The sequence below is a fragment of the Phyllostomus discolor genome, chromosome 12 (genome assembly GCF_004126475.2).
Source record: "Phyllostomus discolor isolate MPI-MPIP mPhyDis1 chromosome 12, mPhyDis1.pri.v3, whole genome shotgun sequence".
In the NCBI taxonomy this organism is placed as follows: domain Eukaryota; kingdom Metazoa; phylum Chordata; class Mammalia; order Chiroptera; family Phyllostomidae; genus Phyllostomus; species Phyllostomus discolor.
The window spans coordinates 43,294,670-43,554,254 of NC_040914.2; the positions used below are offsets into that span (position 1 = coordinate 43,294,670).

The 259,585-nt window shown below is 57.7% G+C and overlaps 10 protein-coding genes, 1 long non-coding RNA gene and 2 other non-coding genes across 21 annotated transcripts; 5 read left to right on the forward strand and 8 right to left on the reverse strand.

Moving 5' to 3' along the window:
• Positions 1 to 25,298: 25,298 nt before the first annotated feature.
• Positions 25,299 to 32,614, reverse strand: RPS17 (ribosomal protein S17). 2 transcript variants are annotated; one of them, XM_036012357.1, is made up of 5 exons: positions 32,606 to 32,614; positions 27,705 to 27,856; positions 27,079 to 27,184; positions 26,473 to 26,538; positions 25,299 to 25,422 (listed from the first exon to the last, which is right to left on the reverse strand). In XM_036012357.1, exons 1-5 carry the CDS (start codon positions 32,606 to 32,608, stop codon positions 25,342 to 25,344), a joined length of 408 nt encoding a protein of 135 aa, XP_035868250.1. In that variant the 5' UTR covers positions 32,609 to 32,614; the 3' UTR covers positions 25,299 to 25,341. The 2 variants fall into 2 exon arrangements, with proteins under 2 accessions (XP_035868250.1, XP_028358037.1); XM_028502236.2 differs by lacking the exon at positions 32,606 to 32,614 and adding an exon at positions 28,149 to 28,293.
• CPEB1 (cytoplasmic polyadenylation element binding protein 1) lies at positions 30,680 to 78,114 on the reverse strand. 5 transcript variants are annotated; one of them, XM_036012342.1, is made up of 12 exons: positions 77,795 to 78,114; positions 67,471 to 67,645; positions 52,059 to 52,247; positions 42,416 to 42,642; positions 40,397 to 40,649; positions 38,414 to 38,527; positions 38,191 to 38,295; positions 37,188 to 37,324; positions 35,358 to 35,556; positions 34,061 to 34,155; positions 33,457 to 33,537; positions 30,680 to 32,153 (listed from the first exon to the last, which is right to left on the reverse strand). In XM_036012342.1, the coding sequence occupies exons 1-12, from the start codon at positions 77,807 to 77,809 to the stop codon at positions 32,043 to 32,045; spliced, it is 1,701 nt and encodes a 566-aa protein (XP_035868235.1). In that variant the 5' UTR covers positions 77,810 to 78,114; the 3' UTR covers positions 30,680 to 32,042. The 5 variants fall into 5 exon arrangements, with proteins under 5 accessions (XP_035868235.1, XP_035868237.1, XP_028358019.1 ...); XM_036012344.1 differs by having other exon boundaries at positions 38,206 to 38,295; positions 77,795 to 78,113; XM_028502218.2 differs by lacking the exon at positions 77,795 to 78,114 and adding an exon at positions 77,157 to 77,369.
• An 8,069-nt stretch (positions 78,115 to 86,183) lies between these two features.
• On the reverse strand, positions 86,184 to 108,638 carry AP3B2 (adaptor related protein complex 3 subunit beta 2). Of its 2 annotated transcripts, none has more exons than XM_028502195.2 (26): positions 108,349 to 108,638; positions 102,427 to 102,502; positions 102,206 to 102,280; positions 101,842 to 101,937; positions 98,458 to 98,618; positions 98,109 to 98,175; positions 97,849 to 98,031; positions 97,469 to 97,752; positions 97,124 to 97,178; positions 96,723 to 96,794; positions 96,352 to 96,414; positions 95,889 to 96,021; positions 95,492 to 95,601; positions 94,713 to 94,889; positions 93,407 to 93,593; positions 92,263 to 92,381; positions 91,722 to 91,830; positions 91,248 to 91,371; positions 90,793 to 90,979; positions 90,609 to 90,669; positions 90,200 to 90,306; positions 89,774 to 90,002; positions 89,304 to 89,388; positions 88,948 to 89,045; positions 86,733 to 86,871; positions 86,184 to 86,626 (listed from the first exon to the last, which is right to left on the reverse strand). In XM_028502195.2, the coding sequence occupies exons 1-26, from the start codon at positions 108,459 to 108,461 to the stop codon at positions 86,476 to 86,478; spliced, it is 3,261 nt and encodes a 1,086-aa protein (XP_028357996.1). In that variant the 5' UTR covers positions 108,462 to 108,638; the 3' UTR covers positions 86,184 to 86,475. The 2 variants fall into 2 exon arrangements, with proteins under 2 accessions (XP_028357996.1, XP_035869057.1); XM_036013164.1 differs by lacking the exon at positions 108,349 to 108,638 and adding an exon at positions 105,225 to 105,494.
• Positions 108,639 to 114,635: 5,997 nt separating this feature from the next.
• LOC118497735 lies at positions 114,636 to 117,591 on the forward strand. Its single transcript, XR_004900270.1, has 2 exons — positions 114,636 to 115,053; positions 117,292 to 117,591. It is a non-coding gene; the product is annotated as an uncharacterized LOC118497735 (long non-coding RNA).
• LOC114488713 lies at positions 115,034 to 115,223 on the forward strand. Its single transcript, XR_003683824.1, has one exon. It is a non-coding gene; the product is annotated as a U2 spliceosomal RNA (small nuclear RNA).
• Positions 116,339 to 116,465, forward strand: LOC114488709. The gene has a single exon (XR_003683820.1).
• A 1,596-nt stretch (positions 117,592 to 119,187) lies between the features above and the next one.
• FSD2 (fibronectin type III and SPRY domain containing 2) lies at positions 119,188 to 131,198 on the reverse strand. Its single transcript, XM_028502206.2, has 12 exons — positions 130,446 to 131,198; positions 130,209 to 130,304; positions 129,405 to 129,635; positions 128,162 to 128,184; positions 127,184 to 127,305; positions 126,165 to 126,320; positions 125,542 to 125,676; positions 124,699 to 124,849; positions 123,829 to 123,962; positions 122,755 to 122,887; positions 121,118 to 121,294; positions 119,188 to 119,692 (listed from the first exon to the last, which is right to left on the reverse strand). Exons 1-12 carry the CDS (start codon positions 131,034 to 131,036, stop codon positions 119,440 to 119,442), a joined length of 2,202 nt encoding a protein of 733 aa, XP_028358007.1. The 5' UTR covers positions 131,037 to 131,198; the 3' UTR covers positions 119,188 to 119,439.
• A 4,983-nt stretch (positions 131,199 to 136,181) lies between these two features.
• On the reverse strand, positions 136,182 to 221,818 carry HOMER2 (homer scaffold protein 2). 2 transcript variants are annotated; one of them, XM_036013166.1, is made up of 12 exons: positions 221,625 to 221,818; positions 191,295 to 191,451; positions 181,686 to 181,817; positions 173,476 to 173,568; positions 169,740 to 169,846; positions 168,091 to 168,247; positions 166,085 to 166,195; positions 165,190 to 165,270; positions 164,133 to 164,323; positions 149,493 to 149,503; positions 145,381 to 145,385; positions 136,182 to 136,194 (listed from the first exon to the last, which is right to left on the reverse strand). In XM_036013166.1, exons 1-9 carry the CDS (start codon positions 221,627 to 221,629, stop codon positions 164,135 to 164,137), a joined length of 1,032 nt encoding a protein of 343 aa, XP_035869059.1. In that variant the 5' UTR covers positions 221,630 to 221,818; the 3' UTR covers positions 136,182 to 136,194; positions 145,381 to 145,385; positions 149,493 to 149,503; positions 164,133 to 164,134. The 2 variants fall into 2 exon arrangements, with proteins under 2 accessions (XP_035869059.1, XP_028358039.2); XM_028502238.2 differs by lacking the exons at positions 136,182 to 136,194; positions 145,381 to 145,385; positions 149,493 to 149,503 and adding an exon at positions 163,420 to 164,099 and having other exon boundaries at positions 164,134 to 164,323.
• Positions 136,321 to 149,952, forward strand: WHAMM (WASP homolog associated with actin, golgi membranes and microtubules). Its single transcript, XM_036013165.1, has 10 exons — positions 136,321 to 137,010; positions 137,651 to 137,824; positions 138,473 to 138,623; positions 139,825 to 139,994; positions 140,609 to 140,774; positions 143,440 to 143,627; positions 144,451 to 144,537; positions 144,737 to 144,832; positions 147,168 to 147,660; positions 149,430 to 149,952. The coding sequence occupies exons 1-10, from the start codon at positions 136,450 to 136,452 to the stop codon at positions 149,735 to 149,737; spliced, it is 2,394 nt and encodes a 797-aa protein (XP_035869058.1). The 5' UTR covers positions 136,321 to 136,449; the 3' UTR covers positions 149,738 to 149,952.
• A 14,688-nt stretch (positions 221,819 to 236,506) lies between the features above and the next one.
• On the reverse strand, positions 236,507 to 241,011 carry LOC118497827 (translation initiation factor IF-2-like). The gene is made up of 3 exons (XM_036013553.1): positions 240,987 to 241,011; positions 238,579 to 239,856; positions 236,507 to 236,760 (listed from the first exon to the last, which is right to left on the reverse strand). Exons 1-2 carry the CDS (start codon positions 241,009 to 241,011, stop codon positions 238,889 to 238,891), a joined length of 993 nt encoding a protein of 330 aa, XP_035869446.1. The 3' UTR covers positions 236,507 to 236,760; positions 238,579 to 238,888.
• RAMAC (RNA guanine-7 methyltransferase activating subunit) lies at positions 239,445 to 243,958 on the forward strand. 2 transcript variants are annotated; one of them, XM_028502237.2, is made up of 4 exons: positions 239,445 to 239,528; positions 240,435 to 240,483; positions 241,671 to 241,882; positions 242,782 to 243,958. In XM_028502237.2, the coding sequence occupies exons 3-4, from the start codon at positions 241,713 to 241,715 to the stop codon at positions 242,966 to 242,968; spliced, it is 357 nt and encodes a 118-aa protein (XP_028358038.1). In that variant the 5' UTR covers positions 239,445 to 239,528; positions 240,435 to 240,483; positions 241,671 to 241,712; the 3' UTR covers positions 242,969 to 243,958. The 2 variants fall into 2 exon arrangements, with proteins under 2 accessions (XP_028358038.1, XP_035869061.1); XM_036013168.1 differs by lacking the exon at positions 239,445 to 239,528 and having other exon boundaries at positions 241,682 to 241,882; positions 242,782 to 243,864.
• A 4,859-nt stretch (positions 243,959 to 248,817) lies between these two features.
• Positions 248,818 to 251,540, reverse strand: LOC114488685 (tigger transposable element-derived protein 1-like). The gene is given in 7 exon segments (XM_028502445.2): positions 248,818 to 249,256; positions 249,258 to 249,357; positions 249,360 to 249,493; positions 249,495 to 249,732; positions 249,735 to 250,514; positions 250,517 to 250,549; positions 250,552 to 251,540. Coding segments are annotated over 7 exon segments (1,770 nt in total). The 5' UTR covers positions 250,598 to 251,540.
• A 34-nt stretch (positions 251,541 to 251,574) lies between these two features.
• Positions 251,575 to 257,111, reverse strand: C12H15orf40 (chromosome 12 C15orf40 homolog). The gene is made up of 4 exons (XM_028502235.2): positions 256,690 to 257,111; positions 255,614 to 255,740; positions 253,052 to 253,179; positions 251,575 to 251,690 (listed from the first exon to the last, which is right to left on the reverse strand). The coding sequence occupies exons 1-4, from the start codon at positions 256,801 to 256,803 to the stop codon at positions 251,595 to 251,597; spliced, it is 465 nt and encodes a 154-aa protein (XP_028358036.1). The 5' UTR covers positions 256,804 to 257,111; the 3' UTR covers positions 251,575 to 251,594.
• Between the last annotated feature and the right edge of the window lie 2,474 nt (positions 257,112 to 259,585).

A 259,585-nucleotide genomic window follows, 5' to 3' on the forward strand; every position in this document is an offset into this window, starting at 1 on the left:
GAGGGCCCAGCTCTCCAACTTACTATTACTTACTGCTTTCCAAGTAAAGCTTTCTTCTGCTCACCTGCACACTGCACCACTGATGCTGTCTTCAGCTGGATTGAGCCATAACTTCTATTCTACTTCCAAGTGCAGAGGGGACCCCAAGGGCTCTGTTGGTGAGCTGTGCTCACATGCAGAGCAAATTGCATCCACATAACACACCTGTGTTGGGCAGAGATCAATCCCCTCTGCTGTGCTGCTGTCTCTCTACTTCCTCTCAGGCTACAGCCCTTTGTCTGGGAGAGGAGGTGGAGCCTGCTCCTGGAGACCTGCACAGAGAGGCCCCACATCTGGCAGACAAGGCTAACAGACCTTGCTGATGTCCACTTTGGCACTAAGCAAGGTGAACCCTTCAACCCCCCCCCCCCAAGTTGCCTTAACATACACTTTTTCCCCCAGTGACTGGCCCTGATCTCACTTGGCAGGTGTTGTTCCCCAAAGGGAAGGCCTGCAGGTGGAAAGAGCCACCAATCTGATGTGACAAGCAGCCAAGCTGAGTGACAGCCACCACCAAGAACAGAGACAGAGCCTGTCCACAGTTTCCATTCTTATAAACCACTTTGGGGGTACACATGTCACAGGGGAGCAGGCCCCCCCTGCATCCAAAGACATAGCAGCAGGATAGAAAGCAGTGCTTTCCCCATAGAGGGGAGGAAGTGGGACTTGGGTTCCCAAAGAAGGTGGGGGGCGTCTCAGCAAGCCCCAGCCCTAGAGCTGAACACAGGACCCCAGGGCACCAAGACACCTAACTTGTTTGGTTACAACAGCCACCCACCACCCTTGGGTTCCAGCCCAGATCACCACATACACACCAACATCCTGTGCTGATCAGCCCACTGGCTTGTCTCCTGGGCCACCCTGTTGGGTCTCAGGCACTTCACCCCAGGACCACCACACATTGAGGCCAATGTCAATCCATGAGGTTGGGATGAAGGCAAGGCATCCAAAGGTGAGACTGTCAGGAGGGCTCCAGGAAGGGTCTTCCACAGCTCCAGAAGACAGGATGGGATCCACTGTCACCAGCGTGCAGGCCACTCCATCATGACACCTGTCTGGAACACAAGGGCCTAAGTACCTCCCACACCAGCCCCAGGCCTTAACTCCACCCCCCCCCATCAAGTCCCAAATGTTCCCACATACCGACCTGTGCACTGAGGATGGTGCAGGAAAGAGCTGCCTGCACAGCAGGGCTTTGGAGGTTGAGCCCCTGGACACAATGAAGAGCAACCAAGTGGCCTGAGGCAAAAAGCACAGGCTTGGCTTGGCCCCACCCATGACCCAAACCCAGCTAAGCACAAAAACCATCATAGACCCCACTCACATTTCCACACCAGTGACTGGAAGCCACTGGGTGTGTTTGATGTCCTGTCACCAGGGACATCACTTCCCAGGCTGGCCCACACGGAAGCCAGAGCTTCAGTTGCGGGGATCAGAGGCAGCCTCATAGCATCTGTGGGAGCATCAGGAACCTAACCTGACCTGCATACATCCCCCCACCCCAGCACTCCTTTTTCCTAAACTTACGTTCTCACTAGGAAAAGCCCAAGGGAGATGTGAGTTGCATGTAACATGCAAAAAACACTTGTGGGCCAGGACCTGGTGGACCCCCTAGGGCTACCTTAGCCAACCACTGGCAGTTGGTACAACACAGAAAACCCATCATCTGTGAGGTGGGACATGGGCCTACCCCCTTTACCAGAAACTGCAGCAGTGGCCTGAGGCAGTCAAGCAGAAAAGGGAAAGACACCCCTCACACACACTCAGCCTTAGGGACCTGGGTGACAACCCAGTGTCCACTATAGCATCCCAGAGGGCCTGGCAGTGGAGCTATTTCCCAAGAGGCTCCCACCAGACAGGCAATGGAAGAGCAAGCATCACAGGCTTGACACCCAGCTCCACCACCCTGGTCAGGAAGAGCAGCACTGGGCAGAGGTGGCAGCCAGAGTCAGCAGGCAGTTGTGACTCAGAGGACCAGCACACTCCCCCCTGAGCACACAACTGGGACACAGGACACTGCTCTTCACACACCACCAAAGGAGGCCACAAACCCCGGTCCCAAACAGACCAGGGAGGCAGAGCCAGGCAGTCAACCTCTTACAAGGAAGAGAGGAATAGGATGCCAAGTGCACCTTTCTCCCCCAAGGTGGAACACCATCGGACCATCTCTCTAGCGGACACTCTCCAGGTTCCCCATCCTTAAGTCTGACGCACTCTGCTCTTACACTGTGACACCCATCATTGTCACAGAAGAACTAGGTCAGTGGGGTGCCTCCCACTGCTTTCCACACAGCAGCCCTGCACAGGGCACAGCAAGGAGGCATCAAGGGCAGAATCTACAGCACAGGAGGGCCCAGTCAGCGGCATCCACACTGCTGCTTCCCATGCAGCAGGCCCTGGGCAGGGCACACCACAGTGAGGTGGTACTGAGGATAGAGTCTATAGCACAGGAGGGCCCAGTCAGCAGGGGTCAGAGTCCTCCTGCTTCCCACACAGCAGTCCTGGGCAGGGCATAGCAAGGAAGTGCCAAGGGCAGACTCTACAGCACCAAAGAGCTAGGCCAATAGGGTGCCTTCCTCCTGCTTCCCACACAGCAGCCCCAGGCAGGGGACAACAAGGAGGTGCCAAGGGCAGACTCTAGCACAGGAGGGCCCAGTCAACAGGGTCAGAGTCCCACTGCTTCCCACACAGCAGCCCTGGGCAAAACTGCATTCACCCCACTTCAGGCACAGGAGCCTGAAAAAGCAGCACACCAAGACAAAGACACAAGAACTGGTCTCCAGCAGAGCCACTCTGGCATGTTTGTAGCCAGGGCAGAGCCATGCACCTGGTCATGGTCAAACCCAGAGGCCTGTTCACAGAGCAGACTTCCTCAGCCACCCACCATGGGGTAACCACTAATCTGGTGATACAAACCACTGGCTTCTGATGAGAAAAAGTACCTTGCCTGTTGGCGGGGCTGAATCACAGTTCATGCGGCCACCCTGGAACCATGGCCTGGTCACTGATCATCTCTACCATCCCCTTCCCTTAGCCTCAGAGCCCGCAGGGCCATCTGGTCGACCCAACAGATGTAGTCACAGTAGGGAGGAACGGTCCCTTCAAGTCTCCAGATGGAAACAAATTCCCACGGAGGTGCCCCCGGTGAAGGAACACTCATAAGTTTCCGACCCACCTCAGAGCTCCCCCAGCATGGCCTGTGCCGCCCCCCCCCACCTCCGTAGTGAGCTAGGGCCCGACGACGGGTACTTCTGGTGGGGGCCACCTTCTGATGTCACGAAGCCACATAAACCAGACGATCCTGCGAGGGCCAAGGGCCTCCTGGAGCTCTGCCTGGCTCACTGCAGCCGAATCCTGTGCTCCCGGAGGAGGGAACCATGGAAAAGCATCCACCACATGGTGCCTGAGACAACCAACACAAATGTCCTGTGGATGGGTCTGCCTCTCGGGATGGCAGGGGCGCACCCACGGCCACTGAATCGATGCATTCAACCTCGGAGCACGTCTCTGACCTGACCGATGGGGAGCACAGGCCCCGCAAGCAGAGCACCAGCCAGGGGCAGAGCGGGCGCAGTGTCTGGTCCTCCTCTGTACGGTTAGGGTGCGTCCGAGGAGTGCGTGAGGGCCACGTGTGGAGAGCAGGCAGGAAGGGCTGCATCCATCTCTCGGCTCTTTTTTAGGTGAAGTATAGCTTAACCTCGGAGGAGGACCCCCGACACAAAACAGGAAGACCTGCGAGGTGGGGTCACCACAGCCCAAAGCTCAAGCTGGTGAGTGGCTCCCGCTGTGTGTCTGCAGCCAAGCCCCTCTCGCCTGCCGCGGGCCGGTTCTCACCTCCGGAGCGGACACCTCCAGAATCTGGGTGGGAAGCATGCTCTCTCCCCGTTTCCACAGAGCCCCGGTGGGCCCCCGTGGTGGAAGGGCACACGCTGCTTGTTAGTCGACCTGCCCCAACACGTTAGCCGGAAGTTACAGCACACCGCACCCCCTCTGAGCCTACAAATTCCTCCCGAGAACAAATGAAGTGCAGGCCCTTGGGCACTACCGGGGTGAGCCTGAGAGTGCTGCCGGCCTCCTGGAACTCTCCCCTGGGCACTGCAGCCAAATTCCACCCCTTACCTACTACTGTGGTTCTATTGGACTGAGGAAGTGAAATCCGAAGAACGCACCTTAACAGGGACCTAGACCTCTCTACCACCCATTGCTCCCACTCACAAAACAGACAGTCCGGGGAGAGGCCCGAAAATTCTGAGAAAAATTTAGGGAGTGGGGCCCAGCCCATCTCACCAGCCCAGGGCGGTCTCCCACCTTCGGATCCAGATCCGGGCATCTCGGTGGGAAGCACTGCCTTCTCCCGTTTCCCAGGGACCCTCAGTGGGGCCCCTCGAGCAGAGAGGCACCATCTGTTTGCTGGTCAACCGGTCCTGGAGCACCCCACACCTCAGCCAGAAGTGCTAGCAATGGCCCCACTGCCTCCACCACCCCCGTCCCTACAAGCCTGCAGCTACAATCCCCAGAGAACACATGAAGCTCGGACCCCTGGGCTCTACCGGGGTGAGCCTGAAAGTTCCACGGCCTCCTGGAACTCTCCCCTGGGCACTGCGGCCAAGTTCCATCCCTTACCTACTACTGTGCTCCACGGGCCGAGGTAGTGAAATCTGAAGGCACCTTAGCAGGGACCTAGACCTCTCTACCACCCGTTGCTCCCACTCACAAACCAGGCCATCCGGGGAGAGCCCTGAAAATTCTGAGAGAAATCTAAGCAGTTCCCACCTTTCCCAGGCCCGGCCCGGCCCAGCACCGTCTCCCACCTCCAGATCCAGATTCCAGGCACCTCAGGCGTCTCGGTGGGAAGCACTGTCTTCTCCCGTCTCCCGTGGGGCCTCAGTGGGGTCCCCGCGAGCAGAGAAGCACCATCCGTTTGCTGGTGAACTGGCCCTGGTGCACCCCCACACCTCAGCCAGAAGTGCTAGCAATGGCCCCACTACCTCCACCACCCCATCCCTACAAGCCTGCAGCTACGATTGCTCCGAAGAACTGATGAAGAAGCTCAGACCACTGGGTGCTACCAGGGTGAGCCTGAGCACGCTGTTGGCCTCCTGGAACTCTCCCCTGGGCACTGTGGCCAAATTCCACCCCTTACCTACTACCGTGTTCCACAGGCCGAGGTAGTGAAATCCAAAGGCAGCACCTTAGCAGGGACCTAGACCTTTCTACCACCCGTTGCTCCCACTCACAAACTGGACAGTCCGGGGAGAGCCCCGAGAATTTTGAGAGAAATCCAAGGAGCGGGTCCGCACCTTTCCCGGGCCGGGCCCGGCCCGGCCCGGCCCGGCCCATCTCACCAGCCCAGGGCGGTCTACCACCTCCGGATCAAGATCCAGGCACCTCGGGCATCTCAGTGGGAAGCACTGCCTTCTCCCATTTCCCGTGGGGTCTCAGTGGGGTCCCGCGAGCAGAGAGGCACCATCCGTTTGCTGGTCAACCGGCCCTGGAGCACCCCCACACCTCAGCCAGAAGTGCTAGCTATGGCCTCACCACCTCCACTGTCTCCATCCCTACAAACCTGCAGCTACGATCTCCGGAGTACAGATGAAGCGCGGTTCCCTGGGCTCTACCGGGGTGAGCCTGAAAGTGCTGCCCACCTCCTGGAACTCTGCCTGGGGCACTGTGGCCAAATTCCATCCCTTACCTACTACCATGTTTCCACAGGCCAAAGAAGTGAAATCCAAAGAACGCACCTTAGTAGGGACCTAGCTCTCTCTCTACCACCCATTGCTCCCACTCACAAACCAGGCTGTCTGGGGAAGAGCCCCAAAAATTCTGAGAAAAATCTAGGGAGTGGGGCCCGGCCCGTCTCACCAGCCCAGGGCGGTCTCCCACCTCGGGATCCAGATCCAGATCCAGATCCAGGCACCTCGGGCATCTCGGTGGGAAGCACTGTCTTCTCCTGTTTCCCGTGGGGCCTCAGTGGGGTCCCGCGAACAGAGAGGCACCATCCGTTTGCTGGTCAACCGGTCCTGGCGCACCCCCGCAACCCAGCCAGAAGTGCTAGCAATGGCCTCACCACCTCCACCACCCCGGTCCCTAACAAGCCTGCAGCTACAATCCCCAGAGAACACATGAAGCGCAGACCCCTGGGCTCTACCGGGGTGAGCCTGAAAGTGCTGCCGGCCTCCTGGAACTCTCCCCTGGGCACTGCGGCCAAGTTCCATCCCTTACCTACTACTGTGCTCCACTTCGAAGACATCTTAGCAGGGACCTAGACCTCTCTACCATCGTTGCTCCCACTCACAAGCCAGGCCGTCCACGGAGATCCCCGAGAATTTTGAGAGAAATCTAGGGAGCAGGTCCGCACCTTTCCCAGGCCCAGCCCGTCTCACCAGCCCAGGGCGGTCTCCCACCTCCGGGTCCAGATCCAGGCACCTCGGGCTTCTGGTTGGGAAGCACTGTCTTCTCCCGTTTCCCGTGGGGCCTCAGTGGGGTCCCGCGAGCAGAGAGGCACCATCCGTTTGCTGGTCAACCGGCCCTGGAGCACCCCCCACACACCTCAGCCAGAAGTGCTAGCAATGGCCTCACCACCCCAGTCCCTAACAAGCCTGCAGCTACAATCCCCAGAGAACACATGAAGCTCGGACCCCTGGGCTCTACCGGGGTGAGCCTGAAAGTGCTGCCGGCCTCCTGGAACTCTCCCCTGGGCACTGCAACCAAATTCCATCCCTTACCTACTACTGTGTTCCACTTCTGAGGAAGTGAAATCCGAAGAACGCACCTTAGCAGGGACCTAGACCTCTCTACCACCCGTTGCTCCCACTCACAAGCCGGGCCGTCCACGGAGATCCCCGAGAATTTTGAGAGAAATCTAGGGGAGCGGGTTCGCACCTTTCCCGGGCCCAGCCCGTCTCACCAGCCCAGGGCGGTCTCCCACCTCCGGATCCAGATCCAGGCACCTCGGGCTTCTGGTTGGGAAGCACTGCCTTCTCCCGTTTCCCGGGGACCCTCAGTGGGGTCCCGCGAGCAGAGAGGCACCATCAGTTTGCTGGTCAACCGGCCCTGGAGCACCCCCCACACACCTCAGCCAGAAGTGCTAGCAATGGCCTCACCACCTCCACCACCCCGGTCCCTAACAAGCCTGCAGCTACAATCCCCAGAGAACACATGAAGCTCGGACCCCTGGGCTCTACCGGGGTGAGCCTGAAAGTGCTGCCGGCCTCCTGGAACTCTCCCCTGGGCACTGCAACCAAATTCCATCCCTTACCTACTACTGTGTTCCACTTCTGAGGAAGTGAAATCCGAAGAACGCACCTTAGCAGGGACCTAGACCTCTCTACCACCCGTTGCTCCCACTCACAAGCCGGGCCGTCCACGGAGATCCCCGAGAATTTTGAGAGAAATCTAGGGAGCAGGTCCGCACCTTTCCCAGGCCCAGCCCGTCTCACCAGCCCAGGGCGGTCTCCCACCTCCGGATCCAGATCCGGGCACCTCGGGCTTCTGGTTGGGAAGCACTGTCTTCTCCCGTTTCCCGTGGACCCTCAGTGGGGTCCCACGAGCAGAGAGGCACCATCCGTTTGCTGGTCAACCGGTCCTGGAGCACCCACACACCTCAGCCAGAAGTGCTAGCAAGGGCCCCATTACACCTCCACCACTCCCGTCCCTACAAACCTGCAGCTACGATCTCCGGAGTACAGAGGAAGCGCGGTTCCCTGGGCTCTACCGGGGTCAGCCTGAAAGCGCTGCCGACCTCCTGGAACTCTGCCTGGGGCACTGTGGTCAATTCTCTTCCCTCACCGATTGCCCTGGAGCTCCAGAGGAAGGAAACAATCTAAAAGCGGCCACCAGGTGGCGCCCGAAAACCGGCGCAGAGGTCAAAGGGACCGATGGGGGCTGGCTGGGGCGCACCGCCGGCCTTCCCGCTCCACTCCTGCCCTGCCTCATCTCGCTCGCCCCGGAGCTCGTCTCTTGCGAGGTTCCGAGCCCGCGGAGGGCGTGCAGCCTGGACCCGGGCGTCCACCTCAGAGTTCACCACCGGCATGGAGCGACCCTGGCCGCAGAAAGGGGAATTTGTAAATGTTTTTATTTTCAGGAGACTGCAGGGATGGGGGCCGACTTCCCACGCAATTTCCTGGCGGCCGACACGGTCGAGTAAACTCCCCGGGACACGGGCACCGGCTTCCCAGGGGCACCCGAACGGTTCCTGGGCTCCCGGGAGGACTAACCTGCAGCCAGGTGTGGACTGTCAAACGGAAACCATGCAATTCTCCGAAGGACAGCAACAGACCGAGGAGTCGTTCTTATTCCATAATTGATACCCTGATCGTGTTTTTTGTTTTGTTTTGTTTTGTTTTTTCTCCCCGGGTTTTCGGTTTCTGCCTTTCAGGAGATAAGAGCAGGCCTTCTCTCCACACCTCTGAGCTCACCGGACCAGCCGAGTCAGATCTGCCCCCAAAGACTTATGCAGGCGCAGAAAACCAGCCAATGAACCACCAGCCTGGACAGGCGGCCAGACGTGCGCAGACCATGTCCTTGTGGGCAGTTTTCAGAAGCCAGGGGTGCCCGGTGAGTTGCACTTGGCCGGGCACCTAGATGTCACCCCATCCGACCTTGCCAACCTGGAATTCCTGTATGCTTTCCTTCACCTTTCCTCGCTCCACCTTAGCTGGCTCAGTTCCAAGGTCGTCCGATTATGACCCCCAAATTGAAAGTAATGAATGTACCTAGTTTCTCCTTTTCAAAGTAGCATTGGTATTTTTACTGGGTTCACACTTACCTCTCAAAAGTAATTTTGTATCAGCACTTTTATACTGGCAATGTTTATGTGTAGGGGCGAAAACTGATACACGGAACCACATGAGAATGAAACATTTCTCCTGGGCCAAAAACCAACCACCAGCTAAACAGCAAACTGGCGAAGGATATTTGCAAACCAATACAAAGAAGACTTACCAGTCAATAGAAAAATGTACTAAGAACACAAATAGTAAATGTTACACAAAAGAAAGTTTAAGTGGCTTCTAAACCTATGACAATATGTTCAACCTCACCTATATAAAAGGGGTGCCATGCCATATCATCCTTCCCCCCACCCCCTGCTTTGGCCTATAAAGGTGGCAAATGTTAAAAAAAAAAAAAAGCTTAATAACATGGACAAGAACACAGGGAACCATGCACTCTCAGATCTCACACATTGCTGATGGGAGTGTAAGTACAGCCACTACAGAGAGCAATCTGGACCCAGCAGAGTTTTAAAGGCACACGCTCTGTACCTCACCAGCTGCCCTTCCAGAAACACAAAAGGTGTGTAAAAGGATATTTGTGGATGCATAACACAAAAGGTTGCTAGATCTTGTACTATCACACACATTATGGACTATTCCTACAACAGAATACTAGAAATAGACCCACACAAATGTGGAAAACTGATTTTGATAAAGTTGCAAATGAATTCCATGGAGAGCCTTTGTCCATAAATGGTGCTGGAAAAAATGTGATGTCCATATGATAAAACATAAACTTCGGTCCAAATCTCTCAGAAAAATTAACTCAAAATAGTTCATGGACCTTAGTTATGAAACCTAAAACTGTAAAACTTCCAAAAGAAAACATAAAACAACAATCTTTGTAAATCTTGATTTAGGCAGAGATTTCTCAACCAAAACGGGACGAGCACAGTCTCCAAACCTCTGCTCGTTGAGAGATACACACCGTGAAGGGAAAACGTATGTTTCTTTCTCCTGCATCCGGCACAGGACATCCCCGGGACAGGTCGTTCTGAATCCACTCTCCTCGAACCTGTGGTGTCTGAGCTGGTTCAGTTTTTGTCCCTAAAGTGCTACCAGCTGTGCAGCTGCTAAACAGAAGGAAGCGAGACCCCACGGCTCTGGAGGCTGGAAGTCCGAGGCAGGTGGCCAGTGCGGTGCGGTCCTGGGGAAGAAGCCCTTTCTGGTTGCAGAGGGCCACCTTCTGCCTGTGCCCACCCTCCCGTGGCAGGGAGAGAGCAAGCCTGCTCTCTGGGGTCTCCTTGAAAACAGCATTAATCCCATTCATTAGGGCTCTACCCTTATGACCTAATCACCCCCCAGCCCCTCGCAAAAGCCCTGCCTCCTAATCCCATCCCCTTTGTGGGCTAGGATTTTAGCGTATGAATGTGGGGGCACACGGACATTCTGAGCACAGCAGAGGTGGTGGCGTGTAAATACGTCACCCTATCAAATTATACATTTGAGATGTGCAGTCAGGGCATGCACATTCGCCCTCAGTAAAACTGTTCTTAAAAATGCTCTCTGTTCAGCCCTGGCTGGATAGTTCAGTTGGTTACAGCATCGTCTCTACACACCAAGGTTGTGGGTTTGATCCCCGGTCAGGGCACAGACAAGAATCAACCAACGAATGCATCAATAAGCGGAACAACAAATCTCTCTCTCTTCTTCTTCTTCTTCTTCTTTCTCTAAAATCAACAAATTAAGACAAAAAATTCTTTCTCTCAGTATATCTGGTGAGGTTTCTGTCCCCTGGCCAGGACCCCTGTGGCACAGGTGGGTCTGGTGCAGGATCCGCGCTGTCAGTTCTGCCGGTTCTGCGGGTTCTGCTCTCTGGACATCAGGGCATCGGACACGGGAACCACGCAGAGGCGGTTTGGGCCCGAAACAGTCTCCGGGCCAGTGCCGTGCAGCTCCCTTGTCTGAGCCGAAGTCACACGGCTTCTCGCCCCTGCTTCTGAGGCTCACCCTGTCGGAACAGAAGCAGTTGGCTTTCATGTCACTAAATATTTAGAAATGAAATGTGTTTCACAATGGCATACATGTTCCTTTCTCATTTAACTGAGTGGAACACTTATTGGAAACTGTGCCTAACCCCAGGAAACGTAGAGAAGAAACCACATTGTACTAGTTCAGCATCGTTTCCTCCCGCTGACCCGCTGTGTCCGGCAGCAGCTGAGTACCAGGGCCAGCTGGATCTTAAGGCCACTTCACATTAGTGAAAGCGTGTTATGGTTGAGACTTCCATTCCATGTGCCAGGTGGGAGGGCACACTTTCAGAATGACCTCTGAGTTCAGGTGTGGGAGGGGACTGGGCTTTTTCTGTTTTTAAACAACTTAAAAATTTTCTTATTTATTGATTTTTAGAACGAGAGAGGATGAGAAAGAGAGAAAGAAACATCGGTCTATTGCTCCGCCCATCCATGCATTCATTGGTGGCTTCCTGCATGTGCCCGGACCAGGGAATCGAACCCGCAACCCTGGCACATCAGGATGATGCTCCAACCAACTGAGCTACCCATCCAGGGCAGGGCTGGGGCCTTTGGGGGGGGGCAGGGCACAAGCAAGGCAAACACTGTACACAGCCTTGATGCCAACACTTCACATGAGTGCAAACAGATTAAAGTAACGTTTTGAAGAGAATTGTAAAGAAAACATTTGAACCCCAAAATTCCCCCCCAAGGGCCTTAGCCTCCCCAGTGTGAACTCTGCAGCTGTGATCCTGGGCAGATGCAAGCAGACAAAACATTCTCAGCCAGCATCCATGATGGTACACGGTCAGTTTACACCGACTGATATTTTTCACCTGTTGGAAAAATGGACCCATTTCCCACCTGAGAGCAGGGATCCATGGCTCGTAGACCTACCTGGGTGTCAGATTCACCTGGAGTGCCTGTTAAACCTACAAACTCCAGCCCCACCTCCCCCAGTTTCTCATTCAGCTTCAAGACGCTAGCAGACCATTTTTAGTTCAAGTCCTCTCATCTAAGAGTGTCACCAGCTAGTTAATAAAAAATCCCAGATCATGATGTCATCTTGGAAAATGCTGGTAAAGGCAGTTATTAGAAATAGGTTATTATGAACCAGAAAATAAAATGTCTGATCATTACTCTCCTTGGGTCCAAGAAGAGACCTCGATGTAACAGGAATAGCTAAGAACCACAAGAGGGCGCCATTGTCACAAAGTTCTAGCACTGAGCCCTCTGTTGGATTTAATACTACAATAGTCTAAGAAAATGTTTAAAAAAGGATCTTTTGCTTCTATGTTTAAGGGTTTAACAAAATTGCACGAGGCCCTAAGATTATGGAAGCTCCAAGAATGAGCTGCAGGGAGGAGCAAGTATAAAACAAATGGAGAAACTGAGAATCAATTTTTCAGTTACCAATACTCTGCTTGTCATTTGAGGACTTCAACTTGTGGGAAATTGCTACTTTTTTTGGAGGGTTAGTCACAGTCACATAATAAAAAATCAGGTGGGTATTTTAAATTACTCACTGGAAAATTTCGCTCACATCTTTCCTTTCAACCAACCTCCCAAAGGTCTCACTTTTATTTCATGTGCATCCTTGGAGAGTTTTGTTATAAAAACACTAAGAAAATTCTTACTCTCTCCACTCCTGTTCTGCACCTTGCAGTACCCTTTCTATCCAGTAGAGGGAGGGCTTCCTGCTCACTGTTTCACCTCTCAGGGTATTTCTTCCTTTGATGGACGCCCGGTCATTTTTGTCTCTATTCCCCAACAAACCGACACTCGGCTCTAATCTGTTACTGTCACAAACAACACGGCAAAGAATAACCTTGTCCAGGTGTCATTTTGAACTGGAGGGGAAATTCTCAGAAGCAGGGTTGCTGGATCCAAAGTAAAATGCACCCCCAATTTGCAATTTTGACAAAGCTGCCTTTCAAGCGGGTTGCAGGACTTTGCAGCCGGCTGAGGGGGGTGGCAAATGGCAACAGTAGCATCGCGGGTGGGGGGGCGGCGCAGGGTATGCTGGAGTTACGGCTGCCTGTTTTCCTTCTTGTGAAGTTCACGGCATAAACAACACTATAGCAACCACAACAGACTTGTTTGAGTCACTTTTTGTCTTGGTGACATTGTGATACTGTTTATGCAATTTTCCAAAATGGCTGTGTTGCTTTTAGGGCAAGTCAGGAGTCGAGGCACTAGTTGCCAGAGTCCAAGAAAATAGTATGGGGGGGGGGGCTGGTAAGTAGAGGTCTGGCTGCTTCATAAAATAGCTGAGGAGCATGTTGTGAATCACAGGCTTCGGCAACCACCGAGGCTCGGAGAGCATTTCCAACTAATTTTTCTTTCTTCCTTTCCTTCTTTCCTCCCTTCCTACCCAGAACTTTTCAAAATCCCTCTCAGAAAAAAAAATCCACATCAGTAAACATCAGAAAAGCCGAGCCCTGGCATTCCAGGGCCTTCTCTCTGCCAACTGGCACCTAGGGGCTCTTCACTCTGAACCGCCCCGCGCACAATTCATGAAGCAGCCTCTCAGCACAGCCCAGGGGCCCCGGAGAGCCGGCTCCTTCTCAGCCGGGTGCAGCCTGGGAACAAAGGCCAGAGACCTGGCCAGCCCGCGTGGCCCAGGCTGACCAGGTGCTCTAGCCCCAGGGACACGTATTCTGTGGCCGGCTGTCTTTGGTCCTGGCTGAGATGTCTGAGCAATGGCCCGGGCCGGCAGGGACAGCTTGGGAGTATCCGGAGGTGGGAGGGGAGGCTCCCGGCTCTGCAGCTGCTGCTCGGACTCGCGGTGCTCCCCTGGGTGCTGCTGCGTAGAGCCCCGGACCCAGCTCACCCAGTGGATGCTGAAGGCGACAGCTGTTTATAAAACCCGGTGGCCAGAGGCCATTTCTGACCTTGGGGCTGCACCTGGCCACTTGCTGGGGCCTGACTGCACAGGATAGTGTCACCTGTAATTATTTATCTGGAGCCTACAATTCCAGCTCCCTAGTGCCGCGTTCAAGGCTCCCCTGGTGTCCTGCCTCCCCCAGAGATTCTCCCTGGACATGTCCTGCCTCTGACGTCTGCACTTTCAGTAGTGTCCCTTCGTGCCTACCTAGGATGCAGCCGGCTCCCTTCCAGAACCTTCCAGCCCAGCTCAATCCCCATCGCCCATCAGGACCTGCCCAAGCCCACCTCAGCCATCCTGTGGGGTCCCTCCCCCCTCCTCATCACAACATTTACATTAGTCAGGGGGTCACCAGACACCCTAACTTTGCTGAGATAGCCCTGATTCCACGAACTGCATCCTGCTGTCCCCATGCGTCATCAGAATGTTCTAGAAATCGCACAGCTTTGCGACACCCGCTGAGTCACGCCCACGATGATCAGGATGAAAATGTGCCAACGGGCATCTCTGTCACCAGGGACACAGCTGCTCCCCGTAAGGCCACCAAGGCTGGGTGCGCCTGCCCGGGGCTGAGGTAGCTGGTGGGACGCGGCGCTGGGCACTGAGACAGGGGGCCTGGGCAGCTCGGAGAACCCCCGACATCCAGGCCAAACCCCAACATCAGAGTCCCTGGGGCCAGAACCCAGACGTGGGCTCCTCAGGGGACACTTACGCACAGCCGAGGGCTTTGGGGGAGGCCACACAGGAAGAGACTCCCGCAGGGGTAGAGTGGATGAGACCCCCCCACCCCGGCCCCGCGAAACTCAGTTTCCCTGGCTGTAAAATGGGGACAATCGCAGCACCTCCCACGATGGGCCTGCGAGCCCCGCGCCTCTGCCCCTGGGTTGGGTCTGGGGTGGCAGGGACCCACAGTCGCCACCCCGACGGCGACCTTTCCGTTGCTGTGGGAGCGTCACTGCAGAAATAGCTGCTTTCCTGTACAACGAGGGTCACGTGGGGAGGTCGCCCCCGCGCTGCGGGTTTAGCGGGGTGCCCCTCGTCTGGCGCCAGTGCCCGCTAACTCGACTCTCGGGGCCAGCGGTTATCGGCCAGCTCGCGGCCCTCCCGCCCCTCCCGGACCCCGGGCTCACCCGCACTCCACGGGAAGCGCCGCTTCTGAAAATCCCCAGTCCCCGCTGGGGCTTCCGCAGCGGCTCCCACGCGGGCCGGGCCTCTGCCCCGCAGGGCCCGGAGAACAGCGACGCTCTGGAAGGATCTGGAATCCGGGAGCCCGGAGAAGAGTCCTTCAGAGCCCCGTCCCTCCCCTCCCCTCCCCTCTCCTTCCCACCTCTCTCCTACTTAGGGGGCCGGAGGGAGGGGGTAGGCGTTGTCCTCCGAGCCCCTCCCACTGGGCCCTCCGTTTCCCGCCCGGCCCCAGCGATGCCCTCCGGGCGCAAAGGCATCTCCGGCCTCCCCAGGAGGCTCTGGCTCCTGCAAGGGGGAGGGCGGGTGCCCCCTCTGACTCCAACAGCCCCCTTTCCCGCGTGGATTGAGATGAGCCCCTGCCCCAACCCCAATTCCTAGGCCAGACGGGAGGTGGGCGGCTGGGGGCCCTGGGGTCCCGTGCTGAGGCCGGCAGGGGCTCCGTGGGGGAGGGAGGAGAGGCCAGGCAGGCGCCGGGGAGCTGCCTAGGCCAAGGCCACCGCCTCGGGGTCCGGGGGCAGCTGAGGAAGCCAGCCACCCTCCCCCAGGGCCCTCGTGGGGGGGGGGGGCTGTTGTGACCCGGGCTTCGATGAGGCTGGCCACCAAGGTCCCCATGGTTCCCCCACCTTGGGGCCACCACGGTGAGGACCACCCCGCTTCGCTGGGTTTCCGGGGTGCTGACTGCTCCGTGTGTCCTGCAGGGTGCTGGCAGCACGCCCCGCCCCACCCCACTGTAGGGGGCTCCGAGCTGGGGCGTCCCCCGGGGTTGGGGCCGGAGTCAGAGCCTGAAGCTCAGGGCGCCGGGGCCCAGCCGCTCCTGCTCTTAGTGACGGGGCCACCTTGGGGGTGGGCCTGTGCTCGGCCACGGGTCCCAGGCACTGCGGGCCGGCGCCCCACCTGTGCGGGGCTGGCTTCTCCGAGCAGCGGGTGTCCCCCCGCCCGGCGCTGAGCTCCCACGGGGCGGCGGCTCCGGGTTCCCGAGGGACGGACGAGGCTCAGCAAGGCCAGCCGTCCCGCCTCCCGAGTCTCCCGGACCCTCCAGGGCGTCCGGGTCAGCCCTTCGCAGACTTCCACTGAAAACCCTTTTCCCTCAAACCGCATCAGACCCGGGCCCGCGTTCGATCAGCGGGACCTCGAGAAGGGCAAGCAAGAGTGGGCGGGGGTGCCCCAGGGCCTGCGCGCCCCGCTCCGAGACCCCCAGTGCAGCCCCCGGGTCCGCGGAGCCGAGCGGAGCCCTCTGGCTCGGTGCCGCGTGCGGACGGCCTGCTCTCCGACGCCACCCAGCGGAGAGGCGACGGCACTGCAGGCCCCGCGCAGCCTGGTCTCGCCCGGGAGAGCCTTTCCCACCGGCCTCCCCCTCCTCCGCGGCCTGCAAACTGAGCTCCGGCCGCTCCGGCCCGAGCCCTGATGCGCCCGCTGTTCCCGGTCCCACAGCCGGGGAGACTCGGCCTCCTCCGCCTCGCGGCCCGTCCGTCTCCGCGGGAGGTGCTGACTCGGACTGAACTTGCGGAGAACGAAGACCCTTTGCGAACTGCTTTGGGGAAGGAGATGGGGGGGAATTGCCTGAATAATACGAGAAGCTGCAGCCGCAGTTTTGTGTTTTGTAACTTGTCTGGTGAACATGGAATAAAAACCACTTTATTTTGAAAGCCTGCCGTGGAGCCGAGTTGCTCTGGGCTGGACGGGGAGGCCAGGGACCCGGGGCCGGGCCAGGGGATGTCACTGTGCTCTCAAGGGCAGCCGGGCCATCGGGGAGCACCCCGGGCTGCTCCGGCCCTGCTCAGCCCAGACGAGGCACCGAAAAGCACGGTGGTGGTGTATTTTCTTTTCCAGCCGCAGGAAGCACAGCCTGTGCTGGGAAGAAGAAGGGGCGAGATCCTCTCCTTCCCCTGCTGTTCCTACCACATACGTCTTTCCAAGCCTTTTCCTGCCACCACTCCAGGCAGGGACAGAGTCACGAGGGCCGGCCTGGGGCCCGTGCAAGAGCTGGGGGGGGGGGGGCTGCAGCTGTGGCCCCGCTCCTACCCGCCTGCCGCAGAGGGAGTGCCGGGCTGCCAGCTCCTCGCTTGTGGTTTCTTCACAACTCCATGTCCTGTCAGCTGCTTGGCCTGTGCCCGCGCCCTTTTCTCTCTCAAGGCACGCGTCACCACCCCTGGGAAGCCCTCCCTGATTCAGTTTGCTCCCCGCACACACCCAACACTCAGCCCAGGGCATCGTGACTTTGTCTTATGTCTGCACACTCAGTCGACTGAGACCCGACTGAGGACTTAACACATCCTTGTGCCCCCAGAACCTGTGCTAGGGCCTCAACAGGCCAGGGCCTGAGGGAGGGTGAATGAGCAGGTCCACGTGCCTTCCTCCACAACGGTACTTGTAGTGGCCCAGACTCTCGTAGCTGAGAACTACCCTCTGTAAGAAGGTGAGTGGGGTGAGGAAGGACCTTAGCTTACAGATTCATGTAATGAGATGCCCGAGTAGAGCTTCAGGTAAGGTTCGATCCAGGGTCTTGGTCTTCATCACTCCATTTTGGCCTTATCACTGGCGGGACTCCCCCTCATAAGGGGAGCTGGAAATGTCCATCCTGCCAGCTTACAAGCCTGTGGAAGGACAGCCCCTCCATTCCCATGACGTGGCAAGGTGTCTACCCAGACTGGGGGTCCAAAGACAGGATCTTCCCTGGGAAAGGAAATGGTCTGGCCATTCTTGTGAAGCAGGGAGCGGAAGGGGAGGCTGAGGAGGAGAGGAGCTCGCTGTGATGCTGCAGATGATTCTGGGCATAAAAAGTCTAATACAATACTTCACACTTCCCTTATTAATCATTTGCACGTCATCTACTTCCAAAAGAGACCTCAGGCCCCACAATGACTCTGGCCTCGCACCGTACCTCCCCCTGGGTGCCCACAGGGAAGGGCTGGGGCTGAGAGAAGGGCAGTGCCCGGCCGGCTGAGGCCACCAGCCAGCGAGACGCACTGACCGAGGTGCGCCATCGCCCGCACCGAGATCGCCCTCCTAAACGGGAGGAGCTGCTTGGCTTCCCCGTCTCCCAGGAAAACCAAGAACACGCAAGGTGGAAGTGTCGCCGTGTCGCTGCTGGGGCCGCCTTCTGCTCATGACCTTCATTTCCCTCCCGCTCACCTCCCTGTGGGGTCGCATGGCGGCGGCCTCCAGGCGAGGCAGACCCTGGTGCCCCGGGCCCCCGGGGAGAAGCACGTGGTTATTGTTGTTGCTCTTGTCTCTAATCAGATTATATCTGCACCTACTCGTATCTGTATGTGTGCGTGTGGACATAAACACTGTAGATACGGGACAGCCAGCTGGGCTCCGGTGCAGGAGAGCCACACCTGGGTCCTGTTACCTGGTGGAAGCCACATCTGAATCCTCTTCACAGACTGGGAAACGCTCCCCAGAGAGGCCAGTGCACAAGCCCAGGGACGATCAGCGAGCGAGCGAAGAGGCTCTGAATGGAAAGCCCAAGGGACAAAAGGCCTTGCACTTCTTGGTGGCCCCGTTCTGTCTGAGAGGAGGCTGGGCGGGGCAGCTGGGGACAGAGGCAGGACCAGCTCTTTCCCCACCGCGTGGGCTTCCCAACTGTCAGTCAGCCTCGGGGGTGGGGTCAGCGCTCCTGACCTGTCAATCACTCTCAGGTCTCTGGTCTGGTCTGGTAGACATTTCTTTATTTTTTTCTCCCCTGAAAAACTAGACATTTACACCAGTGATAATTTTCTTTTTTTGTATTATTATTTTCATTCAACTATATTTTATTGATTATGCTATTACAGCTGTCCCATTTTCCCCCTTCACTCCCCTCTACCCTGCACACCCCCTCCCACCCACGTTTCCCCCTTTCTCGCGCCGCCCTGCCCGGTCCTGGGCCGTCCCTTTGTCCAGCGTCTCTGTGCTGCCCACACCCCTCGCCCGTTAGGCTGGTAGCCGTCCCGGCGTCACGGCGCTGGCGTCCAGGCGGCCCTTGCTGTACTTACTCCTGGCGGCAGAGCGCGAGGCCCGTGGCGCTGACACTGCAGAGGCCACAGCGAGGCCGAAGTGCTCCCTCCCGTGGACAGGTGTGGGAAGTGCAGGAAGGTGTACTGGGTGCGACAAACCACCTTCACATGACTTCTGTTACAGTGTGCTGTTACAGCTGTGCTGCTTCGCTGTGCTTGTTGTCAGTCTCTCACTGTGTCTAACTGACGCAGCAAACTGTATCATAGGCCTGTGCACACGGGAAGAAACGTCGTGCGTGTATAGCGTGTGGTGCTGTGCGGCTCCAGGCGCCCCTGGGGGGCTCGGAACGCATCTCCCACGGACAAGGGGGGACTTGATATCTATCTATCACTTTTATGTAAAAAACACATTTCATTTTTGAAAGCCCTCCACTGTAATATTAGGTATAATAGTGTCCAATAGTTACACAAACTTAGAAGTGGCTTCTAAAAAGGAATACCTACCCAGGCTTGATTTAAAGGCGATGGTTATTTTTATTTAATCTTTATTGTGTTTTTTCCCGTTACCGTTTAGTCCCCTTACACCCTCCACCCCCAGCAATCACCACACTCTTGTCCATGTCCCCGGGGCTTTTTTCCTTTTGCTTAAAGGTGATGGCTGTTTTTAAACAGCCAACAAACTCCCCACCTTAGTTCGTCTTCTGCCTTCGTAACCCCAGAAGGCTTCCCTCTCCCGGACCGCCGCGTGAGACATCCTAGAGACGAGCGGGTGGTCCCCGAGCAGAGGTCCTGAGGGCTCTCTGCCCTGACGGACGAAGAGCAGCGGGAGGGGCGTGGGGCGGTGGGATGGGGGTCCGGTCTCGCCTCTCTGCCCGCCGTGTGAGCTGGTGAACCCCCAGCGGCCGTGCCACCTCCTGGTTCAGCACGGGGTTGGGGTTCATACACACGTGGCTTCTGCCCCTCGCTAACTGGGTGACCTCGAACAGGTTACTCACTCCTCGGCCTCAGCCCTCCTGGATGCAATGGGGCGGGAACCATGGTTGCCTCAGAGAGGCTGGGGGAGTCTGTGAGTTATAACGAGCACAGAGCACATGCCCAGTCCACACTCCCGGCGACCCCGGGCTTCCCCTGTTTGTGCGTTGAGGAGTTAGGAGTGCCTGATCTGTAAGCTCAGTTCCAGCACTAACCCCCTCAGGCCCATCTCTACTCCAGTTTTTTATATGGATAATCACGGGGAGAGGCTCCTAGTTCTGTTACTGAGCGACGTTCTTCACGCATACACCAGCACCATTCTCAGCTGACTAGAGCTTCTTGTGCAGGTTGACTCCTAATAAAGACTGTACCTGCAACTTTGGGATTCTGTCTGCCTTCCAGTGCGTGGCATCGTTATTTATGCTGGGTAGGTAAAAATAAAATTAATGTGATATTCTGTCTACTGAACAGATTTAGGGAGTGCCCGCTACGTGTCAGGCACAGTTCTGGGTTTGGGGAGTTCATCAGTGAACAGAATAGACAAAGGTCTCTGCTGCCGTGGGGTTTACCAGGGAGATGAGAGAATAGACTGCGTGAGGGAGTTACACAGTGTACTTGAAAGCATTAAGTGCCATATAATAAACAGGAAAAAGGGAATGGAGCATGTTAAAGGGGAGCTGGAGGGGTGCAATTTCATTTTATGAAGATGTTTATTTTTAGATTGCCGACCAAGATGGAGGCATACGTGGACACACTGTGCCTCCTCCCACAGCCAAAACTAAGGACAACAAAAATTTAGAAACAAAAACCCAGATCTGACAGAAAATTGAACTGTACGGAAGTCCAACAACCATTCATCCAAACTGGTAAGAGGGGCGGAGTCAGTGGCCGGCGGAGAGAGGTCGCAGCAGGAAAAAGCGGTGGTTGGTGGTCCCAGGGGCACAGGCCGTGGCTGGCAGACCCTGGGCAGGGGAGGCAGTGGGCAGACCCAGTGAGGCGGCAAGGCCGCTGGCTGACCACGGACACACATTCCTGCGAAAACGGGCGCGAGACACACCTTGCCACCCAGGGCCCCAGCCCAGGAAATAAAGCCTAAAAGCAAAAGCACCGATTGAAAACACCTGTGGGGATTGAGGTGCCAGGAGAGACTCTGAGCCTCATGGGAGAGGTCGTTGGAGAGACGCACAGGGTCCTAGAACGTGCACAAGCCCACCTACCTGGGAATCAGCTTCAGAAGGGTCCAGTTTGCTTGGGGGAAGCGGTGGAAGGGAGTGAAGTCTGATGGAGAGTAGAGCAAGTGCCATTGTTCCCTCTCGGACCCCGCCCTCACATACAGCGTCACAACCCAGTGACTGGGTTGCCCCGCCCTGGTGAACACCTAAGGCTCCGCCCCTCAACATAACAGGCGTGACACAACCCCCCCAAAAATGGCCCAAATGGAAGAACAGACCCAAGCTCCAAAGCAAATACAACTAAGCGACCAAGAGATAGCCAGCCTATCAGATGCACAGTTCAAAGCACTGGTGATCAGGATGCTCACAGAATTGGTTGATTTTGGTCGCAAATTAGATGAAAAAATGAAGGCTATGCTAAGTAAAATGAAGGAAAATGCACAGGGAACCAATAGTGATGGGAAGGAAACTGGGACTCAAATCAATGGTATAGACCAAAAGGAATGTTCCAATATCTGAATTATAGGGGTACCAAAAGGGGAAGAGGAAGAGCAACAAGTGGAAAACTTATTTGAACAAATAATAAAGGAGAACTTCCCCAATCTGGCAAAGGAAACAGACTTTCAGGAAGTTCAGGAAGCTCAGAGAATCCCAAAGAAGTTGGACCCAAGAAGAAACATACCAAGGCACATCATAATTACATTAGCCAAGGTAAAAATGAAGGAGAGACTTCTAGAAGCAGCAAGAGTTAAGGGGACAGTAACCTACAAAGGAGTTCCCATCAGACTGTTAGCTGATTTCTCAAAAGAAACCTTACAGGCAAGAAGGGGCTGGAAAGAAGTATTCCAAGTCATGAAAGGCAAGGACCTACACCCCAGATGGCTCTATCCAGCAAAGCTTTCATTTAGAATGGAAGGGCAGATAACGTGCTTCTCAGATAAGGTCAAGTTAAAGGAGTTCATCATCACCAAGCCCTTATTTTATGAAATGTTAAAGGGACTTATCTAAGAAAAAGAAGATAAAAAATATGAACAGTAAAAAGACAGAAAACTCACAGTTATTAACAGCCACACCTAAAACAAAAACAAAAACAAACTAAGCAAACAACTAGAACAGGAACAGAACCACAGAAATGGAGATCACATGGAGGGTTAGCAACAGGGGAGTGGGAGGGGGAGAGAGGGGGAAAAGGTACAGAGAACAAGTAACATAGACGGTAGGTAAAGAATAGACAGGGGGAGGGCAAGAATAGTATGGGAAATGTAGAAGCTAAAGAACTTATGACACATGGACATGACTAAAGGGGGTAATGTGGGTGGGAGAGGGCGTGCAGGGTGGAGGGGAGTAAAGGGGGGAAATGGGACAACTGTAATAGCATAATCAATAAAATATATTTTTAAAATTTAAAAAAAAAAGAGAAAGATTTCTGTTTCTAGATGGGAAGGGAGGGTGGAGGAGGGACAGAAACATGAATATGTGGCCTGGTGCACACCCCCTACTGCTGGCCCAGCCTGCAGCCCAGACATGGGCCCTGACTGGGAGTTGAACCAGCTACCCTTTGGCTTGCAGGCCAGCACTCAGTCCACTGAGCCCCACCAGCAGGAACTAGAAGGGGGTGGTTTTCGGCAGGCCTTGTTGAAAGGCAGTGTTTGCACCCAGGCCTCACGGAAGCGGCGGGGAGCGCGCGCTCCCGATAGAGGCCGTGGGCCGGGTGTGCGTCCGCCGAGCCTGAGCAGCCGCAGCAAGCCCGCGTCTGCGCGTCTCCGCAGTAGCGGTTGTCGGAGACACGCGGGCCCGTGGAGTTGGTGCCGCCGAAGGAATGTAGTTGGTGCCCCTCCGCACGTCCTTGGGCAGGAGGCGGTGGGTCCCCGGCAGCAGCCCGTGCGGGGATGGCCACTGTGGTTCTCACGCCTCCTTCCCCCATCTCTGCCCCGCTCCCTGCAGCGCCTCCCGGTCCGGAGTGGGTCCAGCAGGAGCTCGGCTGCACCGCGCCCTGGACCCCGGCGGTCACCGAGAGCTGGTTTCCCTGCTCCAGCCTCAGCGGCACCAGCTCCAGCCTGATGGAGTCGTTCTGGTAAGCCCTGTTCTGCTTCTCTGGGTGTCGACGACTCAGACCAGAGGGGTGTGTGTGTGTGTGTGTGTGTACTCGCGTGTGCGTATACCTTAACAGACCACAGTTCATGAGTACAGTTCAATAACACGACAAACGAATTGCGTGACTGTGTGTGGTGCCAGGCGGGACCAGACTCACGGCTCCGGAAACTATGTGAATGTCCAACCACCTCGGCGCACCCCTGAGACGGACATGAAATAACACTGAATGTCAACTGTAATTAAAAAAAAAAATCCGAAAAAGCAAATTTAAAACCAGTAGGATCATGTTAGAAACCACTTCTACTGAAATTAAATGATTTTCAAAGTTAAACAAGTAAATAATAAAAAACCAAACAAACTACACAAGCAGAGTGCTGTTTAGCGGGTGTTGTTGCTTCCAGCGCGGAAAGCGGCCCTGCGGGGGAGAGCGCGGCCCTCGCGTGGACCGCCTGCAGCCCCAGCCCGTTGTCCTTGGCTGCGTCCTCAGTCCCTGCCTGTGCGTCTGCCTTTTTCTAGACGAGGACACGGACGTGTTTCCCCGGACGGCCGAGGACTCGCCTTTCAGCCGAACCGTTTCCAGGCGACGCCCCGTCAGCAGAACCTACTCGCGGAGGAAGCTGATCAGCTAGTGAGGAGGGATGGGCCGGGGACCGACAGCCACAGACACTGTGGAGCTGGTCAGGCACTCCTGCTCCCCCGCAGCGGCGCTCCGGGAGCGCGGTCCTCTGGGCGGGCCCGGCGCTGCGGGCGCATCCCGCGAAGGGCTCCTCAGCAGGGCACCCACAGGCTCGCTTCGCCTGCTCGCTGCTGAGAGGGGGAAGAGCGGGCTCCCGGGAACTGGACGAGTCCGAAAGATGAAGGTAGGGTCACCCCACAGGCATGGAGTCTCGGGGGCTGGCCCCAGCCTGCATCCCCCCAGCCCCTGCCGCGGTTGGCGGGTGCTGCACCTCAGGGGCAGCCTGGAGCCAGGCGCGGCCCTGCAGGACCAGGGTCCCATTCCAGCCCCCACCCCCGCCCCCACCGACCGTGACCATGGCAGGTCGGGACCACGCTCCCTCTCTGGTGAACCCGGCCCCCTGTGAAGCCGCTAGGAGGCTGGGACCCTGGGACAGAGGCGGGCGGCAGGTAACCGTTTCGCCCTCCCCGTAACAATAAAGGCGCCTCTGGCCACTCAGCTCCCGGCGCATCGCCGTACAACGCCCCGCCCGAGGTTCGCTGTGGCCGTGGCCCAGCTCGGTGCCCCGAGAGCCAGCCCCCGGCCCAGTCCTCGCCGTCTGCGGGGGACTCGCCGAGTGGGGGTGAGCCGGCCTGCCGTGGAGTCCCGGTGCGGGGCCCGGTGCCCCCCACCCCCCGGTCTCGGAGTGACTTCCAGGCCGGCCGCGCTCCCCAGCCGCTTCCTGCTGCTGCCGGTCAGGCTCAGTGAACCCCGGTGTCTCCAGAGGCCGTTCCAATTTATTACAAAACGGCTGCGCACAACTCCAAACGCCTGCTGCTTCCCAACCCCGCACACCGCGCCCGCGTACACCCCAGGCCGCTCCGGGACCGCCCCGCTGCACCGCAGAGCCAGCGGCACGGCCCGCAGACCGCGCGTGTCCTGCTGGAACCGGTCCGAGCCGAAGGCGGCCGTCGTACCGCGGCTCGCCGGAAGGGGGCGGTGGGGAGCCGCTTTTAAAGTCACAGTAACTGGGCTCAGTCCGTCTGGGCTGACTCCGATCTAGAGCGAGGCGAGGGCTCCTTGGCAGACGCGGGCAGCGCCGTACCTTTCGGCGGACTCGGACCCCCGTCCAAGGCCGGCTCTGCCCCAGACCTACAGGGGGCTCCTCCTGACGTCGATCATCCCCGGGCTGGCCCTGCGCAGCTCCCGCCGGGGTCTGGCCAAGGGCCCCGCCTGCCAGGGCAGGCCCCCCACCCCCACAGGCAGCGCCTGCCCGACAAGGGGCTCCGCGGCCTCCCGCTGCCGCGGCTCCTCCGGGGAGCCCTGCTCCTCGCCGCCCAGGCTGGAGCGCTTCCACGTCAGGGGGAGCGGGGGTGGACCAAGTCCGGCGCCTCCTCCCGGGCACGGGGGGGGGGGGGGGGGGGGGGGGGGGCGGCGCCCTTCACAGGGGGCGGCTGCCCAAGAGGCTCGGGTGCTGCTGCGCGCAGGTCATCCTCCTGTCCAGGGCACCGGGGCCTCTTCTCCCCACCTGTCCGAGCCATCCACCCAGGACCCAGCTGGTGAGCTCTCCCCTCTCTAAGAACCCCTTCCCTTGTTCCACTGCATCCAAACCCGCAGGGGACAGCACAGGCAAAGTTGTAGATGGTTTATTGATAATATTACAGTAGAAAGATTCAAACAGCTCCGCGTGGCGTTTTGAAATTCATCCCGACTGTAGGCTGAGTGACCTGCAGGTTGGACAGACTGCCGAAGTCCTGGAAAGACAAGTGTGAAGAAGGTTCAGAGTGGCCGCACCAGTGAGACCTGTGGTCAGAGCCCCGGGACCGACCATCCCCAGGCTGTGCTGGGCGTCCACCAGCCCGGGGTCAGGTTGCTGGGACCCGAAGACACCCAACAAAGGGCCTTCTCCTCCCACCTCAAAGTAAAAATACTCACACGGCATCTACTGGAGATCTCAAGCACCCTGCCTTTCAACAGTAAGCTGCTGGGGGCTGGCTGTCCTGTGGCTGCAGGATGCTTAGCAGCGTCCCTGGACTCTGTCTACCAGTGTCCCCTAGGGTCCCAGAGCCGTGACAGCCAAAAAATGCCCCAGGGTGGGGCATCTGTGCCTCTGGGAATCACTGCACCAGGGCTGCGTGGAGCCAGTTCCTTTCCGGGACCAGCCCGGGGAGGCTGGCTCGCAGACGGGCAGGCCCTGGGCAACCAGCATGTGGGGGACCCGCCCGAGCGTGAGGTCGGACGACAGGCCGGGCCCTCCCTTTAAGCGCACTCAGTCCGAGTGGGGCAAAGAACTCAAGGGCACACCGAATACCTGAACCAACTTCCCATTTTACCCCCCAAACCCAATTTTTACAGCTGCAGCTAGAAGGCCGCCTTCATAGGAGGCTTTAGCTGTCCTGGAAATGCTTTTCTGCAGCTGGGTGGTGGGTATGTGGGAGCTCATGCTGTTGAACGTCTTAAGCATTTCACGATTGTAAAAAACGGACTGTGAAGCTGGTCTAAACCACCAAGTGCCTAACTGGACGCTGAAGCCCGCGCGACAGACACCAAGTGGTGCCTGGTAGGAAGCACCCGGAGACGACACAACAGCTCACAAGAGCGGTCAGCACACAAACAAAGCAGCGAAGGCCCAGAGGGAAAGCCCGCGGGATGAGAGAGAGGACCAGGCCACAGCCATGGGGGCAGATGTGAGGACCCAGCCACGGAGCCCAGGGTGAGAAGACGAGGCATGGAGAACACAAGGAGGAAGGCTTGGCGCTGCTGCATGCAGCAGAGAGCCACGGGGAGTCACACTCAACACTCACCAGGAGCTTCAGCATCTCCTTAGTGTCTGGGTCAACCTCGATGATCTCCTGGTCCAGGGCTGAGACCTAGAAGGAACCAGGAACGCCCCAGACATCAGCCCCCCAGTTCTCTCTCGCCTTCCCGCCCCTTTCCCAACTTTCTCAAACACGTAGAGAGGGGGCGCTTGCAAAGAAGCAGGGATGGATCCCACAGGGGAAGCAGTAGGCTAGGGATCACAGGCCCCAAGGGTCAGTTCTTCCCGCTTTACCCCTGCATGCCCTCACTACCATCCTACTGGCACTCAGAAAACCAAGGGCCACGGTCTAATCCAGGAACACCCGGGGTGAGGCAAAATAATCACCCAGAAGACAAGACCAGGCAAACACCACGAAGGGGCAGCCTGCCGTGAAAACCCGAATGGACTGAAACAGTCCCAATGGGGCACAACAGAGACCAGCACTGGGCAGGCAGGCAGGCTGGGGGCACCTGCATCTGGGTAGGGCAACTGGGAGAAGGGACCTCCCTCTCCGACTCAGCTGAGGTGCCTTTAGAAACCAGGCACCTGGCAGGGCCCTGGGAGCCTGCCCCATCTTCCCCCGGAGAGGCCAGAGGCCCGGACAGTTTACCTCGGGAACGTAATTGTCCCTCCTCTCTCTCTCCTCCTCCTGCAGCTTGATGGAGATGCCTCTCACGGGGCCTCTCTGGATCCGCTTCATCAGATGCGTGACATAGCTGCAGGGTTCAAAGGCCCAAGAAACACGCTGAGACCCGGCGCGGGGGCACGAGATGTCCACAGGGAGGAGGGAGAGGGCTCGCCACCCCAGGAGCCGCGACTCCGGACCACACGGCGCCCCGCTGCCTAAACATGCCCCTCACGCCCTCTGGTCCAACTCTGTCCAAGCCATCAGACCCTTCCCAGTCGTTTTTGGGGCTCTGCTCCCAGTCCCAACTTATCGCACTTCATACTAAGTCTTCTGGGAGGATATGAGAGGGGACGATGGCAGTGGACGAGCCCAAGAAGAATGCACATACATACACATACATGCATGTAGGCAGAGCCTCCCGGAGGGCTGACCGTGGCCGGCTGTCACGGCCGGATGTGACAGTCCCAACAAGAAACCCTGCACTTCCCCGGGGCATCGGGGAGACTGGCGCTCGCGAACCCCCAGGGCACAGTCCCCCGCCCCGGCTCCAGCCCCACTTCGCGGGAACCGCAGACCCAGGGCGGTCCTCGGCGCCCCACCCCACTCACCCCGCTATCTTGTTCCGGAGCTTCTTGCTGGGGATAATGGCGATCTCCTCGCACACGCGCTTGTTGGTGTGGAAGTCATTGCCCAGGCGCGTGTAGTACTTCTCGATGATGACCCGGGCCGCCTTCTTCACGGTCTTGGTACGAACGCGGCCCTGCGGGTGGAGAAGACAGGGTCATTGCCCGCCAGGACCCCCCTCCTCGCGAGAGCGCGCCGTCGCGTCCCGACCACATCAGGGTCTGCGGGCTGTGGCCGAGCCCGGAGAGGAGAGGAAGGGAATGAGCCGGCCGGGCGGCGCCGGAGCGCGGGGTCAACGCGGAAGCCAGTGGCCCGCAGAGTCTCTGGCCTGACAGGGCCCGGCGCCGCTCCTTGCGGGCTGCAGGCAGCGGAAAGAGGCAGATGGAAGTCGATTGCGAGAAACAACAGCTTCAAGCCAAGGAACCTACCATCTTGGGTCCCTGGTGAAAGAGGAAACAGGAAGCACAAGAGAGGCCTATAAAGCGCAGGCTAGAAAGCCGCTTCCGCCTTGGCCGGGACGTGCGGCGCCTACGCGGGCGCGCGGCAGCGACCCCTGGTGGGGCGGAGCGGAAGTGCAGGCAGCCAGCCAGCCACCACTGGCGGGCGGAGCTCCCGCTTATAGGCCCCGCCCCCTATCTCAGCCCTGGGCCTTCTTTGAGCGCGTAGGTTCCGTGAGCCTGTTGGGTGTGTCCAGGCCAAAAGGGGTGCATCTCCTCCTCATATGCCAGGACGAGGGAGGCAGACCGACTCAGGCCTTGGGAAGGCCATTTGGTGGCGTGGAAAGGTGAGGAAGTAGATGTCCCCTGCCCAGGAACCCCCACCCAGTCCGCGGTCAGAGATTTGTCCTGTTAGCTTGGTGGAAACTCAGGTACAACCAGGAGAGGCTTCTCATTTCTCCCCAGCCTTTCCTCAAAGGTCACCTTGCAGGAGGGCCTTTCCGTCCAACTTACACAGCATCACTATCCCTTTAAGTCTGCATCTCTCTCTACTGTGTTCTGCGGTGTATAATGCACTCCCGTGTGTAATGCATGTTTTGGCCCAAACTTTCAGGGAAAAAAAATGTCATTTTTATCTAATTCAATTTTTATTTATATTTAAATACTTGGGTTTTTTAAAAGATTTTATTTTTAGAGAGGGAAGGGAGGGAGAAAGAGAGAAACACCAATATGCGTTTGCTGGGGGCCATGGCCTGCAACCCAGGCATGTGCCCTGACTGGGAATTGAACTTGTGATGCTTTCGCTCACAACCCATGCTCAATCCACTGAGCTACACTAGCCAGGGCTCAAATACTTGTGTTTTTATTATAAAGGAATTTTAGCAATTTTGAACATTATGGTACAAGAAATTTTAACAAGTGTTAGTTCTTTATTTTTATTTTTAGAGAGGGAAGGGAGAAGAGAGAGAGAAACATCAATGTGTGGTTGCTGGGGGTCATGGCCTGCAACCCAAGCACGTACCCTGACTGGGAATTGAACTTGCAACACTTTGGTTGGCAGCCCGCGTTCCATTCACTGAGCTACGCCAGCCAGGATGGAACAAGAAATTTTATGTAACAAATAACTACAAAATACAAGAGCAGATACAAGGTATTTCATGTACTACCCATGGGTAACTGCACACCCTTTTTTACCCTAAAAAACTTGGGCAAAAACGTGCACATTATGCACGGGTGAGTAGGGCACTTGCCACGGTGACTTCATTTTCTCATCCCACTGAGCTCCATGACAGCAAGGGCTACGTGGTTCAGCTACTCACCTGAACAGTGCCCAGCACAAGGCATGCTCTCAAATTAAACCAAGGGCCCAGTTCACCGGCAATGCCCCAACCATTGGGGCACCTTCTGCCTTCAGGCTGTCCCCATCATGCACCCATCCTGAATCAGGCCCTCTACAGCCACCAGCACTGGCCACCTCTGATGGCCTCATTAGCCTACAGACTGCCCTGCCCCCTCCCCCCAACTCTTAGTCCCAGGCCCTCCTCCAACTCAAGGGAAGGCTGGGCTGGCCAGGCTGGGTGAGCTAAGGGACACAGGGCTGTCTCTCATTCCTCAATGTCCCTACTCGTCACCTCCGTCAGTCCCCTCACTCTGAACTGACTGGAAGTGGAAGGCTGAGGGACAGGAAGCCCCCCTACAGTGTAGGGCAGCAAGAAGAGACCAGGAGGGAGGGCAGGCTGCAGGGACTTCAGTTACCAGCAAAGGTCAAGCCAAGCTGCCACCAGCCAGGCCTCAAGTGAAAGGGGAGGTCTCTCCTTGGCCGAGGGACTCCCGGTGCCCCGCCCTCCCCCACCCAAGTGCACCTGCCACAGAAAGGCCCTTCAGCACGGAGGGTCCCGGGCACCTCAGGCCAAAATGCAGTCTTCCACAGGGTCCGTCCAGCAGAGGGGCAGGGCACACCCCACCCGACCAAATCAGCGGGCCCTCCCTCAAACCCAGGGAGCCTGAGAGGGAGGACGGGGCTGGTGACAGGGCCCTCTGGAAAGCAGTGGGAAGTACCACGAATGCCTCCCTCCCTCCCTCCCTCCCTCCCTCCCGGACAAGAACCGGGTCGGCCCGGTGGGTCCAGAGGACAGGAAGCCCCCGACACGGAGACAGAGGCCCAAGGCGCACGGGAGAGACAGACCAGCGGCTTGTGCTGACGTCTGAGCAGCGGGGCCCCAGTTCCTCCAAGCTGGACCTGGGACGTACAGAGGAAGGGCCCCCAGGAAGCCTAAGTGAGGGCCTTTTGCACTTGGACTAGTGGTACCCACCTGCCCGAGAGGCATCTCCGAGGTGCACCTGGCCATGGAAGTGGCCAAGACGTACCTACAGGACAAGCCTCCCACGTGGCCCTGCCACCTACCTGGGCTGGAATCCCATCGCAGGAGATCGGAGAAAATGTGAGTTTCTACTCTGGAGCCTGACTTATGACCCTGCTGCTCCCAAGTCCCCACCCTCAGACACGGAGACGAGAAGAGAACTCTGCTGCAACGTGTTTATTATGTGCCAAAAAAAAAACTACACCACAGCTTACTCCACACATCCGCAGGAGAGTGCAGTCTTGCCTGCATATACTACAATGAGGTAGAGACTTCACACACGGCTTCACGAAACCCACAGAGTAGCTGGGATATGCAACAATGCAACGTCAGCTCAGCGGGGAGGGGGGGTTATGACACTGGTTCTTTGGCACACAGCTTCCCAAAGAGGGGCAAGTAGGTTAAAAAAAAAGAAAAAAAAAAGAAAAAGTCAAGTTTTCAAATTCCAGTAGCATTTCCGTCCACTGCAACTGTCGCTCTGCACATTTCTCAAATCGAAGATACAAGGGAACAGTTCCCGTCCCCTCTGAGAGAAAGGGCTCCCGTGAGCCTCCCTCTGCCCCACTGAAAAGCAGCCCTTTTTTAGCTCAGTTACAAAAGAAAGAAGTCCTGTGACTTTGTGATTAAAAACTCCTATCAACCCTCCCCCCGAATAAGTGCAACTTAAGGTGCAATAAACCATTTAAACTTATGTATAGCAGCTGCTCTAACACCGTTTACCTGGTCCAGTATGCAACTCAAAAACTTTTTTTTTTCTTGGTTGCAATTTTTTTCCCGTCATTCGCAACTGTGAGAAACAGTGACCAGCAGTCCCCCAGACACAAATTTGCTATAATGTTAAAAGCTGCCAGGAAAGGAAAAAAAAAAATCTGTTGTTCCAAATGACTTAAAAACTATCTTAAGGAGTGTAAAAAGGAACCGGTAAAAACCCTCGAGCATAAAATATGAAATATGATTTTGGTTCAAATGAAGAGCAAAGTCTCCTTGTTGTTTACAGTAAAAAACACCAGCTGAACACTCAGTTTATGCCGTTCAGGTGGGGGCTAAATCAATGGAAAGGCACTGTATGGCAACTGCGAGAATGAAACCAGCGAGACCTGCGCATCACCACCGTCGGTATTGCAAGGAATGTAAAAAAAGCGCTTTTAATAAATAAACCTAGATGTAGGCATCGTGTCGGTACCTTCTGGACACGTAGTTTTTTTTTTCTTTCTTTTTTTTTTTTTTGCTTTTCATCGGCAAAATGAGGAACTAAAAATCTGGGAAAACTACAGAGTCGCTTGGAGGGCGAGCCAGAGGGTCCTTGCCCTGCCTCAGCCCCTGAAACAAACCTGACAAAACTCATTGTGCATTAATTAGTGCAGAAACAAAGACAGACTCAGCAAGTGCAAAGGTGACTACGGTCTTCCCTTGTCCCCGGGAAGCCAGCTCCCTGGTCGCCGGTGGCCGGGTGGTGCAGGCTGCCGCCTGACCTGCCAGCCGCGGGCACTTGGGCACCACAGGCCACCAGGCGAGGCCGGCTCCTCTAGCTGGAATCTCGGCTCTTCTGGTTCCGCATCAGGGGGCTGTGGTGGCGCAGGCCCTCCGTGCTGTGCCGCCAGTGCCAGCAGCTCCGGCAGAAGTACTTGAAGCACACCTGGCGTGGGGAGGAAGAGGGAGACAGGGCTCTCCTGGGTCGGCGTGGCCAGCATGAGACGTGGGGATTCCCGGTGGCCTCCGAGGGGCTAGAAGAGAGGGTCTCCCGGAGCCCTCTCACCCCAGCACAGGCCCGACTGACCCACGAACCTGCGGCCTGTGTTCCCGCGGGTGCCTACTTCGTCGCACACGCTGGGCTCCCTTGGACCGTGTGCAGAGCCGTGCTGCTCCTCTTGCCCCCTACCCCTGCCCTTCCCTCGCCTACAGCAGCTGCGTCGCAGGCTGCTCCTGTGTGAGGACGTCGGAGCCTAATGCAGGTGACGTGCCTTCCGCTTCACCTTAAGTGAGGACAGGTGACAGTATGCACCTCGGCCTCTGTCCCACTTCGTGCTCTGAGCTGGGTAACCTCTGGCAAGACACTGACCTCTGAGCAATCACCTGGAAGCGGGGCACCATCTGTGACAGATCTGACACCTGAAGCCTGTCATGGAGGCTGATCAGAGACGCTCGTCCCCAGGCCCCACCCAGCAACCCAACGCACTGCACACCCTTGCTCTGCAGAGTCTGTCTACCCACTGTCCACCCAGAGTCTCCAAACTGAGCGGCAGACACACCACTGCGAAAACCAGCAACACTGGCACGGCCTGGAAACTCGCCAGAATGGGGTCTCAGGCCCCACTGCAAACCCCCGGAAGCGCAGGCTGCACCTACACAGGGTTGCTGGTGGTGTGTGTACACACGGCAGCACGGGGGGCGTTTCCCTGCACCGCCCTCCCGACCGGTGCACCTCGCCCAGAGACGTCCCACCAAATGCCGCCCACGCTGCCTCCTGCTGCTTCCGACCACTGAGGGTACAACCCCCACCCACCCCCCGGCTGGGGGATCAAAACAGGCCAGAGGTTCGGAAGTAGAGAAGGGGTCCCCGAGTGGGGGAACCAGCCTGGAAGGTCCCGGGATCTGAACAACACTGCTTGGCCCACAGGTACTGTAGACCACACCCACCCAGGCCCCTGCCGTCCTCTGAAGCCACCGGCGAGTCAGCAGGGGCACCGCACCGCCTGCCAACACCTCGCACCAGGAGAGGCCCAAGCGTCAGGACAACCCAGCGAGCGCTCCCGGGAGTTGCGGGTCAGGCTACTGCAGCATGCCCCTGGCCTGACCACCACCATTCCCTCTTCCTCTGCGCTGAGCTGACCACAAGGGACCTGAGAAGGCCAACACTCTACGTGATGAACGGGGCGTGACCACTTCTACTTAAGGGTGGGGCTGAGTTCCTGGACACCTCCAAGGTCCAGGGGGCTCACCTGATCTCGACAGAAGAAAGGGCCAGGCTGAGAGCTGCAGATATGACACAGAGAGTCTTCCAGGTAGGGGTCGATCTGAACCTGCACAGAGCAGAACGGAGAAGGAAGTGGCTCCTCCCCCGGGAGGCCAGTGGGCTAGGGAGGGAAGGTGCACCGCTGGGCCCTCTGTGTGACGCGGGCGCTCCCTGAGTTAAAGGGGCCCGGAGAGAATTACGGGTGGTGAGGACAGACGGACACACCACAGAGGGCCCAGTTGGTGGCCTCTGCAGCTGGGCGACCACGTGCATTCATTCCTGCCCGGACTTCCCAGCACTCGGGACCCCACACGCTCCCACCCAGCGAGACGTGAGTGTCCAGAGGACACAGGCCAGGAGGAGGACGCCAGGTTACCTAGCAACGCCGGCCACCACCACAGCCAGGGGAGGCGGAGGAGGCTCAAGGGAGCCAGCCCCGCTCTCCGGAGTCACCCGGACCAGGTTCGCCCCGCACCCTGACCTGACCCCCGGGGGTCCACTGGGGCTCAGCTCCCTGCCGTGGGCACGCCCCGCCTCAGGGCTGCCCAGGGTAGTAAGGGGCCCAGGAGAAGCAGGGACCCGCCCCTCACCTTCTTGGTGAACTTGGTGGTTTTGATCTCCACGAAAGCGGCGCTCACGGCTTTCAAGTAACTGCGCTGGTTATTGAAAGTCACACGACCCGACCCTGGTGGAGGAACAACAGAGCACGTGTGCCTTCCAGCCGGACTCCCCCAAACGGCCCCTTGTCGGCACGCGGGAAACCCCGTCTCCACACCGCTGAAGTCCCTCAGAAACATAATGGGGGCAACTGACGGAATTTCAAGTTTTCTAGGAGCCACATTTAAGGAGGCAAACAAGTGGTGGGATTAATTTTAGTCCTTTATTTTATTTTACCCACATATCCCAAACCTTACCATTCCAACATGTGGCACTGGCTACATTTCAAGCGCTCAGCAGCCACATGTGGCTGGTGGCTGCCATGTTAGATGACACGGTTACAGACCACGATGGCATGAACCCAGCAGGACAGGGGGAGGGTTTGCTGACGGAAATGGGGAGGGAAGAGTCCTCTGGAGTGGGCAGGTGCACAGGTAAGATGAGAAGACTCAGAATGGAAACCAAGATGCAGAGAGAGCCTCTCTCTGAAGGTGGCCCAGCAGCCACACCCTCCTCTGCAGCCCTCCGAGACCTGGCCGGGAGCCGGGAGGGCCCTGTGCACCAGGGGCTGCCTCCGCCCCCTTCCCAGTCTGCAGTGCAGCTCCCGAAGGACACGGCTCCTTCCTGACCGGGCTCGGAGGGCGGGCAGACCCAGTGTTTGGGGAGGCGGGTGCACCACTGTCAGAAGGTTCAGGCTCTGCTCCACCTCCAGAGCCTGCCCCTGAGACCCTTCTGCGACGTCCAGGGAGCCCACCCAGGGGCTGGCCCTTAGACCGCTGCCCCCTGCCCCACGCTGGGGTGGCAGCGGATGGCCGTACCGCTGCCTGAGCCACCCGGGGCTCTCCTTCAGCCTGGCCCCACACAAGGGACACGTCTCAAGAACTCTCTTAGAAGCAGCAGGCAGGTTCAGAAAGTCCCAGCCTTGTAACGAAATATGACCTGCTGCCTGACCCAGACGGTCTGGCTCGGAGCTGCCCACCCACGTTCCTGTCTCGCTTTCACCTGCTAGGCCTCCTGCCTCTGTGGGTCCTCCCCTCCCGGGGGAGGTGGGGGAGGGTGGGTGCCCAGGGGTCGAGGCCGCTGGCTTACCTGGGGAGAGACGCTGAGCGCCGGTGCACGTCCGTCCGCAGACCTGGGTCAGCCTCCCTCCCACCCCCGTGGGGAGTACCGCCATCCTGGGCTGCCTCCCAGGGGCCACCGAGCCTCCCCGCACAGAAGTGGGGCACTCACCAATGGGATACTTGTGCTTATCTGTGTCAATCCCGGCGTACACCACTCCGCCAAATAGGTCGTTCAGGATGGCTGCCAGGGCCTCGGCGTTGAGCATCCCGTGCAGAGCGCCCACAAACACCGTCCTGCTGGGGTCGAGTCTCTGAGACGGGCTCCGGACAAAGTTGCTGTCAGCCAAGACCCAGGGGATCACTTGTACCTGCAAACCACCCAAAGGTGTGTCACCCTGGCGGGCACCCAGACCCAGGCTCCTGCAGGTCCGCGGAGGGGGCTGTGGAGGCCCAGGCGGCGGGCGAGGCGGTCCTGTCCCGAGGAAGTATTGTAGGAACCAGCAAGAAGGCAGAAACAGTCGTCCACGGACAGGAGAGGAAGACGGCGGAGGCCAGGGTGCCGGGCTCGGAACAGCCAGGACGAAGGCTCAGCCTGGGCCGCGGGGGTGGGGGAGGGGCAGCCTGGAGGACTCAGGACGGACAAGTTCTGGGCCCAGAAGACCCCGGGGCGAGAGAGCCCGGCAGATGCTACCACAGAAGCCAATTTCACCTTCACCAGGAGATGAAGAGGCCCGCTTTGCTCTTCCCACTCCCGCGGGAAGTACCACCCCCGGGGTCCACGCCCCAAGGGCCACCAGGCTTGCAGGCTTTTCCTCACACTGAACAGAAGAGGGTGAACCCGGCCTGTTACTGGGATGAAATGGGCACACACACAGGGAAACACCCACGCAGGAAAGAACCAGCTCCGCCACACGGACGACTTTGCTCGGATGTGACCCTCAATAAAGCACACACTCTGCCCTGCCCCTTACTCCGCAGGTTCTAACAGACTTGACTTTCTAGTGTGGCTTCAGGTGCACAGCAAAACAGAGTCCAAGTGCCGTGAGCCCCTCCCACCCCTTCCCCGTACATACACGCAGCCTCCCCACCACCGGCCTCCGGCAGCACAGGTGCCGCTGTTACGACCAGGACCAGCCAGCCTCCACGGACTCCTGTACTCACTGCTGTGGTGTCACACGGAGTAGGTGCCATACCCACTCACCCGTCCCTTCCCCGTGACCCCTGGGAGCAGTTTTCGTCTTTTTACGAAAACGTGCCTGTTGACGCCCTGTTTCATAGACAAGGAAATGGGGTTTCAGCAACGTTAAACGTCTGGTCCGACGTCCCAGAGGGGTCACAGTGCTCTGGAACCAGGACTGGGAAGCAGCAGCACCGGTTCCCCACTGAACCGAACAGCCTCCACTACGGACGTGGGCCCTAGCGACCGGAAGGAGCCTGGAGCTCCGGGCCCAGGGATGTCCTCGAACACCTGTGCCTCCAGCCCTGTCCCCTGGAGCCCGCGGGCAGCACGGTGGACGAGGAGGTCCCTTAGCTCCTCCCAGACAGGTATAGCACGCCTGAGAAGGAGCCCAAGAACACAGCGTGAGGTTCCAGGTGGGGAAGGCAGCAGCAGGAGGGGCCCGAGGAGCGAGCAACATTGCGCGCGTGCGGAGGGAACCCCAGAGCCAGGGACGCCTGCCTGGAAGGGAGGGGGAGGCGGCGACCACAGGTGGAAGTGGCTCAGAGCTGCCCCCACGGACGGGGAGGGGGCTGAGAGACAGCGACTTCCCTGGGCAGGAGCGCGCACACCACTGAGGCCCAAAGACTGCTTGTTTTTGGCTGTTGACGTGATCAAGAATATTGGTTACGTCTGCCGTGAGGGGGGCGGAGGGGCCCTCTTGCCTCAGCAGCAACCCTCGCCTGCGGCCCGAGAGCCCCCCACACCCGCCCCGCCGCCTGAGGAAGCCTGTGGCCTCGCGGTCAGCTGCCGCAGCCCAGAGAGGCCGTGGCGCCGGCTCACCTCCTTGCAGCGCATCCTGCGGCTGGCCATCTTGAAGTAGTACTCGCTCAGGCCGTCCGGGCTCAGCGGGTCGTGGGAGCAAGCCTGCAGCAAAGCCCGGACGGACTTCTCCTGCTCGAAGACCAGGTACACGTACCCTGTTCCCAACGAAGGAGAAACGGCATCACAACCCCTAGGTGGCCCCTCCTCGGCCTTCGTTCTGCAGCCGGGAGGGTCTCCCGGGAGAAACGCCCTCGTGTGTAAGACGCAGTCCTGTCCTACCCCTGAGGGGTCTTGTGAACGGAGCCCCTGCTCTGCCCACTGCCCAGGCCAGGGAGGGAGACGTGTCCCTCTCCCAGCTAAGCGGGGAGGGGACTGGCAGGACACGGGCCCGTCAGAGCACACGGCTCTCTACGCGGGACGCCGTGGGGGTCCGGCAAGCCACACTTCCCGGCCTGAGGGAGGGCAGGTCTGCGGGCTGCCTGGGGGCAGGGGTGTGGGGGGCTCTGCTCTAAAAGCCTAGTTAGACCACTGGTCCAGTTCCTCGGCACATTTCCAGCGAAGGCGGTGCAGGGTGAAAATAGCACCTGCTCCTTCCTACAGGGAGGGGATCTCATTTCAGACGGCTGAGGAATCAGAGGCTGGGGCCTCGTTCCTGCCAACCCCAGAGGGATCTCGGAACTGGGTCGGGCGACAACACGACTGGGCAGGGGAGGCGGGCGAAGGAAAGTCTTCCAAACACCCCGTTTCCAGAGGAAAAAGGCCACTGGGCCCGGCCTGGGGGGAGTGCACAAGGAAGTCCCCCTCAGGGGTGTCGGGGCAGCTCCCACTGTGGGTGAGTTGGGACGGACAGACGGACGGACGGTTAGCTGGGAGGAGACAGAGGGTCGTGCGGTGGGAGGGAGGGCGGGGACTGAGATCGCGTGCTCTGAGTGCTCAACCACGGTCCGGCATGCAGCGGCGACACCTCAGTGCGGTTAGGTGCTAGGGGGGAAGAAAAGAGCTCCTACCATGTCTGTATTACCTTTAGGCATATTACCTTTGGGAGGACACCGGGGGTGCTTGCCGTCCTTACCAGGCCACTCCACACTCAGAGCGCCGAAAACACGGAAGGTGTTAATCAATCCAGCTGCGGAGAGATGGGCCAGAACGGCGGGAGCTGCGGCACACCCGCCCCCGGACGCTCCCTGATCCCGAAAGACGCCCCTCCCTGCAAAGCCTGGAGCGGGAGGGCTCAGGCAGCTCACCCTCCGTGATATCCCAAGGAACACCTCCTAGGAACACTTTGCAAGAATAGATGGGGTTCTTGTAGTTCCGTGGAGGAAGCTGACCACTCCAGGTACAGGTGGCTTCGTTCACGGCTGCGGTGGGAGAGAGGGAGAGAGAAACGGGGTCAGAAACCCAGCAAAGGCACCGCCCTGCTCCGCATGAAGTTGTCTGGGAAGGACTGGACAGGCCCGGTCGCAGCTGGCTGCTGGGAGAACGCCCATGACCATTCCACAAGGCAGGGAAACCTACGCCCCGCCAGCCTGATGATGCTCATTCACTAGTTCTTCCTCCACGAACCCCGAGAATCGTGCAGAGCACAGATGGTCCCCGAGCGAGCTATCTTCAAATGTGTAACTGGTTCTTTAACCACAAAGCAGTTACATCTAGTCTCTGCTTAGAAGACCAACAGACTTAAATTAAAATGACGTGAACACAAACAGAACGATTTTGTACACAGCATCGTCCCAAAGGCTGACTGGCCCAGAAGGGCATCACCCCCAATGCCCCAGCAAGGAACACTGGGCTCTCCTTCCCCAGTCTCTGCTCCGGACTCGTCGGTCCCAGGAGTTAGCACACTGCCAACAGAACCCACCAGGGGCAACCCCACAAGAGCGCCACCAATGTCCCCGAGTCAGGGCCGTGCCCCACTGTCCCAGAGCCACCTGTGTGGTGCCAGGCCGGCACTGGCCCTTCCGTGTGACAAGGGCTTCCCCCTCGACCCCTTGGCATCCTTCCACCCCCGAAGACAGGCTGGGGGGACCCACCGCGAGGCTCTTCTGACTCTGACTCAAACTCCCTGTCGAGAAGCCCTGGCCGCTGCAGGGAGTGGGACTGCCCCTCTGTTTGGCCCTGACCATTTCCAGAGGCCTCTCTCTTCTTGGGGACCACCTCAGCCTCTGTCAGTCCTTCGTCCTGCCCCCACTTGGTCTGTGCTGTTCCAGACCAGAGACTGACTGCGTGGGGAGGGCCAGGCCTCGCCCGCTGTGCTCCCGCCTTCAGCACCGGGGCAGGGGGTGTGGAAATGGCCGTCCCGGTCGCTCAGGGCGATGGCACGGAAGCCACGCCCTGAGCAGCCCGGCCCGGTGTGCAGCTAGAGCGGGAACCCAGGCACCGTCAGCAGTATTTTCCGAACAGAAACAGAAGTCGAGGTAATGGCCTTGTCCAAAGGTGTGGCCATGTCACCACCCAGGAAAACAACGGCACTGGAGAAAGTGCGGAGACGGCCACCAAGGCCGTTAGGTAAACAGGGCCACTGCGCTCAGGGCAGGGGAGGTCAGGCCCAGCCCTGGAGGCACGGAGGACGGAGGCGCACAGCGCCGACCCGGCGCCAACTCCAGCACCCAGAACCGCAGTCGGGGACGCCCCCAGAGTCTTAGTAAATGACGACCCCACAGCCCACTGACTTCCGAGCACTGGTGTGAGATGGACAGCAAATCTGGAGATCACGTGAATGATCGAACCCAGGGGTCTGGGAGACCAGGACACCGGGGGGCCGCCCACCCGGGGCACCCTGGGTCTACCAGACAGGAAGCGTCGGGGAGGAAAGCTCCATCCAGCGGGGGGTGTCCGACGGGGCTCAGAGCCGGAAGGGGGAAGGGGGAAGGGGGAAGGCAGAGGAACTCTGAGCCTCACGTCTGGGTTCCTCCTGAAGACGCCATCGATCCGTCCGTGAGGGGATAAAAGGGGCAGCTCCACGTGGAGGAGCCCGACTGAGATGGATCCAGGCCTCACGGGCACAGCCCTGCGCCCCAGGGTCTCTGCCGCCTCCCCCTCTGCTCGCCTGGCAGAAGCCCCGACTTTGTCCCTGTCAGCACTCACGCCGCAGGGCAGAGCAGACCCAGAGGCCTCACCACGAAGCCCAGACCTCCTCTTCACAGACAGCTCCCCGCCTGTGACCCACGGCTGCTCCCCCTGCTCCCAGGAGGAGGCCTCGCGCCCTAGCCTGCCCACCGCCCACTCACCTGCGGCCTGCCGGTGCAGCCTGGCCTCTCTCTCAATGCTGAAGGGGTCTTTGGGGGCTTCCAGGAGGTCCCAGGACGGCCACACGGAAGCCCCTGGCCATCTCTTGGACGCGCTGGTCGGGGAAGGAGTGACTGCGGCGAGAGCGGCTTGCTCTTGGTCCATCCGGGACCCAACCCCCATCTTTAAAGACTCCCTGGGGCCACCCCCTGTCAGAGACAGGAAGGGCAGCGGCGGGGAGATGCGGAGGCTTGACTGGGGAGGAAGGAGGGAGACATGGGTTTTAAAGGACGGTCTTGTAGTAACTGTGACGATCACGCTATGAAAAATACTATCACGCATCTGGTATATTTTCTTTCAGGCTTCCCTCCTAAGCATTTTTAAAATTACTTGTCCTACTATAATTTAAACAGAGGCTTTTCTCCCCAAGTCAACACTTTTTTTTTTCGCTCTGCCCGACAGTCTTCATAACGTTGTTAATTAATTTATGATCCTCTATTTCGGGAACAAGCTACATCTCCCTGAACTATTCTTGTATTGCTGAACATTGAGATACTCGCTGACTTTTCAGGATTATAAACACTCTAAAATGAAGCCTCTTCACATTTTGTGTTTTCTTTGGTCAGATTCCTAGGTCTGGAATGTCAAAATGCCATGTGTGTGTGTGTGTGTGTGTGTGTGTGTGCAGGGGGGTGGATGGGAGGGGTTCTATCAGAATTGTGTCAGAGCATTTCACTACAGGCTGCGCCCAGGCTTTAAACTGCACCAATTTAGGTGGGTAAACGATATCACATCACCAAAAAAGAAAAAAAAAACCAATGTAAAATAATTGTTCAACAGAACCCAAGTCCAAACACTGCCTCTGGTTCTGCGTCTGTGAGCCGCCTGTCCAAACCCCTTCACCCGCGCCCCCCCCCGGGGCGAGGCTCTCTGAGAAAGCTCTTCAGACAAACCCCCGAAACGGGAGAGCTTCCAGAGGCCCACTCCCAGGGCTGAGCCCCACCGCCTGGGACACAGGCAGGAGCACCTCATCTCACTCCACCACGGGGGGAGGAAGCCATGGGGAGCAAAGCGCCTGGTCCCCACTCACACCCTGGGTCAGCTGACAGGGACGAGGTGGGTGCGACGGGTCGTGCTAGGAAAGGGACACTGTCACCACCACCACGGTTGCCAGTCCTGGGCACAGGGGAGAAGCAGCCCTCCCTGTCACAGAACAGTGCGCCCAGGGGGCTGGGGAGAAGCAAGGCCGGGAGGAGGAGGCACCTGACGCTGCACTTCACTGCGGGATGGTTCCTCGCAGCCGCCTATGCCTTCTCCTGGTAGCCCCGTTTGCATCTGCTCTGACCCCCTGTCCAGCTCCGCCCGGCAGCGGCAGTGCGCCGGCTCCCCGGGCTGTGTGTGAGGAGTGAGGAGTGTGCGTGCAGATTAACCCGGAGGCAACAGCTCCCAGAGCTACAGTGGCCCCCAGCTGAGAGCCGGCGTGGGCCAGAGGAGGGACTCGGGAGCCGGAGCCAGTCAGATCTGGCCTCAGACCCGGGCCCTGCGGACGACAGGCAGGCGTGCCGATCCCAGGGTCTGGCTGCAGACCGCCAGGACAGAGCAAGTCTCCCAGGAAAGCGAGCAAACGTCCCTTTGCTGGGGCAGGGCCCAGTCTCAGTCTGTAAAACAACCTGACACCCGGGGCGCGCCAACTGGTGTGCTCACATGGGGTTGTTTAAATCATCGCTTAAAAATGTCGAGATCCCACACGCAAGAGCACACAAACAATGACACTGCTTAAAGGCGAAAGAAAACCCGTGTCGGTCAGGAAGGAGAGTGCTGCGAGGACTCCCATGTCCGCTCTGGGACGATGGTCAGCCAGCAACAGCTCCTGGAGGAGCTCGGAAACCGTCCTCACTGCTCACGGCGCACCCCTACTCTGCTGAGGCGAGCGGCTCTGCCTGTGCCCACGGCGGCCCCTACCCTCCGGGTCTGTGCTCGAGGGACGCGTGCCCACGGCTCACCCCCGACGAGCTACATACGATCAAGTCAGAGAGGTGGTCCGATCCCGAGCTGAAGCCACTGGTGTCTGAGTCGGAGGGGCTACTGGAACGGGAGTCCAGGATGGGCCGCGTGTCCAGGCGGGAGCTTCTGACTGAGGGCGCCGGGAACTTGTCCACCACGTCAGCTCCCAGGGGGTCCAGCGGCAGGAAGCCCAAGGGGGACTTCCCCAGGACATTGCCCAGCGGGTTGTGGAGCATGCTCAGTACTAGGAAGGAAAGAAAAAGTCTCACGACCCCTCTCATTTCTTCCTGGCCCACAGCCCTTCCCTCTCCTCCCACAGCCACCCAACAGGACGGGCCGAGGCACGGCCCCTGAACCGCCCCAGGACCCCGGTTTGAGTACAATGTGCAGAGGCACACCCGGTACCCACACCGGCCACCTGGGGCCACGAGGGCAGTTACCGGGCAACTTTCTGAAGACAGACCAGAGGCCCTGCTGCAACGGAAGGAACAAGCCTCCTGCTCTCTGACACCGGGCTTCAGGGTCAGTGCCAGCATGTGGGAACCTGTGCCATCAGGGACCGGTCACAGGTGCCATTAACACCTGGAGACACACGCCCAGGGTGCCATCGGAGACACACCCTCCTCCCTGCCGGCCAATGGGTTCATCAGAACCCCCCACTGTTCTCCCCCTGTACCCCCGAGGTCTGGCACAGCACGCACACGCCTCTCATCTGAGAGTCCCTTTAAGCAGGGCACCCCAAACCTCGATCCTTCGGGATGGAAGCAGAGGGACAGTCTGGATGAGCCGCTCTGGCTTCAGACAAACCTGGGATGAAGCCTCGGCCTGACCCTCCGCAGTGGACCGTGTGCTCAGGGGAGCTCGGCACATCCCTGCTCTGTCGCGGTCTCTTGGGTGGAATACAACTATTTTGCCACACCGCCAGGGGGTGGGGGGGCCACTCAGCAGGCAGGCAATGTGTGTGTGTGTATGTGTGTGTGTGTGTGTGTGAGAGAGAGAGAGAGAGAGAGAGAGAGAGAGAGAGAGAGAGAGAAACGTCAAGGAAGACTGAAGCGGAGCCCAGGACAGGTGAAGGACGGGCTGTGTGTTGTCAGGGAAAGACAGGCAGTGTCAGCAGACAGGAAGCAAACGGAAAACCGGCCGTTCCCGGGGGCTGCTGACTGCAAGAGGAACGCAGGGGCAGGCAGGACGGACAGGAGGAAGACCCAGGGTGCGTGACCTCAGGTGGCTGAAGGGGGCTGTGTGGACTGTGAAATACTGGACAGGTTGCCCACACGGGCATAAAGGAGTGCACGGTGGTCACCGAGCTTGAGGCTGAAACAGATACACAAGAACAGACACTGAGACCTTCGGAGGAGGAGGACTGGGGGAGAATGCGTGGCCCCCGCTCGACAAAGTGGCGTCCTGCGAGGCCGGAGGAGCACTCGCCAGAGACGGACATGGTAAAGGACAGTGCGCTAACCTTCCAGCGTCGTCAGGGGAAACCCAGCACAGAGCAGCAGGCACACCCACCCACCCTCGGCAGCGGCCCAAAGGGCTTGCGGACGATCAGCGTGGGCTGGAGCTACACCTTCACCCAAGGTTTAAAAAAAAAAGTACGCCTGGAAAAGTCAAAAAGCAATATGGGTGCCGCGGCGGACCACTTTCCTCAGTCCCCGATCTGTGTTCCCTCTGCTGGGACACCTGCCCTACCAGCCACGAAGCCATCGAACCACCTGCAGTTTTGATGTATTTCTGTCACGCCCACACAGAAATCTCGAGGCTCTGTCAGAGCCCCGTGCCAAAGCCAGGAATGACCTCCACCACGTCTCCCAGTCTGATGACAGGCCCACCCAAGAAGAGAAAGGCAGGACGGTCCACGCGGGCCACCGACCTCCGCGTCCTTGCGTGCTCTCGGTGCACAGGGGGTCGTGGGCTCTCCTGTGCCCCACGTCCCATCATGCTCCTGCCCTCGCCGACAGCAGCTCCCGGTTAAGTACCCTTCACGGAACCCTAACAAGGGGTGTTGTCACCCCATCTCAACAAAGGGAACCCAAGGCTCGAAGAGCAAGTGTTTGTGTGAGTAACAGCTAGTGAGTGACAGAGTGGGACCCAATTCTTTCCGATTCCAAGCCTTGCACCTTTCATGAGCATCTCATTTTTTTAAATACCCAAATTCTACCTCGCCTCGTCTTCACGTCCTTGACCATCATCTACAGACAAGCTCTCTCAGCTCCCCGGGGTCCGTGCCTTGGGAACTCCATCATCCGGGTCTGAACACTTCTCTGGGGCCCGGCTGCTGTGGGAACTCATTAAAGATGCACCGTGGGCCCCGCTCCAGACCTACTCAATCAGAACCTGCATTTTAACAGATCCCCAGGAGACCGTGTGCACATTAAAGTTTGAGAAGCACTGAACCAGAAAATCCTGAGCCTTGCTACTTCAAGCTCCTTACCGGTCCCCTTTACCACCCCCCAAAATCCTTTCATGTCCAATTATTTCCCTCGACTTAGAAACCGTGGGTTATTTAAGCACAGCCCAGACGGCACGAATGCAACTGCTCCCCACGATGAGGAGAGGAACCCACGTGGGAACTCTGAAAGCACTGGGCGGGGCTGGGGGACAGACGAGAGGGGGGAGAGGCAGACAGCCACTTTGCTGTGTATCCATGTGAGACTATCCTTATTCTTAATGGTTCAGAAGTTACATATATAGACCCAGGGTGGAGCAAAGGTGGTTTACAGTGGTTCGTATGGAAAACACTACAATAATCAATAAATAACAACACAAGAATAAACTGTTTTGCGTGCTCACAACGGCAAACCTGCCCCAGCCCCACCCTGCAGAGGGAATGTGAGTGATGACGGGGGGCAAGTCCGCAACGGGGGAATCGGATAAAGGGCAATACCAGAATCCTCTGCGTGAGTTGTTTCGTATCTGTAAATTCCGAAAGTTTGAAATTATTTCCCAGAAAACGTTTTTTTTGTTTTTTTTTTTAAATGACAGGAAAGAAAACTAGTCAATTCCCATTTGATTCTCTGCCTTTTTTGAGGCAATTGATCTCAGCAGAGCATAAGTGAGAGGGGCTAGACTCCCCAGAGGAAAAAACGGTACCCGGTAGCTCTGGAGTCTCTGTCTGGAGGAAGAAAGCACCTCCTCCTAAACAAGCTGTTCAGGCAGACCCGTACAGGCATCTGCAGGCACATGCACACGTGGCTCTGCCTGCTCGGCGGAGTGCACGCTCAGCGTCCGTGCCCACGCCCCACCTGACAGCACCTGGCTCCACACCTACCGCAGAGCAGGGACCGTGTTTGCTGGACGTACCGAAAGCGGCTGTCCCCTGGGCCTTAGAGCCAGAACGCTCACTGAGGCCACACCCTTCCCATCACTGCTCCCCCATCGGAGGACGCGATGCCGACTTCCAAGCGACTCAGAGCTGGGGAAAATCCCTCGGCTTACCCCTGCCCAGCCTACCGCCAACACAGAGACTGAGAGCCGCCCGGCCCCGTGCCCGGCCCCTGGTCTCACACACCTCCTTCGAGGAGGACTGAACGTGTGCAGGTGCAGGCTGCAGAGTCACCCTCCCTGCCCAGCCCTCCCCAGAACCATCCGGGGCCCTCCCAGCCCCGACACCACCTGTGCATTCAGGCTCAGGGAGCGGGCGCAGGGCCTCAGGGAGCTCTGCCGACCACACAGGGCAATGGGGGCACGGGCTGGCGGTGACGGCCTGGAAGGGGCAATGTCACCTGGCTAGCGTGTAGAGCAGGGTGCCCAGAATCTCCACACCTGGGCCACGTCAGCACCGCCGTGCATGTGTGTCCTGCAAAGATGAAACTGGAAGGGGCCAAGGCTATGGCAGGAGCGTGACTAGGAAACACAGGGAAGACAAGAAACCCCAGTCTCCAGATGCCTGGGGTTTCCCAGGGGGTTTGACAGCCCCTTCAACCTCGGAAGAAGCTGAGTTTCTGGAGACTGTCACCCGTGGTCGAGTGCCCTACAGTGACGTATTTCTGTCCCTCCGCAGGCTGCCAGCACACAGGGCCTGGCCAGGCGGTGCTCTGGGTATCCACCGGCCAAAGGGAGGGAAAGCCGCGGAGACAGCGGGGTCCCAGGGAGGGGCCCCCTTTCAAGAGACGGAGCCCCCTTGCCCCCAGCCCAGCCCACAGAGGAGCCCCACCCCTGTTGCACGTGTGCTGAGCGAGCAGCCCTGACCCCCACGAGCTGTAGGTCAGGAGGGAAGACACAAAGCAGCCGGTCCTCGGCAGGTCCCTTCTCCCTAACTGGAAGGGGGGCCGACCGGACGGCAAAGGCACTCTCCATAAGCCACGGAACCTAAAACCCTCTGGAAACGACAGGTCCCTGTGCTGCAGGCCAGTGACTCTCTCAAACTCCGCTCCCCGGCACGGGGCACAGAGCTCACTCCGTCAAGGCCAAGGTCCCACAGTCACCCCTGCTCGGCTCCTGTCCTGACCTGCACAGTTCAGGGTCACAGACAGAAAGTCAGAGGTTCACCAAGTGCCCCCCGCCCTGCTGGCTGAGTGCATAGTGACCCCTGCCCACTCCTGGGCTGGCCGGGACGGCACTTCCACGGTCAGCTCTCGGCGGTCACGGGAGAGAGGGCCTGGCAGAGGGCTCACTCGTTAGCGCTCCCTCAGCGGGCGCAAGAGACCCAATCCGCAGTCATATTTTTAGACCGACTGTTAGCTTTCTCCACTGTCACCCTTCTATGCCAGCTCCTGTGGGCTTCACAGCTGAGTCACCGTGGAATTTTCTGAAGCCTGGCCCAAGAGGACAAAGGCACCCCGGGTCTGACGGTGGCGGCAGCAGCGATGGCAGTGGGAGCTTTGTGCTGGACAGAGGACTGCGTGGAACACAGTCAGAGCCTGAGCTCAGCCCAGCAGGCGAGGCCCCAAACACACAGTCAGACTCTTGCTACGTAACAGAAGTCGCGGGAGAAACGCAGACACGAGCTGGGAGTCCCACCCTGAGACAGAAGGCTGCGTCCCCTGAGCCCTTCCCCCCTCCCCGACCCTTGGTGCTAGGCTGTGGGTCCAAGATGGACCTGAAGGCACAGAGGTTGGGGGGTGGGGGGGGGCACTCGTTCCAGACCCAGCCTGCAGCTCGGTGCGCTCCTCGGTCTCATGTCCCTGCCCTGACCATGGGTCCCGCAGGTCCAGGATGGGCCCTGACTCCGCCTTTCTCCTCACCCCGACCCCTGGAAGTTTCCCTGACAGAAGAAGCGACATGTCCCGCAGCCACCCACCCCACCTGGGAGGGACCCCACTGTCACAGGGTTCCCAGGAGCCCCTCCCTTCTCTGCGCGGACAGTGACTCCTCCACAGACTGACTACCTGACACCACCACAAGGACTCTGGCTTCAGTGCACGCTGCAACTTCCTGCAAGCTGGCCGCCAGGCCCTGGGAGCCATGGGGACGCGGAGTCACTGACCCTGCAGAACCTGCCCACCCACAGAAGAACACACGGAGCGACCCTGTCTGAAGCCTGCGGTTCAGACCCACCGGGACTGGCAGGGGGTCAGCACCCGTCACTCACGCCCTGACTGCGTACCCGGCAGCCACGACTGGGCTCCATGCTGTGTGCTGGAGTGTGGTGGCGGAGAGCTGCACAGCCCGGCTCGACTTGCAGGAACCCTTGGGCCCGGACGCCCATGCCACACAGGGGAAGAGCCCTATTTTGGATGCTGCTTTGGAAAGGTTTTTTGGAAGCACAGCATCTACAGAAGCAAAATGCAGAGGATGCCTGCCCCTCTCGTCCGGGACCATCCAGCCTGCACTGCAGCCAGGGGGCACCACACAGGGGACCCAGCACCCCCTGCCCAGCAGTCAGGGTGGAGCCCAGACACAGTGAGCAGGCTACGCCCCGGGATCTGCTCTGGGGAGTGGGGGAAACAGGACAGACACGTCCTCCAGCACCCCGAGCCTGGCGTCTGGTCTGCCCCCGGGGCTTCTGTTCCAGGTGTCCCTAGGAGTCCTGGTTCCACTTCCTGCCGAGTTCTGCCACACGCCAGAGTCCCCTGGGGGAGGCCGGAAGACCAACCCCCGGGTGGCAGTGGATGAGCTGAGACCTGCCCGGCGCAGGCCCTGGCCCCGAGGCAACCGTCACCTCTGGCTCGGGAGCCCCAGAGTCATCCACAGAGGTCCCCTCCCCTGAGTCCTTGCCCCGCCATTGGGGCTGTGCTCGAGGGAACACAGGTGTAACGGAAAGCTGAACAAGTTCGGAACCAGCGAGACCTGGTCAGAATCTGGGCCACAATCTGGCAGTGGGGCTGCTTTGGGAGCCTGCTTCCTCGTCCTCAGGACGGAACCAGCATCAGCACCCGTCTCCCAGGACCGAGAAGCATCCCAGTCACACGATGTACTCAGCACAGGAAGCACTCGATACTGCTGGCGTTCGGCCATGGTACCCCGTTCCAGGACAGTGAGGACAGCACTCGTGAGGCACGCACCGTCTAGAAGGCAGGGACCCCCACACGAAGTGCCACATCCGAACCAGCACTGGCCCTGCAACCACAGCCTCCAGCTCGGAGTCCACCGCAGGGTCTGCCTGCACTGCAGCCTGCGAGGCCCACGAAACCCACGCAGCAGGAGGCCCCACCCCGGGGGAGGCCCCACCCCGGGGGAGGCCCCACCCTGGGAGAGCGAACCCGTCTCCTGCAGAGCGCCGAGCGAAAGGTCACCCCAATGCAAAGAGCCCCACTGCACAAACCCCCACACTGCATTTGGTACGCTTCCTCACTGCCTCCCTCAGTGGGGGGGGGGGGGGGGGCTGTTAAGGGCGATGGTTTTCTCTGCTGTGGCTATCTCCAGTGCCCAGAGCACCGTGCCCGGCACACACCAAGTGCTGGGTGTTTGCTGACTGAATTTAGCCAAGATTTCTCAGTCAAGAGCCCTCTCCCGACCTGCTGCCCTGCACAGTGCCGGACACTTGGAGTGCCAGCAGATGGTCAGAGGGGAAGCCACAGCTGCCTGGGCACCACGTCACGGGGCAGAGCCCAAGGACTCAGTCCACACAGAGGCCACACACAGGGCGCCAGCTGCCTGCAAAGACGACCCCAGACTGGCAGAGCCACCCTGGAGAGACGGAGCTAGCTGGGCCTCACGCAGGAAGGCAGGGTGGGCCCTGGAGTGTGGGCTGCATGTTCCCGCACAGCTGGCAAGGGCGCCTGCTGCAGCCGGGGGTGGGAGGGCTGCACCCCGCTGCAGGAGGTGGCGCCTGCGTGGGCTTTCAGAAGGCCAGGACGCAGGAAACGAGGACACGGCCCTCGCCACAGCTCCGAAATCCAAGGACAACATGGGGACTGAGAACGGTGTGTCTCCACCCCTCAAAGAGAAGGACGTGCCCACACTGGCCCTGCCCGCAGCGAGGCCACGCCGCCAGGGCCACCCCCTGGCCCCTTCGAACGCAAGGGTCACGCCACAATCCCTCCCTGGTGCACAGAGCCCACCAACATGTATCACTCAAGAGCCTGAGATGGAAGGTGGCGAAGGAAGCCCACCCCCATTTCAGAGACAGCTCCAAGCACAGGCTTTTGGGGGTGGCAAAGCTGGGGAAATTAAGGCTGGACCTAAGCTATTTTTTTAATTAAAGTGTAGCTGCCATGCAACACTTTAGTTTCAAGTGTACAACACAGTGGTTCGACATTTACATACCTTACAACATGACCACCTTGGTGAGCCTGGGACCCATGTGTCTGTACACCCAGCTGTGACAGCAACACGGACCGCACTGCGGGGGCCGTGCACAACGCCCCTGCGACTGACTCCACAACGGGGGGTCTGGGCCTCTCAGGCCTCTTACCTTTCCCACCCACTCCCCACCCCCGACCCGGAACCGTCCGTCTGCCCTTCGTGTCCGAGTCTCCGTTCTGTTTGTGTGGTGTTTTAGCGTGCACCTACAAGAGGGATCATATGGTATTCGTCCTTCTCTGCCTGCCTTATTTCACTGAGCATAACACGCTCCAAGTCCGTCCGTGTGGTTGCAAATGGCAGGGTTTCACTCTTTTTTTATTGCTGAGTAATATCCCAAGCTATTTTTACAGCCTAATTTCACAGCAACTTTCAGGCCAAGCTCTCCCAGCCCCCAGACAGGCCCTCCTGCACATCTGCACGCTGTGATTACCTCTTGGGAAGGTCCTTGCAGCAGAGGCAAACCAGAGCCAGGGGAGGGCCACACCCCAATCTGACACCCGTCGAAGACGGGGCCCCGGTCCGACACTGGCCACCACAGACAGGCCCGTTTCCCAGGGGAGCTCCTCTTTCTGTGGCTCAGACACGGTGGGACGGAGCCCAGGTCAGCTTTGCAGGCCACACAGGCTGGCTTCAGAGCACCCCCAAATGAAGCCACCACGGCCTCCAGCCGAGATCTGCAGGCCCAGATACCACTGACACCATGCTGCCCTGGGGCCTGTACCCCCGACTCGGGGGGAGCCCAAGGTGGCAGGAGGCCAGGGCTCCCACCCAGAGGTGGTTACAGCAAAGCTCGTCCCCACCTGCAACCAAGTTCAAAAACCCCAAACCCCGACCCCCAATCCAATGGGATTTTACTGAAATAAATGGGCATTAAAATGCCAGCAGACACAACAGTCCCAAGCTCTGCAAAGTATTCTAAAAAAAGACCTGCACCAATGAGGGTGGAGGCCAGAGAAACCAGCACGGCAGCACCTGGCTGCGCCAGGGCCGGAGCCCGGAGCGGGGCGGCAGGAAAGGTGGCGGCAGCTCCGTGACTCCTTCGGCAGCAACAGCAAATGGCTGCCCCCCCACCCCCACCCACCGGTCCTCCTGAAGTAGCTGCTGCCGACAGACATCTGTTATTAAGGCACAACTCACATACAGCCAAACACGCAGATTCTAAGTACACCTATACAGTACTCCTTAAGTTCCCATTTCCTCCCGAATACCCAAGACCTGCATGTGACCCCCTCCCCCCCTGAACCACCAGAGGGAAGGTCTGGGCAGAAGCGGATCAAGGGGGTCAGGGCCCCTTCGATTTGCCCCCATCAGATCCCTCCGGGTGACGATCACTCCTGAAGGGGAGTGGCCCTCCCTTCACCCACCGGGTCACCCTTAACACAAAGGAAGGAAAAGGGCCTCTGTAGCCGAGAGCCACTCCACCCTGCTCGCCCTGCCCACCCCCTTCCAGGATCGATGCTCTCAGCCGGGGTTAAGCCAATTCCGATCGCCCAGGATTTCCCAGCTCACTTGCCACCACTCAGGGACCACCCGTCCTGCCCGAGAGCTCCCTAGCCTTAAGGCCACTGAGAAACAGAATCCGGGCGTCCAGTAGGCAGCCCCTGAAGTCCCCTCCCCCACCCAAAAGTGTTTTGCTTCATCATCTCTAAGACAGGCCTGGGCACCAGGGGGTTTATCCGGATCTTTTCTGCCTCGGGCTGTCACCTTGGGGACCTTTCTCAGGGCCACCCCAGGGGCAGGCTAACAACTCTGGGGATTTGTCAGGGGAAGCGGAGAAGCCGTGCTTGCCCTTCCGAGCCACCGTCTGTCCTGCACGCTCACGGCCAGCATTTCCATCTCTTGCAAAACAGCTCCATGTTGTACGTGGGGAGGGGTGGGGGAGGCAGAGGGGAGCGGAACAACTGTTGCTGTGGATATCGGCGCTGGCCGCCGGGCGCCCCCTCCCCCGCCGCCTCGTTCTCTGGCACTCACCCGACTGCGCGCTGCTCTGGGCTGAGGAATCGGAGTCCTGGGTGCTCCAGGGTCGGTCCCAGCCCGCGAGACTGAGCGACTGCAGGCCAAGGCACAGGTCATTTGCATCTGGGAGGCCCCGGGGAGAATCTTGCGCAGAGGTGGGGAAAAGCATCCTGCTTGCGACTGTTTCTTCTGAGTCCGGGAAGTCTGTTTCGGACAGGAGGACAGCAAAACCCCAGAGTTAAGGGCTGTTCGCCCCGGTGTTATCAACAACAAATATTATTAATAACAGTTTCCCCAGGCTTAGGAACCAGACACCCAAGCGGGCAGGATGCTGCGGCGGCTGCCTCTGCACTTTTGGGGGCGTTAGAGCAAGAGCAGCGGCCATGCAGCCCCCTCCCCAGGCACACACCCCATCCCGTCCGCATTACAGACTGGCCAGCATGTGATCAGGCTGCTGATGCTTCCCGCTGCCAGTGACATCAGCCGGCTGAGCCGTGCAGCAGAGCGAGCGGCATCATCCCTCACAGCACGGGGAGGAGCAGGAGGGGACGGCGGGGAGGAGACTCGCCTCCCAGGGAAAAGGCAGCACGGCAGCTACTCGGAACAGCCGGTGCGGCGCCGGTAAGTCAGGGTTGCGAGGCAGCGCCCTCCGTCTCCAGCAATGGTGGCCCGGTGGCCCTGAGGCAGGACTGAGGTCCTCGCCGCCTGCCGACAGCAGAGCCAAAGCTGCGCCTGCTGGCTCGTGGCGCTGCCCTCCTGCCCCTCCCGCTCCCTCCCTCCGCTCTCCACCCCCAAACCCAAAAACACTCTAGTCCTGGACTCTCTCCAGCTGCTTGCTCGAGTCCTGGTTTTGCAGCCCAACGCAAAGCTCCGCGGTCCTGCGAGCAAAGACCCATGGGCTCCCCGAGGCCCCTGGGCAGCACCCTGACACAGCAGTGTTTTCCACAGAGGGTGGGATAACCTTCAGAAAACACTGAACACGTGCACCCCAGCAGCAACACCTGGTGCTCCTGTCTGGAGCCGCCCATCAGAGAGGAAAGGGGTCAGCGCTGGCAGTGGGAGGGGAGTCTCGGGGCTGCTGGAGGTACAGCCCACAGCCCACATGCCACGCCCAGGGAGACCTGCCGTGACTAGGACAATCCAGCAGGAGCGCACACACGCATCAGGCCCCGCGACTCCCTCCCCCCGGCAACGGGAGGCCTAGAGAGACGAAACACTCCCCAGGTCTGAAAGACCAGAACGCGAGCAGCCGTCTCAGACGTGGCCTTACGCCCCACAGAAGCCCCACTCAGACCCTCGGGTCACCAGCTCTGCCCTTCCGGGGGCCTGAGGGCTGTCCTGCCGGCTGTGAGCATCCCCGAATGCCTTAGCTGCCTGGTCCCCTTGAATTAGGGGTGCTGCCAGGGCCAAGGCCCTGTGTCTGTGACCACCCACAGCTCCAGCAACCAAAGTCAGCTCTTCCAACTGCCCCTCACCGATGTCCTCTCTGCACCAGTCTTTCTCCCACACGCCCCTCAGAAAGGAGGGGCAGCCCAGATCCCAGCCCCAGCAGGCAGGCTGCACCCCTGGCCCGGGCTGCAGCACCCGCCCTGCTGTTCCCCGTGGGGCAGAAGTGACCCTGTGCTGGGAGCAGGCTCACCGGGGACTGCCGCCTGCCGTGACAGGGCCCCAGTGGGGCAGAGCGGGGCACAATGCTGTCACACAGGGACGCTGGCCAGCGCCTCCTGCAGCTCGGCCCGTGTCCACAGGCACCGGCCTCAGCCCAGCGGGCACAGCCCGCCTGTGGGAGGGACGCCTCCCGGGAGGGTTTTTTTTAGAGCTGTGCTGCTGTGTCATCCATCCCGGTCCTCGTCTGGCTGCCTGTCTGTGTCAGGGCCTCGGTTCCCCAGCGCACGGGCCGCACTGCCCCCACCCAGCCTGCCCTCCACGCCCACCCTTCCCCAAGCTAAGAGGAGACTTTTCAAAATGATCCGTATGGATCAGCTACAACACGATGCTTCTTCCTCTTCAAGCACCCAGACTTAAGAAGCCATTTCCCCTAAACCAGCCCTCTGTGTGGCCCCTCCCTTCCACTTCAGTGTCCACAGGCCACCATTCCTCCCATCCCCTCACACCAGGGCGTGGCATACGTGGTGACGTGGGCACGCAGAGGGAACCTAATCAGTGACTATCGTCTTGCTGCCCGAGGTCGAACGTGACAGACCAGCAGTACTGCCATCCCCGGAGCTTGTTACAAAGACAGGCCCCCAGGCCCCACCTGAGGCCTGCGGGCTCTGCCCCCTCTCCAGCAGGAGCCCCACCTGAGCACGCAGCACTCGAAGTCTGTGCTTGGGGTCTAAACACAGCTCCCCTCTGCATTCACGGCGCGCGCCGCGGCAGACGGCACCGTTACCCGGGTCCGTCCCCCCTCGCGCTGTCCCTTCCACGTGAAGGACGCCTTCACCGCGCCCGCTGGACCCTCCGCGTGGCGGGCTGGGAGGAATGAGCTCGCCGTGGGAGTCCCACAGACCTTGCTCCGCTCAGCAGGCCTGTGCTGTGTGACCTCCGTCTAGTCACTCAGCCTCTCTGGGCATCTCTTTTCGCCTGCCGAGGGGCAGCCGCAGCCACCTGTCAGATATGTTGTCAGGACGGCACAAAGCATTTGGTACAGTGTCTGGCCCCTAAAATTTTATCAGTATTTTACTTTCCATAGGGTGCCCATGTAATTTGTCACCCAAACAAGACATGTTTGAGAGAGAGAAAGGGGGCAAATATTAATAATCACGGCAGGGCAGCAGCTTAAACAGAGACTGTCCTGGGCGGAAGGCAGGCAGGGTCATTCTACCTGCAGCCACTCGTGGTCTGAAGCATTTTTACTCTAGAAGCTTCCTTTCTAAGGGCTTCCTTCTGCTTCCTTCTCCCAACTCACCCCTTCCGCTCCGTGCGGGGAAGGAAGAGTGAGGAGCAAGCTGTGGACGCAGGCCCACAGGCGGTGAGTTCAAAGGTCTGAAGAGGAAAGGCCAACTTTCCTGAGCGGACACCCACCTTTGCCTCTCAAACTCACACCTGGTGCCAGACAGGAATTTGCTCCTTTTCGCTGGAGAATATTCTTCATAATCTTCTGTCAAGCACCAACTGGATCCTCAGAGCGATCTTCGGGAACCAGCACAAGGTGGAGAGTCGGCTCTTACTCTGGGGCCATCTATCTGAACAACGTCTCTGCTTCCACGCTTTCTCCTCAGAGACTCTTTTATCAACATCTGCACAGAGTGTCTGCTTTAGGTCCCTTCGCTTGGTTCGCAATTTAAAAATTATTTCCCTTTGAAAATATCAGTTATTTAGGCAACGGAACTCAGGGAAATGAGTTAACTGACCCGAGGTTGAAAGTTCGCCGCAGCCTGAGCTAAAGCATCCCCCGGTGGACTCAAAGACAGGTGAGCAGGGACTCGGCCCCAGGGCTGCTGAGTTCTGCATCCTCAGCTAAGGCCTGCCTGTCCTCCGATGACCCTTTCCTAGCACCGTCTGCACGCATTTGCTCCGGGGCCTCAGCAACCACGGAGTTTACGGCAAACAGGGGAGCAAGACAAGGAAAGGGCAGACTCCACTGTCAAAGGCTGGAGGTGACGGCTCTGGGCATCCTGGGCAGATGTGCCACAGGCTGATCACAGGAAACCAGAGACGTAGCTTTGAGGAGGTGACAGGGGAGAAGGGCAGTCAAGCCAGGAAGGGCGGAGGTTGGAACACCAAACTGATGCTCGGGCACACGGTGAGGAATCTGTACACTCTTCGATGAAAGATGGTGAGGAAGAGGCCCAAGGTGCACTGGAGATCAGAGTGAGGGAGCCCAGGGGCAAGAGGAAGACGAGGGGGGAGAGAAACAGTCGGGGGAGTTGGGAAGCTGAATCTGATGCCATGATTATAACTATGTGAAAACTCTGTGTTGGTGGACAATGTTGGTTAAAAAAACACACACAGAAAAATGCAGCTACTGTGTGAGGGCAGTAGGCTCTAATAGATTTATTTTCCTTCAGCTACTGCATAAACATTATAACAGTGCAAAACAAAACCCGTCCTCTGCTTTTCCTTTTTAGATTTTAAACGAGCAGGCTGTGCAGCACGCACGGCAAACACATCATCCCCAGCCTCAGTCCCCACGAAGGGCAGAGACAGGACGTGGGTCGTCTGTCTCCACTAGGTTCACGGAAATGACTGACCGACTGGACGGCCCGCTGAAGACAAGTTCCATCTACCATGTCCGTGAAGTAGCACGTGTAGGACTGCATCTCTAAAAAGACTGTTTGAAAGACTATTTTCTCCCCCCGAATCAAGAAAACCAAAATGATGCCTTTGAAAATCCATTTTGGCAACTTAACGAGCGAACTTGCAGGAAGTCGGGCCCCGTCAGGGTGAGTTCCACCACTCCAAGTGCTCTGCGGCCCGGGCACCGGCAGGCTGCAGGCTTCTCCATGCAGCGCTGCTCAGACCCCGACGGGCAAGCGGATGACTCAGGGATCTTTTCAGAGCAGGTTCTGAGGCAGTGGATCTGGGTCAGGCCCCAGAACCGGCATTTCTAACAAACTCCCAAGTGCTGCTGGTGCCGTTGGTCTGCTGACCACGCTTCAAGAAGCCGAAGTTTAACAGGGTTTTTCTACCCCAGATGCTCTCTTCCAGGTAATTCACCCTGTTCTCGCTCATCCTCATTCTTCATGGTGCGCATCCTCCTAAACAAGGACCCCCAAGGGCTCCCTGTGGCCGCTCAGACCAAAGAGCCCAGCTCACTTGTTTATTGTGTCTGACACTAAAGGCTGAGCTCTCTGGAAACTCAGACTACAGAACAACTTCTCGTTAACGTAGGTGCTAACGATGGCAACAGCGACGCAGAGGGGAGAGGGCGCGTGATGGCTCGGGTACACAAGGAGAGCTGCCCTGCGATTTTAGCTATACGTTAAAAGTCACATTACAACAGGACAAGGTGTAACAGAGAGCATTAGGTTTACCTCGTAAATCCCGGCATAAAAACACGATCACTGGGTTATGTACATCTTGGCTGCTCTTTAGCATCTCCAAAGGAGTTCTGCAAATTCTTTCAAAGTGATTTCTACGATGTCTTACGATAAATCTTACCCATGTTTAGATTTTACAACGTTGTATGCAGTGCTCACAAATCGGAAGATTCAATATTGTTTAAGAGCTAATTCCCACCACATCGATCTATGCGACCCCAACAAGGAGCCCTGCCTGAAGGCAGGTCCGGGTGGGGGAAGACTTCCGAACAGATGGTGCAGGGACAGCCAAACAGCCATATGGAGGAAAGGATGAAGCTTGACCCCCGACCTCACACCCTCTACACACACTCATTTCATACAGATCAGAGAGGCCTGTAAGGAAAAGTCACAACTCTAAAGCTTCTCGAGGACAACCAAGTACATCTGTGACTTGCAGCAGGGAGCACAGAGGTTTCCGACAGAGGACACAGAAAGCAATGATTGCTGGGAAAGATTTGGATGACCCCGGCTCACCAAGATGCAACGCTTCTGCTCATCAAGATGCTGTTAGGAGGATAATCAGGCAAGCTGCCACAAAGGAGGAAATATCTGGGACCACATTTGACAAATGGCTAGTATCTACAGTATATAGGAAAAGTAAAAAAAAAAAATTTTAAGGGCAGGAAATCTTGAAAAGGTCTATCACAAAGATATATAAAGGGCCCATAAGCTCTTGAAAATGCACTCAATGTCATCAGTTATCAAAGAGATACGAACTGGACCACAGTGAGATGCCACTCCCCACACCACGCGCTACAACGAGAAGCCCTGTTCCATACCCGGCGTGCTGTGAATGAGAACTGCATGCCACGTTAGGGGAAAATGAAGTCACCTTTTTTCCGACAAAAAGCAAGTCTGTCTGAACCAATTGGTTTGACAAGAAGAACGGGACTTCATTAAATTAGATTTTATGGTTGACATTACCACAAGCAGATTAAGTTAAAATCTATAGACCCAGAGTTTTGACAAAACGTACTTTAAGCAAGTTACAGGATAAAGAGCATTTTAGAATATTGTATTGGCAAAGGTGTATTTTTATTTGTTCTTTTTTAATTTATTGATTTCTAGAGAAAGGAAAGAAGGGAGGGAGGGGAGGGAGGGGAAGAGGGGGACGGGGGAGAGAGAGAATCATTGATTTGTTGTTCCACTTATCTCTGCATTCATTTGTGGCTACTTTTATGAGCCCTGACCAGGGATCAAACCCACACCCTTGGTAGATCGGAACGACGCTCTAACCCATTGAGCTACCTGGCCAGGGTTGCAGAAGTGTTTTTTTTAAATTAACAATACTTCAACTTTCTCAATTCTTCAGGTAAACTGAAGACCCTAAATAAGGCCTCTAAGTGAAAGAATAACATAGTAGTCATCTGAAATCTACATAAAGCATTCTTGATACACTTCCAAAGAACTGAGAAATTCAATGACAGCTGACTTAGGTAACAAATCTTTTCACAAATTGGATGATTTTCCAGTTCCTTCTTCTTGACAAATTTGTGAGAGTCAGCACATAAATGACTAAAAATAATGATAGATGACTGATTTTTTTTTTTTTGCACAAAACTCAAGTTGAAACAATTGGATGACCCAGTCTTACAATGCCTTCACATCCCGCATGCTTGTTTGTGTGAACAGGTTACTCAGAGCCCAGATCCATAAACACAGACAATCGGAATGTACTTGGTGTTGAAAATTCTGAGTCACTCTAGGAATAAGTGAGTCATCTAATATTACGTGAGATTTTTAAATGCCTCATTTATCTCGTTAAGAAGCATTTCCAATAAACAATGATTAGCTAAAGAATAAAATTGTATCAAAATCTGTCACGTTTAGGTTGTCTTAATCAGTTGCCCTAGCAATCAATGCCACAACAATTGAGACTTCAGTCACGGGAAATCATTTAAAATTTCAATTTATGTGCTATTTCCGTTGCAGAGAGGGTTAGCATGATCAACAGAAGACGCAAGTGTAAAGCATTACATTAGGACAAAATTCTGTGGGAGAAGCAGACTAGAAATACGAGTTAAAAAAAAAGAAGGAATAATGAGAATTTGCCCACTGTTAAAGAACTGGCTCACATATTTTTGAAAAGATAATAGATACCAATCCCTCTACTATTTTGATTCTACTTGATACATTTTTACTTACAATGAAAATTAGGCATGAGGTTAAATGTGCCAGGAGTACTTTATATTTTTAAATTTTTTTGTGATAAAACAAGATTTTAGCATTCTTCAGTGTACAGTTCGGAGGCGTTAAGTACACGCACACCTTTGTGCGCCCATCCCCATGATCTGCTTGCCACGACTTTTTCATCTCAAACTGAAACTCTGTATCCATGAAACACTAGTGCCCCACTAAGCCTCCAATAATTGCTCTATAAACTCCATTACTCTAGGTGCCTCACAGAAGTAGAGTCATCTAATATTTGTCCTTTGTGACTGGCTTATTTCACTTAATATAATGTCTTCAGAGTTCGGCCATATTGTAGCAGGTGACATAATTTCCTCCCCTTTTAAGGCTGAGTACTATTCCTTTGTGTGAATGGGCTTCCTTTTGTTTTTCCATTCATCTGTCCGTGGATACGTGGGATATTTCCACCTTTTGGCTATTACGAATAGCACTGCTATGAACATCGAGGTACAAGCATGTCTTTTCAATTCTTTTCTATTTATTTTTTAATATATTTTATTGATTATGCTACTACAATTGTCCCATTTCCCCCCTTCACTCCCCTCCATCCTGTACACCCTCTCCCACCCACATTCCCCCCCTTTAGTTCATGTCCACGTGTCATACTTATGAGTTCTTTAGCTTCTACATTTCCCGTACTATTCTTGCCTTCCCTTATCTATTTTCAACCTACCATCTATGCTACTTATTCTCTGTACCTTTTCCCCCTCTCTCCTCTTCCCACCCCCCTGTTGCTAACCCTCCATGTGACCTCCATTTCTGTGGTTCTGTTCCTGTTCTAGTTGTTTGCTTAGTTTCTTTTGGTTTTGCTTTAGGTGTGGTTGTTAATAATTGTGAGTTTGCTGTCATTTTACTATACATGTTTTTTCTTTGTCTTCTTTCCTTAGATAAGTCCCTTTAGCATTTCATAAAATAAGGGCTTGGTGATGATGAACTCCTTTAACTTGACCTTATCTGAGAAGCACTTGATCTGCCCTTCCATTCTAAATGAGAGCTTTGCTGGATAGAGCAATCTGGGATGTAGGTCCTTATCTTTCATGACTTGGAATATTTCTTTCCAGCCCCTCCTTGCCTGTAAGGTCTCTTTGGAGAAATCAGCTGACAGTCTGATGGGAACTCCTTTGTAGGTGACTGTCCCCTTATCTCTTGCTGCTTCTAGGATTCTTTCCTTCGTTTTTATGTTGGCTAATGTAATTATGATTTGCCTTGGTGTGTTTCTCCTTGGGTCCAACTTCTTTGGGGCTCTCTGAGCTTCCTGGACTTCTTGGAAGACTATTTCCTTTGCCAGATTGGGAAAGTTCTCCTTTATTATTTGTTCAAATACGTGCTCAATCTGTTGCTTTTCCCCTTCCCCTTCTGGTACCCCTATAATTCGGATATTGGAATGTTTAAAGATGTCCTGGATGCTCCTAAGCTTCTCCTCATTTTTTTGAATTCTTATTTCCTCATGCTTTCCTGCTTGGTTGATTCTATCTTCCTTCTGGTCCAGTCTATTGTTTTGAGACCCAGTTTCCTTCCCTTTACTGTTGGCTCTCCGTGCATCTTCCTTCATCTCTTTTTATAGTAACCTGCATTTTTTCATCTAATTTGCACCCAAAATCAACCAATTCCATGAGCTTTCGGATCACCAGTGTTTTGAACTGTGCATCTGATAGATTGGCTATTTCTTGGTCGCTCAAAAGGATGAGTCCTGGGGGACTGATCTGTTCTTCTGTTGGAAACGTATCTCTCCCTGTCTCTCCTTTTTTCTTTTTTTTTTCCAGTCTGCTCGCTCTTGTTACGGTGGGGGGCAGAGCCTTAGGTGTTCACCGGGGCTGGGCACCCCAGTCGCTAGATTGTGACATTATATGTGGGGGCGGGGGCTGGGATGGGAGGGAACAATGGTGGTAGTTCCACTCTCCTGGGATCTCAGTCCATTCTCTGGGATCCTGGGTTGCGAGCTCTGCCCTGGTCCACAATCGCCGCCTCACTGGGTCTGCCAGCCGCAGCTTGCATACTCAGGGACCACCGTTGAGTTCTTGTGCGCCACGGATGGCTTACACGCCGAGTTCGTGCCAAGTTCTCCCTGACCTCCGTGCGCCGCCGACCCGAGCCCGCCCGGCTTGTCCTCTCCGCCCCTCCTACCAGTCTGGATGTACGGGTCTATTTCAACTTCTTGGCTGTCCGACTTCTACTCAGATAAATCCTCTGTCAGTTCTGGGTGTTATTCTAGCTCTAAATTGTTGTTGTTCTAATCTTGGTTGTGCGTGGGGGTACAGTGTGTCCACCTATTCCTCCATCTTGCCGGAAGTCTCCCAGTTCTTTTCATACACACCAAGAGGCGGAACTGCTGGATCATACACCAACTGTTTAATTTCCTTAGAAACCACATTCACCACCACGGCTGCCCCACTTCCATCTCACAAGGCACAGATGTTCCAGTTTCTCCTCATCGAGACCTCATATATGTATGTATGTATTGCTCAACGCCCATCCGAATGGGTATGAACTGGTATCTCCTTGTGGGGTACACTTTTTTTTTTTAAAACAAGATGTATACAAACAAATGTTTGAAGATGCTGCTGTCTACTTCACAAATCCCCAAGTTTTAAAAATGTCCCCCACACTAGGTTTTTGTTGAACTGTTTCCTCCTATGCCATCCCAGGGGTCCTGAGGGCAAATGCCATCTTCTTACAGGCTCTGTTCATGAGCACTGTAATGGCCCGCGGGTCTGACCCAACCTGGGCCAAAGCAGCCCACCCCTGCGACCACAGAGACCAGTCCAGCTACGGACACGATGCACACCGAACTACCTGGCAGCCCTTCCGTGAGACTGCTCCGGTTGGCTCTCATGGAGGAAGGACCATTACCTGACTTCATGGCGCCAGAGGATGTGAGCACAGCCCCTGCCTCAGATAATAGGAGACGGTGCAAAAGACAACCTCGAAACCCAGGGAGAGAAGCAGCCCAGAGACGGTCCTGACAACATTGGGGGTCCTCCAATTCAGCGTCCTTAGTTTGTCGGAGATTTCTTTCTATCCTGTGACCTATATACAAACCAAGAGCCTTCCAACACATCCCACATTCTGCTAAAGTTAGTTCTAATGAGGTGTTTGATCATTTGCAAGTACGAGTGTTCTGTGTGATTCAGGCCCTCTGGCAGGGACTGACCGAATGAGTGATCATTCAGCAGGATGGGACGCTCTGGGACAGAGCCCCCAGTGCCCCAGCACCAGGTGACAGAGACAGCTACAGTGGAAAGCAGGAAAGGAGCTACAACACCAGCTGGTCAGACCACTTCTTTACGAAAGAGCAGACAAGGCCGAGACAGGGCCAGACTGACAAAGCTACAAAGTGGCAGACGTGGGACCCAAATCCAGGGGCTGACCTGGTCTCCTGCCTCTCTCCTGCTCTGTGGCACTTTCTCAGCCCACGTCTACACTTATATCACCCCAACAGAGACTTGCTTTAATGATTTTATAAAATTAGCCCTGGTTGGTGTGGCTCAGTGGATTGAGCGCAGGCCTGTGAACCAAAGGGCCACCGGTTCGATTCCCAGTCTAGCGCACAGACTTGGGTTCCTGGCCAGGTCCCCAGTGCGGGGCACACGAGAGACAACCACACATTGTTTCTCTCCCTCTCTTCTCCCTCCTCCCTCTAGAAATAAATAAAATCTTTTTAAAAAGTAAATAAATCTTGTTTTTTTAAAATAGTTTTATAAAATTATTAATGAATCCTCTCTCTTTTCTCTACTTAGGACCCCTTGGAGCTAAATCCACCCCATCCTACCAGGAGTCCAGTTCCTAATACCGACTCCACCAGACTCCTAGTTCCCCCAACCCCCGCCCCCTGCTTCCTCAACAGAACGTCCATTTCACATTCTAAAGTTCTCAAGATTCCACTGCCACAGGCACATACCATTCTGAACTTGACACTTTTTTAACTTCTTCCCCATGGAGAGCAGTAAAGGCGGCAGCTGACCCGAGGCCAGCTCCACCTAACCTACGGCGTCCAGCATGGGTGTTTCTGGAGCAGAATGCCTCGAAAACTCAGGTCCTGGAAAGCAGCATGCTGTCCAGGTGGTATCCCCAAGTGGTGTGGAAGACTAGTACAACTGACCACAATGAAATGTTACTTCCCTGAGGCTACAGTGGTCAAGTGTCAGGTCTGCAGAAGGTCCTTGAGCCTGACAGGGTCCAATCACAACGGATCTACAGAACATCACAGCTAGTGATTTTAAAAGTACCAGTTGCTTCCATGTTGTACAGAAACAGAGAGTAAATTAATACATCATTCCTGGAGGGTAATCTAACATGTGCCCAGAAAGCTTTGAAAGATACTTACTTAACGAAACAATTTATTGTAGAGATTTGTACTATGTCCACACAACCGCAGATGCAGGCGACAGTTGTACCTTCAGGTACTTCTACTGTGAAATAGACACCTACTGGGGCAAACTGTTTCCCACAGTGTGGAATTCTTGACGTTTTGTACCGGGAGCCATTTGGCAGTCTGCTAAAGCCTATGGGTACCTTCTAAGAATAATGTTGCTAAATATGTAAAATCGTGATCATCATTTTAAAGTAGTGATGAGCAAAACAACATTTCAAGATATATGTGCATGACTATAAAGCAGTAAGATTCAAAATGTCCAACCATCCTACCGATGATGGTTACTATTGCCAAAGTTTTAGGTCAGGCTAATGTCATTGTGATATGTTGCTTGCCTTTGTGATAGCAAGAAATGCTACATTTCAGTTACACATTGGTGAGGGGGAGAAGGTCTAAGCTTTTAGTCCTGCCCAAGTTACCCAACTCTCTGATTTCTACCCAGGGACCCTGGCTAAGAATCCCAAAATGCATCTATCTACACAATAAAATGTTAAGTAGCCTTGAAAATGACAGAAAATGAATGACAGAAAGAAAAAAAAAGAAAGAGACAAATTATTGCCCAGTGTGTTAAAAGATTCTCACCTTAATACATATATATATTAGAAAAACACTGAAGAGATACACAAAAATGTTCTTTCCTCTGGGTAGTGAGTTTACATATTTTTCCCCCTTCTAGTTTGTCTGTTTTGTTCAGAATTTTTAAAAAAGATTTTATTTATTCATTTTTAGAGAGAAGGGAAGAGAAGGAGAGAAATTTCAATGTGTAGTTGCCCCTCTCGCACCCAGTACTGGGGACACCTGGCCTGCAACCCAGGCATGTGCTCTGACTGGGAATTGAACTGGAGACCTTTTGGTTTGCAGCCGGAGCTCAATCCACTGAGCTACACCAGCCAGGGCTCTTCAGAAATTTTTTACAATGAACATATTGTAACAAGAAAAAAAAAACAAGATATAATATCCCCTAAATAAATTTGAAAAAATTTTTTTTAATTTTTAAAGATTTTATTTATTTATTTTCAGAGAGAGGGGAGGGAGGCAGAGAGAGAGGGAGAGAAAGGTCAATGTGTATGCCCCAACTGGGAACCTGGCCCACAACCCAGGCGTGTGCCCCGACAGGGAATCAAACCCACAACCTTTCAGTTCACAGGCCTGTGTTCAATCCACTGAGCCACACCAGCCAGGGCAAAATTTTAAATTTTTACAAAAAAAAAAAAAAAAAAGTCCATACTAAAAAACTTTAAGTTTGACATTAGGAGTCCAAAAACAATATAAAATTAAGTTAGTTAATACAGTGAACCACAGAACATTATTACAAACAGAAGGGTACCTTGGACTCTACGAAGTCCACGCCTCTCCTGTTCACAGCAAAAACGCTCTCCTTGGTACCGATTCCAGAAGCCCTAACCCTTGACCTCTGCACAGTGCTCTCCCCGCAACAAGGGCACTCATTTCTCCTTCGGTCGAACAGACATAGAACACCTGCATTCAGAAACCGAACACGCACACTGAAGTGAGAGTGGTCCTGCCTGTGATTGAGACAATCCAGCCTGAGCGTTGAATGGCAAAGCCCCGACATTCCAGCAGATGGGGACAGGACCACGCAGACCAAGGCTCTGGAAATCCCACTTCAGGTCCCCACCTCCTAACGTGAGGAGAAGGGCGGAGTCTGCAGAAGGAGTGGAGACCAATCTCACAGTGCTATTGCTCCTCCGGGGTTGGCTCCCCTCCCACCCTGCACTGCAGCCCTTCCGGTCCAAGTGGACGGAAGAGCACCAGCTACTTGACCACAGCCTGTCCTACAATCCCTTGGGTCCCTTCAAACACAGCACTGTTTCCTCAACCGAGCCCCAAGAGAACCTGTGTAGGACAGGTACCACTCTGTCCTACAGTTAGGAAAACTGTCTCACTGCCCAAGGTCAACCTTAGAACCCAGGTTTCCCCACTTTTTCAAGGTACTCTTTCCATTGCGCCTCTCCATGTGCCCTGAAGAGAGTCAAAACAGGCCATAAGTATCTATCTTTCAGTCTGACCACCCACTGGCCTGGGCGGGGGTGCACAGGCAACCCCCTCACCAGGGCCTGGCACCTTCCTGGCGACGCCATCCAGCTGCCTGGCCAAGTGCAAAGGTGCACTCCTCCCAGCCCCTCTCTCACGAGGCACAGGCCCCACCCCTCACATGGTTCCGCAACCTGGCCTCAGTGAAAAATACTCTGCTATGAGCAATGGAAGTTTCTGGCAGGTGTGAGGTAACCCAGTGAGAATTAAGCCATTGTTGATTTAATTCTCTTACTGGAATATAATTCATGCAGTTTTTCCTCAAAGGAGCAAAACAGCACATGTATGTAGAACTAAGCGGATTCTCTGAATTTTTAACTCCACATAAGCTTCTTACTGGAATATAATTGATACAATTTTTCTTACTGGAATACAATTCATAGTTTTCCTCAAAGGAGAAAAACAGAACATGTATGTAGAACGAAGCTAATTCCCTAAATTTTTAACTCAGCATAAGGTAAAGGAGAATAAGGTTTAGCTTATGGTTTATTCCAATTAACAAAAAATATTATACATGTGTATATTTTTTGGGAAGTTAGAAAAGAGGGCTCCAGTCCCCTGTGACCTTCTCTCAATTGCCCTCCAGTATAATTTAATAGAAACAAATTCTAAAGTTACCGTAAGTCTGTCTCCTTCTCAATGAACCTCTCCCTCAGACATTTAGCTACTGTATGCTCACATGACCCTACATCTTTGTGGGAATTATTTCCCAAGGCCAAGTTTTTGAAAATAAAATTTTCCTAACTAAAATTGAGCAATCGCTCCCCCTTGAGAATCCCTGTTGTTGCCACATCTTTTTCAAGGTCCACTAAAAAAATTTAAAGCATGTTCACTTTCATATAAAATAACTCAAAAACCAGTCAATCTGCATTCCTATAACATGTTGCAACTCGCACAGGAAAAGATCAGGGAACAATGAGGTCACCTGGCTGCCCTGTGACCTCAGGCTCAGGAGACGCGGCACTGCTCTGCGGAGTGGTCCGAAATATCGCACAGACAACAGGGACGTGAACTTGCACTCATGTTTGTAAGTAGCTAAAATATTCGAGAGCCACACTGCCCAATACAGTAGCCGCTGGTCGCAGGTGCCTACTGACCACTTCGACCACAGGGAGTTCAAACTGAGCCGTGCTGTCAGCGCACAAACATACAACGGGTTTTGAAGTCTTAGTACTAACAGGAGAAACAGCATCTCACTGATAGTTTCACACGGACTATATGTTGTCATAATACTTCCTATGTGTTGGGTTACGTAAAATACTAATTTCACCATTTTAACTTTTTTAAAAAAGATTTTACTTTTTTATTTTTAGAGAGAAGGGAAAGGAAGGAGAGAGAGGGAAGGAATCATCTATCGGTTGCCTCTTCTACACGTCCCATTCAGGGACCGAACTCTGGCATGTGCCCTGACCCGGAATCAAACCAGTGACCTTTCACTTTGCAGGACAATGCCCAACCAACCAAGCCACCTTGGTCAGAATCACCTTTTTAACGTCAAAGTCACTACCAGAAACTCCATGATTACATGTGACTCACATTATAATTCTCTATACAAATAATCCTGACACCTCTGACTTGTCCTTTTTTACCCAATCTTCTTGAGTACGGTGAGCTAGATTTTGACATTACAATTAAAGGCAGTCTTCACCTGGGGGCACCCACCAGGACACTACAGGACGGCAAGCGTTACTGGGGGTTCCAGACCGTCCTGCACAGGCTCACCAGGAGGCTGCCAGAATCCTCTCTGCACACAGCCCAGAGCACCACGTCTTCACATCTAACTCACCTGGCAGATGATCATGAACTTCTCGACTGATGGGCGTAGTGCAGACTCCACTGAAATCCAGAGAATTATCCAGTATGGCATTTATCCTCTGGAAGATACTGGCATTGCTACACGTGGAGAGTGCGTGTGCCTCCTGGCTGTCCCAGCAATCTTTGATCCTTCCCGCTTCCTCCTCCTAGACACAGAGCAGAGACATTCAGGGTGTCTGCACTCCTCACGACAGCCCCGATCCCCCAACCCGACACCAAGAGTCAGAGAACACCGTAGCGAGGGTTGGAGTGTCCTGCCTGTGTGCTGAAACACTCCGAGAGTGCTCACTGTGAGCCCTGAGCAGGCTGCCGCGAGGGCCTTCTCCTCGGACGGGATGTGTGCCGGAGCTACCTCGGCAAGGCGGCAGCGGCCTAAGCCCTAGATCCAGACACGCCTGGTTCAGAGCCTGGGGGATGTCTATACAACAGCGTACTATTTACCAGTGAGCAGCAATGAAGTATTGATGCAAGCTACTACATGGAGAAACCTCAAAAATATTATTCTACATCAAAGAAGCCAGCCACAAAAGACATTTTATACAAGTTCACTGACATAAAACGTCTAAAGTAAACACATCTAAAGCAGATCAGCTGCCTTCCACTAAGGAGCAGGGGCGATTAGGCGGTGGTGGCTAATGGGTACGAAGTTTCTTTGTGAGGCAGTGAAAATATTCTAAAATTAGATTACTGACTGCAACTCTGTAAACATACTAAAAATCACTGACTTGTATATTGAAAGATGAACTTTATGTAAACTACTTCTCAACACATGTGTTTAAAAAGTGTAGTTCAGCCATGTATTAGCCATCACTCCGCCTCTGTGCCTCAGTTTCCCCATCTGTGAAGTGGGAAGAGTATCGCCCTCCTGATGAAGTACTCTGAGTGCACGGTAGCTGCCCGTCGCACCTGAGGTTCGGCCACAGCCAGCGACATGGGAAGAGTGGTACGAACACCACACAGATGAACGGTCTGAATAAGCTGTGCGATTCCGTGTGGTCAGTAAAGGTACATACACGTCATACACGACATTACCAAGTGAAGAAAGCACTCCTCACACACAATTGGGAACTGAACCCCCTAAATAAGTGACACCACCACCCAGCAGGCGCCCCGGACTGAGTCCAGATGCACACGCTCCATTCTCTAGTCTGCCTTGTTTGCCCCGTCCAGGGCCCGACAGCGGGAGTCACAGAACACTGGCTGACAGACGCCTTCCAAAGGGAGTCAGACTCATCAGCTCCTTCATTCCCAGTGACCCTGGGGGAAATCCCCTAAAAGCAGACTGAGTGAGGAAACAAGCATCTAAGACCCCATAGCCTGGTCAAGTCCAGGTGAGCCTGAGAAGGACCACAGCGTTCAGTTCTGTGAACCCTGCTGATGGCTTGAAGGGACCAACCTGAGTCCCTCATTCTCAAGCTCTTGAAAAGACCGGTGTCCCCTGTGGGCGGTGTGGACCGGAAGAGCCCCCAGTCCATGACTCAGGCCTTTCACAGCCCTTGGTTTCTCCGAGTCTCCACGCCACCGGGGCAGCTGCAGGGGCCGGGACACGGGCACCCACAGTCTCCCTGCAGGTCCTTCTGCAGCACGTCTCCCGGATGCGCTGTCTCATGATCAACGTGCACCAACTGCCTGCCACTGACACGGAACCCCCGAGAGTAAGCAGATTAGAGATTCGACCCGAAGGAAAACTTTCAAGTCTAGAAAGGGAACTCAGAGCTCGCTGTGTTGTGAGCAACTGCAGCCCACGCTGCAACGTGCTGTGATGGTCCTGTAAGGCCAGGGGCTGGAAGAGGCTGTGCCTGGAGTGAGGGTAGGAGGAAGGGCTGAAGAGCACGGGGACAGCGGGACAGCATCCCAAGTGGTCCAGAGTGCGGGGCATCCAGGGCGGAAGAGAAAAGAAGGGAGAGGCAGCTTCGCCTGCCAGGCTGAGGAGTGAGGGTTATCTTCTACAACAGAGGTTCCCAAACTTTAAAATCCCCCCGTTAATATATAAAAGTGAACCTGATTTCAACTGACTGTAATAAGAGGTGTGATCTATATGGATTCCCAGGTCCTGGCCATGCGGCCATGCTTACGGGGAGGTTAATGACAACTGCACGGGAGTGTCAGGCAGAGGCTGTGAGCAACCCCATGAAAGGCGGAGGCGGGAGAGCCAGGGAAGAAAATCCCCGCCCCCTCCCCAGGCCCTAGTGGGTCATCTGGGTAAAGATGCAGACCTGGAGGCCTCGGGGGCGGGTGGGAGGGGAACCTGCGTCCCCAGGGGGAAAGAAGGTCTGAGAGTATACCAATCTGAAGCAGTCTTAACCACCCTCACTGGGGGGACGCCTGGCTAACCCTGCCCACTGCCCACCCTTCTCTCCAGGGCACCAAGTCAAGAGACCTCGAGGACTCGCTGGCGTTCAGATAGAAGCAAACGAAGTGTTGCATTCTATCTGAATTCTATCTGAGTTTGTGTTGCACCCAAACTGTGTGACCACACTGCTAAGTACCCCACTGTGTGCCTTGAGTAACTAACTGATTTAGAACGGAAGGAGACAGACAAAAACTCAAGGCAGTGACATCGGATGGGAACAATACGTGTACAAGAGGAATAAAAACAGTAGTGCCTCAGGCCCTGGCTGGCATAGCTCAGTGGACTGAGCGCGGGCTGCGAACCAAAGTGTCACAGGTTCGATTCCCAGTCAGAGTATATGCCTGGGTTGCAGGCCATGACCCCTAGCAACCACACATTGATGTTTCTCTCTCTCTTTCTCTCTCCCTTCCCTCTCTAAAAATAAATAAAGAAAATCTTAAAAAAAAAAAAACACAGTAGTGCCTCTCACAGGACTTGTGACTACACCACACATGCCGGGCACGGTACCTGGGACATAATTATGTGCTGAACAGCTGGACGTGGTGATCGTAGTGTCCTTGTAATGACACCAAGGGGTCAGAGGCCACCACAGGGATCCTTGAAGAAAAGAACTTATTTGCTCATAAAGGAGAAAAAAAGGACTAAAGACCCAGGCCAACTATTCCTTTGAAGACCCCAAGTTCTTTCATGTCAGATCTTGCTAGTCAATTGATTTTAAAAGCTTAGCCGAAAGATTAGAAACATACCATAAGTCAGACTGCCTAAACCCTGAACCTGCTAGAAGGCAGTATGATCCTTTTAAACTCCAGTAAATGAATTCAGTTTTTGCTTGCAAAACTCGCACCTTCTACCCACCCCCCTACTCTGTATATTTTTATCTTAACTTTGATCGATTTATAGGTCTGACTTCATGCCCAAATTTTACCCCAAGGAAAAAGAGGTTTCCTTTCCCTTGCTAACGCTACTATCGCCTGCTTGCTTTCACTGTAATTTTCGGCATATTTTCCCATAAAGTGAGATCATTTGCAGCTTCTTCTGGCCTTTATTTGGTCTTTTGCTGTGGATGGGAAAGTAGGCTTTAAGACAAACCAAAGACTTTTCAAGAGAAAGCAAACCTTAGGGCTACTGTGATCGTGGATCAACAGGAAAAAAATAACTGGCAATGCTAGAGAAGAAAAACAACAATTCTTACTGTTACCCGCTAAAAATGGCCTCAAGATAAAACTACTCGTAACTACTTATTATCAGAAAGAATGGTTCATGAGGAATCTCTGCTAACACAAGCAATTTTCTTTAGTAGGTCTCAATTTCCCCCTTTTCAACAGGTAACAATCGGCACTCCCATCACAGAAGAGTGGTTTCCTTCCGCAATAATCCTCCACGGAGAAGGGAAGGGAGGGGAGGGGAAGGGACGGGGGACTACCATCCTGAGAATGCACCCCCTTTCCCACAGGGGAAGAATCCTCCCCAAAACTGTGATTCGCTGCTCCGGAAAGCAAAAAGAAGACAGGCTCTGGAGCAGAAACACTAACTTCACCACCTGAAGTAGCTTCTCGGAGCCTCGACTGCCTCAGGTATGACATGTGGTGCCACCTGCTCTGCAGACCTCGTGGTAAAGAGAAATGTACAAAGAACCCGGGCAAGCTCAATAAATAACTTATTAGTGACGGATGTCCCCCAATGCCACGCAGTTGACTAAGTCACCATTACTCAGAAGTACACTTTCAACTACTCACCCCAGTCAGGCTCGCCAAGGAGCATACGTACTTATTCAGCATGTAACTGGACAGTTTGCTGGTTCTGGGGGTGGGTTTTGTCATGTTTCAATTTTTTTGGATTTCTAAAACATTCAGAAGCTTTAGTGTTAAGACACTTCCCCAAACCCAGGCTGGACGATGTGAGCAGGAAAAGCAGCAGGATGGTGGAGCTGCTGCAGCCGCCTTCAAATCCCAAACCTAAGGGGAAGTCTGCGTTTCATCCCAAACTCCTGAATTTAATCAAGCGACACCTCCCTCGTCACTCCTGCGGTACGGGTAGGAAAGGGCCCCCTCATCCACAGCTCAGCACTCAGCTCAGGGTACAACCCTCCGGAACGACCCAAGGCCCCGGAGGGGCATGTCCCGGAGCAGCAGGACCACCAGGGTGGCAAAGCTCCGCACAAACTTGCGGGTGTGAACAGACAAGCCCAGCATCTCTGTACTAGGGCCTCTCGTTGAAACAAACAAACGAAAACAACTCAAACACAGTTCTTTCCCTCGAGAGCACACTAGCGTAGAGGTGGGAAAACCAGTGGACCGACTGGGTGGAGGGGAGAGAATCAGATTAGCCCCAGGGGAAGAGGAAACAGGACGTGGGTTCTGCTTTCAGACCTGTCTAGGTTTCGTGCGCCTCAGACAGACAGGCCCATTCAGGAGGCCACTTGGAGCCAGGGGTCCCGAGAACAACCAGAGCTAAAGAGCGCGACCTAGAACTGGACTGCAGAGAGAGCGGGCGCTGCAGGAACACACAGGCCCTCTGTGTGAGAGAGCGAGAACGAGCCAGCAGAATGAACCACGGGGAATGCGGCATTCAGGGGGAGGCGGAAGCCTGAAGTGCCAACACAAGAAGGGATCAGACAGAAGCGGGGTGGAGGGTGTGTGGGGGGAGCAAGTCACCGAGTCTCAGGAACCAAGTGGGAATTTCAAGTAAAATGAAATAATCAGAGAGCAGCGTAACAGAGATCAGGGTGCATGATGAATTCTAGAACAACACTAATCTGGGAATGAAGAGACCTGGCTTCCAAGTCTGAGTCTGTTATCCACTTACTGTACAAACTTACAACAATTCACGTTTCCTTCTAAGCCTAATTCTCCTTGTCCATGAAAATAAGAGTCAGACATGACAACCTGGGTTTGCTGTCACCTCCAAGTTGTACCCGGGAGACAGCGCGCTAACACCTTTTGAACTTCCAAAATTACAACCTAAAAAAAGAAAACAATTCCAAAATGACAGCTTGCAGAAAAAAAGTCTCAGGAGAAAGGGCAAACTCAGGAGACAGATGGTGTCAGAGCCAGAAGCCAGGAGTACAAAACCAGAATGCAGAGAGCACAGGTGTTTAGTAAGAGATTAAGTGTTCTGTCAAAAGACCGGGGGGCGGGGGGACCCCACTTTGCCCTTCCAGGTAACTGCTTTCTTCCAACAGACAGCTACTCCCCCACCTTGATCAAGGGAGACCTCAGGCCAAGGTGCTACACCTGTCGGGATGGTAGCTCTATCAGTGCATTATGCTGCCCAAGAATAAAGAAACCTTAATACTAATGTAGTCAAGTTACTCTCAGAAGCAACAGCGACACGCAACTGTGACCCATTTTAGCACACAAATCCACCTGTAGACCTGTGCTCTGGGGAGTCTCCAGTTACCTCGAGGCAACTCATCACAAACACGGGCCTTAAAAATCAAAACAGCGTTAGCTCACTGAAACCTCAAAGGGCGCCCCTACCATGCCGGAGAGCAAAACGCAACATAGATTCAGAGGTTGTGTGTGCCTGAGTGTCTGTGCGATTGAAAGCAAGGCCCATGTAGTCAGGAATGCCGCCCCCCCCCCCCCCCAGGGCCTGTGTTATTTAAAACACAGTGGATATTAAGGAAGCAAAATAACCCCTAACAGAAGCCTTTCAAAATCCAAATAGCGAAACTCACTGAAAGTTATGTTTACAATGAAAATTTGACAGGGAAATTTGGATACAGACTCATTTCACGGGAAGTCAGATAATCTTTTGAACTCTATCACATACATTATATAGTTTTCAGTTCGACCTTCTCAGCCAGTTTGTGATTGAGAAATGCTGTATTTGGGGGTTCCTATCGAACACAAAAGACTCTGGGCATTTGGAATCTGTCTTAAAGAAAATGAAAAGCTCTAAGGAGCAGTTCCAACTGAAAACAGGCAGCAACGGCAGCAAAGAAAACCAAGAGCATGTCCCAAAGCTGTAAGGTGGGGGACAAAAGCGGGGGACAGGCGAAAGGCTGACTAAACCCTGAGTGGGGCCATCAGGGCTTCTCAGTTTTCCCTCAAACAGAAAGAAGCAAAAATTCCTTCTGTAACCTCCTCCAATCCATCCTCAAGGTCCAACCACTTTGCCACCCTTCACTCCCTTCCTTTCCGCCCCCCTACCCGCCCCCCTTCGGGCAAGTTCTCCCCAGAGTCAGTACAGCTTGAGTATCGGCTAGGAAAAGCAAATATGCAGAACAGGATGGGATTAGCACAGCTCTTCCATAGGGGAGAAAATCATTTGTTATTTGATCCCACGTTTCACTGTCTCCGCCACTACCTGCTGCAGACAATAGCCTAAACATTCATCTCCAGGTTCGGTATGCGTTCCTGCCCCAAACTTTCAACCAGAGCTACAAAATCACTAATTAATTTTCCTTTTAAACAAGCACATGGCGATTTTAGAAACAGTGATTCCGCTAAGGGACCTGAAGGCAATGAATGAGAAGTCTGCAGACCCAGCCTGGCATACGAACTCTGGAACACCAGCAGAGGGCTGGTTTGGCCACCTTTCCCCTTCACCCCCAAATACCCAGACACTCAACTGTGAGAATTTGGGGACTGACCTGCAAAGGCTGCTAGAGAAGCAGCTGGAGATGAGGAACATTTCAAAGCTTCCATCTTTCCCAAACCTTCCCAGACCACAGGCTTAAAAAAAAAAAAAAAAAGCTACCTAGTTTGTATTTGAGTCTGCATTCTCCCGGATAAATCGTTTCGACAAAGGCTCCAGATATACTCTTTACTGCCTCACGCTTTAACTTCTCTGGGAATAACATACAGAAGTAAAGGTAAACACCCCTTTATGCTGCTAGTGTGGCTGAGTACACTGCTGGGATGCTCAATTTCGCCCAGAATCGAAGTCCAGAGCCTCTTTCTTGGCGCAAGGCTACGTGATGCCCTGAGCACGCACCCCAGAAGAGTCTCCCGGGTGCTACTAAAACCCTCAGTAACTCTTCCTGGAAATCTGAGAGACAGGATTGTGAGGATTTTAGCTAAAGAGACGAGGTGAGATTTAATGAACCCCACTGTGCTTTGGTAAATCTTAAAACAATGATATAATTTCAAACGTGCCTTGTCTCAGAAGGAAAAACTTACTGAAACTGCCCTGAAAAAGCCAGGAGTTTGGTGCAGAGCCTGGGAGGGGCCTGCCTGCCACAGACCTCACCGGGTCCTCCCAGGACCGGCTACCAGCGCTCGCCCGTCCAGGAATGACAGACGCAGCACATTCCTCCCGCTGTCAGCACCGCCACACCACCGGCCCCTCCAACTCGGGGAAGGGTCACCGCGCGCAGCCCCCAGACCCTGGGTTTTCTGTGCGAGGCACACCACCGACCTCGACCACCCCAACCTCTCTCACAGACCAGAACACAGTGCCCTAGGTTGCGGGCACCGGAGAGACCTAGGTTTACACCCTGGCTTATCGCTTGGCAGCCTCGGGACAAATGTGCTCTCCACGCCTGTGTCCCCACCTGCACAACCCCAGGCAGTGGAGGGGGAATGAAAAAGGGACCTTTCAAAGACAGGATGAAAACTGGCCCTCAGGTGGAGCCCAGTCCTCAGAGATGTTATCTTTGGCCACTCTGTGCTTACAATGTTTTAATTGTCTCCTTTAAAGGAAAGGCCCACCAACTCTGGGCTCCCCCTTCTGCACCAGCCCCAGGCTGCTTGCCTCACAGACACCCCCCCTTCCTCTCCCTCTGTTCTTTTACCTTATCTCCAGCCCCTGAAGCGATTTCGGCTGGCATCCCACTTTAAGGACTAACAACAAAATAAACAGCATGGTGGCCCATGAAAACACCAAGACGGCTATGAAGTCCGCTGTTGGCAAGTCTGGTGTCTTACTGCCGTCACCATCTTCCTGCACCTTCTGTGCTCCGCGGTGAGGAGGGCACAGCACCGACCCCCAGGAGCCACCGAGGACCCGCCATCCCCACTTCCTGCATTGGCCCCCAGCGTCCTGCCCACCGCACAGACCCACACAGGGGCCCTTCCACTCCACCCGGGGAGATGGGCCCACGACGATGCTTCAGAGGGACGAGAATGCACACACACACACACACACACACACGGAGCCGGCAGCGTGCAAACCCTAGTTCTCGCAAGCACGGGGGCAGGCACGGCCGGGCCACCCGCCCTGACAAACACAGACTGGACCAGCTCTGGAAGCTGAGTGGGGAATGGCGGCGAGCCCGCACACTCCTATCCCCTGCCCCGAGGGGCTCCTCCCAGCACGGGGCTCCCCTGAGCTCCAGGCCTCAAGCTCCTTCCCCCCCGCGGATGAAACCAGCCCGACCAGGCCCACCCGCACCCCCACCACGCACGCCAGGACTTCCAAGCTCGTGTTCCGCGCGCTCGGAGCACTTCATTTTCAAGCCTGTCTGCGTCTCTAGGCGCCAAGAGGCCCGGAGCCCACGGCCACGAGCGATCCTCGGCAGACACGCCCGCAGCTGGCACCTGTCCCCAGCGGCACCCGAGGAGCAGCAGACGGGGGCCACCCGCGGCCGGCAGCCCACCTGGGCCTTCCGCAGGGCCGGCTCCGCCCACGCGCCCGGGCCCGGCCGGGGTCACGGGGCAGTTTATTCCTGTGGCGCCGGGGCGGGGCGACAGGGAGGCGCCGCCAGGAGCCCAGCCCGCGGGTGGGGCGGGCCTGCTGTGGTTCCGGGGGGCCGCCGGCCCTCGCAAGCCCCCCCACCTCACGGCCCCGGAGGGCCGGGGCAGGACCCGCAAGGCCCACGCTACGTGCTCCGGGGCGTTCCGGGCCCCACGGGCAGCGCCAGGCCGCTCACCAGGGCCCTGGCCTGGCCCGGGCCCCCTGGGAACCACGCGGGCCAGTCAGGGTCGGGCTGACCCGGGCTGACCCGGGCTGACCGGGCAAAGCCCCCACGCGCGGAAAAGCCCCGGGAGGGCCGCCACGCCCGACAACCCAAGGTGCGTGGCCTCCCCGCGGCCTGACTCGCACGCTTGGACCCCGCGGCTCACCGGCGTGCTGGCCAAGCGGGCGGCCTCGTCCGCCCCGCGCCACGGTCCCGCCGCACCTGCGGCCACAGCTGAGTCGGCGCCGACCCGCATCCGAACCCGGGCCCCCGGTCGGGCTCCCGGCTGAGGAGAATGTGACAGAGCCGCGGCCATGGGCACCGGTCTCCTGCGGCCCGGCGCCATGCCCGGGGCCACCGCCCCACCCCACGCGTCCCCAAGCCCCCGGGTCCCCGGGAGCCACCTCAGAACGCGAAGCCGACTCGCACGTGCTCGTCCACCCAGCTGCGCGACACCCACCTGGACAGCCCGGGCTCCTGCGTCGATAGAACGTGTGAAGGCACGTGACCTCCCGGGCTAAGGCAGCGAGCACAGCACGAGGGGCCGATCCCTCCGCCTTAAAGGGGCCGCACCGCTGCCGTCGTGGCGTTCGCGGGGATGCCCGCCGCCAGGAGTCCCGCCCCACCCGGGCCGCCCGCCCAGTCGCCTTCTGGGTAAGAGCAAGAGTCGCGGGGGCGGGGGGAGGGCGGCCGCGGCGAGGCGCGGGAGGCCGCAGGGCTCATGTGCGACGGCTGTAGGAGAAAGAAGGGTTCCCCAGCAGGGGCTTCCTTCCGTGCGCTCAACTCCCGTCTGGACAGACGCTCGAGGCCACTGGGAGTCTGCGCCGCAGCTCAGAGGCCCTACTGGCCGCCCCCAGCGGGCCGCGGCGCCTTTAAACCCAAAGGCCCTGAGTCACGAGGAGACGCCCTGCCCCCCCCCCGCCAGTCACCCCCTCAGCGAGGCCCCACGCCCGCGGGCACGTGACCTGCACCCCGCCCGGGCCCTGCTCGCACCGGGGCGGGGGAGGGGGGTCCCGCGGACCGGCTGAGACTGCGCGCACCGTTAGCCGCCACGGCCGGGACTGCGGCCCCGCCCTGGCGGACGGCGGCGGCTCTTACCAGCGGGGACGCCATGGGGCCGGTGCGGGCCTGCGGGACGGACGGGCCGGCTGACGGGCGGCGGGCGGGCCGGCGCGGCGAGGGACGCGCAGACACGTGCGCACTACTATTGCAGCAAGCCGCGAAGAGCGCCACACCCGGGGCCCGCTTATAAAGCCCGGCGGAGCGGCTCCCCGGGCTGGATGCGAAACACCTGTGTCGGCCCCGCCCGGGCCCCCGCCTCCGCCCCGCCCCTTCCAGCGCGCGAGGCCGAGGCTCAGCTGCCCCCGGGAGCCGGGCGCCGGGACGCGAGCGGCCGCAGCTGCTCCCCGTTGGAGGCCAAAGGCCCACAGCTGAGCGCGCCACTCACCTAGTGACCCTGGGCAAGTCACTCATCGGGCTGGGCCTCGCCTTCCCCCTTGTGACACACAGCGAGGGTTACGAGCCCTGCGACGCGGCGGCGGCGATGCTTTGGGTCAGGAAAGCCCTTTTTCCGGCGTCCACGCTCCGCTCCTTCCAAGGATCCCTCCAGGGCGAGAGCCAACCCCGTGCGTCCCGGTCCGAGCGAGCCTGCGCCCGGGCTCCAGCAGGCGCGCCCACACTAAGCCGGCTGCTCCCGGCGCTGGCAGCGGCGCGGTGCGGGCGTCCGGGGATTCCGGAAACTTCCAAAGACGGCGGGGGTCCTCGCTGGACCGCAGCTCCCTGGGGAAACCGCTTCCGACACCCTTGCCAGACTACGATCGGTAGGTTCACGGAAAAGGGACCGGGAGGGGGTCGCGGTTGAGAGAGACGATCGTGGGCCGGGATGTTATCAGGAAAGGCGTCCCGGGGTGGGGTGGCTGGGGTAGGGGCGGACCCGAAGCTCCAGGCCAGCGCCGTGGTGGAGGTCGCACGCCAGGCGGGGACACAGGGCAAAGGCGGAAAGGGGGGCTGAACAGGGGGCACCATCTGACCACCGCAGAGGATAAGGCGTGCTGGCACCGCAGGAAGGAGGCCGGGGCCCAGTTTGAGAAGGAAGGGCCTTTATTTTGTGGTAGCAGGGAACTACTAACCGTTGTAAACAGGAGAATGGCAGTATCAAGTTCCTTAAGATGATACTGGAGACTAATTATGCGGGCTGCACAGAAAAGGGGGAGAAACAAAGAACTGGAACAAGGAGGAAAGGGACCAGCATTTGTTGATCATTTCTGAGTGGTTTGCATGTGTTGCCTCATCATCGTAACACATTTGCAAAGGACTTACTGAGCTCCAGACTCCTCCTGGCTATTGGGGAGCAGGGGCTGCTGCCTTCTTGGCAGGCGGGCGAGGCTGGCCCTGAACTCGTGCCTAAGGGGTGGTGGCTGGTAACTGTAGGTTTCTGCCGGGGGCAGTGGAAGGAGAGGAAGTCAGTGGGTGCCTAGTGTTTCAGGAGGGTTCATGGGGGAAGGTGGCCAGGGTAAGAACCACGCTGGAGCAGTCCCCGGGAGGAGTCAGAGTGATGGAGCTGGCCCTTCTCTGCCCATATCACTGTGCAGGACTTTCTTGTGTGCTGAGGTCCTAGGCAGAGAGGGGGATGGCTGCAGGGGCCGGCCAAGAGGGTCCCTGGCAACCCTAGTGGTTGGGGCTTCACCCTGCCTCCTCCTCCTCCAGAGCTGCTGAGCCATCCGTCCTTCCTCAAGGCGGCTCATTCCAACTGCCCCGCAAGGCACTCCTCTGGCTGCGCTTCGCTGGGCCCTCGCTTCTCTAGGAGCCGCAGCCCATTCCCCAAGTCCCACCCCGGCCCATGAGCAGTTCAGGGCGGCCGCTCTGAGACGGTGTATCTGGCCTGTCCTCCCAGGGGTGCCCCACCCAGACACCTGCAGCAGAGGAGCCCAGCGAGGGCGGGCAGGAGCGCCCAGAAGGTGCGTCGGGAAGAGCAGGGAGCTGACGGGCGCCGTGGAGGAGTGAAGTCCCAGTGAAATCTTCCTAACTTTAAAGGCGATCACTAAGTCAGATTAAGAGCCAAGCCCAGCCGGGCTAGGGCTCCATGCAGCCCCTTGGCTGTCAGCCTGGGACCCTTGCCACCCCTTCCTGGGGATCTGAAACCCGGAACAGGTCTCTGGGAGCTCTTTCATGTTTTAAACCCGCAGCCATAAGGAAAGGATGGTACTTTTCAGGTGATTTAGAACAGAAACTTCTGTTGCCCGAACCCCTCCCCTCTCCCTAAACTTAATTATTCCTATAACGCAGTAATAGCTGGCCTTCGCTGAGCTCCTACCCTGTGCTCGGCACGGTTCTGAGTGGTTTACCTGTGTGAACCCATTTTCCAGATGAGGAAACTGAAGCTCAGCGAAGTTACGTAACCAGCCCAAAGACTCCACACTAGAAGAGCAAGGACTCAAACCCAGGCAGGCTTCTGGCTTCAGAGACGGAAGTCCTAACCAGATGACACCCACAGCACCCCTGTGTGTCCCCCGTGCACTTCCTGAGCCCAGAGCTCATGGCAGACGGTGCAGGGATGGGTGGCCGAGTTCAATCACAGTCAAGGCCTCGTGTGTGGGTGGGCCCTTGCTCCCCACCGGTAGTGGCCAGGCCTGCAGAGGATACGGGGACCACAGTGCCTCTGACGAGGCGTCCACAGCCCACGGGGCGGGCTGTGGGAAGCGGCAGAGGTGGAGACATTCAATGACTTGGTCAGGTCCCCACAGCTGGTCACTGGCAGAAGCGGCCGGAACAAGCGGGCGGCATTATCCATTCTCCCTGTCAACAAACGGCCTTTGAGCCCAGCTATGCCCGGCACCGCCCCTGCGGTCAGGCCCCAGATCCCCGGTCCAGGTTTGAACATAACTAACTGGCTGCACTAAGTTTTCAGTGCACGCGGTAGGGGGACAGGAGGGACCCTGCAGTCTTTTATGCACGCGGGGGCTCCGCGGCAGGCGGGCAGCTGAGGGGCTGGAGGCTGCCGGGAGAAATCACTTTCCTGGTGGGAAGCGATCAGAAAGCATATTCACGGAGGAGCTCACGACCACAGGGCGAGGTGAGCTCACAGTCTCGCCTCGACTTCTGCCCAGCTCTGTGCAGAGGGAGCCACACTTTTTGTTTTTCTCGTGTCCCTGTAGTGGGAGAAGAGCCCCACCTTTCACCACGCATGAATGTCATTTTAAAGTGAGTCAAAACTACAGATGTGAAAAGCATTACTTGGACTTTTTTTTTAGAAGAAAATACTAGGGAACTATTTTTATTACCTCAAAGTGTGAATGAGTTTCATCAACATGGGACAATAAGTACAGGCTATAAATGGAAACTGATAAATTTGACCCCGTGGGAGTTAAACATTTTGGCTTATCAAAAGATATTTAAAACTGCAAGACAAGCCATAGACAGGAAAACCGGTATTTGCAATATGTGATCCACGAAGGTCTAGTTGCCAGAATGTATAAGAACTTCTATGGTGAGGGGGAAAAAAAAATATCCCCGTAGAAAAATGGGCAAAAGATGGGCACGGGAGGTTGATAGCAGTGGAAGCCCAAGTAGCCAACAAACACATCGTGAGGCGCCTACCCGCACCCCTCAGTGGGAGGCACCCATGAGACCACAGTAGGGCCCATGTCACCCGTCTCAGAAAAAATGAAGTCTCACTATGCACCAGCAGGGCCAATGGTGGTGAGGGTGTACACTGGTTTTTGGTTTTTGCTTCTGTTTTCTACTTTTGTTTTTCAATGAGGAATAACACACAGTCAGTGGAGTGCACAAATCTTAAGTGTACAGCTTTTTTTTTTACTTACCTGTATAGTAACCACCACCCACAGCGTCCCAGCATGCCTTTCCTGCTTTGTGCCCTCTGCTTCAGGCAACTGCTGTTCTTCCTGCTTCCCTCACGGATTCATTCTACCGGCCTAGGGTTTTATAGATGCACTTGGCTTCTCGCAGCCAACATGGTATCTGTGAGGTTCATCCGCGTTGTCACGGGTTCTGTCCTTTTTCACTGGTAAATAGTATTCCATTGTATGGACATACTGAATTTTCTCCCCTCATCTCCTGCTGACTGTCCTTTGAATTGTTCCCCGTTGGGAAATGATTATGAATACGGGTGCTGTGGACGTTTCTGTGTTCAGCTCACCGCTTACCCTGGTGAGCAGCTGGGAGGTGCCATCTAGGTACAGGGGTGTATGTGCCAGGATCCAGCAGTGGATCCTGCCCCAGGAGTAACGTGTTACTCCTGGGGTAACACGTTACGGTGGCTTGCATGCATGTTAAAAGGGGCGTGGGTAAAGATGCTATGGTATTCGTAGCTGCAGAAATAAAATAAACTAGATAGCCTGAAATGCCCACCCACAGGAGAGGGGCTCAGTAAATTGTGGTATAGTCGTACAATGGAATACTATAGACAAATACAAGTAAAGGACATAAAGCCAGTTGTGTCAACGTGGATGGCTCAGGAACAATGTGGCGTGGAAAAAAGCAGGACCTAGGAGCATACATACTCTACAGTGCCATTTACAGACGATTTTAAAACGCAGTACATGACTGTCATTCAGCCCAGTACTATGTGTCGGCTAGGAACACGTCTGTATGAATAAAAGTACAAAAATTGCATGGCGTCGATAAAGACAAAACTGAGAATGATGACTTCCTTCAGGTGGGGAGGGAAGAGCCTGTGAAATGAGCAGGACAAGGAAGGGACTGAATTCCTAAGTGCTGTACGTGTCCACCCCAGGGAGCTGGACACAGGCAGTTGGCGTTTTACTCTTGAGCCTGACGTGCGTCGTTATAATTTCTTAAAAAGGTGACAGGATGGCGAAAACCGAGGGACATGGCGTTCCGGAATGTGCTTGACCGCCGGCTGGCCAGCTCGACACTCTGGCGGCCTCCTGAAAGCGGAACACTCGGCGCTCAGGAGCCGGCATATACCCGCCACTCGCCCTGAAGACTTTTCCAACTCCCTCCGAGGTGGGTTGAGGGCCGGACTGTGTTTGTGTTGCTGTCCACAAGGGATAGTTGCCATCTCACACAAAGTCCCAGAGCGCTTTGCTGGGTGGCTCTGGCCCTCGGTCTCCTGAGGTTGGCCAGAGCCGCAGGCACCGGGAGCGCCGCCGGCAGCCGGAGGGCTTGCTTCCCAGCTCCCTCCCTGCCTCCTGCCCTGGACGCCCCACAGAGCGGCTGGCTTTCTCCCCAGCAAGTGAGAGGGATGCCCAGATGGAGGGGCAGTGACTTCTACGACCTAACCTCAGAAACGACCCTTCCGCAGGGTCCTCTTGTTCACCCCCGCCGCCGCCCGCAGACAGGAGGGGGCGGCAGAACGCCGGGGTGCTGCCACAGCGCGGCCTAGACCAAGGTCGCCTCGCCCAAGCCGGGAAGAGTTCCTCCCTCCCTCACATTCTCCCTCAGTCAAAAACCAAGAAGGCAGCCTGCTTATTCCCACACCGTGCCCCTGGGTTGTCGGGAAGGTGTCCCCAGAAGCCCGAGAGAGCGGCACATGCCATCGGGTCCCCAAGTCCCTCGTCCATGCTGGCCTCTGGGGTCCCACCGCCTTTGGGAGTCCGGTGCTGCACCGTTTCAAGGCCCCGTGACCTCTGAGCAACATAAAACACTGCCCCGAACTGGCAGGCGGCCAGGGACGGGCGTGAGTCCCACTGCGTTTCCATGGGTTACGCATCCTGTGAAAACACGTCAGCTCGCACACTTGTGATCCGTACACTTTTCTACATGAATGTTATGCTTAAAAGTTTTTCTTAGCCCTGGCTGGTATAGCTCAGTGGGCTGAGCACCGGCCTGCGAACCAAAGGGTCACCGGTTGGATTCCCAGTCAGGGTACACGCATGCCTGGGTTGTGGGCCAGGTCCCCACTAGGGGGCGCACAGGCACAGGAGAAGCAACCCACATGGATGTTTTTCTTTGTCCTTTCCCCGCTCTCTAAAAATAAATAGTATCTTTTTTAAAAAGCTTTGATCAAGCAGTCCCAAAGACGGGACGTGGGTGTGGGAGGATCCCAGACAGGTGCGCAGCGTTCTCTGAGCCGTTGCCCGCCCTGTCCGCCAGGTACCCCGGGGGCGCTGCGGGGCGGCTTCACTCGGGCGGAGTCCTGAGGGGCAAGAGGTGAAATGTGTGAAAATTGGAGGGTCCTTGGCACCCGGTGACAGTGAGATATTCAAGGGGTGTGGGTGCTCCCAGCACTGCCCCCTTTGCTCAGCTGCGAGGCCTCAGAGACTAAAGTGTCCTCTGCATGATAGGGGTTCCCAAAATTCAGGATTACAGTGCGGTCCTAAGCACTTAACCTTGGAAGACAGGCCAGCAGGGCGGGAACAGGGCGGCCAAGGGGGTCAGACCAGCACCACCAAGTGGACGAGCCGGGGAGGTGCACCGGCTTCTCTGGGGACTGTCCCCCTTGACCCGGTTCTCCAATGCCTCTGCCTGGGCGTTGCCTTCCAGCCACTGTTCGCCATCCTCCTCTTGACCCTGGAACACAAAACTGACCGGGCCTTGTCACCACAGTTGCTGCTCAGGAAATGACGGAGATGAGGAAGGAGTGACCCCAGGCAGGCCTCCCCCAGCCCCCGTCATGGGGAGCTGTGGCAGAGGTGGGGTGACCGGGAGGCCGGGGATGTGGCTGGGAGTCAAGGGAGAAAGGACCCTGCAGTGAGGACCCTGGCCGTCCCGGGGCCGGGCCCCTGGGTGGGTCCAAGTTTCCCTAGTTTCCCTCTCTTGTCCAGTCGGGCCAGGCCAAGCCCCGCTGCACACCCAACACCCACCCCTCTGGTCTGCAGCTGCGCTGCAAGGTGACCCTCCCGCTGCCCAGTGCAGGGTGCTGAGCAGGGACAGTGGCTGGGTGGGGTTTCAGGCGTGGGCACAGCTGACCCGCCCCGGGGTCCCCACAGCTTCCTGGGCGTCCCTAGATGGGCCTGCTCCCCACCCACCGCGTCTTGAGGGTTGCTTTGGCCTGGCCGGACACCGAGGCCATCTCTCTCACCCACTTGCTGTCCCGTCCTGGGCTCCCATTCCCAGCCCCCACCGGGCTCATTGTCCTCTGACCTGTCGAGGCCTGTGGTCAAGTCAGCTCAGACCGCCCTGTGGCCCTGGGTCCAGTTAGTGCCCCACCCCACCCTTGCTGGGGGTACTCTCTGCCTCATCCACTCCCACCCCCCTCTCCAAAACCCTCCCCATGCAACTGATTTCTTAGGAAGTCGCCCCCACCGCCTTTCTCACCCAGAGGCAGTGCTGCTCCAGAGACAGGAGTGGAGTACCCCCCGCCCTGCGTTCAGGTGCCCTCGGCGGTGGATCACTTCTACCTCAGAACCTGGGTGACAACAGGGACCCCAGGGAGACTCGGGGGGCCCCTGGGCCCTCAGGGAAGCAGTGGCTGCAGCTGCTGTGCGGTGCCGTGGAGCCCGGCATGTCCCCGGAGCCGGTGGCAGGGTGTCCCCTGGCACTCGCTTTCACACCTGCTCCACCGTGAGCTCAGTGCCAGGGCTGGGGCCCCGGAGCTGCACACCTGGCCATGGCGGGTCAGAGGTGGGGGTGCACACCTCCAGCGCTCCCTGGGGTGTGCTCCTCAGAGCCCAGGCCCTCCAGAGACCCGGGGCAGAGGGTGCGGAGGTCCACACCAAGCTGGGTAGCACTGAGCTCCAGCCCCTGGTCGGGGGGGGGGGTCACAATGCATGTTAGCATAGTAAAGGCTCTGAGAAGGCCTGCAGGAAATAAACTTACCTAAATCCACCATTCCTAAACTTACGCAGTCACAGACTTCTTTTTTAAAGAATGGACGCCAACAGGCACCTTTTACACCTTTTGGGAACACTGCTCACTCAGCCTCCGCACTCACCAGGGAAGGTGGCAGGGGGCCCCGACTCGCACTGCCACCCCGAGAAAGCTGTCCCAAGCGAGGAAGGCTGGGTCTCCGACCTCCCCGGGGTCCATGGGGCAGCAGTGTGCAGCGGGGGCTGGGACTGTGTTAGCAGTGCAGGACCCCGGGCCCCACCCCAGGCCGCCTGCTCTCAGAGCAGGTCAGCACACCCGGTGGGGGGCCCTGTCCCACACCTGCCAGCCTCCCCCCTCCACAACAGCCACTTGGGTCACCTCCCTAGCCGGGTGGGGGCTCTGGGCCCCGCATCCAGATGGAGTCGGCACGTTCCGAACCTCACACCTGTTTGGGGAATTCCCCACGTCATGACTCCTCCTTCAAGGCCCACACGGGGATCCGTGGGGACTGCAGCCGTGGGAGAGGCTCATGGGAAGGACCAGGGTCCTTCGTCTCTGCCCACATGTCCCTTCCCCAGAGACGCCTGCTGACGTGGGGACGGTCATCTGGGGCAGGGGTCCAGCTGGAGTCATCTCCGGGAGGTGTGCATGGCCCCCCCTGGAAGTCAGCAGCGGTCATTCCCAGGGGTCAACCACGGACCCCTCACAGCTCCCCCCAGTCCCTTAGAGCCGGGGAGAAAGGAGGGGAGAGCTGGCATCTAGGGAGAAGACATTTATTGAGAAGGTGCTACAGAAACAGCTACAGAAAGCGGGGGGGGGGGACTGGGGAGCAGCTGCCACACCCCTCTGCACACTGGGTCACTGAGGGGCCCATGGGGAGGGCTGGGGCGGGGGGAAATCTGTTAATGACCAGAGGGGGCAGGGGCCCTGAACACCCTCTGGCCCAGGAACCTCACACCAGAGCGGGGGGAGAGTTGGGGGCAGATGCTGACAGCCCAGGTGTCCCGCGGGACAGCCAGGGGGCGTGGAGGAAGCCAGAGCCCCCGGCATCACTGGGTGAGAGCCTGCACCACGTCCTTCACCAGCATGGTGCCGATCACCATCTTCTCGCTGTTGACGGTCAGCTGGGCCGGTCCCGGGGGCCTCGCGACCAGGGTCAGCAGGACCAGGCTCCCGCTGGTCAGCGTCCTCCCTGCGAACCTGGGGTGGGGGCGGGGAGGGGAGAGGGAGGGGCTCAGCCCGGGAGATGACCCCCCCTCCACACCAGGCCCAGCTGCCTCTCTCTGCCTGGGCGGCAGCCCCGTACCTGTACTCGTCAGACGTCCCGCAAGGGACGCGGCCCAGGTTGGCAGTGGCGGTCACTTTCTGCACCACAGCGTGGTCACTGCGGCAGGCGTCCGGCAGCGTGAGCTTCTCTGTGATCTCGTTCATGCCCGTCAGCTTTCCTGGGGGCAGAGGTCGCGATGAGGGCGGAGGCTGTGGGGGCTCGCCCTGGGGGGCTGCCCACCCACCGAGCTCCCTTGCCTGTCCTCAGGCTGGGCCGGCCTGAGTCCCGCTCAGTGGTCCTGGGAAGGGGGGCGTCCCTCTCCGGACGGACCTCCCAGCCCACGTGGGGCTCCGTCCGTGCTGCGGACCACAGACGGACTTGGCATTGCCCCACGGCCGGACATCTGGGCCCCGGCCCCTCAGGAGTGCCCAGTCCCGTCTTAGAGGTTCCCTCCGGCCTGGACCCCACGCCCTCTGGCCTTCCCTGGCCGGCTCCCCAGCCAAGAGTTCCCGTCCCCTCGGGCTCCTGAGGCTGCGTCCTCACGGAGGCTGCTCTCCGGGCCCAGGGGGCCCGTGCGGCCCTCCCTGGGGGACCCTGCCTTCACCTGCGGTAGCAGCGGTGCTGGACCCACAGGAAGGACCCCCGGGCAGGCCGGCCTCTCCCCCGTCCACTCCCACGCCCTCTCGGCCAGCGTGGGCTCCTTGCCCACCGCCGCCTCTTCAGCCCCTCCTCATCCCCTCCTTTCCTCACTAGTGGGGTTTTCTCGCCCCTGTGCCTTCCGCCTCTCCACGTCCACTCTCCACGTCCACGGCCCTTTGCTCCTAAGAAGTCCTCCCCAGAAGCCAGATTCCTGTCGTGCCAAGGCCGTGCCTCCCTCCCCTTCCTCAGCCAAAGCCCCCCCTCCTGGAGGACCCCACTCCCTCAGTGGGCCCCTTCAGCCCCCCCCCCCAGGCCTGCCCAGCCGGCCTCTGCCCCCTTCTGCACTGACCTACCGGCCTGCAGACCCCTCCCCCGGGGCCTGGTTCTCCCTGCACCCACTCCTTTGCTCCTTCTCCTACCCCACCCCGCCCTGAAGAATGTGAGTTTTCCTCTTGGGGAAGGCCCTTGGCTCTCTCACCTTCCCCCCCTCCCTCCCAGGTGAGCTCACCGACATTCACAGCTTCAGTGGTCACCTCTGGGCTCAGCCTGGAAGTGCTTCCTGGGCACACACCTGTCTTTCCCCGAACTTCCCCAAAACCAGCGGGGACCCTCCCTCCCCCCTCGCCCACACCCACTCTCGCCTCCCAGATCAGCGGTTTGGCCAAGTGCAGCCTGCAGGCCAAATCCAGGCAGCCCCGGGTGGGGGTGGGGTGGGGCCCGAAATGGTGCCTGCAGCGCAGGCCGAGCGGCCCCACAGAGCCTGCGTGCTGGCTCTCCCGCACGTCACAGGAAACGCGCGCCGACCCCTGTCTGGGCGAGGGGCGCTGCCAGTCTCCTTACCATCCAAGCCCGGATTCTAGAACGGCTGGCTTCCACGCCTCCCTCCCTGCCCTTCCCGGGAAATGCCTGCGACTCCCCTCCTCCCAGCCCCGCCCCCTCCCCAGCCCCTCCCTCCCTTCCTCACCATCTCCCATCAGCTCTGCCCCAACGGCCTTACAGCTGGGCACAGGATCTGGTCCAGGGTCGCACACCCAGTGCGTGCAGGGTCAGGACCTGAGCCAGCGCTCTGGGGCCCATCCCCCGTTTCTCCTGCTGAGGGCGGCCTCCGGCCTCCGCCCGGCCCCTCCCCTACCCAGTCACCTCCAGGACTCCGGGATCCGCCGGGCTTAGTTCTCCAACCAGGGAGTGGGATCCACCAACCTCTGCGACCCCCTCCAGCTCCGAACAACTCTGGGGCCGAAACCCTTCGGCACGGCATTCAAGGCACCCAGAAATCAGACCAACTCTGTCCCCAGCTTTGTGCTTACCGCTCCCTTGTCCCGGGGACTCCACGCCCCAAACCACACTGCACACCCCCTTTTCTTCCTGAAAACTCTTCTCCAGCCCTCACTGGCGATGTTTCCCCGGCTGGGATGCGGGCCCAGAGCTCTCCGCCGGCCGGGCTGACACTCCCCCGAGCCTCCCTGACTTGTCCGGGCCTCCGAGAAGGCGCGGGCTGCGAGGCCTCGGGGTCTGCAGGAGCTGAGGGTCCTCCGGCAAAGCTGGGCGCTGCAGCTCGCCAGGCCCCCGTGGCGCGGTGCTGAGACGCACCCGTCCACCCTCGGGGAGCACTCACCCTGCTCCTTCTTGAACTCATTCTCACTCATGAACACGGGGGCCATCAGCTCCCCGACAGGCGGCTGGATGGAGACGTAGAACTGTCGGGTTTGGGTGCTGGGGTGGAGGGCAGAACAGGGAGGCAGGCGGTGAGGCCGGCATCCTCCCCGCGCCTCCCACTTTGGGGGCGGGGCTTGCAGGCGGCTGGAGACTGAGGCAAGACCTGAGCACTGCGTGGGGGCGGTTTCCAGACCCTCCACAGCACCACGCTCCTCCCTCCTCCCCCCACTGCCCCCACCCTCCGCGGTTCCAGGTCACTGTGACCCCACCTCCCCCAGCCCACCCTCCCCCACCCACCACGAGGCAGACACACACCACAGCTGGAAGTTGGCCGCCTGGGTTGAGTCGCAGAAATTAATGCCCATGACGGCAGTGGCAGACTCCCCGGGGGCCAGGGACTCTGCAGAGGGGCGAGGCGGGAGAGGGAGAGACACGGTCACCTGGCAGGCTAGGCCTGAACCCCAGGCCCAGCTCCCCTCCGCCGCCAGACCTGACCCCACCACTCCGAGCTTCCTGGGCCCTGGAGACTGTTCCTGGTTTCCCACTCAGATCTGAACACCCTTCCGCCCACCCTCCAATGACCATTGAAGTCACTGACGAAACAGCCACGCCTCCAGCGCTCCCTGCCCTGATTGGCACTCACTCCTTGGCGGGTCTGGCCTGCCCCCCCAGGGCAGGGCTCGTGCTAGAGGCCCTCTCTGGGCCCCCAGCGCCTGGCCCCTGGCCTGGCACGGAGGGACCTCGGCAGCCACAGAAGGACTGACTGGCCCTGCCCGGAGCCGCACCAATTTCAGGAAATTCCTGGATGCTGATGCCAGCCGGCAGTTTGGGGGTGCCCACGTGCAGGCCCTTGACGGGCGTCTCAGAGCTGTTGGAGAAGTGGATGAGCAGAGACACCATGTGGGGGTCCCCGGGGAAGGGCTGGCGGCTGAAGGCGTAGTCCACGGCCAGCCCCTCGCCCGCCACGCGGTGCAGGAGCTCCTGCCTCCCCACGCTGGACGCCGGGCTCAGCAGCTGGGGGAGAAGACGGGGGGGGGGGGGGGGGGGGGGGGGGGGGGGGTTGCAGGAATGAGCAACAGGCAGCCCGCCCCGGCCCTGTCCCCACCTGGGGGGGGTCATCCGGCAACGGGGACCCCAGGCGTCCCCCGCCACCACACCTGAGGCCCAGCCCCGCACCACAGGACGCAGCCCCGCCTGCCCCGTCCCCTCACCGAGGGCACCAGCGGCGAGTCTGTGAGGGTCAGGCCCTCCAGGTCCGCAGCCAGGCTGGTGGACACGGCCGCGGGCGGAGACACGGGCTGGACGCTCGGCGGGGCGACTGTGGGGCAGACGAGGAAGACGGCGGGTGGGGAGGGGCCGCGTGGGGCGTGGGACCGGCCTGAACTGGGCGGGGCTCCAGGGGCAGACCGTTCAGCACCACGGACAGCGGGCCCCGGGCAACCTGGAGGCTCTCAGGGGCGACCCACCCTTGACCCCAGCCCCACACCCAGTGCCCTCTCCAGGGTTCCCTGTGCTCCCCGCACCCCCCAGCCCCGAGGCACCCAATGCAGAGCGCTCACAGGACCATCCTAAGTCACTGCCCGGGCTCCCCCCACCATGACCCCTGGGGCCCATTCTCACAGTCCTCCAGGTCCAGCAGGGAGACCTCCTGGGCTGCAGGGGCGCTTCTGCTGCTGGGGGGCTGGGGAGAGAACGGAAGTGGGTGTGGCAGGAAGCGCCGGTGCAGCCACCTCGGTGAGCTCTGGCCGGCAGGAGGGCCCTGGCCCTGCGCCGGAGCCGCCCCCTCCGGGCCCAGGACTCTCACCGTCTTCTTCCGCCAGGACGCAGGTTCCGCCTGCTCCTCCTCCGTCTCCGACGACCCCTCAGACTCCGAGGAGCCGCTGCTGGAGCCGCTGCCCTCCTCCGAGGACGAGCCCTCCCCCTGTCCCTTCGTCTGCGCCTTCTTCCTCTTCTTCGTCTTGCTCTTCTCCCCTTCCTCCTCGCTCTGCTCACTGGAGGGCAGGGGGCAAATGGCACTCAGGCTCCGACTGGGCTCCCCCTCCTTGCCTCACAGGAGAGCGGGGACACCTTGAAAAGTGCGGGGGTGAGGGTGGGGAGCCCGGGCCCGCAGAGTCCTGCGCCAGCACCGGCCCCCAATGCTTCTCCATGCTGCAAACTTCAGAGCCCCAGCGCGGCAGGCCCGGGGGCTCTGCGGAGACCGGCCCTCAGACCCCGCCCCCCACCCCGTTCCCCAGGGAGACCTCCAGCCCCGCCCCTTACCTCTCACTGCTCCTCCCCTTCTCCTCGTCCTCTTCCTGGTCTTCCTCCTCAGACTCGCTGCTGGACTCCCCGGAGCCGCTCTCGCTGCTGCTCTTGCTGTCCGATTCGCTCTCGGACTCGGGGTCTGCGGAGGGCAGTGTGAGGCTCCCCTGCCTGTGTGCGGGCCCCTGGGTCCGGAGCAGGCGCCCTGGGCTCCCAGCGTCAGACTGGGCACTGAAGCTGCAACCCCTCCCCGCAGCCTGCCCCTGGTCCCAGGGGCCACCAGACCACCTGCGGTGCAGATGGGGCCACCTGGATAGAGACCCACGTGTGCACGCACACACCTGGGGCCAGAGTCTCTCCGGTGAGCAAATGCACATGCAGGTACACAGCAGGTGCACGCCCCTTGGGTACACGACCACGTCACTCACACTCACACGCACACACGGCACACGCGTGGGGAGCAGCACGGGACCCGGCCCTCCATCTCCTCACCACTGTCTGCGGACTCCGTGGGGCCCGACTCCCCCTCAGAGTCCGAGTAGAAGGGCTTCTCCTTCTCCTTCCTCTTCTCCCGGTTGGAGCACTTGGTCCACTCAGGCACCTGGAGACGGGAGTGGGGGGGGCAGGGCTGCTAAAGCATGGCTGGGGAGGGGGCATCTCATCCTTCACCCCCACTCTTCTGGGGCCCAACCCGGCCCTGCCCCAGAGGGGAACAGCTCGGGGAGGGAGGGAGCCCTGCCGAACCAAGGGAGACGCAGAGGGGAGGGAAGGCTCGGGAGGGAACACACAGAGGGGGGACGGGAGAGAAAGCACTGCCCGCGAGCGGAGGGCACACGGCACACGGAGACCATGTGGGGGACCTCGGTGTATTCGCCCAACAGGCCCACGTGGGTCTCGATAAGGGAGAGATCTTCTTCCTGCATGTGGGGAGCGTGTCAGGGGGGCGGGGCCGGCACTGGAGACATGGGGTGGGGGGCTCCCTGCTGTCTGTCTCTCCCCCCACCGCACAGCTCAACCCTCCACCCCTGCTGACCTCCACGTTGCGCACGGATGGGTCCGGGGCTTCCTCCGGCCAGTCCGGGAGCTCCTGGTAGCCCGTGGCCTTGGCATTGAGCAGGTGGGACAGCGAGCCCAGCTGGAAGTGGTCCCGGTCTGGGGGCAAGGTGAGAGGTCAAGCAGGGTGGCAGTGAGGTGCTGCCCGGGGAGCTGTTTCCTGGGGGCTGTGGCGATTCGGGCGGGGACGGCAGGGTGGGGGGTGTGCCCCTCAGGGGCTCTTCCATCCCAGCCGCACCCTCGGGCCGTACGCCAGAAGGAAAGCATGTCCTGAGGGCCTGACCCTCACAGGGCCAGGGGGTGGGGGCAGGTGGGATGGCAGAGGAGGGCCGGAGGGGACTCTGGCCCCACGGGTGCTGCTGGCCACTCTGCCCAGCCTGCCTGCGGGGGCAGCAGAAGCTCGGGGTGGCGTCTCTTCCAGGCGGTGGGGGCGTGTGATCCTGCTCACCGGGCTGGGTCAGGGACCGAAGGGTGAGCCGCCCCCGTGGCCGTGGGAGACATCAGACCCAGAGGGGGTGGCACAGAGACTTTTGAGTGGGGTTGGTGTTGGCAGGAGAAAGGGCTGGTTCCCCTCCTTCCCAGATTTCCAAATCCCGCCCCATCCCCTGACCCCAGACAGGGGTGCAGAGGAGAGAAAAAGCAAAAGATACCAGGACGACCAGCTAGCTCTATGAAGAGAGCTCCGTCCTAGGTGGGTTCCTGGGTCCCAGGAGTCGTGTGAGGACCCTCCTCACCCACCCTTGTCCCAGAGGCGAGCTCAGACAGAGGCCAGGCCGAGGGCCTGGGCCCCGGGGGTGACCTCCAAGGGCAGCTCAGAGTGCCGGTGACTGCCTCGTCAGGCCCCTCGCCCACATGCACCTCTCCCTGGGTGGTGGTTACTTCCCGCCTTCCCGGCCCTTGTCCTTAGAGTCCCGATACCGAGACCCGGCGGGGGACGGCCCACCCACTAGAGGGTAGGGACCGGGCCTCGAGGAAGCTGGTGGTGGCGGTGGGTGGGCAGAGTCACCGTGGGTGCTGCGGGGACAGGCACAGGGGACTGGCCTTTCTCTAGAAGTCCTGACCACAGAGCCTGTGCCCCGGCTGAGACAGAGGCCTCGGGGGAAGCTCCTGGGCCAGGCCCCCACCTTTGAAGGACGACTCCAGGACGGGGGCTGGCTTGGGCGCCAGGAAGAGCTTCTTGGCGTGGCGGCTGAGGGCCCCGCCCTGCTCCGAGGGGACGATGAGCTGCCGGGTGAAGCGTGCGCGGTCGCGGATGTCGTAGTTCTGGTCGTACTTGGCCAGGCTCAGCACGTACTGGGTCAGCAGCTTGGTCTGGGGGACGAGGGGTCGGCAGCAGTGGTCAGGGAGTGGGGACACGGGGGTCTCAGACCCGGGCTCTGAGCCAACGCAGACGCCCCCACACAGAGCTGCCCTCCCGTCTTAGACCGGCTGCACCCACCCCTGTCCCTCCCCATCCCTGACTCTGGACCCCAACTTTTTTAAAAGTATTTTTTTAAAGAGTTTGTGTTTATTTTTAGAGAGATGGGAAGGGAGAGACAGAGAGAGGGAGAGAAACATCAATGTGTGGTTAACTCATGCACTCCTCACTGGGGACCTGGCCTGCAACTCAGGCATTGTGCCCTGACTGGGAATCGAACCCGTGACCCTTTGGTTCACAGGCCGGCACCAGTCCACTGAGCCATACCAGCCAGGGCCTGGGCCCCAACTTTTAGCAGCTGCCTTGGGTCCGAAAGAGAGACTGTCCTTTCGGGCTCTCCCCCTCTTGGCCTTGGACTCCAATACCATCTGGGGCCCAGCACTCGGCTCAGCCCCGAGCCTATCGGACCCCCGGCCTGCACGGCTCCCCACCCACACTGCCTCCTCTTTCCATCTGTGTTCACAGGGGCTGCCTCTCGCCCGCTCCCGGCTCCCCCCTGAGCACAGGAGGCACGCACACATTTGTCCAAAGACAGAATGCTCCCCAGGGCGCTCGCTCGCCTTCCCCTCTTCGATCTCCTCCTCGTACGGTCCCGACACCCACAGACCCAGGGCCCCGTTGTGTCCACAGGAACTGCTGTCCTTTCCTGTTCCTGACTGTCGTCCCAGCACAGCAGGGCTCCGCCTGCCCAGCCTGTCCCTGGGGCCCACTCCAGCCCCCGGATCAGAGGGGCTGCCGGAGAAGTGCAGTGCCCCCACCGGAAGGCCCCCATGGGAAGCCGAGAGCCCAGAGTCCAGCTCCTCAGGTCCTGGGGCCCCCAGAGGAACCGCAGGTGCTGGGGGAACACTGGCTACCAGGACAGACCAACCACCTGCCTCCAACTGTCTCTTCAGAAAGCAGTGCCACAGGTCACGACTGACCCCCGCCCCCCGCCCGCCCCGGGGAGGCCCGAGGGGCATTGCCTGCGCTGCGGCTGGGGACCAGGCGTCGGACAGGCACCGCTCAGTCTCTACCTGCTTGGAGTTGGTCAGGTAGAGCTTGGCCGCCAGGTTGATGACCTGCAGCTTGACGATGTCCTCCTCAGCGGTGAAGGACTTGGCCATCTTCCTCAGGACGTCGGGCGCGATCTTGGGCACGTGCTCGCAGTACTCCCCGATGAGCCACAGGATGCTGGCGCGGGCCATGGGCACCTGTGGGCGCGGCAGAGGCGTGAGCACGGGGACGCCCGGGCGATAGCACCCCTGCCGTCCACGCCGGCCTCCGGGACCGTGGGAGCCTCCAGGACCATGGGGGCCTCCAGACCCCGTGGGAGGGAGGGTGGTGGGAGACGGGGTAACAGGTGGGCACTTCCTGGGCAGCAGCTCCCCTCTTCCCCGGGGTGCCACTGGCTTGTCCAAGCCCCAAAGTCGGTCGTGACTGAAAACACTGACGTTCCGGACCCACTGCACCCTCAGTGCTTCCCTGCCACGTTCCTCTTCCCGGACGCTCAGGGACGCCTCGTCTTGAAGTTTGGACGGGGCAGAGAAACACGGGGTTTGTCGACTGTCTGCTCTTGGCCAGAGCGCCAGAGGACACACCACGAGTGGGGAGCTCAGGGAGCGGTCCCCAAAGGGAGGGCGAATCTTGGGCCGCGAGGTCAGGGTGACAGTGTCCCATCTCTCTCCACCTTCCACCGGAAGACCTTTCCGAGCCAGGGTGGAAGGTGTGGAGGTCGGTATCGTTCCTGGCAGGGCCTTACAGTCATGGGGAGGACACCGGGGCGGGGGGGAGGGGACACGGGGTGGCCCCTCACCTGGATGTTGTCCGTGAGCTTCGCCAGGTGCTTGATGATCTCCCCGTGCTGCGCCGGCTGCATCTGCAGCAGCTTCTTGATGACCACCACCGACTCTGCCACCACCAGCTCTGCAGGGGGACCCGGGACCATCAGGTGGCCACGCCCCCCCGCCCCCCCCCCCCCAGCTGCCCTGCAACGCCCCCAGGCCCCTGGCCTTCCTCCTCATCCCCCCCCACCCCGCACTTCTCCGCGGGCCCTCAGAGACACAGAGGCACTCGGACGCTACTTGAGGCGGACAGACTGATGGACACACATTGCGCCTGCACAGACAGGGGGTGCCCGCCGGCTGTGTGAGGCGGACGTGCAGGCAGACCCCCAGCGGATGTCGGAGCCGGACGCCCTGCCACGCACTGACCGTCGCGGTTGGACAGCAGCTGCACCAGGCCGTTGAGGCAGGTGTCTCGGACTCGGCCTATGCTGGTGGCGCAGCGTCCGATGGCCTGGATCGTGGCGGCCACGAAGTCCTTGTCCATGCTGCGGATGTAGGTCTGTGGGACACAGCACAGTGACCCCCCCGCACAGGCGGTGACCCCGCTGCGGTGACTCGGCGGGCTCTCGGGTGACCTTCCGGGAAGCGGTCCCCCTCACTCAATGACTCATCATCACGCCAGAGACGACAGTCTGGGAGGGCAGTGACACCCTCGCCCGCCGTGCAGAGATCCCAGCAAGAGGTACTGGGAGAGGACCTGAGGCAACCGCCTCCCCACGTTGGACCCTTCAGCGAAGGTCCGGTCCGCAGGACGCCACTCCCTGCGCACAGGGCGCTGCGGGCAGCACCCCTGCGCCCCATCCAGGTGGGAGCTGCCCCTGGCCCATACCTGGAATTCCCGCAGGACCGTGGGGATGTTGGTCTCATTGGCCAGGTTGGTCAACACCTCCAGCTGCAGGGGAGCAGAGAGTGGGCTTTGCGGGCTTGCTCACCCGCCGTTGCAAACCCACGCCGCATCCCCGCAAACAATCCTCAGGGCAGCCCTGCAGCGCCCTCTCCCGGGCGCGTGCGGAAACCGACAGGTCTCGAAACCCGTTCAAAATGCAGAGAACCATCTCGCCTCCTCCGTGGTGGGATCGCCGACAGCCCCGGAAACAGGCAGGCCCCCCAGTGGCCACTCTGGGTATCTGAGTGGGTCTGAGTGGGGTGGGGGGCGCGGTTATGGGGCAGAGAGACCCGGCCACTCTGTCCACGTCTCACCTTCAGGACCTTGATCTGGGTGGGGTCCGTGGACCTGATGTAGAAGCTCTTCAGGTAGGGCTCGAACATGCCCTGGCGGAGAGAGGGAGCCCAGGGAGTCCCACCAGGCCTCTCTCCCAGAGCGCCCCCTGCCCGGGACCTGCGCCCAGCACCTCCGCGCCACTGCACTGCGCTCCAGTCTCAAATCTCTCCCCTCCTCCCTCCTAGGTCTGACCGGGTCTTTCTTCACCGGACTTTCCTCCGAGTGGCCCTCAGGACCCTGCACTTGGGGTCTCCCCTCTGCCACTTCACACCAACAAGGCACTCCCCCCACCCCCACCGGCCCTTCCTCGGTGTCCCTAGCACCGAGCCACAGAAGCCACCCCTGGGACCGGGAGCGCAGGCTTTGTGCGCTTGCTCACCCGGCGCTTGATGGACATGGTGGCCACGTTCTGGAGCACCACGTACTGCACCTCACTGCAGAGAGGACGGTCAGAGGTTGTGCGGCCCCGCGGCAGGGGCAAGGGGCAGCAGGTGGGCGTAAGAAAAGCGGACCAGGTACAGACAGGAGAGGACAGGGTGGTGGGCAGGCCACCGGCAGGAGGAAGGCAGAGCTGGGGTCAGCGCGGTGGGCTAGTGGGCTAGGATGCGGAGGCGGGGCCTGATGGGAGCAGGGTTCGGAGACGCGGGGCGGGGCCAGGGCCGGGTGTGGGCGGGGCCAAGGCCGGATGTGGGAGGGACCGGGCGTGGGCGGGGCAGGCACGCACCTGTGGCTGCGCAGCAGGCGCACCAGCGCCTTGGCGATGACGCCCACCTCGGCCTTGGGCGCCAGGTGGAAGTACAGCTGCGCCACCGCCATGACCACCGCGGCGCTGCGGCTCTGCAGCAGCGGCTTCGTGTTGCGCAGCAGCAGCCGGTGGTCGGGGTCCATGACGTAGGGCTTCCTGGCCGGCAGCGCCGAGGCGGCCGCCTCCTCCGACCCCGGGCCCTTGGCCTCGTCCTCCTCGGAGCCGTAGAAGGCTTTCTCCGGGTTCTCCTCCAGCAGGGACTCCTGTTGGGGAGACGGGTGGGGCAGCGGGCGCCTCCTCCCGGCGCGACCCTCCTGCGGGCTCTGCGGGCGAGGGCGGGGCCGGGCGGGCGCACTCACATTCTGGGTGGGGCTCAGGAACTGGGTGCGGGCGTAGCGGGTGAGCATGCTGATGATGACCACCTGGCCCCACTCCTCCACGTCGATGAGCAGGTTGCAGAGCTTCCGGTAGTTCTTGTGGATCAGGTCGATGCGCTCCGGGCACACCTCCTCGAAGGCCATCACCACGCTGCCCGCCACCAGCTGGGCGCCGGACAGAGGCGAGAGAGGGTCAACGGAAGGGCCTCCCCACTGCCCACCCTGTGCGCCGCTGTACCTACCGTGGTCTTGTCGGCCAGAAGCTTCTCAATGACCTCTATGAGCTGGTCCTTCTGGTCAGGATCCAAACTGCGGGGAGAAAGCGTTGAGAGGAACCTGTCACTCCACGTCTCCAGGCTCCCCAGTGTCCACCCAAGATGCGCCCACCTCCTTGCCCGCAGCCCCATCCATAAAGAGGCGCAGGCCGCCACTTCCAGGGCCCTCCATCTCTGTCCATTCCCAACACTGTCCTAAAACACCTGAAGAGCGGAAAAACCAGGCCAGACCGCAGGACCTAAGACGGGCCGGGCCGGGCGGGGCCGGGCATGGGCACCGCCCCCCACCCAGGAGGGAAGGGCGGGGCTGGGGCACCTGTAGAGTTTGGGGATGGCGTGCGCGGCCGTCTTCCGCACGTAGGGCGACATGTCCGAGGCGGCTTCCTTGATGGCCAGCATCATGATGGGCACGATGATGGGCACGCGGATGCTGGAGAGGACGCGGAGGGCGCTGGCGCGAATCAGCTGGTTGGGGTCCTGAGGGCAGAGGTGGCGGCGGTGGGGCCGTGAGAGGCCGCCACGCCTGTGGGACGCGCTGTCCCGGGGCCACCGCCAGCTCTTGCTCCCCTGCCTCCTGTCCTGCCCCTGGGTGCGCTGCCACCCACTGTTCAGGACCTGATGGGGCGGGCCCTGCTTGAGGTCACTGACTCTTGACCCCGGCTGCAGAAACCTGACACCTGAACGGGCAGGTGTGGCGACCGGCTGCTTCACTTTCAGGAAGAGTGGGAAACTTTCAGAACAACTGACCTTCCTGAAAACCCTGTTTCCTGCGTTCCTCTGTGTTTATCTCGGAGGTGACTGCCAGCAAAGGCAAGCGGGTCTCCCTTCCCAGGAGTCCCTCCTTACGTTCCCCTCCCCCAAAGCCCTCTCCCTAGCTGCTCTTCTCCCACTTCTCCCACAGCGTTGAAACGAGGATGGTGCGTGGGCCCCTCCTCTTTGCGCCTGTAGCTTCCTGTACACCTGAGAAGGACCTGAGTGCCTTGCGGCCACGGGATTGCGACCCAGGCAGCGGCAGATCCCGGAGGATGGTGGGCAGTGCCAGGGGCGCTGGACGCTCAAGACAGACGCGACCCTGACTTTCTAAAACAGAGAAAGACCCACAGAATGGCGGACGGCGGTGCCGGCGACCCCTGTCACCATTCTGGAATCGGTTTTCAAGCAGACGGCTCAAAAGCAATGATTGAAAAAGCGGGAGTCTGTCTTTTCTTACAGTCAAAGCATATCTCATGCTCCACGAAAACCTACGTAGCTTCCTTTTTTAAGAAAAATAGAACATTTTGCCCTGGCTGGTGTGGCTCAGTGGATTGAGCACTGGCCTGTGAACTAAAGGGTCACTGGTTCGATTCCCAGTCAGGGCACATGCCTGGGTTGCAGGCCAGGTCCCCAGTAGGGGGCGTGTGAGAGGCAACTGCACATTGATGTTTCCCTCTGCTTCTTCCCTTTCCCTCTGTCTAAAAAATAAATTAATTAAAAAATTTTTAAAAACCCGAACATTTTATCTGAAAATTATTATGGATTCACAGGAAGTTACCCCCCCCCAAATCTGTTTTCCTTTCCGACAGGTGGCTAGGCTGGTAGGCACGAACACTATGTACCTTGATTTCCGCAAGGCTTTGTGGGAATCATTTGTGGTGCAGGCCTTTTGTTTCAAGAGCAGGATTCACGTTTATTTCATTGCTGTGTCACCACCGCCCTTTGCACACGAAAGGTGTTAAGAAATGTTTCTGCTCTAGAATAAGATCCTTTCTAACGAGACGGGGAAATGCCGGCTGCCCGGGCGGTTAGGTAGACACATGACTGTTTAAGCCTGGGGAGGTTCGTGAACGGATCAGTGTCGGCCTGGAAACATAATATCCACAGGGCCGTCTGCTGCGCTGGGGTGAACGGCTTATCACCCTCTTGGAGGAAGACTCGCAATCAGGAGGCCAAAAACTAAGATTTAGAAGCACCCTGTGCTCAACCACTGAAAGGAAATGCAGGAGGTTCCCAGGGGGTTCCAGGGACCAGCTGCAAGGAGACAGGGCGCAGGGAGCCGAGGAGAGCCTGCTTGTTCACTGCAGGTTTGTCTGAGCGGCGGGCTGCCGAGACAGCACACCCAGCCCCGGGCCCCGCCCGGGCCCAATAAAGAGAAGGGGAACCCTGGGTGGAAATGACTGGTATCCAAGTACAGGTGGGGGAAAGAAACTGGAACACCAACCAAAGGAACATGAGTTCCAGAGGAACCCGTGTATCACAGGCTGCCGCTTACAAGCCAGCATCGCACATCGTTAGGGGCGGGTAAACACACAGTAGAGGAACAAATACTCCCACAGCGGCGACACACAGGGGAAGACACGGGGCGGGGGGGGGGGGGGGGCGGGGTGCGCGCTTTGGCTGCTGGAGGAACATCGTGTTTCCCGTGTTGGGCATATAGATCTTCATTATAGCGGTCTTCTCGTCTTTTGCGGGTCTGAACATTTTGCAAACATTATCGCTATGGGGGCTGCAATGCAATACGCTAATTTTAAAAAAAACTATAGTTGTCTTAAAACGGAGCGAGTGGCCCAGGAAGGAGGGAGGTCTCCGTCACCGTGAGCGGCGCTCTGGACCGGAGGCTGACCTGGGTGGGAGCCCTTGAGCCACACCTGTCCTCTCCTTTTTTATAAGTAAACATCTCCCGGAACCGGGCCACGCCCCCTGGCTGACGGCTGCCTCCGCACTGCACGGGAGGGTGGGTGGAGCAGCTGCAGGGCGGACACCCAGCGGCCAGCAAAGCCTCCGCGACTCTCTGGCAGGATCCGCCGGAGCGGCGCCAGCCCCGGGTCTGGAGAAACCACTGGGCTGAGCGGGACTGAACCAGCTCCGGTTTCTAAAAGGCTGTGACGGGCCAGGCTGGAGACACGGCGGGTAAATACAAAACCTCTGTGTGCAAAAACTCCAGCGTGGTTCCTACAAGATGACTTGCCAATCTGAGATAAGTCCTTCGGTTTCGACTTTAAAAAAATACCCTAGTGCACGCAAGGTGCACAGGCCAGCGCCCCCGCCCCCCCAGAGAGCCAGGCTGTGTCTCAGGACTCGACTCCTCCTCCCAAGGCCTTCCCCTCGGTGCGTCCAGGTCCCCCACCTCCTCACAGAGCAGCCCCCCAGGCGGGGGGACCCCGATCCGCGCATCTGAGACAAGGCTGAGCAGAGCGAGAATCTGTCCCAGCTCCAGCGGAATCGCCCACTGTGCTGAACTTACAGGAAATGGCAGGCCCTATGCTCACCTTTGAACCCAACCTCTAGGGGGTCTTGTTTGTTTTCAGTAAACCTTTGTCCTCTTTACCCAGTTCCAGGCGAAAAGTTTCAAAGTCAGCGCTCCCTACAGACGCCCGACTAGGGGAGCCCACCGGGGCTGAGGCTCTGACTGCCGGGCTGAGGGACCAGGCCAGCAGCGCCGGTCACGGAACCATCTTACGGAGCTTGACCTGTGTCCGCCAGGCTGTGGGCCTTGGCTCCTTGACCCCAGTGGGGGTGAGGGCCGGTGGGGCCCTATCTGGGGTGGCCATTAACCAGCTTCTTGCTCAGAGGAGGAGGGACACAGTTTCCAGACGCCCACCTCATCCCTCCTCGCACTCACCGGTGGGGAGGGGTCTCAGAGCCCAGGCCTGTCGCAGTGCCCGCGCCTCCCACACAGCACCCACGAGGCCCCGGCCCCAGGGGGCACGCCGGGACCACTGACCTTCAGGCCGCGCTGGAAGGTGGAGATGGACAGCAGGGCCAGGTCCTGCTGCTCCTCGGCGTAACGCACCAGGTACACGTAGACCAGCTTCTTCACCTGGGGGACGGGAGCAGGCTGCCAGCAGGGACCGGCACCCCCACCCCCGAGGCTGTGGCCCCCAGGGACAAGTCCCTCCCAGAAGCAAGAGCATCCCCAGTGGACCCGCCGTCTCTCTGCTCTGCGTCTGGTCCGGAGACACGTGGACGGGCCCAGCGCAGGCCCCCAGGGGCTGGGCGGTTTGCTCTCACCTCCGCCCACCAGCTTGGGTTTCCTCCAGAGGGGGGGGGGAGGCGGGCGTGCGAGGCCGTCGCCGGGCAGTGCTCACCTCTATGTTCTTACAGGCCACGTTCTTCACCACGGCGGGGAACAGGTCCGAGGCGTTCTTTCCTCGGGCAATCATCTGGGTCATGGGGTCAAGGCCGGGGGAGGAGGGGAAGGGAGAGGGCCAGCACTTAATAGGGGCTGGTCCACTGGGGACCAGGACAGTTTGACCCCGGCCCCACCCCCCCACCCTGGGAAGGTGCGTCCCCTCCCGCCCCCGCTCACCGCCACGATCCTCTTCATGGCCTCCAGCTTGAGGGAATCTTTGTTGGTGTCCAGCATCTCCTTCAGGTCGTCGTGCCTGGCGGGAGGCACTGGAGGTCAGCTGAGGGCACGGGGCGGGGGTGGGGCTGTCACGCAGGACCCCCCAGAGGGGAAGGGAGTCAAGCCCCAATCAGGGGACTTGGGCCCTCCCTCTGTGTGCGTCTGGGTCCTAATCACCTCTTCTTACAAGGACCTTCGTGGTACAGGATTAGGGCCCACCCTAATGCCCGCACTGTAACTTAATCACCCCCTTAAAGTCCCTGTCTGCTAATACAGCCACATTTTGAGTTACCAGGGGTTGGGGCTTCAACACATGAATTTGAGGAGGGCACAAACGCATGGCAGCTGCCAAAAGAGAAATATCTGACATATGGCGAATAAAAGTGTGAGGTAAGTGTACAGGGCCCATATTCAGCATTCCCCGTCTGGGCTGCTGTGGGCCCCTCCCCACCTGCTCGCCCCTGAACTGGGGGCTCCCTGTTCAGTGGTGGCGGGACCATGGGCTGGCGTTCCTGGGCCACGACCCTTGCGCAGCGACCGAGCTGCCCACCCATACTCAGAGGTCCTGGGGCGGGCGGCCAAACAGGAGAATCTGCCCCGGGAGACTGTGTCCACACACCGCTGGCCAAGCTGTGGGACAACCGGCCCACTCCACTGTGGCCAAGACAGTTCCAAAATGTGGGGAGTGGGCAGGGGGCAGGGCTGCATGCTCGGGAATCTCCCACACGGCACCCCGATAACCCGCAGCTTTTGCCCAGGCGAGAGAGCCCAGCCCGGACAACCACCAGCAACGGCAGACAGTCCGAAGCAAGCGAGCTGTGCAAAGTCAGCCATGGAAGGGAACGGTTCAGAAACAGCAGGCAGTCGGGGATGGGGGTGGCCCTGTGAGGACAGGGAAGCGCACGGTGAGAGTCACAAAGGGGCCGACGTGACTGCGGCTGAGCGAGTGACGAATGTCAAGCAGAGGAGGACGACCCCCCACACCCCGGTCACAGGGCCGCGCCCTGTGCACAGCGGGTAAAAGCAGGAGTGACAGACGATCCTTCACATTCCCACGAGTTCCGAGAGCGCCTCCTGATGGACAGCGGAGGAGAAAGACGCGCCTCCCAGACGCAGAGGCCTCGACAGCGGGTGGATGAAAGCGGAGGACACCCGGCCACAGCCCCGTCGGCCTAAAGCTCCACACCGGGGGAGGGACCCCCCCTCACGAACCCAGAAGACGCCTCTCCTCTCCCCTGGCCACACCAGGAGCAGAAGACAACCAACCGCCTTGTCACCCTCCCAAACAGTTACCGGGGGCTGAGCTCAGGGCAACGGGGTATGGACAGGGGTGCAGGCCACTCAGCTGGGCCCCGGCCGCACTGAGCTGGGCGCCACCTTCTCCGATACACACACGCACCCCAGGGCCTCCACAGATGTCCCTCGGTCAGCTCGCACCCCACGGGCTCCTGCACACCCCAGCACCCCCAGCAAGTGCCGAACCCCCCCCTGTACCTCGGACACAGCTGTGTGTGTGCCTCCCAGACACGCCTGCGCCCTCGGACACACACGGTCCGTACGTGAGCCCCCACATACCCATGACCCTCACGGAAACACGGGGTCACAGGCACAAACACACCACACGGCCACTCTCCACGGAAACGTGCTCTCCACACGCAAAACCTCCACACCCTTTTTCCGGACACCCGAGAACCCACGCACGCAGGCCACACGGCACACACGCACCACACACGCATACACGGTCTTGACCAAGTTCTGTCCCTCCAGGCTCATTCGCCACAGGGGCCCCTGGCCTCCTATTTGAGATACATTTAGGCTTCTAATATCGAAGACCTCCAGCCTCCGGGGTCCTGTGCCCGCCTCTGAGGGGTCAGGTTGGGCGGGGTCCCGGCCTGCCACCCCAGGGTGCCTTCCCCGAGAGCAGGGAAGTGGATGGTCGGTTTTGACTCTGGGTGCTCTCTCCAAAGCAAAGCTCCTCACACCAGGTGTCCCGGCCACACCCAGATGCCACAGGCCCTTGTCCAATGAGCACACCCCGGGTGCTGGGCGGGCACCCACAGCCCTCCTGCCCACCCAGCCTGGGGCACCCATGCCCGGCCCCTGAAGGCTCTGGGCCCAGAGCCGAGGATGGGGGGTGGGGGGTGGGAGCCACTGGGTGTTGGGCATAGGCAGGACTGAGACCCCCCGGGCCCTTGTCTGCTCCCAGGAGCCTGCTCCCCGGAGGGAGGGGAGGCAGGAGCGGCCCGGCAACTCCCCAAGGTCAGGAAACCTGACTCCAGCAGTCGGATCCCCTTACATGCACTCACTGACCTGACCCCTAGCCTGGCCCTCGGGGCGCCTGGGGGGCTGGCTGGGGCCAGCCAGGGGGTAACACATGGCGTTTGAGGGTCCCGCTCCCCTCCCCTCCCTGCACACGTTCAGATTCACACGCCCGGAGAGGCTGGCCAAACCCTGCCCAAGTTTTGTCAGGTCCCCAAACCTGCCCCAGAACCCACTCTGGCCAGAGCCTGGGGCAGGGGAGAGATCAGGGTGGGACCACAGCCCTGGACACTGCTCGGTGCTCCTCTCCTCAGAGTTCTGGGGAGTCGTCACCCGTCACACCCACTCCTACTCAGTCCCCGTCCTGTGCCCCCCCACCCGGCCCTCCCGGCCCCTAAATGCCAGCCCCATCCTCCAAGGGGCAGGTGGGATTGGAGGGGTCTGGCCTGAGTGGCACCCGCCTATCTGTCTGGATGGGGCCCCCCGGGGTGCTTTCCTACCGCAGTGGCTGGCTGGGACTCTGGCCTTGGCCGGGCTCTGGGCAGGGTTCTTCCAGGGGCGCCTCGGGGGCCGCGCCTTCCTCGGGGGCCTGCAGCCAGCGCAGCTCCTCGGGCTGCAGGGCCTGGTACCAGGGTGGGGGCCCGCCTTCAGGGGCCAGCACGGGGCTGGCGGCCTCGGGGTCCACCCCGCAGGCGCCTCGCACCCCTTGTTTCGCCACCACCCCCGGGAGCTGCAGGAAGCGCTGCATCAGGCACCGGGTCCCGCTCGGGGATGGGACCCAGCGGACCTGGCACCCGGGGAGGCCTGGCGCTGTCACCAGAGGGCCCGCCCCCGAAACTCAGAAACTGGACCCAGGCGGCAAGGGAGGCTCTGGTTTCCTCTTCAGCGCCCAGAGACAAGGGCCTGGGAGGGAGGAGACCGGGCACCGAGCCAACCCTCAATCTCTGAGCCAGAGACCAGGGGGTCCGGGGAGCTGAGCCCGGCAGAGGGGAAGGGCGCCCTCCGTGCCTCCACCCCCCCCAGACTGCCCTTCAGAAATGCTGCACATTCCTCACTCTGACCCTGCCCTGCTGCCTCCTCGCCGGCCTTCCTCCCTGCCCGGCCTTGGCCCCCAGGCCGACCCTCCACCTGCTCTGGCTCGCTCCCTCGCACATCCGGGGCCCTCTGGGCCTCACTGCCCCCACCCTGCCGGCAGGGTTGGCTTTATTCAGTGTATTTCAGATCCCCTCCACCCCTCAAGCTCCTGCCCTCAGCCTTGCCTTGGATGGAACCCCCTTGCAGCTCCCAAACATCTGTGCCCTCCTCGCCTGCTGGCCTCCTGCCCCCAGGCAGGGCTGGTGCTCCCCAGAGGCCGGGCCGGTGCTCCCACCCAGCTCTGTGAGCCCCCTCCCCATCGCTCAGGGATCTGTGCCTCCTTCCATCTCCTCCAGCCTCCCCTCCTGCCTGGCTCTGTCCCACCCCACCTGCAGTTCAACTTGCTCCAGGCGCTGCCATCCTCATAAACAGACAAAAGTAACAAGAACAATGAGACAGATAAAGCTCCTTGGACCTGTGCTCCCCGCCAGCAACCCTTCCCCTCTCTTCCCTTCACAGTCCAGCTCCCTGCAGGCGAAATTCCCGTTCACCATGGCTTCCTCACTCAGCCCCTCCTCACGTGTCTGTTCATTCGCCTTTGGCTGGCTCTAGGTGCCGACTAGAATTTAAGGCCGAGGGGTCGTGGTGTCTGCGCCTTACACGCTCCAGCCCCAAACACGCGTGGCCAGACAGTCCGATAACCCAGCTGTGGTGCAACGTCCACAATGGCTGAATCTACTGAGAAGTGTATGTGTGACTGCTGCTCATTCAGCTTTTCTGTATGTGTAAAATGTCCATGATGGGACACAGTGGGGTGAGGGGGGAGTAACCCAGCTGTTCCCCTGATCTTGCTGGTCTCCCAGGACAGGAGGTGGGGCGTGGGGCCGGGAAGGGTTGATCTGTGCTTTGTCAAACCAATGGCTGCACATTTCTCTCCTGGTTTGAATTGACCTCCTCGGGCACTGACACGGCTAGTCACTTCCTCCTGGAACCCAGGAAGCCACGTTGCATTCTCCTCCTGCTTTCTGGTTTGCTTCCTGGGACCTTGAGACACGTTGCCCCTGCTCTCTGACCGTCCCCGAGAGCGGTGTCTTCAGGGTTCCCTGCCTGAACTCACGCACCCTCCCGGGGCCGGACTTCGCTGCCTTCTGTGGCCTTCTCTCTCTCTCTCTCTCTCTCTCTCTCTCTCTCACACACACACACACACACGCACACACACACACCCCTCCTGGAACCCAAACCCTAACGTCCAGCTACCAGCTAACCTGAATGTCCTGCATCTACCGTCTCAGCAGGGCCAAAGCTGGGCTCCACGCCGATTTCCACAAACTTGCTTCTCACGGCTTTGTTTCCAGTCCCGCGGAGCAGCTCCCCCACCTGTGCAGCTGCAGTGACTGGTACCTGCACACCGTCCTTGTCTGCGGCCAGCCCCTCCCCCTCTCCTCTTCCCCAGTGAACTGCCGGGCCTGCAGCGTCTGCCCCCTTGGAGAGCTCTCCAGCCCTGGGCCCTGCCCCGTTCTACTCCATCGCCGTGTCCTCCCCCCGGAGCTCCAACCTCCCCACGGGTCTCTCGCTCAGTCCAACACGCCTTCCCATCTCTTCTCCACAGTCCGGGCTGGACCCTTCCAAAACGCAAAGCTGGCCTAGGTGGCCCCCCACAACCTTGGCGTTGCCCCGCCCTCGTCCCCGGTCACTGCAGCGCTTTGCACTGTGGTTCCGGCCACGCTGCACCTGCACCTACGAAGCCTGTGACCCGGCTCTCCTTGTCCGCCTGGAACAACCCTCGCCGCCCCTCTCCAGGGCAGGGAACCGGCTCCTCTCACCCTCCCCGCTGTCCCCACTGTCCCCACCGCCCCAAACTGTCACCAACACATCCTTCCTCTGTGCTCCTCTCTGGAGCAGCTTGAGGGCAAGCATTGTCTCCAGCCCATGGCTCTGTTCACACCGCCTAGGACGAGACTGCACACAGTAGGCCCTGGAATATGCTAGTTTCGGGATTTGCAAATAAATGAGGACGGAGGAATAGGGCAGAGGCGGGAGGGGTTGAACGACAGCAGCAACGCACCAGAGGGGAGCCGGGAGCCAGAACTGGGGGCCAGAGGGAGGGAGAACGGACTCGTGGGAGGAGTCAGGCCTGGAGGCTCGGAGCCTACACCCGCGGGCGGGCGACCTCGCCAACCCTGACCCCTCCCCTTGCTCCTTTGGAATCAGTTCGCCAGGTGGGGAAGAGACGGGGATCCAGTCCTCCAAACCACAAGCAGGAAAACCCCTGGGGCGGGAGGGTCCACCCTCCTGGAACGGAGGGGGCTGGCCCATCCCCCACAACCTCCACCCCCTTCCAGGGCCCCAGGCCCGCCCCTGGGTGGGGGAGCTGGTAGGGGGACCGGGCCAAGGCAGATAGGGGCTGCGGGTTGGTGGCTGGGGCGGGGCCTGGCAGGCGCGCCGGGCGCTGTCCATGGTGCCAGCGCGCGTCTGTGAGGCCGGGCGCGGGCGCAGGCGCAGGACTCGGAGTCCCCAGCCCCCGGCCCACCCTTCGGTAGGCTGCCTCACCGCTTGTAGTCGGAGGAGAAGATGCCGCCGCTGGCCGGGTCGTGGCCATATTCGGGCTCCCCGGGGCCCGCGGAGCCACCCTTGTCCTCACTGTAGGCGGGGGCGGCCGACATGGGGAGGCGGAGGAAGGGAGCGCGGTGGGCAGGCGAGGTCGGCGGCGCTGCGCGCTGCAGAGGCCGCTGTGTGCCGGGGCGCAGGCAGCGAGCCGAGGTATCAATCCGGGCCGCGCGGAGAGCCGAGGTTCTTAAAGGCACCAGGGCCCAGTCGCGGGGGGCGTGTCCACGGAAGCTCGGCCCCGCCCTACCCGCGTGCAAATCCCTCCCTCGCGTCGGGACAGTGCCTGCCCCGAGGGGATGCACCTCCAGGTCTGCGGGTGCGTGCGGGCTGCTGAATCGATGGGGCAGATGCAGGGGGATGCAGGGCGCCTCGCCCGCCCGCTCGCCCACCCCCACCGGGCCTTGGGGACGGCCTCCAGGGCCTGCGCTGATCCCAGACGCAGTGGAAGGAAAGAGGGGGAACTGGAGACAAGAGTGCGCCCGAAGGCTGAGGGCCCTAGACGGACCCCAGGCACCAAAGACGCTTCCTCTTTCTGCTCTACAGAATCTGGTTCCTCCGACTCGTCCTGGCTTCTCACCAGGAAGCCAGGGGAACTGGCGGAAGTCAGAAAATTTAAGGAAGGCCTGGGCGGGAGCGACAAAGAGCCCACAGCAGGCCGCGAGCAGAGGGGATGGAATCCAGGGGAGGCGAACCCCAACTTCGCCTTTGGAAAATAGTTTAATGACCGGTTCTGAAGCCCCCAGGCGCACCCTGGAGGGCCTGAGGCCAGCCTAGTCCAGGGTCAGCTCCGCGTCCACTGGCACCTAGGAGGGAAGGGGAGAGGCTGGGGCGGGGTCGGGCGCGGCCATCTGAAGCCCGCAGCTCGGATCCCAAGGTCCAGGGAACCCCAAGGGAAGACGCCGCCTGGGTCTGGGAGGACAGGGGTGAGCAGGCTGGGGAAGGGGTGGCACGGGGTTGGATGGCGGGGGTCTCATCAGGTAAGGAGAGTCGAGCGTGGAAAGTGGAGGAGTGTGCAGGGCTGAGTCCTGGCCTAGGGCCTGGACCCCCTGAGTCTCCAGGGCCAGCACTGGGGCGGACCAGGACTGCAACAGCGCCTGCAGTGAGAGTGGGCAGGCCGAAGAAGCGATGTGGTGGGATCTGTGAGCAGGCGCTGTGTCCTGGGACAGGCACAGCAGGTTTCCGAGGGGGGCAGCCGAGGTGAGTGGGCAGCCCTGGTTTGCTTCTTGGGGTTTGGCTTGGGGTCTGAGTGTGAGACCAGTGGGCCGGGTGGGTGCGAGGGGGTGGGTTCTGCAGCACCGCACGGGTGAGCCGCAGCCGTTAACAGGCCCGGTGGTGAGGGCCTCCGTGAGCACCTGAGAGGGGCTCACCAAGCTAGTGGGGCGTGGGTCTATTTGCAGGGGATCCGGCTGGGCCCCAAGCTGAGCAGGCACAGCTCAAAGTGCACACAGTTGCTGCGTGTAGCGTTTTAGGGGGGCAGGTCCTCGCCATGGCGCACTGTAGAGAGTGCCTGCCACGTTTCTCCCCTCCTGACCCCCTCTCTCCTTCTGGCCCCAGGCCTGAGCATCCTCCACTTGCTGCTGGGTGCGTCTCATTGTCCCAGACGGAGAGCAGTGGGAGATTCAGGTGACCAATCCACCCCAGTGCCTGGGACTTTCCAGGTTCCAAGAGAGAAAGCCCCACCCCCTGGGAGCCCAGGGAAACCTGGAGGGTAGGTTGTCCCGGGCTCAGGTTGCTGGCTCCCACTTCCCGAGACCTGCCCACGGGGAGGGCCGGCTCACGTGCGTGCGGTCCTTCGGCCGTGCCCTTCTGCAGCGCACCAGGTGGGGAGGGACCTTGGCTCCTGCTTCCCTCTTTCCTGGTACCCACTGAGCCAAGCAGCAGTCAGAGCTGTGGAAGGGGGTGAGCTGTCCTGGCCCCCGTGGGGGCCAGCAGGCACCCTGCCTAGGGAGGAAGACAAGACAAGCTGAGGGCTCACAAGTCACCTGGGATGGGGGGCTCATTGAAGGAGGAAAACACCCAGCTGCCGCCATCTGGCTGCTGAGGAGTGAGGGTCCAGGCCGCCCCCCACCCTCCCACCTCTCCCCTCAGGCTGTGTCCTCTGCGGGTGGGACCGAGTGAGGTGCTCGCTGCACACGGGACGCACCCATGGGCCTGTGCCGCAGGACTGGACGTGGGACCGGCAGACCTAGTCCCCGCTGTGCCGCTTTTCTGTGTTGGACATCAATATGCCCCTTGTCCCCTCTGGGCCTCAACTTCCCCATCTGTGAACTGGGGGCGATACAGCTGAAAGGCTGAGCACTGCAGGACCACTGAGAGGCGCTGAGAGCTCTCTGTGAGCGGGCCAAGGGGGAATGGGGAAGGTCGGTCTGTCTGTCTCCGGTTCACTCCTCAGCGTGCAGAGCTGGGCGTCAGGGGAGGAAGGGTGGAGAGAAGGCGTCTCTCCCAGCTCGGGGGAGAACAATGGGCCCTCAGAGCAGGCTGCCGCCCCGTGACCCCTGCCCCAGAGCTCTCAGGGAACTGCCCAGCGGGAAAGGCCCCGGCGCTCCCTCGGAAAGTCCCCCAGCGGGGCGGAGGTGACGAGGCCCTCTGGCCTCCATCAGCGGGGCCTCTGGACTGAGAGTCAGGGTGTGGGGGACAAGATGCCCATTCAGGTGGGGATCCAGGTCCCCGTGTGCTGCTCCATCCACGATGATGATGTTTGTTGCCAGGAACTGTGCTACAACTCCACCCAACCCTAACAACGATGTCCTGAAGATACTGTTGTCATTGTTCCCATTCTACAGATGGGGAAACTGAGGCCAGAAGAGGTTGCCAAGGTTACAAACCAGTAAGTGGGGGAACCAGGATGTGGGCCCAGGCAGTCTGGCTTCAGGGCCGGTGACCTTAACCACTGAACAGCACTGCCTCTCCCTGCCACCAGCAACGAGCACCCCCTGCCCTGGGCCCCACTGCCGGGAGGCACTGGCCCCCGGTGTCCTTCCTGACCTGGAGGGACCCTTCCCCTTGGCTTTCAATGAGCCAAGACAGGAAAGGGAGCAAGGCCCAAGGAGCAGTGAGCGGGAGCCCAGGGGAGAGATGGCCCAGTCTCTGGGCACCTGCCTGACAACGCTGGGCTCCTTGCCGGAGGCCTGAGCCCCGTCTCCTCTTGCCCTGACTGACGCTTCAGAACCCAGTGGTTAGGGTGTCCCTGAGCCTGGGTGTGAGGATGGCAGGCCGTCCCTCTGGGGTCCAGGGCCCTGCCCTTCCCCCAGAGGCCCCTGCAGGATCTCAACCCAGTGGGGTCCTGTCGCTGAGCACAGGCCTTGCAGGCTAACCTGGCTGCCCTCGGCTCCGTGCCTGTGGTCTGACCTGCATTTCCAGCCCCGCCCACCCCCTTTCAGTCTGGTCCTGGACAAAGGGTTCCTCTGTGAGAGGCAAGGTTTTGGGGTCAGTGCTTCCTGCAGGTCACCTTCAGCTAGAAAAAGGGCCGGGGCTCCCCGCTGGGCAACGCAGGCCCTCCCCTTGAGCCCCCAGCGCACCCCGTTGGCCCTCCTTCCCTTACAAAGCCTCGGACCATGCCCTCTCTCGGCACAGAATGATCCCACTGGAATCGCAGCCTCAGGAGCTCACCTCGCAGTCACCACGCTCCACACCTTGCTACGAGCTCCCCCTCTGTGGCCACAACAGGGAGGACAAGCGGCCCACCCCTCAGTTAGGTGGAGCCCAGCCGGTAGCCCTGGGGCCCTGTTCTGAGCGTCCGTGCCCAGGCCAGCCGGAGGGCAGCACTGCCTGCTCCCGGCAGCTTTGGGGGCAGCAGGCAGCCAGAGGCTGTGAGGCTGGGGTTTGGGGTAGGTAACCGGTACCTTCACCCACCCTCTCTTTGCTCCTCCTGGTGCTCAGCCCCTGCCCCCACCTGCTGGCGCCGGCCCTCTGAACGGGTCCTCTCCCCTCACTGCCCTCCCCCCACCCAGGGTTACCCAGGTGCCCCAATCGCCCTGTAATACCCCCTCACATAGCACAGTGCCACAACTGAGTTCTTTATTCAGCCTTAAAAGAGCAAATAGTTCTACATTTAAATTATTTCAGACTATAGGAAGAAATGTAACTCCTTAATTTAAGGGGTCTACTATAATTTTAAACATTAACATCTGATTAACATAGTACCAAAAACCCCCTACATACCAACCCCACTCATAATGAGATACACACATTCTAAATATAGTATCAGGGAATGCACCCAAGAGTGTATCAAAAGAATAATACTTTGATCTCATGGAGTTATGTGGAAATGCTATCACTATTTCAATGGGCACCATGTCAAAACTTCTTTATTATCCTGTGATATAAGTGTTATCTTGAAAACACTGGATTTCCCTATCCTGGAACAGAAACGAACATTTACTTGTTTTTATGCCTTTCTACAATATTTCATATCTCCCATAAAAGCACTGTACGTCTTTTGTTCAGTATCCTTTTTTCTGCCTTATATCAAGTTGCTGTTTAACTATTCCCATTTTGCTGTTTGCTTTTAAATGAGAATAGATACTGAGCTTTTTTCAGAAAACATTTTGTCAGTTGAGATGGTCATACGGTTTAAACTCTCTGCACTACTAATACAATGATTTATAGCAACAGGTGTTCTAATGTTAAATCATTACTGGGATCAGCGCTTTCTTGTTCCAGATGGAATGCAGGGCTGAATTTAATTACTTTATCTTAGAGCTTTGAGAGTTTTGTGTCTAGCTTTTTTTCTTGGGCTATTTTTGTTAGATTTTGGTATGAAGGGGAAGTTAATATTATAAAATAAGTTAGGCAAGCCCTGGCTGGTGTGGCTCAGTGGACTGAGCATGGGCCTGAGAACTAAAGCGTTGCTGGTTCGAATCCTGGTCAGGCACATGCCTAGGTTGTGGGCCAGGTCCCCAGGAGGGGCCATGTGAGAGGCAACAACACGTTGGTGTTTCTCTCCCTCTCTCCCTCCCTTCCCCTCTAAAAATAAATTTTAAAACATAGGTTGAACAACTCTCTCCTACACCCCATGTGGCATATAGTACAACTTCCAGGTTGAAAACAGACAAGTCAAAATTATGTGGCTTGATTGGCAGCATTCCAGGCAAAAAGGATTGCATGAGCAGAGGCACCACAGGCTTTAACATTTCTTATAAACTGGGATAAGTAACAGTAGGTAGGTTTGGCTTAAGCTGCTAAAAAATCTTCAAAGCACAACTCCACAGCCAAACACTGCTTTATTCCTCCTTTTATATAGAGAATAGACTCCAAGCTTTTCAGCCTGCATTTAAGGTCTTTCCTGCTGTAACGTATTTTACATTTCAACCTGTGCTTCCTTGTCTGTGATGTTTGTTTGCCTGGAATGCCATGATGGCACCTCCAGATCCTACCCACCTGTCAAGGGAATAGTGCAAATACCCACAAAAACTTTTCAGATCCAATTGAACTACATTTGAATTCACTTGTGTCACAGCTATTTGTCAGCTGTTGTCTTGCCTACTTCTTAAGCTCTTGACAGCTGTGCTGGGTTGGACAGTGTCACCCCCATAATTCACGTCCTAGAATGCCACTGCATCTAGTAAGAGGGTCACTGCAGATGTAATCAGCTAAGACCAGATCACATACTGAAGTCAAGCGGGCCCTTGAGCCAAGAGGGCTGGAGGCAGAGTGTGTTTTCGGATTTCTAGCCTCCGGACCCATGAGAGACCATACATCTGTTGTTGAGGCCACCTGGCTTGCGGTACTTCGTGACGGCAGCCTTAGGAAACTAAATCAAGAACTATTGCAATTTCTAATGTGTCTTCCTGGCTCCACAATGGAGTGGAGGGCTCTGCGGGCGCCCCGTCCGTTCCAGAATAAGGCGGTTTGTGAGCGCCTGCTAGGGCGGGATGCACAGCCAACGCTCATAAGTGGTGGTGGCGCTTCTCACAGCAAGGTGTGGGGCTGCACAGACACGCAGAGGACGGGGAGAAACTAGATGCAACAAGTAACAGGGTGGCAAAGCCAGAAACCAGAGCAGATGACGGGAGGTCGCCCAGAGACAAGGGAGCTTTTTGAGGTGGCGGAGCCTCCAGGTCGCGCTGCCAGACCCCGCTGGAAGGGTCCCGGCGCTGCCCCCGCTCCTCACACCGAGCAACCATGACCTCCACCCCGGCTGCCCCTGCCTTCGACCCCTGTGACTCTACTGGCGCGACTCCACGAGGGCGCCCCTGGCGTCATCACCTCCGTGCCGGCGCGCGGCGCCTCGGCGCGTCTCCTACGTCACGCCGATGCGGAGGGCGGGACTTCCTCCCCACGACCCGGAAACTGGAAAGGGTTCTCTTCCTTCGGAAAGAGATGGGGCTTGACGCGGAGATGAGACTTCGGAAGGCTGGCTGCGTTTGTCGCTTGGAGTAAGGCCGTTTTCTGGCCACGCCGGCGGGCCGGGTTTCAGGGGATGTGGCGGGGAGCCGGGGTTTAGGGGAGGGGTCGGCGTGTCGGTCGGAGAGTCCGCGCCACCGGCGACCTAGGTCTCATCCTACGTCATTGTGCTCCGCTCTCTCAGTCTTGTTTGCAAAACGAGCACGGAGCAGCCCGCGGTGGAGATCGACGTGAAAGGGCGGAATAAACGGAGCACAGTTTAATTTTTAAAATTCAGTAGGCGATCGCTTCTCGGCCTTTTGGGTAAGATCAAGTGTAGTATCTGTTCTTACCAATTTAATATCTGATAGATCCTCTATCCGAGGATATTATATTAAGTGGGTTTTTGGAGCTGGGAGATGGAATAGCAACTTGCTCCGTCCACCCCGCGCATCGATCCGGTATAGCATTACTCCGGGAACGGTGCCTCCCCCCCCGCCCCCCCCCCCAATAAAATTCAGTTGGTGAGCTTCGCATCAGTAACATTCTATGAGAAAGAAGGGATGTAACGTGAGCGCCCGTACGAACCCAAGTATTCTGAGTTAGCGACTCCTGCTAGAGGAGCCATCAGCATCTGTTGCAGTAACTTGGAAACACACTGTTGGTACACACGCATTAGGTGGTGGGTAAGGAAAAGGCGGTTCGCTGTAGGTGCGTAGGGATCTGTGGCTGGTTTGTGAACTGTAAATTGTGTCTAAGACAGTGTCAGGTAACACACCTTTCTCCAGCGCTCTGTCCTTACTTTTGCACAGTGCTCGTGTTTTCCGTCTCTTTCAACCCCCCTCCTTCTCTCCCTTAACTGGATGGGCTATGAAAGGAAGCTTAAGGGTAGGGGTGTTTCTTAGTGGTAGAATGGTAGCTAGGATGGGTTTACCAAGAAGTAATGTATATACTTAGAAATCCATCTCTAAAAGCTAAGTTCCTACTTTGTTGAAAAGCACACTGGAGAAACCTCAGGTTTGTTCAGTGGGTACTTTCCTGGAGAATGGATTATATTCTTGCATCTAATCTAGTCTGTTACACTTAGGCATCTCCTTAGCACAGGCTTTGGAGATCCATAGCATCAGCTATGTGGGGACCCACACAGGCTTTGGAATGACAGCAAGGGCGACAGCAAGGTTAGAATCCAAGCTCACACTACAGAGAAAAGATACTAACTGGCTGGAGTCTTCTTTCCAAATCCCAAACTCTATCTTGCATTTCGATTCATTAACCATTTGCTGCAGTGAAACAAGCATATGTAAGAGTTCAGATCTTTTAAAGCTTATGAATAATACCACCCCCTTAACTTTATGAAAGATTTTATGTTTAGACAGAGGGGAAGGGCGGGAGAAAGAGAGAGAGAGAAACAGCAATGTGTGGTTGCCTCTTGTGCACCCCCACCCGGGACCTGGCCTGCAACCCCGGCACGTGCCCTGACTGAGAATCAAACCGGCAACCCTTTAGTTCTCAGGCCAGCACTCAATCCACTGAGCCACACCAGCCAGGGCTGCCCTTAACATTTTAAACATGCTGAGGCAGTGTTTCAAAAGCTGGAGTTGGTTGTGTTCTGGAGACTAAGAAAACAGAGTCCTTGAAGTCAAGCTGACTCGACTTTTAGCCTCCTAAATAAAAAGGTAGAGAGAACAGGTCTTGGGTGCAAAACAAACTCAAGACCTACGTATCTACCAACAGCAACTATGCACTTTCCACGGTCTTACTGTAGAGAAAAGCAGGGGTGAATTTATGGGTCAGGAAGGGTGGAGGAGAACAGGGTGAACCCATGAGAATCGTGCTGTACTCACGGACAAGAAAGGTGGCCAGAAATTGGAGACCTGGTTCCAGAAAGAGGAGAGGTCCTTTCCTGCAGCTCGGGCCTCCGTGGGTTCCGGAAGTGATTTGGTAGCTAAACCTCCCTGGATAGAGACCCACGTAGTCTCATTTATGGAAGGGGGTCCCCGCACATTATGGTGAACTGTGCTGGGACCACCTGCCAGCATGCGAGCCATGTAAAGTTAGGAGGATGGTGGCGTATGAAGAAAAAGGCATCCTTGCCCATGCAGTTGCTCTGCTTATATGATGACCAAGCAGGCGCTTCAGAAACATCTTACTGTGTACGAGTGAGTGCATAGCATTGTTTCAGCCAGCAGGACGTCATTATTAAATTTACACTTTTCCAAATAAAGGGCAATCTAGTTACACCAGGATCCCATGTCATTTTATATGCCAAATCTAACCAACTTTTCAATCCCACCTAACAAGGGTACCTTAAGTTCTGAGTACTCTGAATTACTAAACCCATGTTGGTTTATACCAAGATTGTGGGGTTTTTTTTTCACATATTCTCTCCCCTTTGTTGAAGAATCCAAAGCTTATGTTAATAACTGCTCACGAGTTACAAAGTGATGGAGGTAAAGCCAAGAAAAGAATGGGTTTTGATGTCTTTTAACTGCCCTGTGTCAGGGATTGTGGCTGCAATTGTCTGGCTTTTTAAAAGTGTTTTTTGTTTTTGTTTTTTAGCAGATTGCAGGTTGGAGGTGAACATGGCCTTGAGGTAACTCCTGTCCCTTCCTGAAGTTTAGTTTCAGCAGATTATTTGTGGTAAGAAATCACAATACTCACAGAGAACGAAAGTTCGGTTTGCTTCTGTTCTTGACTGCTCCTTTGGTAGAATACGAGAAACAGTGTAAACAAACATTCTTTATGGTCGGTGACGGCGATGCCTGAAATTAGTCCTCAGCCTGGCATAAGTTAAGTGGATTTTAAATGTCAAAGCCACTTCTAGACGCTTTCCTTGGTTAAATAAAATCTTGTTGAATCCTCGGTGTCGAGTCTTACCTACATGCATGCCGTCTGTGAAGTGCCCCGGGAAGCCCGTGAGAACCCCGAGTGTACACCTGCCTCATCCGTGATGCTCTGCTCCCCACCCTGTGGTTTCTGCCGAGAACAGTTCCCCGTGTGCATGTGTGTTCATCGTCTTGTTTATAACAAGCAGCATCTCTGTGTTTATGCGGGCGGAACCTTCCCTGTTCCCGTGTGTGTGTGTGTGTGTGTAATGAGCCCTAAGACTGTCAAGGTGAGCTGCTAGTTCAGGAACCTGAGCTGCTGTTTACGACAGGCGGAGTTCTGCGCCAGGAGAGGAGAGGTGTTCACTGTCAGACTTAGAGCGTGCTGGAAAGCATGGTGGTTTAAAAGTGGAAGGTTTTTCCGTTAACACAAAACCTGAAGCAATGAGGGTCCGGGTCAGAGAGGCGTCCGTGGGGCACCATCCTCAACTGCCTCTGGGGACTGCCTCACAAATGGACTCGGTGTACTCTGCACCTTGACGCATAAGCTTGAAACTGCTGTGTGTGCAGGGGGCTCCGTGGCGGCGGGAACCTGAATGGAAGCAGGAACACAGCTGGGGGGTGGGGCCGGGCACTGAGGTCCCAGACGGCCGGAGGGCAGTGAGGCGGCCGTCCCCCAGCTGGGGGCTGGGGCCACTTCTGCCTCCAGGCTCAGCCTTGCACTTCGGCGGGTGCATGTTCTCCTTTACAAAACCGTGTCTTCGCCGTGCCCACTCACAGCCGTCACGAAACCTCCCCGTCCTGCAGGACAAGAACACACTCTTCCTTTCCTGTCAAGGGAAAGGAAAGCTCTGGAAGGTAGTGGCTTCTCTAGGGCAGGGAACGACAAACCAGCAATCAGACTGAGGTCTCGATTTCAAATCTGGCTGTCTTCACATGGGACATTCTTGGGGTCGGTTACAACCCACGTTTCCTATTCCTCCACCCGTCTCCCCACCAGATATGCACGGGGAGGGGGGCACCTCGAGTGTGTGGGAGACTGGGACAGGGGGAGGTGTGCGGTGCTGGTAGCGTCCCATCTTCCCCACGCTGCCCTCAGGCGGCAGGGGCCCTCCCGCCCCCTCACACCGCCTCCCTGCCAGATTCTCCACCTGCAGGGCCGCCCCTGCCGGGGAGAGCAGTGAGGCCCAAGAGCAGGGGCTGCATGAATGAAACACTCGTTTATTCAACAGGTCCTCAGTGCACCCCTCTGTGTTAGCCCTGGGGGACTGAGCGAGGAACAGGACGCACTGTCCCTGCCTCCATGGGATTAGGCAGAGAGGTCGTTTCCAAACTAGGACGGCGAGTGCTCTGAGGGAGGAACAGGGTGTTATAAAGGTGTACATTGGGGGAGACGGCAGCACAGGCTGCTGACCACCAGGGAGGCAGGAGGAGAAGGTCACAGGGCGTCCGGTTCTCTGGACGACCTGCCCTCTCTGGTCTGTCCTAGGCTGGCGAATGAGACGCCAGGCGCACGCTGGGCTGCTGCAGCTTCTGAGATGCATCTCCCCCCCCTCCCCCTCCCTCAAACAGTCGGCCTTGGAGACGGAGATACCGTCACACACAGAAACAGGCCAACGCAGTTGGACAAGCCGAAGAACCTCTGAGTGCGTTCAGTCTGAGCCCTCGGCTCACACAGCCAGGCCTGGACTCGAGTCACAGCATCACACGGGTGGCCGTGCACAGGACCACACCCAGGCGGGGCGCCGCCAGGGCCAGCGCACGGTCTGCCGGGCGGCGCGGGAGCCGCAGCCGCGCTGGGCGCACGGTGCTGGCGTGCGGAGGCGTGAGTGGCGGAGGCGGGCAGGTCGGAAGGCAGGCAGGACGTAGGGCACCTGGGCCCCGTCTAGTAGAGGGAGACGTACTTGGGCATCGCAATGCCGTTGTGTATCTTTAGGCGCCCCGGCTTTTCCAAAGAGAAACAGGGGTGCACAAACTGCTGGAGCTGGCAGCTGAACGTGTACAGGTGCTGAGAAGTGTCCGCGTTGAAGAACGACAGCGTCGAATTTTCGTAGTCTAACAGAACGCCGATCTTCCTCGGGGAAACGGTTATTCTTATATCCGGGGTCATCTTGTTGTGTAGAAATTCGTACTTATGCCTGAAAATCAAATGTTGACATAAGAAGTCTTCGGGAATTCTGTAGACGGGCCATTTACAGCACATTCTGTGTGGCTGCATTCAGATACTTCCGTGTGTCATTTTACTAATGACCACCAGAGTAACAGGCTATTTCTGTAACTATTCTCTGAAATTGCCCTAAGAAACGTGCATGTTTAAGCTTTGTTTCTGAGCAACCTCTTAAGCTAAGAAACTTACGTACAGCATTATCCAAATTTGTATAGATACAGCGCAGGTTTTAAACATTTGGATCCCGAGGTCGAAAATCCTCTGTAACAAGGGAGTTGAAACGGGGGGGGGGGCGGGGGGGGGGCGTGTCCTCGCCTTTCCCGTGACGGCCCCTCGGCGCCCAGACCCTCAAGCAGCAGGGCTCCCTGGGGCCTGTCACCGGTCAGGGTCTGGTGGCTCCAGCACCCTCCCCGTGGCCTGTCCTGTGTGCGCTGGGAACCCGCTGAGACTCAGACCAGCCCCAGGGACCCCCCAGCCTGCCACCTGTGGGCACCGGAAGAACTGCGGGCGGGCACCGGCAGCCGCTCCACATGGCTGGGACCGACGCTCGACGTGCAGCCCAGCCCTCCCATCTCCCTCAGCTTCGCTTCTTCACTGGGCAGCCCCCAGAACCACGAGGGCCCTTCCCTCCCCCTCCTCCCCCCACCAGTGAAGTCTGTGACTGCGGGCCCACACGCCCGAGTCAGCCAGGACGCCCCACCCTCGTCCTCCACTCGTAACTGTCTGTCTCGTGCGTCTGTACCAGCTGGGGCTGGACGAGTTTCTGCTCCAGCCCTGGTTTAACAACACTTAACTGCCCGGGTGGCTCACGGGCGCAGCGCGGGGGACCAAAGGTCAATGGGGTCCAGCGGGCCAGCACGGGTCGCAGGGCCCGTGGGTCCAGGGTGCTGGGAGAGTGGCGTGGCGAATTTTTTTGGCCATTTGTGAGATAAAGGGAAAGTGCAACCATGGCCTCCCAAGTCTGAAAATGTCCCTCGTCCCGTGCTTTGTGGGACTGCCCCGTGTAGGGAGGGCCGTGCTGAGCGAGCCGTCCCTGGGGCCAGGCCGCCTGCGCTCGAGTCCCAGCTCTGGATGCCTGTGCGGTGGGTCCTGGCACCGCTCTTCGGCTCAGCTTTCCTGCTTGCAACAGGGCATGGCGCGCCTGTGAGAGGTGAGCGAGCGAGCACGTGTACGGTGCTCGCACGGACGCCCCCTACGAGCCTGAGCTGTTTCCTTCTGGAGGAAAAGCACCGAAAGCCGCTCTTGCCCTCTGGGCTCGGCCTCCGGGGGAGGGGCTGGGAACGCGTCGGAATGTCTCGGAACATTTTCTAACGCGCCCTGTCGGCGCCCACGGCTGCTGGCGAGAACCTCTCCCGCCGCTCTTTCGGAAGCGACCGTGGGCCTCGCTGCACGTTACCTTGGCGGCGCCCAGGCGTGCCGCATGCACCAGGACCGGCAGTTGGCTCCCAGGTCCTCCTGTTTCGGGACGTCGTCAAAGGCCACGCCCACCGTGTAGTCCGAACGCTCGTCCACCTCCACCTCCCAGTAGTGGCGCCCGCGGACTGGAACTAGGTTCCCCATGGCTGCGACGCACCTGGTTGGGGAAAGGGGGGGCACACGTGACTGGAGGTGACCCCCGCCTGGCTGTGCCGGTGAGGGACGCCCACTGCGTCAGTCAGCAGGTGGTCTGTGCGCGAGGCGGCAGGTGTGAGCGCCTCACCTGCGAAGGGGCGCACCCTGAGCCCTCGCGGGACTGGCGCAGGAGATGAGATTATTACACTGCTGGTGATGGAAGAGGAGACACACCCACAGAAAAGGTTCTGCGGGCTTTCTGGTAACAAAAGCAAGGGTTTGGTTCATTTGTTCATTAAAAAAAAAGGGGACTGAAACCTTGCAGAACTCAAGTGTCAAGTGAACCCCAAAGTCTTTCACTTTGCACAGCTCCATATAGCTCCTCTCTGTTGATGGGATACTGCCCAACCCACGAATCGATGAATAAAGCTAGTAAAATCTTCAAAATGTACTCAGTGGAATACTATTTTTTAACACAGGCAAGACCTGTATTGCTTCTTATTCCCCTGCCCCCCATGCCCCCAAGCCTGGGCAGAAAGGGCAGAGGCGGGAGAGGATGAGGGTGCTTTCTCCTGCACCGTGTGTGGTCCTATTTCACACTGACACATACAGTAGGTGCTTAGCACGTGCACAGTAGAAAGGCCGGAGGAAGGGCCAGCTGCCGGCACAGTCTAGGATGGGGCGGGGGGGGGGGGCAGTTCTCCATCGGGGCCCTTCTCGCCCCCAGAGGGGAGCCTCCTCTCCTCCCTAGCAGATCCTCCCAGCTCCAACATCAGCCTGCCAAGACCAGTTTCTGCCGTGAGTACCGGGAAGCTCACAGCCACTCACACTCAACCATGGAAACAAAATTCGCCCTGAAGTTAACCTGGGCCCTTCCTTTTCCTCCACACTTTGAGTGTTCTACTTCACTGGTGCGTATTGCCCTCTGCTATAAATCTTTAAGTGTCCAGAAAGAAGTAAGAAGTAAGGTATGAATCAGTCGTTCCAACATCACTGAGTACCAGCTCTAGGCACGGGTCCGCCAGGGGTGTCCAACCTTCTGGCGACCCGGGGCCACACTGGAAGGGGAGTTGTCTTGGGCCGCACGTTAAACACACTGCGACACGTGATCACACACACAAAAAACTCCTGCTTTAAGTACAGTTAGGATTTTGTGTTGGGCGCATTCACAGCCGTCCAGAGCCCCATGCAGCTCGCAGGCCGAGGGTTCGACACCCCTGGTTCCAGCGGAGCCGCCTCTGGGGCGCGCCCTGCCGCCCGCCACGGGGAGCCCCATCACCGTCCCCCCAGCAAGCCCGCCCGCAACACGGCTGGACTGCCCGCACCTGCCTGTCCTCACCACTGGGCCCCCACCCCTTCATGTACTCCTGGGAGTTCTTTCCCCCTTCAGGGCGGCCGCCGTCGATCCGATTCCGCCTGAACAATGGTGTGTTTCAGGAGGGCTCACGGGACGTTCCGGTGAGCGGCGGGGACAGCACCTACCTGGTGAAGCGGGCGTCGCTGGGGGGCGGCTCCCTCGCGGGGGCTCTCCCGTCGCCGCGCACCAGGGTCAGCCCGTCCTCGGAAACCGTCAGCCAGGGGTGGCAGGTGTGCGCGTCCAGGCGGAAGCAGCTGCCTGCCGGGGCGCGAACCCAGGAGGCGGTCAGCAGCGCGTCCCCACTCCCCCCTCGGCATCGCCGCAGCGCAGGCGCAGGCCCTCCTGCGGGTCGCAGCTGAGCCTCCTGAACGGGACGCTGCGGCCTCACCTCCCTGCGCCTCACCACCCTCGTGCTAATGGGGCTGGGGGCCGTGCACCGGGATGGGCCCTGCCCGAGCTCAGCGCTTTGCACATCTTGTCTCATTCAACCCTCGCAACCGCCCTCGGAAACACGTGTTGTTGTTTCCTTCCATTTGTGGACGAGGAGACAGAGGCGAGGGAGGCTGAGCAAGCAGCTGGCAAAGGCTCAGAACCCGGAGCCACAGCTGTGCTGGGACAGTGGGGGACGGACAGGATGTTTCCAGCCGTGTCCCTGCTGACTGCAGACTTGGACGTGACATGTGACAACGTGACAACATGATGACATGATGATGGCCAGTGAGGAGGGGGCGGGGCTGGACTGGAGTGTGTGGGCACCTGCCAGGGCCAGCGAGGGCCTGGGAGGAGGGGGGCGGCCAGGGGCTGGGCTGACGGCAGGAACCCGGACACAGCCCCAGCCACGGCTCTCCCTGGAATATCACAGAGACGCCGTCCTCGGTGGCGTCCAGGCTGCGTGGGGTGTGAGGTGACCAGGCCCCCTGGGGGCAGTGAGGCCAGTCCCTGAGGGGCATGCAGAAGGACCCTGAGCTCCAGCACCTGCCCAGGCAACTGCTGTGCGACTCAGGCCCCAGCCCCCCAACCCCCGCCCCAGCTGCCTGTGAAAGGCGGTTGCAGGGCTCCGACCGCCCCCGAGCCCCTTCCCGGCCAGGCCTCCCTGTTCCGTGAACACGTGTTTGTTCCCCAACAAGGTCGCAGCGGCGCCGGGTCTGCCGCAGGGTGGCCCCGTGGGGCCCCGAGAGTGTGCGGCCGAGGGCCCAGACCTGTGGTGTGCACCGCGGCGGGCTCGCTCCTGGCGCTGGGGCCCCCCACGTTGAGGGCGCGCACGTAGATCGCGTAGCTCCGCCGGGGCTGCAGCTGCACCAGCGACTCGCAGGTGGGGATGCCCACGACGGACCTGCGCGAGGAGGCAGGGCCGCGGTCACCGCGGGCCCCGCGGCGGGCTGCCCTTCCCCGCCGCACCACAGTCCCCCACGGACATGACAGCCTCTGTACGCTGACCGCCCCTGTTCCCGCCTCAGGCCGCCCCCCTCCCCCTCCACTCCAGCAGGGAGGGTTTCCATCCCCCCCCCACGTCCATCTGTCCGTCCGGCTGCCTCTCCCGGGAGCCTCCCTGCACCTGCTGCCCCGGGGCCTCCGTCCTTCCCGCCCGTCAGTCTCAGTTGACCCGCCCCCTCCCCCACACTCTGCCCTGACCGGTTTCCTGGCTCCATCCCCACTCCCGTCCCACTGCACTTAGTTTCCCTCCAGGGAACATCTCGTGCTCGTGTTCGTTTGCTCGTTTCTGGTCTGTTTTCCCCGCCCGACCGTCACCTCCTCCGTGAGGGCGGGGAATGTGTCATCTGGTCCCCGAGCCCAGCACGGGCCCTGGGGCCACCTGGCCCTGGTGCTCGCCGCGTGGGCAGGTGGGAGACCTTCAGGACGAGAAGGCACCCCCGAGGGTTCCCCACGTGCTCACTCACCGTCACCTCCAGTGACAGCCTTCCTGCCCCTTCCCACCAAAACTGAGCAGCCTGAACGTTAGGGGCCTGCGGCCACAACTTCCGACCTGCTCTGCAGGCTCCCCACCTTCCCTGAGCTGTGTCCCCGTGTTGGGGGGGGTCTCAAGCCCAGCAAACGGCCCCGTGACTCACTCGGTCACGCCCGAGGCTCCCGGCGTCTCCGTCTGGGTCAGCTCCACCGTGTACGAGTCCACGGGACCCAGGTTCCCAGACTCCCAGCGGATCAGCGCGGCCTCCTCGCAGCTCCGCACCTCGCTGCTCTTGATGACGGGGGGAGCAGGCGCTGCAGGCAGGGAGAGGGAGAGGGGGCCACCGTCCATTCACGCCCAGCCACCTCTGCTGGAGCTTGGACAGCCCAGCCCCTCCTCCCACAAAAGACACTCAGGGCACGAAAAGCAGACCACGTGCCACAGACCAAATGTGCGTACCCCCAAATTCCCACGTTGGAACCTCGTCCCCAGCTGATAGCACCTGGAGTCTGGGGAGGGGGTGACTGGGTCATAGAGTGGAGGAGGTTTGATATAGAAGAGACCCCTCTCCTCCACGGAGGACACAGCAGGGAGACAGCCGCCCGGGGACCGGGCCATCCTGCTCCAGACTCGCGCCCCGAGGACCCGAGACACGGGCCGTGGTCTGTGCGCTGCCCCTTCTACACTGTCCCCTTACAGCAGCTGGACGGTCCAGGCTGCCATGGGATGGACGCCTGTCGGGGCGCCTGGGGTTGGGGGGACTGCCAGGTTCCAACGGTCCAGTGACCAAGGGCAGTGGTCTCTGACATCCGGACACCAGCCATGAGAAAACGTCCCTGCCACATCAGGCACGCGGATTTGGTGTGTTAAATACAAGGAATAAAAACCACACAGCTACCTCTGTCCATGGAAATGAACCCCAGCCCCCCACCCCATGAGGAGGGCCGTGACTCCGGCGCCCCCCCCCAGGTGGGGAGGCCCTGCCGGGGTCGCGTGGCCGCCTCACCTGTCATGTACACCACACGCTCGCTGGCGGGGCTGACGCCGGCCCCGTTCCGAGCTGTGACCCAAAATTCATACTGGGTGTTTGGCACGAGGTTCCTCACTGAGCAGTACGTTTCTTTGACGGTCATCGTAAACTCTGGGAGGAAAGAAGAAGAATTCAACCCCCAAACTGGCCAAGAGGTTCCTCATTCACGTGGTGCTGAATCCCAGGTTGCAAATCCCAAGACCGGCCCAGGCTCCTCCCACCCCTGTGCCCACGCCCCTGCCATGTGACTGGCTCTGGCCAATGGGACAGCAGCAAACCGGAGGCCCCACCCCCACCCCCTGCTCAGAAAGGGCAGGTTCCCAGCTGTGCCGTGTGAGCCAGCCCAGCTGCCTCCCGGAGGATGAGACCCCCTGGACGGCGGCCCCGGCCACCCACGCCACCCCAGCCAGGCCCCGACGTGCCTTTCCGGCCCCTTCTGCCGGCCTCACAACCTCTGGGTAGCTCCCCGAGGAGGGAACTCCCCTCCAAGGCGCTGGGGGAGCAGATGCGCCCCTCACCCCCATTTCCCCCACTGCCAGGGCCTCTGAGCGGCCTTAGCCATATTCCGGAGTGCGACCGTGTTCCCGGCAGAGCCTCACCTGCTTGGCCCTTGCCCGGGGCGCCGTCCCGCGCCGGCCGGCCGGACAGCTGGTAGCTCTCCACCGTGTCGTCAGAGCACAGGCTCCAGCACACGCGGACCGAGGAGCCCGAGGCGGAGTTGGGGGCCTGCGGGTTTATCACTGGGGCGGAAGGGGCTGGGAGGGGAGGAGGGAGGAAGGTCAACAACCTGAGTTCCAGCCCCAACAGGTGTGGCTCGGCGGACTGGGTCTTCTCCTAAACCCATCAGGAGGTTACTATTTAGATTCGCAGTGGGGGCACACGCCTGGGGTGCAGGTCAGGCCCCCGGGCGGGAGCGTGTGATCAGGGCTTCTCTCCCACATCAGTGTTTCTCTCCCTCTTTCTCCCACGCTTCCCCTCTCTCTAAAAATAAATAAAATCTTTTTCTTTTTAAATAGCTGAATTCTAGTATCATTCTCTGGAGTGCGTGATCAGAGTGATACTTCTGAGCGCTAGCTACCTGGCACCATGTGACAGGCTGTGCACACAGCACCTCATTTAACTCTCACCCTGTCCCCATGGGGATTATCACGTCCGTTTTACAGACCAGGAAGCGAAGGCTCAGAGAGGTTAAATAAGCTGCCTAGGGTCACACAGCCAGGGAGTGGCACACTTGGGACTCGCGCCAACTCCATCGGGTTCCCGAGCTCATCGTGGGTTGAGGACATAAAACGCAGGGTCCCTGTTTGGTGCAAGTCAGACGGGAAGGCAGGTGTCTGTCTATGAGGAGGGGCGAACTACCAACGCTGACAACCACTCTGGACTTCCCGGAGCCGGGCGCTGGCTCCCTGGAGGGTGAGAACGGGCACTCGCCCCGGGGCTCAGCCTCTGTCTCCACCCTCACCGGCCATGAAGACAGACCACGAAGCTATGGGGCAGAAACACTCGTTCCTAGACCTTCACGACTTTCCTGGCCGTCTGAGCTGTCTGAGCGGCTCCCTCCAAGCCCCGGGGCGCCGGGCGTGCTGGGCCCTCCGCCCGCAGCAGGGCAGAGACACACCTGGGACGGCGTTGATGGAGCCCAGCAGCTGCTCCACGTCGGAGAAGTCCAGGGTCTGGTCCTCCAGGGCCGGCTGCGCGGACACGTCCACGTCGGTGTCCGTTTCCAGGAACTCTCTGAGTCTGTCGGTGTGAAGAGACACGCTGACCAGGACGGAGCGCGGCTTCCCCGGGTCGTCGCTGGTCTGGCCCCGCCGCTCTGTGCCTGACATGGGAGGCCACGGGCCGGGACGGGCGGGGCGGATCTGTGCCCCAGAGGGGAGAGGTGGGAGTGGGCAGGCGTGCACTGCCCAGCTGTGGGTCCACAGACTCTGGGAGACCCCTCCCCGACACCACCCCAGCCCAAGAGGCACAGACTCCCCGGGGACTCGGCTTTCCGACCGTGGAGTGGGGCGCAGGGTCCCCCTGCACCTGTGCACCTGCTTCTGGCAGTCACAGAACCTGAAACCGGCTCTGTCTTTGCCTGCGCCCACGTCTTAACAGTCATATCCTGAAGCTTCAGTGTTCGCGTTGCTGTTCGTGCCCTGCGTTATTTAACTCCCACAGACCCGCCCCCGTTTGCAGATACGAAGGTGGGTCCCCGACTGGCTGGACACCCATGGCTGCAGGGGTGCAGGGCGCGGACTCCTGTCTGACTCTAAGGCAAGCGCGCTTCCTGCCACGCTCAGTCTGGGCCCCGGCCTCGCTGGGGGTCTCAGCGCCTCCTGGAGAGGTGAGGGGTGAGGGGCTCGTGGAGGAGACCTGACCCCGGGCCTGCCGGCTGGGCCTCACCACATGTTCCCTTCCAGCCTGAGACTCTGAGGTTCGGTCCCGGGGGTCCTGTGACCCCACACCACTGTCCGGCAGCCGGCGCTGTTTGATCTTAGGGTCACACACAAACACCCAAACTGGGGGCACACAACCAAGTGGAACCGCGTCTCCCTGGACTCCCGGGGGGGGGGAGGGACAGAGGAAGGCACACGTGGGGACGAACTATTACCTGTCAGCCATAGCCATGGCATCCTGGAGAGGGGGAGGAGGAGGAAAGGAGACAACGTTACACCGATTCTGGAAATAATTTCTGAAAACTGTCACCAAGGAAACATATTAGAAAACTGGGGAATTGGTAAAAAAGAGAAACACCAGGCCGCACCCCACACTCTAACAAAGCCACCCTAAGGAAGCCTGTGCAGTGTCATCCATGAGACATTTCCTCACTCGGCCACTCTCGCACTCTCTGCGCTGCGGGCGGTCTCTGTGGTGGCGATTCTGAGAGATGCTTTGCGGTTCTCGGTGTGGGAACTGCACCGTCTGCCTAACCAACCGTCCGTCCCCTGCGGGCCAGACACTCTGGCAGTCCCCAGCCTCTCCTGGCCGTGAGGAGGACACCTTCATGCACATCCCTCCCCCCACCCACTGGGTTCGGTCTCGGGATACAGTGGGATCGTGGGACGCTGGGCCCCTGGTTCGCAGGGTCTGAGCGCTGAGGGCTCTGGAGGGGCCGCCAACGGCCCTCAGCCTCAGGCCCAGGGCCCTCGGCCCCAGTGGGGCTGGAAGGAGGTGCCGTGGGGCTCTGAGGGGGCGGGGTGGGCTCGGTCAACCCGGAGGCCGCAGAGACACACAGGAAGCTCCAGAGGTTGGGGGCCCCCCTGCACCCCGAAGATCCTGGACACCACAACCCCCTCTTCCTGCGGGGCCTCGTGAGGAGAAGGGACCGGGCTGGGAGACTGTGGTCCCTATAGCCCAGCTACAGGAGGGCTTGCTGTCCGATTTCATTAGAATTCTAGGAAATTAAGAAAAGGATTCTTTTTTTTTTTTTTTTGCACGTTTAAGTTCATGAAGTAAGATTTAAAATCTTACTTGCATGCAGGAGATGGGAGGTGACTTTTTAACCTGGATGGCCTTCTCCCGGAACTCTGAGGGGCCATCGGAGGCGGCCAGAACCCTTGGGGCACTGTGGTTGCCCAGCTCCAGGAAGAGGAGACGGGGGACCGATCCCTGGCGACCAGGACAGAGGGACTGACCCCGGTGCCACCTGAGCAGCGGTGGAGGGAAGGGGTCAGGTGGGTGTGAGCCTGCCCGGCCGCTCGTGGGTGACAACCCCCAGTCGCGAACACCCGCTGGAATACAATGGACGCCGACTGTGAGAGTCGACCCCAGCGCCGCCAGGCACGGAGGGGACAGTCTGACCCGTGGGGGCCCTGTCACCCCGGGGCCCTGCTGCGTGGTGCGCCCTGGCTGACCTTGATGAAGTCCGCCTTCTCTTCGTGACAGATGTCCTCCACGGTCTCCATGAGCTCCCTGCAGGCGTCCAGGTTTTCGCCGCAGCTGACCAGCTGCGCGTACAGGGTCTCCAGCTTCTCCTTCTTCCTCTCCCCGAGGGCCTGCACCTTGTCTTCGTATTTTTGGGCGAGCGTTTCCAAGATCTCGTTGTAATGGGACTCGAAGTTTTGCTCCTGTCTCCCGAAATTCTCCTGCAAGACAGCGGACCTCAGCCGTCCTTTCGGTGCCTGTGGCGTGTCGGCCACAGAGTCACTGGGGCGGGAAAATGTCTCCACCCAGAGACGCAACCGTCCCTCCCCGTTACCCTGAGCCTGGACACTGGGGTGGGTGCAGGGGCTGCTGGGACAGGGGTCTCCAGCCAGAGCCCCAGGATACCCCTAACAGAAAGCACTGTTCTCTCTCTGTCTTCCTCTTCACCCTCCACTTTCCACCCTGCTCCTCACCCTCACACCACCTCCCTCTTCGCCACCCTCCCGTTGCCGTGACAACCAACCAAGTTGATCATTGGTGATGAGTCCACTTGCGCTGGAGCCTGGGACCTTAACGTGGAGACGTTTGCCCCGGGAGAGGCCCACCTGAGCTCTCAACGTCTGGTGACTGCACCCCCCGCCCCACTCCCTGATGCCTGGACAGCGTTGTCCAGATGCCAGGACCACGCAGATCCTCACAGCAGCTAAGAGGAAGGGGAGGGGGCAGGGGAAGGGGGACCGTGGCCCCACGGGAGAAGCAGCACGTGTCCGCCCGGCTCACCCACGTGCTCTCACCTCCACAGTGATGAACACCTCCTCCAGGTGACTGGCGAAGTTCTCCATCTCAATGATCTGCTTTTCCAGCCTGTACATGTTCCTGTGAATTTCGTCCTGCCAGACGGAGCATCGCCAGAGGTCAGCGCCGCACCCCTCCCCCCCTCTCCTGCGCCAGGCGCTTGAGGTTCAGCCCCCGCCTGACCCCTCGGGATGCCAGCGCGACACCCAGAGGGAGGAGAAGCGAGACCCACTCACCTTGGCGCTTTCCAGCGCCTTGCTGAGCGGGGTCACCTCATGCCCTCGGTGCTCGTCCAGCTCCTTCTCCGCCGCCCTCAGCGGAGTTTTGCAGGTGGCACAGAAGACGTCGGGGGCCTCTTCCTCGTCCTCCTCCTCTGGGATGACGTAGCACTCGTACTCCTCGCTGGAGCGGCCGCGCGCGAACCGGTAGGCCTCCCGCAGGTCCCGGCACTGGCCCTCCGAGCCCCACCCCCCGAAGCCCAGGCCGTCGGCCTCCCCCGCGGCCTCCGCGCCCAGTCTCCAGTCTCTCTGCCGCGTGGCCGGTTCCCCCCTCGTGCCCACGTGGGGAGCATACTCCGAAACCTCTATCCTGGGCGCGTTCTCCGTAACGAACTCGTCCCCCAGTTCGTCGTCCGCCAGTTCGTCGTCATCTTCGAGTCCGTACAGATGGACCAGCTCATCCACTTCCTCTTCAAGGTCTCGCGGAGGCTGACCCCTCGCTGCGCCCCTGGGCTCACTGGTCACCTCCGCCGGGGCAGCTCCTCTTCTCATCCGCCCGCTCTCTGCCGGGAAGGCCTGCAGCCCGTCTCCGGAGTCGTACAGATCCATGGGGTGCACGTGGGTGACCTTGCGGGGCCTGTCCGGCTCGGGCTGGTCCCCAGCTCCCTCCCGCGCGGTGGCTCGGGAAGCCCTGGGCAGCACCTCGGCACCAGAAGGACCCCTCCTGGGCGGTCAGCCGCGGATATCCTGGGGGGGGGGGAGGGTCCTGGAACACAGGAGGGGGGAAACTCCGTTCCTGAGGAGGTCGCTGCAGGAGATGGTCCCTGGATCGGGCCCCACGCAGTCACAGTTTGTACAACCACCGTCTGAGCAGCTCGGGTGTGGCTGCACCTCCAACCACCTGCAGAGAAAAGTTCGCCTCCTGCTGGAGGGTTTATTTATTTATTTATTTATTTACTTTTAAGATTTTATTTATTTATTTTTAGAGAGGGAAGGGAGGGAGAAAGAGAGAGAGAAACATCAATGTGCGGTTGCTGGGGGCCATGGCCTGCAACCCAGGCATGTACCCTGACTGGGAATTGAACCTGCAACACTTTGGTTCGCAGCCCGCGCCCAATCCACTGAGCTACGCCAGCCAGGTGGAGGGGTTTTTTAGATAATATAAACGTTCTAAGGGTGCTGTTCACAAGCAAAGAGAAGTCCGAAGACCACTGATCCATATGCAAAAAAACCCCAAACAAATGACCCTTTTTGTTTAGAGAGGCAGGTATTTTTCCCATTTAACTGCACAAGTCACAGAATCGTCGTACCGTGTTCATCATCCTGTATAAGTGCTTCACCACCAACACACGCCCACACAAAACCAGGAAGTACCTGAGCGGCTTATCTTATACCCTAATAGCTCTAAAAAAGAACCTTATTGAAGTGTAATTTACATGCCATAAAAGTCACCTGTTTCAAGTGCACAATTCCGAAATGTTTAGTAAACACCCCAAGTTACACAACCATTATCACAATCCATTCCTGACGCCCCTTTCTAAAAACCTGTGGTAACCAAATGCTTTAAAAACAGACAAATATTAAACTATTCCAATGTCACACATATGAAATAGATTGTGAGGAAAATTAAAAAAGCAAGACTGACTTCCCCCCAGCCATGACTTTTATATTCAAATAGCTTCTGAACGAAATGTTCAGAGATGGAGGGAAAGGGAACATGAATAATGAATTGTCATCTTAGACACGATGAAACTGAGGCTGAGAGAGGTGAAGTAATAAATCACAGTCTAGGAAGAATACATTAGCTAGACAGCGCCTCCTCTGTGCCGTAAGCTACGGTTAAAAATAAGAACAACTTTTGCAAGCGAGGTATGGGAGGTGTGTCCCTGCCCTTGAATTAGAAGAGTCCCCTCCAAAATGTCTTTTAACCTTTTATGGGTCGTGGATGCCTCTGAGAATCCACTGACAGCTGGGAATTCTCACCCCAAAAGTGAGCCCAGAGGGGCACAATTTAGCTCAATATTTTAGGAGCTCGGCCATGCACCCCAGCCTCAGCCGCAGGACCCTGCGCGATAATGTGGGTGGTGCTGTCTCGCAGCATGGTTTGGTCAGCCTCACGGGCGTGGTCCGGACCGGACACGTTTCTGCCGGAGGACAGAGCACGCACCGACCAGTGAAAGATGATGACAAGGCTGTTTTTCAGTATCTGAACCAAAGCACGGAACTGCGCTTTGTCAGCATGCACGTTTAGGGTTCCAGACCGTTCTAGCAAACGGGCCCCTGCACTTTTAAAGATACTCTCGACACAGGGCAGGAACCACCAGCACCCGAGGCTCTCGCAGCCTGCACCAACACCTCATTCGGTAAAGTGAGTCCCTGCTACGGGAAGGCACGGAAAACACTCACTCTGTTTACTGTAACTTACACCCCCGAAATCTACCACGCTCTCCCTGGTCTCTAAGGGAAAGATATTGCATTAACACTGCATTAACACGGCATTAAGTTAGCGGGGCTCAATGATACAAGTAGCATTAGAATATTATTACTAACCGAAAACTTGCCTGTCAATTTGAGGGTCCACGAGCTTTTCATTCACCACCGAGGCCGTGGGTGACGGCTGGAAACCTGCACCCTGGCTCGGCCGGCTTTCCCTCCCGGTGACCTCTGCGCGCCCGTGGGCCGCCCCTGCGCCGCCCCTGCCTGCGTTCCACCAGGGCTCTGCAACCGGGGCAGTGAAGGTGACGGAAACACGAGCTGGCTCTGGCTGCAAATAGCAACAGGCTTGCTGTGAGTGAAAGCCCAAATATAGACCTGCCACTTCTGCTCCAGTTTCACCCGGAGAGGTCAGGTGACGTCCACTGGGTTGCTCCTCACTATGGGGACTTGAGTCCCTGGTTTCCACCGAGGGTCTCAGATACGTGGCTGTGCACGGAAAGAGGGCTGGGGCTGGGGGGAGGGGCAGCCGCAGCCCTGCAGAGAAGGGGGGCTTTTTCAAAGCCACGTTCTGTGCACCTTCCGCCTGGGCTGAGGGTCTTTTTCCAAAGTTAGTTTGGACAAGCACAGGTCTAAAGGCAATCGAATGCAACTTAATTCCCACCCCCATCCCCACAATTCCTTTCATGTCTACTCAGGGTGGGACTTGTTCTACACTCTGGATACAGACCCAGCAGACCGGAGATTTCCTGCTCCTGCTTGGGTCACACAGTCCTAGGGCCTGTTGAAGACCTAGACTCCTCTCAGTAATTAAACATACGGTTCAACACGATCGAAAAGTCACACTGAGTGTAGCCAGCATTGCGATCTCCTCCTCTCCCCATCGCGGGGGGCGGGGGGCTCTCTAGCTAAAAGCCCGCCCTGGGGAAGGAGGAATGAGGGGGCCTCTCTCTCCACACCTCTGCCCCGAGCTGCCGGCTTGGGGCAGGCAGAGGGGCTAAGGTGGTGAGACAGCTCCCGTGTGAGCGGGTGTCAGTTGGTGTAGCTGCAGGCTCTCTGGGGCAAGCAGGCGCCTGTTGCTCTCAGTGTCTCTCAGCCGCTCCCTCTCCCGAGCAGCCTCTGACCTTCTCTGAGTACCCCATCATGGAGAGCTTTCCCCCTAAAGTTCCCACTACCGAGCTGAGAAACCTGCTCCCCCAGGCCTCAGCCCCTGTGGGCCCCGTCTGAGGCCTTTCTGGCGAGGCCCCCTCACCTTGCGGCTGGCCCTCGTAGGCAGGATGGAGGTGACTCCCTGCCGGCTCTGGGCTTCCTGCTGGTCCATTTCTGGATCTTGGGGAGTAGGCCCCATCCTTGGTCCCCCCGAACTCTGGGAGGCAGACGTCCCAGTGCAGCCGCCTCCCCTGGCTCTGCCATTGACACAGCCAATGCTCTAGCCCCGGGCCACCACCGGCCCACCTGCAGGAAAGACAGCACGCTCTCTGAGGGGTCCCTTCGAAGACCCCTCCCAGAGCTCAGAGGTAGAGGGGGAATTTCAACCCTTCCCCCAGCCTGACAACAGCTCTCTCTGGAGAGGTCACTCCCACTGGTCTCTTAACTCTGATGCTTTTGTATTTTCCTTCTTTTTTTTTTTTTTTTAAGATTTTATTTATTTATTTTTAGAGAGGCAAGGGAGGGAGAAAGAGAGAGAGAGAAACATCAATGTGTGGTTGCTGGGGGCCATGGCCTGCAACCCAGCCATGTGCCCTGACTGGGAATTGAACCTGCGACAGTTTGGCTCGCAGCCCATGCTCAATCCACTGAGCTATACCAGCCAGGGCTGTATTTTCTTTGATTAGCTGAGAGCATGAACTAGGCCCTGGACCGTTTCCTTGACACGTCTGCATGCGGGGACTTGATCTCAGCCTATCTTACATCTATTGCTTTTGGGGGGGCCCCAATCAAAATCTCATTTTAAAAAATCCCATTACTGCAGGGCATCTATGAGATAAAAATTTAGAAGCAAAATAAAATGTCAAGTGCGAAAAAACTTTTAAAGATTGTTCAAAGATGTCTGCACAGGAATGTTCGTCGCGGCGTTGTCTCTACTGGCGGAAATCACATTAGGTAAGGTAATATATTAAAAAATAGTCTGAGTCCCGGCTGGTGTGGCTCAGTTGGTGGAGCATAGTCCCCGCAAAGTGAAGAAGAGTCACCAGTTCGAGTCCCAGTCAAGGCACAAAGTTTCTCTGCCTCTCTTTTTCCCTGGCTTCCCCCCTCTCTAACAAACAAACAAATAAATAAGTGAAAAGGTAAAAAAATAGTTCGGGGAAAAAGAACTCACTTCAGCTAAAAGGTTCTCTCCCTACGAGGCCTGGGCAGCAGTTCCAAGCCCGAGGACCCCTGTCCCAGGCAGGCACTGAAAGGGGGCGGGGCACCACGGGACTGAAGCTCCTTTAGACCTAGATGCCTTGAGCTCATCTTGGGGAGGGGGGGGGGAGGGTCCTGACTTAACAATGGCTTCAGCCTGGTCCCCTTTGGTCTTTGCTGTGTTCGCCCTGGGCACAGCAGCACGTGCAAATCTGCTTCCAGGCTGTCTTGGTTCAGAACCTTCAAAAACTGCTCCACGGGTTCCTGCATCCAGCCCTCAAAAGCCCCGTGTTGGTGAAGGGTTCCAACCGCGGCTCCCTGGGCACCTCCCCACCTCCCCTTCCTCTCAGCCCTCGCTGAGCACTCGCAGGGCACGGGGCCGCCAGGCACGCACCCGGGCGGGCGGAGGCCAGGGCTGACTCAGTCCGCACTGCTTCAGCGGGTCCAGCTCCAGCCCACCCTCCGTTCTCACGTGCAAACCGCATTTCCGAGTTCTGAACCAGGTCCTCCAGGAGCCAGGTGGTCTTCCCTGGCCGGAGGATCTCTGTACCTTACGACAAGTTTCTTTGCTGGGTACTCGGTTTCCCTAATTCTAAAGTGAAGAGGCGGCACACAGGTTTCCTGAAACATGCCTTGAAGACAGGTATCTTTTTGGACGCCTCCCGTGTCCCACCCCCAAACAGGCACACGGCAGACCCTCCATAAAAGCCTGTTGAATTGATAACAAGTGTGTGGCTACTGCGCAGTGCCTGGCGCTCGAAACAGAACTCTTCCGTTTAATTTATTGTTTGGTCTCCCCAGGAAGTCTGCACCTTCCTTGAGAGCAGGACCCAGGAATCCACTGGAGCCCCGACCCGGACGACGGAATCAGCGGAGGCCGGGTTCCCAGGGGTTCACAAGAACTTGTTCAACCCGCAAATCCCTTCCCCACGTCGTACAGAGGCGGCAAAGGTGGGGCCAAGACTGGGATTCCCAGGCTCCAGGGGGCGTTGCTTCACTGAGCGACTCCCAGGGCAAGGTTCCAGGGGGACCCCTGGCCTTTTCATTGGTCATCGTGGGCCGGGACTCGGCCAATCCCGGACGCCGCTGGAAGGCTCCCAGCCACACACAGCCAATCAGAAGTGCAGGAGGGGCGGTGATGGGACGCGGACGCGATGACAGTCCGGAGCAACATGTCGCGGCAGGAACCTGACGGTCCCGGGGCTGGGGCTACGGGAAGGCCGGGCCGCTGACCGCCGGCACCATGGACGACGAGCAGCCCGACAGCCTGGAGGGCTGGGTGCCGGTCCGCGAGGACCTGTTCGCCGAGCCGGAGCGGCACCAGCTGCGCTTTCTCGTGGCCTGGAACGACGCGGAGGGCAAGTTCGCCGTGACCTGTCACGACCGCACGGCGCAGCGCCAGCTGCGGCGCGAGGGGAACCGGCCGGGGTCTCCGCCCAGCTGGGCCGGCCTGCTCTCGGCCGCCGGGCTGCGCGGCGCGCACCGGCAGTTGGCGGCGCTGTGGCCGCCGCTGGAGCACTGCTTTCCCCCGCTGCCACCGGAGCTGGAGGCGGGTGGCGGCGCCTGGGGCCTGTGGGAGCTCGTGTGGCCGGCGCGCGCGGGCCTCGGCGAAGCGGAGCTGCAGGAGCTGTGCGCGCGGCTGGAGCGCTACCTGGGCCTGGCGGCGGACGGCTGCGGCGGCGCGGCCGTGCGGGACGCGCTGCTTCCGGCCGAGGGCGGCGCGCCCGACTGCGAGAGTCCGCGTGCCTTCCGGGAGCGCGCCCTGCGCGCGCGGTTCGCCGAAGCGGACGCGCGCCTGCGCCAGGTACGCTGCCGGCGGGACCCGCGTTAGCGTTCCAGGGCCATCAGAGGGCGACCGGGGCGAGGGTCGGGGTCTCCCACGAGATGCAGGCTCCACGAGGAGCAAGTTCACGGTCTGACGTGGAGAAGGGGGCGCGGGGTCACCGGTGCCCGCCACCTGCCGGGAGCAGCAGGGGGATGCTGCCCGGGCGCGTGGGAGTCCCAGAGAGAGGAAGTGTTAATTAAGCTAGAGCCTAGTTTTGCGCTCCGCAGAGACTAGAGCCACCCATTTGACTCTAAATGAGTCTCTGCTGGGGGCTCGGCAGCTCCGTGAACCTGGGAGCTGAGCGAACCTATACGCTGACGTATTTGGAGGCACCTCGCTAATGTCCTTACGAGATTCTAGACAACGCAGCATCACAAAACCTGTCATCATAAAAGTGAAGCAGAAACACCCTTAGAGATAACCTCTGTTCATAATTGACGCGTCTTTCAGGTCCTTTTCTCTTGAGTAGTTTGTACGCAGTTGAGATACAGTTTTGAACTCTGCTTTCCCTAGATGCACCGAGGTGTCGAACGTTAAGGTTTCCTTCGTGTTGTTTGTTTTGGTGTGGTCTTATAAATACTGCCCATACCTGAGCTTTCTGTACTTTTTCTCCTTCCAGATTCTTCAGGGGCGCGAGAGAGCCAACACCATGGTGGCATTGATGGAGGTTTATCGAGAAGAAGATGAGGCGTACCAGGAGTTCGTTACCTTGGCAACCATGTTCTTCCAGTATTTACTGAAGCCGTTCAGAGATATGCGAGAATTTGCGACTTCATGTAAGCTTGATATTTTGGTATGTTTTCTTTATGTTTTTACTTAATTTGATAATACTATTTGTCACATATTATTTCTTTAGTCACATTGAAGATTCTATCTGTGTTGGACTGTTAGTTTTACCCTTATGTTTAGATGACATATATATATATATATTTAAAAATGATATAAAAATGGAAACATTTTACATTGATCATCTTAATACGTTCAGATTTCTAGAGATTTTCAAGGATTGGACACATTCTTCACTGATGACTTCTTTTTGATGTGATGCTTATTTAGCTCCTTTTCTGCCTCTAAAAACACATACAGCTTCATCAGAAATGAGAAGAAACTTTAGGTAGCAAGGTCCTGGACTGTAATTCAGTAATTTAAACTTTAGTAGATGCTGTCATCACTCTTACCTTGTTGAGCCCTGAGACACTAGTTAGAATAAGCATATTTTTTTCTCTCCATGATGCCCCAGAATATCCCTTTGTCTCCCAGGTGGTCCCCAACTTAGGACCTTATTCATTCTCTGTAAGGAATTGCTGAATTCATGAAACTTAACTAAGTCGTAGCAATAAAAGTCATTGAAATCATCCATGAGAGCAATTTGCTTTCAGTTTCCTAATGGCTGTACATTGCTATTCTTTCTTTCTTGTGCAATTTCCTGTCCTCTCTAAAGAAATCCTTGGACGAGGACGACCTGGGCCCTAGAAGGATAGCGGCCCTGCGGAAGGAAGCCCAAGGATGGACCAGACGGGCGGAAGCCGCGGTAGTCTCCATTCAAGACATCACTGTGAATTACTTTAAAGAAACAGTGAAAGCACTGGCAGGTAATCATTTAAAATGCTACACGAAGACACACGCAGTTTTCCTTTTACTTAGGACACATTCGAGTGTCTCCTTAGTCCCAGGCCGTAGGTCCTGGGGCTTCAGCGTAAACAGACACCGTCCGGCCTGCCGAGGGGAGACACATCTTAGCGACACGTCCATCTATATGCACAAGAAGTGGCCGTGGCCACAAGCCCCATGGGGATAATCAACACCGGGCTCAGGGAGCCTGAGGGGAGCACTAGGCTCCATCAGAGTGATCAGCGAGGGCTTCGGGGAAGGGGCAGTTGCCCTGGTATCTGAAGGGGAAGTGGAATTTGAGAGAGCAAACAAGTGAGGGAACAGTGTTGCAGGCAGAAGGAATAGCATGGACAAAGGCTTGAGGGAGCTTGGCCAGCGTGAGGGACTTTGAGAACGCCACGGGGCTGGAGCAGAGTGCGGTCCTCGGGTGTCGGAGTCTGCAGGCGAGACCGCAAGATGAGGCCCTGGGGGGCCTTGTGAGCTGGGTAAAGGGGGTTTGTTTTGTCTTAAAACAATCCTTGTGGATGGCAGTTCCAAAGAGGGAAAAACTCACTTTACTGTCTGTCGGCCAGTTTGATAAATCATAGGACATGAACAGGACAGAATACCACACGGCTACTAAGCACGATTCTCTGTTTCTGTGAGCGGCAAGAGTTCCATGACACAGGACGTGAAATAAACAAGACACACAGGGGTGGGGAAAAAGTAGGTTTACAGTTAAGTACACAAAACAGTTTATTCTTTCATTATTATTTATTAATTATGGTATTATTTTCCAAATGAGGATTTGTAATTCCACTTTGTCCCACTCTGTAAAGAAGACTGATGATCTCATGGATTTGTTTTGTTTTGTTTTGTTTTTTTGGTCAAACTATCCTGTCTGTCTAGCTAGACATAGAAAGAGTCTAGAAGTATATGTACTAAAATTTAAGAAGCAATTGCTAGTAGGTGAGATTCATGATTATTTTACTCTTCTTAAAAACATCACACATCTAAAATGTTATATCAAGGACCATGTGTTATTAGGTAACAAAAAAGTCATTAAAACTAACTTTCTTTTAAAAAGGGTGTTTTGCCGGTAGTGTGGGAGGCAATAAAAAAAAAAAGAATTAGCCCAGGGTAGATGTTTAACTTTTTAAGGAGCTGTACTTAAGCTTTAAGTTACTCCTTGTACTCGGACAGGGATGCAGAAGCAGATGGAGCAGGACGAGAAGAGGTTCGGCCCGGCGGCCTGGGCCAGCGCCGCTCCCAGGCTGGAAAGACTCAAGCTGATGTTAGCTCGAGAGACGCTGCAGCTTCTGAGGGCCAAAGAGCTGTGTTTGAACCACAGAAGAGCCGAGATCCAGGGGAAGGTAAGCCGAGATGCAGGTGGCTTTGTATTAGAAACAGACCTTGGTTTCAGAGAGCATCTTTCCTTCCAGCCGCTGTCGAAGAAGAGCTTCCTCTCCTATCCCAGCGCCATCTTCTGGTGGATGAGAATTGCCAGACCAGGGAAGATCGGCTATAACGTTTCATTAGCTCAGCGTGGTTTTGCAATACTGTATTGCACTGCTAACAGCAGTGAGCTCGGTGCTGAAGGATGGAATGTACCGTCAAGCCAGCCCAGCGCTGTTCTCAGCAGAACCTGAGAACAGTCAGAGGTTCTGCATTCTGGGGTCACAGTCACTCCCTGTCTTCCTGCACTGTCACGGCTTCCGAGCAGGACATGCTGTGAAGGCCTCAGTGACATGTGTTTTCCTCCAAACCTGAGTGTTGTCATGTGTTTCAGGGAGGACATAAAGTGTTTGTGAAAATGTGGAATGGGGCATTTTTGTTTCATTAAATGAAATAGTGTTTCTTCTTGATTTGCTTTTTTTTATATTTGGTACTGAGCAAAGCATAGAAAATAGCTCAAATGCTTCGAAAGTTCTCTTTGAATATACTAAATATTTTAACTTGCTCTAATTTTTTTTTTCATGAAAACAAGATGGAAGATCTTCCAGAAGAAGAAAAGAATATAGATGTTGTAGATGAACTAGAAATACAATTTTATGAAGTTCAATTGGAACTATATGATGTTAAATTTGAGATATTAAAATATGAAGAAATCCTACTTACCACACAGTTGGACTCTATTAAAAGACTTATAAAAGGTAAAATTTATATTTAAAATATATATTAAAATGTTTAAGTTATACATTCAAGGAAATACAGACCTTATTATCAATTGCTTCTTATAAATTATCTGAAATATCTACTGAAATTTCCTAGTTTCCTTTAAGTATTTTTATTATTCAATAATATAGTCCTTGTTAAACATACAGCAAAATAAAGGAAAACCTTTAATAATTCAATTCCATCAGGTGGACATACTTAGTGATAATAATTTGCTGATGAGCTTTGTAGCCTGATGTGTATAAATATCAATGTTTAAATTAAAGCTATATATCCTATTCAGTACCCTCTTTTTCTTTTAATACTTAATAACTATCATCCCATCTCAATAAGTAACAAAATTCTTCAAAAAATTTTAATGGCTGCATAGTATTCCATCCAATGGCTGTACTGACTGTGATTTTCCGCCTTTCACTGTTGTGAACGGCAGTGCGGTGCAGGAGCCTCCCTTAAACGTGTGGGTGTAGGGGGCAGATCGTGTCCTTGGAGCGGATCTCTCCAGGTGAGATCCGTGGGTCAAGGACCACGCAAAGTTTACACGGACAAACGTGTCGAAACAGCACAACGGCAATCATTTGATGAGCATTTCCCCTCACCTCTGATATATTCTCACATCTAAATCTCACACTGCCAAACGTCAGGGCCCTCTAGGGAGGTTGTGCAAAGTGACACGCCCATCAGCAGGTTATGCAAATGCCTGTTTCCCCATAGGCTGCCCGTTCTTTTGAATTTTTGCCTCATGAATAGGAAACAAAAGGCATTTTCTAATTTTCATTTCTCCCACTTACAAGTGATGTTGGACGCAATTGTGTAGGTTTACTGGCCATTCTTTTTTTTTTTTAATATGTTTTTTAAGATTTTATTTATTTTTAGGGAGGGAAGAGGGAGAGGGAGAGAGAGAGAGAGAGAGAGAGAGAGAGAAACATCAATGTGCGGTTGCTGGGGGCTGTGGCCTGCAACCCAGGCATGTACCCTGGCTGGGAATGGAACCTGGGACACTTTGGTTCCCAGCCCGCGCTCAATCCACTGAGCTACGCCAGCCAGGGCTGGTTTACTGGCCATTCTTTTAAATGCCCATGGTCTCTGCGTGTTTCCCATACACGTGAAGGGGACTACTCTGCTGTTTGTCATATGCTGCAGACAAATTCTCCCTGTCGTTTGCTTTTTCCTGCCTCGCAGAAATGGGTAATGTTCACGGAGTCCCATCTCTCCACCTTTTCTGCTTCTGTGTTATGCCTGGCAAAGGAGTCTGTGGTTTTCGCTTCTGGTAGCACGCCTGGCAGAGTCCTCCTCCTCGTCCTAACACTACGTCAGCAGTTTTACTTATTTTTTTCTTTTAGCATTTTTCTGATTTTTAGAGGACCATAGTGGCTCTTTAATCCAGGTGACATTTATTCTGACGTGGGGTAGGAATCGGACGTTTCTGCCCGAGTCCCTGGCCATCCCCATCGCTGCTGCTTTGACTCGCTACCCGTCTCACGTCCAGCATTACTTTGTTCACCGTGATCGACGCTCAGTTGTCATTTTCCTTCGCTGACTTGTGAGTGGCTTCCGGTGCTGGCGCCACCCTCCTGCCGTTGTCCCCTGGAGACGCATTCCGGCATCCCGTGGAGCAGGCGCCTCCCTCGTTGCTCTACCGTTCCACGCGCTTCTGACTGTTCTCCTTTATTCTTCCAGATGAACTTTAGAATCACTTTGCCGAGGTCAAAACAAACTAACAAATGAGCAAAAACAAAACTCGGAATTTTTATTGGGATTGTGCTTAAAATTAGAGATTAACTGGGGGAGAATTGTCATCTTTGCAATTTTGAATCTTCCCATCCAACAACATGGTATGTCTCTCCATTTCCTTGTGTCTTTTTTTCCCCTCAAGTTTTTCCAAGATTAACAATTTTTTTTTTTTGTACAGATCTGCACATTTCATTTAGTCCTAGGAATTCAGAAAACTTTATAACAGTTTCAGGTTATAAGCATTTTACATATTTAGGAAAAAATTTTATTTAAAAAAAGTTAATCTGGAAGGATGCATGCCAAATAGTTAATGTTTTTCTCTGGGTTGGGATTCCAAAGGTTTGGGAAAGGAAAAAGAAAAATTTCACTTTTTACTTACTGTGCTTCTGAAGGGCTTGAATTTGTTAACAATTAGCATGCAAATAATTTTAAAAAAGCGGTATGTAATCAAGATGATACACCATTAAAGCACTTCAATGATGTACTGCTGGTGGAATGTAGGCTGCCTTCCTGGAGGGCAATGTGACCGTAGTTATCACGAGTCTCAGCACCCTCTGTTTCAGGAAGCAATAAAAAAAGTACACAAAGCTCTATATTCAGAGGTGTCCTCAGTAAAATTGCCAATGGAACATTATAACAACAGAGATTGTTTAAATTGGAGAATACTGTGTTGCCATTAAAATTTTACTTTCATTATGTGGAAAATGTACTCTTAGAACTGCTCGTTGACATGAGTAGCTGTGTGTGTGTGTGTGTGTGTGTGCGCACGTTTGCACACACAAATGTAAATGTTAACTGATTTTCCCTGGGTAGTGGGATTCCACATGATCGATACTTACCTTCATTTAAAAATTTTCATGCATTATTTTCATAATAAAACGTGCCGTCAGGAATCATTAAATATTTTTTTAGACAAGCAGGACGAAGTTGTCTACTACGACCCGTGTGAGAGTCCAGAGGAGCTGAAGGCCGCGGATCGGGTCCCGGGGCTGCCGGATGGCGCGCACGCGGAGACGCGGGAGCTGCGGCGGCGGCGCGAGCGGCTGGAGCAGAAGCGGGGCAGGATCTGCGCGCGCAGAGCCCACCTCCGGAGCAGGAAGGTGGGCGCGGCTGCTCTCCGTTCTCCCCTTCCTTTCTGGGCGCTTCTGCTTCCAGGAACCATAAAGAGGCTTTGACCTTATTTTCTGTGCGTTGATAACTCATGCCAGCAGCTGCAATGACAATATATTAACAATTTTTCTCCCTTAAGATGATTCTTTGCTTCTTGCGGTATTTAAGCATTTATCGTAATCTGTAAATTTTAATTCATTCAACAGCTGTTTGTTGAATGCCTCTTACACAGGAATTTTAAAATCACAGGGTAAACACTTCTAATAATGGGGTTGAGGGGATTCAAAAATTTAGCATAAATTGTTGACGATAAAATCAGAGATAATATTAGGCTCATTTCAGTCCTTATATTTGGTGCTTTCTTTCTTAGTCACTCCATGGTTATATAAAAAGGTGGCATGCTAAGAATGGTTAAGCATCGTGGAAGTCCTGTTTTTAATATAATTGTGCAGGTGTGTGTAGGTTGGATGTGCTCAGGGGGGCACGTTTGGAAGTATAACGGCTATTTGTAACATTGTGAGGAAGTGTGTATCCCCCTCTCACTTGCCCTGGGTCAGAGATCCACCTTTTCATCTCTCCCAGCGGTAAGCCTGCGGCCCTGGTGATGGGCCAGCCGATTCCTGCAGGGGCCCGTCAGCCCCGCACCGCGCGGCTGAGCCGGCAGCAAGCAGGGCCCCGGAGCCGCTCCGGAAACCCGGGCTCTCCAGTGCCCGACGCGGCAGCCCAGGGGTGGCACTTTCTTCTTTTAACCTTCTCTGCTGTGGCCCACGGTCAGGGTGAAAACCCTGTGGGTGACTGGTGTTGTTCCACCAGGATCAGTGCAAGGAAAATCACCGGCTCCGACTGCAGCAGGCTGAGGAGAGTGTGCGATGTTTTCACCAGCACCACAGTATCCAGATGGTGAGTTGCTGAAGGAAGCTCTTTTCCATTTGCACGACTCGACACTCGGGCTTAGCCGTGCGGATGCTCCAGCCCAGGCCGGGAGGCACGGGGGTGGTGGCGGTGGTGGTGGTGTAGAGGGAGGTGATCATGTTGGGGTACGGCCCCTTTCTCTCTCGAGAGTTTTACTTTAAGGAAATGTACGTTTGCTTACATATAGAAAAGAGACAAGTTAAAAGAAGAGGAGCAAAAGAAGAAAGAATGGATAAACCAAGAGCGCCAGAAGACCCTGCAGCGGCTGAGAGCATTTAAGCAGGTGAGTCCCAGCAGTAATGGCCTTGGTTGCGTTTTCTGAAGCAGTAAATCGAGGTCACCCCTCCTTGGAAGGAAGCGTTAGGGACAGATCGTTTGGAACACAGAATGCTCCCTGAATGCCATTATTTTTCATGTATAATTAAGAGCCAACAACAGCAGAACAAGGAGGTGTTTTGACCTCGCCGCCCCCCCTCCCCTCCCTGGGGGCGCGGGCTCTGCCCACCGCGGTGCCCACCAGCAGGGGGAGACGTCACCTTCAGCCTGAGCTGGCTTTCTCCTCCTCTGCAGCGAAGAATTTTTTAAAGTGCAATCAGGGAAACTTTGTGACATAAGTCTAGTTCAGTGCTCTGTTAAAAGTAGATCCGTTTCTGTAAAAAGTGCATAGTTACTTATTTAAAAATAACAGTAAGCTCGGTGAAGGTAAACCATGAACGTGTGCTCGTCACACCCCCCCAGGGGCGCCGTCGCAAAGACACACGTTCCCTGTGGTCCCCAGAGAGACAGGAGCCTGCTCCAGACGGGCCTCTGGCAGGCGGCTCGGACGGAAAGCGGCTGCCTGGCAGGGACGAGCCAGGGAGGGGCCCTGGGAGTGAAAGACCACCCCACTCCATGGTCAGCTTTCTTCCCCGGCACTTACTCAACTGCTCCGACCATGACCAAGTGCCTGCCAGCCCCAGGCACGGTGCTAGGCACTCACGTGCTCCTTCCGTTTTTTAAAAAAACGACCCTGAGGATGGCCTCCTCCCCACTGTACGGATGAGCAACCACGGCTCAGCGTGGCGGCCGCACAGGATGCTCAGAACCGGGTCTTTCTGACCCCAGAGCCCCAGCGGGGATTCTGCACCCACAGCGGGTCAGCACAGCGGGAGCAGCTGGGGACCTAAGGCCCAGACCCGCCCCCAGACACTCTGGCCGGGGCCTGGGCGCTAGTGACTGGAGGCGGGGAGAACGCCCTGCAGGGAGCTACCCGAGGACCAGCAGAGCGCAGCGCAGACCAGCCGGCTGGTGCGCTGCCCCATGGGGGCGGGGGGTGGGGAGTGGTGAACGGAATCCGTGCCCAGGAAGGGACTCGAGGAGGGGGCAGCTCCAGAGTCCCGAACCAGTCAGACCAGCGACCGGTTCCGAGAGAGCCGGCGTGGACGTGGCAGGTCAGACAGAAGCTAGAAGCTAACCCAGGGGGACAGAATCGGGCCAGCCAAGCTGTCGGCAGACCGGCACAGTGAGTTTGCGTTCCAACAAGCTGACCTCAAACTGGTTTAAGTCGCAGGGTTTTGGGATCTAAAAATATACTTATACAGGGGGTGGCAGAAAGGAGTGCGTGTGTGATCTAAAGGGAGGGACAGGGACCTGCTTCCCGCAGCTGCGTGTGCCGCGCTTGGTGAAGCTGCGGGGAGGCGTGTGAGGCCGCAGAAGGCGCGGCGGCAGCATCCTCCGCGGACCCAGCGGGTCCTCCGCGCGCCGGGAAGGGCCACAGGCGGTCTGTGCACACCTGGAATGGAGAGGGGGCAGGCAGAGGACGGGGGTGAAACCCCGTGACGGGTGGTGCTCGTGGCGCCCAGACAACTTGTTATGGCATTCATGCTTTCTTTCTAAGTTGTAAAATGTGTTCTAAGCCTAACTTAGAGAAGAGGATCCCATAATTCCTGTAACAACTGATATTTGGAGGTCCATTCTGCCAGTTTCTTTCATGGGTCTGTTTTTCACGGGGTTGTAAATTGAATACTGCATCATCTGGATTTTTTCAGAATGTTTCACTGACTTTGCACTGTTTATGGGTTTTTTTGTGGCTGCCTAGTATTTTAAATTAATTCACCATAACTTTTTCAGCTAATTTCCTATTGTTCGCATTTAGTGTCTGATTTTTCATACTAAAAATATTATATTTTTTAAGGATTTATTTATTTTTAGAACAAGGAGAAGGGAGGGAGAAAGAGAGGGAGAGAGACATCAATGTGTGGTTGCCTCTTGTGCGCCCCCTACTGGGGACCTGGCCCACAGCCCAGGCATGTGCCCTGACTGGGAATCCAACCGGCGGCCCTTTGGTTCATAGGCCGGCACTCAATCCACTGAGCCACACCAGCCAGGGCTGATATTTTTATGTGTATTCTTCCATACCTATTTTATTATGGGGAAAGTGTTATATGAAAGGATATAAGTGCTTATTCTTTCATAGCTTTAGTAGCAGGAGTGGCTGGACAAAGCGGAAGGAGCCACTTTGTGCACTAGAACAACGCGAGCACAGACACTCTGCGGTGTTCGTTGTTTGTAGAGGGCTCCAGCGTTTTGGTCGTTTGCATTTATGGCACGTTTCTCACACCGCGGTCTCCTGTTTTCAGAGGTGTCCGAGCCGGCCGCCTTGCTCGGAGCCCGAGGCTCCAAGCCTGCCAGGCAGGCTTCCCCAGCAGACCGCCTCGCCGGCCCCTCAGACGAAGGCGGTGGTCCGCCCGTCCTCCAGGAAAGCCAGAAGTGCCCCCTCGTCCGAAGCCAGTGACGTGGAAACCCCCAGGTCTCCGCAGGACTGCCCCGGAAACACCCCTGTCCAGATTGCTGTGCAGGGAGGGGACCAGACACACTGCAGATCCAGTGAGGAGCTGTCACTCCCGCCCCCGCCCCCTCCCCCACCACCTCCGCCCCCTCCCCCTCCCCCACCACCGCCGCCTCCACCCGCCCCTCCGCTCCTCCCTGCTTCACGCTCTTCCCTGCCTGCGAGTCATCGGAATCTGAACGAGCACGCCGGGACTTCAGGGGAAGATGACCAGCCGCTTCCTCTGGTGTGTGAGCCCCCTGCCGAGAGGCCGCACGACCCCGCGGACGGTTTCACATGCCCAGGTAACCCGCCGCATTCTGTGCCTGCCCCCCTCAAATCGCAATCTCCCTCAAAATTCTCTGCAACCTTAAAATACTCCACTGTTTGCTTCCTTCAGTGGTACTTTATTTTTTTTTTTTTGGTGGGGGGGCAAAGTTAGTACAGCCTAAATCAGACTGACAAATGCTGCCTTACCCCGAACAGACCATCTCGGCACATTTAATGGTCACCTGACCCGGGATTGCCGAGGCTGCTAAAGAGTCAACCCAGTTCAGGTTTCTTAGGACTTCGGTCCGCGTTTGATCTCTGCCGTCTGCACGTTTATTCACGGTTGCTTAGGAGTACTGCTGCGGCTCAGAGTCCTTTGCAGAATTGACTTGTTGCCTCTTAAGCAGAAGACTGGCCAGGGACTGTTACAGGGGAGTATCAGTCAGAGTACGGAGGTTCCTCCTGCAGACTGGCAGGCAGACCGGGAAACCTTCCTGGGGGGAATCTTTCTTTCTTTCTTTTTTTTTTAAGATTTTATTTATTTATTTTTAGAGAGAGAGGAAGGGAGGGAGAAAGAGAGAGAGAAACACCAATGTGTGGTTGCCTCTCACATGGCCCCTGCCAGGGACCTGGCCTGCAACCCAGGCATGTGCCCTGGCTGGGAATTGAACTGGTGACCCTTTGGTTCGCAGCCCACGCTCAATCCACTGAGCTATACCAGCCAGGGCGGGAAATCTTTCTGAAACGAAGTGGTTAAAAAACAACAGTGGACTGCTTCCTACCTCGCAAACCCAGTGCACCGAATACCGAAAATGCCCTTCGCTGTCAATCTGCCTCCTTGCTCCGAGAAGAGCCCCGTGGGACAGAGCTCCAGGTCTCAGTCCACAGTGAAACAGCGTTTGGTTCGCCGTCTCGGGACCTTAAGTTCTGAGCTAGAACCGACTGCTAGTCCCAACTCCGTCCCCGGACGGTCTCTGCCGTAGCGGCCTCGGCCACGCCCCTGTCTCCCGCAGGTGGCGAAAGATCTCCCTGCTCAGGGGGGCCTCAGGGTGCCAGAGTGGAAACCAGCTTCTGCTCCCCGAGCGCTGATCTAATCTGTGTTTTGACAGCACTTCACACCCTCGAGAGCAGAGCATGGAAATTACCTCGGGGGGGGGGGGGGGGGCGGATCTGAGATGTCACGTTCGAGAGACGCGCCAGCGCCACCCCCGCAGGCTCCCTGAGCTGCCGATGCCAGTTTCCCCTTAACGTCTTCGCTTGTGGGGAAACCTGCCCACCTCCCTGTCACACCAACTCCCCCACCATCACTGCCTGGCGCCCAGGACCGCGGTGGGGGCAGGCAGCAGGGCGCATGTCCTAAGCCCACGCTTCTCAGGGTGGGGAGGGACACGGGGGAGGGGAAGCGCCGGAGGCACCTGAGTCCTGCACACGGGGTCAGGCCGCTCACACCCGGGCACGCAGCTCTTCAGGGTCACACGAGAGTGTCCCCGCGCCCAGTGTCACCAGGTGTCACGGCTGTGCCTCCTGGCTCCTGTGGGCTGGAGCAGCCATGGGACGTGGGTGCCCGTGATACAACGTCGGCGAGGGAGCCATGCCGGGCCCACACAGGGAGCTTATTCACGGCCGGCCCTTCCCGGCAGATCATGAGAACACGCGTGTGGTGCAGCGACGATCATTTGTTTCAGTCATGGCGTGAAATGCTGATGGGGCTCGAACACCTTTGACTAATACAGAAACGTCCTGGCGTCCTGGGGAGAAAGGGCATGCGTTCTTGACAGTCCGTGCTGTGTCTGCTCAATTGCAGGGTCTATGGATGAAGTGCTGGCCTCCTTGCGGCACGGCAGAGCCCCCGTGCAGAAGGCGGGAGCCCCCGCCGCGGCCCCGCCCTGCGCCTCGGTCAACGAGCGCATCCTGGCTGCCATCAGGCAGGGGGTCAGACTGCGGAAGGTTCACCCCGAGGTGAAGGTTGGCCTGAGCCCCGGCAGCGCGCCCACCAGCGACCTGGAGAGGAGCATCAAGGCCGCACTCCAGAGAATCAAGAGAGTGTCTGCGGACTCGGAAGAGGAAGAGGAGGAGGAGGAGGAGGGTGGCCCCGGCGAGTGGGACCACTGAGCTGTACTGCAAGGCCAAGGGCGCTGCCCAGTGGGCTGGAGAGAAGCCACCGGGGCCCAAGGCCTGTTCTGGAAAAGCACGTGACCAGGGCAGAGTGGACACAGGACGCCGGACGGCAGCGGGGCTGTGCATGGTGTCACAGCCGCGACTCAGGGCTGTGGCCCTCAGCCCCACGGAGGCAGCCCTGGCTGCAGGGGCTCAGGGGCCGAGCGCCAGCCTGTGAACCCAAAGGTTCACGCCCAGCCAGGGCACCTGCCTGAGTTGTGGGCCAGGTCCCCCAGTAGGGGGCGTGCCCGAGGCGACTGCTGGGTGTTTCTCTCCCTCCCTTCTCTCTCTCTCACTAATAATTAATTTACAAAGAAAGCCTGCAGAAGCTGAGAACTGCTGACCTGTGCACTCCAAGCTGCAGCCGGGACCCAAGGACCCACAGGCAGTGTGGCCGGCCTGAGAGGATGGCATTGCCTTCTCCCCGCGGCTGCCCTCCAGGTGTCCCCTCGGCCGAGAGAGGGTGACGTGACCCCAGCCCGTGGCGAGCAGCACTGTCAGATGACGGCCTCGTCCTGTCACCCTGGGCGCTCTGCTGGCTTCCCCCAACCCGGGGTTCGAATGTGAACGTCACTTCAGCAATAATAACTGGAGTGCGTTGTTTAGATTCAGGAATTATTTTAAATGAAATGTATTTTATGTACCGAGCACTCTATAAATTCATAATAAAGAACTATTTATAATGTGTCAGTGTCGCTCACGAGGAAAGGACAACGTGCAACCTCAGCCACGGGATGCACAGCCCTCCCCGTCTGCGGGGGGGGGCGCGGGGGGGGGGGTGAAGTGTTCAGTGGGGGTTCAGCAGGCGCTAACGGGGATGGGGAGCGTTGTTCCCCTCCCAGCTGAAGTCTCACACGGGACCCTTCTTCCTCCTGCTCTGCGTTGAAGTCAGGACAGGGGAGGGACCGATACCAGGTGAACACACACTTCCCACTCGCCCGCAGCGTCCCCACTGACCTCGGCGCCCTCATGTGGCCGTGGTGATGGGGGTTCCCACGGGGTTCCCGGTCGCTTCCCCGCCACACACAGGCCAAGCGTAGCCCCAGCATATTGCCCTGGAAAGAAGGGGCTATTTTTACAAATGGCAAAATCAGAACTTTGCGGGGCTTTTAAGTATCACAAATTCAGTGTTTTGAGACGCCAGTGAGCTCGTGTAGGCGTGGCAAATCCTCAGGATGGCTTTCCGAGCTCTGCCCAGGACTTTTCGAAGGTGAGTTCTCCCCACTAAGCCTCCTGGCTAACCTGCGTCTCACGCATCCCAATGTCCCCCTCTCTGGGACACTCCCTCCTCATGTGTTCTGTTCCCCACTTTCCTAGCCAAGCTTCGATGGCAGTTTTGCTGGCCTCACGGCATCCAGAGCCAGGGAGGGGGACAGTCTGTCTCCTACCCTGTACCTTCTACCCCCTTGGACCTAACCCCCCACAGTGCTGCCCAGCGACCTTCACCGCCCCAACCAGCTGCCCCCTGAGGTCCAGCCTGTGGCGCCTCAGTACAGGGGACCCACCCTGAGACCCGGCTGCTGGCCCCAGCGGCCCCTGCCCCTGCCCCAGGGCTTCCACTCCGGCAACACCAAGCCGGTTGCCGCCTGCCCCAAAGGGCCCCGCCAACGGAACCAAAGTGCCTGGGACGCCCTCCGCCCTCTGCCTCCGGGTCCCAGCAAACCCACCCTACCCTTCAGTCTCACCCCCCAGCGTCCCCCCTCCCACGCCTGCCCCGACCCCTCGTTCTCCTACACGACCACCACCTTGTCCTGGTCCCCGGCCACGCTGCCTCGCCGCCCACAGCCCCGGGACTGGCCCCGTGGACACAGCTGACCCTCGGAGAGCCCGGCTGTAACCAGCAGCATCTTATTGACGGTCCTGGAGGCGGAACTCGGGGCGGGGCCATCAGACTCTTTGGCTCACCTGCTCCCTCTGCCGGAGGCGAGCCGGGGAGTGAGGCAGGTGGCAGCGGGCGCTGGAGCCGACAGGTGTCTGGCTGATGATGGTCTCCCGCCCGGGAAAGCGTGAAGCTGAGGGAACGTGCACAGCACAGGTTCTCAGCTCGTAGGTGTGTGAGCTCGTGAAGAGCGTATCGGTTTTCTGTGGCCACCGTCACAAGCTCAGAGGCTCAAAGCACCAGTTTACCCCCTTACCTTTGTGTGGGTCCGCGGTCCAACTCCTGTAGCTCTGGGCTGACACCAAGGAGTGGGCGGGGCTGCGGGCCCTCCTGCGGGCTCCGGGGGAGGAGCGTTTTTCCGCCCTCTCCCGCGTGCAGGGGGCGCCCCCGGCGCTCGGCCCCTTCCTCTGTCCTCGCAGCAGCCGGCAGCCTCGCGTCTCCCTGGCTCTTCCTCCGCCGCGTCCCGCGCTGACCCCGGCCGGGGCAGGCCCTGTGCCTCTGAGAACTCGCGTGGTCAGACTGGGCTGGCCCCAGGGTAGGCCGGGAGGATGCTCTCCCCCTCTGACGGTCTGCAACCGCGATCGCACGGGCACAGGCCCTTCTGCCGGGGGCGGCGGCACAGCCCCGGGTCTGGGGATGCGGAGGACGCGGGCGTCTCTGAGCGGCCACCGTCCTGTGTGGCACGGGGGGGGGGGGGCTGTTCCAGTGCACACTGCGGGGCCCGGACTGCGAGTCCCGATCCAGGAGGGTTTTCTGAGATGGGCTGACACCACCCCCCCCCCCGGGAGCGCGGAGCCCGCTGGGCTGCGAAACGCCCTGAGAACAGCTCGGTTACGCACGAGCCAGGCAGCGCACCAAGGGGCCGGGGGGGGGGGGGGGGGGGCAGGGGCGAGGGAGGCGGGGGAGCTCAGGGTCACTGCGGGCTCCTCCCGAGGTGTGGGCCCTGGAGCCGAGGTCTCGCACAAGGTCTTCGGGGTGCCCTGAGGTCGCCCCAGCTCCAGCCCCACTATTGGCCGCCTGTGAGAGCCCCACTGGAGGGCGGCAGACATACCCCCATCGCAGGACCACCTGCAACCCCGCGTCTCTCCTCTCCACAGCAACGTCACAGATCTGTGGGAAACATCTCCGTCTTTGGACTTCTGTGTTCCCGGGGCCTGGGCACAACTGTGCATGTGAGGCCCTGGCTGGCGTAGCTCAGTGGATTGAGCGCGGGCTTCGAACCAAAGCGTCGCAGGTTCGATTCCCAGTCAGGGCACATGCCTGGGTTGCAGGCCACGGCCCCCAGCAACTGCACATTGATGTTTCTCTCTCTCTCTCTTTCTCCCTCTCTTCCCTCTCTAGAGATGAATAAATAAAATCTTAAAAAAAAAAAAAAAAAAGAAAAAGAAGCATGCGAGAAGGCCTCTGGGCACGGCTGACTTAAATCCTAAGGGCGAAGGCGGGTGGGGCAGGGAAAGGACTGCAGGCCCGGGAAGGGCAGGAGCCGGAGGAGCACAGAGAGAGGAGACGGCCGGGCAGGAGTGGTCTGGGCAGCTGCCTGGCGTGGCCTCACGGGGGAGATGGGGCTGCAACCTGACCTGCCCCAAGCTTTAGGGAGAGACCTCCGGTGCTTTACACAAGAAGAGCCCGAAGACGGGGCGAGGGGTGGGGGGGCGTGGATCCTGGAGGGAGAAGAAGACGGGAGGAGGAGGGTGGGGACGGGACGGTGCTGGCGGGAAGGGAACCCGGTAGCCAGAGTGAGAGGCACAAGGCTGTGGGACTGACTCACCCGAGCACAAAGTGGGTCAGATCCCCCTCCACCCAAACCCGAGCCGCTACACGGGGCGGCTGCTGACGGGGCCCAGGGCAGCCCCACGGGGAGCTCTGCAGCGTGGGGGCGTCTGAGCGGTTCCTGCTCCCCGGAGCAGGCGAGTGGAGAGGACTAGTCCGGCCAGGGCCAGGGCAGGACGGGGAGACATCTCAGCAGACGGGAAGCCCCCGCCCCCTGGCACCTTGGGGATACGTGAGCTCCCCAGAACCTTTGAAGACTCGCGTCTGGGGAAAGGAGGGTCCCAGGATCGACTGAGACCCGCTTGCATGCGCCTGGGAGAGCAGGACTCGGCACAGACTTGAACTTGAATGAAGGGAAGATAGGGAAGACCGTATTTCTTCCTCTCGTGTGCAGCGGGTTGGGGTTCGCACCTCCCACACGTGTTTGGGGAAAGCTGGCTCTCTGCCCAGCACAGACTCTGCCATGCAAATAACCTGGAGAGCTCTCTTCTGGGGGAAGGGGCCTCCGAGATGAGCTTCTCTCTCGAGAGCCAGGAACACAGACACACACTCTCCCCGCCTTCTGCGTGGAAGACGGGCCCGCAGGAGACAAATGCCTCTTGGGCTGAGAACAGTTGTGGTGTCGGCCCCAAGGAGACAGAATGTGAGTAGCTGAGGGGCAGGTGTCCCCTACGCTTACCTGAGCACGGGGCTGCCCCAGGGCAGGGGTCAGGGATTGTGCGTACTCAAAACCCCGCGTCCTGCTCCCAGGGCCCGGCACCGGCACCTGCACGGCCAGCCGGGGAGCACCAACCTGCCCTTGGGGCGGCCAGGAGCTTTCCTGACATCTTCTTAAGACACAAAGGCTTCTGAAAGGTTTTTGTGGGCTTAAAAAGAGACCAAACATGTTACCGAACCATGTATTTCAACATAAACAATGGTTACAACAAAACCAGGTGAAATTCACAAAGGTATACAAGGCTTTCAAGGAAAAAAAATTTTTCCCCCTTAAATATAAAAAGAGAATTTGCCAAATAACATCCTGCTGAAATACACAAAGCAAAAACTGTAGAAACACGGGAGAAACAAAAAGACAAGAGTCGTGGGAGAGTAACATACTTCCTTTAGTTTTTACTGACTCGAGTAAGTAAAAAAAAATCAAAGGCCCATAATATTATAATTAATAAGATCAAATAAATATATAGAGATTGAATTTTGTTCCCTTCGGAGAATACACCTTCTTTTGCATTTTCCTGGGAATATTTATTAAAATTAACATTGTGTTCGGTCCTGGGAAAACATAAATAAACCCCAAAGTGCAGAAGTGACACAGGCTATACCCTCTGTGACAGCAAGGCAGTAAAACTAGAAATTGACAGCGAATGTTAAAAACAACAACGACAAATATCGAACTGTCCGGAGATGAAAGAGTATAATTTCAAATAACTCTTCAGTAAAAAATAAAGTCAAATCTGAAATCATTTATCACACCACACCTAAAATGAAAGGGGTATGTGTGAAGAAGTATTCAGAGGAAAAGTCGCGGCCTTACAATTCCCAGCACAACAGACTCATTCTGGAGAACCCCGGCAGAGGCGAGGAACGCACGACACCCCACCCACCGTAAGAAACGGGGGTGGGAGATGCAGCAACGTCATGCGGGCGGATGTGACCATCTTAACAGAACCATTATTCGGGGAATCGAAATGGCCAAAACTAACGGACTAGGGAGAAAGTTTGAAGAGACCAATGAGCATGGAAAACAGTGAAAAAAAATTGTCAAAGGTTATTTCCTAAAAAGGCACTAGACTTGGACAATTTTCAATGTGTTATAAAGACTTCAAGGAGCAAAAATCCTAAATATTATTTAAACCATTCCCAGCGCATAGAAAAAAGAGAGTTTCCCAAGTTGTTGTTGCTTTTTAAGGATGTTCACATAAACCAAAGGACAGAGACAGCTGTACGTGTATCTATTAACGTATGAAAAATTCCAAAATAACACGGGCAAACCAAATCCAGAATATTTTCCCATTGTAAAGCTCTTATTTCTACTATACAAGCAATATGTGACCCTTGTAGAAAAATCATAAAATACAGAGAAGGACACAAAAACCTGCCCCAACTGCCCCATCGTGAATAACCACTGTTAACACGGAGTGGAGACGCATGTTAGACAGACGACATTCCGTGACTAAGTCCGGGCTTCCTAAAAATGCAAGGAGGGCTCACCGTGAGCAAATCTAGTGAAGCGAAATGATTTTCTTTATCACTGAAATGAGTTGGCTTAAGTCATGATGAAGAAAAGTCACTTGAGGGTCTTGACAAATGTGGGAAAAGGCATTAATAAAATTCTAACATCATTCCTGATAATACTTTCAGCATACTAGAAAGAGAGGAGTATGAGCTTGGGCTGCGAACCAAAGTGTCGCAGGTTCAGTTCCCAGTCAGGGCACATGCCTGGGTTGCAGGCCATGACCCCCAGCAACTGAACATTGATGTTTCTCTCTCTCTCTCTCTCTCTCTCCCTCCCTCCATTCCCTCTCTAAAAATAAATAAATAAAATCTTTAAAAAAAAAAAGAAAGAAAGGGGTAAAACCTTAACATACAAATTTAAATATTAAGAATATCTACATTAAGAGCCAAATTTATACTTTCGGAGAAACACTGGAGATAATCTCATTAAATAAAAAAAATACATCTAAAGAAGAATGAACAATGGCAGCACAATCATATACGTGCTGTTTCATGTTCTAAAAGTGCTGGTCAAGGAGAGAAGTGAAATAAGATTATTAAAAGTGTGGGAGTGAAATTATCCTCACTAGCCAGAACTATTAGTCTACCCTCCCCCCCAAAAAAGGCAAAAGGATGAACAATAATAATGGAACTAATAGCACAAATGAGAATGCAGTAATTGGCTAGTTATGAAATAAGCACATAGGCAGTTACCAAGTCAAAGAAACTGGTGAACAACCACACGCTACTCTCGGTGCAGAGTTCAGCAGGATGAGGTAGACCGACTATGTGCTGACATAGGAGGAGGCCCAAGGTCTGTTGCCAAGGGAAGCACGCACGTGGCAGGAGGGGCCCAGCGCACCGGCCAAACGATACAACGTGTCTTAGGGAAAAAATGTGCAGAATATGCATCCATTTTTTTATTGTTTATCTCGGGGCAGAGAGATCTGAACCAGGAGGGACTTCTGGTATCTGCATTATGTTTTTTCTTAATGTCTACATTGATACAACTTGTTAAAAATATTTTATGGCAGAAAAACAATGGCGTTTCCTTTTCATTAAAAAAAAAATAGTGGTGTGCCCCATGCAAATGACCAGCACTTGCAGAGCTCACTTATAACACAGTAACCACAGCTGCAGAAACTACCTCTACCTGCCCTGGCTGGGGTGGCTCAGTTGGCTGGAGCGCTGTCCTGCAGCCAGAAGGTTGCAGGTTCGAGTCCCAGTCAGGGCACACGCCTAGGCTGTGGGTTTAATCCCCGGTCTGGGTGTGTAGGAAGGCAACCAACCTGTGCTTCTCCCTCAGATGGATGTTTCTCTCTGTCCCTTCCCCTCTCTCTAAAAGCAGTGAAAAAATGTCCTTGGGTGATAAATTTAAAAAAAAATTTTTTTTTAATTACTTACACTAGAAAATATACATGGAAGAATATAATGCTTCATACATTCACTGAAATAAAAGGTTAAATATTATAAAGATATTCATTTTCTCTATAGTAACCTATACATTTTAAACAATCCTATTTCCAATTCTAAACATTATAAAGTGATGTTTAGAACTTAGAATTTAAAAAATAGCACATTCCCTTCAGAAATATTAATTATACAAAAACTGAAGGAAATTTTTAAAAATATTTTATTTATTTACTTTTAGAGAGGGAAGGGAGGCAGAGAGAGAGAGAGGAGAGAGAAACATCAATGTGTTGTTGCTGGGGGCCACGGCCTGCAACCCAATCATGTGCACTGACTGGGAATCGAACCTGTGACGCTTTGGTTCGCAGCCTGAGCTCAATCCACTGAGCTACGCCAGGCAGGGCGGAAATTTTTGAAAAAGTGTAGTTAGCCGGGACGTGTAGTCTGAATGCGCGTGGCAGACCACAATAGAAGTGCATGGAAGGTGACACAGAAACCAGTATCGAGTGAAAATGGGATTTCCCGTCAGTGGAGAAAGACTACATTTCCAGGGGAAAACTGACGTTGGGGCAATTTAGAGAATAAATTTCAGATGAATCACAGGTTTAATTGCTTAAAAAGCAAAACAAAACAAAACAGTAGAAGTGCAAGAATAAGATCCTGGTGACTAATTATACAATCTTGGAATTAGGCTCAGAAAGATCTTCATAAGCATGACAGCAAAGGTAAAAACCAAAAAGGAAAAAGACACATTTGACTAGAAAGTTTTTTCAATGTCGGAACATTTTTCTAAAGCCATACATACAACTTGTTTTTATTTTTACAACATTCATGGAGGGGGAAAAAAGCCCTCACAGAAATCCACGAGACAGTTAAACACCTCATGAGAAAATCGGCCAGAGGAGATGAACAGGTACACCGTGCAAGGATGTCCTCCGTTTGCTAGTGAGGGTCTCGCTCTAATGACGACATGCATGTGAAAACCAGCCCCCAGCCGCACGGCGACTCCAGTGTTAAAGAGGGGGCAAGACATTCTCACGCCCTGCTGGTGGGAGTGTGATTTGGTGTCATCATCCTGGAAGGCATTTGGAGGCAATATTATATGTTAAAAGTCGTAAAAATGTGCATATCTCTGTGTTGTTAGTCAGGGCGGGCGACCTTATGCTGCGGGGACAAGGTAACCCTGGGGTCCCAGTGGTGTCACACTGAAAGCTGCTCTGTCTTTTTTTTTAAAGATTTTATTTATTTATTTTTAGAGAGGGAAGGGAGGGAGATAGAGAGAGAAACATCAATGTGCGGTTGCTGGGGGTCATGGCCTGCAACCCAGGCATGTGCCCTGACTGGGAATCGAACCTGCGACACTTTGGTTCTCATCCCGAGCTCAATCCACTGAGCTATACCAGCCAGGGCTAAAGGCTACTCTGTTTTCACACCACACGTCCCTGCCGGTGGGCAGGTGGGGGATTGTGGGGGGCAGGGGGCTGCTCCACGGAGTCCCTCAGGCACCTGGGCTGACAGAGGCTCTGCCCTGGGGACCCCAGCATTTGCGGGGGGAACGGGGACTGGAGAACTGCACGTGGGCGTGTCCCAGTCACAGCCACAGCCTGCAAGTGCCACGCGTCACTCTGCTCAGGTTCGTTGGCCAGAAGTAGTCACGAGACCCCGAGGGACTCTAGGGGCGGGGCAGTGGAGTCACCTGCGTGCACGGGAAGGAGCGGAGGAGACAGGGCACCTGGGCTGCCCACCACACCTCTGAGGCGGCGAGTCCGGTGGTAGAAAAACTTCCCAAGTAAATATTCTGAAAAGGTCGCAAAGGTGCCAGAAGAAAGGACTTCATGTTACCCTGGACCACGACAGTAAAAAACTGGAAATGACCCAAATATCCACGGTACAGCCTCCAGAGGTGTTACAAAGGATGAAATTACGTATTTACCGACATAGAAATATATTCACAATGTAGCGCCAGAAAGAAAAAACGCAAGTTATAAAACAGTACGTACAATGTATTTCGTGAAGACGGAACAACACAAACACAGAGGCACGGAAAAGGGGTCGGAAAAGGTAGACACCAAAATGTTAACAGTGGTTATAATCCCATGGTGTGAAACGGTGATTTTTTCTTTTCACTCATCTTTAAAAAAAAGTAAGTTTCTGTAAAAAAAAAGTGTGTATCATTTTTGTACCAAAAAGTCACTTAAAAAAGGGAAAAAAACCAACCTGGTACTCTTGGGGAAGTCCACCTCACCCTAGTCATTCAGTCCTCACATCTGATGCGAGCAATGCCCGGTTGCCTGCCCGGTCACAAGACACTGCTGCCACAATGTATTTAGGCAGGACTGTGCATTCAGACAGCAACACATTCCCCACGGCTGCAAACCTCGGACCTGTCTGTCCAGCATCTGCCGAGACACCCCACGGTCTGGGCTCCACAGGGCTTCTGGGGCGCACCAGGCCGGGGCGGCCCGGGGGGCCGCGCCTCACAGGGCTCCGAATCATCAAAGAGGGTAGGGCGCCGCACGGTTCCACTCGGAACGACAGAGCCACGGACGCCTCTCACCAACGGATTCCACAACGAGTAACATCACCACCAGGATTATTAAAGACGGCTCTTAGCTAGGCATATTTTTAATGGAAAATATCGTTTCTTCTACTGGTCCTGCTACCTCCTCCCCAACACACACACACACACACACACACACTCACACACTCTCTCTCTCTCTCTCTCTCTCTCCTAGCCTGGCTGGCCTCTAGGGAGGAACTAGAACACCCGTATCCTTGAGACAGGTGTGTGGGAAGGATGTGTAAGTGACACGCATTTCCACACAGGATTCCCCTGCATGCTGTCACCCCCACTGTCCCCAGAAGATACACTATTTCTTTGGGGGAAACCATGGCATCAGAAATTACAATCCTTTTACACCTTTTACATGCATATCACTTAAAAATAGATACGGACATTAATTTGCAAGCTTCTAGTTTAAACCAGAAGCACATCGGTGCTTTGAAATTCAGTGACATTTCACATGGACAAAAGAATCAACTCTCAGAAGAACAGATGGTACAAACAACCCGCTTTCGGTGATTAGCGAACAGCGGTGGCTGGCTCCCTCTTAAAGCAAAGCGTCTTTCGGGGGCCTGTTCTAAGTCACACCACGGCTGCATTCCTTCTGAGAGTGAACCTGCCCCACGGGGGTGGGGGTGGGGGTGGGGCCCTGTGCCGTCCCAGTGGTTGGCTTTAGAGAAGAGCAGACTTTTCTATGGAGAGGACCCTTTATCACCAAGAGGCTGATGGCGATGCTTCTGGGCCGCCCATGAGCTATATTCTGTCCCAGCCTTGACTTGATGCCCTGTCACAGCACTACACACCAGTCATGGGGCGGCAAACCACCCTCCTACGGGCTGTGCCCGTGCCTGCCTGAGCCTAGGGAAGTCCCCGAGGAGGCTGCCGGTTGGGGGCCAGCCGCTTGCTGTGGACAGTCCTGGGGTTGGGCAGGTTCCCTCCACCCTGCTGTAACCACTGAGTTGCCAGCTGCTCCCTGCACAGGGCTGGCTCCTGTCTGAGAAGGGAGTGGGCAGTCAACAGCGACCCCCCTCTCCCACCAGCCAGGACTCCGTTTGCTGCTCTGTGGCCTCAGGGCCTCCCACAAGCCAAACAAAGCGCTGCCTCCACTGAGACCACCCACACAGAACGCAAAATGAGTCTGTCCCACCTCCGGCCTCGGAGATCACAGACATTGTATCAATCAACGAGTTCTCTGCAAAACCAGATCCTTCAGCTCCAACCCACTCCTTTGTAAATCGTCATCGGCTGTGGGCATGCGCTGAAATAGTGTAGCTGCAGCGTGTGCTCTCATCAGAACACAAGGGAATTTCTTTCCTTGGCCCCCGAGAGCCACCGGTGAGAGCACAGCAGCAGGGCTCAGAGAAGGGCACTGGACCGAGGTCCCGGACACCTGGGTGCGGAGCGTGAGGCTGCTCGCCCCCCAGTGACCCTGGGCCGGCCACTTCCTTTCTCTGCCTCCTGTCTGCAGAACAGGGGTAACGATCTCTGGGCAGCCCTTGCACCCGCTGAGGCCCGACGTGCTGCGTGCAGGCGAGTGTGGAGGGGGTGCATTAAACCATGCACATTTCAGGTTTTGTGGGGACGCTGGCTTTCTCTCCCTGAAGTCCTGTCCCAACCTGTCTCTTGGGTGTTTCCCGCTCCCTGGACACTGGGAAGAGTCCATCTTTGCACACCTCTCCCAACTTTGCTATGCACCCAGCTGGGTCTTCACTGGGACAGAAGTTATTCTTGAGTTATTCTTTATTCATTATGAATAAAGGGCTTCAAGTTTTACCTTGCCTCCTTTGGGCCCCAGCTTTCGAGGGTGCAGAAAGCCAGCTAATCTAATCTCAAAGACGTCAAGGTCAGGAGAGTCACTTGCTAATGGAAACGCAGCCCTGGTCCTACATCCTCCAGCCACACCGCTCCGCTGGGTGCATGTGAGTAAAGGTTCCTGTCCTGCCTGCACCGGGCCTAGGACGGTGACAAGTAAAGGACACCAGTGCTGGGACCGGACACGGCCGCCCTCGTGGACGAGGGCATGGGCGGCTGGCTCAGGTGGAAACCCGGCCGCGTCCTGCAGGTCTTTCTCATCACACCGGGCCCACCGCCCGGGCCGAGACAGGGGCTGTCGGACAGGGTCAGTCTCTCGATGGACTGTCCCGCTCATTTTTCTCAACGGAAAGTAAGTGACGGAACATCAAGGCCTCTGGAGGAAAGCGGAGGAACGCCGAGTGCAGAGCTCCGTGAGGCCGGGCCGTGCTGAACCCACCGCCCGCCCCGTCGGAGGAGCCCGGCTGCTCCCAGCCCGGGGGCTGCCACACAGTCAGAGCCGGTGAGCCGCGCCGCAGGGGACTTACGCTCCTCACCCGCAGCCTCCTCTGCGCTGACCAAATGCTGCAGGGGTCAGGGGCACGCGGGGACGGGGGCGGGACGCCGCAGCCCCGTGGTCACAGCCCTGTCACTTCCGGTGTTTCCCACAGTCACCGCTAGGGGGCACACGTGGCTGTAGCCGCTCCACCTCCCCACGAATACGCCGCCTGAGCAGGCTCCTGCCACTTGAGTTGGCTCCTTCGTGGGGAACAAGCCACCTGACAGGGGTGGGGGGCATCAGGGGACCCGCGCTGAGGTTTTGGGCTCCAGATCTCCTGGGCAGCCGTGTGCCCAGTCCGCTGACAGGTGAACCGGCCTGGCCTAAGAAGCCCTTCTATCCCACTGCCGGGACGCTGGCCCAGCGCAGGGGCAGCTGACTCCCCAGTCTCCCGGCCCAGCCAGCAGGGGGCAGCCCCCAGCTGCCAAGGAGCCACCGGAGCTCTGGGGGGGGGGGGGGGAGGGGCGGGGCCAGCAGCCGCCCCTCAATCACCAGGGCTGACCACACTCTGCGCCTCCTGGGCGCCGTGCGCTCCGCGGAGCCACCCACTCCGCCTGCGGGGTCTCCCCTTGAGGGCCTCAGTGCTCCCCAGCCGTCCTTCCTCCCCTAGCCCAAACGAGACGCCCCTGCTCAGAGGGTGTCCGCTACAGGAAGCAGCGCAGCAGGACTTGTGAAGTCCCCTCGCGGCCCAGGTCTCGTCTGTGGGTACCCCGCCCTCCCTCAGGCTGTTTATCCCACACCCAAACTCAGCAGGGAGAAACTCTACCCGCCCGAGAGCATCCTCCCAGAAGGAGGAGTTCTCAGAGAGGGTAAGGAGGCACCAGGCCCCCTCTCCTGAAGGCGTGCAGAAGAGCTTATGGCCAGGGATGCCAACCACTGTGCCAGGCTCAAGGCGGTCCGTCCCCAAGAAGGACGCCAGCGGCACCCGACGCCCACAGAGAAACTCGGTGAGGGGCAAGCTGTGTGGCCCCCGTCCCTTCCTCAGCTGGAGCCGAGAGAGACGGAGGCAGCCCTGGGCGAAACCCCTCTGTCGCCAAGGCCCAGGCCTCGCTACTGAGCTGAGGCTCCCTCGGGAGCTGGTGTGACTTCTGTCAGCTGTCCACACCCAATAGCGGACCCCCCCCAGGCCCCAGCCTCCGGCAGCCCCATCATGCCAGGGACAGCCTGGGGGCCTGGGATCCCCAGGCTACTGCTTCCCGGGACTGGGGAGGAAAGGCGGTCCCAGTGTCACAGCCCCGGGGTGTGTGTGTGTGTGCACGCACGTGCATGCGGGGTGGTCACACCAGCTCCTGCTGTCTCCCCTGCCACCCTCCCTGCCACAGGGCCACCGAGCCAGACCACGGGTTTGACCACACAAGTACACTCATGCCTCGCAATGACCCAGAACACCAAGATGCCGATCTGTTCAACAGGGACTCTGCTAGGGTTTGATTGAAACACTAAATTCTGCTCACATGTTTAATTGAACAAATATTTATTAAGCACCTACTTTGTGCCAGGCACTGTGCTAGGCATCCTCACTGCGTGCTGCTCCCACAGCACAGCAGTCTGCTCAGACATTAAAACCACGGAAAGGCCCATTGTCGCAACCTTACAAACTGGGGGCGGGGCCAGAGGGGTAGGGTGGGTGCAGGCAGACCCCGGGCCAGGAGGTGCACCCACCAGAACCTTGTCTTCTTCCTTCCTCCGGACGCGTCTGCTGAGAAACGGCTTTAAAGCATCCGGATGCTTAACTGAGAAGGAGTTTTCTATCTCCACACCCCACGAGGGCGCCTGGTGGACATTCAAATACTCTGAATGTTATTTAAAAAAAAAAAAAAAAGGGAGGTGTGAAGGACATTCACATTTGTCTTAGAAAACTAATTTCAGTTCGTATGGTTGCCACACGGTTAGGAAAGATAGCAACGTCCCTGCCCGGACTGCGCGGACGTTGAAGGTAGACCAAGTTCTGGGTTCCTGAGTCAGCATCTGCCTGCGCCCACACAGTCTCGGAAGGCCGGAGACGCGAGAGATTCCTGTTCCCGGGACGCGCGAGAAACGCGGCCCACGGCGCCCGCACGCCCGGGCGCAGTGCGCGCGGGAGGACGCCCTTGCCCAGCTGCCTCTCACACACACACCTGGGACTCCCCCCCCCACCCGGGGGCGGGGGGAGGCCCAGGCTGGCCGCCCCTAGTTGTCGGTGCCCAGCTTGGAGAGGCCCCTGCGGAAGTCGTGCAGGTCGTCGATCTTCCCGTCCAGCACCTCCAGGAAGCTCTTCAGCTCCACCTTCAGGTGGCGCTGTCGATACCTACTCTCCTCAATGTCCGTCTTCAGCGAACGCACTTTGTCCTCCAGGTTCTGATTGTCTCTCTCGGCCGCCTGGAGCAACACAGAAGGGAGATGAGCCTGGAGAACAGTGTCCGTCCGCTGAGGCCCGCTCTGGCCACGCCCCCCACCGCGGGCGGCTTCCCCGGGGGCGGGGTAGTCCCCCAGCACACAAGGCAAGGGGCATTTCTGCCGGCCCATCTGTCCTGCCTGTCCCCCCGGCAGAAGTGCCAACAAGACGCAGTGCACGATGGCCAACATCTGGCCTGAAAGATGACATTCGTGCGTGGAACACAGAACGCGGAGGCCTGCCCGGGAGCCCGGTGCTGACGGGCCTCCTGACACGTGCCCAGCAGAGAAAATCTGAAACCCCAGCACAAGGCACTTTCCGCCCCAGTCCCCGCATGGTCAGCAGAGGCCCGCCCAGGTCCGTCCTGATGACCCTGACCCGCTGCTGACCCTGGGCTTGTGTGCTTGGATGAAGGGCTCCTGGAGGGAGGGGACCCCGGGAGGTAAAGGAGATTAAAAACCTCCTTTTGTGGGTCAAAATCTGAGGCCAGTTTCGGGGGTGGGGGTGGGGAATCTGCCTTCAGGTCACGTGCAAGGTCACTGGCTGGGGAGTGGCGAGGTCAAACAGCACCCAGGTGGCATGCCCTCAGCCCTTCCTCCTGCCCCCAGGCCCCACCGCCCCTGGGGCTCTGCAGGAGCTTCTGTGGACCGGAAACAGTCAGCCGCACCGTGCTCAAGGCGCAGGGCCCCTTCGCGCAAGTGGAAAAACCGAAAGACCGATGCCACTGAGCCTGCGCCGGCGGGCGGAGGTGGCGTCTGGTGCGCAGTCACCGCGGCGCAGGAGGGGCGGGGCCTCGGAGGAAAGAAGAGCAGAACACACGCCTTCCCGCCTGCGCTCCCCCCCCTCGTACCTCTAGCTTTTCAGAGACGTATTCACACTCGGACATGAGCTGAGGTATGATTTCACTCTGCTTTCGGAGGTCTTTCAACTCCTACAGGAGACAGGAATTTGAAGAAGAAGGCAAAAACGAGTCAGATGCAATGTGTTCTGGAAAATCCTCCAGCTGGCGCACACAGGACCGGAAGCAGCTTCTGGAACCTGCCCTGTCTGCACAAGTAGCAACGGAGTGGCGTTAACACTGAACACGCATCAGACGCGCTGAGGGCTGAGCGCGCTGCGCGCATCACCGCTCGAGGCCCGCACGCCACCCTGGCGGACGGCGGTTCCTGCGGTCCCTGCCTTGTCAAGGGGAAGCTGAGGCTGAGCGAGGCTGGGAAAGGTGCTCAAGCCTCCGCTCCCGGGAAAAATAAATGCCTGCGTTAATTTGACAGCAGAGTTCAACTTCTGATGACGGATCATTTAAAGAAAGTTTCCAGTTCGATTCCCAGTCAGGGCACATGCCTGGGTTGCACGCCATGACCCCCAGCAACCACACATTGATGTTTCTCCTCTCTGTCTCTCTTCCTCCCTTCCCTCTCTAAAATAAATAAATAAATAAAATCTTTTTAAAAAAGAAATACTTTTTAAAAAAGTTTCCAAGCGTTTGGTACAATGTTCAACCCCCCTCCCCCCTCGGCTTCCCGGTGGATGTGTGTCCGACCACATAACACAGCGAGGAGGCCGCCGACTCGGGAGTGTTTGTGACTCTGACGTGACCCTGGGCTCTGTCTCTGTGCTGACATCCAGGCAGCTGCTGGGGCCAGTCACACGCCCACAGTCCTCAGGCAGAGGTCACCCCGCCGTCGCACGCGGAGGGGCGCGGAGCGCGGGACGCGGAGGGGCACCGCCGGAGCGCGGGGACTCACCGTCTCCTTTTCCCGGAGCTCCGACTGCAGCTCCTCGATCCGGATCTTCAGCTGCGTGTTCTTCTCCTTCTCCCTGTTGATCTCGCTGCACTGCTCCTCCAGCTCGTCGATCTTGGGTAAACATCACACGTTAAGCGGGGACGCCCAGTTTACTCTTGTGCATGAACAAGAGATCGCCGATGCAGCGCTGTTTATGCTTTCCTTTAAAGTAAACCAACTAGCCCGCGTCTGTGTCTTGGCGCGGCCACCAGGGGGCTGCAGGCCCGGCCGGCAGGAGACGCCTCACTCCCTTCCGGCGGAGCCACAAAACCCAGCTGTCAGAGGCTCTGGGCCCTTGGCTCCTCTCACGGCCACAGGGCAGATGTCCCTGTGAACCTGCCTCCTTCTCCCCAGAAGAGTCTCATTTTAATCACACCCTGAATCATGCTGTTTCAAGGGTTTGAAACAGCAGGGCAGGCAACAGAGCACTGCGGGACCGTGGCCACCACGCGGGACGTAGTGGCATTTCAAACGATGCGAATCGAGATGACCTTTCCCTGCTGATGCCCCGGAGCCCGGCCTGCAGGCCTCTCCCTGGGGGGTGCAGACGTGCCGGCTGAGTCCTCCCCGGCCTGACCTCCCAGAAGAAAGGCCAAGGCTGAGGAGACCCCTGGCCCTGCCATCTGACGGTGAGTGTTTCGGGGGACCGAAGTGTGTGCGTGGAGTCGGCAGGAGTGGAGCCCGTGTGTGACACAGAAGTGCCACGTTGGTGGGGTCCCCACAGTGACAGCAGTCCTCGGGGTGACTGCACGGGTGAGGGGACCTGTACCCATCCTCGGGGTGTGAACCCCGGCAAGGAGCTGCTGGCGCTGCCTCAGCTCCGGACATGAGGACCCGGGGCTGCCCCTCAGGGAGGCTGATGTGCCTCTGGGGGGGGCACTTCCTCCTCTCCCTGGCCCTGCTCTCTGGTTCCCACCCTTGAGCGCCAATCAGCTCTGCTTGGGCAAAGAAAGAAAGGGCCATCAATCCCTGTGGCAGGCGGATCAGCCGGCCCCGGAAGGGAGCCTGCAGCGTCAGCACCTGGCCGCGTGCCCCTGGCTGTCAGCACTTTGGGCACTGAAACGAAAAAGTGACACCAGGCAGTTTTCTGTGCCATCTGCACCAAGCAGGGTCGCAAGAGTCGCGGTGACCTCCGGTGGCCCCGCCCAGCCAGGTGGGCAGGTCGCAGGGTGGGGGCTGGGAGCGACACCAATGTCAGTGTGGTGTGTGCGCCCGATTTCCTGCCCTTACCAACGGGACTGTGTTCATGGCACGTGGGGTAAACGTGCTGACCATTAAAACACGGTCAGCGCAGCGACCTCGGGGCGTTCTCAAGCCTCCCCGAACCGCCTCACCGACTCAGCCCACACACAAGGACCCTGCGTGACTGTGGGGAAGGCTGCGGGGAACTCCAGCCTAATGGCTCGTGTGTCAGGAGAGGAGCGGAGAGCAGCGGGCGTGGCACATCGGCCGGCACCCGCCCACCTCCCGCTCCGAGGGCCGGGTTCCTTCTCTCCCCTCCACAGTCACATCTTCGGAAACAGGGATTCGTGCGAAGGGGTCTCGGAGCAAACGCCCCTCCCCATTTCCCGAATCTGTTTTCTTCACTCACCCCCTGGATCCCCGTCCCCCACCTCGGATCTCACTGGACCACAGAAAATGCCTTGGACCGGCCACCCCCCAGAAGTGGCCGACCCCCAACAGGGGGCAGCAGAGGGCGCTGTCTGCAAGGGGCGCTGCTGCCGTCTCCCGCTTCTCCCTCCTTTGCGACGGGAATTACAGAAGTCGGCTCAAGAACAGTAGCAAGTCAGTTACCTCTCGAGAGGGAGGGAGGGAGGTCCGAAGGGGAAGGGTGGCAAGTCTGTCTCCCGTCGGTGGGGATGACGGCAGAGTGGGGGGTGGGGGACAGAAGGGGCCTGGCCGCCCCGCCCCTCCCGCCCCCGCCCCTGCCGGCGGCCCCACCCCCCCGCAGCCCCCGCGGAACCCACCCTGTGCCGCAGCCGGTCGTTCTCGTCGCGGCAGATGGAGAACTGCCGCTTCCACTGCTCCACGCTGGTGGCGGACTCCTGCAGCGCCGTCGTCAGCCGCGCGTTGCTCTCCCGCAGGCTCTGCAGCTCGATCTCCCATTTCTTCACGTTGGCGGCGCTGCGGGGCACAGGCCGGACGGGGACTGGTGACCGGGACGGCGCGGGCCGTCCGTCCCCCCGCCACCCCCTCTCCCACCCGCGGGCTGGCTGGGCAAGCCAGTGCCATGAGGGGCTGGCCTCTGTCTTTCGTGCAAACCCGTCACCTCGCCAGGCTATTTTCTCAAGGAATCGTTTCAGAAAAAAAAAACAGGATTCTTAGAAAGAGAAGGAAGAGCTGGGAAGGAGGCTGCAGGGTGAAGACTCCCCCTGCCCACTCCCGGCCCGGCCCTGACTCTGCAGGCGACCCCTTCCTTCCCGGAACGGGCCTCACAGGGCAGCGGCTCTGGGGTGCCCGGCCCACCGTGGGGCCCGCCCAGAACCTCAGGGGAAGCTCCCACACCCTCTGGACAAGGTCCTGCCCCCCGATCTCAGAGCCCGAGGACCCCGGGTTTCACCAACAGGTGACCGAGGGTGGTCCCACTGTTGCTGGCACCTCCGCAGAGCCTCTGAGGGAATCCAGGCTTGGGACTCGAGGAGACAGCGACGGCCCCCCCACCGAGGGCAGCCCCAGGGTTCTCCCCACAGGCCTGAGGGGCCCTCCACAGTGCCGCCAAAAAACACCCGTGGTTCTCTCTGATCTTATGTGCTCGGTGCAGGCGCTTTTAAAAACACACAGACTGGAGCCCAGAGCCCTTTGCTCCGGAGGCTCCAGGAGCTTCCGTGTGCCGGCCATGACCGGAGGGGCGGGCCGAGCCTGCCCCGGGGGCTGCCCCAGAACTCGGCCTGGCTGAGGACAGCTCTGCTTCTGGAGGCTTTTTGCAAAAGTAAATACAGCTGTATCGGAACAATCTGCGATATCTTTCATCCCACGGCCTCAACGACCTGGGAACACGACAGGAAAATATATACTTTTGGTCTCAGATAATACAGATAGAAAAAAACCAGAAAGGATTGTTATCTGATTAATTTCGGGACTGGTGCATGAGAACTTGAGCTGATCTTGGGAAATGGCTTCACCCCCGCCCCCCCATTCCTATAATTCACTTCTCCATTAAATTGGGATTTCAAAACATTTATTTTTAGGGCTGAAACGTTTTTCATTCAGGCAGCTCGCTGCGACTTAAAACGACCAAAAATAGTCCTGAAATTGCCTGATGAGTAAGAAAAGAGACTGGCCACTGTTCTGTCCTTCGAAATGCCTGACAAAACCCACAATCCAAATACGGTGGCTGGGTCTAAGTAAGGGTCATGGTGCTTTCCGGAACCCCAGGCCAGGTCACAGGAATTATGCTGCAGAGACGGCCAGGCCTGCTGAGCTGAGACGTGGGCGCCACCCCACTGCGTGTGCTGGGCCGCCAGACGGAGCACAGCATGGGCCTGCCGGCCTCCTCCAGCCGGGAGGCAGGCCGGTCCCTCCTAGTTCCCCGAGGCGCTGCCCCGCTGGGCAGGACGGGGTCTGCAGGGACGCACAGGGCGTGGGGAAGCCGCACCTGGGTTCTCAGCCCCCTCACCTCTGGGTCAAGGCAATCTTCAGCTTGTTGTTCTCGGACTTAAGGTGTGTGTCGGCCGGGCTCGCGTGGGAGGCCTTCTCGTCGTCCGTCCCGTTGACGCTGGACGCCTGCGGGGAGATGGGGTCTCACAGCTGGGCTCCTGGGGGTCCTCACGGTGGCGGCGAGGCGGGCACACAGGGACACTGTTTCTGAGTGGGGGAGAACAGCTCCCCTGACCAACACTCAGCAGCGGCCCACACATTGAAGACATCGCAAGTGAAGGACAGGGCCCGGTGGGGGGGGGGCCCACGTGAGCCCCGACATCTGCAGCTCTGGGGCCAGAGCGCACCCGGGGCCATGGCTCAGGCCGCTGCACGCACACCCCTCAGACAAACCTAATGCGCTCGGACAGCCGGTCCCCTTAAACAACACAGACAGAGCCACAGACTAGAAGAAGGGAGAGAGATTTAGAATAAGGAACAAGAAACAGTGAAAGAGGGAAGAGGAAAAGCCTGACGAGCTGACGCAACGTAAAAATCCCGGGGCGGCAGAGAGGAAGGCCCACACGCTCATGGAAAGAACAGGACTCGGGCACGGATGTCGGCTGTCTCCACCACCACTCAGCACTGTCACGAACACTCCGAGATGCTTCTTTAAGAAGGCATCCCACGTGGCGGTGAAGTCTCCTCCAGTCTCAGATGAGATCTCAGCGAGACCTTATTTAGCCTCCAAATAGGCATAGAGGGGAAGGAAGGGACGACGAAGGGGAAGATGCATAAGTTTGACTAAGTTTACATAGCTGCATTGCAAAAAAAAAAAAAATGCCCTGTACAAAACTAAATTGCCGAGCGCGGGCTGGGAACCAAAGTATCCCAGGTTCGATTCCCAGCCAGGGTACATGCTTGGGTTGCAGGCCATAACCCCCAGCAACCGCACATTGATGTTTCTTTCTCTCTCTCTCTATCTCCCTCCCTTCCCTCTCTAAAAATAAGTAAATAAAATCTTAAAAAAAATTAAATTGCCAACAACAACCTGGGGGAATAGCTGCTGCGAAACATTTGCAGATACCAAAGGCGGAATGTGAATACCGTTCCTCTACTGAAAGCCCTCCGGAGAGAGGACGCGTCTGTGAGAGCTGCACACGGAGATACTGACGGGTGACGTCACAGGCTGCCTGCGACTCGCTTTGAACCCAGGGGGAGGGGGAGGGAGGTGCAGAAGGAACAGCGGGCACACATTCCTGACTGTTAAAGCCGGCCTGTGGGTTCACCAGGGCGCGCACTACGGAATTCTGCCTAGCTTTATGTACGTTTAAAAGTAGCCATGTTACAAAATAAAGTGTTTGGCCCTGACTGGTGTGGCTCGGTTGGCTGGGAGTTGTCCCGCAAAGCAGAAGGTCGCTGGTTCGATTCACAGTCCGGGGCACATGCCTGGGTTTCAGGTTCGGTCCGGGTCAGGGCGTGTACGAGAGACAAACATCAGACAAACAACTGATGTTTGTCTCTCTCATCGATGTTTCTCTCCCTCTCTCTCCCCCTCCCATCCCCCCCTCTAAAAATAAACAAAATCTTGTAAAACAATGAAAAATACGCAGTTCTTGGAAATCAACACAAAAAGATTAGCACTCTAATTTTTTAAAAGGGAACGACTATGCAATGGACATTCATAGAAAACAATGCATAGCCCTGCCTGGCGCAGCTCAGTGGATTGAGTGCGGACAGCGAAGCAAAGTGTCACAGGTTCGATTCCCAGTCAGGGTACATTCCTGGGTTGCAGGCCATGACCCCTAGCAACCGCACATTGATGTTTTTCTCTCTCTCTCTTTCTCCCTCCCTTCCCTCTCTAATAAATAAATAAATAAAATCTTTGTAAAAAGTAAAACAATGCATAAATCAATTAAGAAATACACAATGAAAAGGGCCAATAAAATACATTTTTCTTCTGTCAAATCAACGAAATTGTGCTGGCGAGGGTGTGGGATGAAAGAGCGCCCCCCTTCCTGCTGGTGGGAGTCAGAACTGCACGTTTCTGCTGGGTAAGTCTGCAGAGTTCATCGGAAGCTTTGAAAATATCCGTACTCTTAACTGAAAACGTCCACCTCGAGAGCCTCCCTGCACAGAGATGCGCGAGAATGCTCATCACAGTGTTACTCCCAGTGACAAAGCGTCAGAGACCACACAGACGGCCCGCATCCCAGGATGCGGAGGGGGTACGTTCTGACACACACACAAACACTCGGGACACGGTCTCGCCGTTAGGCTAGTTTGACAAAGGGACGTGTGCAGACCCGAGGGAGTGACCGTGACTCAGAGGGAAGGAAGTTATTAGGGACGCTCCTGCCCACTGAAGCCTAATGTGCACTCCCTTCCCCGCATCCACAAGGGGCACCTTTTATGCGAGGCGCCCAGGACACGGCGCTGGGACCGCAACTCAGGACAGACCCAGCTCTGCCCTCACGGAACGCCTGAGCCACCCAGCCTCCCCCCATCCTGAGAGTCGGTCAGGGAGGCTGGCAGACCCCGGGTGCCCACCCCGGCGCTCTCTCCCCTCTTTTCTGCGGCACCGACACGCTGAGTGGCCTCCTTCCTGGGGTTCGGTGATGGTGGGACTTCCTCTCTGCCTCCCTGGCTGTCTGTCTGCCCGTAACTGGGTTCCCTGCCCGAGGCTCCAGCTCTAGCCGCACCCCCACACTGCTTCTTGGTGAACCTGAGGCTTCCGCTCTTTCTTCTGCGGGACCATCAATCGCAACCGCTCGCGGAGCCCAGGCCTCCTTGTGCTCTTTCTAGCAGCGTCTCCGACATCCGTCCCTTCCTCTTTAGTCCCGTGGCTGCCCTGGCCGGGCCACTCTCCACCCCACAGCGTCCTCACTGGTCCTCCGCTGCGCACCTGCGTGCAACCCTCGCGTCAGTTCCAGGTCGGCGGCCATGAGACACCTCCGGCGCCTGCCAGCTGCTCAATAATAAGTCATCGAATTAAAGACGAGTAAATAATAAACTAGCTACCGCTAAGGAATTCCAGGTCTTTCGCAGTGTCTCCGAGTGCATCTCTGTCCCTCCCACGGCACACGCCCCAGCCCCAGCCCCACAGTGTCCTGGCCCTCCTGCCGTCACACTCACTCCATCCCAAACCGAAAGCGTTGCTCCTGACGCCTGCCTCGCCCTGTCTCTACTTGTAGCCTTGGCACGAGGTCCAGCCATCTGCCCACCACTACGTGCACCAACTGAGACAACAGGAATGCGGGGGAGGGGGCGTTATTTCAGGTTCAAGTAGGTCCATCTCAGTCAGTCATCGTGCTTGGGAAGGCCCCCTCTCCTTCAGCTGCACGGGAGCCGTTGGAGTCCCACCTCCCACCCGACTTCCATGGGAGACAGGGGCAAGGGCTCGCCAGCCCGCACAGGCACCCGCCCTTGCCAACGAGCACCCCCTTCCCGCAGACCCCACCGCCCACCAGGGAAGGGAAATCACTCCCCCGTCCCTGGGACGGGAACGGGGGCCAGAGAGCGCCTCTCAGGGGCCAGGGACGGGCATCGCCCTAATCTCCACAACTGTTTCCGTTCAACACCGCATCACCACGCCCCGAAGAAGTCAGAAGCTCGTACACACGTGTCCTGTGCACCCACTCAGCGTGGGCAGGCTAACAGGGAAAAAGCCCTCAAAACGCCGTGCTGCTAAATGCCCTCTCTCCCGTCGATGTGACAAGGACCCGTGTGCCCAGCAGGAATCGCCCTCGGGTTTGTGCTAGGGATGAGCCACTCACTTGAGAATGGTTGCTGGAGGTCTCGATCTTCTCCTGCGACTTGTCTCGGGCTAGTCTGGCGGCTTCCTTCACCTCCTGGAATTTCTCTGCGAACTGAACATGGAGGGCGGTTATTGAGGTTCTTTCTTCTGACCCTCACCTGTGGCTGATGTTCAGACCCCACCTCTACTGTTCTGCATCCATTTCGGGCCCATACATGCTGTACAAACACAGGGGAAAGATTTTACTTGAGATCAAAAAAGGAATGAGTATGAGGAATGCTTGCTTCTCCCAGTAAACACCATTGGCCGAGGTCCGACCCAAATCAGCGCCTAAGCTGCTGGAGCCGGTCTGAGGAAGAAGAACCGAAACAAACACCTCTGGCCACCAGTACCTAACACAGACACAACAGGAGAAATTTAGTTGTGCCACAGAAGGAATCTGAAAAACCGCGTAATTCCTCTAGAAAGATCCAAGAACTCTTACAAGTCAATATAATGATAAACAAAAACATCCAAACAGTTGGGAAGAAGCAACTGTTCTAGGTGTTAAATGTTTAAGATATAAAATACCAAAATTGAAAGTAGCAGAATGAGACAGGTGGCCTGTGGCTGAACCCTGAACCCTGTTTTGAGCAGACCATCTGTACGAACTTCTGGGGAACAACTGGGGAAATGTGACGGGGGACTGCAGTGGATAACATCAAGGAATCACTGTTAATGTTATTAAAAGTGCTAACAGTGTTATGGTTATGTTGAGAAAACGTCATGCCTTTAGAAATAAATTCTGAAGTACTGAGGCGTGAAATGCTTTGATGCCTGTAACTTCAAGTACATCAACAGCAATACAGCAGACAAAGAAATGTGGCGAATATTAACGACGAGGCGATGTGGACATGGGTGTTGGTTACACTGTGCTCTCTAATTTTAAAAACATGTTGTGCTATTTTCATAATAAAAAAAGTTCTTAAACACCCAGGACAATCACGCCACTCGCAGGCTTACCGTCACCGACAAGGCGACTGATTTTAATTAGCACGTGCATTGTTCAAACAGAGCACATTCCGTGACGGCCGGCGCTGGCAGGACTCAGCGGGGGAGCTGCGTGTGGTTGCCGAGAGACGGAAGAAGCCAGCAAGCGGCAAGGCTCCCGACAGCCCTGGGGCTTTGGCTAAGAACGTGCTGGTTTCTGGGCACAGGCTCCCCTCCGAGCACGTGCACGGGCCGACAGCGCCCCGAGCCCATGACGCACGCAGGTGGGCAGAGCACCCTGGTCCGAGGCCAGGAGCTGAGAAGCAGGCAAACGTGTCCGTAAACAGAGCGCCGCCAGGCTGTGGGTGCGGGCAGGGCCTGGGGGCGGGGCCTGGGGCCTCCGTTCTCTCCGTCCCCTCCTACCTTATCCTGAACCTCCCCGCACAGCGAAGGCCTCGGCCAGCTCTGGGAGACTCAGGGCACACAGCTTCAGCTGCAGTGGGCCCTCCTCCCCTGCTCACCCACGCCCACGGTGGGCGCCCACCAATAGTGCGGTGGGGCCTGCAGGCACCCACAGTTTGCGCTGGGGGTGAACACACAGTTCGTGCCGGGATGAACACGCGTGCCACTCTTCCCGCAGATCCTCCTCACAACCACGCCTGCATGTTAAGGAGTTTTACCGCCTAAACCACGTTTCTTCTCTTGCCTCTCACCGCTCCTCTGGAGAACGGGAATTCTCACGCACAGCTTTGAAATGAGAAAAGGGACCTCGGAGAGGTTAAGACGGGCCCGTGGTCAGACGCATGGGAAACCCGGCCTGGGGCCCAGGTCTGATGTCCACAGGTCGCTCTACGCATCGAGGGACCTCGCGGGCCGACAGGAATGCGAGAGCCTTGCCCACAGCGGTGGCTAAACGTGTGTTCACTGGATGTCCCATTGGCAAGGAGAAGCCCCGTCACCTGACTGTGGAAAACAGAACTGCACTCACTTCCTCTCCAAAAGGAAATGTACTCGTACACGCTCTAACTCCAGAACAGGCCACAGGAACCGTCCAGGCACAGACAAGGCCGGAGGAGGAGACCACCAGATGCGGAGCATGGGGCCCAGGGGAGGGGTTGTGATTTTACAGCTTCCTCACCGACACCATTCACCTGTTCCCCTTCTCAGTTGCCAAAGCAAGACAACGAACAACTGTCACACACGCGTCAAAACACACATCCTGCAGGACTTCAAGGTCAGAGTGTTGTTATAAATTCCAACAGCCTACAACGTCTCGAAAATGTGGGAAAAGGGCCGGGACTCCTGGCTCTTTGGGACGAGACAGAACGAGCGGTCGGGATGGAGAGAGCCTTGCGGCCCGCACGGCGACCCCTAGGCACACTCACGGCCGTCCCTGGACACACGGGCACAGCCGGTTTCACGCCGGGATTTAGTGCAGGCGGAGCGACGCCAGGGCTGGATGCTAGTGTCCCGGGGATGCCCAAACCTGACCTCAGCCGGCCTTTCAGATGAGGGCAAAGGAACCACGCTGGACTCGGTGTCCTCATCTGTGAAATGGGCGTGACGGCACCGCCTCCCTGGACCGCTGGATGACGAGAGGTGGGGCTTTGCCAGGCCTGTGGCCGGAGCTGGACAAAGGGAAGCGAGGCCACGCCGGCCTGGATCCGACCTCTGCCCACCAGTGGAATGGCAGCCGGGCCTTGGAACCGCGGACGGGGGTAAAAGAGCTTCACAGGAGGGCAAGGCCATTCCTCCGGGAACACCGACTAGTTTCTTTACGTGCCGAGGACGCTGCAGGGTTGGGCTCCTGTCTTCGAAGGGACTGCCGGTCTGTAGCAGGTTCTGTTTTACATTCAAGTGGGCGGTGATTTGTAAACAGTCATAAAATAACCTTAAAATGTCATGAAGCAGGATAAACCCAATCAGACAAATTAAAAAAAAATAATAATCACTTAGAAAGATGTGGTATTAGCAGATGGATGATGGAAACAGGCCCCACCATTTATATAAAATTTAGCGTATGACAAAGGAAGATTAATAAATTAATGGGGAACATTATCCAACATATAATTGAAATAACTTCAGTAAACTGGGGCGACATGAATTTAAATCCTTACCGATGGGTTCAAAGGATGAGTGTTTTAAAAAAAAATCAAACCTTAAAACATCTGCATGCAAACAGAATTGAACACTTATCAAAATTCTGCTTAAGAAAATGGAAGGGTAATGTTATAAACGTGGAAAAAGTTTCTCAAACATCACAAAGGGGACAGAGTTGACGCCATGGTAATGGAAAGCTTTGGACTGTGAGAGGGGGAGACTAACTCCGGGGGTGGGGGGGGGACCCGCCTGCGGGAACAGCACAGCTAGACCGGGACGGTGGGAAGGGGCCCTCGTCCCCAGCACGGAGAGTCTGTGCAAACTTCTGTTCTCAGACTGTAAGAGAAGCCGTATTTAGAAAGTCACAGAGGTAGGAGCCGTGAGCCTGGGCTGCGTGGGCTCAGGAAACAAGTTACAGAAGCAAAAGTAAGGCTCCTGGAGCTCAGGAGAGGGAAGGGCAAAGGTCAGGTGCCCGGGGGGGAAGGAGGGGGCCATGAGGACAGGTGCCTGCGTGCTCCCGAGAGCACTGAGCACGGAGTGTGTGCACATGGAGAAGGAAAACAGGAAAACCCCCATAGAGAAATGGCAACATTCGTGAATAAAAAAAAAATACAAAGTAAGCAATTTAGAGAAAAGATTGCTGGGCTCTGCTGAAAATGCAAATCACAATAAGGAGGTCCCACTCTCCGTCTGCTACATGAGCAGACCCTGAGCGCGGTGATAACAACACCGGTGCTGGCAGGATGCCTCGGTCAGCACTGTGGGTCGGCGCGGCCCCTCGAGAAGCAATTGGGGAAAAAGGTATGGTGAGTGAAAAAAAAAATCCTCAGGCCCACTGGTGTAGTGATATCACTTCTGGGAAACTGTGCTGTGAAAATAACTGAGAATAGGAAAAGAGGCCGTCAGTATCCTAAGGTCCTAGATTTATCTGCAATAACGAAACCCTGGACGCGGCCCAGGCGCCTGGAGAGGCGCTCCCCTCACAGCCAGCCCCCGACTGTTCGAGGAGATGTGCTCGCCGCCGAGAGAGGTGCCAGATGGCTGTCCTTTGCTAGAACATCCCCTCCCTCCAAGTCTCAGGGCTTATAATATTAATAAAAAGGCACCTGTGCTTATAAATTTAGAAAGCACCTTTAGAAAAAGGTGTTTTAAACCTATAGTCCCATCGCCCAGATATAAACAGTAAATCTCATCAGCTTCTGACCTTTTTCTATCTGTATCTGTACATCCATGACACATATTTCTTTTTTTTTTTTTAAGACTTTATTTTTATTTATTTTTAGAGAGGGAAGGGAGGGAGAAAGACAGAGAGAGAAACATCCATGTGCGGTTGCTGGGGGCTGTGGCCTGCAACCCAGGCGTGTGCCCAGACTGGGAATCAAACCTGAGACCTTTAGGTTCACAGCCCGCGCTCAATCCACTGAGCTACACCAGCCAGGCACACATATTTCTTTAAAAAATGAAATTATGTTGTATCTTATTTTATAGGTACTTTCAGAATGACCAGTGTGGCATTCACACGCCCATGCAGTCACGTGACCTTCTGCTGGCCCATCTGGATTGCTGTGAGTAGTGTTATCTGGAAGGACACACTGGAGCTCATGTAGCGAACTTCCTACTGCTGGACATTCGGGCTCCTTGGGGTTTTTTGTCTGTTGTAAATGATGCTGCAAGGAGAATCCTCACGGCTGAACCTCTGTGCTCAGATACAATTATTTCCTTAAAATAGACGCCTATAAATGAAACCCACGGGTCAAGGGACATTCAAACCACAACAGTGTCTGAAATGCAGGCCAGAATCTCATTTTTTTTTTTTTACTCATTAGGATCATTTTCTGCAGTGGTAATGTAATAATTTTAACCAAAATAAAAATCATCATTGTCATCCCGGAAAATGGAAGACTATTATTTTCTTTTACTTGTGGTTTTTTTTTTTTTTGGCCTTGGCCATTGGAGACATTATGGCATACATTTCCTGGTTGCCTAGTCAAAGTCCATTTCTTTTTTTTTCCCCCCTTAGCTTAATAGAATCTCAAATATCTCCGGAGCAGGAAATTTCCTAGGTGATGAAGAATGAGAACTGGTCTACGGCGACCATGGCAACCCAATGGCCTGCCCCCTTGTTTTTCCTGGGGGACTGGGAGGATGACCCAGGGGCCCGAGACTCACAATGCGGCCCGGGAAGACGTCTGTCTGTCAAGGGAGTTTATGGGGAAGCTGGTGCCTCACCCCCCTCCTTCCTCCTGCCACGAATGCAGGCGTGACGGACAGAGTCTGAGACGTCATCTTACACCGGAAGGGAAGGGCCGAAAAAGAAACACACAAACAGAGCCCCCAGGACCCTCAGACCCCACAGCAGCGGGCCACCGTGCGAATGCGGGCAACCACATGCCTCCAGGTGTCTCCTCCGCCCCTTCCGTCCGTCTCTTCTGCTGGAAAGAGCAGCTCTACCCGCTGAGGCACGGGGAGCAGTTTCAGCCACTTGCAGCTGAAGCCTGACAACTAAAACACCAGGGATTAACGCCTCCCATTTAAGCAATGGCCCTTAAATCGGGAGGCAGAGAGGTCTGAGACGGGGCAATGTTCTTACAGCGACGCTGGCTTAAAGGGAACAGGAGGGGCCCTGCCTGGTGTGGCTCGGGGTGGGCGTGGGCATTGTCCCAAAGAGCTAAAGGTCATCAGTTCAATTCCCGGTCAGGGCACAGGCCAGGTCCCAGGCCAGGTCCCTGGTTGGGGGGGCAGGGGAGAGGCAACACATTGATGTTTTCCGCCCTCTCTTTCTCTCTCCCTCCCCCTCTCTCTAAAAACAAACCAAATCTTTAAAAAACAAATAAAAATAAAGGGAACGTGAGGGTACAAATCCGAATCAGAGACGAAATAACTGCAATGGGTTCAAAGCAAACGCCATGTGGGCGAAGGCCCCGCCCGGAGCACGAGCGCCCCCACCTGCCTCTCCCCCGGTCACTGCCGGGGAAGGGTTTTCGGCCACCTGCCCCGAACGGGATGGAACCAGACGTGGACGGTGACCTCTCAAGGTCAGGTGCCGGAAGCATCCTAACCTGTAACAACTGGCTCGTTCTCACGCTCGGTCCTCCTTCCGCAAGCTCTTCCTTCCGCCGGAACACGCCCGCGCCCCCCCCCCCCTCCGCGGTCTTCAGCAGGCTGAGCTGTCCTGTCCCCCGGAGTGGGCAGGCAGGCGAGCCCCAGTTTACCCCCGGGAACTAGTCACGTGCATTATTTCCAGAAACCCCTTCTACAGAGCAGAGCGACCCTGTAATGCTTGCTGGCTGGCGGTGCAAAGTGGTCCTTATCACGGGAGCGGGCAAGATCAAGGTGTCTGTTTTCTTCCCCCCGGGGGGGGGGTGTGCAGAGAGAAGCGTGAATAAATGCCCTTACATGAGAACATCCGCACCAGCGTTCCCTTCTCTGGGGCGGTTCTAGTGTTCGATGACCAAGTCCCCTTCCAGGCCCGTGGGCGGCTGCTCTGTGGCGTCGGAAATATCCAGCCACAGCTGTCCCCTTGGGGCACCCCGCCTTGGGGACCCTTGAAGCCCACGCTCCCCTTTGCCGCTTAATTGCCACTTGCCGAGACGGTCAGCGTCACTCCGCGGTAATTTATCAGCGTGGGGCTAATCGCTCCCTTCACAGGGAAGGGAAGAGCTGATTTGAAGTGTCGTGGGGAAAGGAGACATCTGAGTGCTCATCGGACAAGTCTTTGTGACAGCCGCAGGCCACCGTCACGGGGCAGGGACTCCAGCGCCTGGGAGGTCGGTGGAGGGACTCGGGCGGACCGGCACTCCTCCTTAATGACGGGACATCTTCTTCTGTCGGGGACAAGTGACACGTGGCCGCACTTGGAAGCAGGCACGGCTCAAGGTCACCCTGGTGCTCAGCGGCACAGAAAACGGAGATTTAACAACGTGTTCCCGTTTCTGTTTGCCGTGCGTGCTTCACCCTACTCTTCCCATTGAAATGTTCCCCCTTTTATATCCCTCCTCCTTTGATCCCCCCAGAGGCTGAGGAAAGTGTTCCGGGCGGCCAGGACCGATGCTCGCAGACAGCCCCGGGTGTCTGTGAGCGCAGGCCCTGGGCGGGACCTGGGGTGTGCGACCTGAGGTGGCCCAGCCAGGACCGTGTGCGTCTCTGACGGAGCGCCCTCTCACCCCTGCATGGGGGTCCGAGGCTTCCACCCGGTCAGGCTGGACAGGAGGCGTGAGAACGGGCCACTTGGCAGGGGAGGGACTGTCACCCCCTGGCGTCCCCCAACGAGGCACAGATTCAGATGGAAAGGTAAAGGCAGGCGATCCTCACAGCCCAATTTAGACAGAGGTTCTGGTGTCGTTCTTTCAAGAAACCGCCATCATCCTTATTTCCACTTCAAGTGCGTTTTCTCTGATTCTCTTCATTTCAAAAAACGGCATCCCTGTCTTCCCTGAGGCCTGGGTTTTAAGCTTTCCCTTGGGGTTCTTGGGCTGCTCTCGCATCCGTCCAGTAAGTTCCCATGTCACATGAATTAGCCAATCCTGCTTCCAACAGAGAACATTCTTACCAGCTCCAGAGCGCTCTCCGGCCATCCTACAAGGAAACCTGCTTTCCTGAAACGAGGGTTGGGCTCCTCCCAGGAACTGCGGGGAGCCTCTCAGCCAGCTTGTTCTCTTGGCCCCCGCGGCCTCCAAGCCCCTGATGCCCCTCCGCACCCCTGAGCAGCTGCACAGCGAGCCCTCGACCCCTCGGTCAAGGCTGTGAGCCCTCTCCCCAGGGAGAAGCCACGCACGCACAAAACACCGTGTGACGTGCAAACGGTGCGGGGACTGCAGGCTGAAACTGCGATTAGGTGGCACTGCACTCCCCGTCGTGAGGGCTCCTGCCGGAGTCAGCGGTGCGGGCAGCGGGACGCGGGACACGGGCCCAGGGCGCAGGCTGACCCGTGGGGCGGGAGCCCGGGCAGAGCTGGTGCTCAGGCTCTGGAGCAGCCTTTGTCAGACGTGCTTCCCTCCCCCCGACGGCATCCCCACTGCCAGGAGCCTGAATTTCCCCAGGGTCCGACCGCCCCCCCCACCCCCGCGCCCCGCGGCGCCATAAGGGGCGGAGCTGCGGGCTGAGAGGCAGCCGGCTCGGCCAATCAGCGGCTCGCCCCGTGCTGCGGCAGGACCCCCTTACCTTGGTCAGCTGCAGCTCCGACGAAAACCCCAACCCGAACACCGTGTTGGCTCTGCTGTCGGCCCACTGCCCGAACTTCTGCGACGTTTTGGTGAAAGTCATATTGGGCGTGATTGTGCTGTTTATAATCACCTGCGGGAGAGTAGACCGGGGAGCAGGGACGTGAGCGCCGAGTCACACACCGCAGGGGCGCTCACGGAGTCTGGGGTTGGCCAGGCCGGGGCCTAAGGCTCGGAGCAGACGCCGCTGCCCTCTTCCCTGGGTTCCCCCGCCCGATCGGTTCCTCTGCGGGCCCCTCCTGGGGGACCGGTGTCCGGGACCCAAAAACGGACTGCCAGGCGACATACAGCAAGGCCTTACAGGTGGTCAGTGGGAGAGAGTCTCCCCTGAGTAGATTTTCCAAAACTGCTTTTCGTTCCCCCAAAGTGGCCCTGTCACACGTTCCCAGAAGAACATCAGGTACGAGCCCTGGCTGGCGTAGCTCAGTGGATTGAGCGCGGGCTGCAAACCAAAGTGTCTCAGGTTCGGTTCCCAGTCAGGGCACATGCCTGGGTTGCAGGCGACGGCCCCCAGCAACCGCACATTGATGTTTCTCGCTCTCTTTCTCCCTCCCTTCCCTCTCTAAAAAATAAATAAATAAAATCTTAAAAAAAAAAGGAGCGTCAGGTATGTTTTTAAGTACCTGGTGCCCCCGTGTCCAGCTCAAACAACTTAAAGTCCCCATGAGCAATTGGGGCTTGCTGCCTCCCAACAGAAAGGAGAGGACTCACCCCAAATGGGACAATTTGGGGAGGGCTGCCTTACAGAGAGGCTAACCACACCGGCGTGAGCTGGTGTAGGCAGCTGTGAGGGGCTGTGCAGGGACCTCGTGCTGGCTGGGACCCCTCCTTGGCCTACAGGGAGCTCACGGTGACCTCGCAGGAGGGGAGCCAGCCAGACAAACCCCTCGCCTCCCTCCCTTTGATCTCCTGCCACTGGCCAAACACAACTGGAAGCCAGAGGCCTCGGGAACCCAGTGAAGGAGCCCGCAGTCAGCCTCTCAGGGGCCAGGGCGGGGTGCCGAGGGGCAGAGGGTGACACCCAGTACACGGGGCGTGCACTCGTCCCCCACACACTTCCTGGGTGTTTACTGTGTGCCGGGCGTCCTGCCCATCGCAGGCACAGGGGGATGGAGTCCAGGTTCCTGCCCTTCCGGCTGCCGGGGGTCAGAGACAGGTACACAGTCACCAAACAATCGGTGTGTTGTACAGTGCCAACTGTAAGCTTACTCTGGCAGGAACCCTCGGAAGCCCTGAGACTGTAAGAAACGCTCGAGAAAAACGCCCTTGGACGTGAGGGATTCTCGGATGTTTGCTAACCAGCACAGCTCAGCAGTCACTTCCTCGTCGTGTGGTTTCTCGTGGTCTGAGCAGGGGCAGGAGCAATCCAAGTAAATTCTCTAAAGAACAAATTTACTATTCTCAATAGTAAACTCTGAACACTTTTTTTAAACGGATAAAACAAGGAAGAGAACACATTTTTGAATGGCAGAGCCTTGCTCTCTCCTTGGTAGGGACTTCAATCAACCAATGTGCTCAAGGACAGGCCTTCTGGACAGATTCCTACCTTAATTAATAAAGGCACCAGGGCAAGAAGTTACAGTTGTCACTAGTGAAAGTGTCACTGCGATGTATATGCGCAAGAGCCCACTGAGTTTGCCGATGAGGCGCACGCTCAAGGATAAACCCTACTGCAGCTAGGAAAACAGTTTTTCGTTACAAAGTTAATGTCAGTTGCAGCAAGCACTGTGTATCGAGCACGCAGGGAGCAGAGCGCTCTGCCTATGTCAGCTGGGTTAGCCTCACAGCAGGGCCACGAGGCATGGCCACCACCACCATCTCACGGGAGGAGGAAGGGAGCAGGGAGGAGCAGAAGAGAGGTCGTCAGGTCTACAAGGAGAACTGAGCCTCCCACTGTCTCGGAGGCCCGTCTTTTCCTCTCCCCGCACGCCTGAGCAGGGCGGTCCCCACGGCAGACCCAGGGCAGACGAAGGTCTGCCACTCCCTGAGCACAGATGGCCCGCCTCCCAGGAGGAACTCTGCGCCAGAACTTTGCAGTGGGAGTGTCTGTGTGCCCCGCACTCCCTCCTGGACAGGCCCGCTCTGAGAGGGAGGCAGCATTGCTTGGATCCGGGATCAGCAACGGCTACCTCTCACTCTGTCACCCACGCCAGGGTGTCTAGGCATGCGCCAAACACGGCCTGCAGGATCCCCCCGGCTGGAGGGTGGCCGAGACGGTAAAGGAAGCCCGCTCCTTGCACTGGGCTGCTCTTGCCACCCTTCAGGCTGGGGTCCTGCAGGCCGTGCAGCGCCCTGTCCGTCTCCTGGCTGCTCGCCCGAAGGCTCCGGGCCTCCTGCGACGTCCTGGATCCAGGGAGCAAGAAGAAGGGGCGGAGGCGGGAGATAGGGGGAGAAAAGCCATCATCTGCGTCTAGAGGGTCCTTTACGTTCCCGCGACGCAGCAGGGGCAGCGCGTCTGAACAGTGTCGAGGCTCTGACAGTCAGCCCGCCGCTACCGCTACCTGCGGTGACACAGCCCTGGCTGCTCTCCCAGGACACCCTGCGCGCTGACCTTCTCCTAGCGCCAGACTGACAGCGGGGACAATCATGCCCCGCCCCCCAGCACGTGGTCAAAAATGCCCCGCCCCCAGAGCCTCCTCCATTCCTGTCCCACCAACAGGGGGCGCTCCGCCCTGCACCGCCACCCTGGGCTCTGCCACCAAGCCCAAGTCCCCCTGAGAAGCTGGCCAGAGGACGCTCCGACGGATGTGCCCCTTCTGGGTCCCCAGGCCACCTGTGGCCGGCTGCTCCTGCACCTGGAATCCACCTAACGCTTCTGCGTCTCTCTGAGCCTCTGACTCATTTCCGCCTCTCGCCCTCCCCAGCGTGCGTGACCAGGGGAAAGGAAGTGGGCGCAGATTAAAGGGCCTTTTGTCTGCGCTGGGTCTGCGGGGGTGAGTGCCCCATTCAGGTGTGTGTGTGTGTGGGGGGGGCATCCTGGGGCTGGAGGCGAGGAGACAGGACCTGGGCACTGGCGGGAGGCTTAGCTCTGGGCAGGTGAGGGGAGCCCCCTCTTGTGAGACTGGAGAGAACAAGGGCATCAGTTACAAGCTCAATTTCAGTTGCCATTATTATATACTCACCAAATGCAACATACGTCTGAGGATACTGGGGGTGGGGCGAGAAGAGGGGATGATGGGAAAATCCACTGTGAAAAACAATGTGGCTTCCTCTGATAATGTTAAAAATGCACATTCCAGCCCTGGCTGGCGTAGTTCAGTTCATTGAGTGTGGCACCAAAGTGTCACAGGTTCGATTCCCAGCTAGGGTACATACCTGGGTTGCAGGCCATGACCCCCAGCAACCACACATTGGTGTTTCTCTCTCTCTCTCTTTCTCCCTCCCTTCCCTCTCTAAACATAAAAATAAAATAAAATAAAATGCACATTCCTCATCGCCCAGCAATCCCAGGGCTCAGTGGACACCCGAGAGAAAAGTTTGCGTAGATAAATGAGGGGGAATGGACAAGAATGTTCACAGTAGCAGAGTTTGCAAAATGAATAAATAAAAAATATAGTCCACCACTGGCTGAATGGACCAACGGTGGTACATGTAAGCAGTGGAACGCCACCCAGCAGTGAGAATGAACCAAGGCTGTGGGCATCAACTTGGATGAATCACAAACATTTAATAGGAAGCAAAAAATAAATAAAAAGGAAGTCAACAAAAGACAACAGATGGTATGGGTCTCTAGTATGATTCTATTTCGAAAAAGCCCCGAACATGCAAAGATAAATAATAGGTTACTTAGCGCAAGGATCAACCAGCTAGTAGCCCTCTGGCCAGGGCCACCTGCAGTCTGCATTTGTAAATAAAGTTTTATTGGCACACGGCCACAGCCATGGCTTCTGCCCTGACTCATAGCCATCTTCTTGCGACAAGAGAGAAGCTGAATAGTGGCCACAGACTCCACGCCTCATTAAAAAGTTACTATCAGCCCCTGGCTGGCATAGCTCAGTGGATTGAGCACGGGCTGGGAACCAAAGTGTCCCAGGTTCGATTCCCAGCCAGGGTACATGCCTGGGTTGCAGGCCAGAACCCCCAGCAACCGCACATTGATGTTTCTCTCTCTCTCTCTCTCTCTCTCTCTCTCTCTCCCCCTTCCCTCTCTGAAAGTAAATAAATAAAATCTTTAAAAAAAAAGTTACTATCAGCTACATGGTAATGGAAAAATACATAAAAGTAAATTTAAAAGAATCACTACCAGCCCCTTCAGAGGAAAAGTCTGCTGGCCTCTGGCTTAGGGGTACATGCACAGATGGCAAAACTAGAGAGAAAAGTGCGGGAATGCTTCATATGAATTCCAAGCGAGTGGCAGCCTCATAAGGGGCGGTTGGCAGGGGCACGGACTTGGGGAGAGGCCCGAAAAGGACGCTGAGGCTGGGTAAAGGGTGGGTCTCCTCACTGGGTGGCGGGCACACAAGTGTTCACTCTTTTTATCAGACATTAAATGGTGCACACAAACAGTGACAATCAAGTACACAAAACTGTAACAAAGTTGTCGGGGCAGCTGGGGGCCGCAGTGAGCAGAGGCCAGGAAAAGAGCATGTGGTCCCTGCTGCACACTGGGCCTGGGAAACCGTGCTGGGGGCAGAGGGAGCAGCTGGAACCACGGGTTCTGGCCTCAAGGGTGGGCAGGGGCGGGGGGCGGTGCTCAGCTGTCTGTGGGTCACAGGAGTGGAGGATGTCACCCAGTGGGAGGGGACACAAGGCCGTGGGAAGAGACCCTGCTGTCTCCTGTGCACGGCCCTTCCTTTTGTGAGCCGTCCCTGGAGCCTCCCAGGAAAAGGCGCGGTCCCAGCAGATGTGGGACCCCGTCCACAGAAAACGCACGAAATGCTCGTACCGAGAGCTGCTTGGAAGAAGCAGACAGCTACGCTCCCCCAGACTCCAGGCTAAGCTCCCCCAGACTCCAGTCCTCCTCCGGGCTTAGAGGAAGCTGCTTGTCCCCAAATGGGAAAGGGGTCCCCAAAATTCCTTTCCGTGGCATCTTCCCCAAATCTGGGGAGATGGCCGTTAGAAGAACTCGGACGTTTTCTACAAGAGGCTGGGACCAGGTCGCAGTGATGAAAAGACATGTCTGTTTCCAAAACGGGTGTTAACAGATGCTTTTCCCCCCCTTTGTTTCCACCGCAGTCCGGGGGAAAGAAAGAAACCAGCGTTCACTGAAAACCCACAGTGTGCCGAGAACCTTCCAGACGCTTGCTCCTGCTCCGTGCACAGAAGGCAACTGTGTTTACCCAAAAGAGGAAACTGTAGCGATGGCGAAGGAGGGGGCCCTGGCTGTGTCCTTGCATGCGATTTCACATTTCCAGAAGTAAATACCGACCGACCCAGACTTCAGAGGCGCACAGCCTCAGCGCAGCCACAGTCAGGCGGCACCGGGCACCCGGCAGATGCTGCGAAACCCCTGCAGAACAGATGGCCGGGCAGGTCCCTCCCAATATGGGTGTCTGGGACCCTGTAAGGAGCTGGGAACCCAGGGCAGCAGCGTCCCCCAGAGCATGCGGGAGAAGCGCCCGCCCTGGGCAAGTCTGGTGCACAGGCTCGGGTAGGTTCTCCCAGGGACGGCAGCGATCGGCTCCTCTGTGAGAGTGCCAGCAGCGCAGGGAGCCCGAGTGCCAGGACAGCTCAGCGAACAGCCGCTCTGCAAAGGGCGTCCTTTAAAACGGAGCCGGCAGTGCTGTCCAGGACCTGCCATAGATCTCGCGGCCGTGGGTGCTGCAAGGGCTCGTATCATCCGTGCTCCAGGAGGCTGGGTCTGTGCAGCGCCCTCACGTGGCCCCCAAACCCAGCCGTCCGTGTATGGGGCCGACCCCGGGTGACCTTCCGAGGCTCCGATCCCGGGTCTGGCCTGGGGCTGGGGCTCCAAGGGCAAGCCAGACCTGGTTCCCAGTCCTCAGAGAGTGCTGCCCGCCCCCAGGCAGCCTCAGGCACAGAAATGGATCCATGTAAGCCCCTGCCGTCGGGCAGCGCTGGGCAAAGCGTGGTGGCATTCCTGCCTGTGTGCGTCTCCGGCAGCAGCTGGGACTGACTCGTGAGGTGCTTGCTCTGGGCGGGAGGAATGTCCTACGTCGTGTCGCAGGGAGAAGGTGCGGCAGGCCTGAGCACAGCCTCACCCTGTGACCAGCAGCACCAAGTGCTCTCGGGGGCAGGGGGGCCTCCCACGCACCCGAGTCAACAGGACGAAGGGCTGGACCGCACAGAGGAGCCTGCTGTGCACCGTGTGGAGTGTGCAGTGACAGTGGCTGATGCTGCTGGCTGCACCCCCTCTCTTCCTGGGGCTCACACCCTGCAGGCTGCCCTCACCCAGCTCCGCAGCTGAGTGCGCTGTGGTCTCTGCTCACCACGACCCCCTAGGCCCTGCCACACCAGCGTCCTGTTCCTCCTTCACGTGGCGGGGTGCATCAGGCCGCCCCTCCAGCCTCCTGCCTCGGAGGGGCGGCTGGCCCAGACGCACCCAGGAGGCTCCCGGTCACGGACTTGATATGGCCAGGCCGACGGAGAGAGGGGGGGCCCCGGGCCCTAGACTTGCCCAAGGGCAGAGGTGCGGCCGCTGGGGGAGGACGTAGCCCCAGAGGCTAAAAGCATCTGAGCCTCTGTCATCTCGGTTCAGACCAACATCTGGGACCAAAGGCCTCCACCAGAGCGGGCTGTCCCGATGGGGCGGCAGTGGCCAAGGGCAGTCAAGGGCCCTGTCAGTGCACCAGCTCAGGACGCTGCGCCCCCTTCCAGTCCCTAGGGAGGGAGGACCTCCGTCCGCATGACATAGGCCAGGCGGAAGTGTGCCGGGAGGGGTTAGGAGCTTGGCCATGGGTGCAGCAGGGGAGACCACAGACACCAGGCAAGTGGCCGTAGCTGCCGCCGCCCCCGGAGGCCACCACCCCGGGTTCCTTCTCTGCTTCTCCACACCCCGCCCTCCCCGTGGGGCAGCTGCAGGCCCGGGGACTGGTCTAGACCCAGGCTGCTGGTTTTCCGTGTCTCACATGTTGCTGAGGTGGCGTTGGGGCCGCCATCGGTGCTCTGTGCTCCCCCTCTTTGGTCCCAATGGCAGTCACGGCAGTTAAATGACGGAGGCCCGCCCATCCCCGCCTTCCCACGCTCCCTCGGGCCTTTTGCAGAATGGGGCCCTGTCCCGGGTGCTAAGGTGGGACTCCGGGTGGGCTCCAGGAATAGTGGGCGGCCAGATGCCACAGGACGGGTGGCCTGAGACCCTCGGGCTCCATCTCTGAATCCCAGGGGTGCCCCTCAGCCTGGGCTTCCGATCCCCACATTTTAGGTGACCCCGAGACTTGATGGATTCCCCCGTACTGAGCCCAGATTAGCCCTACTCTGCAGCGAGGGGCCAGCCCACTCTCCTACACCCCTCCGATTTCGCACGGCTGACTCTGGCCCATCTCCAGCTTGCTGTCACAGCCTTCAGGACCCGCAGGGCCGCACGGTGCAGCGGCTGACACTTTGACAAATGACTAAAAGCCCAGCTAATAGGACTGAAGCACTTTCTCTAAGAAAGCCGTTTTACTTGCCTTCAAGCTCCATATTTCCTTGGATAACTCGGCTGACAGCCGTGCCAACCCATCTCAGAGATGTGGTGATAAAACACAGCGGCAGCACCACCACGTCTCACAGAAGAAGAAGAAGAAGAAAAGAATAAAGGCACCTTCCAGGTATTCAGTCCTTAAACGCAGGTGCCACCTGCCACGGGCCAGGCACTGCCACTCGCCCTGAGCGCTCCCCAGGGCCCCGCCACCGCTCACCATCCTGCCTGCTCAGGTGAGAACACCGCGACCCGTGTCTCTGCGGCCACCCCGGCCAGACCCGCTGCTCTACCCGACGCACCGCCTGCACCACGTGGCGTCAGAAAGTTCCTCTGCCAGCCAGGGGCACGCCTGCCGAAGCCTCCAGGACAAGCAGCCACCTGCCGGGCCCAGTCACTGCCTCCCGTGACCTCGGCTGTAAATCGAGGACTCTGGGCCCCTGACTCCTGATGAGGGGGACTGGAAGGAGGAGAAAGAGGACCACGGGGCCAAGAGGACTCTATCCGTGGTCTCTGTGATGCTGATGGCACAGGGCGGGGGCGCGGAGAGCCCACAGGCTGAGGAGAGAGTTCTGCCTGAAAACAAGGAGCCTCATCTCGTCAAGAAGTCAGGAGGTACCAGCAGGCACTCACACCTTCCCTGGGGCCGCAGTGTGTGTGTGTGGGGGGGGGGGGGCGGTCTTCTAATGGGAGCTGCCTGAGCCTTTTGATTGGTGGTTGTGAGGTTGCAGGGGGAGGAGCCTACGGGTGGTCCCCAGCTCCCCCTGCTCTCGACTTCCTAGGGGTGCTGACCTGGAGGGAGCGGGCAGACCAGCTGCAGGAGGTGGAGATGGGGTCAGAGGCTACTACTGCAAGGTCTGAGCAAGACTGTGAGGAGAGTTACGGCCTTGACACGAAATGGTAGCCACAGACGGGAGCCACCAGAGACGGGCTCCTCTGACCAATCCCCAAAGGAACGACTTTATGCTCATCCTTTTCTCTCTCCCGACCTTCCTCCCTTTCTTTTTCCAGCCCCAGTGACTACGGAATGAGAATGAAGAGGTGGTTTAGAGGGGAACTAGAGGAATTCAGCTTCAGAGAAATTTAATGTCAGGCGAAAGCCGATAATCCTTGTAAAAAAAATGTCCAGCAGGACAAAAACAGATTAAAGACAAAAAATTTATGAAGTACCACCTACTTTTCTTCTTTTTTTTTTTTTTTTTTTGCAAATTTGGTGGTACTTCTACTGACATCCCTTTTTTATTCCGCTCCCATATAGTGTGGCAAACACACCAAGGAAGACAGCAGAAGAATGAAAGCACCGGGAAAAAATTATTTTCAGAAATATTGCAAAACCACTTATTAAAAGCCACTTAGGAACACCGAGACCAGATGAGCAGGAAGGAATGCCCGGCCCGGGCAGGGGCGCACGCAGCCCGCCGCCGGCGTTCTCAGCCGGGCCGGCAGGGGGCGCTCTTCGGAAAGCGAGGTGGCCGTGACCCTGGAGAGCCCTAAGGTGTTACCGTGGCTTCCGGGAACCTGTCCTGGGGACACGTGCACGAGAAAACGGTGGGGATGCTCGCGGATCCAGTGGGGGCCCTGGCTGCGCGAACGCGCTCCTTATCTGGAGCCGTGAAACACGGGAAGTCGCTCACATATCCTACCGTGAAGGGAGAGATGGAGAATATTACGGGGCCTTGGTGGGATCGTCACCCAGGCATGGACGCGCTGGTTATGTCGACAACGGGGTAACGGGGACATCTTTCCCCTTCCTTGGCTGCCACTTTAAATGGGAAAATAAAAGCCAGCCGGGCTCTGCGATCGTGAGGCGTCACCGTGAGAACAACGTCTGTGTGAGGGGGGCACGCTGTGGGGCGCGTCCTTGCCCCCCCCCCCCACTTCTCGAGCCAGTCCTCCCGCTTGCGCTACACCCCAGGGAGGGACGGACTGCGGGCGGACACGGGGACCCGCAGGTGGGGGGGGGAGGGGCGGTACCTTGGCTCCGTCCACGCTGATGATGCGATAGCTGTTCCTGACGACATCGTAGAAGTAGGACACGGTGACGGCCTGCTTGCTGGCGGGCACCCAGTTCTTCTTGGTGGCGGGGTCAATCTGGAAGACGTGCGCCCGGGTGGTGAATATGGGCTGCTCTCTGCGGGGCGAGAGGCGGGCGCGTGAGTCGGCGGGGCGCGGCGTCATGCGCGAGGTGCGGTTTATAGCCCGTCTACTACCCCTCCCCCCCCAGATGGGAACAGCTTAGACAGAAAGATACATATACATGAGGACGAGTGAAATTAAAAAAGGGAACCCTGGCTGGCATAGCTCAGTGGATTGAGCACGGGCTGCAAACCAAAGCGTCGCAGGTTCGATTCCCAGTCAGGGCACATGCCTGGGTTGCAGGCCACGACCCCCAGCAACCGCACATTGAAGTTTCTCTGTCTCTCTCTCTTTCTCCCTCCCTTCCCTCTCTAAAAATAAATACATAAAATCTTAAAAAAAAAAGAAAAAAGAAATTGATTTGCAAATACTTATAAAAATAAAAATAAAAAAGGGAAGGGAGGAGAAAGAGAGACACCGGAGAGGTGGTGACGGACACCGGACACCCTGAGGCTCTGGGGCTACTGTGGGCCGCGCAGCCACTTGGCTCCCAGCCCACCGCCTCCCCTCGCCCATCAGGTGTTTCTGCGTCTGGTCAGGACTCCTACTCTTCCTCGGACCTCCCGCTGGCGTGTTTAGGAGTTTGAAACACATTTATTTCGGGAGGTTCTGCAGCAATGGTAGGGTTTTGCAAACCATGTGCAACTTCATTTGTTTCCATTAAATACTTCTTAAATTGGTAGCCTGTTACAAATGATGCCTTCATTCATAATTGACTAAGCCTTAAGGTTTCACCTTTCCAACACATGAACTTACTGCATTTTACGTGGAATTCACCAGATCTATCTCTTTGGCTGTCCTTGCCTCTATACTGCTGCTTTTTCACTCCACATACCTGTAAATTCTTCGTGAGAACCAAGTTAGCACATTACCTATTTTTCTGCTGAGTGGGAAATTAGTTAGATCTTGATAAGAAGCATTAAGAGATAAGGCAGATGTATAAAAATTGCAATGGACTTCACGGCGTTTTATATTTTAAGGTATCTGTTTTCACAAAACAACCAAAAGAAACAGACTCATTAGAAAATATTTAATTTTGAAAAAAAAAAGGGTCTTCAGGCAAACTGGCTCAGAAATCCTTGTAAGTGTTCAAAATAAGATAAAATGGAGGGGAGCCCTGGCTGGCATAGCTCATTGGATTGAGCTCGGGCTGTGAACCAAAGTGTCGCAGGTTCGATTCCCAGTCAGGGCACATGCCTGGGTTGCAGGCCACGGCCCCCAGCAACTGCACATGGATGTTTCTCCCTCTCTCTCTCTCTCCCTTCCCTCTCTAAAAATAAATAAATAAATCTTTAAAAAAATCATTTAAAAAAAAAAGATAAAATGGAGGGGAAAATGCCATCGGAAATGTAAAAACCATCTGAGCACTCATTAGAACACTACAGATTTAACAAGCACCTATTAGAGATAGAAATTAAATCAAAAGCTAATGTAGACAAATTAATTTTTAAAATCATGAGCATGTCAACAGATATGACATAAAAGAATGAAATACCCAAGTAGAGACAAAAATCAAAAGGGAAAAGCGAATTTTCAGTGTTCTGGTCTCCGACAGAGTGGTTTTACGCGGAAGCAGTCTTCGAACCCATCTTGACTGTAGGAGACTCATCGCCGGACAGACAGCTCCTCCTAAGGAGAGGAACTTGCTCCCAGAAAAACAATGCGCCATTCGAGCGTCCTGCAAGGGGGCTCGAACACCACCCTGAATGCCGGCACCGAAGGCCAGCTGTGGGTGCAGAGAAACGCAGGGACCGTCTGCCTGACTGCTTCTCCGAGAGAACAGAAGCCGCGAGCCCGCTCCTCACGCCACCTCGGAGCCGCCGCGTTGCGAGGCCGGCCTCGCAGAGGAGCACACGGAAGCGGGAATTCCCGGTCCCCCGGCCTTTCCTTCCAGATCCTGGGAGCCAACGAGACAAGAGCCTCTGGGGATGGGGATTGTTACTAGGACGTTTTCTTCCCTCCACAGTAACCGAGGTCACGCACCCACTCACCCCTACACCGACACCCTCCCAGGGCGATGGCTGTAGGGGCAAAAGGAATGTTCTCCCTGCAGCTGCCCGCAGCTGCTGTCCAGGGCAGCCCGCGGGGAGCGTGTGTGTGTGGACACAAGGCTTCCCAGCCGGGCCGCGTGGGCAGTCTGACACCTGGAGGCCCAGCTGTGCCGCCGCCGCCGGCCCGGGCGCCGGGTTTAGCTCACCGTCCAAGTGCACCACCACGGAGGGACACTCTGGCTCACGTGGTGTTCTCTGGCATTGGTGAGAGGAGGGGGTGACTGAAAGGGCAACAATGCAGAAGAGGTTTTTAAAGAATCTGATTATGCTAAAACCTCTGCCTCCCCATGTGGAGCACTAGCAAGCTCGGCAGGGGCCTTCCCTGGGAAGGACTGGGCTTTTAGACCTTCCTCCCTCATGTCCTCCGCCCCGAGGAAGGAGGACCAGGGCTAGTCCGAGTGCCCTGAGACCCGAGACAGCAATGAGCCGGGCGCTTCATCTTGAAACACAAGCGCCCCAGCCCCGGCCCGGCCCCCGGGAACCTGGGTCTGCAGGGCAGGGGCCTGAGCAGCTCTGCTCTTCCCCAGAGCTCCCAGCGACACTCGTCCTCAAAGACGCCAGGGAGAGACTCGTGTTAGGTATCGTCAGGTAATCTAGAGTAAAAAGGGAAGAAGTGACAGACACAGCCAGAGCCTCTTCTCCGGAAAGACCCAGCTGACTGTGCGTGACACAGAGTATCTCCAGAATGTCCCCCCACAGCCCGATGTCCCCCCAGCAGCGGGACCAAGAACAGGACCTCTGAGTGCAAAGGGTGGGGGAAGGGTGGGGAGGGTTGGAGGTGCCACTGTCAGGAAAGGGGGCAGCGGGTGGTGGCTGAGCGGTGGCCTTCAAACACGCCAGGTCCCTGCGGCCCACAGCAGGGAGAGAGCGAAGGAAGCAGAGCAGAGAGAGAGAGACCGGGGCGGAGGGGCAGGGAGACAGGAAAAGGTGGCGGGGCTTTCTGACCGGGGACCAGCAAAGGCAGCGACTCGTCTGATCAGTAGGGTCCTGGTCAAGGTGCGTGTGTGGGCAGGAAGGACCCGTCCCCGAACCCACCTGCTCAGCTCTGGGGATGGACTGAGGCCAAAACAGGGTGCCCCCCAGACCCCCAACCAGAAATGCACTTTCTTGGGAGAGCCCGGCCAACCACACCACCCGTGGTGGCTGCAGGGGCAGGGGCTGCAGAAGCTTGGGGAGAGGCCCCGAGACCTGGCGGGCGGGGAGCTCCGGGGGTGCTGCCAGCCCCCATGCAGAGAAGGGCACCCCGGCCACGGGTCCTCGGTCCCTGGGACCCGCACGGTCGGTTTGGCAGCAGCTGAGTGCCCAGGAGACGACCCAGAGGCCTGGGATTTCCACATGCATAACCAAGTCTGAGGCCCCTGGGATATTCCATCTTATTCTTCAAAAAGTCAAAAATCTAATTGTGTCTAAAGAAAAGGCCAGAAACCCACCATGGTAAAAAGAAAAGCCAGTGGCTCATATTGACTGGCTGCTTGCCATTCCGCCCGGCCTTACCTGTGACCCCTCATTCAGGACTGCAGTGACCCTGCTGGGGAAGGCGCCGCACAGGTGGGGAAGCTCGGGCTCAGAAAGGCCAGGACCGGCCTCGGGGCCCAGAGGCAGGGAGCGGCAGCTCGCAGCCCGGCAGACCGGAGACCGGGCGTCAGTGCAAGGGACGCAGGCCTTCCCCCCCTCAAACACGAGGCTGCACTCGACGCTCCCTGAAACGGCCGTGCCCCCCCCGTGCCTGGCGGCTGCTGACATGTCCCCAACCATCCAACCTCTGGCACTCACACCCTGGGGTGACAATACCCTCCCTCTGTCTGAGCAGGCGTGCGGCCTGCATCTTGCTCTTCACAACAACAGGGCCGAGGCGACGGGCTGTCACGTGTGTGGGCAGGTCACACAGGACTGGGGTGCCTGCTGTGCTAGCGCACTCCCTGGGCCGGGTCTCTCCCGCTGGCTCGGGCGAAGCAAGCCATCGCAGTGGGGAGGCCCACGCAGCAGGAACCGGGGGGTGGGGGGGTGGCCTCCAGCCAGAGGCCAGGGCAAGGCTGAGGACCTTCATCTAAAGCCACGCGAAGAACTGGAATTCTGCCAGCAATTGCTTGGACGTTTAGAAGGTGGATCTTCCCACAACTGAGCCTTCAGGTGAGACCGCAGCCCTGGGCAGCAACGTGATGCCTCCTTCTAAGACAGGGGTCCCCAACTGCAGGCCCCGGATGGTACCTGCCTGGGCCTGTTAAGAACCAGGCCACACAGCAAGAGGTGAGGCTGAATGTGATGCACTTGCATCATCCCCAAACCACCCCCTGACCCCCCGTCTGTGGGGAAACTGTCTTCCATGAGACCTGTCCCTGGGGCCAGAAAGATTGGGGACCACTGGTCTGAGGGACCCTGAAGCTGAGGACCCAGCTACGCCATGCCTGGCTCCTGACCCATGGACACGTGTTCTATCTGAAGCTGCCAAGTTTGTGGCAGCTTATGGCCTGGCAATAGGTGACGAAGAGAGCAATCTTCACAGAAGCTGGCTAACCACACGCCGCGCAAATTACACACATCCTCACTCAGTCTTCCGACAGGGCGGCGCCACTCGCATCGAGAACTGAGGGTCCCAGTGACCTCGAGCAGCCTAAACAACGAATCGTTACATCTGTCTGGGCAAAGTCAGAGCGCTCCGCCACCTCGCCGCAGGATCCCGAAACGCAGACCCCCACCCTGCCGGAGCACCTCACCCCACCCGAGACAGCGGACGGGATAATGGAACTGGGACACCCACGTCAGCTCCCACCAGTGTGCACTTCGGTATAAATAGAAAACCCGGGAGAAGCAGGCAGGACTCTCCAACTCGGGAGGCCGCCTCTCCCGCGCGCAGCAGGGAGAAGCCGGAGAGAGTGCGCGTCCGAGAACAGAAGCCACCTTCGCGCCCCGCGCACCGCCCTCCCTGTGGAGCCGGAGGCTCGGGGAGTCTGTTTCAAACCGACTCCCACTCCCTCTCCGGCGCTTTAAATAGAAAGCAGATGTTTCTTCAGGCAGACAATGTAACCTCCTGTTCCCAGTGCTTTCAGAGCTGGATCAACACCAACCGCTGCTCACTGCACTGCACACACTCTGGAACCTGACAGTAATTGTCCCCGAGAATAATTAGACGCCTGAGCAACAGATGTGCGTGCGGAAGGGGAAAGCCGCGCGGCAGAGGGGCCGCGCTGGCGCGGAGCCGACGCCGGCTCCGTGTGAAACAAACGGGTCTCTGCAGAACGGGCATGACTGCTTTTGGAAGGGAGAAGAGAAAAATCGTGTTTTCGTTTCCAATAAGCCCTCACGTGCAACGCTCAGCTCTGGGCTGTCTCTGATACGAACCAGGAGAACCTCACAGTTCTTACTCTTCCTATTCCTGCTGGATGGGAGTGAAAACAAACTGTTCAGGCGTTACTTTGCAGCCCTTGACACGGCGTTGCCGAGACTCACAGGGCAGCGGACCCTTGTGGGTTTGTCTGCCTTGAGTCTGGAGCGCCGCCCGCGCCGACCACCACTCACATGGCACCGAGAGCAAGGCCTTCCCCAGGCTCCAGGGGCTAGGCGCTGCCCGCCCAGCTCCCGAGGCCCGCACCCCCAGCGCCGGGTGCGCAGGGAGGACCTGCAGGCCCCCCGTCCATCTGGCCCCGCCCCTCACCAGGCGGGCTCCACTGCCTGGCCGCTGGCGTTTCCAAATCACCTGCACGTTTGCGTCACCACGCGCACGCCCGTCACGGAACTCGGAACGTCCCTCCCCCTCGGTTGGTGAGAAGGGTCCCTAGCAGACCTTCGGGTCCGGCCACAGCGTCTGGACACGCCTGATTTGTGGTGCCGGGACACAGGCCCTGAATGAGTGCCTGTCCCCCCAAGGCACCAGAAGCATGGGCTCACCTGGCCCCTTGAGCCCCCTCTTTTTATTTTTTTTTAAGATTTTATTTATGTATTTTTAGAGAGGGAAGGGAGGGAGAAAGAGAGAGAGAAACATCAATGTGCGGTTGCTGGGTGTCATGGCCTGCAACCCAGGCACGTACCCTGACTGGGAATCGAACCTGCGATGCTTTGGTTCGCAGCCCGCGCTCAATCCACTGAGCTACGCCAGACAGGGCAAGCCCCCTCTTTAGGTCGTCAGCAGGCCCCTACGCTGGCCGCGTCACCGCCCCAAACCCTGGGACAGAGGGCTGGAGGAAAGAGAGAGGTGGACACACGCTTCTTTCAGCACGCCCTTCCACCCAAAGGATCTCACTCACAGCATTCTGCTGAGATCGACAGAAAAAGATGAATATGGATAAATTCAGTAACATTGCTAGCTATAAAATTACTAATAAAAAATAAAGTTGATAGCCTTCCTATATATACAAACAACCTGGTGGATCATATAATGGATTTTTAAAGATCCCACTTACAGTAGGAACTAAACAATAACATTTCTAGGAATCTGTTTAAGAATTGCACAACATCTATATTAAAAAGTGTAACATCTAGCCCTGGCTGGTGTAGCTCAGTGGATTGAGCGCGGTCTGCGAACTAGGCATCTCAGGTTCGATTCCCAGTCAGGGTACATGCCTGGGTTGCAGCAACCCCAGCAACCACACACTGATGTTTCTCTCTCTCTCTCTCTCTCTCTCCCTCCCTCCCTCCCTCTCTCTGTCTCTCTCTCTCTCCCTCCCTCTAAAAATAAATAAAACCTTTAAAAAAAAAAGAAATCCATTGTTTAAAAAAAAGTATAACGTCTAGGGGACACAAAGGAAAACTTAATAAGTCACGTCCTGTTTTTCATGGGAAAAGTCAGTGTAAAGGTGTCAACGATCCCTAGGTTAACACACACATTTAACACGATGCGAGTGTCTGCAGGGTGGGGACTGGGCAGGTTGCTCACGGGGAGCCCTTGCTGCGTGAGGACAGCCAAGACAACTCTGAAAATGGGGAGCAACGAGGGCGTAGCCACATCAGATACTGAGATGCATTATCACGAAGCTACGGCAGATGCAGCAAGGAGGCATTAACAAATAGACAGATGACCACTACAGAACAGCGCCCAGAAATTCAAGTTCGAGGAACACGGCATGTGACACAGGCGGCACTGCCCACAGCGGGGACACGGCGTCACTCCACAAACCCTGTGATGGCCGTGGGCCGGCCGCTCCCTGGGGACAACCGGCCCCCGCTGGGCCCTCGCACCAGAAGTCCGGCACCGCGCCAGGGCCGGACGCCTCCAGGTGGGTCACAGCAGACCCCCCCGATCAAAGTCGTTGTCACCCGCCCCCAGACCGCCCAGAGGAGTGGAGCTGACAAATGAGAGGTCTCGCATCAGTCACCTTTGTCACCAATCCTCCTGCTCCCCGACTGGGATTCCCTTCTTGGGTCACGTCTCCATCAGGGCGTGGAACGAGGCACGTGTCCCTGGTGAGTGCTGATGGGCTTTCTCGGTGACACTATTTATGTCCCAGAAGGTGGGACAGTGTTCTGGGAGCCTTCAGACCCCCTCTGCCGCAGGCCTCCCGTGACGTGGGCTTAGCTAAGCCCCGGGATGGTTCCCAGGCGGCTGGGGGGGCTGCCCCGGAGACCGTCAGAGCCATCCCCTCGCCCTGCGGGAAAGTGTGAGGACTCTCCCACGGGGGTGGCGGGTCCAGGGCAGTGGGTGGAGCCCCCGACAGCCAGGAGGGGGAGAGGCCGTTTCAGAACAGCGGAGCCAGGACGAAGGGCAAAGGTCTGCGTGGGGAGAGGCGGGAGGAGCTTCTCTGAAGATGGAGGGTGGGCAGGTAGGTAAACAGGTTCCCGGAGCACGAGACCGAGGGCGGGACCAAGGGAGAAAATCGAACACGACCTAGCAGCAACACTGCAGTGTGGTCTCGTGGTCGGACGGCACCCCAGCACCCCCGCACAGAAACTCTCTCCCTCCCCCATGCACGCACGCACGCACACGCCCCAGCCCAGGGCCCAGCAGACGTTCGGGTTTGGCAGAGGAGGCGGAGGCGGCTCTCCAGGTGCAGGAGGTGCGCTCAGGGACCGGCAAGAGCGCGGGGGGCGAGGGTGGGGGGGGCTGCAGGAGGGGCCGGCGAGAGACGAGGCCTGTGGCTGGACCGGACTGAGTAGCCACGGACTCCGAACGCCACGCTAGGGAAGTCGGTCTCTGTCTGGGGGCCACCACCCCCCAACTGCGTGCCGTGAAAAACTAATGTCTAAGCTACTTTCTCTCCCATATACAGTCTAAGATACACACACACACACACACACACACACACACATATATGTATGAGAAATGTTACAAACACTTGGATGGCTCTTCTCATAATCATGGACTATCCATCACCTTTAAGAAAGTGCACTCTCCACCCAAGGTGGCGGGAAGACCACGCGGGAGCCACGTGACGCACCAGCATCTGTCATCTGAGCCGCGCACGGGCTCGTGACCTGCCCCTGCGAACCAGCCACGGCGGCCACGGGCCCCTTCGAGTCGCGGTGTTTCATCTATGGAAGACGACCTGTCTTGGGATTTCAACGGACATCCAGGATTTTATTCCACATGGGGTGTATCGAACATGTACGTGATAAAAACAAATTCTATCTGAATCTAAGGCGGAAAAAAAGGAAGCGTTCAACAAAAACTCAGCTTTGTGACTCGCACACTGGGAACCCACAAGCCAAGAATCAGAGTCCATCCAAGGGATGTTTCCAAAAAAACCAGGCGGCAAGCTGCCCGAGTCCTAGTGATTAATGGTTCCTGGAAGAGCCCGGTTCAAGAGCGCGCAGCACACCGCCGGGGTGGGGGGAGGGGTGTGGGGCAGCTCCCATTCTTCTTCTCGCCGTGACGCCTCTGCGTGCAGAGACTTTCACGTCCACGGCCACGAGGCAGAATAGAGAGGACTTTGTGCCCTGCCCCACGTGAGGATGGGACTGGGCAACATTGCTCCTAATACTGAGTGACAGGATTTGTGACAGGATTTTCTTTCTTAAAAAAAAAAAAATATTTATTTATTTATTTTTAGAGAGGGAAGGGAGGGAGAAAGAGGGAGAGAGAGAAACATCAATGTGCGGTTGCTGGGGGCCGTGGCCTGCAACCCAGGCATGTGCCCTGACTGGGAATCGAACCTGCGATGCTTCAGTTCGCAGCCCGCGCTCAATCCACTGAGCTACACCAGCCAGGATTTTCTTAAAGACCCGGAATAATAATGGTCTTGATTTTTTAACGCTGAGGGCTTCTGTATTTATCTACAGTAAGAATGGCATGAGATGTCTGGCCACTTATGTATTTTGTTCTTAATAAACTGAAAATAAACTTCTTTGACATTTTATTCTGCCACCGTGGAAAAGCAACCAAATGTACATGCGAACAATCTTGCAGCCGCCGACTCACCCGGGAGACCACGTCTTGCTATCCGCCTTAACAAAGACTGTGTTATATCTTATAATCTGTTGACCTCCCACTGGCATTTCAGAATGGGTCAACTGTGTCACGGCCCATCGATTCAGGAAATGCCGGGTTTTGAGCCAAGGAGCCAAAGCGACAGCCTAGAGGAGCGAGCGGCGTTGGTGCTGAGGACGGACCGAAGTGCGAGGAGGCCGAGGGGAACACAAACGCTGCCACACGGACGTCCAGGCACGGGCCGGGGACAGCCGGGCCGGGGACAGCCTGGCCGGGAGCAGCAGCAGGGACAGGCGGAAGGCACTGGGTTTGCAAGATTCCGCATATGCCACCGGGAGGATTGGTCCAAGCATCCGATGTGGCATACACACCAAAACAAAAAAAATAAATAAAAATAAAACTGCTCTACGGGAAAACAAAAAAAACTTCTGTGTTGCAATTCATGCCGTCAAATACACTGTGAAGGTAACCCACAGCGTTGGCAGGAAAACGTTTGCGGGTCCTACATCTGATGAGGAACCGGTCTCCAGGACACATCCAGAACTAACTCTTAGAACGCACTCACGAAAGGACAACTGTAACCCAGTTAAAGAACAGGCCAAGACTATGAACAGGCTGTCTCCAAAGAAGAGCAACACATGGTCGACAGGCTCAGGGAAAGATGCTCCGTGTCGTTAGCCGCCAGCAGGGAACGCGCACCGAAACCACAGGGCGGTCCCTACTGCCCCACACCTCCCGGCAGGGCTGCAACCGCACGGATCGTCACCAGCGCCCTAGAGAATGCAGGCACACTGGAGGCTCGCCCACGGCCGGTGGCAGTGCAGCACGGAGGGCGCGGCTGCTTTGGGGAGCAGCCGGACAGCCTTCAGACCGTCGTGCGGGCCCCGGTCTCCCCTGCCGTGTTCCCCACACTCTGCCCTCCCTCCCCCCCTTCGCCTCACCCGCTAATTTGTTGCGTCTTTCAGCGGCTGGCGCTTCCCTCCCGTTCCCTTTGCTGTCACAGGACCACACTTCTAATAATCTCTCTATTATCATTCTAATGGGTTCTCAGAGCGAAGGTATAAATAAGGACAGGTGCCGAATCCCACACTCTACACTCTGTGCTAATCTCATTAGTCTTTCCAGGTATCATTTGCATGTGCTTAAAAGATAACAGACGTTCCTGGTCCCTACTGGCGGGAGGGGGGAGGTGGGTGACAGGGTTCCACCCGGCTCGTCGTGGTCGCCTGCCACCTCCTCCGACACACGGACCTCCGCGGTCTCAGCACCACTGGTCGTGACACAGATCCGCCGGGACGAGTCAGGGGACGGCAGGTGGCTTTCCTCTTTCCAGGACTTTTTAAAAAGCAAATTGCTGTGCGGCCTTCCCTGCCGTGTCAAAACAGACAGACCGGGGTGCTGAATCAAGGGCATGTTCGGGCTGAAAGCAAGAACACCTCTGCAGGTCCCATCGGCCCCGGAGAACCTTTTTTACTCAAAAGCAGAGCCCGCGTGACGCAGCCCCGCGTTACAAAGGCCCGAGGTTAAAAATAATCGCGGGCATGGGCAGGGGCACGGAAATAGTGCCAGAGCCCCGCAGAGCCCCGGGCGCGCCGAGGGGGCGGGCGAGGCCTCATTCGGTCCGGGGTCAGCCCTCAGGGGCCTCCTGCGAGCGACAGAGGGAAGGGTGCCTCTCCTGGCTCTGTTCCCTTGCACGACCCCCCGTCCGCCTCGCCCACCGTGTCCAGCTGGGCAGCAGTGGGCTGTGCTGGCAGTCCTCACGGACGAACCCCACATCCTCACCCGGCCTCTTCTGCACCTGCCTCGGTGGCCTCCCCGCACCCAGCCGACAGCTTTAACCCAACCTGCCTTTGGTGAAGCCGAGCCTCCCCCTGGAACGCCTGTGGCTCGTCTCTGCCCCCACCTGGGCCCACCCGCACTGGTCCGAATCCTCCGTCCAGGGCAAATGCACGTCGGTCACCTTTTCCATCAGCGGGACCAGCTCCGGCACCAAGCGGGGGTCCCTGCCGGGAGCCCGGCTCCGTCTCGGCCCTCCCACAATCTGCCTTGTCTTTGGGTAGCTCTAGGTGTGTCGTGGCTCCCAAATTGGGCCACAGCCCCTTGGGTGCAGGTCAGATCATCACTTCCGGAGCCTCCCACAGCACCCTGATGGGGAAAGCACTCGAAGTTGCGGCCAGACGGAAGCTCTGTGGGACCCCAAGCGCAGGGGGCACCGAGTGAGTCACCAGCTGCCGGCGAGCGGGCCCCGCACCGTCCCACCGGGCCGACAAGCAGACCCTCCTTGGGGAGCAAGGGAAGGCATCGGTCGCTCCAGCAGGGCTGCCGGGGAGTGGATTCCACGCACGCCGAGACACCGACCCACTCAGCTGCGGGCTGAGTCGCACCGCCGGAGGCCCGGCTCGAGGCCCCCACCGGCAACCTCCGCCCCGGTGTGTGCTGTGCGAGTGGCCTTCCCCAGGCGCCCTGCCGGGCCTGAAGGAAGGTGGGGAGCACCCACCAGAAGGACCCCGAGGGCCACGGCCACATCCTGTCCGCGCAGAGCCTGGTGTGCGGAGAACGCGTCTCAGCGGAGGGCTGGGAGGCCGGGCAGGAGCACGCGCCCGTGAGGGCCCTCCAGTGCCGGGTGCTCCACGGTTCCTTCTCCCTCCTGGAGAGGGTCTGATGCCTGACTCCCAGCGCAGGAGGCAGCCGCAGACAGTGGAGGGCCGGCCCGGGCACGGCCTGTGCCGCTGCCGTGCTCCACGGACACGCCGCCGGCCCCTCGGAAGGGCCAGACGGCTTCCCTGGGGCCCCGCCCCGGCCCGCCCCGCTCAGACGCACCGGCGTCCGTGCACACAGATGTCTTCAGAGCAGCTCGTGGTCCCCCGGGAAGAGGTCTGGTTCCTACACTGGAAATGCCTGTCCCTGGTCACCCAGCAAGGCCGGGGGCACCCGGCACCCCCATCTCAGCAGTGCCCGGCTCGAGGCGTCTCCTGGGGGCCCCAGCACGTGGTGGCTGTGCGCTCCGTCATGCAGGGCACGGACACGTGTCTCACCGAACCGTCCCGACGACCTCGAGACGTCCCACGACCTTGAGATGTCTGCATCCGTCTTCACTTTACAGAGGAGGCAGGAGGCCACACCGAGCTCCTAGGTGAGAGTCACCTCAGCCGCTCAGGCTCCTCCCCACCCGTCCCACCTGTCGTCCCACCGTGCCCGCCACCGAGGGTGCCCTGCACCTGCCCTGCTGACCCCGCTTCCCAGCCACCCTCCCGCCACCATACTCCGGCGGCAGCACCCTTGAGCTGCCCAGCAGGCCTGTGGGGGAAGACGTTCCTCCTTGCCCATCCCTCAGCAAGGCGGTTGCCCCAGGCCTTAAGGAACGATCCAAGACTCCAAACCCTGCTCACCAATGGCATCCTCAGAGCCTCTCCCCAGGTCCCAACAGCCAGCACAGAGCCCGGAAAATACCTGCCGAGTTCCCCAAACCCTCAGGTTCCTGCCCAAGGGCTCACGGCCCTGAAGATGCCCCTGGGGTGTATTTGAACCGTGTTGGTCACCAGGCTCTCCATCAGTAGACCGGGCAGCAGGCAGCAGCCGCCCCCCCGGGCGGCCACCGAGAACCTCCATCCGGGCCCTGGAGCCCAGGTCTCCCCCTAGCACAGCACTGAACCTTGGGAGACTCTCACCCGGGACCCCTAGAGGGCTCCTGCTCCCTCGTGACCCCCTCTGGACCCCATCTGCCCGCCTGCCACCCTCCCACACAGCACCGCCTCAGGGAAGCCAGGATTCTGTGCTCAGCTCTAACTCTCCAGGACACTTGCTAGGTGTCCTGCAGCGCCAGGCAATCTGGCACTGTCCACCTGGACGCAGCGTCCGAACCCTCAGGTTTGAGGCTCGGTCCTGCAGGACCGCCTCCGTTGCAGACAAATCGCAAGTGCAGGCTGTCACCTGTGTTTCCGACCAGCGGGCTGTGAGAGGTGAGTCCAGTGGTCCCCACCTTGGGTTCTATGAATTCACTGGAAACATTTTACTTACTAGGTCCCCAGCGTGTTGTAAAGGGCATCACTCAAGAACAGCCGGATGGAGGAGATGCCCAGGGCAGAGTTGGGGGCAGGTGGGCGGAGCTCCCCTGCTCTCTGGCCCTCCCCCCTCCCCCAGTCTCCTCCACGTGGGCACCAACCAGAAGCCCTCCAACTCCTGTTGCTCTGCGTTTTCGTGGAAGGTTCATTCTGTAGGCATCACTGATTGGATCACTGGCCACTGGCCACGGATTCAGCCTCCAGCCCCTCCAGGGAAGGGTGGGTGGAGGGCAGCGAAAGCTCCAGCCCTCCCATCGCCTGGTTGGTTCCCTTGGCAACCAGCCCCTCCCCTCCTCAGGTGCCTTCCAAAAGTCGCCTCGTTAACATAACAAAAGGCCCCTTTATCACTCTCCTTCCAGGAGATTCCAAGGGTTTTGGGAGCTCAGTGCCAGGAACAGGGTTTACAATATTGTTATCATAAATCACTGTCTCACAAAAGCCTCTCCAAGCCGGGCCAGACACCCCCGCCGCCCGCCCTCCCGTCCTCGGAGCACCTGGGTTCTCCTGCGGAGTGCTCCTCACACCTGGGCCTCTGAGCTTCTCGCTGCCGCCTCCCCCCCACACAATTCTCTTCCCGCCTTTCCAAAATGCCCACCTGTGAATCTCCTGTCACCACACCCTGCCATCCCCTGCCCCTCAGCGCTGCTGCTCCCACAGCCCCCGTGTGACCCCCTCATTTCTCTGTGACGTTAGCTCCTGGATGTCCTACCGTCTCCTGTCTCCATTCTCAGGCGTTCCAATACACACAGAGGGTCCTGCCCACGGGCCTTCTGCCACGGGAACCTCCTCTTCGTCCCTCTCCCTCGGCCTCACCGGATTCGTCGTAACCTGTCATTCACCTGTAACCCCAGCCCTTCTAGAACCTTCATTTCATGCGCCCCACTCTCTGCAGCCGACACAGCCCCCCCTCGGCCCACACTCCCAATCACCTGTACCTGCCCCGCTTCCCGCGGCACTTTCTGTCTTCGAACATGCCGGAAAACGTGCTATTTGTTGTATTTGTATTTACTGTGTGTCTCCTTAGAGAGCAAGCCCCGAGAAGGCAGGGGCGCTCATTGGTCCGGCTGCCAACACCACGGACAGCGGCTCGTGCGCGCCGCTCAGCAAGGACTGGGGTGGATTGTGATCGTAATTAATCAGTATCCCCTTTGCCCACGGTGCTGTAAGCCCTACCAGGACAGGGGCCGGCTCCATCTCAGGCCCCCAGGGAGGACGCAGCAAAGATCTCCTAACGGACGGGGCCAGGAGCCGAGTTAGGTGGCGAGAGGGACACGGCTGGGCGCGGGCGGAAGGACATTCCATGTGGACCGGCCGGAGGCAGCGCTACTGCCAGCGGCGGCTGCCTGACCACGGGGGACCTGAGTGCGGCCGGTGACCCTGACACGCCCAAGCAGGAAACCCCGAGCCCTCGGGGCAGAGAGGTCCGAGCGCTGGGTGGTTTCTGCCGCCGCCACGCGAGCCTGTGACCCCGTGACTCGGGGGACACAGCGGGGCGCCCCAGCGGCGACCTGGAAACGCTCCTTCTGAGACCAGCCCGCCCGGAAGACCGTCGACCAGGACCTCCTTCCTGCAAAAAACACTCAAGGAGATCCTGTCTGGGCCTCGGAGCGCATCTTCAACCTGACTTCCTCTTCGAGCTGCACCCAAGACGCGCTCGGTCACTTCAGGTACCAGTGGGTTAGAGAGTTGCTCTAGGGAAAAAGACATCAATCGGCGGAACACACTCCGCAAGATGCAAAGCATCAAATTTCACAAGGTCAGACTCCGTCTGACCTCCCGCCCAGGATGCAGGGGCTCGAAACCCCAACTTTATGGAGCTAAAGTGCTGCCTGACCGGGGAGCCAGTTCCAAGACCCCTTCTCTGAAGCACCTTCCTGCTCACATTGCCAACAGGCGGGTCCTGCCGCTGCAGCCGGGAGGGCCCCAGCCACAGCAAAGAGCTGCAGCACTCGGCAAACAGAAAACAAACAAACAAACAAACAAACAAACAAACCCAACCCACACCGGTCCGTGTGTCTCCGAGCAGACAACCCAGGCGACCACGGCGCGGGCGCGTGCAGGCAACTGGGGGCGTGGCCACCGGGAGGGTGCGCGATGCTGCGTGCTCTGGAGAGCACACGCCCCTCCTGTGCCGAGCCGACACCCCTATCAGCCTGGCTGATCTGACGCAGACCCGGCCAGACGGGTTTGTTGGTGTGAGCTGTCGGTGCCTGTTGGGAAATCTGAAGAATGTCTCCCCAGATGCGATCGCAGCGGGCCAGGCCCCAGGACGGAACGCCGAAGTCACCCCGAGAGCCTCTGCGGGAACCGGAGGAACAGGCCCCGGGAGAAACCGGGTCCTGGGCACCGGAAGTCTGCAGAGAACGCAGGCAGCGGTGAGAGCGAATGGCCGGGCGACCCTGTCAGAGCAAACCCCTGCTTGTGGCCCCTGCCCTCTGTAGGGCGTGCGAACAGAGCTTCCTTGAGGCTCCTCTCTGCCTTGTGTTTTCATCTCCAGGTGCACTTTTGGAACAAAGGTTGTTTTGTTATGGAACTGTAGGAGTCTTGCAGAGTGAGTGAACCTCGGAGCCGAACAACATGCATAAACACCAGCCCCTCTCCGGGTCCCGGCTGTGTGACCTCAGTCAAGTAACTTAACCTCTCTGAACTCGTTTCTTCGTTCACAAAACATGACGCTCACAGGACATCACGCACACCAATGATCAATAAATGCTAGTTCCCTGTGCCCTGGCAGAATTCTCTCTTCTCCAGGAGCCAGGCAGACCTGACAGCGGCCACGGGGTGGACTCAGTGTGTGTGCTCTGCACCCTGTCCCGTGGCCCCCGAGAGCCAAAGCCTGTGCGTCCACAGGCCAGTGGACACCGGGGAACCACCGCCGGTCCCAGATGCCACTGCTGCGCCCGAGGGCAGGGCCTCCCGCCAGAAGATACAGGAGCCTTCCCTCCCCGCACAGATTCCCCAGAAATCCATCCCCCTGAGTCCGTACAGGAAGTAGGGCCGGTGTGATCGTGGCCGGGAGGACGCAGCCTTGGTCTGAGGCCAGCCATCTCCTGCGGCAGTCAGGTGGCAGCGAGGGGACCGTGAGACGGACGAAGAATCCACGGGGGACGCACACGTGACGCATGCGGCCTCCTCGGGGGAACCTCCTCCTCTCCCGTGACACTTCCAGGACCGCGCCAAGCGGGCCGAGTGCTGGAGAGGCAGGTGTCTGCAGCTGCATGGGCTTTCCTACCCAGACGACTTCTCCGGGCGCCCGCCCAAGCTCCCCCCCGGAGGGAGGGGCTCCGGGGTGACCAGGCCGGGGCAGCGCTGCATGCTCAGTGAACCCCGCGCCATTCCTGAAGGAAGGAGGCATTGTTTTCCGTGCAGAACATTTAACATGCACCGGGAGAGCCAAGCACTGGCTGTTTTTAGCTTCTTCCCCTAAAGCGAGTGATCCAGCTTTCAATCAGGCCGTGGGATTCCGATTCCGGTTTTCCAGAATGTTCTATGCTTGGCGAGGCAGGCCTGCCTGCTTTTAAAAAACAAAACAAAACTCAGAGAAGGGGGAAACGCAGGAAGCGCCGATGAAGCCAAACTCGACGGCGTCCTGGAGGCGGCCCATGGGAGTCGCTTTCAAATTCGGCAGATCTCCCTGATCCTGCTGCTGCCGCCAAAGCAAGCTGGGGGCCCCGCAATCACTCGGGAACTCGCTGGGGGAGGGGTGCACAGCCCACTCCCGTGCTCCTCCCGTCCTGCCCGCCGCACATCACGGAGGGGAGCCCACACAGGCCGCCTGGCGGGGGGCCGAGGGCGTGAGGTGTGGGCAGGAGCTGAGCACACCCGGGCCAGTGCCGTAAGGAACACCATTTCCACACCACGAAGGGTCAGCGGAGGCCCCCGGAAGCGGGGGGGGCGTCCAGCTCCCGAGGTGATATTTAATGTGCCGCCCCGGAAGGCAGGGTGGGCCCCCAGGGCCTCTGCCCCTCAGAGCCGTGCCCCTGAGCACCTGCTGGGGCGTTACTGCTGCCTGCGAAGCTCAGCCCGGACCTGCTCCCTCCCCAGGACGAGAAGGCCGGACAGAGCTTTTGCGTCACCAGCACCACAGGCCGCCTCCTCCTGTCCCCCGCCCTGTGGGTGCCCCACCCGTGTGCCTGCTCTCACCCCTCCCACTGGTCTGCGTCCCTTCATCCGGGCCCACACAGAGCAAGTGGCAGCTGCCACACACACACGGAAACAGCTCTGTCCTCCCCTCGCCCTCGCCTCGTGGCCACCTTCCCCCTTCTCCAAGCCACAATGCCCACGTCCATTGAACAAGTGGTGTTACCGTGTTTTGGGTCAAGGACCAAACTATGGACCCCCTCCCTCCCCAGAAATGCACATACGTGGGTACAATTCCCCCGATGGTGGAGGGACGGGGGTGCTCACAGACCCTGCACTGGATCTAGAGGTCCCCCTTGAAGAAACCTTCCCTCTAATCACCCTCACGGAACACATGTCCAGACCCTTCCCTCTCCGCTCTGCCTCCCCCACGCATCCCCCCACTCCTCCAGCTCTGGGTCAGCTCTGGCTCCGGAGCCGAAGACAACACTCTAGATGCACAGGGAGGCAGGCCCATCACCGCCTTCATTGTATCACCACCGCTGTTTCCCACTCCGGCCAAGGTCTGCGAAGTTACAACAGTCCGGGCTTGGGACAGCCACACCACCAGGCCGACTCGCACAGCGCCCACGCCACTCACAACCCCCAAGTGCTTCCCATGCTCCCAAAGATACGCCCCCCTCCGCTCCCCGAGACGTGAGCCCGCCCCACCCCCTAACCTCAGGGGCAGACCACACCTTCCTAGTCACCCGGCAGCACTTGGGCTCCTGGGACCTCCCTGCTCTGTCCATTGGCAAACTTGAGATGGGCCTTCCCTCCTCCCTGCACCGGCCAGCCCTCCACGGGCTCACCGGACTCCTGGGGATCGGCAGGCATCAGCTGTCCGGCCAGAGCCTTCCCTCCACCGCCCCTGTGCCCGGGCGGCACTCCCTGGCTCGTCGACACAGCTGACCCGCTCCCCGCCCGCAGGAGCGGAACACCAGGGGCCAGGGCGTCCGGCGTCCATGCACCCTCCCCACCCTCGGGTGCTCTCTTTGTGCCCAGGCCGCTCCGGTCGCCCGCTCCCACCGGCCTCCACATGGTCTCCTGCCATGTCCAGGGGCTCCGGCTCGGAGCCCAGCTTCCTCCTCGCCGGCCCCCCTCCCGTCACTGTCACCGTCCACGCGGGTGACCTCCAACACCCCGGGCGAAGTTCCTTGGTCTCCTCCAGAAAAAGCCTTTGTCTCCGTGCCCCTCCAGGGACAGTGTCCCCCAGCCTGACGGGAACCCCCCGTTTCCAAGAAGGCACGCCCTCCGAGTGAGGCCTCCCCACCCCCAGCTTCCTGCCCACACATACCACCTCTGCCTCCAGCTCACCTGCCCAGGTGTCCCCACCTTGACGGCCTCTGCCCTCGGACAGGCCCACTGTCCACCATCCCCTCCCAGCCCCTCTGGTCCCTGGATGGCCCGGACCTGCCCCGTGGTCTACTACGGTGGTGGCTCTCGCTGCTACCAGACCCGCGTGAACACCCTCCACCCAGCCCGAGGAGCCTGCCGCCGGCCTCCTGGGGCCCACACCCGAGCAGCTGGGCGACCTCACTAAACTAGGTGGCCAAGTTTCACTCCAGTCCACATTCTCCAACCTCAAACTGTCACTGCGCCGCACCCACGGGCCTGGCTCCCTCCAGCGGGCTCACCACCCACTCCCAGACGACTTCACACCTTTGCCGCCGCCTCCCCAGACTCCTCGCCTGCCCCTACTCGAGGGGGACGGCCTGCCCCAAACTTCACGGTGCAAACGGCAGCCGTGGGCCGGGACTTTCGCACCTGCCACCACACCCGAGCCGAGGGACGGTCCTTCCCCTGGTGCCACGACAGCCACCACCATCATCTTCTCATCGAGGCCTCGGCTCCGCTGCGGTCTTCCTTCTCCGGGGCAGCAGGCCCCTCCGCAGCCGCGCATGCGCACAGGGATTCTGTCTTAAATACACTCTCCCTCCGCCCACAGCCTGCCCACAGGTGAGTGCCCGGCTTCTCTGCTCCCCGGGGGTCACCGTGGTGAGGAGGTGGTCCCCAAGTCCCCGCACAACCCCTTTCCCGGCCTCCCACTTGACTTCCGACCCGCCGGGCCCCTGGCTCCGCCTTGCCGTTGAGCTGGCTCTGGTCGGGGCCACCAGCAGCCGTCACGCTGCCTGGTCCCAGGTGCACTGAGCACCGATGCCCAAGCCTTCCTCCTGGACACGCCGCTCCGTCGGCCACTCTCACACCACCGCCCTCCCCAGCCACGCCGCCTCCAACTTCTGTGGGGGGGGGGGGGCTCTTCCTCGACCCCACCCCAGCCGTGGGCGCCCCAGGCTCCCGAGCTCTCTCCTCCTCCGCCTGCCCCTCCACTCAGAGCCGGGCCGGTCCCCCCGCAGCCCGACTCTGCTGAGCCCCAGGTGCCTGCAGTTCCCCGCCTGCTCCCCAGATCCGCTTGTCCCCCCAAGCTTACCGCGTGGCCGCCTGAACCTGACTCCCCCGCCCCACTCCAACCCTCCCCCTAGACTTCCCCACGCCTACTAGATGCTCACCCTGAAAACCAAAGGAGCCCCCTCTATGTCCCCCTCTCCCTCCTCCTTCGCCCCACACGGAATCCCTCTGGAGGGTCCGGCAAACCCATCTCCAACCGTTTGTGGGACCTGCCCACTTCTCTCCCTCTGCTCGTCAACCCTCTCAGCCTCCGCCAGTGTCCCGTGTACCTGAAACCCAGGGACTCCGTCACTGTCTCCTGGCCTCCCTTCCTGCCCCCTCCCACTCCATGCCCCACGGAGCACCCGAGTCATCCTCTTCACACAGACGGGGGTCGTGTTCCGGCCCCATCTATCGAGTCCTCCCGTCCCACCGAACCTCGCTGCGTCTCAAGTAGAGGCTGTGCCACGGCCGACCTCATGGCCCCCACTCCTCCCCAGCCCCACGCCGGGCTCTCCCCCCTCACCCTGGCCGTCCCACCACGCGGGTCTGATTTCCATTTCTTATTCTGAGCAGCTCCTTCCCACGCCAGGCCGTCGCACCTGCTCCGTTCTCCACCTCGAGGGCTCTGCTCCTGTTCTTCTCCACCTGAGACGGCGGCTTCCGTGTCGCCTCTCCTGAGAGGTGTCTCAACCGTCCGTTTCAACGCCGGTCTCAGCCTTTGCTTCTTTCCCTCACGGCCCTCAGCGCGACTTGCGGGTATTTTTATCTGTGGGTCCGCTTACAGGTGCCTCCTGGGGGGGCGGGGGGGGGCGGCAGAGACGGGTGGTGCCTGCTTCCCTCCCTGGAGTGCGAATCCCACGGGCACAGGGACCACGTCTGATTTACTCACCACTGACTACATGTTGAAATGGTAAAACTTAGGGTAGGTTGGGTTAAAATACGTTACAATTCACATCACCCGGTTCTTCCACGTTTCTGACGCGGACACCGGAGCACGTGAGGTCACAGGAGGTGTGCTCGCATTTCCAGGGGGCGGCGCTGGTCCGGGGAGCCAAGGCGGGGGAGATGCAGGTCACGGTAATATGTGGGTGTGACATTGATTATGATGAAATGTGTCGTGCGATCCACGACATGGAGGAGCCTGGGCCGAGCACGCAGGGCGCAGGGAAGACAGGTGGATGTGGCTGGGCGACGGCAGGGTTGCAACGCCAGACCGATGAGGACGAGGCCACGAATCCCTCCCACTTGGTCGGACCCTAGCAGGCGGCTCACGCCACACGCCCGTCGGGCGTATAGATCTGGGACGACGGAGGGTGTGTGCCCCCTGGTCCGCAGCAAACCCCCCGACCCGCTCCGAGCCCAGCCGCAGCGCAGCCCGGGCCTGCGCCAGCGGACACACAGTCTCGTCCTCGCAGGAGGCAATGCTCGCGCCTCCTCCTTTCCCCGCCTCACGCTTAAAGGACTGGACCCGTGAACCAGACGGGGGTGTGTGGTGTGGTTCACTTCCTCTGACCGCCTCAGCTTCCGGCCAGCGGGGGACCCACTGAGTGGGGGAGGGGAGGGGTGTGCAGAAGCCCCCGGCCCGTCTTCCCGGGGACACACACGAAGTCAGGGCACGGGGAAGCCGCCCCCCAACCCCCCGCCACCTCTGCCCTCAGGCACTGAGCTCACCCCCCAAGTCACCACCTTCGTGGTCGTCCCCCCCCCCCCGAAGATGATACGCTCCCTTGGAGCGAGAAAACCCACTTCCCATGGCGGTTAATGAACTCACAGATCTCATTACTCAAGGAGGTCACGCAAGCAAGAATTTCAATGCGTGTTTTAGAGAGGGTCTGGAAGAATTATTAACAGAACAGTGACTGGCTACTCAGGGGAGCGAGGGCAGGAAGGTACCTGATGGAGATGGAGCGGGTGTCCCTCCCCCGCCCCCCGGCGGCGTCCCCAGGGCTGGGGATGGCAGTGCACTTGGGAGTCTAATCAGGGTGAGCCGCAGATGCCTGCCCACCGGCTGGCCTGGGACTGCTTGCTTCTCCCTGCTCCCAGGTCTAGCAGTGGTAACCACCACCTTTAAAAACCCACGTTCTCGAATCTCCAACTGGCCCCTCGAGGCCATTCACGAAGCTGTACTTACTCCAGGCAGCTCCCTGCCCACCCCCACGGTCGCCCACCCAAAGCAGATGTGGCGATGATGATGATGGTACCGATAGACGTGGCTACCACTCACTGAGTGCCCATGCGTCAGGCATCCTGCTGAATGTTTACATCCGTTTTCTCACTCAGTCATCTCGCTCACCGAACAGACGAAGCTCAGACAGACAGCTTGTCCGAGCTCACCCAGCCAGCCGGGGGCTGGGGTTCCACCTGCCTGTGCTTCCCCACCCTCCCCAGCCCCGCCGGACCAGCGGCCCTCTGTAGCAATGAACGCACCCCTTGGCGAGATGGCCAGCGCCACCCCCAGTCCGCACGGAGGGAGAGAGAGCCCTGCCCCGCCCCCCCGCCCCCGTGGGGTCTCCCACTGCGGGCCCCCCTCCTCTGCCCCAGGAGAACCCTCTCCGTCACCCGCCTTCCCCAAGACAGCAGACGTCAAAGCCACGCGCCTCGCCTCCATGTATCCGAACAACTCCAATTACAGTCTGTGCCAATTAAAGGTCCCAGAAGGGACCCGAAGCCCAGGCAGCAGGGTCCGCATAGTCCTCACTAATTGGCTCCCTGGGGACGCCCTCTGCCCCATAACCCGGAGACGAACCCCGAGGCCCAGGAGCTGAAGGAGGGCGAGGGGCCACGGGGCCAGCCAGCCCCACGGCGGCCATCCGGACCCAGAGCTCCCACTCGAGGCCCAGGGAAGGACCCAGCCTCAGTTCGGTGGAGAGAACCCCGCACACCGCAGGGTTCCTTACAGCACGGCTCTCAGGCGGACTGCCTTGGCTGGTGGCGGTGCCTCATGCTAAGCCTTTCTGCGCGGGGGACAGGGGGACACCATGGCTCCCAGTTCTTCAGAGGAACAATAAGATGACTATCGACCAGTCTTGGAAATAAAAATATTTTCAAAAAAAACCTCTCTGGGCCCTGGCTGGTGTAGCTCAGTGGACGGAGTGCGGGCTGCGAACCAAAGTGTCGCAGGTTTGATTCCCAGTCAGGGCACATGCCTGGGTTGCAGGCCATGGCCCCCAGCAACCGCACATTGATGTTTCTATCTTCCTCTCTTCTCTCTCTAAAAATAAATAAATAAAATCTTTAAAAAAAGAAAAAAAGAAAAAGATAGTTTGCTTTAAAAAAATAAACCTCTGTGGTTGTTGACAAAGGTCTAAATGCGTTCCCCACAAGCATGTTTTGATCCTACCAAGCTAATGTGAAACATAATTTCAGCACGTTCTACCAGAACGATGCCACACGACCAACAGCACGAGTGGCAGAGCTGCCGGGGACCTCTCCGTGTGCTGGTTCGGCAGAGGGTCCAGCCCGATGCCCCTCCCACACGCAGCGCGCTGCGCTCCGCAGGCCCGCGGGCTCCCAGGGCGCGCGCTCCCCGCCCGGCTGTGCGCGTGGCTCGGCGGCAGCCCGTGTGCGCGGCCCCCGGACGTGCAGGCGGACAGCCGGCCGCACTTAGGGACCCGCGTGTGAAAACTAACGCGGATCAGAAGCTTCGGCCTGAATTCCTCGCCACGCTTTGTTTTGCTCGCTTTATTTTCACTGGAAAGAAACCCAAAGTCTAATTCTCAATATTTATTAGGTCAGGGCTTGGGGCACCTGAGATGTCTAATATTCTGGAAAATGCTTTTCCACCGTTTGTAAGTGTGTGTTTGGGCTGCGGCGCACGTCCCGGGTGACCAAGGGGAAGGCAGCCTTTCTCTCCAAACATGGGGGGGAGATCCCACTCCCACTCCACGGACCCAGGGGCCGTCTCTTCCCAAAGGCTTTAAGTGTCCGTGCTGGCTGAGGTGAGAGACCACAGGATTCATCCAGGTTTGGGGCTTTTTAAAAAAATTGCCTTACAACGGAAGCCAGAACTGTCATGCCCCTCCTCCTGTCCTCCCCGTCGCCAAGGGAATCCTGTGGAGGAGGGGGGGCGGCGCCCACCAGACCGGGGGCTTCTGAAGCCCAAGGGGCACTTCCGGTCGGGCCCCGGGGCCGCCCCCTGGCAGGGAACCTGCCCGCCCCGGCCTCCAGGCGGCATCTCGGGGCCCTGACACTTCCAAACAAGCAGACGCAGCCCGAGCAGCTGGGCCCCGGTTTGCCAGCCGCCCCCAGCAACCTCGGTGACTCCGTGCATTCCCACCAAGGCTCGCTGGGGAGCGGTGACTCACCCCAAATTACAGTGCCGCCGCCGCCGCTGCGGAGCACCCGGCGCCCACCGTGATCTCGGTCTCCACCACGGTTCTCCTCTGTCAGTGACGCGTGTGAAGCCAACAACTGCTTTGAGGGACTGTCAACATGTCTTTTTAAAGTTTTTTTTTAAGAAATGCACTGCCTGGTGCGACAAAGGATTTAAGCAGGTTTACAGAGACGTATAAACGCCCGCAAAATGACAAATTAGAGGTGGGTTTAAATGGCGGTGGTGTAGGTTTACAGTTATTGGCATGGAAAAACGCCCACTCGAGGCATTTTAGCATTTTACGTTAAAAACGTGTGCTACGGAACAGGCGTGTGACATGACACACACTCCCTGCAGACACGTGTGTACCTCTCCACGCGAAGACACACGCACGTGCCCAGGGACAGTCTGCACAGACCGGGTGATGCTGGAGGTTGTCCCCGCCACGTGGGATGACAAGTAATTTCCACTTCTTCCTGCTGTCGTGTTTCAGTACGAACATGTCATGTTTTTATAATTAGAAAAGAAAGCAACGCCATTTCCATCGTGTTTAAAGAAAGGGGGGGGTGGGACGGGGCGAAGGCCATCGGGGAGCACAGGTCACGGCACGGAGCGAGGGGCGGAGGGAGGGAGCGGACGGGTCTGCTGACGGCGGCCTCCAAGGTCCTGGGGAGTCATTAGGGAAGAGAAACTGGCGATTTACGCAGCAGCACTGAGCGCGTTAGCCAGAAACAAGCCATCATCCCTCCACTCCGGGTCCTCCTTCAGGGGACTGTGGACAAGTGTCCCCTGTGCCCAGGGCTGCACCCTAACCCTCAACGCCGGGAGAGGCAGCGCCGTCTCTGACGAGGACGGCAAGAGTGTCCGCTCCCCCCTCCCACCCACTCAGTGATGCACATCTGTGAGGTGCCCCCCCCCAGGACCCCCAGCACCGTGCATCCCTCCAGCTCTGACACAGGGGAGAGATGGCAGCCGTCCGAGTGACGGGAGTCCTGCTCACTGCTGGCAGCCTGCCCAGCGCCTCCTCATGGGGCATGGATCCCAAAGGGCTGGCCGCCCCCCCCGCCCCTCCGTCAGACATGCTGTGGGTCACAACCTTCTGCGTAAACCCACAGACAGAGCCGGTACTGGTATATGGGGCTCATCTCCCCTTGCAAACTATCAGCCCCCCGAGGGCAGGGACCAGCCGGCAGGGCTGCCCATCCAGGGTCTCCAGCAAACTCTCCAACTGCATTACAGATGCAGAGGCGAAATGAACCTCAGAAAGGGAAGTGTGAGAAAGCCCAAGCAGGACCGAGAGAAGAAAGTGTCCCCCGCACGCCTGGGAATCGGTGTCTGTTTTGGTTAACGCAAACCCCGGAGAAAAGGCCATGATTCGTCGGAACCGCACGGCTCGGTGTGGTTCGGGAGCTGTGGAACGTGAACCCGGAGGGAATGAACATCAGAAGAAAGTTCACCGGCATCGATTACCGAGAGGGGGCCCGGGGTGTCCGATGACCAAGAAAGATTGTGGCCTCCGCGCACTGCGATGTAATCTTGGCTGGAGAAAATAAAGGAGCGTAAACTGAAGCGAGACAGAAATACGGCAGATCTGGTTTGTAAACACTGACGACATCAGCTGGAGGTCACCACAGTAGACCAGCCGGCTGGGCTGTTCTGCGGGCCTCTCGCAGGCAGGTGAGAAGACAACGCACCACCCCGATACCCAGGTGACAGCCCGTGGCCCAAAAACCGACCCCGCCACCGTACAGCCGAGAGGGCTTGCTGTAGCATTGGAAGAAAACTGTACCCTAATGTGACATCTTCCCCTCCCAGCCCTGGCGACTCTCAGTTGAGCAAGCTATGCACGAGGTGGTCCAGACACTATCACAACTTCCAGGCCAGCGTCCAAGTAAGGCTGGCCGGCCTCGGCAGGCATTACCTCAGTCAGAAAACATTCACCGGGGGCCTCTGAGGTGACGGGCACCGGGCTGGGTCTGGGGACGCACGGGTGGAAAGGGCGAGACTGACCCTCGCCGGGTGCCACCGGGGAAGAGAGTGTACACAAGCAGGCAGGCCCGGAGGGCGCAGTGCGCCCTGGGAACAAAGGTGTTCCTGTGTCGGCGAGGAGCCAGGGCGCACGGGACAGACTGAGTAGCAGAGTGTGTGGCAGCAACTGGAGAGTCTGTTCGAGATCCAGGATTTCAACCCTGAGGCTGAAATCTGAAGGAACAGAAGGAGGTGTGTCCAGAAGCAGGCCAAGGGCACCCGGGCAGGCGGGAGGAAGGCCAGGGTCAAAGGTCACAAGGCAGGGCGGGAAAAGCCGAGGAGGCCATGCAAGCACAGGGCGGCAAGGGGCGAGCAGAGCGGCTGGCCGAGCGAGGTGGAAATGGGGCGCAGGCCGGCCTCTTGACGACCGAAGGGCATATGAGGAAAACAGCGGTGTGACCTGCGATTCTAAAGGCCGGTTGCTGGGGGGTCCAGTGTGGCAAACAGCCTGGAGACACCCCAGACCAGAGTAGAAGCTGGAGGGCCCGTCGGGAAGTCAGTCGGGGAAGGAGGCAGCAGTCGCCAAGAACGGAGCGGGAGCGCTGATCACGGAGGGAGGAGAATGCACCCCCATAGATCCTGGGGGTGGGTCCTGGGACCCAGTGACGGGCTGGACGGGATGGGGGAGGGGTGGGGAGAGGAGAACCCGGGATAACGCTCACCGAATGGACAGATGGCGGGGTCCCTGCCTGCCAGGGGAAGACAGAGGGCGGAGAGAACCGGAAGGAGCAGCAAGAGCTCCGTGCGCGGTGAAGGGGCAGAAGCCTGCAGGGGACTCAGGACTCGTCGGCCAGGAGCCGGCACATGGAGCCTCGGCTGGGGGCGGGGAGCACGGCCTAGAAAGAGAGAAGTGACGGCGGGAGGGACCCGGGGCCAGCAGCCCCATCGTTCAGGGGTCAGGCAAGGGGCAAAAGGAACCGTCAGGTGGCAAGGAGCTAGGAGTGGGGGGGGGTGGGGGGGTGCTCCGAGGAGGAGGGCGCAGGCCGGCAGCCTGCAGGTGGTCTGCGACCCCGGCAGTCTCAGTGGAGAGGTGGGAGCAGGGGCCAGACTGCAGGGTGTGAGGGGGAAAGGAAAGGAACCGTGGAGACGTTTTCAGGGGAAGGGGAGCAAGGATGTGGGACAGAGGCAGGAGAGAGGGGTTAGGTGAGGGAAGCCACAGTGCACACACCCCGTGTGGCAGCTGCTGGCACGTGGCTGTTTAAACGTGAACGAAATGGAAAATTCAGGCCCTCAGCCACCCCAGCCATGTACCCAGCGGCCACGTGTGGCAGCCACACGGGACTGTGCAGACACGGGACATTTCCGGCAGCACCGAGAGTCCTAGCAGACGGCACTGAGCTGAGGCATGTTGTCTGCTGGTAGGAAAGAGCCGGAGAGAAGGCGGCGGACGATGGAGAAGTGTTTCCCGAGGAGGCGAGAAGGGATGGGACGGAGAGTCCCCCCGGGGGGCCGAGGGGCTCTGGCTGGGTGAGAGGAGGGCCTGGCCACCCGCTCCGCAGAGCCAGTGGTAAGAAAACCGGCGGGGCGGCCGCGCGGGCCGGCAGGCGAGGCTGCCCTTGGCCTTGGCTCCTCTCTAGTCCCTGGGAGGGAGGCCAGGTGTGTGAGTGTGGGGGGGGGAAGAGCAGGGGGGTGGTCTGAGGGGCGAAGAAGGCACGAAGAAGCTGTCTCCGGGGGAGTGAGAACGCAGCCCTTCTGGACACAGCACACGCGGTGAGACCCTTCACAGAAGAGGAGCAGGACACGGGCACCACGGAGGGGGGAGAAGCACCATGAGTGGGCAGAGGCAGACTCAGATTTCCCCCTCGAACCCTGCCCGCGGGGCCACACAGAAGTCACCGGCCGGCCGCCCCTGCCCGGCTCCGCCTCCGCCGACCCGCTCCACTCCCAGGGACGATGACACTGGTTCTATTTTCAGTGGGAACGGCTCCCTCCGCCCGCCTCTGTCCACACGGCGCATCCAGCCCCAGCCCCAGCCCCAGCCCCATCTCGGTTTACAGCCGCGGCCTGTGCGCTCCCATAAATTATAGACGGAGTGGGCACCTTACAAATGGCAGCAGGAGGGAGGGGCCCCAGAGACCAGCCCTCGCCTCTGAGACGTGAGTAATAGATATTTATGGGCGATGTTAAAATTACATGAAAGACGTGTCCCCGTGTTTAAACAAAACCCCCAAGCTCCTCCTCCCTCCTTCTCCACAAACAAACATTATTTTCTGATATTTTCTTTAAGCTTTTATGTGTAAACATTCTCATTTCCACGGAACTACCTGATCTCAGCCAGCCAGAGTTTCAATATTTGTTTTTGATCACACGAGTGTATTGGCTTGGTTTTGTGTTGGCTGGCGGGGGGGGGGGGGGGGGTTGGGAGTTGGGGGGGAGCAGGAAGTTAAAATTACCAGATCCCTTTATCTTTGATCTTGAGATCTAAATCTGCCAACTCCTTCTTCGAATACATTTTTTTTAAAGTGTGTAATCGGAGAGCCACAAGGTCCCCATTGCCCGAAGAGTGGCCCTGTCCTGCTCTACCGAGGGGTCCCTGGAAATGCTACAGTGTGTCCGCCTCCCAGCCGGGCCGCCCCTGCTGAACCCTCCCAGTTTCCGCACATGAGAAGCCTCGTCCATCTGCACGAGGGTCTTGAGCACACCCCCTGGCCCCTGCCTGTCCCCCCGTCCGTCCTGTCCGTGGTGGCCCAGAGCCTTCGTACTTCCCTTCCTGAGAACTCCCCTTGGCCCGCCCCTGACTCCTTCAGGCACTTGGCAGACCTCACAGACACCGTTCACAAAGAAACATGACCCCAGAAACTTTTCTAGAGCGAGACACAGTGCAGCCACTGACCCACGGGCACCGGGTCCAGCCCCCAGGACCTCCTTGCTCCTTGCCCCTGCTCACCCATCCCACACGGGAGAGCAAGACCTCCGGACGCACAGGGCACAGGGCACACGTCCTTGGGTCATGACAAGGGCTGCAAGAAGGGCGCTAGGCTCTGTAGCAGAGGTCAGAGGTTCAGAGAGACGCCAGTCCACTTGCAAACCCACCCCCCACTCCCAGGCCGCGCCGTGGCTCCCCTCTGCCCACACACAGGGTCCCCCTACGAATGCTCACCAGCTGCCCGACACCCCCCGGGGGGGGGGGGGAAGTCCCCCACCCGAGCCAGGCCTCCGCCTCCTCATCTGCGAAGCGGGCATGGTGACCGTTCCCCTGCCCGCTGCCGACACCCCCTCGAAGTGCGCTTCCCCCGGGGGGGAGCGAACCCCGCCGGGAGGTAGCTGCTGTTGGCACCGTGGCTCCCTGCCTCGCCGCGCCTGCCCCTCCGAGAGCAGCCGCCGGGAGAAACCGGCCCTGCAGTTTTAAATTACCTGCCGGCTCTGAAGCACTAGCCACATCGACGACGGAGAATTTCAAGTTCGCGCCGAGCATCTCCTCCCTCGTTTCAAAGCCCGGAGCCTCCTCACCTAGCTGCTCAGACGGCCCCCATCTCGGTCGTCTCAGAGTCCGCCCTCCCTGCGCAGGGGGGGGCTGTTAGCGCTTCCTTCCCAGGAAAACTTGGATTTCCATTTTGTTTGCAATAGACCCCATGGCGGAGGAGGGCAAACTGCTCCCAGCGCTCCCAGACACAGGCCCTGGAGTTGGCCGCGCCCGGGAGCGAGGGGACCGCCGCATGGCCGAGGCTGCGAAGCCAGCCTGGCGCCTGCCTGTCCCCGCGCAGCGGCCGGGCGTCTTGCACAGGAGGGCCGCGCGCGCGGGCTGGGGTGGTGGGCGCGGGGTCGGCGGCGCACTAGCTCCGGGCTCGGGGGGGCTCCGAGCCGACGCGGGGGGCGGCCCGCAGCCCCGTGGCGCGGGGGCTCACTCACCCCATCTCGGGCGCTCTCCCGCGGCTGCTCCGAGGCGGCCTCTCGCGCTCGCTGTCCGCCCGCTCGGCAGCTGCTCCCCGGGAAGCACATGCGGCGGCCCTTGCGCGCCCGGCTCAGCCCCGGCGCCGCTCCATTCCGCGGGCTGCGCTGCCACTGCCGCCGCCGCCGCCGCCGCGCGGGCAGGCAGGTGGGGGCGGGGGGGCTGGGCCACCGGGGGCAGGGCAGCGCGCGTTGGGGCGGTGCCCGCCCCGCCCCACTCCTTACGTAACCTCGTGGCCCCCAGGCCGTGTGCCCGGCCCAGGGGCGGGGGCTGCCAGTGCGCGGTGGCCCCCCGCCTCCCAGGCAGACCCCTTCGCTTGACGATCCAGTGACGGTGCGCCCCCCGCCGCACGCCCCCTGCGGGCTCGGCGCAGAGCTGCCGGCCAGCGTCCTGCCTGCCCGCCTGCCCGCCTGCCCGCCTAGCCTGAGTCTCGCTCGCAGCCCAGGGGGCTCGGGGCTCCCCTGCGTTTGCAGGTGAGGGCAAGGGGAGGCCCCGGGAGGGGGAGCGTTCCGCCCAAGGTCACGCATTCCAAGAAGAGCTAGGATCTTCAGAACCGAGATGGGCGGGGCCGTGCCCTTCGAGGCCCCTCACCTTCCCGCCCCTGGTCCCTGGCCGGGCTGGGTGGCTCCGGGGACCAGCGGGGGCCCACAGGGCAGGGAGGATCCTAACCCGCAGCAGGTGTCCTGGGGTTTCCTTGAGAGAAGATGGGATGAGGGCTGTGGGCTGGGGGGTAATTAATGGCTTTTAAGGAGGTTTGAGCAAGCTTGTCCTTGTTCCTGGAGCGCGGGAATCGGAGGGGCGAACGTGGAACCACCAGCGGAGCCGTCTCCTGGTCTCCTCCTCCCTGTATCGGTCCCACTCCCTGTTAGGGGCCAGCACTGGGGCAGCCTAACCTCCGCCCCCTCAGGGCCCCCCACAGGGTCATCTCCTGCTGGGGGCACACGCCCCCAGGGGCCCGGCATCCCCGGGCAGCGAGAAGCCGGGAAGGAGTGTATGGAGCAGGGCCACGCCCACCCCAGCCGCGTCTCCCCTGGGACCACAGCTCTCCCTGCTGACCGCTGACGTTCTGTGGGGCAGGCACCGACCACTGGCCAGTAATTGTGACGATTACAAATCCGATCCTGTCACTCCTCCAAAAACCCTTCGGGGTCTTCGTTCCCACTGTCCCTGGGGTGAAGACCAAGACACTGGACATGTGTGCACAGCCCCGCCCACTGCGTAGCCACCGTCCTCTCCAGCCTTTGTTCTCCTCTCAATTCCCCCCCGTGCTGTCTGCACGCGAGCCCACCTGCAGCCCCGGGACCTTTGCACATGCCGCTCTAGAGGAATGAGTTAGTGACTGGGCCGGGCCACCGACACACGACATCGGCCCGGGCCTGTGCGCTCCAGTTCAGAGCCAGAGAAGAACAAGCGCTTCCTCCGGGAGGAAACCTGTGTGTCGCAGGCTGGATTCCAAAGGCCAGGGAGCGTTCCTGGCGGGGACCGTGGGGGATAAGTGGCAGGAACCCGCTCGGCCGGTGTGGGGGCACCAGAGGGCAGATGCGCAGTGCACGGGGCCCGGGAGCGTGCAGACTCCCCACGGGAGTGTCCTTTGCTCCACGGTTGGAAAGGGCACACCCGCGTCGCCTGGGGAAGATGCCGTGGCGCCAGGCAGGTGGGGCCGGTGAGTCACGGCGGGGCTGTCACGCCGTCAGCGGAAAGCAGGGTGGTGCTGGAGGCATGGGCTCACGTGAGGTGAGACGCTCCGTGGGAAGGTGGCTGTCCCTTTGGGGGAAGGCTTCCACAGTGGAGTGAGGATGGATGTCCCTCCGGTCCCTTGGGAGGAGCGGCCTCCGTTCCCCTCCTTCCCACCCCCCAGCCCCGGGCCCAGGAGCTCGCCCACACGCCCAGAGCCCGCCTGAGCTTCGGAGCCAGGCTTCACCCGCACTGTCCACCACCTGGAACCACCCCTAAGGAGGGGCCCCTCATTTCCCTGTCAGCGCCTTCCCCTCCGTCGAAGCCCGCACGGCCACCCTTTCTCTACGGAACATTCCCCGCCAGCGGGGTCTCCACGGCCCCACTTGTCGAGGGCGACGATGGCAAAGCACCTGTTCTCAAGAGGCCTGAGGTGCAAGAGCCGGGGGGGGGGCGGGGGGGAGAGATTCCTCGCCGGCTGGGGGTTCGGGCAAAGCCACGGAGAGTCTGGGCCCGGGCTGGCGTGTCCTTTAAGGCTGAGCACGGGAAGCCAGGGAAGGAGAGAAGGGCAGGTCCTCCTTGGGAAAGGGGGGAGGGAGCTGGGGGACAGGAGGGGGCGCGGTGGGGGCGGCGAGGGAGGCGGAGGGGACTCGCCCCGTGGGCTCCTGTTTCTGGAGGGGCCGGGCCACCACCGACCACGCAGGGGAGGGTGGCGGCGGGGCGGGAGCCCGGCATGAAGCGGCAGCCTCAGGAGGGCAGACGCGGCTGTCCGGACGGGCCCAGGGCTCCGGATGAGCAGGGTGGGCACAGATGCCCCCGAAAGCCTGGGCGGCCGGACCTTGGCCGGCACCAGCGCAAGGGACCCGGGAGTCCCGCTGTTCTCCGTGGGCAGCAGCGGCGGCGTCCAGATTCCAGGCCCGGCCCAGCGTTCGGAAGGACGCTCTGCACTCTGGCGGGCAGATCGGACGGCCGTGGGCCCCCACCGCAGCGTGTGTGAGCCTCAGAAACACGGGGGACGGAGGCAGCCCCACGTGCGCCCTCGCCCGTGCCACCTGCTGGCTCACCCTCCCGGGCACCTTGGGCAGGGGGAGCCCTGTGCACCCTCTGTGCGTGCCAGACAGGGCGACTTCCACGTCGCGGCCCCTCGGCTCTCAGAAGCTAGGGTCTAGAGACGTGACTGGTCTTAGTCTGGGCGGGGGAATACCCGAGGAGCCCAGAGCATGTTGTCACACCGGGAAGTAAGGCGGTGCCCAAAACACGCAAAGGACGGGGCGTGTCTCAGGGACCCAGGAGCCAACCTCGAGGGCTCCCGGCCGCCTAAGGTGGAGCATGCGCACAACATGATCCGTAACTCTGTTCAGGGTTGCAACACAGAACATACCAATAAATACACTGAGGTCCATACCGACGTAAGTTTTAAATGAGGAGAGAAGAGTCGAATCTTCCCTATGGAGGAATTCCCAGTAATATGTGTAGATCGTCCACCTCCGGGTGGAATTTAACACCCTCACTCCCCCACCCCATGAGAGTGGGTTGGTCTGAGTGTCTCAGTGATTTGCTGCTACAGAACAGAGTATGGGATTATGGGATGGGAACAACTACAGCCTTACAGTGGAGAGAGCTGGCGGACACCCCCTGACCGACTGGTGGTCAAGGCTGACTCGGCAGGGGGAGCCGTGTGGATGCCACAGACCGAGGACCTGTCGCAGGCCGGAGGGGGCTGAGGTGCGAGACAAGACGCATGCAGGCGCCCGGATGCGGTCCCGGTGAGGGAGAGGGAACACCGGTGAACTCCCACCGGTGTCCGGGGTTCGGGTCACAGCGTCATGCCGGGGGCGGTTCCCTGCGTGCGCCGCGTGGTTGCGGGAGGTGCCGGCCACGCGAGGGGTGTGCGGGAAGGCTGCGTTATCTTTGCAGCTTTTCCACAAGTAAAACGCGTCCACAGTGAAGAGTTTATTAAGCAGGAAAGCAGCCCTTGGGGTCCCCTGTCTGCCCAGCCCTCCAAGCAGTCCAGTCACCGGCCACAGCAGAAAGGCCAGCACGTGAGACCCCGGACAAGGGACTCCTCGGGTGACAACCAGGACTTCCAACAGCTTTCCGGACCCAAAGCAGGCCGCTGACACCTGGGTCTCTCCGTGTCTTCACTGCAGCCCGTGGGAGGGGACGTGTTTCCCACTGCAGCCCAGCATGCGCATCCGCTTTATCCGCATTTACATCTACATAAAACGGGAGCAAAGTTACATGTATATATACCGTGAAAGTTTTGCAAAATAATTCCTATCCTCTCACCTACAAAACATTCTAACATTTTTCATTCTGTTCTATTTTTAACAGCTGCGCTGCTCACAACCCACTACATTGACTGTAAAACCTATAATCTATGTATTTTTTCTTTCAACGGCAAAATGAGGCTCACCATGTCCACGCGCAACATTCTTATTAGTGTTCAGATTCCTGATACTGCTGACCCGGGACTTGGAACAGTTTTTTTCTTTTGACCATGAGAGTTCAGTCCTTTCAAGTGCGTAGGAAACAAATGTCTTATTAAAGCCATTAATTAAATGAGTGACTGTCAGGTATTATGGAGCTGTTAGACTGTACAGTAATAGAAAAGCATTTGTTCTTTCAACCAACGCCGATCACCTGCTACGTACATGGCTGGTATTGTGCTGGGCACCGGGGATAAAGCACTCAGCAAAAGAAACAGTTTTCCCGTCACGGAAGCATGAAATTGGGTGTAATACACTAATCAAAGGATCACACAGATGCACAGACGATGATCTGTGGGGATGAGAGCCCTAATGCAGGCTGAGGCGGCAGTGAGTAATAGCCTCTTTGAAGAGACATCTGAGAGGCCCGGAGAACAAAGGGGCATTAGCCCGACACAGTGCGGAGGGACAAGGTCCCGGGCGGACGGAACTGCCAGACCCCAGGCGGCCGGGAACCGAGCAGGTGTGAGCGACCGGGAGAAGGTTCGTGCGGCCACCGTGCTGTGGGCCCAGCGAGGCGGGCGGTGAGGTGGGAGGGGCGTACGGGACCCTGAGGCCAGGCTGGGGACTTGGGGTTTATGCAGACGTACTGACAAGCAGGCTGGGAACTACTGTGACCTGGCTTACAGTTTTTAAGGTCGCTGTGGCTCTGGGAAGGAGGAGAGACGAGGAGACAGGAGTACGCAGACCGGTTAAGGGGCGTTAGCCGTGGCCCTGAAGGTGAGGGCGGGACGGAGGGGAGTGACCACAGATCAGGGATGCACACGGGAGGTGGACTCAGCGGGTCCAGGTGATGGATTCCACGTGGGCTAGGATGTAAAGTTACATCATAGCATAAAGAAAATACATTATGTGTGAGGACATGCAGAAAATAATCTGTATGATAGCTGTGCTGTGAACACAATGACACAAAAGCTACTAGCCTGTGAGCACAAGGCCTGGAAGTGCGGAAAATTAAAGGTCTGGTTTGTTGGACTGGCAGAAGGAATACGGGATGAAACACAAAACACACGGTCCGTCCGAAATAACGCCTGCTTGCCCGTGGCTGGTAGGGCAGTAATATGGGTGTAGCCACTTACAGGTTTAATTGGAACATGTCACCTAAAACTGTCCTGTGATGGGCTTGAGCGTGACATCGTTACGTTGCTATGACGCTGTCATGGAACCCCCCCCCCCCAGGGCACTCCAGCGTGCTGTCCTGGTTGGGGGTCACTGCGTGAAGCCCCCTGGCACCCGGAACAAAGCAAACCTGAGCCCCAGAGCCCAGAACTCGGGGCCCGGCTGGAACAGAGCAGCACACGCCCCAGCTCCCTGGCTGGGCCTTCCCGAGACTGTGGGCCCAGACGAGAACTAAGAAACCCCAGGAACCCGTGGGCCGAGGGGGGGTGGTACTCCGCTGGGCGCGGGGAGGGCGGAGCTGACCTAAGGCCTGCGCGCTCTGAGCGGGGTAGAGTCGCAGGGACCCCCGGCCCCTGACGGTGGCGGCGGCAGCAGAACAGACGGGTGCCCGTGCGCATCCCTGGAGCAGCCGGGATGGGGCGGGGCGGGGCGGCCGGGCGAGGAGGGATCCCACGCGGAGTCCGAGGCGCACTCGTCCAGACCCAGGAGGAGTCAAAAGGCGGTGAAGTCACACGGAGGCTCCCAACCGGAGACGCTGAGCAGACGTCGAAGCTGGGTGAGGACGTGCGGCTCCCAGAGCGAGAGCAGCAGCTCAAGGAGGAGGGGAGACGGGCGCCGGTTCCGGCCGGGCGAGGCGCAGGGATCTGGGGAACAAACGGGAGGGGACGGCCGTCAGGCGGGTGGCTGCGGCGGCACGAAGCCTGGGAGGGAGACCCGGGGACCACTGGCAGCCGGTCTCCAACCCAGGAGGGGCCTGGGGCAGGCCCAGGGGCCCAGCCCAGAGGGCGCTGAAGGACTGCGTCCACAGGGGAGGACAGGGGCCCTGTGCGGGTCACAGAGAGGTCACCGGCCCCCTGGGGGCCACCCTGCTCTAGAGGTGAGCACCCCGCCCCCTCTCGGGTTCTTGAGCCGAACCAAACACACTCTTCCTAAGAAAGGAAATAACTCTTCGCCAGAAAACTGAGAGCAAAACAAAAACAAACAAGCAAAAAGCAAATCACACAAAATAGAAACAAGCGGGTTTCCAATTCGTTTCAACGTAGCAAACATTTGCTGACTGCCTACTACGTGCCAGCCTGGCCCCGGACGGCTCCGCTGGCCCAGTCAGCCGGTCAGACACACGGCCCACTCCTACTCCCTTCCTCCGACCACCCCTCCCCGGGGGGCCACAGCGGCTCTGGTTCCCGGCATCTTCGCCTCCAACAGAGCTCAGCTCATGCACCGGCGGTTCTAAGTGAGGTCCCCCCCACCACCCCACAAATCTGGGGTCCTCACGGCAGGTGACACCTTGCCTGAACACCACCTGTCTCCCACCAGCTGCCCGGCAGGTTCCCGGCTGGCCGACCCACCAGGCCGTCGCCTGTGCTGCCCCATGGTGGCACCCCCCCCCAGCCCTTCCCCAGCTCCTGTGCGGGGTGAGAGGGGTCACCAGGCAGCCGGCCCACCTTTTCTGGCATTTCTCACCACCCCCCACAGCTCGCTCCTCGGGGGTCTCTGGGACTGTCCTTCCGTAAGCACAAAGTTGTAACACCTGGACAGTCAGCACAAAACCACTTCGGATCAAGGCCAGACCTGTCCACTCACTCGGAGCAAGAGGCCTCCCCAGCACCACCCACCCAGGAGACTGCCCCCACCCCGCCCCCATTTTCTCCGGGATCCCTCATCCCCATTCACGCCTCCAGCAAACACTTCCGCCCCTGGGCTGGCTCCCAGTGCCGGGGGGGCTGCCCCTTCCGCAGGCTCTTCCCCTGGGAAATCTGCCTTCCATTACACATGGTCCGTGGCTCGCTCTGCACGTGCATCTCCCTCATTTGCATGGCCCTCCAGCCTGCCAGTCCCTCCCCTGCAGCGCAGGGGCTGTGCGGGCGTTCGGTGCACGGCACTCGGGTGCCCCTTCGAATCCACGCGCTTCCTCACGTTTGCAGGTCTAACGCCGTACGAGTGTCGTCCTCGGGTGGTTTTCAGGTGCGCTGTCTGCTGAACAGGTTGGGGTTTCCCCTCACTGTGGAAACACACACACACACACACACACACACATACACACACAACACTGACCATCGTCCTCACCTGCGGGCGCAGTTTCGCGGGACTGAGCGCGTCCACGGAGCTGCGCCACGGCCACCGCCACCGCCGACCTCCTCCAGCACCGCCTGTCGTCCCAGATCGGCACTGGTGACGCGGCGCCGAGAAGGCAGGGCCATGCTCCACTCACCTTTCATTCCTTACTCTGCACCCAGCGTGTGCTCGGGGAATATCCGTGACCGGTTGGAGCAGACAAGAGGTTTCACATGCGAGACCCCGAACCAGTCCCAACAGCCCCCAAACCGCCTCTTCAACAATCACTTCTTGTCCCAGGAAGGGGAGGGCCGATCCAGGAAAGGAAGGAGACGCACACACGCTTGTTCCCGCTGGGCCCAGCGTCCGGCGAGGACCTGCCCTTGGCCCGAGGGCCTGGGACCGCAGAGCCCCGAAGAAGACGGGGTGAGGGGGATGAGACCCTGGGGGTCCCTTCCGAGACAACACGAGACCCTCACGAGCCCAAGCTGGGCCCCGGGCCAGAGAGCCGGGAAACAGAAGCACCTGGAGGAATGGACTGAGCCCCTCACTGCTGCGCAAGACCCCCGAACAGCTAGAGGGGGGTCCCCCAAACCACCCTCCTCGTGTAGCTCACACAGGGCGTTTGCCACACAGGCCGGTTCAGCCCTTCTGGGCCCGGTACGGGAATCTGCGTGTAAGGGCCTGGAGTGATCCTGCCCATGGAAGGCAAACACGGGAGAAAAACCGACCAGAGTGCCCCCCAGCAGGGTGGGGCCAGCCCCGCCACCCGGGGCCGTGCAGGTGGAGGCTCCCAGCCAGGCCACGTCAGGCTCCCGGGAGCCAGTCGGACCGCGGGGCTGTGTTCCCAGACACGGGCCCCCCGTGGGCCCACCGCCTCTAAACACTCCCCCTCCCGCCCCCCGCAGCACCCTCCACACCGGGCTATATACAGCCTCTGACGGCTGCCCCCGCTGCCACGGGCCTCGGATGATCCCCAGCCCTGGCTGCCCTGGGCCCTGGCTTGCTGCCCCGCAGCCGAGGGATGACAATGAGATACGGTCCCAATTTAGAGCAGACCAGCCAGGTACTCCTGGGCCACCAGGTGTTGACTAGGGAACGGCTATAGATAGCCGGTGACATCACACTCCGCCTTTGGGTCCGGCCGGGTCATTGTATGGAAACAAGCTGGGAAGCTGGCGCCGACCAAATCCGGGGTCGGTGTCGACAGAGGGGGACACCGGACACCGACTGTGTCCCGGGAGCTGAAATGTCACCTCGGGGCCCTCCTGACACACACCGGCCGGCCGGAGCCCGGGGGTCCTTTTCAACGGACACGGCTGGCCCCCCTACAGCCACCCAGGGCGCAGCGGGCCGGAGGGCTGTGGCCGAGCAGGCTGGACACTCGTGTCTTCCTTCAATAAAGCCAGGCCGGTTTCCACTGAAACAGCTTCTGACGCAGCTCCGTACCCGTCTGTCCTCCCCAAAGTGCACGCAGAGCAGCGTCCCCGGGGGACGGGCGGGGCGCGGCGGGGGAGGTGCCACGCCCCACAGGCCGGGGAACGCCGGGCTGAACAACATCAATGTAGACCTAAGAAACTGCAGTAAGTGAACACAATCTATTGTGTAAATGAATTTAGTAACAATGAAACCTTAGGTACTTTTCCAGAGGACACGTGTTGGGAAATGACGACACGAAGGGTCCTGTCACCCAGGGCCAAGCTGACGTACAAGAAATAAGCCCTGCCGCTCTGCCGGCCCTCAGGTGACCACCCCCCCCCCCCACCATGTGCCGTGTAACCACAGAAACCACCTCTGGGGTCAGCCCGTAGAGCACAGCAGGGGGCAGGCCATCTGGACCCCCGCCCTTGTGAACCCCGGGTGCATGATGCACCTCCCCGGTGCCCCACGTGCCCCGCAGCAGCACGGGCAACGCCGGGAGCCCCTCCCGACGGCTCTGGTGAGGACCGGATCGAGGCCCACACGGAGCCACTGCGGGCTGCTAAGCAAGACAGGCTCTGCCCCCCCAGCCCACCTCTGGGTTGGCCTCCCACCAGACAAACCCGCGGTCACTGTGGGGGTGCGCACGCTCGGTGCCGGAAACGCAGCAGAACTGGGGGGCAGAGAGGGGGTGACAGCAAGCTGACAAGAGCCCCTGTGCCGGAGCACAGAGCATCTGGGAGGCCACATGGGGGACAGGCCGGGGTGACGGGCCCAGGAGGAAGGGGATGGTGGTTCCCGGGGACACAGTGAGCAAGGGGAGGGGGAACTGACTTTGGTTAATCCTTATAGTCATGATCTGGGCGGTAGGAAACAATAATCATTATAACATCATTCTAGAAGTAGGAAACACGAGCCCCTACCTCGGCTAAGGTCGCTCAGGGTTCTGCACTAAAGCCAACGCCCTTCCCACCTACGAACGTTGTGGATCTCAGCAGGGCCGAGCCCCCGGTTGGGGGAGGAGGCCGATGCTCACCTGCCCCAGGAAAGGCAGGGTCGGCCCTCCCCAGGGTCTCACTGGACACGGTGACATTCGAAGAGACATGCGTTCCCCCAGGGAGCTGGCAGCACACCTCATTCCAGACGGGCAGAGATGACGCCGCACAGGGACCCCCGGGCGCACGTGGGGGAGAAGCGGAGCCAGGAGCGGGCCCAAGGACGCCGGAGCAGCCGCAGGTCTCTGCAGGGCGGGCAGCAGCAGAACGGCCAGTCCCCACCCTCCACGCCCAAACCTGATTGCTCCCCGGGTCGCACGCCCGGCGGTGCGTGTGCAGTGCGTCTGCGGGAGGTTCTCCGCCTCCGGTAACGTCTCCCGGTCACTGTCACTGTGGTCACTCACTGTGCTCCGTCTCCTCCCCCCACTCTGAAGTCTCTCAGGACTTGGCCTGGAACCACCTGTTCCTGCACCCCGTCGGTTTGCCGTGGACCGTTTTACGTCGCGCATGCGCTGCGCCGTGACCGTCTTCTGTTCGACTCCTCGCGCAGATCTCAGAACTCGTGCCCCACATTTGTTTAATTCTCTCCACTCCCCCAGCACGAAGCCTGGACACACTCTGGATGCTGATAAATACTTGAAGAAAATAAGTAAGGTCACAAATCCCAAGAGAGTCTTTAGAGTAGGGTTTTCTCTGGAATTTGATGTGAGCAGAAATAAAACGCGAGAGACATGACTAAGCTCCGTGTGTAGTTGACGAAAACGAGCCAATTAACGTGAGGTGCTAAGGAGGCAAAGCGACTCTTCTGCGGCAGAGCAGCCGTGTGCTGCCGGCTTAGCGCTAGCCGGCTGAGTCACAGGCCGGCTGTCCGACCCCCTTCTGGGGGGCTCCGGCACGTGTGTCGCGGGAGGGAGCACATGGGAGCCACCGTCGGGTGCGGGGGCGGCGCCAGAGACGGCGTGGACGCACCCGCTGCCAAGGCTCCCGAGCCTCGCGGGGGATCCACCTTCATCTGACTCACCGTCTTAAATGTTTGCCTTCATGTTTGCCAACTGTCTGAACTGGCGTTTCAGCGGCTCTGATCATCTGCTGGGAGGAAACGTCTAGGTTATGTCACCGCTTTTGGGGCCTGAAGCCGGAGAACTGAAAACCAGCGAGGCTGGCTCCTTCTTTCACAGGGTCACGGACGTCTTTCCCGGCCTCGGGTGCCTCGGCCTGGCCCCAGGCGCTGGGGGTGGGGTGGGGAGGCGGAGACATCACACAGGGGCCCGGCCTCCCGGCACTTGCATTCCAACAGGAGAGACGGGCAGGAAAACGGACAGATTCGATAAGGTGGTGCCGTGATAAGGGGGTGCCCCGGGAACACAGACGCTGTGCACAGGACGGGGGCGAGTGAATACGGCTGAGTGTTCGCTCTGTGGGAGAGACGAGTCAAATACAAAACCGGGGAGGAAGGCAGGGGCCAGGTCAGCAAACATCTACTGAGCGCCAGCCCTGCGTTACGCCGCCAGACTCAACAAGTCGGCCAGAGACGTGAAAGATGCAGCCTCACTCTCAAGGAGTTTAGGATTTAGGTGGATGTAAACAAATGACGATACATTATGGTAAATATGTGACTATTCATGTTAAAGACATGGAGGAAAAGACACTCGGTTTTCGCTGGAGCTGGGGACGAGGAGGGGGTGTCACGAAAGGCCGGCGGAAGGTGACACACCAGGCCGAGAGCTGCCGAGTGCACCGGCGCGGGCTCCTCCGGGAGCCTGAAACCCTGGGGCGCGGCTGTGCACCTGGGCAGGGAGGGTGGCAATGAGGCTGCACAGGTAGCGCAGAACCAAACCGTAACGGGCTGCGACTCCGCACTGAGGAACGCACAGTGTGTCCTGGAAGCGGTCAGGAACCACCGAAAGGGGGGCGGACCGAGGGGTAGGTGCGACTGAGTTTGTGGTTTGGAAAGAACCCACTTTGAGCCGGCTGGTGGATACACAAGAGCCGGTGACACTGTTACCTATTTTCTTGTTCTGTGCATTTCATTCCAGTTGAAGAGGGACGCTGTCCTGGCAGAATGGAGGAGGGCCCGGAGGGGGCAAGTCTGGCTGCAGGGGCCAGCGGCGGGCTGTCACTGTGGTCTGGATGAGACGCGGTGCGAGTCAGACCTAAGAGTGGCGAAAGGAGAGGCGTGGACACAGAAGAAATGGTCAGGCGCTCAGTCCACGGGCCTCGGGGAGGGACTGGGCGTGTGGGAGGAGTCCGGGACTGCTGGCTGCCAGGCTCCTGGTGTGGGTAGCAAGGAGGAAGCATTCTTCAAGGTTGGTGGAGACAGAGGTGGGTGAACAGGCTCAGGAAGAAAGATAAACTCACGTCACACTTAGACACGGGCTGGAGACGCCCGTCGGACACCCAGAGAGAAGTTTCTAGTCGGCAGGAGTATTTATGAGGCAAAGGCTCAGACAGCGCGGGTGGCCGGAGCCGTGAGCACACGGCTGGAAGCCGGAAAGGAGACTGGGTCCGCAGAGGTAACGTAAGGAGCGTACAGACGAGGCCAGGGGGCGCCGACGTTTAGGGACAAGCGGGGCAGGAAGCGGTGTCCTAGGGCAGAGGGGCGCCATGCAAAACTCGGAAACAAAGTGAGAAGGAGGTTTAAGGGAGGAAGGAGGTAAGTGTCAAACGCTGCACAGACACTAAATAAACCGAAGACTCCGGACAAGCAGTCACTGAATTTGGCCCCAGGTCCGAGGCCCGGTGAAGGCCGCCAGAGCCGCTTCAGTGGCGTGGCGTGTCGGGGACAGACACAGGGCTGCCGTGACGAGCAAGGGGGAGGGGCGCTGCCACGCTGCAGGTGCAGAGCGCTCTTTGTCAGAGACTCCCCCTGTGCAGAAAGGAGATCCCAGATATTTAGCAGAGGACAGGGGATTGAGGGCAGGGTATCGGTTTTGTTTTGAGACTGGAGAAACCTGAGCCAGCCCCCACGGTGGGTGCAGGGGTGGGAGGAGCCGGGAAGGGGGGTGGAAACAGAGAAGGGGGAGGTGTGACTGCCAGAGCAGTGCCCAGAGGAGCAGTGACCGCACAGACCGGAGTCTCACAGCGGCACGACGGAGAGACGAGAGGCGAAAGGGGCAGAAAGAGGTCCAACTGCACGTACAGGATTGGGGAACCCAGGGCATTAATGCTGAACCTTAAGTTTATCTGTGAAACAGGACACCAAGTGAAAAACAGAAGCCCAGGGAGGCGGCGACTTGCGTGGCTGCTGGTCTGCACAGCGGCTCCCGCACAGGAGAGCAAGGAGCGGTGGGGAGGGGCAGCGCACACCCCACCTGTGGTGGCCTCCGCAAGTAAGGCCGCGGACCCACCAGGCTTGTCTGGGCCGAGTGCGGGATGCGCAGATCTCGGCCCCACCCACCGGCATCTCTGGAGTTCATACGGAGGCATTCACTGGGTTCGGTCCAGGCGGGCTCAACACCTCGCTCTCTCGAGCTGCACCCTTGAAAGTGGACGGTGGGGACGGTGGTCAGAACATAAGTTCCAAGGACAGGGGACGGGGGAGGAGCCTCAGGTTGCTTAGGTCCAGCCCTCGGGTCAGCCGCTGGCCCCACCCTCTGAGAGGCCTCCCCCGACCCTAACCCCCAGGAGGAGGTCAGGCGTCTGGACTCCCTGTCTGGTGCTCTCCCCATCCCCTGCACTGTTACACTCACTCACACTGAAGACACTTGTGTCACCTGAACGTCTGCTTTAAAATGGGGCCTCCTATACTTGTCAAAGATCACTAGGCAAGGCTGGCTTCACACACACGTGTGGAACGGACTCCCCGTCACCACGGACAACACACTTGCCGCCAGCCTGGACTGAAACCCAGCAGGCTCACCCGCGTACAGTGGGGGACACGTCACAGGCTCACCCTCGGATGAGGGTCCTGCTCACTCAGCCGTTTTCCAGTGCTTAGGAAATGCTCTCAACACTCGCACTGTGATGTTGCTTCATTGGAAAAGATTCTGGAAAATTACCAGGAGGAAAGATGATGGTCGTGTGGGTGGGGTGAGGAGAGGCTGAGAGCAAACTCTGGACAAGCCCCTGGGCCTCTCTGGGCGTTTCCGGGGTCCGGTCTACATGTAACTCTCGCGTCTGACAGAGAGCAGGGAGGACCGAGGCAGTGCTGACGGAGACCACCGGAGCGGCCAGTGGAGCATGCGCAGTCAGCCACAGGATGTGCGGGAGGGGTGCTGAAGGTGAGCGTCGTCACGAGGCTCCAGATGAGCCCCGTCACACGAAACAGAACTAGGCAGGTGCTGTGCAATGCGAGTTGAAATCACTTGTACTTAGAAAACACAGTTGGTGCCATTATTTACGTATGAACAGCAGGAAAAAGGAGAGAGAAATACCTTCGTATCATAATCACAAACTTTAGAATTGGAGAAGACTTTGATTCCAACCCATTAAGCCCAATTCACAACTTTTTCTTCCCCAAGATTGCTCATCTTCCCTTCTTCTGTGATTTCTCCCGGGATACCAACTGGCTTCCGTGGTAAACGGTGATACTCAGGGAGCAGAGAAACTTGTAACTAGCACTGGCTGGCTCCCCGCACGCTCCCGGAAAAAACCCCCTTACACAAAGAACTCCTTATGTGGGAGGATGACACGGAGGCAAAGAACTGGATTAAAATCTTGTAATCTCTGGTCAAAACAACTGCATGTAATTACAGCCACAGGAGCACGGATGTGATTCCAAGCCAATGTCTCATATGACTTGAAATATTTTCTTAGAGACTAAACATTTACATAACATATAATAACTCTAATTACCATTAGCATTCCCATAGCATCTTTTTCCACTTGATCCTAATGTACTTTACCTACACAATAATTAATTCTTACAATAACCTCACGGAGCAGAGAAGCAGCGAGGATTATCACTCCCATTTTGCAGGAGATAAAGTCAGGGAGGCAGGTCCCTGGCGGAGCCCAGGCCCCGGTGCGGAGGCTGCAGGGGCCGAGCCCCTGCCTTCTGGAGGGCCACGCCCACCGTGCAGAAGGGCCTGGGCCGTTCAGCAGAAGCAAAGCTGTTTCACGTGCCTAAAGGTTTGTGGAGTCGGAAATGGAAAGGAGAAAACGGTGTTTCACTGGGGAGAAAGCGAGGCCTTTTGAAGTAGCACAGACTTGACCAAAACCCTGCTGCCACTTACCAGCTGTGCCCTGGCATGAATGATATGCCCTTTCTTTGCACCTCAGTGTCACCATCTCTGGAATGGTCATTGTCCCGGGTCACTCACGGCCACGGGGCTCTCTCGATGCCAGGATTCCTTAGGGTCTTCTGCTGGTGCGTTTTGCTTCCAGATCACCAGGTCAAAGGGAGGCTTGAATTATGGGTAAAATAGGGTTAATTTATAAAGTGGCTAGAAAATAAAATACTGAGATGTAACACTAATAACAGACAGCAGAGTCAACTAACAACAGCCAGTCTTTTCCATACGTGTCAACAGGACATTTACCATGCAGCAGAACATCATAACCAATGATGCCAATGGCCTTCAGTTGCCAAGCAAAGATTAAATTATGGCACAAATACTCTGACTATTGCATATAAGTAAGTACTATATTTTAGGCACATTTCCATTAAAAGTGGTTCCAAGGAAAATGTTTTGGTATATAAAGGTTGTCAATTATCTGGAGAATTCCTTTTCACAGAACAGATTATTTCCTGATGATGTCAGAAAATGAGGCACAATAACTGATAAAATATAATATGAAAAAACATTATGGGCGACAATAGTTTCACCTGAAAATTGGCTGGAATACCTAGAATTTTTCACAGCAACTCTCAGAAGCCCGTGAGCTCCCAAGTGCCATGAATGGACTTTCAGAAAAGAAAGACACTCGTTTCTGTGTGAGTCCTGATCACCCGGGAATAACGCCATCAGGAAGTTGCAACGAAATCAGCAAACAGGCCTTCGACAGCTCTCCTTTTTCCAAATCTCCTGTCTCCTGACACCAGGTAGGGAAGCGCTTTCCTGAGCTTCTCAACGGCTACATCGCCACCCACACATTATATTTATTCTAATCTTCTTTTCAAGTGTGTGTTTCCTATCCCTGCCTCCTAAATCTGGGCATTTCCTGAGGCGTAGGCCCTGGCCTTCTGCTTTTCTCTATAAATACTTTCTCCTGTGGAGAGGCTCACATACACTGACGATTCCGACCGTTGCTTCTCCGTGGATGACTCACACACTGACATATTTGGGCACAGCCTCTGTTTCTTCAGCTTCGGCCCTGTGTTCCCAACAACCCCCTAAACACTGTCTTTCAGACAACTCACTGCTGCCTCAAACTCTACAGATCTTTTTGAGCTCTGGGCTCCTGTCTGCTTTAAAACCAGCTCACCCTGTGGCTACCCCTTCTCATCCCTGCTCCCCAGACTTACGGAATGGGAGTCCTCCCGGACTCCTCCTGACCCTTTCCTCCCATCACCTGCTCAGGGATCGACTATTCAACGATCGCAACCTTGGCCTTTCCGCTTTCCCTTTTCCCCAGCACCAGGCGTATCCTATCTGCCACCCGCCCTATCCCGTACACGTGTGCTCGGTTAATGGTTCTAAAACATGGCTCGGAACATTCGTGGTTCCATGGTTCATTCCAGAAACACGTAACTGAGTGCTTGCTCTATACAGAGCACAACATCACACACGGCAAGACGCAGGAATGAACTGGGTGAAGGGCTCTGTATGGGCTGGCGGGGGGGTGGCTGGTGCATAATTTCAGCTCTGAGTTAGAAAGTGGTAAGCATGGAATGAACACACGAAGTTTCAGTGTTGGGGGCAAAGGGGGAATGAAAGGGGAGCAGCAGGAAATGAAGTTCGAGTTTTGAATCCACGTTAATGAATTGGGGGCATGCTGGAGGGTGGAAGGATTGAGCAAAAAAGAAAAAAAACAGAAAGATGAATGAATAAATGAATGAATAACTAAATTTGGCCTTTATTCTACAGGCAACAGGGAGCTGGTCAAGATTTTGGATCAGAGCTGCGCTACCAAACGGCAAGGTTGTGGGTTCGATCCCCGGTCAGGGCACAGACAAGAATCAACCAATGAATGCATAGTTAAGTGGAACAACAAATCAATGTTTTTCTTTCTCTCAAGTCAGTAAATAAAATAAAATTTTAAAAAACGCAAATGATCCAAACCTATGGCAGCCGAAATGCCAGAGGGGCCGACAGGGGGCCGTGCTGGAGGAGCGGTGCCACCGGGAAAGGCACTGCCTTCCCGCCGTTCGGGGGACCATCACGGGGACTCCGATCAGGTGGAAGCAGCAGGGCGCCTGGGCGGGTGTCAGAACTCCTGCGGGGGTCCAGTTGGCAGAACCCGGTCACTGCTGGGCGCCAGAAAGGCAGTAAATGGCACCCCATACAGACATCCAGGCACCCACGCCGGAAGCTGGGGGTGGCACGTAAAGGGGCGCAGAGTCTGCAGGTAGCCGGGAGGCAAGAGACCGAGCTAGTTTGGGATATGCAGCTTGTATGCACCTGCGGAAGGTGGGAGAGGACGTGGCCGGGGCACTCGGGGGCAGCCGGGCGGGGGCAGCCGGGCGCTGGCGCCTGCCGCCGGAGGGGGGAGGGGCGTGTTTGGGGAAAACACGTTGGAAACGGAGTGTGGACCTCTTCCAGCCGAGGCCCGCCCTGCAGGAGGCCGAGGTGCCGCGCCGCTGAGGTTACCCGCTCGCTCCCCTCTCCGCGGCCTCGCTTGCCTCGCGTCCTCCGCTGACCCGCGTGGGGGCAGGCGGCCGGAAGCGGCCTTTCCCTCCCTTCTCTGCAGATTTCCAGGACTTCCGTCCCCACGCGTCACCGGCTCCCACTCAAGGGGAACTAATATACGGGGACGACTTCTACACGGGTGCCAGGTGGGTGTCCAGCGCCCTGGAGGCCGGCACGCCGGGCGCGCGCCGACCTTCGCACCACCACCCGAAAAGCTGCGGGAGCGCCCCACGCGGCGCCCTAGATATCGCGAGATCTGACGGGCCCGCCGGTGCGTCGCTTGCCGGAAGCGGAAGTCGGGGGGGTGTCGGATTCTGACAGTAGTCGCCCGGTTACCCTGGAGAGGCGGGGGGGTGTGGAGCCGGACGCGTCGCGGACCGGAGGTGGGTTTTCTGCGTGTTTCGGCGGCGGAGCTCGGCCCGAGCTGAGTAGGCACAGCGTTTGGAGGGTGATTTGCCCGGGTGGGTGCCGGGGAGGCGGGAGGCGGGCGGGCCGAGCCGAGCCGAGCGGCGAGCTGTCCTGGGTCTGCGGCTCCGGGTCTGGGAGCTTCCGCGAGGTCGGGAGCCGGTGGCCCTTCCCGGCCTCTGGTTTCCTTCGCACCCGGACGTCCAAGGTGCCCCGGGAAGGGGCGAGCCTGCCGCCGCCTTGGCAGACCAGCCCCGGTCTGCTTTGCTTTGGGAGCGGACTGGAAAAGCGCGGTGGTTTCCAGTCCTTACCTCCCTGGGTCCCCCGGGTTCACCGCCTGGGGCAGCGAGACCCCGTTCTGGTCAGTCCTTCCCGGGGGTTAGTCGCCTGCAGCCAGAGTCCTGTGTGGTTTCATTCGTGGTAAATAAACTGACGCTCGAGCGCAAGTCTGAAAGGCTGCGCCCCCTCGTTCCAGCGGAAAAGAACGTGCCCTGTGCTGGAACTAGTTATTCACACCAGAACCAGTTTACCTGGTAAACTGATTCTAGTTCACCTAATAAACTAATTCTGAAGGCTCAGCGGGCGAGCCTTGGTATCATTTTCTGGCTCATCGCTGGCACTTTTGGGCACTTTCAGTCCAACCCCTGCGTTAATGTAAAGCCTATATGGTCTCTGCTCCCTCCCCTGCGCCTTTTGAGGTTGTTGTTTTTTTTTTAATTTTTATTTTAATCATTGTTCAAGTACAGTTTACTCCCTTTTACTCCCAATCCAGCCCACCCTCCCAACCCTCCCCACTTCCCTCCCATTACCACCCTCCCCCTAGTTTTTGTCCATGTGTCCTTTAAGGGTTTTCTTGAAGGTTGTTTTTTTTTCCCCTCCCACAGATCTGCACAACCCAGACATTCTCAAACTGTACAACTTCAAATCCCTGTGGTGAGTAAAACTCAAATCAATAAAAATTATATTTGTTAATTAAATTTATTGTGGTAACATTGGCTAATAGCATTCTGTTTAAACTGCACTCTCATGAGTAACGATAAATATATTTACTCGTGGGATGGCGCTGTGGGAGAACTTAAAAGTAGAATAGCACATCTGCCCTGCCTTGCGACTTCTCCTGCCCATCTGGCTAGCGATGGGCCATCTGTCTGGTGATTTCTGTGGCCCCTATAGAAACCCAAGCACGGATTTTAGTGAGCAGAATGTATTTTAAACCGTGCCTCAGATTGGAGAGTTGGACAGCGGTGTGCCAGGCCCAGACACGTGGCAAGCCTGCCGTTTTTCATAAGGCACATACTCTCTGAGAGGGCAGTGGTCTGAAGGTGAAAATCTAGACGTCGTTTCTTGCACCCGAACAATCGTTGGATTAATTTTGTTGGGATGAGGCAGTGTCACAAATATGTGCGTGTTTTGAGGGATCTGGAGGAAGGACAAACTAGTGAAGCAGGGATCTGCCGACATCACATCTCTTTGTCAAAAACTCTCTACTGTAAGTTAAATACAGGAAGAAAAATAATTTGGGGGATGTCAGATAAGGAGAATTTTTAAAAAAATGTTTAGCATGATGTCACAGGTGCCCCAAATCAGAAGACAGGTTTTAGGAGTCTTGAGGCAAAGAGCAGAAAGGTGGGTTTGGGCCGGGAAAGGGAGGGGAAGGGAGTGCGGACCAGTGTCTGGTGGGGGAAGGCGAGACAGTGGGGCTGCCGCCAGGATGCTGCTGCAGCGGGCTTCCAGGACTTGGGTTAAGGTGGAAAGAAGTGAACTCTGTCCCCTGGTCTCTCAAGAATTAGGTCCCTGCGGCCTAAGCCCCATCTTTTCTCAGATGTAGAGGGATCTCGGGAAATGTCAGTGAAGGAATACTACTTGTTCAGTGAATTCATAAAGGTCCTGGAAGACCCAGCCGATACAGATTTCAGTTTTTATAGCCATAGTAGTCATTTCTCGTTCGTCACAGAATCTGGGGTGAGAATACACTGGATACCATTATAAAATACTCTAGACTACATTTTTTTAAAAATTGGCTTTTTTCTTTTAAGCCATGTCACGTATTTTATCCTGGGCATACCGAAAATTGTTTACTTCTTATTTTTTTCACTGGCAAACTACTGTTAATTTTTTAGAACCCTAACAGGAACAAATTAAGAGGTGCACAGAACTCCAGAATGACTGATAGTCCGGAAGCTGTCCCCAACTTTGAAGAGATGTTCGCCAGCAGATTCACAGAAGGCGACCAGGAGTACCAGGAGTACCTGAAGCGTCCCCCCGAGTCCCCCCCGATCGTCGAGGAGTGGAACAGCAGGGCCGGTGGGGGCCAGAGGAACCGGGGCAACTGGTACGTGTACTGCTGGGGACGAGTGACGTGCCGACGACGGCTGATCTGGGAGGGAAGGCTTCAGTCTGCTGGCCCTGGGACCGCCGCGGGCAGGGACCCGGGTGTTTGTTCCCTGGCGCAAAGTAACTGGCTGCTAAACACTTGTCGTAGCATTTCGTCAGCCCATGTGGTTTTTCACCTCATTGTTAAATGTGTATGTGTTAATTTTTTTAAAAAACATTCTTTCTGTGGATGAATATTTTATTTGCAAATAGACTTTAAAAACCTTAAGTCTTCTGCAAAACTTTGCATAAAATTCCATAAAGAAGGTAATATTTTTGTTTTATTTTAGAAAGTACATATAGTGGAAGTTACTTCTATTTAATAATTCACAATAGATGGGGGGGGGGTCAAACTCATTGTCACCGGGGGCCACATCAGCCTCGCAGTTGCCTTCAAAGGGCCGCATGTAATTTCAACTCCTGAACAATTAAGGAGTAGTTCCATTTAGACAGTCCTAAATTTATTCCAGCCCTTTGAAGGCAACTGTGAGGCTGACGTGGCCCCTGGTGAAGATGACTTTGACACCCCTGGATTAGACAAAAGGAATAAATCACCATTGTTTGTTTGTTTTCACAATTTAACAGTTTTCCATTTGAATCAGAACCATCTTGTTGTTTTGGGTTTGGGTTGGAGTCTGCCCATTTCTCTGCCAGTCATGCCCAGTGCGACAGTGACAGGAGGACTTGAGTGTTGGGGGTGTTTCTGAGTAACTGGTGCCATAACGTTCCACAGAGAAAAGTGTTCACCACTCTCTTGTTTACTGAGTACTCAATCGACAAATTGCATGCCACAGGGTAGACTGGTCCTGCGTTGTCTTAAAAGGGAAGTACACACGTGTTCTTGTTTTTCTGTTGCAGGTTGCAAGATAACAGACAGTTCCGAGGCCGGGAGGGCAGGCGGGGGTGGCCGAGTGACAACCGGTCCAACCAGTGGCACGGCCGGCCCTGGGGCAGCAGCTACCAGCAGCACCGACAGGAAGCCTGCTACCCCCACCAGCACGGACACTACGGCTACAACCAGCGGCCCCCCTACGGCTACTACTGACGCAAACGTCAGCGGCTTTCAGTAAAACCGTCCGCGTTGTTAACGAGACAAACACCCGTGTGTATCTTCTGTTGGTCGTAGTTTTACATCTGATTGTAGAGAACAGGTTAATTTTGGGGGGAACTTGGGGCATCTAAGATCTGACCGGAGAGGTGGGATGGTTGCTGGGTTATGTCGCTTACCTTCTACCTCAGACTCTTCTGCTTCAGGACTTCGCAGAGCTTCGGGCTCCTCCTTGTCCAGCCTTCCGTTCTGTCTCTGCTACACACGGCAGTTAGAAATGCTAAAACAGAAAACCTTTGCTTTCGCTCTTCAGTATGAGCACATGTCCATTTACGTGGATGTGCCCGTCCCTGCGGTCTCACAGAGGTCGTAAAGCCAACTCGTGAACGCACAGCCGTGCTGTGTTGTGCTGTGTTAACATTAACGCCCGCCCCTGGAAGGCAGAGCAACTGTGGTGGATTTCATTTGGGGCTCCTGTCGCTATGTGACTATGGTACTTCGTAACTCCTCTGCGGGTGTGAGTCAGCTCCACGGCCATCACGGTCTCCTTCAGAGGAGTGTCACGGATAAAACCGTAACACGAGGAAGGAATCGTTCTCACTTCTAGTGTCTTGATCTCATGGTGGGTGGGATTAGGGCTCGCAGTTATTTTATACAAAGTCTAAGGCCTTTTGCTAACTGAAGCATAGTAGGTCCAAATTCATGCCGCACAAAAGTACGAGGAAAACGCTGGAACATTCCCCCGTCCTTTCCAATCACGTGTCGTGGACCCCACTGCCACTGTCTGACCCTGTCGTCTTCTCCGGTGCTCAGTGCTGGCTGCCTCTGCGATGTCACATTCCCTCCCAGATGTGCACTTTTGCCGCTTCCTCTTCTATGAGTACCGTGATGCTGTAACTTTCTTTCAGAGCGATCATTACATTTCAAGTAATTTTAACGGCCGTTACAATGGCTTTATTTAAATAAAATACTCAAAATATGAATCTACTCCTCAAGTTTTGGTGGTTAGCCTGTTCTTTCATACGGTGCCATGAGGCTTATGCTCTTCTATTACCATCTCTTTCATACCCATTGAGAAAGGTTTATTTGATTTAAAAGTAATGTTAGAAGTGTAATGCTTCCTCACAGGCCAGAGGGAGTAAAAGCACCTTCCGCCGTCTGCGGTCTCTCCTACACTCCGCGCCGGGCCCTCGGCTTCTCCGGGGGCTACGTGTCCATGCTCCGGCCCCAGCTCTCCTCTCCTCTCCCCCCGTCCTGGAGAGCCATCTTTCTGGTAACCTTTTTTGTTTTTTGGAAAGGACCTAATAAAACAACTATTCACGCTCAGATGTACATAAAAGCAAGGGGTTTCCTCCACTCCTCTAATCACATTAACGGACACCCATAGAGACAGGTCGTGCCACTGTGGACACGCGGCCCCGAGAGGTGACCCCGGCCGGACCGTGGCCCAGCATCTTCTCCTACAGCAGCTGGGCTGTTACAGCCACTCACCGGAGCAGGCCCGGCAGTGCCAAGCAGGGCGGCAGCGGGCCGCAGCTGTGGAGTAGGGCCCTGGAGGCCCTCTGCGGTGTCCGCTCCTGACACTCGTCAGGGAGACCCAGCGGTCCGGGGCAGAGCTGGGGTCGGGGGGGGGGGGGCGGGGGGGAGATCCAGCAGTCCAGGGTGGAGCTGAGGTGGGGGTGCCTCTCAGAAGGCTCAGGGGGAAGGGGACTGTCCAAAAACGTTTGAGTATTCTAACCCCGACAGAGTACGGCACCCACGGTCTGACCACCAGCCCTGCTCGAAACGAGGGTAAGAACCTTCCCTTTCACGTGAGCTGTCTCTGCATTCCGCATGAGTCATCTATATGCTGGTGGTGTTTTCTTTCTTTTCTTTTTTAACCCAACATTCCATGTTTTATTTTATGTAGTATATTTAAAGAGGCACACTGACATTTATCCTCATTCATTACACACAGGAACTCTTGAGATAGAGCTTTTTCACATTAGCTTCTCTCCCTTTTTTTTTTCTTTTCTTAAACAGCAGTCGTGTGCCCCAAACCAGGAAGACATAAAAGACATGGTTTCTGCTTCATGCACAGAGACAGAAAATTACATCAAAACAGTATTGATAGCCCTGGCTGGCGTAGCTCAGTGGATTGAGCGCGGGCTGAGAACCAAAGGATCACAGGTTCAATTCCTAGTCAGGGTACATTCCTGGGTTGCAGGCCACGGCCCCGAGCAACCGCCCATGGATGTTTCTCTCTTTCTCCTTTCCTTCCCTCTCTAAAAATAAATAAATAAAATCTTAAAAAAAAACAGTAATAATATAAGAAGATTAAAATAGTGTCAAATGGAGTTAATCTCAAACAGATGGTCTGTTGGAACGGCATTAAGTGTCAGGAGTCCTGGCTTCCAGTTCCCTCCCTGCAAGGTGTGTGACCTTGAGAAAACCACTTAGACTCGGAGTTTAACTGCTCACCTGCAAACTCGGGGATCATGCCCACCCTGCCCTCTCCCAGCGTTATCGTGAAAATAAAGGGGCACTCATGCGAGAGTGACGCAGGAAACCAGAATCTGTGACCGTTAACCCCCAGTGGCACGTAACCGACGCTGCACAAACGTGTGTTGCAGCGAAGGGAGGAAGGTGTTTGGTGACCTGTACCGTGCGGTGTTCGTGTCCAGGACGCAGAGTACCCGCCAGAGGGTGAGGCCGGGAGGACACTGAGTGAAGAGGAGCTGTGAACGTTTCCTTACATGAATTAAAATGTGAAGGAGTTACCAACACTATCAGACTGGAAAAGTGGGGACGAGCTTTTAAAACACCCCTTGGATTTTAGGGTTTCCAGGATGGTATGGGAGGCGCAGGTTAACAAGTCCCCCCCCAAACTCGTGTGTCGGATGTGACTGCACGCCCCCTTGCAGGGTGAAGCCACTGTTCGCACACACTGCCTGCCACTAGGCTGGGCCCGGTCTGCGTGGGCTCTGCGGCCCCAGAAGGAGCGCGGGGCGTCCCCGGGCTGCCCTGGGCACACACAGCACGCAGGTCCCCCACCGATGTCTGCACGGGCTGCCGGCTAACTCGGCTGGTGTTCTCACCCCGGTCCCGGCAGGGCACCGAGCGCCCGCATGTATCAACTACCAGTTAGGTTTTCTCTAAGTTTCAGTGACTTCTCCAGCTTCAGGGGATGACGTGACGGTGATCTCACGGTTTTTTCCGCTGCCAGTGCCATTAACTCCTGCCAGGAGCTCCAGCCTCTTCGTCTGAACTAAGTGAATGAAGCTGCTCAAATTGCTCAGGGCCAGAGCTTTTCCTTTTTTGTGTGCTCTTCTCATTTTAAAATCTCCTTCACTATACACGTTTTATGTACACAGAAATGTGATCAAGAAATGAAATAATACAAACGTGGACAATCTGTGCGCAGCTGGCGATTTCGGCCTGTCGTGTGTCTCTCTTCCCCACACCCCCACACACACACATGAATCTGACATACATGAACATTTTCTTTTTTTTTTATTAAGGTGTGGTTATTTTATATATAAAAACACATACACATACACACATATGTATGTATGCTCTTTGTTTATGCAACAAAATATAGTAGACTCCAGGCCAGCAGTCACAGATTAAAATCTAATGGTTTGGTTTTGGTAACACGCTCCAGTACAGATTTGCCAATGACAGCACGACCGTTCTGCCCCCGGCGGACACTGGGCGGTCTGGTCTCCCGTTCTCTGCCCTGCTGACGACGCCCCACTGCTTCCCGCGTCCTCTGGTGCTCAGGCGTGCTCTGTGGGGTGGTCTGCAAAGGTGGGACTGGGGGGGGGTGTCAAAGGACTGGTACTTTCAGTTTTCATAAACACTACCCCACCCCCTAAAACACTGCAGCCGTTCAGTCCCCGCCCCCCCATGACACGCGAGCGTGCAGGTGTGTGCCCAACCTCCCCGCCCGTGACTCCAGTTTCCCATGTGGACGGCCGTGAGCTGTCACGTTCCAAATCGGAGAACTGGACCAGGTCGTGTCCCATTGTCCGTCATCCTTGGTTCGTGTTCCACCTGGGACGCTGTGCCTTGCATCCGCACCTTTGTCTTGTCCTTTCTCCAGCACTTTCTTGATGACGACACCTTCACGTGTTTTTTGGTTCCACCTCTTGGCTTCCCTTCCTCCGGACTCCAGCGAGGGATGGAGGGAGGAGCTGACGTCCTCTCGGTCTCTGCTCCGGCCGCCTCCCTCCCTCGCTCCCCTTCCTCTGTCCCACCCGCCGAGTCACATGCCATGTTCGACATCTTCTTTCTTGGTGGTGTTGTTTCCGACATGGCTGTTATTTTGATGACACCTTCACCTCTTATTCTGAAACCTGATTGGCCACCCTGCCAGCACTCACCAGCCACGTGTGGCAGCCGGGCCCCGCGTCGGAAGCACAGTTCCGGGAGGACACAAGGCTCACATTCTGTTGCCTCGCCCCCTCACTCCCCACAGTGCTCCCACCCCCAGGTGTCACTGGGGAAACCCAAGGCTCTGGCACGGTCTGGAAGCCACCGCGAAAGTAAAACGGCACGTGGGTGAGGGGAGCTTCACGCAGAAATGACCACAGCCTACAACTGGTGCCGCAGAGTGTCGGCCTGTGCCCCCCGCCCGAACTCTCACAGCAAGGGGACCAGACAGACAGCGGGACACACAGCCGGAACAGGGTCATGGAATGCCCAGCATCTCCACTGCATCGGAAGGACTCTCGGAAGAGAGCCTGTGTGGGGAGACGTAGGCGGTGTCCCCCCTGGAGCTCAGGAAAAGGCAGCGCCTGTGCCTCCATCCCCAGTGTCCAGTACCGTCCCAGGGGAGGGGCTGGGAGACACACTGGGCCGCTCCCCGTGGCAGAAACGTGAGCTCCAGACGGTCACGGGTGACCCGGCCGCACTTTCCCCACCCCGACCCCACGCCCTCCAGGTGGCCTCCGAACAGCCGGCGGAGGAGACGTCCCTAAGGGGCAGGGGGCGCGGGACATGCTCGCCAGGGGTGCCGCTGCCCAGTCTCGCTGGCAGGCGTGTTCTCGACTCAAACAAGTACATTTGGCCTCTCATTTAGAACTGAGTCCCTGTCGGTCGTCCAGCCCGATTCCACTCTCAAAAACATCAACTGAAGGGGATTTCTGAAAGCTGTGAGTTAAGGGAGGAACTCGGGGTCCTACTGACTCCCCCACGGCAGTGACCCTGCACTTCGGGCACCCAGTCGGCCGGCTGGCCCCACGCTCTAGCCTGAGCTACGCTCACGGCACGGGGAGACGGCAGCCTCCAAGGAGCCTCCGAGAAAACGGGACAGGAAGGACCGCCGGTCTCAGGCGCTGCAGGAGGGACTTCCCGACGGCGCAGTCCAGTGCCTTCTCCACGTTGGGCGGCTCTCCGCTTCGGCACTGTGGTGCCCCCTCCTGGACCGAAATGGAAATTCTAGTAGGGCCTTACGTTTTTAGTCTCTAGGCACTTGTATTACATAAAAAACCTGACATGGGGGCCATGGCGGGTTCCGAAATTGATATTCTGCATTATAGTTAAAGGAACTATTACCCAAATCCCTAGAATTTTTGTGCGGGGGGATGCTGGGAACCCACAGCCAGGAAAGAACTGCCTCCCTCCGTGTGTGAGTTTTCAGCGCCTGGGATTTTAAACCCTGCAAAGGCACCACCTACACGCTCTGGCTCTCTCCAGGCCCCCACCCCCAGCAAAGGAGTGGGGAGAGGCCCCAGGGCCAGGTTTCCTGCCCCTGCCGCTGGGGCAGCACGAGCTGGGTTTTGCCTCTTTCTTGGGCTCTGTCAGCGTGAGGTATAGGCAGAACAAGGTACGCACCCTAAAAAGTACTTTACAGCAGAAAAACGCTAGCCATCGTCTGAGCCTTCCGGGGGTCGCAGTCTCTCTGCTGGCGGAGGGTCTCGCCTCGGAGTCAGCGGCTGCTGACCGGTCGGGGTGGTGGTTGCTGAAGGCGGCGGGGGTGGCTGGGGCGACCTCTTAAAATAAGACAACGGTGACGTTTGCCTCGCCGACTGATTCTTCCTTTCACGAATAATTTTTCTGTAGCACGCAATGCTATTTGACAGCATTTTACCCACGGCGGAACTTCTTTCAAAATTGGGGTCCGTCCTCTCAAAGCCTGACGCCGCTTCGTCCACTAGGCCTACGGAGTGTTCCAGATCCCCGGTCGCCGTTTCCGCAAGCCCCGCCTCCTCGCCGCCGCCGCCTCCGGGAGACTCCGTCTCGGGACACCACCCTCTCTGCCCGCCCGCAAGAAGCAAATCCTCATTCGTCGGGGACTTGTCACGACCGCAGCCAGTCGGCCACGTCCTCAGGCTCCACGTCCAGTGCCAGGTCTCTCGCGATGTCCACCACGCCCGCGGCGACCTCCTCCGTGCAAGACATCGGCCCCCCGAGCCCTCCGGGGGGGCCGGGATCAGCTTCCTCCAGACTCCTGTGAGCGTGGAGATTCCGACCTCGTCCCATGAGTCACATATGTTCTTGATGGCTTCTAGAATGGTGAACCCCTTCCAGAAGGTTCTGTTTACTCTGCCCAGACCCGTAGGAGGAGCCGCTGTCCACAGCAGCTACCGCCTTGCGGAACGTGTTTCTCAAATAGTACGACCCGAAAGCTGAGATGACCCCCTGACCCATGGGCCGCAGCGTGGACGCGGCGTGAGCGGGCACGAAAACGACGTTGATCTCATCGTACATCTTCAGGGCTCTCGGGTGGGCCGGCGCACTGTCCACGAGCAGCAGTATTTTGAAAGGGATCTTTTTTCTGAGCAGTAGGCCTCCACGGTGGGCTTAAAATACTCGGTAAACCACACTGTAAACAGGTGAGCTGTCACCCAGGCCTTGCTGTTCCACTTGTACAGCACAGGCAGAGTGGCTTTAGCGTAATTCCTGAGGGCCGTGGGATTTTCTGAGTGATAAACGAGCATCGGCTTCAACCTACAGTCGCCGGCCGCGTTAGCCCCCAACAAGAGCGTCAGCCTGTCCTGGGAAGATCCGAACCCGGGCACCGGCTTCTCCTCTCCGGCTACGAACGCCCGAGAGGGCATCTTCCTCCAGTATAAGGCTGTTTCAGCCACACTGAAAATCTGCTGTTCGGTGTAGCCGCCTTCGTGGATCGTCTTAGCTAGAGCTCCCGGGCACCTTGCTGCAGCCTCTGCCTCGGCACCCGTGGCCTCAGCACACACTCTGAACTGACAGAGAGGGCACCTTTCCTTAAACCTCACAAACCAGCCTTTGCTGGCTTTGACCTTCTCTTCCACAGCCTCCTCCCCCCTCTCGGTCTTCATCGAGTTGAAGAGGGTCAGGGCCTTGCTCTGGATCAGGCTCTGACTTAAGGGGACGCTGCGGCTGGCCTGACCCTCTATCCAGACCGCCAGCACCTTCTCCATGTCGGCGATCAGGCTGTTCTGCTCCCGCACCACTCGTGCGTTCGCTGGGGTGGCCCTTCCAACCCCCGTCAGGAACTTCTCCTTCGCATTCACGACCTGGCTGACGGTCTGGCGCAGGGGGCCCAGCTTGCGGCCGACCTCTGCCTTGGACACGCCCCCTCGCTGAGCTCGATCACCTCCAGTTTCTGGTGCAAGTGAGAGCCGTGCGGCTCTTCCGTTCCCTCGGGCACCGAGAGGCCATTGTAGGGTGGTCCTCTGGCCCGACTGCACCGCTGCTGTGTCCCGGGGGACAGGGAGGCCGGAGGGAAGGGGGAGAGACGGGGGGCCAGCTGGCAGGTGAAGCGGCCAGAACACACACACTTTTCCACCAAGTTCACTGTCTCGTGTGGGTGCGGTTCACGGTGCCACGAAACAGTGACAACAGAAACATCAAGGGTCCCTGTCCACAGGTCACCATAACAGATATAATAATAACAACAAAAAGCATGAAATATTGTGAGGATTACCAAAATGTGACCCAGAGACACAAAGTGAGCGAGTGCCGCTAGGAAAACGGCCCTGAGAGAACTGCTCAGCACAGAGCGGCCACGGCCCTCCAGCGTGTGAAACCACAGGTCCCTGCAAAGGGCCCTGGAAAAAGATATGCCTGTGCAAGTCTCGATTATTCTTACATTCCCACAAAATGCTGAAGCATTTTTGAAAAAGATGTAGACGACAGTTTTGCACATAGATATGCATTTTGAAACATACAGACTACACAGCAGGGACCGATTTTCCCGTCACGTGGAAACCGGAGTAGAAGGCCATCCCCAGAACTCCGGCAGTGGCGTGGGAACGCTCTCCTGTCGGTCTCCCGTCAGGGCGGGCCGCACTCAACCAGCAGCTGAGGGACCTGGGTCCTGGTCGTCACCTTGCACAGTGTGACCCCGAGTGTCTCTCAGCTTCGGGAGATCAGAGGCCCCGTCACAAAAGAAAAGGGGCCGACTCGGGTCATCTTGACTGTCCTCTCCGGCTGTTCTGTAATGCCACGAAATCTGGCTCATGCTTTCCAAGCCACTTGGGGTCAGGGGTTTTTAGAGCCTATATCCATGGTGCAGAGACCTCTTCTCATTTAAACATAAATGGATGTTTTGGTTTACGTTTTCTTCTATGCATTTAAATACATTTTCCTTTTTAACAGTCTCTTTGTCATTAACAATAAAAAATTCCTCAAAGATGTATTTTTTAATGTCTTACTTTTATTTTTTCTCAACTTGCTTCTCCAGTTTCTTCAAGACCTCTTCTGGACTCACGGAGGCCAGAAGCTTCACCACCTTTTCACGAGACTTAGCGCCCTGGGTGGGAGGGAAAAGCCCACGTCAGGGTGACACACTGAACCTCCCGACACCGTCAGAGACGGACCCTGGCTGCCTGCGCGGCAGCCACGTGCTGGCGGGGCTCTCAGAGGGTGGCCCGCAACCGTCCTGCCGGCTGAGCCTCCCCTTCCCCCAGCCCCCGAGACCCACCCGAAGGCCCCTCTTAGATCCCACCATACTGCAATTTCACTACTCTCCAGGGCTTTTGCATCTGGCCATCAACTTCTCTCACAACAAAGGCTGGGCATTAAAACTTTTAAATGATTTCTGGTTTGGAGTCATTCTTTTGTTTAAATTTAAAGTAACCATTATTTTTTAAGTTGCCAAAACAAATACTGCAACTTCATACAAACTTGGTATTAAATAATTCCAAAATACAGAACAAATCGTTATTCATGCTGCTACGCGTTTCTGAAAATTAGAATAAGCTGTCCACGCTTCCAAGTGCTGTGATCCCATGGTTGCCTAAGACAGCTGCCAATAAGGGGACATGTTCTGAAACACAGCCCTTAGAGAAGGCAGGATTGGAGCAGGGCTTCATCTGGTTGGCTGGGAGCTGCGCAGGTGGGGAAGAGCGGGGAGTGCCTTTCCGGCAAGCGTCGGAGCGTGCGCAAGGGCAGAAGACCGGATGTGACTTGCCCCAGGTGGTGATGCTGAGGGACCGGGTGTGATCAGGTGGGCTTTTAGGTGCAGCCTACCCATCGATGCCTCTGAATGCCAGCTGGAACCTGGAGGGGAGCTACAGGGCACAGCTCTGGGAATAGGTAGAGTTCTAAGAGACGCACACAGGCAGGGTCTCGCCCGTGCAGAGCTATCCCAGCAGGTCTAGGGCAATGGTCTAGAACCTGAGTTTCAGAATGCGTTCCCCGGCGGTCTTGGCGCCACCTTACTAGAAGCCCTCGGTATGAATGGCTTCATATGAGCTTCCCCCAGTGAGCAAGGGCCACGTGTGTGTGGGGCCAAAAACACTCGATGGACTTGCTGATGGAGATGGCCAACAACACGGACCATTTTAGATTGTTCAGCATGGTGTGACTCGAGGGAAAGGAGGGGCAAAGGTAACCTGACAGAGAAGGTACAGCAGTGACTCTGGAAGGGAGGGAGTCCTGGAAATGGTGTCGGATGAGGAACGGAAGGGCACGTGGACGGTCTGCATCAGGACCAACGCAGTAAGAATGAAGACGAAACAGGAAGAATCACAGATTTGAGTAGTAGCAGGAACGACAGTTAAAAACAACCAGTTTTTCAATTACTTGGAAAAGGAAAACATCAGCATTTTGAAAAGAAGGACTGAGGCGGGCCGCTCGAAGGTATTTAAAAGGAGAAAAAGAGACACCCACCTTATCCAAAACCACATCACTCTTCCTGAGCTCCAGGACCTTGGAGAGAAACCGACAGAGCTCCGCGTTGGCCTCTCCTTCGGACGGGGGCGCCGCGATGGCGACACTCACAGCCTCGGGGGTCAGATCTGGAACGGGAACGGTGCGGACCTCACCCCGAAGTCCTCCCTCAGGGAGCGGGGGTAGTCTGCATTTGTCGGGCACACGGGTTTTCACTGAATAACTGCTGGATGCAGAGATGAAGGCTGAAACTAATCGGGCCTGAGGGAGCGTGATAAACACAATAAATGCGCCTCCACCAGTAAGAAAACAAATCCAGACGAGAAAATCAGCATCTACCCGCACCCTGCTGACCAAGCTGGGCCTGCAGAATCCTGGACTTGGGCAGCTGGGAACTAGGCCTACCGGGCAGGAAGCGGTCCAGGCAGAGAGCAAGGCCAGGGGCGTGGCTCCAGCGACCTCCCTGAAGAAGGATGACTAGGGCAGCCCCTGGACTGCACAGACCTGCTCAGGGCTTCCTCCTCAGGCAAGCAAGAGCACTGAATTGGATTTGTCTCTTACGTGAAATCCTTCTTTAATGTTTTCAAAATGCAATATATTTTTAAAGTTTTTTTTTTAGAGTGTATTTATTTTTAGAGAGAGGGGAAGGGAAGGAGAGAAAGGGAGAGAACATCAATGTGTGGTTGCCTCTCGCACACCCCCTACTGGGGACCTGGCCTGCAACCCAGGCGTGTGCCCTGACTGGGAATCGAACCAGCGACCCTTTGCTTCGCAGGCCCTTGCTCAATGCACTGAGCCACACCAGCCGGGGCTCAAAATGCAATCTTTAATGAACGTTTACATAACACAGACACTAATGTGAAGGGCACACAAACATGTTTAAGGACTTTGCAAATATTAACTTATTTAATCCTCATAACTTTATGAAGACATCAATACCAATACAGTTTCCATTTTGCAAATGACATAGGAATCAAGATGGGCTCAAGGTCACATGGCTAGCAAGTGATGTTGTGAATCAAAAATAAATTCAAACTCATGCTTTGAAATCCGGGGACAAAGAACACCGCTTCTGAATAGTGCTGGTCCTGACTCGCCCATCAGCACGGCCTTTCCAAAGAGCAGCCTGCCTGTGGTCAGCCTTCTGCCGCTGTTTCTGAGAGAAACTGTTTACTCGGAGCAGGCTGCAAGTGAGCTCGAGCTGGCCCTGCGTCTGGGCTCACTTGGCGGGCACTTCACACGCTCACACTCCCTGCATGGGCACCCTGGCCACGGGCTCCGCGAGAATGAGGTCAAACAACCGTCCTCCTCCCCTGGCACTGATTCTAAGGTGTGCTTTCTCAAATTTTCATCTCCCCGAAATCCAGATGTTATAATAGATGGACATAAAGTGTTTAATGGTTATAGATTTTGTCTTTCTAATTGGTGCGTGAACTATCTGTGTAGCTCACAGTTGGTGGCATCTTAGATCTGATGACACGTGGCACTCGGAGAGCAGCCGGTGCCCACGGCAACGACTCGGGAGATGCTGGCCACAGAGGGTGTTGCCAACAAACGCCCAAGCTGACACGGCCGTTCCTGCAGCCAGGCCTGGCACCCCAGTTCTGAGGTCTTGTTTTTTTTTTTAAGATTTTATTTATTTATTTTTAGAGAGGGAAGGAAGGGAGATAGAGAGAGAGAAACATCAGTGTGCGGTTGCTGGGGGCCATCGCCTGCAACCCAGGCATGTACCCTGGCTGGGAATCGAACCTGCAACACTTTGGTTCACAGCCCACGCTCAATCCACTGAGTTACGCCAGCCAGGGCTCTGAGGTCTTGTTTTAAAAAATATTTTTAAAAATTGGCATGCTTTTAGAGGTGAAAAACATCTTCCACGTAATTCAGATCAATGGCTTTGAAACTTATTTTCCACTCTGAATTTCCTGCCACACACACACAGCAATTTCCCCTGAAATCCCAACACATTTAAAACAGACGTAAACACAGCTCCTGAGAGACCCTGTCTGCTGCCCCCCCTTGCCCACTGCAGATTCTTGAGGCAATAGCTTCAAAGCTTTTAACTTAGTCCAATTTTCCCATCTCACAGATGAGGAAACCGGACCCAGAAATGTTTTGTATCGTTTTGATTTAAAGCAAGTTCACACAGGAGTTGATGATTTAGTCTCTCAGATGTCAGGTTTTCTCTTCCTCCTTGGATCATGAAACTCCACCAAAACGTTTTCTTTCTGTCTCTAGCCAACGCCTCCAGTGCTGGAATAAGACAGCTAATAATCTAAACCACCCACGTCTTTTATGTGCCCTTTCTAAAACACCGTATTTTTTAAAAAAGAAAAACATACCATGTTTTTTCATCCAATCTGATACGCTTTAAACTCTGTATGGTCTTAAACACTGGTTTTACAACTTCATATTAGAATCGAGAATTTAAGAATGAAAAAAGCTTCTAACTGCACGTGTGAAAAACGCACTTGACCGTGCAGGATAAACTTTCAACAAAGGCAAAGGGAAGGGGGAGGGGCCGCCTGATCCACGCGGGACGCCCACCCCAGCGTTCAGATATACCTGTGACAGCATTTTGTTTAGAGCCAGGCTTGGCGTGGATGGCTATGGTGACACAGCCTTTGGGATCAACTGCCACAGGACCTAATTGAGGAAGTGGTCTCTCTGGCTCCTTGCTCTGGCTTTTACCCTAAAACGACAACAACAACCACGCTACAACTTTACAGGTTACAAAATATGCCCCCACACATTTGACCTTTCCACTACTCCCCTTCACCTTGAACCAAGACGAGCTGGGCTAAATCGTCCGTGTGCGGGGAATTCTGGCCACCTGCAATGGTTTTCCAGCATCTGTCACGGCCCAAATGAGTTCTTCCACGAAGCCTTCCTTCCCATCAAGCCCGTAGAGCGTTCCCTTCCTGCCTCGGAGACCTGACTCCGACCTGAACCTTAGTGTCTATGGTGGGCTCTGTGCTTCCTCTGTGCAGCCCGCAGCGGCAGAGGCCACTTACTTATGTTTTGTGTCTCAGGCGGCACGAGCTAATTAATAAATGCCTGTGGACAGCTAAGCCTGGAAGCCTGCGTGCGCGCGCGTGTGAATCAGGGGAAGAGACGGCACAACGGTGATGTTTAAAGACCTACTAGGTGAGTTAGCTGCAGCAGAACTTCCCGCTCGGAGCACGCAAGCGCCGGGCAGCCCGCAGCAGAGGCTGTGTCAGCGTGCACGAGGACACCGGGTCCAGCCGCCTCCAGCCCCCCGCCCGAACTAAGGCCGCAGCAGGAGAGAAAGAATCCCTGTTGCAGCAACACCCGGTGCGGTGCGCGCGCAGGCGTCACTTCCGGGGAAGGGAGGTGGTCCAGCCTGGGCGACCCGGGCACGTGCCGGCTGGAGCTGGCCGCGCAGAGTGGGCGCGGCGAGGTTTTGACAGAAGAGGTGAGGCGGGAGGGGGCAGAACAGAGCCTCCCGGGAGGCGCAGGCCGAGGACGCCTCTGGACACACGCCCACCGGGACTGCAGGGGACGTGGCCCCGGGAGCGCCCACCCCCCAGGAGCGGGCGGGCGGCCGGAGCTCCCACGCCCGCCGTGATGTTTCTCTCCCGCGGCCCACCCCTCCGCTGCCACAGGACTTGGCTACTAGCCTTGTTCGTCGCACCAGCTTTTTTCGGCATCGCGGCGCCCGCAGGGAGCCGGGCGGAGGCCCGAGCACCAAGTCCCGCTCCGACGGGCCTCAGTCCGCAACCCAGCCCGAGCATCCTCTCCAGGGAGGCGGTGGCGCGGGCGGCCGGCGCCGGAAACGCCTTCTGCGCCTGCGCACACCTCGGCCGGCGGCCGCTCCGGCACCAGGGCGACACCTGCCGGCCGGCGGCGGCAATACTCGCTTCTCCACGGCCGCGCGGGACCTTCTTGCCCTGGAAAGTGGCCCAGGCGCCCCAGAGATGGGGGTCACCCCCCTTGGGCCAGGCGCTCCGAATCCCAGTGTACGGAGAGGAAGCTAACTGGTGCAGGGAATCATTTGAACTCACTGTGAAGGGGTTAACTATCTAGAGGGGCACATGACATTAAGACAAAAAAAAAAAAAAAAAAGGATGGCAGCCAATAGGATAATGTCCTATTGACTCCGGTAGGAGTGAAACCAGAAGGGGGCGAACAGCCGGGGCAGGGGGTGCGGTTCTGCACACAACAGGAGACACTGGCCCTTCTGCTAGGAGCCTGGCGGACACCGCTGCCTTCCTAAGTGGGCAGCCCGGGCGCACATGCAGGCGTGTGTACAGGTGTAGTGGGAGGGGCTGGAGCTCCTTTCATTAGCCAAGGATGGGAAGGTGCTGGTGTGAGGCGAGTGGCACAGGTTCAAACGCTCAGGGGAATGGCACCGAGCTGCACCAGGGACCTAGGTGGGCTCGGGGGGCCATGAAACCAGCACGGCCTCCATCTGTGAGCTTTCGCACATGCTGGACCCGGCAGCCGGGAAGTCGAGGGCCACTGGATTCCTCCAGGTGGGTAGAAGGGGCTTCCGAGTTACTGGCTGAGTGGTTAAAGCGATCCAAGATGGCCAGTGCGGAAGGATCAAATGACGGACGGTGGAGTCTCACTGGGCAGGGGGGTGAGGAGGGCTGAGAGAAGTCCAGAAATGGGGAGCTGGAGTGCAGGAGGGGGCTGAGCGCACCTGAGGGTGCAGGCAGTTGGCTGTCTGCACGACTTCAGAGGCAGCGCAGTTCCCTGAGGTGGGGCGCAGGGCGTGGCCCTGAGTGGCAGACGTGCTCAAGGTGCTGCAGGGAAGGGAGGAAATGGGCAGCTGGGTTTGGATGGGTGGTCCACCCCTCCTGGACCCGGAGGCCACTCAGTAAGAAGGCTTTGGTAGAACAAAGTGAACCAGGTGTTCAACCCAAACCGTATTGTCTTTGTTGAGAATGAGTCAAGAAATGAGGCACTAACGCCGAGCCAGCATCATATAGCACCGGGTAAGTCGGCAGCCCCGGAGGGGGGGGGCTTGGACAGGTCTGGAAACCAAGGGGATCCTGCAAAGAACCACTCAGCCTTTCCCGAAGGTGAGTGCGGGGGAGAGTGGAGCCATTGGCCCTGTTTGCCACCAACTGAGCCCCAGGCTCATCACACCCCAGATCTCTGTCTCTGGAGAGGAAGAGTGGGGTGGTGCCCAGTGGTGTGGGGGAGCGCAGGGGCTCTGACCCAAATGGCAGAAAACTTATTATAAATGTCTGTACTGGCTCCTAATTTTACCTCCTTTCAGTTCCTGGTCAAGTTCCATGTGGAAGCCCTGGCTGGCGTAGCTCAGTGGATTGAGCGCGGGCTGGGAACCAAAGTGTCCCAGGTTGGATTCCCAGCCAGGGCACATGCCTGCGTTGCAGGCCATAACCCCCAGCAACCGCACATTGATGTTTCTCTCTCTCTCTCTATCTCCCTCCCTTCCCTCTCTAAAAAATAAATAAATAAAATTAAAATAAAATAAAATAAAATAAATTAATTAAAAAAAAAGTTCCATGTGGAAACTCCATCTCCTGTTGGCATTGCCAATGGAGAAAATGGATCGCTAAAGCACACACACTGGGCGAGAGAAGAAAGGAGCCGTGCGGCTCTGGGGCTGCGGGATCTCTGTGGCCGCAGCCCCCCTCTCATGAAGGACACGTGTTGTCTAATGCAGGCAACAGTGCCCGGGCTCTGCATCTGAAAGGCTGGGCCAGGGAAGCAGAGGACAGACAGCGGTTTGAGCAGATGGGACCGGAAAGGGGAACGGACAGCTCGTCTCGGACATGCTGCAGGCGGCCCTCCCCCCTGGAAGCCCCGCTTCCCCCTAGGGGCCTCACTCAGGCTTGTCTAGCCCCAGGGAAACCTGTTCTCTGAGACTCCAGCTACCAGTTACATAGACCTAAAACAAAGGATGCTCTGATAATGCAGACAAATAATGTGTCTCAATTGGTGGGGTGGATAGATCCTGGAATAACCATACGTTCTGAAAAACAGAATAGCCCTGGCTGGTGTGGCTCAGTGGACTGAGTGCAGGCTGCAAACCAAAGGGTCTCCAGTTCGATTCCCAGTCAGGGCACATGCCTGGGTTGTAGGCCAGGTCCCCAGTAGGGCGCACGTGAAAGGCAACTGCACACTGATGTTTCTCTCCCTCTCTCCTTCCCTTCCCCTCTCTCTAAAAAATAAAAAATAAAAAATAAACAAATAAATAAAATCTTAAAAATAAAATAAAAACAGAATATACTTAATATTCTGTAGTAAATACAGGTTAGCCGGGTCCTACTGTCAGGTTGGAGAGAACGGGGACGTGTTCCTTTGGGACCCGGAACAAGAATGTCTTCCCAGCTCTGCAGCTTGGAGGAGAGACCCGGGTCTCAGTTCTGCCTCCCACCACCGACGAGGCTTGTAAACACGCGCTTCTTGGCCTGTGACGAGGGGATTGTATAACGGCTCTCACTCACCCCGCAGCGATGCCGCGAGAAACAGACAAGAATGCGTGTGAGTGCCTGGTGCGGAGTCGGGTTCGCGGTCATCGCTCGGGCGGCTTTACTGACG

Coding starts and splice junctions, on each gene's coding strand:
- RPS17 (XM_036012357.1), bottom strand. Junction 27,185..27,704: donor CTCCGGAACAAGATAGCGGG/GTGAGTGGGGTG, acceptor TGAACCCTGCAG/CTATGTCACGCATCTGATGA. Junction 26,539..27,078: donor GGGACAATTACGTTCCCGAG/GTAAACTGTCCG, acceptor GGTTCCTTCTAG/GTCTCAGCCCTGGACCAGGA.
- CPEB1 (XM_036012342.1), bottom strand. Junction 40,650..42,415: donor ACCACCTCTCTGACTTGATC/GTATGTAGCTCG, acceptor CTTCCTCCCCAG/TCAAGCCTCCGCATCTCCCC. Junction 38,296..38,413: donor TCCTTGGGATATCACGGAGG/GTGAGCTGCCTG, acceptor ATCTCTCCGCAG/CTGGATTGATTAACACCTTC.
- AP3B2 (XM_036013164.1), bottom strand. CDS start 105,472: ATGCAGCGCTTCCTGCAGCTCCCGGGGGTGGTGGCGAAACAAGGGGTG. Junction 98,032..98,108: donor TTCTGGCCGACAAGACCACG/GTAGGTACAGCG, acceptor TCCGGCGCCCAG/CTGGTGGCGGGCAGCGTGGT. Junction 86,627..86,732: donor GGGACGTCTGACGAGTACAG/GTACGGGGCTGC, acceptor CCCCCACCCCAG/GTTCGCAGGGAGGACGCTGA.
- FSD2 (XM_028502206.2), bottom strand. CDS start 131,036: ATGGATCTGTACGACTCCGGAGACGGGCTGCAGGCCTTCCCGGCAGAG. Junction 129,636..130,208: donor AGGTGTTCATCACTGTGGAG/GTGAGAGCACGT, acceptor GCTGTCTTGCAG/GAGAATTTCGGGAGACAGGA. Junction 123,963..124,698: donor GGAGCCTCGGGCGTGACCGA/GTGAGTCACGGG, acceptor CTCCTCGCGCAG/GTCCGTCGTGGGCATCCCCA.
- WHAMM (XM_036013165.1), top strand. CDS start 136,450: ATGGACGACGAGCAGCCCGACAGCCTGGAGGGCTGGGTGCCGGTCCGC. Junction 137,825..138,472: donor CATGTAAGCTTGATATTTTG/GTATGTTTTCTT, acceptor TCCTCTCTAAAG/AAATCCTTGGACGAGGACGA. Junction 143,628..144,450: donor CCCACCTCCGGAGCAGGAAG/GTGGGCGCGGCT, acceptor TTGTTCCACCAG/GATCAGTGCAAGGAAAATCA.
- HOMER2 (XM_036013166.1), bottom strand. Junction 165,271..166,084: donor AGCTCCGGGAAAAGGAGACG/GTGAGTCCCCGC, acceptor TGTCTCCTGTAG/GAGTTGAAAGACCTCCGAAA. Junction 164,324..165,189: donor ACGTCTCTGAAAAGCTAGAG/GTACGAGGGGGG, acceptor GTGTTGCTCCAG/GCGGCCGAGAGAGACAATCA.
- LOC118497827 (XM_036013553.1), bottom strand. CDS start 241,011: ATGTCGGCAGATCCCTGCTTCACTA. Junction 239,857..240,986: donor GGCAGATCCCTGCTTCACTA/GTTTGTCCTTCC, acceptor CAGGGAGGTAAG/GACTGGAAACCACCGCGCTT.
- RAMAC (XM_028502237.2), top strand. CDS start 241,713: ATGACTGATAGTCCGGAAGCTGTCCCCAACTTTGAAGAGATGTTCGCC. Junction 241,883..242,781: donor CAGAGGAACCGGGGCAACTG/GTACGTGTACTG, acceptor TTTCTGTTGCAG/GTTGCAAGATAACAGACAGT.
- C12H15orf40 (XM_028502235.2), bottom strand. CDS start 256,803: ATGCTCGGGCTGGGTTGCGGACTGAGGCCCGTCGGAGCGGGACTTGGT. Junction 255,741..256,689: donor AAGCTGGTGCGACGAACAAG/GCTAGTAGCCAA, acceptor TTGTCGTTTTAG/GGTAAAAGCCAGAGCAAGGA. Junction 253,180..255,613: donor TAAACAAAATGCTGTCACAG/GTATATCTGAAC, acceptor TTCCCGTTCCAG/ATCTGACCCCCGAGGCTGTG.